Consider the following 288,358-nt stretch of genomic DNA (forward strand, 5'->3'; position numbering starts at 1 on the left):
CTTGTTAACCACACCCGGGCGACTGGAGTGGGACAATGATGATGATGATGATGATGATGACACCAGGCAATGTTGGAGCTGTATCTCAATTAAGGTTACAGTCGCTTCCTTACCAGTCCTGATGTTTATTGTTTAAAACGGCCTAACAGCTAGGTCATCAGACCCTAATGGTATGAGTTGAACAAAATTAAAATTAAAACTTCAAAATGTATCCACTGACTAGAAATTAAAACAAATGATGATTGTGAAACAAAAACAATCAGTGGATCCAATTCACAATGCCTTTAATTACTGGGATGATACATATCACCTAAAGAGACCCTAAAAAAGTGACTGAAAAACAAAAACAAAAACAAAATCAGTGGATCCAATTCACAATGCCTTAATTACTGGAATGATACATATCACCTAAAGGGATCCTAAAAAAAAGACTGCAAAACAAAAACAACCAGTGGATCCGATTCACAATGCCTTAATTACTGGGAAACTCGATGTATGCCCTATCTGTCAGAAGGGAGTATAAGATGAGACATCGGTGGAGTGTGACGGAGCATGCCAGAGATGGCACCACGTGGCTTGCACAGAGTTGCAACAGGGACAATTCAATGCCCTGAAAACAACCAGGAAAAAGAAATCCAAGTTAATGTGGATATGCAGCGGCTGTGAACAGGACCTCCTACTATACAAACCAGGAAAATCCATGCAAAAAGAGATAAGAGTCACTAAAGGCGAATCTGAACAAGAAGCTAGACATGATGGCTGAGACCCTAAGTAAGATGAAAGAAGGCCAAACATCACAAAATGCTAGAGGGTCAGTCATCAAAAACACCCAACAACAGCACAAATCCAACCGTAGTTGGGAGAGACGAGAGAAATCCCAGAAATCAATTATGGAAAAACCCAACGCCAAAGGGAAGGACCAACATCAGGAAGAGGGAACAGTGGAAACTGCAACAGAAACAACAGAAACCAAAACAGACGGCAGACCAGAAGAGGGATCCAACGAAACTAACAAAGAGTTAACCGCAGTAAATATTGAAACCACACGGGATGAGGAATCGAATGAAGGTTATAGAGTTGTGTCCTACAAAAGGCACAAGAGTTCCCGCACGATAATAGGATCGGGAACCGGTGAAGGCGATTTAATTCAGGCAGGTGAGAGGAGGGCCTGGCTGTATATTGGGCGCCGGTCACAAAACGTGACAGCAGAAAAAAAATAAAGAACTTCTTGATCAAGAAAAACATTTTATTATTTATAAATTTCATTTTCCGTATTGACAGACTCAAAGTATAGATAAGAAATGTGTTTTTCCACCATTCAATACACAATTTATTTTAATAGATTAAGCTAGTACCGGTTTCGGCTCTTTAACGGCCATCATCAGCTAGTACATGTTTTGTTTTAGCCATTAGACAATACACAAGTTGTTATTGTATTAGGCATCCGGATGTCTAATGGGGGATGGAATAATAGCATATAATTAAAATATCAGTGGTCAGGTTAAAAAGTTATAAATAGAGCATGAGTATGTAAAACACATTAAAAACACACAGGTCACAATATATAACATTTAAAAAGTTTCAACACATTAAAATTGTACGTATAGGTAGACACTTGTTAAAATTTTTCAATTTATGTTATATGGATTCCATTCTTCTGTCCTCTGTGCACATCCTTCTAAGTAATGTTGATTTTAGTTGTGTAGGGTAATCTTCGAGGACATTTTGAAACTAGTGTACGTCTTATTGATGTGGGCCTTTGTCATGATGAAATTTCGTTATGTTATATATCCCAACTTGTGATATACTATGGCAAGTTTCAATACAGCAAACAGCAGGTCTCGAGCATGTATTTAGAAGTAGTCGGTGGTAACACTTCTCTCGTCTATGTTTGTTCTTGTAGTTATAGTTGTTGTGGAAGTCTTGTGCTGATGTGTTTGAAGGCTTGTTGTGTTCTACTGCGAGTGAGTAATCTATTAAAATAAATTGTGTATTGAATGGTGGAAAAACACATTTCTTATCTATACTTCAAGAAAAACATTACGCCGGAAAGTATATTGTGTGAAGAGTTGAGAACCATGGGAACCAATAAGGCTTATAAAGTAGGCATTCCACTACAGGCATGAGAAAGTGCCGAGAAACCAGAATTCTGGCCTAAAGGCGTCCTCATCAGGCCTTTTCGTTTCTCTCGCAAAGAACAGTCTGGGCCCCACTCGCAGTAGAACACAACAAGCCTTCAAACACATCAGCACAAGACTTCCACAACAACTATAACTACAAGAACAAACATAGACGAGAGAAGTGTTACCACCGACTACTTCTAAATACATGCTCGAGACCTGCTGTTTGCTGTATTGAAACTTGCCATAGTATATCACAAGTTGGGATATATAACATAACGAAATTTCATCATGACAAAGGCCCACATCAATAAGACGTACACTAGTTTCAAAATGTCCTCGAAGATTACCCTACACAACTAAAATCAACATTACTTAGAAGGATGTGCACAGAGGACAGAAGAATAGAATCCATATAACATAAATTGAAAAATTTTAACAAGTGTCTACCTATACGTACAATTTTAATGTGTTGAAACTTTTTAAATGTTATATATTGTGACCTGTGTGTTTTTAATGTGTTTTACATACTCATGCTCTATTTATAACTTTTTAACCTGACCACTGATATTTTAATTATATGCTATTATTCCATCCCCCATTAGACATCCGGATGCCTAATACAATAACAACTTGTGTATTGTCTAATGGCTAAAACAAAACATGTACTAGCTGATGATGGCCGTTAAAGAGCCGAAACCGGTACTAGCTTAATCTATTAAAATAAATTGTGTATTGAATGGTGGAAAAACACATTTCTTATCTATACTTCAAGAAAAACATTACACCGGAAAGTATATTGTGTGAAGAGTTGAGAACCATGGGAACCAATAAGGCTTATAAAGTAGGCATTCCACTACAGGCGTGAGAAAGTGCCGAGAAACCAGAATTCTGGCCTAAAGGCGTCCTCATCAGGCCTTTTCGTTTCTCTCGCAAAGAACAAATAGATCCTATCAAGGAATGGAGCTCAAATCCTAAGAAAACTCAGATAATAGACGTAATGCTCTGGAACACAGAGGGCCTAAAATCCATCCTGAACTTAGCCCCTCCAGATTTATTTAAGACGGATATCATGATCCTAACTGAGATTTTATTGACAAATTACTTGTTAATTACTACAACATCCACAACCTCGCAAGCCAGAGAGAACGCGGACGTCCAAGTGGAGGCATCTTTTGTCTAATTAAACCGTGGCTATCAACGCATCGTGTTATCCAAAGAACGCCGAACCTACTTGCAATGAAGGCCTGAGGATTCAACATTATTGCTGCCTATTTCCAACCTCACAATACAACACAGGATATAATTGAGAGCCTGGCAGACACATTAACGCTCATCAGTTACAAAGATGCCACCATACTAGCAGGCGATTTTAACTGTCGCATGGACAAAGAGGACATGAAAAGCAAAACAGTCCTAGAATTCCTAGAAGTGGAAGGTTTTATCCTAGTAAACAAGCCACATACTCCAACCTATGTATGCCACAATGGCACTAGTACAATAGACTTATTATTTGTCAACATCTACATCAGAAGCACCTACTTCAAGACTTTCGCAAACGCAGACGTGGCCCCCCTAAGGAAATATATACCTGTATACACTCAGGTCGCAATAGATGAGCCTCTACCAAACAGCAGAGATCAGAAGAGAGTAACAATAAAGAGAACACTGAATACCAGCATCCTAGTCGGAATATCACCATCATCGAGTGATCATATTCTTGATCAAATAAAACAGGGAGAGATAGACTCTGCAGCACTGAAACTGGACAGTTATATAAAGGACGCCCAAATGTGCGATTCAGGGAGAAAACGGAAATCACAACGTTGGTTCGACGTGACCTGTTATGACACAAGAAAACAAATATTGGACCTCCTACACACTGCAAGAACCTCCAAAACTGAAATAAAATTACAGACCTACAGCATTCAGAGACGCGCATACAGAAACCTACTCAACAAGAAGAGAGCAACCTGGGTAGAAGAAGAAGGAAAGAGACTATTAGAGAAGGCATCAGAAAATCACTTTGCAGCTTTGAAACCTAGGTCACCAAAGTTCTCCCAAACTATCACAATGGAAACATGGAAATCACACTTTCAACAGATCTACAACAGGCAATCAACCCCAAGGACAACCTACGCAACTCTGACTTCAGACTTCCCACGCATCACAACAGAGGAGGTAACAAATACGGTCATGGAACTGAAAGGCCATAAAGCTGCCAGACCAGACGAAATTTTTAATGAGCATCTGAAGGAAGCCCTGCCACACCTAGGGGAATTATGGACAGCCTTATTCAACAAGTGCCTAGAAATAGGCAAAGTACCGAGCAACTGGAGGACCGCAACGCTAAAACTCTTGTACAAAGGTAAAGGTAGCCCCGACCAACCGGACTACTACAGAGGAGTTCAAGGTATTCACCAGAATCCTATCTGCAAGATTAGAAAAAGAAACAATCGGACAAATACCGGATGAGCAATTTGGGTTTAGGAAAGGCAGATCGACACTTCATGCAATAAGTAACTTAATGGATGACATAAACAAGCACTTGGGCATCACAGAGGGAAACTTCACGTCATATTCATCGACTATAAGAAGGCCTTCGACCTGCTGGACCGTCAGATAATCATCGATAAGCTTAAACATAGTATCGGGGAAGACAATTATCTAACAATCATCATGGACAAGATATCACAACTAAACGAGCTCATCATTAAAGACAACATCCAAACTTCGACCCCGATACCACAGACCAATGGAATTCTGCAGGATGATCCAGCCAGCCCCTTACTGTTCAATCTTGCAACGTCAGACGTTATCCAATGCTTCAGAAATCTAAAGGAACAGGTCACTTTCTACGCGTTCGCAGACAACATGGCACTAGGCTCATCAAACCTCGAGGTACTACAGGAATGTATGTATCGCCTAACATTATGGGCAGGGAAGAATAAGCTAGAGATCAATGAGCAAAAGACAGTCCATATGATATTTAGGAAGGGAGGGAAAATAACGGCCAAAGACCAACTGTTCTTCACTCCAAACCAAGAACCAATCAAAATAGCACAGGAATTTAACTATCTCGGAATGACACTACAGACCACTGGAACGACCTAACTAAGAATATCAGGAATAGAGCAACTGCAGCCATAATGGCCATCAATGACATCCAACTCCTGCGCAGACTCTCTGTACCCACTGCCATAAAGATCTTCAACAGCAAGATAATGCCCATAAGTGACTTACGGACTAGAATTAATATGGACACATCTCACCAAATCAAATCTCAAAGACATCGAGCAGATCAGAGCAACATATCTTAAGAGGCTATTATGTGTATCAAAATTCACTCCCTCTAGACTAACGAGCTTGTTGGAGAACCTTTCTTCATAGAACAATTAAGACAGAAAATGCCCCTACCATCCACGAAGGCATATCAGGAACCCTTTGAAGAACTTCAGAACAAGAAAAAAGGGACATGGCTGGAATTCTACTCGACCGAACCAATGATGTCTACAGACTGGAAAGGTGCGGACTACGATCTGCGCCACACGCTGACGCAATTCGCAGTGCACGGGTTCCACCATCACGTATGCAAGAAAAAGGGTTTCCACACTCAGGACGAAGTATCGTGTGTATGTGTACAGTGCGATAAACAGTGTGATCGGTATCATGCGCTATGGTGTCACCAGAGACGTGTATCCCTAACACAACTTTGTAGCGACTAAATTGCTATATGCAGAACATCTATGCGTGTTGTGCGCTTTTCTCTTATTATTATTATTAATTACTGGGATGTCCGACTGGTTGGCTGAATGGTTAGCGTACTGGCTTTCGGTGCAGAGAGTCCCGGGTTCGATTCCCGGCCGGGTCGGGGATTTTAACCTTCATTGGTTAATTCCAATGGCCCAGGGGCTGGGTGTTTGTGCTGTCCCCAACATCCCGCAACTCACACACCACACAACACACCATCCTCCACCACAACAACACTCAGTTACATGCACATGGCAGATGCCGCCCACGCTCATCGGAGGGTCTGCCTTGCAAGGGCTGCACTCGGCTAGGAATAGCCACACGAAATTATTATATTATTATTAATAATAATGTTATTTGCTTTACGTCCCACTAACTACTTTTACGGTCTTCGGAGACGCCTATATTATTATTACTGGGATGATACATATTATGTAAATGGGTCCAAAATCCAGGTCACAGGTCCCTCATAATGGTACCAAATCGCTGGTAGAGCAAAACCATGGTGTTCCTCCTATACTGGTACTAATCACAGGTAATGAGACTCATGGTGTTTCTCACATGGTGGTACTAATAACAGGTAATGTAGACCCATGGTATGCCACACACAATGGCACCACTCGCAGGTAACACAAACTCATGGTGTTTCGCACACAAGGGTACTACTCACAAGCAACACAGACCCCATGGTGTTCCTCACATAGCCTAGTAGGACTAATCACAGACGCCTGTATTCCTGTGCTGTTCCTCACTTGGTGAAACTAATCACAGGCCGTGTATACTCATAGTGCTACTTGTATAGTGATACTAATCATAGGCACTGTAGACCCACGGGGTAACTCATCACACATTATGGTAATGCCCATAGGCAATACAAACCCATGGTGTTCCTCAGATAATGGTACTGGTACTACTCTCAGGCAATGCAGACCCATGGTTTTTCTCACATAGTGGTACCAATCACAGGTGTCAGTCAAACCCACGGTGTTTCTCACATAGCAGTACTAATCACAGACAACATAGATGCATGGTGTTTCACATAAAGTTGTATGTAATTCAGACCCATTCTGAATAGTGGAACAGACCAGTGGAATACACACGATGACAATTATCACAAGCAACGCCCAGACCCGCAGTGTTCATCACATAATGGTAGGCTACTGCTCCCATATAACGCAGACCCATCGTTTACCTCGCAAGGTGGTACTAGTCGCAAGTAAAGTCGAACCATGGTGTTTCACTTGTAATGGTACTAATGACAAGTAGTCTCATGGTTCTAATATCATCCCTTGGTCGCCCCTTTTAATCACCTCTTGCGACGGGCAGGAGATACCATGGGAGAAATCTTCGTCTGTGTCCCCCACCCAAAGGGTGGGAGTCCTAGGTCCTTTCCCTTTGCTATCTATGCTACCGTCACAAGACCTACTTGTATTGGTGCGACATAATCAAACAAAATAGTAGGTATGTATATACCCGAGTCAATGTATAAATTAAGAGATTATCGCAATGAATAATCACGTCTCTTTGGTTCCGATACCACGTACAACTGAATCTCTGTTGATTTATGAGCACACGAGTTTTGTAGAACCGGAAAGCTTGCATATTTTCAATGATAAACATTTCTATTATTACGCAATCCAACATAATGACAGTTGTCAACCCAGCATCAAATAGGAAGAAATAACTTACTTAAATATGTGGCTCATTGCGGTAACGACGCCGACTATACATCTTTCCTCAGCCAGCATCGTTATACTTCTTCTTTGTGCAATTTTGGACTTCACTACATCGCTATTCAACTCCACTGAATGATATTAATGCACAATACACAATGTTTCACACCTTAAGAAGCTAATGATTAGCTGTATTTGTGATTAGTGCGGGTTTCAAAATGTCAATTCACTCCCGCGGAAATATCGGAGTGACCAACATCAAATACAGTATTTGCCAACATTCAGATGTTAAATATTCCTTGAGAGATTTGATATGATATTAACCACACACAGAACATGATTCATGTCTCTCTGTTAGGTCATCAGCCCAGAGGCTGGTTGAATCCTCAAATAGCACCACCAAAGGCTATGCAGTTATAGGGAAACTGCAAAAACCAATGGCAGAGCCCAAATGAGGCGTACTAGGCAAGATGAGGAGTGAGGTAGTTTGCCATTGCTTTCCTCACTGGTGGAAGCTACACTTTGCTCTGGCCTGTGCCAAAAGATGGATACAAAAATACTGCATCCTTCAAGAAATGGCAACACGCGGACATGATTCATACGAGATATTAAATAATTATCTAGTTTATGAAGAAATGTGAAACGTTGAAATAAACATGTTCGCGTCTAATACGGACTACCTGATAAATAAAGCTATAGACAGTATACCGATCTGGTTATGGTATATCTTTTATGTTATCCTCTTTGGTATAACGTAGTAATAGTATTTTTCTTACATGATCCTTGGTACATGCTGCATCTGCAGCCATATTGTAAGTTGTGTCAATGGAGAACTCTGTTCTGTGTTTGTGTAGCGTTGTTTTGTGATGTAACAAGTTGAAGTCGCCAGTTTATGTATTAAATATTCTTCACGTCTTACGGTACCCCCATGCGGGTGAATCTTCCTGTATGACAGTATCTGTTAATCAAGTGTTCGCCTCATAATCTTCCTTTGTGGTAGTGGTTTACATTTGCTGCAACGCTCGTAAGCGTATTTACACCATCTCGCCCTCTCGTTTACCTATCCCTAACTCAGTAAGTAACTTAAGTCATCTACAAATAGTAATTTCAGAAGTACAATATATGACTTCCTAAAGCCAGATTTTTGTGGTTCTAAAATTGACAGAAGATCCTGTCATTTTAAGATATTTCATACTTCTAGGTGCAATACTTCAAAATATATTAATTATTGATTGTTGCAGTTAAGAAAACTGTATTTTGACAACAACAACAACAACAAAAAAACGCAATTTCAGCTTTTACTAATTTGCTTAGCAGTTGTACTTAGTTTCCGGTAAAACCCGGCGGGCGAAAGTTAGGTTACAGATTCAACTTGGCGTGGCCCGAACGACGTCACATAGCACTCAGCAGGCTTGCCAACGTCTGCGTTGTTATTGATAAGACCATTGGGCTGGATTCGTTAGGTCTGGGGAGTGACATAATTATTGACCCACCGGGCGAGTTGGCTGTGCGGTTAGGAGCGCGCAGCTGAGAGCTTGCATCCGGGAGATAGTGGGTTCGAACCCCACTGTCGGCAGCCCTGAAGATGGTTTTCCGTGGTTTCACACGAGGCAAATGCTGGGGCTGTACCTTAATTAAGGCTACGACCACTTCCAACTCCTAGGCCTTTCCTATCCATTCGTCACCATAGGCCTAAGACCTATCTGTGTTGGTGCGACATAAAGCCAATAGCAAAAAAAAAGGAAAAAAATAAGGACGATATTGGTATAACTTATTTTGCAATAGGCCTATCAGTTCATTGGTAATTGGGAACCGGGCGAGTTGGCTGTGCGGTTAGGAGCGCACAGGGAGCTTGCATCCAGGAGATGGTGGGTTTGAATCCCACTGTCGGCAGCCCTGAAGATGGTTTTCCATTGTTTCCCATTTTCACACCAGGCAAATGCTGGGGCTGTAGGGCCTACCTTAATTAAGGCCATGGCCTTTCCTTCCCCTTCCTAGGCCTTTCCTATCCCATCGTTGCCATAAGACCTACCTGTGTCGGTGCGACGTAAAGAAGAAAAAAAAGATAATTAGGAACCTAAACTTGTGTCCATAATGTATATATAGTCATGTCAGATATCACCAAATACATCAAAGCGGACGTCAAAATACTGATCTATGCTGGCGATATGGCTCTTATGTCACCCGAGATAACAAAACTTCAAGAAGCCTTCGACCAACTGGAAAAGTGGGCCACCAGAAATGAACTGCAACTTAACGAAAAGAAAACCGTGACAATGACGTTCAGGAAAGGAGGCAGACCAGCAGCCAATGACAAGATCACATACAAGAACGAGCCACTATCAGTAGTCTCTTACTTTAAATACCTAGGGATCATCTTGCAGACATATGGTACTGTTTTCACGATACATGTCCAAGAAAGAATAACAGCTGCAACCTTAGCCATGACTGATATAAAAAACCTTCCAAAGATCTCGCTGGCAACCGCAATGGAAATATTCAAATTAAAAATTACCCCCGTAATAACATATGGTGTGGCATTAATTTGGGAGTATCTTACCAAAAGCAATCTAGCAGATATAGAAAAAGTGAAAGCCAAATTCTTAAAAAAAGCTTTATGTGTATCAAAGTACACCCGATCGCGCCTGGTATATGTGCTGGCAAGAGAAACTTTTTTCATAGAAGATCTCCGCCTACAACTGCAACTACCCTCTACATCGGCATACGAAAATTTGCTCATTGACCTTCAGAGAAAAAGGGAAGAAATATGGCTGGATTTCTACTCTACAGACGCTATATTAAACAGTGAATGGAAAAAGCCCGGTTATCAGCTTAGACATGTAATGACGTGATTTGCTGTTCATGGATTTCACCACCAGTTATGCAGTAGAACCAACTACCATGAACCAAACAATTCACAGTGCTTCTGCAAATTGTGTGGCAAGGGCTGTGAAAGGTACCACGCAATGTCATGCAGGAAAAGATTGGTGTCGCTGACTAAATTCTGCCTCGATGAAAATGAGAGCTAAAATTATTTTCTTTGCATATTGTGCGAATCTTTACTATTAAATAAATAATGTAACAATCCTACAGTCTTAGTGTGTCTCCCAATACGGTAGATATTGAAATCATACGCTGTTCCATCCCAGAATAGGGACTGAACTGGCAGGGATATAAAACTGAGGCAATAAGTCACATGAAATTTTCTTAATCGCAATTTTTTAATTGAAACCTCAGAAACCAAAAGTCCTAAATCAATTTATTTTGTGTGAAGGGTATATGGGAGCGAGAGCACCCTTGTGATACAAGATCGGTAATGAAACGGGCTGTAACAGCACTAGACTCCTTATATGAAGAAAGTTAGACCAGACAACAAACACAGAACCCGCTCTTCAGTAATGTTAGTGGAAGACCAGGAAAGTTCTGAGCTAAAGAAAGAATTAGTGATTATGCAAAAGAAAACAACTCTCCTGAAGCAAAATATTCTGCTCTGAGGAATGTTAAATCTAAGAAACCGGTGATATCTTTCAAAACATCTATACTTACAGCATGAGACATGAAGCTGTTAGTAAAAAAAGTGATGGCTAATTTGTCCTTTTTTTTTTTTTTTTTTTAATGCCATGTCAGATTCGATGTTTGCAGAAAAAGAAACAATGTTAAGTACAGTAGAGTCTCGTTAATCCGAACTAATTGGGATCGGAGTCTGTTCGGATTACGAAATTTTCGGATTATCCGGAAAATATTTTCTAATAATAATGTTATTGTTTTTACGTCTCACTAACTACTTTTACGGTTTCCGGAGACGCCTAGCTACTGAGATTTTCTCCCGCAGGAGTTCTTTTATGTGCCAGTAAATCTAATTACACAAGGCTGACGTATTTGAGCACCTTCAAATACCCCCGGATTGCGCCAGGATCGAATGATATTAGCAAGTGGATGGAAGCTGACTGTCATCAATTACAAACAGACCAAGAAATTGTAGCTATGGTGGAGAAAGAATCTGGAGTTGATGAGGAACAGAGTGACGATGAAGAAGACTACAATGAACAACTAGTGTCACATTCAGTTGCAGCGGCCACCTTAGAATTTGCCGTACGCTACGTCGAGCAACACTCCGCTGCTATGCCCACTGATGTGATGTTTATGAGACGTTGGTTTAACAATGCATCTTTGAGTAGGTTCCAATCACTACGGTAAAATAAACTAACAGACTTTGTAAAGGTAAATGACCAGTGATTGATAGTTTATGATGTGTAATTATGTTTACATTAACTTATTAAAAATGCAAGTAAATCTTCATTCTAGAATATGTTCTTTCATTTCAATAAGGAGAATTTTAAAAAAATGAATATTTCAGTTCAGATTAACCGGACTTTCGGATTAACGGGGTTCAGATTAACAGGGCTCTAGTGTATATTCACTTTAAGAACTCTTTCCCCCAAAGCAGTGGATTATTTCAGGAAAATAAAACACACATTTCCCTACCGTTCAACTCTTCAAAATTGGTCAAAAGAGTTTAAATAGCTAGGTTGAGTAGCTCGGACAGTAGTGCGCTGTCCTTCTGACCCCAACTTGTCAAGTTCTATCCAGACTCAATCCGGTGGTATTTGAAGGTACTCAAATACGGCAGCCTTGTGTCTGTGTATTTACTAGCACAGTAAAGAGCTCCGGCAGGATAAAATTCTGGCATCTTGGCATCTCTGAAAACTGTTAGTGGGACGTATTACGATATCGATGTTACAGCGTTATTGTTGCTAACAATTATCGAAGAGCTTGAAGGAGCTGGAGTGCATGTCGTTGCTGTTGCTTGCGATATTGGGGGGGAGGGGGGATGCAAAAGTAAGGAAAGAACTTGGGGTGTTGGCTAGAAAGACATATTTTTGTAACTCTGTGGATAGTAGTCTGAAAGTCTTGGTATTCTGTGATGTCCTTCACTTGTTGAAACTGCTAAGTGATAATTTCCTTGATGATGGAATCACTCTGTCAGATGGGACCATTGTCACAAAGAATCTAATAGGTCTCCAAAAGCATCAGAAAAGTTTCCTTTAAATCATACACCAATGCCCAAGCATTGGAAATATACACAATGACCATTAGGGGAAAATTATTGAACTAACAAATGATGTAACCTATTCGATGTTTGAAGTCAAGTATTCTTAACTACACAAAAGCTTCCCTTGTGGTTATGGCCTCAACCATCGAAGTCAACAAAACATCTTAAGAAGATTTTTCAACATTTGCTTGAGTATGTGGATGGGGGAAAAGGAGCAATCTCTATCCATTCCAGAGAGGATTATTATTATCCATTAAATCACTTATTGTACTCTTTAGAGAGGTGAAAATCACTGGAGCAGGATAGTTTTAGCTTCTAGACTGAATCAAGACTGATTGGAAAATTATTTTTCCAGAGTTCGAGGTCTCAGCATATTTAATAACAATCCCACTCCTTTCGAAGTGAAGAATAGAATGAGTCTCTTAATACTGACTGGGAACGCATACATTCCACCTCTGTCTCATGAAGGCCTTTGTTGCTGAGGACAGAATTCAACCTTCTACCTTTCCTGATTCCGTTACACTGGGGGGAAGAGAAACTGAAGAAGAATTCCAGAATTTCCCTTCCAGCGAACTTGCATAAAAGTGACTGAAATTTCGTCACATGGTTTCAGTTCTAATGGAAGTGAAGAAAACTTGCTATTGGATACTGACCCGCGCCATTTATCGATTCACTATGAAGATGTAACGCACAGTGCTTTAAAATACTTGGCAGGCTGCCTTGCCTTCAAGTGTAAATGAATCAGTAGTTCATTGCGAACACAGATAAACGTCGTCTTGAAGCGAAACTATCCTCTGAACAAGACTGGTTCAAAATTATTTCTCACTTTTCCTTCCCTGAGTAGTTGGCTACACTAATAGAATTTGAAGTTATTTTGTGCATCCTTCCACGGACATTGAATTTCAAAGTGAAACAAATTATTGGAAAACATTAATGTCTACTACATACTTGAAATTTCCTTAAATCGACTGAAAAATCATTGCCTTACATGTAGAACCAGTTGCATAAACCGTTTTTGATCTTAGATCAGAGACGAAATTGATCTCTGTTCACGCTAAACTGGGATTTTTTGGTATTGCATAAACGTTATTTGAGATCAGTTTCCACTGAACTAGGATTTCACTTTGCCTGGAGAAATTTTTCCGATCACACTCTTTGTTCAAGGAGTTTTTTTTCTATTCGAGATACGAGAACAGCTGATTGTGAACATAATATTACCTGTGTTGTTACGATAAATCATAAGAAAATACATGAAAGACTAACCTAATACATTGTTAGCTATAGTTGTTGTCCGTATATAAACAATATTACGCTTATAATGCAGTGAAATATAATTCTGAAACATAACCTCTATAAATTGCTTACCAGCGGGCGAATTGGCCGTGCGGTTAGGAGCGTACGGCTGTGAGCTTGCATCCTGGAGATAGTAGGTTCGAATCCCACTGTCGGCAGCCGTAAAGATGGTTTTCCGTGGTTTCCCATTTCCACACCAGGCAAATGCTGGGGTGTGCCTTAATTAAGGCCATGGCCGCTTCCTACCAACTCGTAGGCTTTTCCTATCCCATGCGACATAAAGCCACTAGCAAAAAAAAGAATTGCTTACGATATTGCATTATCTCGTTCATGTTTTACAGATGTCTGATTAGTGGGATATAGAGGGTTATTGAGGTAATGCTATTAACTTTGTGTTTAAAATGGAACTACACAGTCCAAAAAAATTAGGGGACCATGTTTTTGAATGTATGCCATGCTCCACAAAATAATACCTCACGTATGAAACATGCCACTATAAGCAAATGTGAAATAGACAAGCTGATCAAATTGCTAAAATTTGTAGTAAACAACAACTTCTTTACATTCAATAACAAAATTTACTAACAGAATGGACTAGCGATGGGCAATCCAATATCTGGAATTCTTGCAAACATTTTTATGGATCACTTTGAGACTAAAATAATCAGTAAAATCACATTTTAGCATATGAACCAATTTCGGGGTCCCTTTTCCTTTCTCCCTTCAACAGTTCCACATTTGGGCGATAATTTTACTTCAGCTTTAGTGGCGACTCCTTCCCCTAATTAGTCATACGCTGGCATTCAAGAAAATCTACATCTAGCTATGATATACATCTCGGGGATTAAATTATATCAACAACAACAAAAAAAAACACCATATTTTTACGTGAATCCGACTGATAATCGCCCCTCTTATTTTTCAGTATATCTGCATATCTATCAGGTCATTAAATCAAAATATAACTGATTTTAAGTTCAATTATTCGTCATCAATTATGAAATTACTTTAAATTAATGTTATAATCTATAAATACTAATAATAATAAATTCTTTACAGTAACTTTATTAAAATCATTTTGCATGTTGGGTTAAGTTAAAATTCTTTCTAATCATTCTTTTATACATGTTGGTATTTCATTCAAAAATAAAAAATAAAAAAATGATTGTCTTGAAGTTATTATCTTTCTCATAAGTTTCGATTCAAAATCATCAATCATTTTTACCATTATCCAAGGTCTCATCTTCACAGATAAAAATAATTTCATTCCTGTAGTTTCCTGCAGAATTAAATTATTTATGGAAGTTTTCTTGACCTGACATAGATTACATTCTACATCTCCTCAGTCTCATATAAAAGAAAATTAAAATTGTTTAATTCTTAAAGTTGTCATAAATGATCCAATCATTCCAACTGGCTAATTCTAAACTAAAGAAATGATATACAGTATTAAGAACAAAATAAAATGAAATTCTTTGGGAATAACACCTAAGAGTTGTCAAATTCTCATTAAATATCAAATCCTAATATGTTGCCAAGTTCTATCAAAATATCAAATCTTTACATGATATTGCGTTTTATATGCATAAACATTAAGAATGTGTATTAACATTAAGAAAGCTTCTTATTAATAAAACATCTGATCCTTGTTTCATGCTGTTCGTGACTAGTTTCATCAATAAACGTAAGCGGAATAAGCAATGTTTCACATCTGTAGCTTTCAATTGTTACCTATGATAATACACCAATAAAAATAAAAATAAATATATTATTAATCATAATTGGATATATTCAAAATATTCCCTGAGAAATATGTAAAATTCTCCAAAAAATCTCAACAAGTTTGTTAATAAGTTATATTAAGGTCAAATCGCTTCATATATTCAATCATATGGTTGCTAATAGTCAAGGAATACCATAGATGAAACATCCAAAACTCGTAAATAGCAATAATATAACGCTATGAAGACACTACAATCAATGATCTGCTGTTTCAACTTAAATCAGTTTAAATATTAAGTAACATAAAATTCTCTTAGAAAATGCCGTCATTATTCTTTACTATAGGTTATTTGGAATTATTTTTGATGATCGTACTCTATTATTAAGCTGCAAGTTCACTAACCAAATGCCATCAACTCGTAAGTAAACCCATATTACATGTTGCTATTAGCGTCAAATATAACCTTGATCCATAACTGCGTTACATAAACTAACATCAATTAGCCTTACATAAAATTATTTCCTCATACGTCGTCGTATTTATGATAATTCCTCAACTGGTATATCAACAAATGTATATTATTCATAACATTCACATTTCTTACCTCATATTTCCGACGTATTTGACTTCGCCGCAAACATAAACATCAGATGATATAGATGTTGATTCCCAGAGGGAATCTGAAATATTTGTCCTGAATGAGCAAATTTATAATACCAATATAAATGGTCCGTTATTGGACATTATAAATTTTCCACCTAGCTCATTCTTGGTTGCCAGCGTTTCGCCCTCGTGTGCTAGGGTGGGCTCATCAGTTGGTACCTAGCACACCTACCAATACGCTGGCTAGTGCATACCGTGGAGGCCACTGCGTAGGCTAACTGGAGCCACCGGCAGTGCCAATGCACTAAGAGACTTTGTCTCATCACTAAAAATTGATGCCTGCTTGGCCATCAGATGATATAGATGTTGATTCCCAGAGGGAATCTGAAATATTTGTCCTGAATGAGCAAATTTATAATACCAATATAAATGGTCCGTTATTGGACATTATAAATTTTCCAGCTAGCTCATTCTTGGTTGCCAGCGTTTCGCCCTCGTGTGCTAGGGTGGGCTCATCAGTTGGTACCTAGCACACCTACCAATACGCTGGCTAGTGCATACCGTGGAGGCCACTGCGTAGGCTAACTGGAGCCACCGGCAGTGCCAATGCACTAAGAGACTTTGTCTCATCACTAAAAATTGATGCCTGCTTGGCCATCAGATGATATAGATGTTGATTCCCAGAGGGAATCTGAAATATTTGTCCTGAATGAGCAAATTTATAATACCAATATAAATGGTCCGTTATTGGACATTATAAATTTATAATACTTTGAACAGATTCAAAGTTCAAAGTAACGCTCAATTCATAAGATTTCGTATCTCAACAAACCTAATGTTTTATGGATCAACAACTACCATTCATATCAATATGCAATTCTTATCAAAGTACAAACTTATTAAGCCTATATTTACTTGCATTTGGCAGTAAGTCGACGTTGTATACGATCTCGATAACCTAGAATTCAATATGCTTCATTTTCACATTTCAAATATCTCATATCACCTTATGCATGGTATAATTCTTTGAAAGTAAGCTGAAAATTGCTAGCAAAGCACTTCATTGGCGAGTATAATCTTCCCTACACATGGGCGTGTTTATATGTTTTGGAAGACTACCTAAATCCATCGTTTAAATGTCACTATTAGTACACTCGCACTGAAACTACATATTGAAATCACCTCTCGAAGATATATCGACCTATCTCTTATAATAATAATAATAATAAATAATAATAAATACCGCCAGACGTCAATCCCATCTCCAGTTTGGTTGGCCATCATGTTATTCTCGTAGACATGCATAAGAAACATATTTAAAAGCATCATTAGTTTCATAATCTTGCTATTTACAGATCTTCCGTGAATTATGGCTATGTTGAGCAAGGTAGATTCTAACGTTGCAATCATTAATACTTTGGTTTGAATGATATAAAAGGTATCTTAATTATTGCCTCGTTTTATGATTAAATACTTTAAGTTAGTGATTTTCATCGTCTTCTGTAATAAATCTTTGATAATCTTTAGTTCAATCCCAATCTGGGCTCAGCTATTCTCTTCGTCTCCTTTTGGATATACTGCTTAGGATTTCTTTTACGTTTTCGAGAAATATAGCATTATAACTTTTTATTCCAACTTGTTTTCTCAATTTAGGAAATCTCCCTTTTAAATATGCTATTTTTTTGGGTATGAATCCTCTCGTAAATCTTCGCCTCGTAACTCACTGCAATGTTCGACTGTTCCTACTGTTGGTTTAACAATTTAAAATTACTGCATTTATCTCAATCACGGCCACTTGGATTCCGTTGGTCTGTACTTTCTTACTTTATATTTACAGCCTTTTTGATTCCACATGTCTGTGTTTTACAATTCGTATTTTCTGCGGCATGATTTCTGACACTTTATCGTTATTCACGGCAAAATAATTATTTTAACACCTCATTTTGAAATAATCAGGGCAATGAAATGGTACACATTTATTGTAACTAATTTATGTACTTTTATCCTAATGTGTACATTTATTGCTACATAACAACAGTTTAACATCTGTAACATACCTAGAACCATAGCGCTTGGTCCAATTCAACTTCTCATTACGGCACATATTATAATTGTTCTTATCATTAAATTATGCTGTTCATTAATAGAATATGTATAGTTTTAGGCTATTTCGACTAAAATGTGTATTTATTTGATTATGGCTGATGATGACCCCGAGTATGGTCGAAACTAGTTCCAAGCGACTTAATGTAATGTAAATATATGCATTGCAAAAAGAGTGTATTGAATAGGTGGAAAATTTTTATAAGAATAAATAAACACAATGTCTGTTAAATGTTGCCCTCCATTGTCAATACACTAATTCAGTCGACTTCGAAACCTTTGAGTCACCTTTTCAAGCATATCGACCAGGATATTGCCAATTTCGGCTCGGATGTTGTTGCGTAGGTCTTCCAGAGTGTTGAGATGATCTTTGTAAATTAGAGACTTGAGATAACCACATACGAAGTAATCAGGAAGGGCTAAATCAGGCGAGCGCGCAGGCCAGTTTACGTCCCCTCGCAGGGAGATTAGTCGTTCGGGGAAGGCTGCTCTCAAAACACCATTGGAAACCCTGGAGGTATGGGCTGTGGCCCCATCTTTTTGAAACCACACGTTGTCATAATCCATTTCTTGGAGAGCAGGTAAGAAGAATTATTGTTGGATCATTGTCACTTGACGGTAACAGCATGACCGTTTTCTTGAAAGAAGTATGGACCCATGTTCCCTACTCTTGATATGCACACCATACCATGACACAATGCAAATAAAGTTCTTTGGGATTTGTTGCACTCCAATACTGCATGTTCTGTTTATTCACACAGCCACTGAAGTGAAAATGTGCCTCGTCAGTGAAGAACACAACTGCGTCATTCGGCAAGGTGTCACGCAGCTGCTCACATGATGTTTGCCGGGTTACATAATCTTGCTCCGTAAGTTGTTGGACCCCAATCATTTTGTACGGGTGAAAGTGGAGCTCATAGTGAAGAATTCAACGAAGTGAATAGGACAACATCCCAAGGGCAACTGCCTGTTTACGCGCAGAACGCTTGGGTGACCGCAGAATAGACACACGAACTCTGTCCACATTTTCTGGTGTTCTAAAGGTCCTCGGAGGTCCTTTCTTATCTTTGGAGACACTCCCCATTTCTCTGAAGGCATCCACCCACATTAAAACACATTTCCGATCAGGAACACAACCTCACGGAGGAATATCCAAGTGACGACGAAAGTCATATTGCACTGCAATCACTGACCGACCATTAAAGAAATATGCCCCCAGGGCAAAAGCATCCTGCTTTTTCGACCAAAGCATGTTTGTGATTGAGGCGGGTGGGAACACAAATTATCCCACTCTGCTACTTTCACTAAACCCAGCCCTCTCCCCTCCCCTCTCCAAGACCTTCATTGCAACAGGAAGTTTCCACACCCCACCCTGTACTTTTGTTTCATCAGACATTTTTCGGCCTTTGCCTATGCCGTTGATCTTTCCTCCTGGCTCAATGTTTTTTAAATGTTTACTACAACTGTATTTGAGATAGAAAGTGCGTTTAAAACCGTAACTATGAGTACCTTAATTCATGCACTATTTGCAGTTTTTAAAAAAGTTGCTTAGTGTTATTGTCTTTAGACTTATTCAAGTAGAGCTCTCTTTTGCTTCAAGAATCTGTACCATGGCTCTCAACACGTGCAAAAAATTAACAGGAAGAACTTTACCTATTTTACTTACATATTCTTTCCCAGGTAGCAGGTAGGGACCCTTTTCAGAGGCAGCCCTACCCAGGGAGTGGCGCCCCTGCCTATGAGAGTCCCAGAACACACTGACCCATTGTGTAACGTCTGGTATGGGTCCCAGCTCAGAGTTACGAGTGAAGACCTCAGCAGCATCTACGGCGGAAAAGGTGGACTTCAGTACGGTGGAGATGGTGGAAGGGGCAAACCTGTAGCATCTGTACTCCCAGAGTAGTGGCTACGAAAGGCGTCTGACTCCATGTTAGGGGCGGCCTAATTTTGATCCTGTCAGTAGGTATAAAATTCCTTTGGGTGTGGCGATCCCATCCTAACAACAGCCTATATGCATAAAGTAGATATGGTGCCTCGGAAAATGTTAGGTCGTCCCCTACCGAAGAAAGTGGAGAGGAACCATATTGGCCCCTACCCGGCTACAGCTGGATAAAGGGAAACGAGGATGATGATGATGACCCAGGTATATTACAACTAAACCTTTATTCTTTACTGTTGAAGTATACAAAAGAGCATCGATGGATTCACATTCAGTTTCAAAACACGAATGGAATGTCCAAATAGGGGCGAAAACAAAGTGATAACAATCCTCCAGGGTGGATTTTTATCACAGTTGCAGAGCTTCAGTATGGTGTATGTCCTCCACGAGCATTTATCACAGGTTGGCACCTACGTGGCGTGCTCCGTATAAGTCGACGGTGGTCACGTTGCGGTATCGGGTCGCATTCTTCAATGAGAACCTGTTTGAGGTCTTATAGAGTCTGTGATGGAACAGAACGCCCACAAACACTTGTGTCAAGCCTATCCCACGCATACTCAATGGGATTAAGGTCGGGACTCTATGCTGGCCATTCCATCTCTTGAATGTCCAGTTCTCGCAAGACAGCTCTGGTGATGCGCACTACATGAGCCCTGGCATTGTCGTGCATGACTACGAATACAGGGCCAACACCATATGCAGCAACCAACACATGCTGTAGCAGTATCTGCTTGATGTACCCTGCAGCGATAAGATTACCACGGACGACGGCAAGATCCGTACGGCCATCAGTACTGATGCTACCCCACACCATCACAGAACCTTGTCCGAATCAGTCGCCTTCCTGGACAACATTGGCATATACTTCTCAACATGGCGTCTCCATACACGTTGACGTCTATCACACTGTATAAGGGGAAACCTGGACTTGTCTGTGAGTAACGCAGATCTCCATTGGCGAAGTTGGCAGTTGACGTGAGTACGGGCAAACAGAAGGCAAGCCACGCGACGTTGCTTCGTTAAATGGGGCACTCGAATAGGACGTTTGGGTCATAAGGACACTTCTCTTAACCTGTTCATTACTGTTTGATCAGACACCATGACTGCAGTGACCCTCCTGAAGTCTTGTTGCAGTTCTCTGGCAGTTGCTGAACGACACCACAACACACAGATGGTCAGATATTGGTCATTTTGTGGGGTTGTTATGTGTCTACAACTTTGTCCAACCCTCCTTCTGAACTGGCCTGTCTCGTAGCAATTTCACAAGCGTTGAATAACTGGCGGAGAGATATTAAGATCCACAGCAACCCAACGAAAAGTCCGTCCTTCCTGGATGAAAGTGACAGCCCATGCAATTTGAACCTCGTTAAGGTGTCTCATGGGATGTGCTGGTTGATGAACGTGCTCAAATAACCGCAGTAGTCTGTGTACCTCACGACGACACACGTACGCACCGTTATTAACTTTGTTTTGAGGGGTCACCTGACATTTTAATGCATGGCTATGCCTACAGATGGAGTATAACTTCGACTTGGCATACCCTGAGTAGCTAAGGTCTCAAGGTATGCTGTATGACGATTGGAACTCCATCTACCAAATTTAAGTTTACATACCAGACGTTACAAAATATGTTCCCCTAACTTTTTTGAACTGTGTACACTTGTTTTCTACACCTAGCCTTAACCCTTTCCCACGGACTATCTTTGACGCACTCTGTGGTGAAACCTAGAGTAATAATTTGCTTGTCAGGTATAGTTGTGGAGTACCTTCACTAAATAATTTATTCAAACAGATATTTAATGGATTAGATCAAGATTTAACAGTATTAGACACGTTGAGCAAAGGCCCCCTACTAGATATCACAGAAACCTGTTACATACATCTAGACCAATACTTCAGTCCAAATCTCAACTTGAATGACATTTCCGAAAAGCCCAGAATTTTATTTGATTCTCTTATTTCAGTTCTCAGCAGTGTTAAACTCCCTAAAAATAGCTCCTTTTTTTTTTCAAGATTATATGTCGCACATTATCACGTTATCCTTCCCTACCACGCCCACCGACTCCGCCCTCTCCATCACCCCTCCTCTCCCCCTTCCTGACCCACCCCTTTTCCTCCCTTAACGATGTTCTACGCTTCTAGCAAACTCTAGCACTTGCTCCTTGCCACTCTCCACACATATATCAGGCTGTTTGAGGTGAGTCTCCTACTTAACTTTATAGTGTTTTGCCCTATTTCCAATATCTCATTTTAACTCTTAACTTTCTTTTCATACTTCAGGTTCCAAATTGGATCGAGAACTTTCTGGCAATATATACAATTTCTCTTTGCCTGCAGTATGATCCACTTCTTTGAGTACCTCATAAATGATGGCTTCTTTTTATGAGTTGATGTTACAAGCCACCAACAAACTTACTTACGTTACTTTATTATCAATACTCTGTGGAAGGATTGCATCCTACGTCAGTTTTTGGATGTCCATGTTTTATTTTCACCTAGTTTAGCAGTGCTACGCTTGAGACTTTTTAACCACTCCAAAGTGATCAAGTCTTTAAACATTTGTTAATATCTTCACTTTCATTTTATACTTTGACCATCAAGCACATAACTTCTTTATATTCTTTTAAGCATTGTATTTCTACTTCATCCTATTAATGTCCCTTATTACTAAGGGTCTATTATATGTAGGCTACTACATACTTGTATATCTTTGTTCATACAACCTGTTTCAGCTGATGATGATGTCCATAGACACCAAAACCGGTACTAAATAAAAAGTGTTGTGTTGTGTTAACAAGATATTATGTATTGAAAAAAAGGTGGATCGATCAAATTTCCCTCCATTGTATGTTATCTCCTTTCAATACGAACCAGATATTAAGTTTTTAATGTTGAATGAATTTCAACAGTTCTTTAGTATGCTTCTTGTTTGGTCCTTTTATCAGTTCCTTTGCAAGCCTGAATCTTGGAGTATTTTTCCAGTTTTCCATTTGTTTCTTTTGAACACATTTTCCTATATAGTGCTGGGCTTGTCCATAGGAAGTCCCGTATACAGGTTCTGGGCCTACAAAATATGTTTCTGCCCCTTTCGTGGCCAGTTTATCTGCCTTTTTATTTCCTTCTATACCTGCATGCCCTGGTACCCACCCATATTATTTTGACAGTGTTGTACTTTGAGAGCTTCAGGAGAAGTGAGTGGCAGTACCAGACAATTTAAATATTATCCGTACTGCCTCTAGTGCCTTAATGGCTGCTTGGCTGTCCGTAAAAATGAAAATGTTCTTATTCCTATAGTTCATTTTCAGATTTTCTTCAAGACATGTTGTGATAGCTATCATTTCAGCTTGAAAGACTTTAGTGTGTCTTCCCAAGCTCATCTGGATTGATCTCTCAGGTCTTCCCCCATTGATCCCTCCTCCTGTGCCATCCACAGTCTTTGAGCCATCAGTCCACCACACCACATCTTCTTTTTCAGTATTCCATTTGTTGATATCCCAGTCTTCTCTCTTTATTATCTGGGTCTCAAACGGTTTTTCAAAGTTGTACTTTGGTATCATATGATCAGAAGGCATGTGTAAAACTTCCTCTGTTATACTCTGTTAATTTTAGATTGTCCTAGATTGGGTCCTTGTGCATTCCACTACTCTGATTGTGCCAGTCTATATGAACTCATTCTAGCCTGTCCTTTTATGAAATTTCATAGTGATGGGAGGTCTAGTAAAGTATTCAAGGTTTCTATCAGCGTAGTTCTCATAGCCCCAGTTATGGCTATGCATGCCATTCTCTGTAGGCTATCCAGTCTACTACTGACTTTTCCTTGGTTTACTTTCTGCCACCAGATGATTGCAGCATAGGCCATCATCAGTCTAATGATCATTTTACTGAACCCTTGAACTTACCATTCCATCGTTGGTCGGCCACAGCTGCTGCAGTAGAGCAATATCGAACTCTTAAATTTTGGGGTCGTAGCGGGAATATTTCGGTCACGATCTTAACCAAACGATAGGGTTCAGAAGAGAGCCTAACTACTTGAATTGAGGAGCAAATATGTGCTTACTAACTTTTATTGAATCAATTAACTGCACAAAAAAAAAAAAAAAAAAAATCATTTATATAAAATCCTTGATCAAGAAAAAATTTAATTATTTAATGTTTCAAACGCAGTCACATTGCATGGCGTTAGTTTTATTGATTACAGTATCGAAGAATCTTCTTTGGAGAAAAGTAGAAATATCACGGATTAGTGGACGGCGAAACTGAAAAGTGTAAAGAAAACCTGAAAATCGGGCACCTATTGATCCAAACGATAACTGAGAATTAATCCACACGATCCGTGGAAAATCTGACCTTCAACAAATAGAGTTCCAGATTTACCCTTAATTAAGGTTATCCACCAGTCAAATACCCTGTTGGATATGGAAACACCCGCCGAATGGACCCTTAATCGAACCAAATTGACTATCAGTTGCTTTGGATAGGTTGCGAAATATTACTGGAAAGCATAGTGTTCACTACAAGTTAACAGCAGCATTCACAATTGAAAATAAAATTCTACCATGTATTGTCATCTCGTGACACCCTTAAGTTATAAAATAATCCCGATGCTGAAACGTGCATCACCCAAACAGCTGTTCAGAAGGAACCAACAACAACACGATCCGAGAGGACCTTACGTTAGGTCGTTCTGAAGGAACAAAACTGTGAAATGCAGGAAACACTTATTCATCACGCATTTAGAAGAAATGCCAAACACTGAAGTTAAATAAAAAAGTGGTAAATCACTTGAAAAATATTATTACAAAACCAACTTTCAGGTTATAAATGGTTACGTTATGCTTAATAAAATTACAAGTTCACATGGTAAAATAAAATAAAAATATAGGAATTCTTTCCTTTACAACAACGACTACCATTACAGATCCATCTGCTTATTGTTTGTCCCAACAGACTAACTACAAAGTTATTGATCGACCACAATCAACTATTATATAATAAAAGAATGACGAAAGTTGAAAATAAAATATATTCCCGGCTGACAAATCGAACCCGCATTTGTAACTCAAGTCTCACATAAATAAGTGTCAACACGCACACTATCAAAGCAATCGGGCGTCAGAACGACAAAACAGTTAAGTCCGTAACTAAAATAAAATACTGAAGTTCAGTGAACTCAAACGCATAGCAAACTTCAATAATATTCAATCACCGTTAGCTCAGTACCCAGTATTGGACAACCCTCATGTTCAGGCCTCTAATGGTTCCATAATCTTAAGTAAACACCTTCCAGCTGGTAAGGACTGTGCGCAAAACATGGCCTCAATATTACTTAGCTAACACTCTTCGCATTGCATACACTACTGCAGACACTACCATCACTCAAGTCACTTCGCAAAAACACCTAGTCTAAGACTTGAGTATATACAGCCAACACCCTAAACCTATCGTCGAGCCTACCTAATGTATACACACCCTAACACTAACCTCTATGTACACACACACATCTTCCGAAACCTATCGTTGAGCGTAAACTGGTACGTCTTTATCATCAGTATACTCCTAGGATAACATGATGTCCTAAATCTATTGTCGAGCGGAAACTGGGTTGTCTACGCTTCCTCTAGCATGTCAGGCGAAATCGTAACTTCGAACACACTCTTTGATATTTTAGCTGTAAACCTTGTCGAAACTAATAGCACACAATGAAACAAATCTTGCCACAGAATGAACGCAAGTCTGGAAATGCAACTAAGTCCCTATCTTGTTAATAAAACTTGAAATTGAAAATAAATAACGCGTAGCAAGCAATCCATAATTCAAACACGATCTCGACATACACAATGAAGTTTGGAAAAATAATAATGACTTTCAGCACACGTCTAACAACACGTGAATATTGCCAAAACAGTAATCATCACCATCAAAAAAGTCCACAATAATTCTAGGGTGAGGCCCACAAATCGCCTACCATCTCACTACTCCAAATATCCATATCCATAACTATCCAGTGAAGCGAAATTCAATGAATCTACACAGCCAAACTATTGCTTTAAGAACATCCAATATCTCATCCCACAATGTTTCCGATTTAATTATAAATTATCATCTTGTAATATATGAAATTTACTTTGTGGAAATTTGTTACAACAGTCATATAACACCTACCATGTATTCCAAATGCTCTTCTATCCTTGAGGTCGTATAATATAATATTCATTATACTGACTTTACGTAAAGTCGTCACTGAGACTTAACTGCCAAGAGCTACAATCTTCAACAGAAATTGTTTTTCACTGGGGATCTTAACTTGAAATCATAATGTGCGTCAGAGAGCACTCACTTCGAACTAACCTTTGCCCGGTCAGCTGTTCCGGATTGTTAGCGGAATATACTACAGCCTGCCTCAGAAATATCACATTTAATATATAGCCTGTCTCAAAAATCCATCCTCATCGCCTCTCATGGCGGCATTACACATGAAATACAGGCTTCCTCTGCCTTCAACATCTATACAACTCTTATCTCAACATATCATTCCGGCACAATCCATTTCTTCTGTTTCAAGACTTTTCAAACCTCAATCCTCTCGTGACAAACAACTTTTATAAAAATCCTTTTTCATTTATTTTTACTACAACTTTCGGGCCTCAGGAATACAATAACAAACCCTGATTTCCTATATCACCGACATACATGATGTCACAAAATTTAACTTCCCACGAATAAATAGAACTTTATCAGACTTCACTAGATTTCGAGATGAACGCAAATTTTACTGAACATATCTGTTAAATACACTTTTAACATAGAAATTTTTATCACGCAGTAATAATAATAATAATAATTATTATTATTATTACTATTATTATTTCAACAAAAAAATTCTGAACTCATATGATATTCGAAATTAAGACATTCACCACGACTACATGATCGTTATCACCTTCCTAATTTTACTCAATTTGAACAATATCTCAAAGAATATTAACACATTATTTAAACTTTGCATTTTATACTTTCTCGACGTGAATTTTACAGCCCTGAAGAGTTTCACACGACGACCAGAAATGTAATACATTCGCTTGATCATTATTAAATATAAATTCGACGCACGCACTGAAGATTTTTTGGGACAAACAAATTCTAACTACAGCATTGATAAAAATATAGTTGCAGACCTGTAATCATAGTAGTCATCCTGGATTCTGGCTGCATTTAGCCAGCTGGCCTCGTGCCTAACCTTCCATGGCTACATTTGGCATCATCTTATATATATAACTTAAGTTATACAGATTTTTACACTAGGTGTCGATTAACACCGCAAATACCACACTTTCTTTGCGTTTAACTTGCGATGAGCACGCTTCTCAAATGGCGACTGCCACATTTTTCCCAGGACCCTGCTCTCGTTCACACTACTGCTGGCCAGGTGTTCTAAACAGATAAGACAATCAGACCTCACTGGTAGCCTCCAGACTTCCCTTTTACAAATATCAAACACATATGCACTTGTAATACGGAGAGAAACTCAGCTACGTATTTTAACCAAATATCTAAACCTTCACAGTTATCATCGGCAGCAGTTCAGGAAAATTTCTATCACCTTCCATTTAATATTCTATTTGATCACTGACACGAATATACTGGTATAACAAAGTACTTTGAGAACAAAACCCCGCACTTTCTTGCAGACAAGCGACATGGGTTTCACCGTTCAAACCATCAGACAGAATGTGTAAAATAGGCAGAGGGAGGTTTCTTTTATACCCTCTGGGAGGGACACCACCCTCTCCACGAGGCTCACTTATGCATTCTGCTAATTCCACATCCACTGGACCAATTCTCTTGAGATTTATTCCATAACTTCGGACAGACTTATAATTCATTATGGTGTTAATTTAATATTTTTCCCATACTTGCAACAGGCGAAATGAATTATTTCTGCCCTGGAGTTTCGAGCTTTTCTTCATGAAAATGACCTCGCCACGTGTCGCCAATCTGCGAGCAGGACGCAAACGTTTCTCCAGGCTTAACTGCATTTATATTTACCCTGGGGATTCTATCTTCACATATGGTTTATAAATAATTTACATCCTTTATTCCTGGATTTACCATGTCGCCAATATCTCTCGTTATGGAGGATTTTTTCGAAATTGGTAGATTATTCATTACTCAAGGTCCACTGAAGTGTTCCGGCATTTGACGAGCTCGCGGCTCGCTTGTCATGAAGAGTTCGTTCCCACGAGACAGTGAGGCTCTTGAAATAAAAACATGGCTACTCTCAAAAAGTTGTTTGTAGCTGTAATAAATATTTGGATTTTTTTTTCATCGTAGAATTATGGGTTCAATATATATCCACATTACCATTGATGGTCTTGGACCCCATGTCTTCCTGACAGCTCTTTTATATGTATACAACAAGTTCTTGGCCCTGGTTATGTTCCTTTCTATATGTAGATTCCTGGTTAGATTTTTATCTAACACTACACCTAGGTGCAGTACCTGTTCTATATATATATATATATATCTTGCCCAAGGAGATTCAGTGATCTCTTTCCCTATAATTTTCTCCTTGTAAAATGGATCAGAGTTATCTTGTTCAGGTTGACTAATAGTTGTTCTTCCCGACACCAGTTCTCCACAAAGTTAAGTGATCTTTGCATGAGGTCCTGGATAGCTCTCATCACTTACCTCGTACCACAATCGCTAGGTCATCTGCGTATCCTTGTGTATAAACACCTTGTTCGTTGAGCATTGCTATGATTTTGTTCACCACAAGGTTCCACAGCAGAGGAGAAAGAACTCCTCCCTGAGCACAGCCTCGGGTGACCCTAACCGTCATTGTTTTTTCAAACAGGGTTGCTTTTATCTTCCTTCCATCTAATATGGGTTTAATCCATTTGACGACAGTTTTACTCACCTTGCTCTTTTCCCATGCTTTGATCATAGTCATAGGTTGTATTGCTGAAGGCTCCTCCTATATTTAGAAATGATGCCAGTGCAATTTCTTTATATTCTAGGCTTCCCTCTAGTTTACGAACCAACTGGTAGAGTGCTACTTCAGTGGATCTGCCAGGTCTATATGCATACTGATTTCCTTGTAAGTTTGAGTTCAGTTCCACCGTTCTTCTGATATATTCAGAATTTTCTCCATTGCTTTCAGCATGGAGGAGGTTAAACATAATGGTCTGTATGCTTTGGCTTGGGCATAATTTGCCCTTCCGGGCTTAGGTATGAATACTGCCTTAGCTTCAGACCATGATTTCGGCACGTACCCTAAATATAATGTATACAAGAAAATATTTATTATTTTGCCACCTGTCTGTCTGTTAGGTCATCAGCCCAGAGGCTGGTTGGATCCTCAAATAGCACCACCAAAGGTTATGCAGTTATCAGGAAACCACAAAAACCAATGGCAGCACCAAAATGAGGCGTACTAGACAAGACGAGGAGTGAGGTAGTTTGCCATTGCTTTCCTCACTGGGTCAGAAAGTGCTATTGCAGTATGACTGACCCTGCCTATTTAGTACAATACAGAATGTTTAACATATGAGTTAAAACATTCTTAAAATATGAGACATGTTTTGCCTCTTATGATTCATGGTCTTAATTTGTTGAGTCAACCATGTGAGTTTGCCAAAATGATAATGGGCTGTCACTAGCTGCGTTGATGTGATTTTGATGCGAAGAGGGTGATAATATTCATTGCTTCAAATTAAATGTTTTGTAATTGAGCTGATATCTTGGAAAATAATGTTGAATAGTTGTTGCTGTTGTTTTCTTCTTTCGGATGACAATTTTTTTAACGTTGATTCTGACACTTATATGTTGAAGAATATTGTAGTGGTTTAATGGTTGAATTGGGGCTGTTGAATTGTTTCGATTCTTGTTAGTGGTTGGGTCTTTGGTGGTGTTGACTTATTGTTTGAAAGGTTATTGGGAAACTAGTGGTCGCTGACAAAGCTAGTGTCCCAATAACCTCTCACTATATTTTCATTCTGTATTATATTGAATAGGTGGCAAAATAATAAATATTTTCTTGTATACCTTATATTGCCCCCCTTTTACCCTGGCTAAACCCAGTCGGTGAGCGAGAGATCCCGAGGGGGAACGTTCGTTCACCGGCTGACCTTATTTTTGAGACATTTAAAAAGGATAGTTTTGACAACCAAGCAAAAGAATAAATTAAAACAACATTTGTGACATTTATTATATATAAGCACTCATAAAACAAACAAAATATTCTTGCTGATACATTAATACTTTCACAAAGTTGATTTTTCTTTCAAACAGACTGTACAAAATCAAATTTATCTTCATCTGTGTAGGCAAAAGGTTATGCTCTGAAAAAACTATAAATTAAAATTAGGCCTACACTGGCTTCAAATTTGGAAATTAAATGCTGCGCCTTCCCTAACTCGTTCTAATATTTACATAATAATGGCAAAATTACTTTCTCCTACTTTCTCAGTATAACAGAATAAATTCAAAATTTCCAATTATCCACGTGGTAATTATATGATTGACACCTCTCTTAACGATCCTTTATGCCATTTTATCAAATCGCACGATCATGTTAACATATATTAATCTGTTCTGATCATTTAATTATGAATTAGTTATTAATCATTATCTCCTTGAGTTACTTATTAAATATTCAAACTACATTGATCACTGAGTATTAAACCTAATTAGCCTATTTTAACTGTTCATTATTTCAAATCTTTGCCTTTAAACTAAATGTACTTTTTCATCTGAATTAAATTCAAAAAGAGAAGAAACATAAATCTTGTCATTACGTTACCATAACTTAAATAATAATTCACTAAACACTCCACAGAACCAATAAATCGACAAAAGACAATGCCGAAATAATCTGGATCACTGTGGTGAACACATGACCAGATTAAAACACAATATTCACAATTGACATCAGAAAATATTGCTAACTACCACATTCTCACAATACATTCACACTATGGTTACACGAAAATTTATGTACATTATTTGCAGTCGAATCCTGGGCATATTTTTATCATTGCATGATTTTTATTCTGGGTCAGGTCAGTGAAATCGCATGGATGAACAGAGGTTAATTAAACACACTCGACTTTGCATGTGGTATGTAATTGAGGTAGAGTATCACTTTTACAGAGTGAATTATTCACGTACGACAACGATTACTCGTAAGTTAAGAGTATTATTCAAAGAACTGATAAAAAACAATAATCACTACCAGCAGATGGGTCATCTTAAATCACCAGCACGTGGTCGGTAAAGCCTCAATTAATTATTTTTATTCTTACATATAAGAAATGTGCCCAAAACGTGCTCAAATTTCCACTAACATGCTGTGTTCTCAAGACACAAGCTTAAACACATTATAATCTTGTCCAACAGGATTACCAATATTCCAGGCAAATTCATAAATAGAGCACATTAAGTAATTTATTCTAAAAAAATAGTCCATCACTTTTTATGGCTTACGACCATTAAATGAATGTTTAACCCAATCTTGTAGTTTAAAATTATTATTATTTTTATCGATTACATCTATCAGCAATCTCGAAATTAACTTGATAGCAGATGACACAATTCTAAAGAATTGTCAGACTATGCACAGATGAAACTCAATTAAACTCTAATCACTAGAACCACATTTAATTCCATCTCACAATACCTCAAAATATCACAATCACAATCAACATATGCTGTAGCAGTATCTGCTTGATGTACCCCGCAGCGGTAAGATTACCACGTCATATAGATGTTGATTCCCATAGGGAACCTAAAATATTTGTCCTGAATGAGTAAATTTATAATACCAGTATAAATGGTCCGTTATTGGACATTATAAATTTTCCAGCTAACTCATTTCTGGTTGCCAGCATTTCACCCCCATGTGCTGAGTTGGGCTTATCAGTTGGTACCTAGCACACCCTCCAAGACGCATGGCTAGTGCATACCGTGGAGCCTACTGTGTAGGCTACTTGGAGCCACCGGCAGTGCCAATGATTATGTCAATAACGGACCATTTATTGATATTATAAATTTACTCATTCAGGCCAGTTATTTCAAGTTCCCTATAGGAATCAACATCTAAATCATCTTAAGGCCAAGCAGACATCAGTTTTTGGTAATGAGTGCACTGATGAGCCCAGCTTAACACACGGGGATGAAACGCTAGCAGCCAGAAATGAGTTAGGTGGAAAATTTATGATGTCCAATAACGGACCATTTATATTGGTATTATAAGATTACCATGGACGACAGCAAGGTCCTTAAGGCCATCAGTATTGATGCCACCCCGCACCATCACAGAACCTTGTCCGAATCGGTCGCCTTTCTGGACAACATTTGGGCATGTACTGCTCACCACAGCATCTCCATACATGTTGGCGTCCATCACGCTGTGTCAGAGAAAATCTGGACTCGTCTGTGAACAACACAGGTCTCCATGGGCGAAAATGCCAGCTGACGTGGATACAGCCAGACAGAAGGCGAGCTGCGCAATGTTGCTGCGTTAAACAGGGCACTCGAAGAGGACGTCTGGGTCGTAAGGACACTTCTCTTAACCTGTTTCTTACTGTCTGGTCAGACACCGTGACTCCAGTGATTCTCCTGAGGTCGTGTTGCAGTTCTCTGGCAGTTGCTGAATGACACCGCATCGCACAGATATCGGTCATCCTGTGGGGGTTGACATGCGTCCACGATCTTATTCAACCCTCCTTGTGAACTGGCCTCTCTCACTGTAGCGATTCCGCGAGCGGTGGATAACTGACGGAGAGACATTGAGATTCACAGCAACACGACGAAAAGTCCATCATTCCTGGATCAAAGTGACGGCCCTTGCGACTTTAACCTCATTAAGATGTCTCAAGGGATGTGCTGGTTGACGTACAAGTGCTCAAATTACCTCAGTAGTCTCTGTACCTCACGACGACACACAGATGCACTTCGTTTTGAGGGGCCCCCTTACATTTTAATGCATGGCTATGCCTACGGATGGAGTACAACTTCAGTTTGAATACCCTGAGTAGCTAAGGTCTTGCGGTATGCTGTTCAACCATTGGAACCTCATCTACCAAATTAACATACTCATACCAGACGTTACAAAACATGTTCCCCTAATTTTCTTAGACTGTGTATTATCGTTCCCAGTACGCATAGTTATTCATCATTATTATTACTGGTATTATTATTATTATTATTATTATTATTATTATTATTATTATTATTATTATTATTATTATTATTATTAGAAATGTGTATTACTAAGTTGAGTATACACTGACTTAGGAAATGTCATGGGATAGTCACCTAATAGCGTGTGGGGCCTCCTCTGGCCCTGCGAACTGCAGTGAGAAGCCGTGGAAGTGAGTCAACAAGTCCCTGATAGTCCTTTGGACGCAGCTTACACCAAATCATTTGCAGAGCGGCCACCAATGCTGGTCTGTTTGTGGGTGCAGGATCCATGGCACGGAGCCTGCGTTCCAGGACATCCCAGATATGCTCGATAGGGTTCATATCGGAACTCCTGGGTGGTCATGGCGTCGTGGGAGCGATGTGGCAGCGCGTTATCGTCTTGAAACACCACAGAACCGTCTGGGCACTGGTAGGCCAAAAATGGGCGTACATGGTCTCCGATCAGCTCAACTTACCACGTACCATTCAAAGTCTCTTCCAGAACAACTAGGGGGCCATTCCATATCAGGAAAATGCACCCCAGATCACAACAGAGACACCAGCGCCCTGGACCACACCTTCGAGGCAGGCGGGATCCATCGCTTCATGTGGTCTGTGCCATACACGGTGCCTCCCATCGGCATGCTGCAGTTGAAATTGTGATTCGTCCGACCATATCACGTTACGCCATTGTTCCAGTGTACATCCGTGGTGACTGGCGACAAATGCGCGTCGTCGTGCCCGATGACGTTGGGTTAACAGTGGCACCCATGTGCGGTGCCGGCTCCCATACCCGATAGAACCCATGTTCCTACGGATTGTCCACTGGGAAACGTGTCTAGCACAGCCTGTGTTGAATTAAGCCATGATTTGTTGCACGGTTGCCCGTCTGTCACTATTGACAATCCGTCTCGGATGTCGCCGGTCACGGTCATCGAGGGTGGCTGGACGACCGGTCGTTCGTCTGTTATGGACGGTGACACCCGCATTCAACCATTCACGATACACCCTGGGCACGGTTGATGGTGTGAAGCCGAATTCCCGAACCACTTCCGAAACTCACTTCCCATCCTTCGGGCACCGACCACCATACCTCGTTCGAACGGTATCAGCTCACGACGACGTTCCATGTTACACCTGTCACATGCACAGCCACTGCTCACAAGGTCTCCTATACAACTGCCGCTGGCACAGGGGGCGTATGCTGCGCAGACAACACACCTGCTGCGCATCAGTGCTCCGCTATCCCTTGACATTTGCTCAGTCGTTGTACATGGTATAGAGTCTAACACTAAGTAGGGCAGGTTATTTTATCACAATTGCCAACTTTTATCGATTTAGGCAGGAGGCTCCCGATTTACGACAGTGTTTCCTGCTTCCCGATTGTTCTATTATTTCTCCCGATTTTTTTTTTTTTTTTTTACTTCAAAGATTTGTTTTCTAATTTCGCCATTTCAGCTTTGTACGCCAGTGGCTGGAAATTCTTCGCTCATTGACTGCTTTCAAATGAAATATGAACATTTATTAATACGAGAAATGCGCACGAAGGTGCAATTTTTATTGTTACCTTACATCACGACGCGTATATCGATTGTCAATCTCCCGTTCTCGTATGCTATGTTCATGTTCACATCTGTCTAGTCGATTGTAGAGACTAGTCGCTAGATTTGGAGTTTGTTTTAGTAACTTAGTGACAGAATTTCAAAGATAGTGACTAGTGACTTTTCTAGAGATTTTACGAGCCATTTGGAGATGCAATATATTAATCTATGCATTTGTTAAGTGATGGGATCTAAGTGTGTAATTAATTCACATGTATGGAGCATGAGTACATACTATTTTTGGAAGGCTTAGATAAGAGACGGATCATCTCACTCTCATACTTCCTGTGAAGGAATAGATATGTGTAATTTTTAGCCTTGTAGCGTTGTATAGCAACAGTCTGTTTTTTGGGACAATAAGTGTTATATACCTTTATACTCCTGAATTGCCCAAAACATATAGAATAAGCAGTTTTGAACAATTGTATCTCCTGATTTTTCCTGATTTTCATATTAAAATCTCCTGATTTTTGGTGTTGTGAAGTTGATAGGTATGTTTTATTATTTATTGTTATGCCAAGTGAATTGGTCTCGCGGTTAGGGGCATGCAGCTGTGAGCTTGCATTCGGGAGATAGTGGTGTCGAACCCCACTGTCGGCAGCCCTGAAGATGGTTTTCCGTGGTTTCCTATTTTCACTCCAGGCAAAGGCTGTACCTTAATTAAGGCCATGGCCCCTTCTCACTCCTAGACCTTTCCTGTCCCATTGTCGCCATAAGACCTAACTGTGTTCGTGCGACGTGAAGCAACTTGAAAAAAATGTCTTTCTTTGGCCAAACCTTCATTTTTTGAAAGTGACTGATCCCTTCCATTTTTTACACTCTAATATGAATAGAGGATTTTTGCCCAGTTGTACTTTCTCTTAAAACAATAATGACTGCCACCACCACACTCCACAGCCCCGGTGTTACATGATTACGAATGAACAGTAGAACACTGAAAGTAAAAAATACTCTGTTATGTCTTGTTCATGATAATAACACTAAAATAGTTCAGTTTTTCAGTTGATGTTTCTTTTTTCTTTCTTTCTTTCTTTCTTTCTTTCTTTCTTTCTTTCTTTATTTATTTCTATCTTTCTTTCTTTACCTCACACTACAGGACTTAATGTCCCAATTACAGTGACTACTCCGATATATAAACTACGATTAACATGACAGTACTTATATCTAAACTCTCTTCTAATTTTCTCTCATCTAATCACCTATAATACAGTAATAAAAATATGGAAGTATTTTTTCTAAAAACTAAAGAGCCTTATATTAATATAGTAAAAAAAACCTCAAAGTAAAAAGACACGAAAGTAAGGCAATCCACGTAATGAGTAATATTATAGAACTTCTCCTTACAATACATAGTCTTAGATTTTCCGTATTTCTAAGACTTCATTCAGTTGCGTGATCTGTTACAAACTTGTGCATTGGCAGAGTGAAATCAAGGACATTATTTTTTTGAATGGCACTGTTGAATATTCTACAGAGCCTGTTGACTGGCGAGTTATCATTGGCACACTTCCTGTGTGGTTTTTTTTTTTTTTTTTTAAATGTTGTGGTATTTCTGGAATTGAAGTACCTGTCCGATATTATTGCCGAGTGATATAGATGTTGATTCCCATAGGGAATCTGAAATATTTGTTCCGAATGAGTAAATTTATAATACCAATATAAATGGTCCATTATTGGACATTATAAATTTTCCAGCTAACTCATTCCTGGTTGCCAGCGTTTTGCCCTCGTGTGCTAGGCTGGTATTATTGCCGGGCCCGCGGTGTAGGGATAGCAGGTCTGCATGTGACCCTGAGGCCCTGGGTTTGATTCCCGGCCAAGTCAGATTTTTACCTGCACCTGAGGGCTGTTTCGAGTTCCACTCGGCCTACGTGATTTGAATTGAGGAGCTATCTGATAATGAGATAGCGGCCCCGCTCTAGAAGGCCAAGAATAATGGCTGAGAGGATTCGTCGTGCTGACCACACTACACCTCATCATCTGCAGGCCTTCCGGCTGAGCAGCAGTCACTTGGTAGGTCAAGGCCCTTCAGGGCTGTAGTGCCTTGGGGTTAGGTTAGGTCCGATGTTTTTGTTAATACCGTGAAAGGAATAAATTGAAATTTTATCGTATTCATTTTTTAATTGGTATTCCCCTCCTGGCTACTTATTCCTGCCATCAGGTTGATGAATATTTCTGGGGAGAACACTGATTTAGACTCGTGGTGCAATACTGGAATTAACATACAGAGATAGTAAACATTTGGATACACTCCTAGATTTATCTTCTCTTGAGATAATTTAAAACTGAGCTGGATAGCTGCAGTCGCTTAAGTGCGCCCAGTATCCAGTATTCGGGAGATAGTGGGTTCAAACCCTACTGTCGGCTGCCCTGAAGATGGTTTTCCGTGGTTTCCCATTTTCACACCGGGCAAAGGCTGGGGCTGTACCTTAATTAAGGCCACGGCCATTTCCTTCCCATTCCTAGCCCTTTCCTGTCCCATTGTCGCCATAACACCTATCTGTGTCGGTGCGACGTAAAGCAACTTGCAAAAAGAAAGGTTAATTTAAAGCATAAAAAGGCTGCAAAGAAAATTGACTCATGGATGTGGCAAAAACTTGCCATATGCAACATTTGTTCAGTTATTTCCTCAATGGATGATGGAAATACAGGAGCCTATTCCCCTACCAATTCTTTCAGGAATCAAAGTCGTAAGGGCCTGTATCTTTGATCGTTAATAGCATCCTTGCACCTCATTTGTAGTCATCACTACCATGCATGAAATAAATTGAAAAACACCTTTATCCTCATAAATGTTCTGTCTTTTACTTTCTGTTTAATTTAAAGTATTACAAAATTATAATTTAAACAAGTTTTGCGTTTCTGTTGCTACAATTTCATTATATATGTGGACTATCTGCGTGTTTCAGCCAGCTGTTAATTCAAGATGGCTTTACCGCCTAATTACAAACAGATTGCTGTCGCATCTCCTGCACCGGTATCTGGAAACCGTGAGTATTGTTATACAGTTCCTTTGTCCCTGGAGTAAATCTCATCTTCAACAGTTTGGTAGGTATTTCATCACCTGTCATTACTAGCATCTTCACAGTTTCTTTCTCTGTTTGTAGTTTCCTGTAACGTTCTTGGAATTAACATGCTGTTAATTTTCTAGATATCAACTGGAGAGATTTTACCTCCAAAATGCTGTTGAGAATTTTTAGCTTTTTTAGTACATTCAAAGGAGGCTTGGATGTATTGTAGAACATTATTTATTTGAGTATTTCACAGTTTTCTTATATAGTGCATTTATTACCTATAACTCAAGTTATATTATGCAAAATATATAGGCCTATTAAATTGTGTAGAAAATTTTTATTATCAGATCTACATTTAAGTTTTGAACATATTTCTTTTCTTAGCAATCACTTTTATTTTATTTTTATTTTCACTTTAATGTCTACAGATACATCTTTTTGACTCTGCACAAATGTAGTACAGTATATAAATTGAGGCAATTTAGACAGTTGCATAATTCCTTTTGGTAGTCGCATAAAGCAGAAAACATCCCATACAAATTTAAACATACAACAATGCAAGAACTAATTAGTGGCACCTGTTTTTTGCAAATCACAAAATGTTTGTGAATTTTGGCTCAGAACGCAAAACTACACTGACTAGCAAAATTAATGGATTACTTGAATTTCCAAAGGAAAAAAGCATGTTAAATTGTGAAACATTTCTTTTATTGTTTACATTGATTATTTTCATCAAAATAATTATCCAATTGATGTTAACTGTCTGTTATTGCTACACCTAGTTAAACAAATCTTTCAAAATTTAACATGCTTTTGCCTTTGAGAATTCAAGTGATCCATTAATTTTGACGGTCGGTGTATTTACCTTTAAGCAAAATCACTGAAGAATTGACTAAACTATGTGGAATCACTCTTTGCTTTAAGTCTCTCCTGTAATAAAGGAAATTCTCATTCTACAAGAACATGTTTAACCATACACAGTGTTTAGGGATGTAGTTGGTAGGGTCAGTCAGGGTAAATATGAGACATTTTTTACAACTTTGTTCATAAATTACAAACTACAACAGTGACAATTATGCAAATAATCATAATAAATTGTGAGTGGTGTTACAAAAAACACTGGAAACAACAGATTATTATATATTAATTAACTTTTGAAAAATAAATATAAATGTGCGTCTCATTTTTAATCCGCAAAAGGAGGAATTCTGAGACAACCCAGGGAACAAGTGAGACAATATTGTAGCAGACTGTAAAATCATGTTGGGGAGTTAATAGGGTAATTGTGAGACAGTTTAGGGTCAAAGGAAGACAGAAAAAAATCTGGGTATAATAGTTTGCAACACTTTCTTCAGTTTTATTATAGGAACAAAATGGCCATGTTTCGATAACACAAAATTTAGATACATTTTTATACATTTTCCTGACAAAAATTACATAGTATAGATTGTTGACATTATACCATCTAATTAAATGGTACCTGAGCTTTATGTCTGAATCTCTGTTACATTTTAATGATACTAAATAAATACATAATGCCCTTTGTAATCAGAATGGTGAAAAATCGAGACATTTCACTTGGTTAAAAAATGTGTTAACAGAAACTGTAGGAGTTTTTTTTTTTTTTAATCAACTGTTTCCGGGAATGCAAATGTAATGCCTCTATCTTTCCCTGTTATTACTGGAACAAGCAATTTCGTGAGTAATTTTGACTTTTCCACAACGGATATGTCATTTTCGTTAAGCCTAATGCAGTTTTGTTATTGTCCACACAATTGAGACACATAATTTGCATGTCTCCACCTTCCAGAACTTTTTTAACAGTGGCAACATATTTATATTGAAAAGAATGCCACTTTCCACAACTTTCAACTTTCAAAAAGTACAAGTACAAAGTCACCCGGATTTACTTCATCTGCCAGGGTCCTTTCCACAGTATCTGTGTCGAGTAGACCAACTTCATCAAGACTGTCACCGCTACCTTGCCAATCTTCATCTTTGCTTGAAGCTGAATCAGAAGAATCAACTTTTGCTCTTGTCTTAGATGAATTAGATGGAGGTTTTACAACTGGAACTGTTGCCTTGCAAATACCAGTACCCTTTCTATTCTTCTTATGAACTGGTTTCTGTTTTTCCCTCGCAAGCTGAGAATACTCTTCAGATGTTATCACCTCTGCTGTTGGGTCCACTCTTTTTCACTTGATCATGGTTTTGTCAGTGCGTTTGATTTTTGAAAGTAGGATAAGTATTTAGGTACAGAAACAAGTGTACCAAGTGTCTCATTTTCCCCCTAGAAGTGTCTCACTTTTACCCTCATGATGTCTCATATTTACCCCCTTTTTTCAAAAATGAATTTTCTTCTCAAATCAAAAACATAAAATTGTGTTTTCAAGCTGAAAAAGATTCTCTCTTACACTACCAAATAAAACCACAAACACTTTCCTGGATTTTTGGATTGAGCCAGAATAACAAAATAAAAAGTGCAACACATGAAATTCTTTTGGTTAGAAAAAACACCACTCAGGAAAAACTTGTCTACTGGTAGATATATAGTTCCAAGACTTTTCAATTATTTTATCATAATGGATATAAGACTAATATATAACATCATTCATGCAGTGTTGAGATCATTAATCAGAGCAGAGAAATTTGAGTGTCTCATTTTTTCCCTTTTTTTGGTCTGTCTCATAATTACCCTGACTGACCCTAGTTCATGTGCAGCAGGTCAAGATATTGATGTGATTGCCATTCTTCCCTTAGATCAGAATATGGGCATTTTGTAGAAGCTGCAGTGAAGGCTGTATGAATCTGTCAGTAATGTTGATAGTAATATGTCATTTTCAATGTATTGTAAGATTGTATCTGACAGGAAAACCGCTCTGACTCTCAGTAATATGCAGCTCATTGTATCTCTTTCTTCAGACTGATGTATAAATTGTGTGTAAGCTGGGCCCTACTTGTTAAAGTGGCAGGATAATCTTTTTACAAATATCCATGGTTTCATATATGTAATAAGTGTTCTCACTACTACTACTACTACTACTACTACTACTACTACTACTACTACTCAAACTTTCCCTGAAGGCTGACGCTTGTGTTTCTTGTACATAAAAATAAAATATTATACAGGGTGATTAATTTGAAAATACAGAACGGAGTGCCGAGGTTTAGGCGCGCTGGGAAGCGGAGACAGCGAGCGCAGTGCCCGCCATGACAAGCAGGCATAGTTGGCTCAAGGAAGCAGCATGATTACGCCTATAGGAACTAAACGAAACTGAACTTGCCGGCTACATAGATGCTCTGGACAAATAAGTAAATGAATAAACAAATAAATCAACTAGGAAATTAAACTGAATTCGCCAGTAATAAATAAATATATAAACAAATAAATAAATCAACTAGGAAATTAAACTGAACTCACCAGTATTTACAGACGATGCTGAAAGTGATCTCCTTCAGCTGCAATGCAACTTCACATATTGTAATGAGATTTCGAAACACAGTTTGTAGTTCATGGACAACGATAGAACGCACAATGTTCCTAATTTCAGTTTTTAATTCTTCTGCAGCTCGAGGATTATTCCTGTAAACCTTTCCTTTAAGATTTCCCTATAGAAAAAAATCACATGTGCTTAAATCAGGTCATAAGCCTTTACTGATGATCTGATCATCGAACATTTCCCGTAACTGTCGCATAGAGCTACGCGCCGCATGGGCCGTCGCACTATCCTGCTGGAAATAGCCGTACTTTTTCTCTTCTTCAGTCAGTTCAGCAAAAAATTGTTCCAGAATTATTTAATTTAATTTCCGGGTTGAACCGTGTTGTACTTGTACGCACATCACGTACAGTTTGCCAACATTTGGAATATATTGCAGTATTCTTTGTCAAGGCGACTGAAATACCCCTATTAGATCCGAGGTAATCAGTCTCCCAGGCAGAAATTACACTACTAGAGTGGCCTTGATCTTGGCCTTTTATAACTGAAACCGAAATGTTTTCTCCGCTTTGTGGACGACACTTTTGTAATCTGGCCTCACGGGAGCAATAACCTACAGCTATTTCTCGACCATCTCAACTCCATACACGTAAATATTCAGTTCTCCATGGAAATAGAAGTAGACGGAAAACTACCGTTCCTGGATGTGCTGGTAATACGCAACCCCAATGAGACGCTGAGTCGCGCAGTATACAGGAAACCCACTCACACAGACAGGTACCTACATGCCTCGTCTCATCATCACCCATCACAAAAGCAGGCTGTCCTAACATCACTGGTGAACAGGGCCATAGCGATATCTGACGCAGAGCACCTTGAGGAAGAGAAAGAACACGTCACGGAAACCCTTAGGAAAAATGGCTACTCGCTCAATAACATCCGACGAGTCCTTAAAAAATCAGAAGAGAACAAAGAAAAGGCCGCCGCAGGAGAAAACAACAGGAAAGAAGACCTAACCCGCCAGAAAACAGCGATACTGCCATACATTAAAAACACTACAGACAGGATCGGCAAGATACTGGACAAATACAACATAAGAACTATCTATAAACCTCACCGGAAGCTAGCCCGTTATCTACCACCAGTAAAAGACACAATAGAATTACAGGCCCCTGGAGTGTATCACATTGAATGTAGCTGCGGAGCTTGTTATGTAGGGGAGACAAAACGTCTGATCTCCACCCGCCTAAAAGAACATATCCGTCACACCAAGAACCAAAACACAGATATTTCAGCAGTAGCCAAGCATTCCTACGAAACTAGGCACGGAATATCATTTGACAAGACCAAGATCCTAGCAGCTATCCCTTGGAATCTGAAAAGGAAAATCCGCGAGGCTATCGAAATCAAGAAACATCTGAACAACATAAATTTAGAAGAAGGATATAAAATCAGTAATTCTTGGATGCCTATCATTCATATTTTAAGACATACAGACCACAACATAAACACACGGGCCACAGCCCCATTACATAACAGTGCGGGCAAGTCCCCACTACCTGGCTGTGACACATACTTTCCAGAATTCTCACGAGACAGCCAGGGCTTACGTCAGCCAGAAAGGCTAGATTATAAAAGGCCAAAATCAAGGCCACTCTAGTAGTGTAATTTCTGCCTGGGAGACTGATTACCTCGGATCGAGTAGGGATATTTCAGTCGCCTTGACAAAGAATACTGCAATGTATTCGAAACGTCGGCAAACTATACGTGATGTGCCTACAAGTACAACACGGTTCAACCCGGAAATTAAATTAAATAATTCTTCACACCATGGAAGCTTCACTTCTAAGATATTGTTCCAGAATGTTATGAATATAACGGTCAGAAGTAATTGTGTCGTGAAAAAATATCGGACTGATAATTCGTCGGGCACTGATAGCGCACCACACACCCACCTTCACATCGTGCCGAGGTCTCGGCTGTAAAATGTGCGGGTTGTCTGTATCCCAGATTCTATTGTTCTGTGAATTGACATATCCACTCAAATGAAACCAGGCTTCGTCGCTCATAAAAGGAAAGTTCGGATCCACAACACCATCGTGGACACTATTTATTAGCCAATTGCAAAATCGTATTCTTGCATTGAAATCTGTAGGCAGTATGTTATGGACTGAATGAGTCCGATAAGATCGTAAATGTAACAATTTTGTTGCATTACATGCTGAAGAAGGTGAAATACCACTTTCCTGAGCTAATCTCCGAAGCGACTTATGTGGACTGACCTGGAGTCTTGCCTGTATATCTTCTAACCTCTCTTGTGTGAGAGCTGTTCTTCTTCGCTTCTTTTTCTTATTGCTTACGGAACCAGTACTACGCTACTTGTAAACGAGCTGATGCACGTAACGTTTTGCTGGTACTGTCGCACCGGGAAATTGTCTACGGAATTTTCGAAGGCACCTTTTAACTGGTTTCTTCTTCTTGTGCAAATAACACTCGACCAAAAATATTCTTTGCTCTAAAGTGTATTTAACCATCATGATAATAACCTCACAACACACCTTAAAAGTCCAATATTTTCTAATAACTGAGGAACAGAATGCTAAACAGCTGCGCATTGCAGTGAGCACTTCTTATCTCGCCGTGTTGACAGAAGCCATATGGCGCTCGCTCAGGGCTTCCCACGGCATGCGAGAAGAAGTCGGAACACTTAAAATATTCTCCCTGTATTTTACTGTAAATATGCTATCAGCTATCTTCTGGTTTAGCTTTTATTTCTGAAAAGTGGAAATAAAATTTTGCAAAAAATTATTTACAAAAGAAAATAAAACCAGCAAAAATTATACCAAAATAATTTTTTTTTGAACTATGAAATAAAGCAAAAAATGTCACCACAAACAGGTGCCTCTGGTTATAATGTATAGTGGGTCATTCAAGTATTGGTGTGTTAGCCCAGCTTATTATTATTATCATTGGAAGGAAACACATTCAGTTAGACTCAAGATATAAAAGGTTCTGATATGTATGTTGTCTCGAACATACTATTTCCAAACTGTTATAAACTTCAGACCACAGGGTTGATTTGAAGGTATTGACATTTGGCTAGCATCCTACAAGTAGTTTACAGAATATATGAAAAAATCTACTAAGTTGGCAGTGTGTGTTTGTAATCAGTCCAGGGACTGGTTTGATGCAGCTTTCCATGCCACCCTATCCTGTGCTAAGCTTTTCATTTCTGTGTAACTATAGCATCCTACATCTGCTCTTGTCTGCTTGTCATACTTATACCTTGGTCTACCCCTACCATTCTTACTGCCTACAATTCCCTCAAGAACCAACTGCAAAAGTCCTGAGTGTTTTAAGATATGTCCTATCATTCTCTCTCTTCTTCTCGTCAAATTTAGCCAAATCGATCTCCTCTCTCCAATTCAATTCAATATCTCTTCATTCGTGATTCGGTCTATCCATCTCACCTTCAGCATTCTTCTGTAACACCTCATTTCAAAAGCTTCTATTCTCTTTCTGAGCTAGTTATCGTCCATGTTTCACTTCCTTACAATGCTACGCTTCAGACGAAAGTCTTCAGAAACATCTAATTCCTTCATCAGTATTCAAAGTGAGCAAATTTCTTTTCTTAACCCATGCAATGCCAATTTGTACTTCACCGATCTCATATATGAATTGGATATAGTGTCATGCTTTGAAATTCCATGTAAATGCTCAAAGTAGTTCTGTATGGCAGATATACAACTCCATTTCCTTTGAATTGAAAGCAATCTGGTGTTATTTCAGCTTCGTTGGAGTGGAACATTTTTCCCGCTAACGTGTTCCCATCATGGCATCTTAAAGTAGACATTCAACTCCTGTTGACGGAGAAATTGAATGTTTCCTCATAAATAGTGATTCTGGAGAGCTATATTTTGATAATGAAGATGGAGAATATATAGGGGGCCGTAGTGAACTACAAGAAAGTGCGAGGCAAATTAGTAATAATGAATCTCCTCGGATAAATTCTTTTTTCCCCAAATATTAATGATTTTGATAATACCAGTTCTTGGATCAACAATTTTATATTTCAGTTATAATGTCGAGTGGAGTAGCTACCGTCAGCTGTCCTGAGAATGTTGTTTTTGTGGTTTCCCTTTTGCATTCCCAAGCAAATGCCAGGACAGTTCATATTTATAAACCACAGCTGATTCCTTCCACCTCCTTACCCAGTTTCATTCACCATCATTCATTTCATATTCATTATCTTCCCAACTGTAGTTGGCATCAGGAAGGACATCCGGCGGTAAAAATATGCTGTGAAATATCTCGCTTCATCCCGACACCGTATTGGGCTGTGGGGCTAAGGGGACAATATGCATTCCATTAATAATATCCATTTTTAAAAATCTGTAAGAGTGCTTTTTCCTTAAAAATAAAACCTCGGCCCAGAGGGTTCGCCTGGTCATCAAAACTTGGCAGTGAAAAGGTTAAGAAAGCTCTTCCTTGCCTGTGCTAGTCTGCATTTTTTGTCCTCCTTACTTCTGCCATCGTTAGTTATTTTACTGACTTACTTGACTTGACTTAATTCCTCTTGTTCCCACGGGAACATAGGGCATCCGTGAAACATCTCCATTGCGGTTGTCGACTTGCCAATGCTTTAACTTCCTTCCAAGTCTTCCCTGCTTCAAGAGCCTCCTCCTCTACAGTCCTCTTCCAGGTCTTCCTAGGATGACCTCTCCTCCTGAGTGGTTTTTCCAAGTGAAATGAACATAGGTCATTACAATGACGTCTGTAGTAATGGCGTGATTAAAAGTAATATGAAATACTCGATCAAATGAAAAACCACGCATTTTCTCACTTTTAACAAACAGTACTATGCTGCTGATCTAACAGTCCAAAGTTCCAGAGCTGGAATGACCAGGCCGCAGACAGCCATGAGCCATAAACACTGTTTTATTTGGGGGGGGGGGGAGAATCCCAGGGCAAAAACTATGCTCTTTTACTCATCTTTTTCCTCGGAGTACTCAATGAGTTGTAAAATCTCAATTCACAACACTGGTAGGGGAAAATCTATCTGACTTTGAGGCAAATTTTTCTTCCAAGCCAGAAGAGAAATCCCCTCCTGGCTGCTAATTTGGAATAAAATGAATGGAGAATTTAAAGTGAAGAGGAAGAAGCTTTTCTTAAGAAACGGCTCACTTCAGGGTTAAATTTTGAGTTATTTAGTGAATTGTGGTGCTATAATTTGGAATAGCCCTAATTATAATTCTAGACCAGGTCATACGTCAGTCTCTCCCATTATTCCATTAATTGTGTACACTGATCAGTCCAATGAGCGCGTCAGAGTAGGGATCGAATAGCTGGAATACCATGATGAACGAGTGTATTACATACCAGCAGTATCAGAAAATGTATGAACCAGAGGAATGGCATTCTAGAGAAGAAAGTTATCTAACTCCCCTGTTATTTCCCACCAATATTCAGACAGGGTGTTATACTCAACACGCAGCAGTAATCTCGTCTATCGAAGATGAGTAGCAGCATAAGAGACAGAGAACATCACAACAAACAATGGTCAACATAATGTTATTGTTGATTGATTTTATGAGCTTTCGATATTGTAGGCCTTCACATTTAGTTTTTTTCTAACTCTGAAATACCATTCTTATCATAGTCAGTACGGTATAAATGATTGGGAATTGTTTTCTCTATCAATTCTGTTATGTAGTACGTTTTGATGGGACCAGTAATATTAGTGTTTAAAAATTAAGTTTTAGGCATCTTCCCCTAAACTACCATTTCATCCAGGGTGAATAAAATTGTTTATAGCTTAGACTGTAGTTTCTTATTCCCTGACTCTATATACCAACTTTCATTAAATTCTGTTTACCCATTTTCTCGTGGCTCGGCATTTATATGGACTCGGCAATAAAAATACAAATTCATGAATATCTCTGTTATTATAGCCTGTACCCTAAAAATGTATAACATAAATGAACAGAAATTTAATTCTATATAACTTTAGTTATGCAGTATTTATCAATAGGACCACTCTTAAAATAAATACTGTATTTTAGAATTAAATTTTAGGCCTTCCCTTAAGCCATTTCTCTCAGAGTGAATAAAATTATTTACAGCCTGGATTGTAGTGGCTTATCATACCAATTTTCATTAAATTTTCTCAGCTGTTTTCTCGTGATGCATGTACATACATGCAGACAAATGGACGTACAGACAGAAATTATGGAAAAGTAAAAAGTTCATTTCCTTTTTACTATGGACACATCTGACACAAAAATCCCATTCTTTTTAAATTCTGAGCAATATACAGACAAAACACTTATTTTATATATATATAGATATCTAGATTTTTGCTATTGTTCTTTACTTCATTATTTGATTGTTTCATTTTCCTACCAACAAACAGTGATTACATTCTTGCTGAATGTTAAATATTAAGGTCTTTGAAGTTTTAGTTTTCATTTTATTAAAGTCCTCTAGTCTTGTTTGAGCTCTATGGGCATTTCATGCATGGCATGCTGTCTTCTTGAACTGTCCTTGTGCTACTTCATTCTATTTATTACTGAAGAAACTATCTCCTGCTCTACATGTGGTAATGGTAAGCAAAAATTCTCATTATATTACAGTGTCATATGTTCTTTCAGCATGTGGTTGATTTTTATTTCAGATGTTAGGCCTAACTATAGCTAGTATTTGAATTTTAGTTTGGTTTGTGAGCATTTGGTATACAGTTACTTTATGCCAGTTTTGCAGCTCTCAGCATGATGCTAATGTGTAGTTAGCCCCATTAACAGCCCCATGCTTAGTAGTGCTGATATAAGGCATGAGTAGGAATCCATTTCCAATCCTTGCATTTCTCAGCAAAGTTAACAGTATTCAACAACTTAAGTTTGGAAAATATTCGTGTTGTGTGTTTATCGCTATACATTTTGAAAACTATGAAAGACGGGGTATTTAAATGTGCATTTTAGCAACTTCTCCTGCAACAACAGGCTGCCTTTAACACGTCAGTACACTCCTCCATTATTGCATGCCATTACACGCCTGACGGCAATTTGCTCACCTACTAAAGTTTAGTTTTTGTTTTTTTTCAATTATTTGCATACTTCTCTATTTTATTTTTTTAATTCCCCCATTCATTTTTTCAATACTAGTTAATCACATTTATACCGGGCAAGTTGGCCGTGCGGTTAGGGGTGCACAGCTGTGAGCTTGCATCCAGGAGATAATTGCTTCAAACCACACTGTCGGCAACCCTGAAGATGGCTTTTCGTGGTTTCCCATTTTCACACCAGGCAAATGCTGGGACTGTACCATAATGAAGGCCACGGCCACTTCCCATTCCTAGGCCTTTTCTATCCCATCGTCGCCATAAGACCTATTTGTGTTGGTGCGACGTAAAACAAAATGGAAAAAAGTTTGTATCCATTATTGTAATTAATTACTATTCAGTATTATTATTTTGGACTCTCCAACGCAAAGCTACAATGTTCAAACCAAATGAAATGTACCAAATATGCAAAAGTCTGTTATAAAGATGATAGTGACCACTTCCCAATTCTTCTCACGCTCTTGAATGAAAGGCAGCCGGAAGTACCAAAGTTCTGGTTACTTCTACAGACAAATTGGACAAATTTCAAAGTGCGCAGTGATGTCCAGTGAGGTGCTAGGGTCGGATGACGACCACGTTCCTTCCATTACCACTGGAATTCTGGCTCTTGCAGAGGAGTTTCGGTATTCATTGCCGGAAATAGGTCGTATGATGGACTAACAAATTTTCAGCAGCCATACGTGATCACCAATGGGCTTTTAATCATTGTCATCAGAATCCTGTTATGGACTACCATGTGGTCTATAAGCGCCTCTGTGCTAAAGCTTGTTCCTTGATTTGAGAGAGTAAGAAATCTATTTGGGAAAAGTATGTGTGTTCCATGACAGCTCATATTCCGTCATCGCAAATGTAAACAAAAATCTGCCACATTGTCATGGTCCAGAGTATGCCCTCATTCCCAGCAATCTCCATTCATGGAGAGATGGTTACGATTTCTTAAGTCATTGCAAATCGCATCGCATTACATTTTGCAGACGTATCCAGCTTTGGGAGATACAATCCTGCATTTCTACCTAGTAAGTGTGAGGTTGAGGCACACCATCTCCTCCTCGCCTATAGTGCTTCATACAGTATTCCTACAACATGCCTTTCACACGCCTTTTTCGGCCAGAAAAAATCCACAATAAAATACTGGAACTTTTGAGTGACCAATGTCTTCAGTATATTCTTACCCTATTGAACAGAATATGAAGTGAGGAAGTGTTTCTGTCTCAGTGGTGTGATGGAATTTCAATACAAATTCCCAAGCCAGATAAAGATTCGAAGCTTCTGGATAGTTATAGGTTAATATGCCTTATAAGTAGTCTCTGTGAGCTATTTGAAAGGATAGTAAACTGGCAACTTGTGTGCCCTTTGGAAGAGAGAAGCATCTTCACTAACCACGGTTTTCACTCTCATTGGTCTGCCACTGCTCGTCTGGTCAGACTGGTTTGTGCCGTTCAATAGACCTTTTTCCGGAAGAAACACCTAGCTGTATTACCAAAAATATGGCTTCCGATTCAGGTAGCTAAATAAAGTTCAGGAAACTCAATTGTCAATGTTTCGCCCCAGTGCGGCATGGGCTCATCAGTTGGATATCGCACCTTCCCAAGACACTGGCCGGCTAGCACGCTGGCAGCCATATTTTTGGTCATGCTAGCCCGGGAAGGCATTATAAAGCAAGTGGGCATGCAATTCTCCCCTAGTACGTCAGCACTGCATTGTGCTTATCACATGTATAGCTTGCAGTGGTGCCATTACTGGCGTGCTAGCCAGCCATTGTCTTGGGAAGGTGGGGTATCCAACTGATGAGCCCATGCCGCACTGGGGTGAAACACTGGTAATTCTTGACAATTGAGTTTCCTGGACTTTATTTACCCAGCTGGCAGCTGTTTTTTTTTTTTTTTTTTTTTTTTTTTTAGCCAACGATACTACCTGGTGATATGGGATTATCTCCATTCTTCACCAGTGGGGATTTCAGGGTAATTTACCTACATTTATTGAGAACTTCATGTACCTCCTGCTCTTTCGGGTCCTGTAGGGAATGCTTTTTCTCTGTTACGTTCAGGAAAATGGAGTACCACAGGGATCTGTACTGAGTGTCGCGCTGTTCGCAGTTGCCATCAATGCCGTAGCCGCTGTTGCTAAGCCTGCAGTTGTTCCTTTGCTGTATGTAGACAATTTAGCTCTGCATTACACCTCCAGCGGGATGGCAGTTGCTGAGAGACAGTTACAGTAAGCTTTTAACTGAGTCGGCATATGGGCCCTGCAATATGTTTTTTATTTTCATCAGTAAAAACCTCAGTTGTACATTTCTGTCGACATCGGCTTTTGCATTCTGATCCAGAGCTACGCTTGCAAAAGTGTCTTGCCAGTAGTAGACAGTTGCAGGTTCCTGAGTCTTCATTTTGATAAGACACTAACATGGCAGCCACATATCTGTCAGTTGAAGGTAGCCTGGATGAAGAGACTTAACTTGCTCTAGTTTCACAGCAGTACCTCATGGGGGCTGACGGTGCGTTGCTGCTATGTTTTTACAAAGCTACGGTCCTTTCCCAAATTAACTATGGTAGGAGAACCTGGGGTTATTAAAACATTATCATTTAAATACCATATGTAGGAAAATAAAACACCAAATTGAGTTACACACTATAAATATGTGGGAATGCAGAAATATCATTAGTTACTTTTTGGTATTTATATGATAATGTTCTAATTACCTCATGTTCTAATTACTCCAGGTTCCCCTAGTGTGGTTTATGGTTCTGCATCAAGATCTACGCTGAACCTTTTAGGTAGTGTTCACCATATTGGAGTTACGCTGGCAACGGGACCTTGCCATACTAGCCCCATTCCCAGCCCACTCGCAGAATCAGGAGTTACGCCCCCAGACCCCATTTGATTGTCTCCATATCACTGGTCTTGTCCAGGCCCTACCCTAACCAGTCCAGACCAGTGCCCTTTTCCAGGTCCTTCCCTAGTCCAATATTCTTGTCCAGACTTTGTGGTTCTGACCTGGGGCCTTAGTTCCTAATTGAACAGGTTGACAGCCTTGTGCACCCGAATACGTCCTCGGTGAGAGGGCCGCAAGAAGTAAACAAAGGACAGTCGTTCCATGTGGTAAAAGTTTGGTAGTGAGGGAGCAACTATTGATGCAGCAAGTTCATTTTCATTGTAAATACTGTGTGTATGACTGATTAAAAAGTATTTATTCCTTTTTTCATTGACATATTTATTGCTCTTCTAGGAGATACTAAGCGTGTGTTGCAAAATGTTTGAAATAAATAATGAAGTGATTTATTGTGCAGAAAAAAGCTTCTGGTGACGTTACTGGGACTAGTGATGCTAGTAAGAAACCAAAAATTGTTCAAAAATGTAGGGAGGAGTACTCGAAAGAGTTTAGCATAACTGATTTTTAACATTACTGTAATGTCTCAAACTGAGGACATTCACCATATAGGCTCAAAATAAGGTCTAACTCAATCTCAGTTGAAATCAGTGTCTTCTCTTGTTCCAGCTGAACACGGTGTAGACAGGTTGAGTTTCCATGCTGAGCAGGTTACAAATGTTTTTCTCTTTTTTTAGGACAGTATGCACACTTACCATATCTGCCACAAGCATATTCTCTTGGCACTGCTCGGGCCTTTGGAGGTGAAATATTTTAATCAATCGACTCTGTATTGATATTGGAATGATGGTATTATCTTGAGCTCTGCTTTGTGCATGATCACAGACGAGCAACATGCCAAAGTACGAGGGGCGTTCAATATATAATGCAAGAAACTTTATTTCTTGGCTAATTTCTGTTTTTAAAGAAATTGGCATTTTGTTTGAGACAACTTTGAATATTCCCGCTTCGCATTGTTGAGTTTCATTAACTTCTGATAGGTGGCAGCGCTATAACTAGCCTCAAAATGGCGTGTGTAACAGAGGTGCATATCAAACAGATAGTAGTTATTGAGTTTCTTTTGGCGGAAAACCAGGGCATTGCGGAAATTCATAGGTGCTTGCAGAATGTCTATGGAGACCTGGCATTGGACAAAAGTGCGGTGAGTCGTTGGTGAGGCGTGTTTCATCATCACAACAAGGTGGACCAAACCTGTCTGATCTGGATTGTTCTTCCTCATCCACTCAACAGCACGGATCTTGCGCTTTCTGACTTCATCTGTTTGGCCCACTGAAGGATACACTCCACGGGAAGCACTGCGTGGATGATGGGGAAGTTATCAATGCAGCATGACATTGGTTTAGACATCGATCAATACCATGATGGTACCATGCAGGCATTCAGGCCCACACATTACAGTGGTGTAAGGCCGAAGCATTGAACTGAGATTATGTTGAAAAATAGGGTATTGTAGCAAAAGGGAATAACATGGTGTATTTGAATCCTCAATAAAACCAGCCTGGTTTTAGAAGGAAAAAAATGTATTGCATTATGTATTCAACTCCCGTCATACATCAGGAATTGCCACCTTGGAGGGAAGTTTTGTGTTAGTTTTATAGTTGACAAAGTTGTTTATACGACAGATATATGAAGAAAAAAAAAAACATATTTAGTGGCTGTCTATTGGAGATTCGTGACTCAGAGTATCTTTTTTTTTTAAGCTTGTCAGTTACATCAACACCACATTTATGTTGATTTTAACATGTGACAATAGTTGGTTTCTCTGCAGCACTGGATTCTGGATCAATCTCGTCATGAAGCATTGTTGACAAAATATTAGCAATCTTACTCTTTCGATTTATAACATATCAAAGTACCTGTTATCGTAAACACAAACATTGAACTGTTTTCAGATCATGGACATTCCCCATCTTGAACAACTAGTATAGGAAGTATTGCTCTCTTACTTTTCCTTATGGCCCCAACTAATGTTAAGCAATGAATTTCATTCTGGATCCATATTGATGTGATAGTGTCCTCACTAATGCCAGTCCCATCTGCAGTAGATCATTTGAAAGTGGAATTGACGTAAAGAACACGTCACATTTCGTTCTGTCTTTCCTAGGTGTTGAACCATACATTTTACAATTTCATATTCACTGTTATCTGTGATATAATATCCAGGATTTTGCTTTGTGACAAAGCTTCTAAATTTGAGGTATAGAATATCTTGGAATCAGTGCAGACCCTAAGCTTGATCCCGAATTTACTTGATTTATTTGGCATATAAATCCTAAAACTGCACTTCCCATTATATCCATACCTGAGAGGCAAAAGGGCATATGTCCATTTTTTTGTGATTCCTAGTTAGAGCCATTTTTGTGTTTGGTATAATAGACCGCATCTATGAAATAAAGCCTATTGTCCTGTTGCTATTCCCTGTGGATCTAGAGTGTGACATAAAGGCGGAAGTCCAGAGTGCTTTTAGAACAGAAAAGGCGCATGTGGGTCATCCGCCTTTTGTAGAAAACTTTTTTGTGATGCATGGTCGCATTTGGCATATATGCCTTCTTTCTTCTAAGTAATTTCTCTGCAGGAAGAAAGAGTCAATAGACATTTTCCTTATGCCTACATTCTTGGAGCATGATAATGAAGTGTGTTTATTATTGTGAACATTATTATTGTTTCCTGTGTTACGGGAATATAAAAGACCAGCATTATCACATGCAAATTTGCATGAAAACAACAAGAGTGAAATATTATAAGCCATAAGGAGTTAAAAGTTTCCTGAGACTTGGGTGTTTGAATGTACGCAAAACGAATAGTTTTTGAAGAACGAAGATGATATTGCAACTTGCTCTGAAGCAAGCATGTGAAGCGAGACATAAATATACTGTATTTATGTTTCTTACTGAAGAGTTCCGTATTAGCCTACATTTTGTTACTGACTGTGCTTTTGTGGAGTTGCACTGTAATCACCAACTTTGATGCATAGAATGATGTAATACTAACTTCGAGACTGATTAAAATTAGATCCCATTAACATATGATGTATTATTAGTAATATCATTGTTATTATTACTGTTTCAGAGCTATTTATCAACATTAGACTTAGCTCCTAAACTTCCACTACATATATCGCGTCAGTTAATAGGAACCTTGGTGAAGGAAGTTCCAAGAAATAGACACAGAACTCATAAAGAAGTGGATAGTTCTACAGAGAGAAGAAAAATAACAAAACTCGACACACGGGGAAAATATAACATGAAATAATTCCTGTGTGTAAAATTATGTTTTTGAATACGCTGTGTTTCACTGACAAGTTTGTCAGGGTTTCTGGATGAATGGGGTAGTTACATGTGATCCAAGAGGGAAATCAACGCCAACCAGTAAAATACCAGACACAGTGATACAAAGTGTAAAATCTCGTATTTCAAAATACCCACAATAGGAGAGCCATTATTCCAGACAAAGGAGAAAAGAAGTATCTTGGGCCTCATCTTAATATTACAATGATGTACAGAGCATACATCAGAGAATGCAAGAAAAATAACATCCCTGAAGAAAATGTAGCCAAAGAATGGTTATATAGAAAGATTTCCAACAAAGATTTCAATCTCTCTTTCCAGTTCCCTAAAAAAGACACTTGCGACGGTTGTGACCGGTTCCAAAAACAGTTGAAAGATGCTATAAATGAGGAGAAGCAGAAAATTGTAAAAGAAAAAATCACCATATGGAAACTGATGGCAGGTACAGCTTTAAGAAGAAAGATTAAGAGGAATCAAAAGTAGATGCAAGGAAGAGAACAATCACAATGGAAACTCACCAACTTGGAGATTGCTGTGCCATGTTTTTGGGCTCAGTTGATCAGAACATGCCAGGTAAAAAAAGTCGCTAGTAGTCTATGAAATGCAATATAGCAATTTCAAAACTTTTGCATCTTTAACTGAAAAATATGGATCCTGTTTCAGAAATGGCAAGAAATCTACTACTGGTGAAATGTTTCTAATCTCAAGGTGTATGGCTTAAAGTTTCAACTGATAAACCTGGAATTATTGCCTACAAGACATCCTTCACAGACACCTGTTTTCAAGAAATTATCAGAAGACATCGTAGTAATGCTCTCCTGTTACCAAAGGAAATTCCGACCGTACAAAGCAGACCCAAACCCATTAGTTCAGCAAAATACACGGACCTGCAAACGTTAACGCGGTGGATTCTACGGCAGTACCGTGCATTTAACAGTGATCTCCCTTATCGAGAAGACTAATATCCTAGCGATGATTGATACTTCTACAGTCATAAATTGAAATTCTCTGGAGAACATTTCAGTCGGGAGAAAGTAATTAATTACAATCATTATCTTACAAAGAACTTCAGTAACAATAATAATGTGGAAGTGTGAAAAAAATAGTGAAAATTTTCTTAATGTGATAATTATTATAAAGTTTTATGTGTACTGTATTATGTTTTCTTGTTAACATAGCTACAGAACAGATATAAATTGATATTACAAACAGTTATTTACATGATACTGTATAGGCTTTTGGGCTTATGCCGTTTCGAGAAAATAAGGTGAAATTCGTAACGTTTCACAGAGAACTGTGCTCTGCGTCCTCAGAAGAAATTTCGACTGTCCACGAGAAAGGCTTCTTAAACAATGACGCTTTGAATTTGGACGTTACAATGGAAGTGGAAATGGTATGTTCATTCGCCACCAGATGGTCCCCAAGACGTGGCACAACGCTAGCGTTCGAAGCAGAAGCTGACCAAACCATCACAATCAGACTAAGCGGTTCACATAACGTGTTTGCGTAACATATGACATTGATAGGTGTATAATATAGACACAAGCCTGGAATGAAACATCTGGTGACGAGAAACATACGAATTTGGAAAACACTGAGACGAAATAACAATAGTGAAGGGACAGGGAAGGGAACTACCTACGTAAATTCTTAATGGCTGGCAACCAGGTATTACCTGATAGATAGCCGGTGTCCCTGTTGAAATTGTTAGGATTTCTACATATTTAAGCTATTGCCGATTTGTCTGGTTGGTTGAGATGAATATTATGTTCATGTTCTTTGATACAGGTACCAGTGAACTGGCATGTTTGGCCGATGTATACCTTACCACAATACAGGGCATTTCGTATACCCCAGAATGTGAAAGTGGGGACAATTTGTCCTTGGTTTTACTCAGACTGTGGGCAATTTTAGTGGCGGTGCCAAACACTGACCGCCTTCAGTACACCGAGAGTATTGTACCGGTTTACAGTAATGCCTTTTGGATTGAAGAATGCTCCTGCAACCTTCATGCGACTGAGCATAAGGTATTTTCAGAATATGTTGGAGATTTCTGCCAAGTGTATCTCGACAACATTTTAATTCACAGCAAGAATTTTCAAGAACACCTTGTACATCTGAGGAAAGTGCTGCAGTGACTGAATATTCATGGACTGACTTGCCAACTGGAGAAGTGCCACTTCGCCCAGTCCCACGTAGAATATCTTGACCATGTCCTAACATCTGAAGGCTTAGAATGGCAACTGGAGAAGAATCGAGCTATCGAAGAAGCTGAGCACCCGCAGACCAAGCGACAAGTATGTCAGTTCCTTGGCTTGTGTGGATGGTAGGCTATAGCAGCTTCGTGCCACACTTTGAAGAGAAGGCAATACCCCTCGCCAATCTACTCCGTAACAACCGCCCATTCCGATGGACCAGCAAGGAAGAGGCGATTCCAAGGCATTAAAAGTTGCGATATGTAATGCTCCAGGTCTAGAAGTAACGGGTAACTTCAAAACTCAACCTTACACTCAACTACTGAACATTTTTCTGATCCACACTGGAATTGAATTCATGTAATCAGTGTTGGAGAGCAACTTAATTTTCAAAGGAGATTCTAAGAAAGAAATTAATGAAAAGCTATCAGAGTAAAAGCTGAAAATGTTGATGGATATAGTCAGAACCTTCCAACAGAGGATAACCACTTTTATAATTTTATCAGCACATAAACAGCCAGTATCATGTTGCAAAATCACTTGATATAGTCTTTCTCATTTTCTAGAAATGCTTCCTCAAGATGTTTTCGTTGTTGACAGTAAATCTAGGCAGTGATGATTGCATACCTGTGAAACATTTTACAGTAGATGATGCCTTCATTGCCATACTAGATGCACAATGCTACTTTCCAAGGATAGGAACAAGCCTTTGATATTTTTGTAGTGCTCAGTCGTTGCTTTCTTCATAATGTTGATATTAGGCTACAGTATTTCATAACCAGTAAAAAGCAAGTGAAATGTACAGTACCCATGTTCACAAGTTTGGAACTTTGCTAATGGAGTACAAATTTCATACAATGATTGAATGATCAAGATTCATCATACTAACCAATTCTCAGATTGAAAAAAATCATTGTAAATTAAACTTCTAAGCGATCTTTGTCAAGTTTAAATGGTCTTCTTCAATGTGGAGAATCATTCATATCAGACCTTGGAAATAGTAAACATTTACAAACCACCATCTCAACCTTGGTGTAATGAAGCCATCAAGAATGTAAATCATCCGGCAGTCATTATGGGAGATTTCAACAGTAGGAGTACTTCCTGGGGGTATGGAGATACTAATTCAGATGGTCTATGTGTGTTAGAATGGTCTGAAACAGATGTTTTCCTTCTGTACGATGCAAAAGAGAGAGGCTCCTTTCACTCAGGAAGATGGAAGAAGGACACCAACCCAGACCTCTGTTTTGTTTCAAGGGACGAGCACGGAAGACCTTTACAATGCAGCAGGAAAGTACTGAACAATTTTCCCCGAAGTCAGCATAGACCAATTCTTCTAAAAACTGGCATTGAAGTCCCAATAATAAGATCAACACCTGTACCTCGCTGGAATTTTGAAAGAGCAAACTGGGAAGCGTTTACTAAAGAGTTGGATCACAATATTCAGTGGATTCCACCCAAACTGGACAACTATAAGCGATTTGTTAGTTTAACATGCTCCATAGCAAAGAAACGCATTCCCAGAGGATTTAGAAAAGAATATATCCCCGGATGGAATAGAAGATGTGATGAGCTGTACAAAGAATACCAAATCAGCAACAGAACAGAAGTCGCTGATGAACTATTGCAAAGCCTAGATTCTGCCAGAAAAGATAAATGGAATTCAATGACAGCAAGCATGAATTTCCAACACTCAAGCAGAAAAGCATGGACCCTTCTTAGAAAACTTGGTAGTTGTACTCCCAAATATATTAATAAGAGCTCAGAGGTATCTCCAGTAGATGTAGCTAAAAGAATCATCAAACTGTCCAAAATACCAGAAAATGTCAATAAAGATGAATCAAAAAACTCAAGAAAGAGCTAAAAACTAGGCTATCCTCGACTGAATCAACCCCCCAGTTCTCAGGGGAATTCACAACTGCAGAAATCTCAACAGCTCTAAAAGAAATAAAACCAGGCAAAGCAGCGGGAGTGGATGGGATATATCCAGAATTCCTGAAACATTGTGGACCTAGAACCCTACACTGGCTACTTATGTTCTTTAATGACATCTTAAGAAGTGGTAGGCTTCCATCTTTGCTTAAGAGAACTAAAATAGTTGCCATTCTAAAGCCCGGAAAAAGTGGAGATAGTCCTGAAGATTATAGACCAATAGCACTCTTAAGTATTTGCTACAAGTTAATGGAGAGAATGATGTACAACAGAATCTCAACCACAGCCTTCCAACGCATACCAACTGAACAAGCAGGATTCCGACCTAACCGAAGCTGCTGTGACCAGGTCTTGGCACTCATCAGCCACATTGAGAACGGATTCCAAGACAAGAAGAAGACAATCGCTGTTTTTGTGGACTTGACATCAGCTTATGACACCATATGGCGACAAGGCATGATTTTGAAATTCTTGAAGATCATTCCCTGTAAGAACCTCGCAACACTGCTGAACAACATGCTATGCAATAGAGCGTTCAAAATACATTTAAACGGCAATAAGAGTAAGCCCTATATACTAAACGATGGTTTACCCCAGGGATCAGTTCTTGCTCCTCTACTATTCAGCATCTATACTGCAGATCTTCCAGAAACTACTTCCAGGAAATTCATATATGCAGATGACATAGCTCTGGCTGCCCAATCGAGTGACTTCAAAACAGCAGAAGTTACACTCACAAAGGATCTCCATAACCTGAACAAATATTTCAGTACTTGGCGACTCAAACCTAACTTAAACAAAACTGAAGTAAGCTGTTTCCACCTAGACAACCAAAAAGCCAACTATGTACCTCAAGTCGAATTCAAAGGCCAAAAACTTAAGTATAACCCATATTCAAAGTATCTGGGCGTCACAATGGATCGGACACTTTCATATAAGCAACATCTCTCTAACACTGCAGCCAAGATAAAAACAAGGAACAACATATTACACAAGCTCAGTGGAACAGGATGGGGAGCAAACGCGACAGTACAACGAACATCAGCTCTTGCCTTGATTTATCCAGTTGCAGAATACTGCTGCCCTGTGTGGCTTAACAGTGTATATACTTCAAAAGTTGATACACAACTGAATGATACCATGAGGATATCAGGCACCATCAAATCGACACCCCTAAAATGGTTACCCGTTTTATCCAACATCCATCCCCCTCACATACGAAGAGAACTGGCTCTAGTAAGAGAATGGCAGAAATGTCACAGTAACCCTCAACTGCCCTCTACATCAGGACTGCAACCCTCAGAAACCGAAGAGATTAAAGTCCAGAAACCCATCATGGAAGTTAGGCGAGAAGCTCCTGGAAACACATTTTGATGCTGACGAGATCTGGCGCGAAGAATGGACCTCTTCAAATCCTGACCACCTGGGTTTAATCCACCATCCTTGTAGAGCTCCTCCTGGTTTCAACTTACCGAGAAGGGAATGGATATCTCTAAACAGAATCAGAACAAACCATGCAAGGTGTAAATTCTGGCTTCACAAGTGGGGAAAATCTGAAGACCCATTCTGCGACTGTGATAATGTGCCTCAGACCATCCAGCACGTTGTTATGGACTGCCCAAAAAGAAGATTCAGTGGATCCATTAAAGAATTACATAGTGCCTCTACAGAAGCAGTGGACTGGCTGAAAAGTCTGGACATTAAGTTTTGAATGCTGACTTGTAAATCACATACTTATTTAAGAAATATGTATTTACATGTACTTATAATGTATCCTTGTTTTTGCCATACGAAATAATAATAATAATTCATGTCAGACTGACCCTTCGTAATGAGAAAGCCATCTTCTTGCCATACTTTCCTTTAAAATGTTTCCCAATGACCAGCGAAAATGTTTACATTGACTTTAGATGCCTCTGCTCCTCTTTTAAACTCAAAAGGATGTCTGAAATAAATTATTTTTATCCACTTGATATTCCATTTTCTTTGTCCATAAAAGTTTAAAAATTCAGGGGATATTTTCACAATATTACAGTGCCAGTAATGACCTTCACCTCAAACAAGTGTCTTTCAAACATTTTAGCCATGGAAAACAATAATGGATTGAACTTGTGCATCAACTCTTAATTTGGACGTTTAATTTATACAAATAATTTTATGTATATTGTGTTGTCTGTAATTTGGATTAACTCAACATTTTTCAGCCTGACGTTATAGTCAGGCAGAGGTAATTATATACCAGTGATTTTTAAAATTTAATTGTGATATGGTGTGGAGGTTGTGATGATGATCTCATCCAGTAACTTAGTAGGTAAGGTACCATATTTTGTGATATGTTAACTTTGCTGAGAATGTATTTCTGATGGACATAAAGCATTTATTAGCTCTAATAAGTTAAAACTTTCTTTAGCATTAAAATTACACTATTTATGACAGAATATTTTAAGACTATTGGTGTATTGGTTTTAAACACACTTTTTAATTATGAAGATTATAGAATGTTGCTTTGTGTCCTATTTAGTTTGATAACCTCCCTGCTCCAAAATTCATATTCATGTTCCTATAACTTATTTTTATTTTAGCAAATGAATGATAACCCTTCCTGTAGACCAGTTTGTCATGAATTGCTTTTTTGTATTTCTTAGATTTGCTGTCAGCTGGTGCTCCTATGACATTCAACATATTGAAAGGTGAGCATCTGTTATCAGTAGCTCTATTTTTTGACGATTACACTGATGCACATTAAGAGTAAATATTATCTAAAATCAACCTAGTGTCTCCAGTTCTTTCTGTGCTTGGTATTCTGTTAGCAATAGATCAAAGATTTGGGATGAACCCTTAAGTTTTATGACGTTTGGTATATCGTATATTAACAACTCCAAAATTGCTTTTTGTAATGGCAAAACAACTGAGCAATGGAATCAAACTTAGATAAATTAATTGTGAGAAGTCTGAAGGATGACAAAGTGTCTTGAACACTAGAAAGTAGTTAGACTAGAAAACAGTGGACAGTGATTCACAAACCATTTGTAGTATTGCAGATGAATAAGATTTCAAATATTACTCTTCTGGTTGTATTCCAGTAAATGTGAAATTCAAGAACCCTCCATCCTTAGTGGAAGAATGAGAAATTATCCTAGAGAGAAAAAATGAATAGAATAACCATGTTTCCTTTTTACAACGATAGAGCAAATGTCATGGGATAGCGGAGCACTGATGCGCAGGTGTGTTGTCTGCGCACCACATGCCCCCTGTGCCAGCGGCAGTTGTATAGGAGACCTTGTGAGCAGTGGCTGTGCATGTGACAGGTGTAACATGGAACGTCATCGTGAGCTGACACCGTTCGAACGGGGTATGGTGATCAGTGCCTGACGGATGGGAAGTGCGATTTCGGAAGTGGTGCGGGAATTCGGCTTCACACCATCAACCGTGTCCAGGGTGTATCATGAATGGTTGAATGTGGGTGTCACCGTCCACAACAAACGAACGACCGGCCGTCCAGCCACCCTTGATGACCATGACCGGCGACATCTGAGACAGATTGCCAATAGTGACAGACGGGCAACCGTGCAACAAATCACGGCTCAGTTCAACACAGGCTGCGCTAGACACATCTCCCAGTGGACAATCCGTAGGAACATGGTTCTATGGGGTATGAGAGCCGGTGCCACACACGGGTGCCACTGTTAAGCCAGCGTCATCGGGCACAACGACGTGCATTTGTTGCCAGTCACCAGGGATGGACACTGGAACAATGGTGTAACATGGTATGGTCGGACGAATCATGATTTCAACTGCACCGTGCTGATGGGGGCACCGCGTATTGCACAGACCACATGAAGCGATGGATCCCGCCTGCCTTGAAGGTGTGGTTCAGGACGCTGGTGTCTTTGTTATGGTCTGGGGTGCATTTTCCTGGTATGGAATGGGCCCCCTAGTTGTTCTGGAAGAGACTTTGAATGGTACGCGGTATGTTGAGCTGCTCGGAGACCATCTCTACCCATGTTTGGCCTTCCACCGCCCAGACGGTTCTGCGGTGTTTTAAGATGTTTCAACGTGCCGCCACATTGCTCCCATGTCACCCGGGAAAGGTTCCAGGAACATGCAGCGGAGGTCGAACGACTGCCATGGCCACCCAGGAGCCCCGATATGAACCCTATTGAGCATATCGGCGATGTCCTGGAACGCAGGCTCCGTGCCATGGACCCTGCACCCATGAACAGACCAGTATTGGCGGCCGCTCTGCAAATGATTTGGTGTCAGCTGCGTTCAGAGGACTACCAGGGACTTGTCGATTCACTTCCATGGTGTCTCACTGCAGTTTGCAGGGCCAGAGAAGGCCCCACACGCTATTAGGTGACTATCCCATGACATTTGCTAAGTCAGTGTATAAACCAAGTATCAAAAAAAGTTTGTGCCGTATTTTTCAGTGAGAAATAATGACTTTGTAATTTCTTGCAAATGCATTTTATTCAGCAAAACAATCTCCTTCAGCTTCAGTTACATGTTCCCAATCGGACACAAGCTTGTAAATTGCGTGTATTTAAAAGTTCTTGTCTCTAGAAGCAAAAGATTGTCCTATGGCTGGCATGACATCTCAGTTTTGGAACCGTTGCTCAGAAAGTAAACCTTTATACACGGCCAAAAATCAGGTGATAGTCTGATGGAGCGATGTCTCGGCTGTAAGGAGGATGAGGTAGAAGTTCCCAGTCAAGTGTGTCAATTACCTCCGTGGTTGCTTTTGCCTTTGCTGTTGACTAGTGTTGGCTGCTTCTGATGCACTGCAGCTGCAACCCTTTGCAACTGGGACAAGTACACCTCGGTTATGATGGTTTTGCCACGCTCTGGGGGAATTCAAACTGCATAATACCAGTGCTGGTCCACTAAGTACAGAGCAGTACCTTCTGTTGATAAATGTTACTGTAAAACACCCATTTCTCGTCACATGTCAATAACTGGGCCAGGAATGGGGCTTTCTTGTAGCGTGACAGTGATAAAGAGCAAGTAGTGAACTGCTGGAGTTTGGTTTCCTCGTTCAAAACTTGAGGAACCCTACTTACTGTGCTTGCAAGTCTTCCCAAGGTTTTGCAGATGCACTCGAATGACATTCTGAACTCTCATGCAAGTCCAAGTTCCCTGTACATTTTATGTGAATCACGCTCGATGTTCTTGAGCAGGGCTTCATTGATATTGGATGGACATCCAGTTCAAGGCTCTCATCTCCCAATGCAAACCGACTGAACCACTTTTGCACTGTGTGCTCACTCACTGATGCCTCTCCAGACATGCAGCATATCTTTTGAGCAGCTTCTGCATCATTGGTACCCAATTTGAAAACACAAATCAAAACGGCTGTAAAACATACTTTGACACTTAAATGTTCACTTCAGGATTGTAGTGCCTAGAGAACTGCTTTTGACACGACCGACACACTGACAACTCTGCACTGGCTGACAGTTGACGTATCAACATCTGACGTCATACATACAGGATTGCTGACACCTGCCGTTTGAATTTCACTTGTCATCCCAACGGCACAAACTTTTTTTAGATACTTGGTGTATTTACATACTTTTCATTGTAGACCATTGTACTTTTCATGTACAATCTTCAAGTCTTTTTAAATAAGCCACGTCCACATACCTCATATTCACAGTAAGATTTGTGGCTACTTCTATGCCTTTTACTTTGGAACCATTAAAAAAAAAAAAAACAGTGTCTAATCATCAGTTCTTAGGTCTTCTGCTGCTTCTTTCATCTTTCACTGTCAAGTCTATTATCCTCCTACATACACTTTCCTCCCCCATTTGTTCGCATAACTCCACCCCCATTGGTTCATACATGCAAAAAGTGTTCCTTCCTAATAAAGGCTTTGTTTTCATAGCTAATGCACACATTCAACATGTTACCCCTAGCTGGTTCATGGTGTGAGTTGCTGTTGTCACATCCTAGTTTTTGAACCATGGGGAATGGTTTAGTGGCCTAGTAAGTGCTCGGGAAGGTCAGGATATCAGTTGCTATGGAATGGGCAGGAGATTTCCTGAGCCATAGGCCCTCCTTGTGGTCAGGTGACTAGAACTACCAAATCTACCAAGGCATCTGAACCATGAGTGTGAAATATTCCAGGAATAACATTAATGACAGCACTCTGCTTCAGTGAATTTTAGATTCATGCACACATTGTCCTTAGCAAGCCTGAGACTGATGAATATGGAGTAATTTCCATTTGATAGACCAAAGACTCCTTTGTATCAAATCACTAAATGAAATGGAATTTGGTCATCATCAGTGGGCTAATGGAAGGAACTGGCAGTCAGCAAAGAAGATGCATCTGGACAAGTAGGAGTTGAGGATATTTGGGAAAGGTGATATAACAATAGAGGGAAGATATATCTTTTAAAAGGTGTTAACAAGCTGGGGGAAAAATATGAAGTAGGACTATTCATTACAAAAACTGTAGCACACAACATAGTTTCTCTTGGTCATGAAAATGAAATGAATGGATAGGTTAGGTGATTGCAGGAATTAAGACTGGAATGGACTCCATGTATTCACCCTGTAAAGGACGAGATGCATTGAAGGAGTTTAATGAAGCACAGAGTGATGTATTAATCAGGGTCGGCAGCAAGGATCTTTATTCTTCTGGGAAACTAAAATTTCAAATTTTAGCAATAATAGTTGGATGTTTAATGTGATAGGCAAGATCATAGAAAATCAAAACCTAAAATACCTATTTCTGTTCTCAGTTCAGGAAACAGATTTTTTTATCTGGTACAGTCTATTCTTAATCGTATAGAAGACCTGACTGAGGGAAAGCCTTATGGATTCATCTCTCTTACCAGAACATGTAGTGGGCATGAAAAATTACTAACAATGGTATGATACTCATTTTAATACGCTCTGTCCCAAAGACTGTAGCTGTCAGTTAGATATTGGCCCCACTGAAAACTGGTTTTTTTTTTTTAATATCTTTGGATAAATTCATATTTGGAATTCCAATTCTGACAAATTAACATAATATTAAAATTGGTAACACTAGTTAACCATAGTACAACATTAGTTTTCCCTTCTTACTATCTATTCACCTAGTAAAGAAATATCTCCTGTTAAGGGGCTTGAGATTATACTGTCATCAGCTCTGGATATTTACTGCGAAAGAATAAATGCTGTATACACCACTACAGGGTTAATTACTTGGTTGGTTAAAAGGAAGTTGTAGGTTCTGAAAAACATTTAGACGTCCCTGATCAAAAACAATTAGTGATGAACACTAAACAAAAAATTATAAAAAGACATATTCATGCATCAAATTTGAAACAGAAGTACAATATCAGCACTAAATGGAATGGTTCATAATTTTCTTGATTATCATACATTGTGATTAAAGTAAATTAGTCTATTAGTCAAAGGAGAGCTTCAGTTTATACCTTAATTTTTCAGATTTTCAGTTGTACATCTGATATATTTCCGTGTTTAATCTTCATTGTTTATTTTTATGACTATTCTAGTTCACAATCAGAGAACCTAAATCCATTTAGTTCTTGGTTTCCTGCTGCCGAACTTGTCCAAATTTTTAATAATGCCTGCATAATTTTAAATACTCTGTGATATCAAAGGCAACATAATTAATAATAATATTGTTTTTTTACACTCAACTAACTACTTTTTTTACTGTTTTCGGAGACGCCGAGGTGCCGGAGTTTTGTACCGCAAGAGTTCTTTTACATGCCAATAAATTTACTGACACACTGTTGACGTATTTGAGCGCCTTCAAATACCACCAAACTGAGCCAGGAACAAACCTGCCAAGTTGGGGTCAGAAGGCCAGCGCCTCAACCATCTGAGCCACTCTGCCCAGCCTCGACATAATTAGTTTGAAATTGAACTGTAAACAAAGTTTGAAATTGAACTGTAAACAAAGTTTTTACATTTTCCATAACTATTAGACCTAAATTCTAGAAACAGACAACAGTTATTCAGTACATCATTTTTGCATAGCATTCAATCCGAAAAGAATCCATTTGAAGTCTGTTCCCCTAGAGCTGCGACCTCGTAGCTTCAATATGGATATGATTTATAGAAAGTTGAATACCAAAGACTTAGTATCTCTTAGCTCTACATCAGTGTAAAAATTGCAGTTTATCATGACATATTTGAAGGACAGATTTTAGTTAAAATTCATGCAAATTTTTGTTGTGAAAATCCTGTTCCTGACGTTTGCACGTAGAGTTCTTAATTATCTAGTATATTTGAGAATAAGAGGTTCTTTGAAGACTGTATCCAAATTGTGAGCTGGTTGCACAGTTATTTCTAACAAGGTGATTTTGAAAGATCGTATACTGGTATTATCTCAGATTTGATTTTTAATATCAGGGTGTTGATTTTTCCACACACTATGAAAACTGGACTAGTTCCCTGTTGAAAGATATTTGTGAGCTTCCCATTTCATAGGTAATAAATTTCATATTCCGTATTGAAGAGCAATATAGTGTAAAACAAAAGCTAAAAGTTTCCACCTATTCAATACTGTTTATTGTAACCTTTAAAATGTTACATATACTTGATGAAACTAGTTTCAGTCTTGCTAGAGACCATCATCAGTCAGATTCAATAAAGTTAAGGCAAGACATGAATTATAGATAAACTTCAGTGCAAGACATGTAAAGATTTGGATGTTAAACACTCGTCACGATCACACGTTTTTTGTAATTTCTCAGTTTTCTTCCAGTTTGAAGAATGCAACTAAATTCATGAAGATTTTTCAAGTGCTAGTATTTTAAGTGTTTCACCTGGTCTTCTGTGAAGTGCAATCTTCAGATTGGAAGAGAACTGAGAACTTACATAAGACGTGTGATCATGATGAGTGTTTAACAACCAAATCTTTACTTTTCTTGCACTGAATATCAACAACACACGCTTGCTTCATAAATTTTATCTATAATTCATGTCTTGCCTTAACTTTATATTGATTTTGACTGATGATGGTCTCTAGCAAGACTGAAACTAGTTTCATCAAATACATGTAACTTTTTTAAAGCATACAATAAATAGTACTAAATAGGTGGAAACCTTCAGCTTTTGTTTTACTTAGCTTCCAATTTGCAAGAAGTGCTCCTTATTATTTATTCATGTACCTCAAATTTTAGTTCATAGGATGATAAACCAGTTGTTTTATCAAGGATAAGAGCAGGCAATCGTGTAGAATACCCCAGGTTCTCCACTTTGAAAGGTGCTTCTGTCACTGCCTGTCCTTGCATAGGTAGGTTGTCTCAGCCTGTTGTCGCTTGACTGCTTGCATGTGCATGCATTATCAATCTGAAGTTGAAAAATGAGATTTAACCCATGTGCAGTTTTCTCTATTGAAGCTGTTATTGCTATAGAATGTTTGTTTGATGTGCTTCTTTATTAATACCTTATTGCATAAATTACATGGTAGCTGGTTTGTAATTGAAGGTTGTATTGTTTGCTCATCTGCTAAAGAATACTGTGACTCTTCACCCTGATTTTTAAGGAATATTTTTCTTTGATTGTATTATTTTGTTTTAAAGTATTAAATGAATAATCTTGATATTTCTGGATGTCAGATTGTTTCCAATTATATATAATTATTAGGTTGATTGTTTCCTTAAATCTTTTAAATACATTTGAGATATTGGATATGTGATGTACACTTAGTTTCCCAGTAGTTGCCATAGAGGCCCGTTTATAATTTGAGATAATGGGTAGATTTATTCATTCATAGTAGTTAACAAAACATTACAGTGAGTTTTCAATGCTTCTAGTTTCTTCCAGAAAATTCATCATTTTTATTTGCACTATATACTACTAATATGCTAATGAGTATTTTTTTTTTTCTGTTTTACAGAACGTTTACGTGCTTCTAGTGCATCAAGTTCATCATCTAATTCAGGGGTGAGTGGGGTGAGATTCTTGTAATGAATTCTATTTAAATGCAGAGAGATACACAAAATTCTTATTTCTTCTAATTTTTAATGTTTGACCTGATATAATTTTTCAAAATTTCACTCAGTAAATGGGATGTTATCTCTCAGCATTTCAGACATTTTCTCAGGTTGGTAGAAACTTGTTTGAAAATGTTCTGGATTAACCATTACAAATGTAAATGGGTTCTTGCCTTTGAACATTATAACAGGCAAAAAATATGATTTTACCAATTAAAATTTTTTGCATTCTTTACTTTGATAATGATATTTTATAGTGTGTTCGTGGATTATCTATATAATAGTTGTTATACTTTTTTTTAAATAGCCTTGCATTATTATATGTAAGCCCCCAGTGATTTGAAAAATGAAACTCCACTTTTGGATGTGTCCATGCTTAAGTTGTGAGATATGGTGAAGTGTTAGTGGCATGATCATTTATGGTTGTACATTGTTTTAATTTTGCAGAAAGATTCTTCAGCTAATCAGAGCCCATTTGTTGCCACTTCACATGGACATCCTGGTTTTACTCCTCAAAAGGTTGGAAAAGGAACTGGTGTAAGTACATTTATTCTCAAATAATTCCCTGCTATTTGAATTTGTTTGTTTGTTTGTTTGTTTGTTTGTTTGTTTGTTTGAAAGAGAAACTTTCCTGCTGCTTGTAACATAAAAAGTAACTGCAAATACAGTTGAACCTGACTTATACGTATATCAAGGGGAAGAGAAGAAACTACTTGTAACTCAGGATTACTTAGAAATCAGACTTACGCAGTACATCACATATTTACTGAAAAATCAATGGAATAGACCTACATGTGTAAATCCTTGCAAATAATAAATACATTAAGACAGAAAATATTTTGAACTTGGTCCAGCCATAAGGAAATCGGATAGTTTGGCTTGTTTCACTTTTCTTGCATTAAGAGTATAAACCTTTTGCAAACTTAGTAATGAATTCAAAGCATTTTCACTACAACTTTTTGCACTGATATTGCCCCCATTTTTCCCGAGCTAAGCCCAGCCATCGAGCGAGAGATCCCAAGGTGGACCGTTCGATCGTTGGCTATCACTTTCTAGAGGCATTTAAGGGTTGATAGGGATTGATGACCAAGCAGGATAAAAAGAAATGTTAAAACAACACTCTGACATTTATTCACATAAGCAAACAAACAAATGAAATACTCTTGCTGATGTTTTTACAAAAATAGAACTTTCATAATATTGCATTTCTTCCTCGATTTAGAGTGACACGTGTTCTTAATCTCCAGCCTTACTGTGCTGTAATGAAACCAAAGAAAAATTAGGCCTCTTGCCTTTTCAAATCAAAATATTTGACTGAAAGAATTAAATAAATTAACATAGAACTTCATAAAATCACAAACAGCTGTCTTGCTTACGAGGGTTTTACAATAAATGTGTTCAAAGCTTTACCAATTCAAAGTAGTCTCAACACGTGGTTTTAAGATGTATCTAACTGAATTTGTCATTTACAGTATTTAATAATAGTCAATGACACCAACATGAACTTCAGTAGAAAATGGAAATTGATTTCAAAATTCTCAAAATTAATTAATTATTATTCTGATTACTATTATTATTATTATTTTCTCATCATTTAATTAGCCTATGTTTCATTGTCACACGATCGTGTTCTTATTAATTTTCCACCGCATTATTTACCTAATGATCGTCATTAGCATTTCAGAATAATTATTTTGAATTAATTATTAATGACTTATTTTCACCATGACTCCAATTAATCATGCGGCTAACAAATTTCTACCTCTGATCTCTGTATTTCATTCCTATTCAAATTAATCTTAAAGTATTTCAAATTTTAGAAATTTACATTACCAACGTGTGAGCTAGTTAAATAAATTTTATTTACAAATCGAGTGCCTTCATAAAGTAACGAGATGATCTTTCCTTTTAAATCTCGCTAATTAAGAAATTAAATTCTTCCTAGTCTTCCTCGACTAAACTTAATCAAACTTTCCCTTAAGGGCACGAAAATTATTTCTTAAGGCAACACACAACGATGAGTGTAATCTGCGCCACAGCGAGTGCGTGACCAGATCAAAATTAAATTAATCCAACATGACACAAGAGAAATATACCTATTTACATACACACACACATTCACACTAGGGAAACACGTTTTTATGTACATTATTTACATCGAATCCTGTTTTGGCAAGTTTATGCATGATTTTTATTGGTGGTCGGGACGCGTAATGTCTAGCAGAAATAATCCGTGTACTGAAATTATCCTTCATTTATAGTGGCTAGTGATCGAAGTCATGGGTATCACTTGGTAGAAACACATTTCACATATCAACGTAAGTTCATCTAACTCATGAAATTATAATGGAAGATTCTAGTAAAATCCATAAGCACTACCATCATTTGGGCTACAGGTTGAAATTACCGCAAGCGTGAGCCTTACTTGTATTACTTTTATTTCCTACCTGTGAAATACACTCGCAACACGTGCTCCAATAATTATACTCTATCTTGCGCTCCCAATACACAAGAATAAGTCAAATATCATCATTAATTCATCAACTGCACAATTATACAACAAGTATCCCTCAGGATTGGTCATATTCCAGACCCTTCATGAACAGAGCACATTCAATCTCACACATAAGGACTCTACAGTAGTTTTATGGCTCACGAGCGTTTACTTCTGTTTTACCCGATCTTTAGTTAATATTATTATTATTTAAGTGATTATTACATCTACTGATCCTCATGGAATATCGTAAAATTAGATGACTTCATCATAAATGCAACAAGTGATCTTGAAAGACACTAGGTTCGACCCTATTCACTCAAAATGTACACGTAAATTTCCATCTAGTAATTTTCAACATTACAAGGAAAGTAGATTTATCGTGTAGTCAGTGATTATTAAATATAAAGCTCCTTAAGCATGGAAAATCATTCAAAGACAACCTACATGTCTACTCTAATAGATTCCAAAATTTCATTCACACGTACCTAGTCTACCACGACACCTTAAGAAGTGGAAAAATGAAATATTTCTAACTACAACAAACTAATAGATCTACGACTTAAGAAGAAAGACCTCTAGTTGTACAAAAGATAAGACAGATAAATTAAATTAAAAAGGTACTCAAGTTTTTGGTGGGGTTCGATTCTCGTCGACAGTCAGTTATTCCAGCATACTCCTCCGGTCAGTCTCCTTCCAATTACCAGATACGCCTCACATTTTACAGCTCCATGGAGGCTCTGCAACAGGTGTCCCTCGATGAAATGATGTTGTTGGTGGTTGCGGAATTATCCATCTTGAGATGTTCAATTCTACGACGACTTCCGTAGAGTGCCGGTCACAAGCTGTAACTGAGATGACAAAATTAAGTACTTTGCACAAGCACACGCCGAATATAAATATCTCGTCTACACTGTCACACTTAACTTGGCTCCTAGGCGTCTTTATTCCATAGAATTCACTAATGGTTTCTCTAAATTCTAGCAGAACGGCGTCGACTTGAACAGAAATTGCTTCTCCACGTGGTCTGAGAATGTGGTGCAGCACAACACGACGAAGGATATTCAGAGTAAGAGCTTCAAGAACATTAAGAGCATTAAGAGAGCGATTTACTCGAAACACGGCCTTTTATCCTAATTAGCCTGAGGGGTGTGATCTTCAGCGAGGACGGTAATTGGCTGATGGTCTCCTTTAATTGGTTCAGACTATTCCAGAAACAAGCTGGGTTGCGCGCGTGCGAAGGTAGTCACGTGGTCTGCTCTGACCTTGGCACAGTCTTGCTGGTGTGTCTCCCCTCTGAACGACGAAAAAAACTCGTTCTCAGCTCGCCACAACTCCCCAAATGATATACTGCAGTCACAAGCAGACAATAAAATTTTCACCTTCCACTTGTTAAAATATTCGTAATATCGCCAATTTTAACGGGGACAATATAACGTCTACACACATTGATTGCACTTAGCACTTCACTCAGTTCAGGTGTTTCAAGATTCAAGTCGTTATCTCCATCTCCAATGTCACTATCACTTGTAGCTGGTCCATCACCACTGCGTTGTTGGCATACATCAGCAATAATCTCTTCATCCGGTAGTTTCCACATACAGCCAGATTATCATCGAAATGCACAGAAGTATCGAATTCTACACCCTCTGGTAGCGTTAAAGTCAATGGCTTGTAGCAAATTAATGGAGAGAGGTTCATTTCCTGCATCACTCAGTGTTATTAAATGTTGAACCAGCATTTTTCTATAATGCACTTTGAAAATTGCAATGGTGCCCAAATCAAGCAGTTGTAGAACACTGGTACAGTCAGAAGGGAAAAATTCCACTCGGACATTCTCCAGAACGATTTGAGGTGGATGTGCTGCACATCGATCCATAAGGTGAAGGATCTTCTTCTGTTTTGTCCAGGTTTTTTTTTTTTTTTTTTTTTTCCAACCACTGTTCCATTAGAAGCATAGTCATCCAAGAATTTCTGTTGGATTCATATTCCGTGGGTTTTGTTTTTGCACCCTTAAAGCACCTCGGATTTTCCTATTATCATCGCCATAAGACCTATCTGTGTGGGTGCGACGTAAAGCAGAATAGCAAAACAAATTTCCTATCACAAGTGAAGGAAGTTTGACAGATCCATCTGCATTGGTGGCAAGAAGTACTGTTACACGAATTTTACTTTTCTTCCCTCCGTGGCATGAGTCACCTTTTTCAGCTAATGTTGTATTAAAAAGGAGATTGTAGAATTATCTGGTCTTACCACAATTGTAGATGTTTGGAGGCTGATAATCACTTACGATACCGGGCAGTACCTCCTCTTTCCAATATTGCACCGTGACATCGTCCACAGCTTTTGAGTCACCGCAAATTGTTCTCCCTGTGATTCCATGACGATCTTTAAACCCTTGCAACCATCCTGATGAAGCCTTGAAATCAGCAGTGACACTCATCATTTTAGCTAAATCTATCGCCTTTGCCTTCAGCATGTGGCCACTAATTGGTAGAGCTGCAGCCCGCTTTTGCTGGAACCATGCAAAAAGTGCTTTCTCCAAATATACGTACCTCCCTTCTTGCTGATGGCTGCGCTTTGCTGATTTTGAACCAAGTTTTAAGAACTCATCCAAAATGGCGTTTCTTTACTGATGACTGTACATAGCGTGGTATAGGCAATCCCTCAATCTGAAGCTGCTCTTTTTTTTTTTTTTTTAAGCGTCCACTTCTCATATAACTTTTCCTTTTTCTGTTTTCCATAGCTGAACAAAAGCAACTGAATGACAAAACTACTGTTCAAAAGTAAACACCAGATACCGTCACCATGGACATTTTACTTCTCCGTTGTTCCCACAAAAGAAGTTCTCATATTCAAACAAATTTACTGTATTTTCTTTTGTTTCCGCACCGAAACAAATCTATGCATGCATGTATCTATACATACATACATACATTGCTTGTAATGTATCTTAATTTTTGGCGGCATTGTGAAAGTCAGAAATGACAAAGGTAGCGGAGGAGCGAAGGGGACTCGCTCGTTTGGCCTTTTTTAAGCCGCCCGTAAGTAAGGGTCAACAATGTCGCTCGGCGAAACTCTCTGTGTTCTGTTTCAGCACCGAAACCCAACCGCTCTACTTCCGCCTACTCCAACAAAGAGGAAACTTCATAAAAACAGTAGTTTCTTTTAAATAAGCACATGCTCATTACAATTATGCAAAACTCAGTTATATTTTACTGACACGTAATATGTATAACAGTGAATTACGTATACGCAGATTACGTATAAATAAGGTTTAATTAACACGCTTTAAAATTGCATTTTGCTGGGATCTAAAGGAAATTATGTACAAATACGAATTACGTAGAACACAGTTACGTATAAAGCAGGTTCAACTGTATACCATACTGTAAAGAACTGCACAACTTATCAAAACTGTATTTGAATACTAGAATCTTCATCATCATCATCATCATCATTTTCCAACTCCAGTTTCCCGGGTGTAATGTACAAGTACTCACCATGTTTACCTGTCTGCATACTTCGTCTGTTCCAGTACATCTTCCCATTTGAGACCCCTCTCCTCTGATTCCACTGTGTCTGTCCAGAGTTTCTTTGGCCTTCCCATTGGTCTTTTTCTGTGGACAGCAAGATCGAAGTATTTTCTGGCAGGTCTCTCACTGTTCATTCTCGTGATTCGCCCATTAGGGTGGGCCGAAAAATTTGAATTCCTTTTTTCTTTTTTCCAAGTCGTAATACTGCGAAAAAGTTGTGAATTGTCTAGAATAAAAATGTGTAAGAAAACTAATAAAATCGGTTTCTTTTTTTGCAGTCGCGCATGTGCTCTAAAGTTTGCTGAAATTTGGAAAAAAAAAACCACTTTTTTACGATAATTGTTAAGATTTATAAATTAGCCTCTTCCTGAATGTAATAACTCAAAATTCTTATTTATTAGAACCACAGAAAATAATGTTTAAATATTATTTAAATCCATCAACATCTTCCGATTGAGCATTTCCTTCAAAGTTGATGAAAATTTGAAAAAAGCTATATACAAATAAAGTAGATCACAGTTCAAGAAGAAAGAAATTTTAACAACTTCCCCGTTTATTTTTGTTTTCTTTATGGAATACAAAGTTAAATGTTCAAAAACAAATTATTTCAGACCATCAGTAACATTTATAAGCAATTTTTTAAATTTAAAAAGCAGGCTATTGTGTGAAGAATCGTAAGTCCAAGAAACTCATGTAGAACAATTGAACATAAAAGTTTGCACTCATTCATAGCTGAAGGTAATTTGAAATCTGATTTATGGGCAAAGTTAGTCATGATTGACCTTGACAGCAGAATCATTCTGATAAAACCATCCCCAGACTGAGCTCCACGAATTTTTCTTGCGGCTTCTGTCACGAGTTTCACACATCGTTCAACTGTCTGTGTATGAAATGGGAATATCTTGAATATTATATCCCAATTAGGGACCGAATCACTTTTAATATATGATTTAATCTCATCGTCACTGATTTTCTTTTAATTCTGGGATAGAAGATGAAACACAGTCCATCCAGTTAATTATTTCAGAGTAGTCTTGAGCCTTGAAATTGAGTTTTGGCTGCAAGAATGTTCTGATAGTAGTTCTCTTTCGATCTAACTGTCTTGCCTTTAGAATTCGTCGAACTTTAAGCTCTCTTACAATTTTTTGTATTATCTTGTGTCATGGCTAACATTAAATGTTCTGGATGAGCGAAAAAGTCATTTCATTCTATCACAGGGTCGACAATATTACGTACATTTTCAGGCAGGTACCTTGAAGATTGTATTGATTGGTACACAAGTTTTGGTGGTTTTGTACACTGAAGAAAATGGGAATTGCAACACCCAGAAGGAGTGGTGCTACATTGCTGCAATTGAACATGCAGGACGAGTGTTTGGTTGTGATTCGATGATTACACTTTCAGGTCCCTCTGACCGCAAGTTTGGACAACAATCAATACAGGATGTGCCCACCACGAGCTGCAATACATTGATGAATTCTTCGAGGCATGGAGTCAATAAGGCCCTGGATCGCTTCCTGAGGAATTGTGGCCCATGCTTGCTGCACTGCATGGGTCAGTTGTTTCAGAGTTGTGGGTGGCTGAGGACGGTTGGCCAGTTGTCGACCCATCATGTCCCACACATGTTCAATGAGACTGAGGTCTGGGGATCTGGCTGGCCATTCTAAGGTTGTGATGTGGAGAGCTTCTCTGGAGATGCGTGCAGTGTGAACCCGGGCATTGTCCTGCTGAAACATCCCATTAGCAATGTTCGCCATCATAGGGACAACCACTGGATTGAGTACCCTATCAACGTACTGTCGAGCAGTCATAGTGCACTCAACAAGTACTAATTGTGATTTCACATTAAAGCCAATAGCTCCCCAGACCATAATGCTTGGTGTTGGCCCTGCGTGCCTCTCGACAATAAGATCTGGGCGGCCGCTCTCCCTGGTACATCGGCGCACACGATTCCGGCGAACACTGCAGGCAAGACAGAAGCGCGATTCATCACCAAAGACGACCCTATGCCATTCGTCGGCCCACGTCGATCTTTCTCGACACCAGGCCAGCCTTACACGTCGCTGTTATGAGGTCAATGGAACACCTTCTGCAGGGACACGGGCTTGTAAGCCAGCTGCACACAGGCGATTACCAACTGTTTGTTGTGTAACGTGGGGTGCCACACCTGCTCAAATTTGCGCTGCTGTTGCATGGGGTTCCATCCGGGCCATCCGAATGATGCGGCGATCCTCTCTCACAGTTGTCTGTCGCGCTGGGCCTGTGCCAGGTCTACAAGTGTGGGTACCTTCATTTGATCACTGCTGCCATACACGTTGTACCGTAGATTCCTGTCAGTCAACACGTGCAGCGACAGTCCTTAGCGATCCAACCTCACACAGCCCAATTATACGAGCCCTCTCAAACGGCGACAGTTGTTGATAGCGTGCTCTTCTCTGTCGTCGAGGCATGTTTGACGGGGAACACTTCACTGCACAGACTGCAAGTTAACTACGCTACACCAGAGTCCGTATACTGGAGTTGATTCCTCCGCGACCAATCTCGTGGGGAGACCTGTAGCAACAATCCAATGGATCTGAAACTGTGATCGTTTACATACCTACACGGCATCGTTCCATATCTTGAAAATCAACACAAACGACCAATGCCTTCATGGTGTTGCAATTTCCATTTTCTTAAGTATATTTACTTGTTTTGGTACTAAACCACATTGGCATGTATGACTTCAAAATAAACACAACTATTTTTTGAAGTTCATATGTTGGACTTTCTTCTCTTAAGTACAATCTGAGAGTTTGATTTGCATTGTCAACCACCTCGAGTGTGACAAGGGACCAGGGTCTCGTACAGTCAAATTCTCTTTACAATTTCCCGACTTTATTGCCTTGAAAATATTGGGCAGATATTGCTGGTCCTTACTTTGTATACTTCTGTTTATTGTGGGGATCTGACAGTCAATACTCTTGAAGCCAATCGCTGGACTTTTTTTGCAGCCACTTAGCTTTTCACCGATTGGTCCTCTCAACGATTTCAGACTCGTTGATTTACCATATAGGTATTGAAACAGGTGCCGGAATGGCATTTCATTGAAGTGGAGAAGGCAAACTGCCCATTTTGACGGTTTTCCCAAATGTATTTTTATTCGGCGAATCAGACCATTTTTCAAACCTGTATTGACAGCAGTGCCATCATATCCTACAACTAACTTTTCAAGGGAAATACCACGGCCAGGCAGATAAGAAATAAAAGAAGTGAGAATATCTTCAGAACTTCCAGAAGTTGTAGTAACATGGCTGATGTAGACTGAACCAGGTTCTTGAATTAGCAAGTAGTTCTCTTCCACTTTTACTCTACAGAACCTTTTCAAATGAGTTAGATCTACCGCTTACCCCCATCAAAATAGAGATCTTGTAGTGTAAATTCTTTGGATTTACTGCTCAATTCAGTTCTAACATTTTGTTTTCCTCTTCTTATTTTGTTTTCGTCTATAACATGGGAGATGTCAGAATCTGTAATTTATCCAACGTCATGTAAAACACTTGAGATTGCAGCGGTAGCACGATCAGGAACTCCATAACAATCACTCTGTAATGCAGTAGATTTTAGCTGAATTCTCATCTGCCAATTATCGGAGGAAACCTTTCTTGGAACTTTAAAATCTTGGGTGCTATCACTACCTTTACTAGAAGGATATTGGTATTCATCATCAGTTTCAACAATGTTTACAATTGAATGCGAGCACAACGGTTTCAGATGAGATTCAGATTCATTATCGTATTTGATGTGTGTTGCATTCGCTCTTGGAGTTACTATTGTGGCATTTGCATCTCCTTTCCAATGATTGAATACGCTTCTTTGTTTCAGACACATCCAACCCTTTCCTATTCCATGTGTTCGTAATAAGTAGACCCTAAACAAATCATAGCTCAATAGCAGGTATTTTATTTGATTTTGCACAAACACAGTTGACAGTTATATTGCATTTACATAAATCAGGGGTTCTGTTACAAATGCACTTAACAACAATGGGGCATTTACAAGCTGCTACGTCAAAAAGCAGTGAGCATTTTTGCTTAAACTCATCAATTTTATGCTTAAAGGAATCTATTTTTATCCCTTGTATATGATTTTTCAAATGCTGTAATATTTATCATGCAACGCATTTATAATTTGCACAATTCTCTTATCTGTAACCGTTGGGATGGATGCTTCCTAATACAAACCAATTATTTTGTTAGCTCCTGTACAGGCAACCTGTGAAAAAATGGCACTCTTATTATTAGCTTTAAGCGCCAAGTGGTATCTCTTCTGTGAACAACACTGAATCACGTCCTCACCAGTAGGAATCCTGTTCGATGAACAAATAAAGGGCAATCAAATACCTGTCTTGTGATTATTTTGTTAGGTACAGCCATAGTATACCACTGTTAAGTCACAAAGTTACACAAAACTCTCATAATACAAAACTAACATTGTAATACAGTAAATGCAAATGCCACAATAGTAACTGGAAGAATGAATGCAACACATATCAGACACAAGGAATAAGTGCAGACTGGCATGATAATCAAGTGTCATAAATTTCATTTTTGATTGATCCGTATTGAATTGAGATTACATATTTCAGTAGGTCCTAATTGTTCTGCAATGGACTGAGACTCCCATCTATTCAAACCAGCACGCGCAGTGTGTGTGTATTTACAATCTTAGAAGATATTCAATTGACATGTTCATATTGGTCCTCATAATTGCATTGCTTAATCCTCGCAAGCCATATCAACATTATTGGGACTTTTTCTTTTTAATGCTATTTTTTCGGGGCATCGACCTATGAAGATCTTTTGTCCGTACTTGCACCATATGTGAGGAACGTGCATGTATTATGTAAATGGTGGAAGTGTAAAGTGTTGAACGTGAGGAAAGGAACGTTTAGGATGACACAAACACCCAGTCCCCAGGCCGAGGATATTAATCATTTTACAATTAAAAACCCCCCTGACCTGGCTGGGAATTGAACTCGGTGCCGCCGGGTGACATGCGGACACGTTGCCCCCTACACCGCAGGGCTGGGCTATCGGGACTTTAATGGAAGACATATCTGTACTTTCTGTACTAAGAGTTAAATTCTACCCAATGACTCATGTCCACTAGTTGAAGCAGTGTATAATTGAGCCACAACATAGATTGGAATTTACTAGAGAAAATTACTTGTATACTATTTGTACTTCGACATTTTAGCATAATTTATTGTAATTACGTTAGGAACTTTTATCCTGATGTGTCCATTTATTGTACATAATAACATTTTAACATCTGTAACATACCCAGAACCATAGCGCTTGGTCGAATTCGACTACTCATCATGGCACATATTATTATTGTTCATACAATTCATATCATTAGTTTTATACTGTTCATTAATAGAATACGTATTGTTCTAGGATATGTCGATTAAAAAATATGTGTTTATTTGATTATAGCTGATGATGACCCCATGTAGGGTCGAAACTAGTTTCAAGAGACTTAATGTAATGTAAATATATGCATTACAAAAAGATTGTATTGAATAGGTGGAAATATTTTGTAAGAATAAATGTGACCCGATAATGGCGCGGCGTGTTGGCGAGAGTGGTAGGTGGGCAGAGCTTCAGGGTCTTTGACCCAAGCAAGTTACGATGAGTGCAGGAATTTGTTAGATTTGAAGGCTGTTGCGCGAGTAAAAGAGCTTAACCAATTTGAACCCTTCTTTTTTCTAAATCATTATCAGTTTGAGTAAGAGTCGACTAGAGCTATTACATTTAAATATTGACACGTAAGATAGAAAATTATTGTAAAAATATACATTTTTCCAAATTTCGGCAAACTTTAGAGCACGTGCGCAGCCAAAAGAAATGAACCGATTTTTTTTTTTTTTTACACCGTTTTATTCTCTCCAATTCGCAACTTTTCCGCGCTGTTAAGACTTTTTTTAAAAAAATGCCCATACCACTGAAGTCTACACTTCTTTATTATGCTGGTAATAGGGACCTCGATGCCAGCTGCTTTTCCCTTTACTTCATCCATGATTTTATCCTTTGGAGTAGTTTGATTCATACGAGTAGTTCTAATGAATCTCATTTCTGTTGCCTGAATTCTGCTGTATTCATTGTTTAGTAGAGTATATGCCTCCAAACCATATGTGAGAATCTATATGGAGTAAGTATGGTACAGGGTTGGTTTTTGCTTTTTGTGGTATTTTTTAGTCCTAGAGTAGAATTTTGATTTGATTGTAAAAGTTTGATGCCTTCTGTGCCCTGCTGAGTATTTCCTACTTGGCAGTGTTGTCTTTGGAGATTGTGCTTCCAAGATACTTGAAGTGGGTAACTTATTCTAATTTTGCTCTGTGCAAAAAGAGGTTTGAGTTTGTTCCTTTTGTGCTGATGGTCATGAAGTGAAATGTAAGAACTGTCAGAAGAGGACAGCCCAGTATCTGTATTATTCCTCCAAAGCACCTGAAAGAGTTTGAAAAGTTGACAGAGACATATCCTTAATTTAATCAGTTTACACTTTTTTTTTTTTTTTCAGAGCTCTTATAGTCTTTCAGGCATCAGCTCATTATTGGTAATCTTCAGTATATTTCATCTCAGAAATTAAAACAGAGTGAGCATTCCTATTTTGTTTTAAATGTGCTTCTCATTTAAATCACTCATCTCTTCAATGCTTCCTTGTGTAATGAGGTTACGTACCAGTCCTTGACTCTGATAATGTGAAAGCGTCGCAGGCTTATAATCATGATTCATAGCCTGACTACATGAAATTTCTGAGTGGAACTCTCAGGTAATGCTGTTGACTTTTTTAAAAGGATCACGTGTTTGATTCAGCCTATGATGGTCTAATTTCATCACAAATACTGGTGAGATACCGTGTCTTGTCACTTCTGCAATTGCGCTGTATTTCACGGCAAAGTTCATTGTATGCTTCTTCGTCTTGCTTGGTTTGAATGCCACGTTTCTTCAGTATGCTCCTCTCTTCTACCAGCAGTAGAGTGGTGTTCGATATCCAGGGGTACTTAGCTTGGGGAGACTTAATAAATGGTTCAGGGAGAGAAGAGTTAATGATTGTCGTGAGGTTATCCCATGTTTGGGAGGCCGATCCTCCTGTACTTGCTGGAGTTTTGGTCGTATTCTTTCCCCAAAATCTTGGAGAACATTTTTATCAGTAATGCAAACCTGTGTCACTCTTTTTCTTGGTCAATTTCAGTTCGATCCACATTTTCATGGATAGCATAATGTGCGTAGGATGCTAAAGGGTTTGATGTGTCACCTATTCAATACAATATATAAATTTTTAAACATTAGGAATTTATTATTAATTCAGTTTGAGACAAGAAAAATTTTTGCCTTGAGGAGGTAATTTGACTGATGATGCCTCAATGAAGGGCGTAACATGTCTCAAACGGAATTAATAATAAATTCCTAATGTTTAAAAATTTATATTGTATTGAATAGGTGACACATTAAACCCTTTAGCATCCCACGTTCAGTATCTTCAATAAGGACAACAATGATTTTTATCACTTACAGCATAATGTGGTCACTACCACAGTCTGCTCCAGGATAGGTTTTGCAATCCGGTACAGAAGTCCGCCATCGTTGCCTCACCAAAATTAAATCAATCTGATTTCGAACCCTGACGCCAGGAGAAATCCATGTGTATCGACGCCGTGGGTGATGTTGGAAGATAGTATTGCAACTAGACAGGTTATTGCCAACACAGAACTCCAGTAGACTCTCACCATGCATATTTCTCACACCTAGACCGTGTCTTCTAACCACATGTCTCAAATGATTGTCTTCAATAGTCTCACCTATCTTCACATTAAAATCAACTCGTAGAATTAATCGATTTCTTCATCCATTGCAACTGCAGTAGGAGCATAAACCTGAATGAAGTTGTTCTTACACGGAGAAGCATTCATCTTAATGGAGATGATTCCGTCAGTGACGGGCTCATATCCCATGACAGCACTGGCTAGTATTTTAGGAATCACTACAGCAACACCATTCCGACTCAGATCCTCACTTCCAGAAAAATATACAGTAAAACCTCGTTAATTCAAAGTCGTTGGGGCACAAAAATCGGACTTCGAACTACGTGTTTTCGAATTAACCGCCAACGCGTAATTCAGACATGCCAACCCTTGCAGCGTCACAATATATTCTAAGACCTGTTACTTCATGTAATTAACCTTGATTCACAATTTAAACCTCTCAAATACCGTGGAAAAATCTATTTCCAAAATGTATCCAGCAAGGTGCAATTACAGAATTCAAATAATGCACTTGAATAACTCACTCGCAAACATAACTTCAGGCAGTGATATCAAAAGAAAGAAAACATGATTCAAAGACGGGGAGAAATCTATACTGGCTCCCCTCCTCCCCTGTAGAAGTGCTTTATTCATTGGATTACTGTACCGTATGCATTTTAGATGCCTTGAACTTGCACGGAAAATACCCGATGCCCGTAAAAGATCGCAGCGTATCGAACTTTCCTATGATGAGGGGAGAATCTCTTGCTTCCGTCCGCGTTACAACAACAGTACAGTGACTATACTTGTACGATTTCATGCCATGGACTTCTAAGACCCATTAATGCATGCATTACCTTGATTATCAGTTTAAACATTTCAATTGCCATGGAAGACACTAAAACAATCAGTGGCAAACATAACCTCATGCAACGAAAGGAAGAAAAACATGATTCAATGACGAGGACAAATTATGCTGGCTCCCCTGTGCAAAAATGTTTTATCTTTTGGATTACTGTACTGTTTGCATTTTTAGATGCCTTGTACTTGCACAGAAAGTGCCTGACGCCCTTAAAACATCATGGCTTTTCGAACTTTCCTATGACGGGGGAAGGAAGTCTCTCGCTTCCATGTGCACTGCATAGCAACAGAGTACATTTCCCGGCTGTCAATTCTCTCCTTTAAAACCATAAGACCGTTTGGCCTCAGCATTAAAAAGATAATGATATAGATGTTGATTCCCATAGGGAATCTGAAATATTTGTCCTGAATGAGCAAATTTATAATACCAATATAAATGGTCCATTATTGGACATTATAAATTTTCCAGCTAGCTCATTCTTGGCTGCCAGCGTTTCGCCCTCGTGTGCTAGGGTGGGCTCATCAGTTGGTACCTAGCACACCTACCAATACGCTGGCTAGTGCATACCGTGGAGGCCACTGCGTAGGCTAACTGGAGCCACCGGCAGTGCCAATGCACTAAGAGACTTTGTCTCATCACTAAAAATTGATGCCTGCTTGGCCATCAGATGATATAGATGTTGATTCCCATAGGGAATCTGAAATATTTGTCCTGAATGAGCAAATTTATAATACCAATATAAATGGTCCATTATTGGACATTATAAATTTTCCAGCTAGCTCATTTATATTGGTATTAAAAAGATAAAACAAACGATGCAGTTTTATTGGCATTGACAATATTGTTTGGTGCTTATTGGCATTGACAATATTGTTTGGTGCGTACGAATTGATTATATAAACCACCCTTTTTCGCCAACTGTCGGCATCGCTAGTGTTCGCGGAGTCTGCCTCTGCGCACACTGCCATCTGCTACGTGATATTGTGGCATTCCTTAAAACGCCGATTACAAAATAATTACGATTCCACTCGAACTTAGCAGATATGAAGCACGCTGCAGAAACGTCCAAATTGGGTGAAAGTGCGGAAAGTTACCCCTGCACGTTCTGGAAGACGCGTTCTTTCATGATGCGGAGATATTTTGAATTCAAATTACTCTGTAAATTACTTTTTTTTTTTTTTTTCAAAATATAAAGGCAGTTTCGAATTAAAAGTCTGAATTTCGGTAACGGGACCGACATTGTTCTTCGAATTGCGAATTATCCGTATTTTAAATTAAACAATTTAAATAACATGCAAAACCGTACCTCATGCTTCCAGAAACGAGAGCTGCAAGATTTTGAATTAACTGATTTTGAATTATCGAGGTTCTACTGTATGGTGTTATGCGAGTGAGTGACAAAGTGGCCACAACCTTTCCAATGTGTTTCACTGAGTCCAAGTATGTCCAGATCATGTAGGCTCATTCCTTTTTCAACGATAGCCAGTTTTCCTGTCAGTAAGAGACCTCGTACATTCAGGTTGCTATCTTTCTAACTATGCACAAGGTTGGTTTGGATTGATTTGCATGTTCAGAGGCTGCTCTCCACCATGTCTGCCCCGGAGATCTGACTGGGAGACTTACTCCGGACACTGATTTATGATTGAGTAAAGCCATGAGGTTGCTTTGGGAAAATTAACAGTGGCAGTTTCCCGTCGCCTTCCACTGACCCCCAATTCCAGTCTGCTCACCGACCCAGCTTCACGCTGGGGTTAGTACCCAACCTTCCACTGGGTTGCTCAGCTTAACAGGAGCACCACGTGTAGGTAGAAAATGGAGAATTGAGGTGAGAGAGGCTAAGAGAACTCTCTTGTTGAGTTCTTATATTTGCATCACACCTCCATTTAACCAGAGTCTCAAGGTGGTCGTAGGACAAGGTATCAGCTGATGTACTGTCATTTACACATTTTTATGTTGCCAACAATTTGGGTGTTAATGTGCTTTGTATGAATATGCATATGCCACCACAGAGAACTTCAAAAAATTCTCCTATTGAGGGACAAAGATCATCTGAAGTGAAACAGGTGTAGTATAACAGTTAGGTGATGGGCTATGCCACTGTTATTCAAACTTTTATTGAGAAAACCTTTCAAGAAACGCAAGAACACTATTGTAGTAGTGTGCAGATTGCTGCAAAAAATGTTATCATTTTAACGTTCATAGACGATGTGGTACTACTCATCAGCCATCAATGAGGAGCTGAAATGTGTGAGTAGAACACTGACAAGCAGGAAAGTAGTTTGATTTGGTTTTAAATGAAGACTAGACAGTCTATCCCCTCCTAACTTGTAAGCAGTTGGTAGAGCTGGAGTAACGTGAGATGTACACATTGTGAGAAGTTTTCACTGTTACAGAAAAGAGATCACTTAAAGATGAGATGAGATCAGATTAGTTCACATCTGCAAGCTGGAAATCGTTGCTGCTACAGCCCCCGTTCTCTATTAAAATCATACAGACTCTCAATAAACTTCAAAATTCAAATCTGTAAGATCCTGATTCTTCCTGGTTTTTAATACTTTTGTCAGATGCAGTGTGTTAGTAAACAAGATCTCCTTATATTTCTTTTTCTTTGGGAGGAGAGTACTTAAAAGTATCTGTGGTTCTGTAAAAGACTCGGACCACAGAAAATGGAGAACAAGACACAACACTGAACTTCAGGATATATACAAAGATGCTAACAGTATCGGGAGTAAGTGGACCGTGTTCCTAGAATGGACAAGAGCCAATTCTAGACTACAAATCGAATATAAGGAGAAAGTCTGACCATGCAAGAACAAGATGATTAAATAGAATAAAAGATGGGATTTGGAGGATCGGTGTTACTGAAGACTGGAAGGAAATTACTAAAACGCAGTCGCTGTGGGGTATTGTGCAGTCCTGTGGATCTTCTCATATTATTTACTTTGTTTCAAAAAGCTGTTATTTCAGTCCTTTCAGTCTATTTCTGTGCAGTTTTCATTGTGTTCTGAGGAGAATGTGAGCTGTATTCCCCTGATACAGAAATTGTGCATCAGCTGTCTTCTACTCTTTAAGATGCATAGAAGAAGATTCAAAAAGAATGTTACACATACCACCCAAATGTGGCAGCATTGCACAACAAACTTAGCACAAACACAGTGCAGAATTCATGATCTCATCTTCCTACAGAGACTCTCTCACTGGCAGTAGGCAACGCATCATATTGCGAGTCGATATTGGTACTTCAACTGGAAACAAACTCCTAAGTTGGGAGTGGAACAGTGCAGTATTTGGTAGGGAGCCAAACATCATAGTTGTATTGAGACTCATCATGAAATTGCCACAGTGCAAGATCCAGCTGTAGTGAAATATTAGCAGCTCAATCAAGACTGCTGAGACGATTCTCATCATCTACAAAGGCCATCAGCGTCTTATCACAGTAGACATGCTACAGGTTCGTGATAGCATTTGGAGTAATCACAAGGTGACTATTTATCTGCTTGCATTCGGGAGATAGCGGGTTCGAACCTTACTGTCGGCAGCCCTGAAGATGGTTTCCCCATTTTCACACCAGGCAAATGCTGGGGCTGTAACTTAATTAATGGGGTCCTTGCTGAGTTTTGTTAGTTTTGTCATTTTCATCCAATATTCACCATATTTTGAGAGTTCATCTATGTTGCCAAAGTTAAGATTATTATAAAATTTGGAAATATTTTTTGACTCATAGTTTCAGATTTATAACACATTTTATAAAAATAATTTGAATAAATTCAAAACATCCATTGCAAACTTTGTTTTTACTTTTGTTTTTAGTTTGAAACTTTTTTGTAGTAGTTCTTTACAGGTATGTGAATAATTATTGGTATTATTTGAAAAATAATATTATTGATGCTATTTGAGTACTTCGTCTCTTAACCTTTTGCATTCATTTTAGAGATTGTCAAATGTTCACATTTATCTCAAGGTATCTCTGTCAGGTATCATTATTTTTCAAAATGATTACCAATTTTTATGCATCTTGCATGATAGTATAGGCATGCCAGGTTTGAAGATGAGCAGGCAAAAACTATTGCATTAACAACATTTTGAGAAAAAGCTAAAAATTACAATATCTGCATCAGAACATCCCATCACCATATCTTTATTCTTCCTTGGCCCTTTTCCTCTCCTCAGCAACAGTTCTTAACATTCTACTCTTCTTATTAAACCCTTATAGATAAACATGTGTACCCCTAGCAGTAATGATCAGTCTTTGAATGTTGAAATATTAGAATAGTTTTCACTAAAAATCATTGAATATTCCATTGTACTAAACCACATTGCATATGAGTGTAAAGTTATTAGTTCCAGTTAAGAATTATTGGTAAATTGAACACGCTGAACCCACACTGAATTTTGAATCTTGGAATATTCCTCAGCATTTTCTCCTCAACATGATTTGTCATCCATTATGGAAGAACTGGTTAATTTGATTATTTCTAATGTTCCTGGGGGCCGATGACCTTCGATGTTAGGCCCCTTAAAACAACAAGCATCATCAGCATCTAATGTTTCTGTGTGTACATAACTATGGAAACTCTCCATATATGACAACACAGACCAGTAATCCAAGAATCGTCGGAAATTAAAAAGCAGAAATTCCAAATATATTGGAGGAAGGGGGCATGGTTTTATGAAGGGGTTTTTAAATACCTCAGCAGAAGATTTAAAATTGGCCACACAAAAAAAAAATTATTTAGCTGTGTGCCTCAAGGAATGGAGTAATATTTAGGGCAAAAACCTCAATTTTGATTTTTGAACAATTTTGGCTTGGAAACTCGGTAGGGTCTCTCCTTAAAACGGCCAAGGCCGCTATCTTTCTACTCCTGGCCTTTCCTGTCCCATCGTTGCCATAAGACTTACCTGTGTCAATGTAACATAAAGCAAATTGTAAAAAAAAATAAAAGAAATAAAAGATCTTCTACATTGATTTATTCTCATTCCTCCACAAGCTCGTTCTCTGTTTCCTACCACCATCAGGAGAGCAGGCTTTAATGCTCTTTGACGGGCATAGTTGACAGATCTTCAGTTTTGATATGGGAAGTATAAGATAAGAAGAAAGCAGGTTAAATAAAGAAAAAGGGAAAGTTTATATTGACCTATTGGGTTCCTTTACTCCTTTTGTGTTGGCGTTGTATTTTTATTCTTTTACCATGTGTATTATTCTTTATCCTTTTCTGTTTTCCTTTTTCATTCATTTATCCAGCTTTCTCCTTTTCCTACACTTTCTACGTCAAGACTGAAGGCCTGTCAATGTTACCCCTGAATGAATGTTAAAGCATGCCTTACTGATGAAGCTGGGAAGCAGAAACGAACTCATCAGGGGTTGAGAAGGAAAAGATGAGGAGAGAGACAATCTATCTCTAGATGGCAGTATATCAGTATTGTCCTTGTCCTTTTTGAGTTATCTTCCTATTTCTTCCTCTTTGTACACTGACCTGTCAGAGTTTTTCTTGTTGTGTATTCCTTTCCTTATACCTGTTTTTCTGTGTATGACCTGAATTGCACTCGTTTGTTCTTTTCCATTACCTACTGTTAATCTGAAGGATTCTTAAGGCAGGACCTAAGGGTTTGTTTGGCTCTGAAAAGAGCTGTTGCAAGGTGTCATTTGTTAGCGTACCTTTGGTCAGGAGATCTCTTAAGATGGTCTGACCACAAAGTCAGACGTTTTTAAAATTTACATTTGTATGTCTAACGCTGTGTACTAGCCATGATTAAAATAAATACAGTACATAAGTTACCTACTTATTTTGTCAACATTGAATAGTTGCAGACACCAGTTTTCTAATCACTTCATGTCCAAGAGGCAATTCCTATCATAAGGGAATCAGGTAAGTAGAACGTCCAGGCACATAGTGAGTTGGCTGTGCGTTTAGGGTCTTGCAGCTGTTAGCTTACATTTGCGAGGTAGTGGGTTCGAACCCTACTATTGGCAGCCCTGAAGATAGTTTTCCATGGTTTCCCATTTTCACACCAGGCAAATGCTAGGACTGTACCTTAATTGAGGCAATCACCATTTCTTTTCCCCTCCTAGCCTTTTCCTATTCCATCATCGGCATAAGACCTATCTGTGTCGGTGCAACATAAAACAAATTGTATTTTATGGCTTGAACATTCAGACATGTGTACAGTTTGTAATTGTATTAATTAGTGTATAGTATATCTATGTCATATTGTATTGTAATATATTATTCGATAAAATGTTCTTGACTTGCTGTTATTAAGTGTAACTGACTTTTTGAATCTTTCATATAATTTTGTTTCTTTTCACAGGGAGACACTCGGATACCGAAACCACCAAAAGCCCCTGAGAAGCCCTTGATGCCCTACATGAGATATAGCCGTAAAGTATGGGATCAAGTGAAAGCTCAGAATCCTGAGTTGAAGCTGTGGGAAATTGGTAAAATCATCGGGCAAATGTGGCGGGACTTGCCAGAGGAGGATAAAACCGAGTATGTTGAGGAGTATGAGGCTGAGAAGGTAGATATTATACACCTAAGAATCCCGTAATTGAAAGACAGGTTTGATGTATTGTACTCAGTTTTTAATGAGTCATTTACCGGGCGAGTTGGCCGTGCAGTTAGGGGCGCGCAGCTGTGAGCTTGCCTCCGGGAGATAGTGGGTTCGTAATCCACTGTCAGCAGCCCTGAAGATGGTTTTCCATGGTTCCCCCTTTTCACACCAGGCAAATGCTGGGGCTGTACCTTAATTAAGGGCATGGCCTCTTCCTTCCCATTCCTAGGCCTTTCCTATCCCATCGTCACCATAAGACCTATCTGTGTCAGTGCAATGTAAAGCAAATAGCAAAAAAAAAAGTCATTTATTGTTATAGAGTTTTCATACTGCATTCTATGTGCCATTTATTTGTAAAGTTGCCTTTTTGCTATTTTTTATCTCTTTTATTATATATTCAAATAAGAAAGATAGAATGAAACAATCCAAACAGAAAGAAAGAAGTGTACTACTGATAGACAGTAGCTGCATTCTGGCTTAGGAACTAGTGAAAACTTGGAAACTTAACTATCACATATCATTCTAACATTTCAGTTGTACGTAATGAAGGGTGTTGTAACTACAAAGATGCACACACAGGGTGCTGTCAATCGTATACACTGTTTTATTTACAAATTATATACACATTATATACACACGCTAATAAACTTCCGTCTTGAACAGAGCATTGCTATGAAGAAGAAGAAGACGACGAAGACGACTGTAACATTAGCATGTTAACCAACTACCAACACAACAAAATCACAACATAAGTTCACATACTTGACTAACGACTTTCACTAGCAACTCTCGCTAACAACTCAACTCCAGCTCCCAAGACTGCCTCTTTATATATATTGCCTGGCCAGGCTTCTAGAAAGGTATGATGCAGCATGTTTTCTCATGATTTCTGGAGTCTCCAATAACCTATTTACAAATGGAATTTTTTATACAACTTCAGTGATTAAGACACATTCTTCTGGACTATTACCATGTGTTGCACAACATTACACTGGATTTATACATCATATACATCATAATAATAAATTATATACTATTAATTACGTGTTGTTACATTAAATAAACTCATGTTAATGTACATACAGCAGACATGTCGTGACATAACCTCACGTTTTGTTTTTTTATTTTTACAAGTTGCTTTACGTCGCACCGACACAGATAGGTCTTATGACGACGATGGGATAGGAAGGGGCTAGGAGTGGGAGGGAAGTGGCCGCGGCCTTAATTAAGGTACAGCCTGGTGTGAAAATGGGAAACCACGGAAAACCATCTTCAGGGCTGTCGACAGTGGGGTTCGAACCCACTATCTCCCGAATACTGGATACTGGCCGCACTTAAGCGACTGCAGCTACCAAGCTCGGTACATTTTGTTATGACCGTGATTTATACCAAATAAAGTCCGTTCATAATTGCGTAAATAATAATAATAATAATAATAATAATAATGATTATAACATTAATCGGGCTTGATATTTTCATTATTTACCTATGGGTTACAGAATTGTTTCCAAGTTAGACTAGTCCATTACACTTGCATCAATATCTCCCCTATAACCTGAAACAATCTCAACAGTCTGTCACACTCATCGACCTTGCCTTGGTCGTAGATTATATCTTTTCTCTTCCTCGACGTTGCGGGATGTGTTCTCCACCTCTTGATCGGATCGTGCCGTGTCGGGGGACGGTGTTGCCTCGCTGTCAGCCTCAGTAGTTGCTGAGGCGTTCTCCTCATGACCAGATTGTGCTGTGTCATTAGTAGCCTCTCCTCCAGGTGGACCCATGGCAGTATCAGGCTCACTTTGTATGCGCAACAGTTGGGTGACTCGCTGCAACTCCGATGCATGGACCTTGACAGTAGGTCGTTAAGCAGCAGGGCTATGGTGTCTACTTACTAAAGACCAACCCACTTAGGTGCAAGATCTGCGTGAATCGTATTACTGACTGGGTGGTTACGTTGCAGTACATGTTGGCCTGGTAGGAAGATCTGGGTCTCTTCGACATCTTGAGCCTTGGTCTGGGTAAGGGATCTCTTCTCGGCCAAAGCTTGTTTTTCCTTGACGTCCTGCTGCTGCTTATGCTGCCACTCTGCTAGGGAAACAACTGCATCATGTTAACCAGAAGTGGGTTGTGGACGAATTTCCCAATCCCCGGTGCTGTATAGCTCCGCTGGGGAATAGCCAGTAACACGGTTGTTGCGTTGTCACAGGGCAAAGAGTGACTGCGGTATCTGACGGTCCCACAGTTGATATTCCTTCTCTGTTAGGTGGACTCGTAGCATCATCCTTTTGAGCTCATGGTTCTATTTGATTGGCCTTGGGTGTAGATAGGGGTAGTCCAGTGCTCCACACCCCATTCAGTCATACTGTAATTTGCAGCCACTTCCTTGATGTGAACTGCGTCTAGGTGGGTGTGCTATTTACCAACTGATGAGCCCAACTTAGCACACTCGGGCAGAACGCTGGCAACCAGGAATGAGTTAGCTGGAAAATTTATAATGTCCAATAACGGACCATTTATATTGGTGTTATAAATTTACTCATTCAGGACAAATATTGCAGGTTCCCTATGGGAATCAGCGTCTATATCAACTGACTCCCGTTGTCTGACACAGTGCACAGTGGATGACCGCAGCGGCTGAATACCTCATCCTGTAGAAGACTGGTGATACGTCCCGTCATGGCTTCTTGTGAAGAGGTCGGTGATTACTAGGAGTACTGTTTTACCCCTTGGTATTCTAGGGTAAGGACCCATCAAGTCCAGGGCTTTGACTTCCCAAGGGCGTTGCGGCCATCTTCCTCACTGACTGGAATCTGCCCTCCTGTTGCTTGCCTTGGTGCAGGCTCAGATGTAGCACCCCTTCACATAGTCCAGGATGTCTTTCCGCATGTTGACCCAGAAGAATCTTCGTCGGATAGACTGATATGTCTCTTCACTTCCTGGATTTCCGGCTTCAGTGCTATCGTGGAACTTCTCAAGGATGTCTGTCGTGTGCTGTCTAGGGATCGCCACTACTGCAGGAGTGTCAGAGACGTGAGATCTTTACATTAAGGGTCCTCCATCAATCCAGAAGTTCTTGTAGCACATCTTCATTTCCCTCGGGACGAGTCGACTATTGGTGTTCTGTCTCCTAATCCACTGCATCAAGGTCCTACAAGGCTTGTCTTGTTCTTGCCATGGCTTGATTACTCCCAGATCAAATTCCTTTGCGATGGTCAAAAGAACAGGTACACTGAGTTCACTCTGGTGTTTTGGTGGAAACTCCCTCTCGACAATGGTGCTCCTAGCTTCAAGTTCCATCTCCGGATGCCTAGAAGATGCCTTAACTGGATATCTCCCAGGTGTACGTCAACTTCCTCATCCTTGTGAGTCTGGGGGTTTCCATCATGCCAGGCAACCCTCAGGATATCTCCCAGGTGTACGTCAACTTCCTCATCCTTGTGAGTCTGGGGGTTTCCATCTTGCCAGGCAATCCTCAGCTGCCTATCTTTTCCAAGCAAGACTTCATGAGCTGTATAGTCTAGGATCACCTTGCATTTTACCGAAAAGTCATGACCTAATATAATGTCGGGTATTACTTTCTAAATCACTGCAATGTTAATTACTATAGGGAGGTCCATGCATTTAGCGGTTAGGTTAGTCTGTCCTTGGATGGAATAGGTTACCCCGTCCGCTGCTCCCACTACCCTTACGAAATGTTGAGACTTCATAGGCGGTAGTAATATGGCAACTGTCCTATTCACGAATGAATGGCTTGCTTGGCTGTTGAGTATGGCTGAAAAATTATTGTTCCCTATCGTCAAGATGATAGCTGGGCGAGGTTGATCTGTTCTGCTCACAATCCCTCTCCTACTTGTCCAGGGCTGCTTGTCTATCGGGTCTTGAGGCACTTTCCTGTTCCCGGTCCCATCCCCACTTAATCCAGAATGGGCCGGACCCAGTTTTCCTGATGCCAGAGTGCGGCATTTGTTCTTCAGGTGTCCCGTTCTTCCACACTGGTAGCATTTCCTAACCGAAATGGTCTCTTCCGTGGCTTTCTGCTTGTGTTCTTCTTCTAACTGGGTGATGATTCTGTGCAGATCATCAAAGGATCTTGGTTACGATACCTTCACTAGGGGTCTAATGTTACCGTGGAGTAGCTCTACGGGGTCTAGTAAGATCTTGTTCTCGCTTCCATCAGGATGCAGCCGCTTAAAGAGCTGGTACTTCTGGAGGACGGACACGCTAACTCTCATGCCAGTGGGTTGTACATCAGTCAGTAGCTTCCTTTTCACAGAGCTCTTCACCCCTTCGGAATTAAACCTAGCAAGGAATTCCCTCTTGAAGTCAGTCCAGTTTAAGTTTAACCCCTTCAAATCATTCCACCAAGTAGCAGCTTGCCCCCTTAACTGTGTTGTGACGAGTTGAACTAAGATGTCCTTGGTAGATTATTCCTTCCTAATAGACTGATTGATCCCTTGATGTAGCTAGTCTGGTGTTTTCTTCCAGTCACCCATGGAATTCCGGAAGGCTCTCTATAATCACTTTCGGGTCTAGGTGTCCTGTATTGCCGGTTAGGTTTGAGGGGTTTGAAGGTGTGGTGATAGGTCCTGTTCGAGTTTATCTTCTACCGCGTGCAGGACGCTCTCTCTCAAATTCTGCACATCTCCCTTGAGGGTCGAAATGCGGTTTTCTAACCTTCCTTCAGTGTCAGAAATACGGCTCCTAAAATTTCCCTCAACGGTAGGAATTTTCCCCTCAACCTGTTGTTTGATGCCGGAAACCTGGATTTCCACCTTCTTCTTGAGGTTCAAGATGTCCTCTCCCAGCTGGCTTACCCTACTATCGATCTGCTTAACCTGTTCCAGTTTTGACCTGATGTCCGATATCTGCTGTGTTAATTGATTGGTAACGTCTCTAATTTGGTATGAAATTTTATCATCTACGGTTGAAATTTTCGATTCTGGGCACTGTTCTACATTGTAAACCTGTGTGTACACTTAAGATATTTGTCTAGTTAAAACGGTATTAGATTCAGAAATCTTATCATCTACCTTCAAAATATGTTCTGTTAAGGTGGAATTAACTTGTGAGTTAACGTCTCAGATTTTGTCATTGATTGTATCATGCTCACTAAGTCGGAACACATTTTGATTATATTTACCTCCTCTTCCTATGACAGGTCCGGTGATTCGTCCACATCAATAAAAAACTTTTCGGGATCTTCGCCGTTTTCAATGAGTTCTTCAATGTCTTCAATGATTTTTTATTGCCGTTCATCGGAAGATTTCTTTTTGCGAGTTCGTTTTGCAGTTTGTTTACAGACTTTTTTCCAATCTCGCTTTCATTTTGTTCTGATCCACTTAGTCTTATTCACTACCAAAATTATCTTCAATCATGTCACACGATCGCCATTGTTGTACTACAAAGACGCACACACGGGATGCTATCAATTGTATACACTGTTTTATTTACAAATTATGTACACATTCCACACTAATATAATGTGTTTATAATTTGTAAATAAAACAGTGTATACAATCGACCGCATTGCGCGTGTCGTCTTTGTAGTTACAACAAGGGGCTAAAGTAAAGACATTGAAATTAAGTATCTATATTATAGCTGTTACAGTACACCAGAAAGGTGAAGTAAGGGTAGGAAATTACTTCCTTCCTCGAAACTGTGAATATTGTTCAACCTGTCCAGTTTATGTACTCAGTGCTATAAATTGAAGTGTACTATTGTGAATATTCTGTAAAAATAGAATTGATTAATAAGTTTCATTTTTTCATTATGTTCCTTTATTGTTCATCAGTATTCCTTTAAATTAACACCGTTTTATGTATTCCAGTCTCCCCTGCTCAAGGTTGTTGGATCACATCTGAGCTCATTCCATTGACAAATGATGCTTAATTACAAATTATCTGTTTTACTGGATTTGTTGCCATGTTATAGAATCTCTGTCTGTGGCAAATTACGGCATTCCAGCACACGTGGTTATTGCTATCATTCTGTTCTGGGAAGATCTAATTCTGCATTTCTGTGAAACCATGCCCATGAAACAGCTAATTTCCTGTACACGTCTGAAGTTACACATTTTGTGTATTCCCTTTACCTTCCTATTCCCTCCATCCCACCATACTCAACACACACAGCCTCTCTCTCTCAAGTGACTTAGAAATAAAGGGATTGAGCAGGAGGTACAGGTTGGAAAGAAATAAGAGTTAGGAATGTTGTGATGTAAGGAGAAATAAAAGGAACTTTCTAAGAAATTGAATTTAAGTAAGAAATCAGCTAAAGATAATGTAATGGCAAGCATAAGTTTTTGTCATATGAATTTTAGTGAAAAATGAAATGGTATAGGTACTTTGAAGTTTTATTTATGGCAGTTGGTTACTTTAAGTTTAATACATGGTATATAATAATCACCGTTGATGGAAAACTGGATGTTTCAAAAGCAATAGTAATGATACGTCGCCGATCCCTCTAAGAAAGATAAGCACATCAACATCTTATAGAAGCAAAAATTTGAAACGAGCAGAGTGACAGGAAGCTACACTGGGAGCGAAAGGAATAGGCCCATGGTAGGTACACAATAAAGAAAAGCGATCACCATTTGATAACGAGTATTAACAACTGTATTAGATCAGTATAAGTGACTTTGTGCAGTGTACACACATATAAAGGATCTAATATATCACAGATAAACATAGACGAAGTCCATTTCTTTTCCTACTTTCTCCTTTTTCTTTAAGAGTATAAGAGTTACAATATTCACCTTGAAAGTGGAAGTACAGCTAAAAGGACAGTGAAAGAACAACTAGCCAAGATTACAATTTTCAAATTTGTGCATACATTGTCATGTCTATCATATTCTTTTTAGGAAACTCACAGAAAGTTTTCAAGAACAACATTACAATAACAGTATTATAATTGGCCACGTATAAAATACATCACCTCCAGGGTGTTTTATAAAAGCCTAACAGTTGAGCTAAAAACATCAAAGTGAAAGGGGGGAGGGGTAAAGGATAATACTGATAGGAGAGTAAAAGTTTGAATCCGATTGCGTAACTTAAAGAAAGTTCATCCACCCGTTACTGTCATTATTAAATGCATTGTACAATTATATCCACGATGGTCACTCTCAGTCCACATTAAAACTTTTCAAAACACAAGTCGTGAAAATACAAGTAAGCTGCAGAAGGTAAATAAGAAACTCCAATAATGGAAAAACTGTTAATGCACAGAACAAGGCCTCAGAAACTTGAAATTGTGAACAGCATGCCTGAAGGGCAAATTTAGACCCATGTAGACGATATTAGAGTTCCAGTTGGACCCAAAAGATCTCGTATTGCACGGGCAGGCCGCACAAGGTCAATAGCCCCTCCACTCACACAAACTGTACAAAAGTCGATGCCAGGCTAACCAGACGAGCAAGGTTGCCCATTTTATATCCAAGAGGAAGCGGAGACTAGTAGGTTTGAGAAGTTTTGATGATGTAACAGATGACAGGTAGTGCAAGGTAGATCGCAGAGAAACAGTCAGTATGCAATAAGTTACAGGAGCGGACGGAGAGACGGGAGATAGGCGAGCACATAATGTTCAGCCAATAACATCAAGTAATTAATACGTAGAGGCGTAGGTGGCAAAAGCAGGTTAGCATATTAACGTAGAAAGTAGATGATAGTGTAGAAACGTAGATACAACAATTATGGCAGGAGCTTTTGATAGTATAGTTCATGAGAGACGTAACTGATGAAAGTACCAACTTGTGTGGAACAAAGTGCAATACTTGTGAGTGGTACCATCTTGTGTGGAACACCGTGAGTCTTCGCTACTTTTGATTAGTACCCCAACATGACAAATACCATGGTTCTACTTTACTCGCGACATGTACCATTCTGTGGGGCCTTAGACGTGGATTTTGCACCCCTTTAGACATCAAGCATCATTGTGCTTTATAAGTGGTCCCTTGGTCAGTAATAATATTACTTACGATCTTTTTTTGAGTCTGATTCACTGTTTTTTGTTGGGTTCATGTCCACCCATTCATTCTTCATGACATTTTTTATTTTATTTTGGTCAGTGGATGAATTTGAACTTTTTGTTATTTCATTTCGTACCATTAGGGGCCGATGACCTCAATGTTAGGCCCCTTTAGACAACAAGCATCATCATCTTCGATGAATGTAAGGGCTGTAGGATTAGACAAGAGAGTAACTGAATGGGTGACTAAATTTCTAGAAACCGGGCGAGTTGGCCGTGCGCGTAGAGGCACGCGGCTGTGAGCTTGCATCCGGGAAATAGTAGGTTCGAATCCCACTGTCGGCAGCCCTGAAGATGGTTTTCCGTGGTTTCCCATTTTCACACCAGGCAAATGCTGGGGCTGTACCTTAATTAAGGCCACGGCCGCTTCCTTCCAACTCCTAGGCCTTTCCTGTCCCATCGTCACCATAAGACCTATCTGTGTCGTGCGACGTAAAGCCCCTAGCAAAAAAAAAAAAATTTCTAGAAAATAAAACTCAGAAGCATTATTTGATCCTGTAAAGATTAAGAGGGGAGGTCTGCAAGGCAGACCTTTGTTTTCTTGTATATTTAATTGATATAAGAACTGGAACCATAATATATAATTTTGTGTGGCTATTTCTAGCCGAGTGCAGCCCTTGTAAGGCAGACCCTCCATTGGGGGTGGGCGGCATCTGCCATATGTAGGTAACTGCATGTTATTGTGGTGGAGGATAGTGTTATATGTGGTGTGTGAGTTGCAGGGATGTTGGGAACAGCACAAACACCCAGCCCCCGGGCCATTGAAATTAACCAATAAAGGTTCAAATCCCCGACCCGGCCGGGAATCAAACCCGGGACCCTCTGAACCGAAGGTCAGTTCGCTGACCATTCAGCCAATGAGTCGGACACTGGAATCATAGATAAAGGTTTTTGGAGATGATGTTATAATCTATAGAGTAATAAATTAATTACTGTAATTATGGCCTGTAAAATGACCTTAACAGTGTTGTGACGGTAAACAAGATGAAAAGTCAAGTTGTAAGTTTCACGAAGAGGAAAAGTCCTCTTGGTGTTACGGGGTTACCTGTGGAACGCAGAGGTGAAAGAAGGTGCGGGCCTGAATGGGTCTAACTACAATGTCACTTGTTCGCTAAATCACAATATCTAGCCTCCAAGAGGCACACCTTACAGTTACAAAACTTGCAGAAGAGCTAACAGGCTCTCCGTTTCTTTCAGCCTCCACAAGGCAACCTCAAAAATATTACACTCTCTGGCCTTCCATGGCCCAACTTACAATTTGAAACAGGGGTATCTCGTACCCAACCTATAAGGCCTTTGTGGAAAAGAACAGGTTAAGTAAAAGGCCCGAAACACAAACTGAATGGAGGCGAACTGCACTCCCAGATAATGCACACACACACAAAAACTAAAGGGCTCTAGGCCGATGAAACAGGGGCTGTTCCCAAACTACTGAGGTGACTCGTATAAGGTTAAATTAATGCATTATGGAAAGGAACAAAAACAGTTACAAAATGTAGTCACCTCAAACCAAAATGAAGGGGAACTCGAGAGGGTACATCACTCTCTATCCCCGATTTACAGTCAAAGATTTTGCGGAACTTTTTACATTGGTCGGAAGAAGTTACATTTTAGAAGGTAGTTAAAGATTCGGACCTTTCCCTCGGGTTAAACTGCTGAGGTAGCAAGAAGAAAAAAAAAGTTAGATGGCCATTACCTTGTAGATGTTCTAGCTGCCGACGAAGAGGCCGCCCGCTTCCTGCTTAACACACACACTCAGATGTCGATCAATTGGCCAAGAAATGTGAAAAGCCGCCGTTTATAAACCCTCGGGGAAGATTCGAGATCGTTCAAAACTAAACTAGCCACACCTTCTCAATTTATTGGTTGATTTCAAAAGTTACACTCGGAATCGAACAAGAAGCCCGTGTGATAGATGGAAAATTAATTACAGAAATTAGGGATTGGCTAGATTCAAAACTGGTGGAAAGAAAAAGAAATATTGCCAACCCAAAAATAAATGAACATCATTCAGTTACAAAAACCTAGAAATACAAAACTTCTTTAAAATATAACTTCTTACACCTCGCACCAGGGTGCATCATCACAGTTTTTAGTAGTCATCTGTGAAAGAATGTCCAAACTTCTTGATGAATGGCAAACAAAACAAGGATAAATTCACTCAGTTTAGGCAATTGCCCAATAACAAAATTACATCATATTTCTGTGGTGACATCTTCTGAGTAAATTTCTAAGTTGGTGTAGTTTCAGTTTCACTGTTTTACCAATAGATGAGTTCATTTAGGCACAGAATTAGAATGCGCGGCGTTGGGGTGTACCTCCCGGTACAGTTTTAAAGATGGAAATTTACCCTCATGAGGATCATTCTTAAGTACCTAGGTATTATAGTGAGGAAAGATCGTCATTGGGATAATCACATGAATTGTATTGTAAATGAAAGTTGCAGAGCTCTTCATATGGTTATGAGGGTATTTAGGAGTTGTAGTCACTGTTGGGCTTAATGTAGTGGAACCTCGATTCTCCATTTTTGGAGGGACCACAGAAAAAAACAACGTACAACACAGGAAAACGGAAAATCCGGGAACGAGTGAAGCATCAACAATTTGGCTAAACATCACAAAAAAGAAATATGTACTCGTAATCTTACAAACACCCCTAAACCAAACCAAACCAAACTACAGCCCCATTGGGCCTTCCGCCTATCAGGCTACCGCTGCTCTGTCCGAACGCCTGCAGATTACGAGGTGACTCATGGTCAGTGTGCTGAATCCTCTCGGCCGTTATTCCTTGCTCTTTAGATCGGGTCGCCACCTCACCATTACATAGTGCCTCAATTAAATTTAATCGTAGAATGAGTGAACCTGGAATCAGCCCTCATATCCAGGTAAAAATGCCTGACCTGGCTGGGAATCGAACCAGGGCTCTCCGGGTGAAAGGCAAGCAAGTTCGACCGTGGGGCCAGCTTCAAACATTAATTACTGGTACGCGACCTTAAAATCTCGAAACTTTACATTCAGTTTTACTGGGAAAACTTCATCTGTTTCCTCTGAAAACTTCTTTCAGTTCAGCAACGTTGATCAATCAAACTGATCGAAAAACCTAATAAAACTAAGCCAAACAACAATCTACCACAAGTACCATAGTTTTTAATTCTCTAATCTAATAAAATAAAGTACATTGTATATTAAAATATCCAACATGATGGTGAAGTCCCTTTTTCTTTAAATCTTCTGTTGTAATTTGGTCACCGGTATACTGTTCGTAGTCGGTTTATGGAAATCTTGTACCACGTAAATTAGGCCAACATCGACTTTTAAAGGTTATGTTGAACTCGAGAATATGGTTTTTTATGTAAGTATCGATTCTCTAAGTTCTCGAATGCGTTATATTCATTTCTGCCCGTTACTAATCACAATAAAATTGGAAAGAGAAATAATATCATCAAAACTTTCAAATTTATGGTTATTCGCGACCTTGAGCTCAGCTGGAAAGCACGCTCGCTGTACAAGCCTGTACGAGTGCGAAATGATACGAAATTTTTAAATGAAACATGCGTAAATAAAACGACTGTGGTTTTTATAACATTTGAACACACAAACGTGAAATTCTCAGTCTTACATTAGGACCAAAACAGTTATAGGCAATCCCAAAACCTCCTATGGGTTTATGCATGTAAGGTGCAACATCTGTTCCGGTCTCGGTAACATAATTGTATACAATAATATTAAAATACTAAATTTGTGTTACTTAAGAAGGAGCAGTTTTGATTCCTGGCTGAAAGGTCAGTGACTATACAGTGCCCTGAGGGAAGTGCCGTAGACCTGTTCGGCGACACACTCCAAGAAAGTAAAGGAAATGAACATCTAACTCTGGACATAATGTAGATGATTTGCAAGTACGAACATTTGACGTCTTCAAGTAGAGCTGTAGAAAGATAATTTAAAAGTCACCACCTTATCAATACACAGATTTATTTACCGTATTTCACGGCATAATCGTCGCATCCTTTATTTTCAATACAAAAATCGGACTTTAAACCTTTAATTACATAATCGTCGCACGTCCAAATTTTGTTCACTAATCTGGTTAAAAGGTAAATGGAACTGCAACGTAAGTTGCACATGAATGCGCAATTTAAATACGTGTATGGTTTATGGGTAATTTGGCAACACAGTCACGTTTGCGACATGTTGCACAACGCATAAATAAATAATACCGGTATATGTACGACGCATGGCTTACCGGTAGACTATCGGCAGTTTGACAACGTGGTCGCGAGACAGTGTACTATTTATTCACCACCTACATATTATGCTTACCGGTAGGCTATCGGCAGTTTGACAACGTGGTCGCGAGACAGTGTACTATTTATTCACCACCTACATATTATGAGTTCCCATTTGAAATACGTAAGGCTGTAAGTTATCGCTTATCGGCAACGTCGCCAGGAAATACCGGCTAGGTAGGTTGAATGGACCTAGAACCAGCCCTCAGATACAGGTAAAATTCCCTGACCCGGCCGTGAATTGAACCCGAGGCCTCCGTGTAAGAGTCAAGCACGCTACCCCTACAACATGGGGCCGGCTCCTGTGTTATTGCGCACGAAGTGAAATCCAAGACGATAACGCAGATTTCCGCGGAATTATTCAGCCGAATTATTTACGATGTCTCAGTTGTCATCGCTAGACTCTTATCTTACTACTACGTCATAAGTGTCCGGGCATGGGATGAAAACTTTTATCCAAGCAGTCAAGATAATTATTATCCAATGCTATTAAAGTTTTATTTTATAAACTCGTCAGTAATGTAATGTAAAATCATCAATAACTGGGAAGAAATATTAACCTAATTACCGTATGTTTAAAAGAAATTGAAAAAAATGAATGTTTGTTACTGACGTCTCAGAATACAGTCAACAACTATACAGTAGATCTACACCGCGCTAGCTAGAGCTCCGGTTTGCGAGCTTTGCGCAAGCGCAGTAGTGTGTCGCAACCAACGAGCTAAACTGATAAATTGCTGCATGCTTCCTTGCTGCCTAACAGTATTGGGTGCTCTGGAATGGACAGATCACAGATGCATTTATTTGCTTCAGATTTACGTGATTACTGTAGACATGTGTGCGTGAGAATTTAAGTTTTTAATTTGTGTTTTGGGTGTTTGCAGAAATAATTTGTTTTAATAGTGAACAATTACGGAAAGTCATTTATATCGCAAAACATTAACGTGTGAAGCATTTATAAGCGATTATGGGTAAATATAGAAACTATTCTGCGGGCTTCAAGCTAAGCGTAATTGCCTTCGCTAAACAGCACGGGAACAGAGCTGCAGAAAGAAAATTTTCTGTGAGTGAAAAGTTAGTGCGTGACTGGCGGAAAGTAAAAAACAAGCTAAAAAGCACAAACCCTTCTAGACGCGTGTTTAGAGGTCCTAAAACAGGGAAGTTTCCTATAATTGACGAAGAAGTGTTTAGGTACGTCAGTGAAATACGTAACAATGGCTGCAGTGTATCATATGAAATGTTACAAATTAAGGGACAGGAGGTAGCGCGCAAACACAACATACCGGTAACTCAGTTTAAGGCGACTCGTGGGTGGATTAAGGGGTTCATGCGACGACACAATCTGTCAGTGCGAAGGAGAACAACACTAAGCCAAAAGTTGCCTGCTGATTACACGGACAGGATTGTAAATTTTCACCGATTTGTCTTACGTTTGCGCAAGGAAACTTCGTACTTGCTTTCTCAGATCGGTAATGCCGATCAGACTCCAATCTTTTTTGATATGCCTCGCAACAGCACTATTGCGCTAAAAGGATCATGGAGTGTATTAATGAAAACCAGCGGTAGTGAGAAATTGCGATGCACGGCAATGCTAGCCATTACAGCTGACGGGAGAAAGTTGCCGCTTTACATCATTTTCAAGAGGAAAACGATGCCTAAGAATATACAGTTTCCCCGTGGAATTCATGTACGAGTGCAACCAAAGGGTTGGATGGACGTAGAACTCATGCTGGACTGGGTTAAAACTGTGTGGAATAGAAGACCTGGTGCACTACTAAAACAACCAGCTCTGCTTGTTTTAGATAGTTTCCGAGGTCACCTCGTGAACGAAGTGAAGCAAATTCTCACTACAAATAAGACACGACAGATAGTCATTCTTGGTGGCCTAACATCTGCTTTGCAGCCACTAGACGTATGTGTTAATGAGCGGCGATCAGCAATTGACGCCCGCCGGAAATATCAGGCATCCACCCTTGGACTTGTTATGCTCGTGGGTGAAGAAGAGTTGGGATCTTATACCACCTGAACTAGTCTCCAAGAGCTTCAAAAGGACTGGGATTTCGAATGCACTAGACGGTTCCGAAGTTGACGCAGTGTGGCAGGGAGACGAAGAATCTGATATTGGTATTAACAGAGGCGAGGACGGCGCATCAGATAGCGAAACCTGCGATAGCGACACTGAAGATTTGGAATAAATTGCGTACCGGTGAGTCCGCATTTCACAACAAAGCGATAATTTTGCAAGTGTAATATTTTAACTTTAATACTCAAATTAATGACAAATTAACTTAATACGTTCATTTTTATTTTCAGGTTGGAAAAACATTCGGCGAATTGTTGCGAAAAATTATGAATTTTGTTTTAGACTATTTTAATTATTTTGATGCATAAACGCGAGTATTACGTGCATCTTAAATTTGTATCAAATACAATTTAGTTATAAATACATTTTTTGAGTAATACAAATACTGGTATTAAATATTCATCGTATAATGGCCGCACCCTACAATTTTTTTCGAAAATTTTGGTATAAAAAGTGCGACGATTATGCCGTGAAATACGGTACTTCAAAATTGGTAAATTAGGTCAAGACCGGTTTCGATCCCTAAGGGATCATCTTCAGTTGACATACATATAAAAATATATTTACAAAAACATCACATGTAAAATATTAATCTTTTAGTTAATTCAATTGAGTCAATTTTTTTTTTTTTTTTTTTTTTTTTTTTATTTAGAATGTTGGTGGGTACATCTTAGTTTGAAAACACGTGTGTGAGATTTATAGGCTCACTATGTCTAAATTATTACGTATACAGTAAATATTGACATATTATTAGCGAAACTACAAAGATTTAATCTGAGTCCCTCTGCTATTCAGCTCTTTGCTTCGTACCTCTCCAATCGGCGACATCGTGTTGTCATAAACGGCACTACCACAGACTGGAAGACGAAGCAAACAGGTGTCCCACAGGGATCCGTGCTTGGACCTCTTCTGTTTACTCTATATATCAATGATATATCTTCTCAGTTCAGTAACTGTAAGTATCATTTATATGCAGATGATCTACAAATATATTATCACTGTAAAGCTATTGATATTGAGTTTGGAATTCATCAGATGAATTCCATTTTAAATCTGATTAGCTCCTATTCTAATAAGAATTGTTTATTAATTAATCCTAAAAAGACACAAGCTATTATAATAGGGCAACAAAGGCAGTTAAATATCCTTAATAAGAAATTATTGCCTTCACTTTCGCTTTGTGGTGTAGCTATACCATTTCAGAAGTCGGTAAAAAATCTTGGAATTATCATAAGTAACACACTAGATTGGAGTGAGCACATAACAAGCATCTGTAGGAAAATTCACTCGTCACTTCACCCTCTCAAAACTCGCCAATCACTTCTTCCACTAAGCTTGAAAATTAAACTTATCCAGACCCTCATATTTCCCATACTTGATTATTGTGATATTGTAATGATAGATGCCACCATGGAACAGACACTAAAATTACAGAGGGCAATGAACTCATGTATTAGGTTTATATTTTCAATTAAATTTTCAACTCATATCTCCCCCTATTATGAACTTCTCTCCTGGTTAAAAATCGATAAACTACGACATCTTCACGTTGCTACTCTCGTATTTCGTCTGCTGAATGAATCTAAACCCCAGTATTTATCCTCAAAGTTTAATTTACTCTCCTCCTCTCATGAACACAACACACGATCGACTACGACACTCTCAATTCCTGTGCATCGCTCATCTTCATTTAACCGCTCCTTTCAAGTATCTGGTGCAAGGCTATGGAATTCCCTTCCAGTTAGTGTTAGGAATTGCACTTCCTTAGCTTCTTTCAAGCGGTCTTGCCGAGATTACCTATTAAATGTATAACCAGCTTGTATGAATGGCAGTATGAATGGAAGAATGAATGAGGTTAGGATTTATATTTTGTTAAATTATTTCATTATTCTGTTTTATAAAGTTTATTAGATATGTGGTTATTTCATTATTCTGTTTTATAAAGTTTATTAGATATGTGGTTAAGTGTAAGAGAGGGCCGTGAGCCTTAACTTCGCCACAAATGAAGGCATGAAATAAATAAATAAATAAATAAATATACTTCTTTACATACAGTGTCAAAATTATTACATTCAATATAATTTATCTATTTGATGAAAACACTGGCAAATTGCTTACTGAAATGGTAAAGTGTGTACATTTTTTAGTTTAAAAGTATATGTTGTTTTTTACATGTTGTCATTTTACAATTTATATTACAAAGTATAGAATAAAATTATTCTTGCTATTGTGCACATTGATAATAGTGAGACTATTGTAGGGTCTTCAAAAAATATACCGCTGTTTGAGGTATGTCACTGTATATGTGCTTTTTTGAAATGTCAATAGCCTAATTACATTCTTATATATAAGTTATGAAATTTCACTTTTTATAGTTCGGTCAAATGGAAGAAACATAGAATAACCTTGTTAATTTAGATTTTTCATGACTAAAATACTGGTATATAGTACATTATTAAAATAGATCCTTAATACTAAAATACAAGTATGTGGTACCTAAACCGGGGTTTAATATATAATATATTGACTCAATTGAATTAACTAAAAGATTAATATTTTACATGTGATGTTTTTGTAAATATCTTTTTTATATGTATGTCAACTGAAGATGATCCCTTAGGGATCGAAACCGGTCTTGACCTAATTTACCAATTTTGAAGTAAATAAATCTGTGTAATGATAAGGTGGTGACTTTTAAATTATCTTTATACTGTGATACCAATCAATACGGAAATGAAGCTAATAGATTATATTCAAGTAGAGCTGTCGAAATGTGCGCTTTCTCCTTCCATTTGTTGTGGACTTTCTCTGCTTTATGCTTTTGATTCTCTAAACAATACCACCCGAATGCGATGCTAAGATGGTCCCTTATGCAAATTCACCGCCGATCGCTTTTCCAGTATAAGCCTATACTTCCTCAAATTACCGCAATGTCAGTACATTAACACCAAGATCCGTAAGTATGCCATAGCCATCCTTTCATGAGGTAGAGGTTCTTGAAAAACGCGTGATTTAGTGTTGATGGGACTGAAATTTCTGGACGGTTGATAAGGCAAATCGTTTCTTCAAGGAACGGATAATGCGGGATTCTTACAATGTGATTAAATTAGGATGCTTGTGGGGCCACGTAATTTGAACGGATAACATGGGAAAACGTAGTTTCCGGGAACGTATAATCGAGGTTCTGCTGTACTCACTTGTTTATTAAATAATATATAATATTCATACACATATGCACAATATGCATGACTTAATAATTGTTCTTTACACCATAATTGATACTGTAACTGCTCATGAACTGTATTCCGTTGCCATATTTTATGCCAACTCTTTTTGCCAACACACCAACACATGCTGCCAGCTTTGACCGTAATAGTCCGTTGAATCGCCAATTAAGGCTGTAAATATGTTGGAAGATAGTCCGCCTAGTCAATACAATTCATTTATTTACCTTTCACCTTAACATCTAGTACATGTTTCGAGAATATTATGCATTCTCTTCCTCAGCTAGTGGATTAAAATTTTAAGGAAGAAAATCAGAAAATAAATTATTTCTTCAAAGCTGGAGAAAAAATGTTTGCGATGTAATAAAGGCAGAGTGTTTGTTTACTTCTCTTCCTCAGCTAGTGGATTAAAATTTTAATCCACTAGCTGAGGAAGAGAATGCATAATATTCTCGAAACATGTACTAGATGTTAAGGTGAAAGGTAAATAAATGAATTGTATTGACTAGGCGGACTATCTTCCAACATATTTACTGTTACTAAGTCAATACGGATCCATTCCCGACCATCATGGTCAAGATTATTAATAAGTAAGGCTGTGTCCCAAAGTTCAGTATCCCATGCAAATGTAACCTAAACCTACTCCCCTCCCTTGAATCTACCCAAATACACATTGGTACAAAACAATGAATCATGGAAAAATGAATTAACATGCACATTGACAATTCATACCTGCCAACTTTTACAGTTAGTCCGTAAAATTTACGAATAGACAGTATGTTTTACGGATGAAATATAATATTTTAAGATTTTACATATCAAAATCCTCTTTTTTAAATTCCCGCCAGAACAATCTTCCGCAGGCTGTCGATACACACTGTGTGACCAGCGAATGTTAGGTAGTTCGCTCTGATTTATATTCATCGGATCGTTACTGTCTTCGAATGGGAATACGGGGTGCGTTCTTAATCCCAGTCGATTGATATCGATAAGTTTATGTTGAAAGAGACTGCCTCTTGGATAACCATATGGATTCATTCGATAATAACATTTACCGTCCTGTATAAAAAATAGTTTGTCCTTCACCACGAATTACAAAGCATAGGTTATGTTGTAGTTTCGAAGGGAAAAAAACATGTGAATTATGTTCGTCACTTAATTTGCTTCATATTTATTGCCACATATTGCAAAGCTGAGGTTGTGTAGTTGTGGAGAAACATGAATTGTCCTTGTTGCTTATTTTGTCTTTTGATCATCGTTTATCAGTAATCATGAGTAAATCTGCAAAAAAAACATCAGGTGTTTAGGGAAACCTTTTCTTTGAGTTTTCCATGTATACCGAAATCGAGAAAAGGTGACATATTTGCCTTTTGTACCATGTGCTCTTGTGATATTAACATAGCACATGGCAGCAAAAACGACCTGACTAATGATGTTAAGTGTGTTAAACATCTTGGTCATTTTAAATCTAAGGAAGAAAATCAGAAAATAAATTATTTCTTCAAAGCTGGAGAAAAAATGTTTGCGATGTAATAAAGGCAGAGTGTTTGTTTACTTCTTTTATAGTGGAACACAACATTCCATTGAGTGCAGCTGATCATGCAGGAGCTTTGTTCAGAAAGATGTTTTCTACGTCGGAAATCGCAAAAACATATGGTTTTGGTTGCACAAAAGCAACGTGTGTCCTAAAGAAAATGCTGTGTAGAACAACCCAGGACATTGTTACTTGTTTACAGAATAGTCCATTTTCTTTTTCGACAGATGGAAAGCAATGATACCAATTCCAGGTTGTATCCCATAGTGGTTATTTTTTATGATGCTGCTCGAGAAAGTACTCTAAGTACAGTAGAACCTTGATAATTTGAAATTGATTAATTCAAATTCCCGCCTAATTCGAAGAAACTCTCGTTCCCGGAAACATGAGGTACAGTTTTGCATGTTATTTAAATTGTTTAATTCGAAATGCGGATCATTCGTAATTCAACGAACAATGTCAGTCCCATTAACAAAATTCAGACTGTTAATTCAAAACTGCCTTTACATTTTTTAAATAGTATTTTACAGAGTGATTTAAATTCAAAATTTATCCACGTCATGATAGAACACGTCTTCTGGAACATGCAGGGGTAGCTTTGTGCACTTTCACTCACTTCGTTGTCTACATTTTGCTTCATATTTGCTCATTTCGAGTGAAATCGTCATTCTTTTGTAAATAACATAGCAGGCAGTGTGTGCAGAAGCAGAGTCCGCGAACACTGGTGACGCAGACAATTCGTGAACAATTTGTATGCACCGAACAATATTGTCAATGCCGATGACACTGCCTTTTTTGTTAATGACAAACCCAAATGGACGTATAGTTTTAAAGCAGAGGGGGGTCATTGTACTGTGTTGGAATGCACACAGAAGCAAGACTTACTCCACTCGTCATAGGCAAGTTCGATAAGCCACGATGTTCAAAGGGCATTGGGTACTTTCCGTGCAAGTACAAGGCATCTAAAATGTATAAACTACAGTAATCCAATGAATAAAGCACTTGCACAGGAAAGCCAGCATAGATTTCTTTTCATCTTTGAATCATGCTTTTTTTTTTTCCTCTCTCTTTCGTTGCATGAGGTTATGTTTGCCAGTGATTTATCCAAGTACGTTATTTGAATAATGTAAATGCACCTTGTTAGATATACAATAGAACCTCAATAATTCGAAATCGGTTAATTCAAAATGCCGCGTAATTCGAAGAATCTCTCGTTCCCCGAAACACGAGGTACAGCTTTTCGTGTTATTTAAATGGTTTAATTCGAAATATGGATAACTAAATTTTACACAATTGAGATTCTTCCACCGTTTTGATACTTTATTTTGCCTTTTGGCAAATTTTTTATTTATATGTCAACAGTACATGTTTCGTTCCTTATTTAGGAACATCCTCAGCTGTTATAGTGGCTTAAGTGAATGGTTAAGATTTTAAACACATAGATTTACAATACATTGATTCACTTAAAAACTAAATACGAATTAAGATAGATGATATTAAAGACAATGTGGGGTTAGTGTGTTACTGGTATGAGAGCAGATGATTACATGGTTGATTGACTTAAAACTATGTCTATTCATTAGAATAGTTGTTCAAAAAGTTTTTCACTATGTTACATAAAAAGTCTATATGCAATTAAAAAATTTTTTTAAATGTTTAACTTCATAACATTGTTCGAATTGTTGAAAGTTTTTCTTCCTTTACTACCAGGTAAGTTGTTGTATATTGTGTGCTTGTTATAGTGCTTTTGATTGAGTCTAATGTGGAAACTTTGGAGCTGATTGCTGATCTATTAATGTGAAGGGAGCCTCATTTCAAATTTCTTGCTATAGCTGAATTCCGATTCTACTGTGACCCTGGAGGGGTGACCAGACGCAAAGCAGCATCAAACGTCCCTCCAGGGTCACAGTAGAATCGGAATTCAGCTATAGCAAGAAATTTGAAACGAGGCTCCCTTCACATTAATAGGTCAGCAATCGGCTCCAAAGTTTCCACATTAGACTCAATCAAAAGCACTATAACAAGCACACAATATACAACAACTTACCTGGTAGGAAAGGAAGAAAAACTTTCAACAATTCGAACAATGTTATGAAGTTAAACATTTTTTAAAAAAATTTTAATTGCATATAGACTTTTTAAGTAACATAGTGAAAAACTTTTTGAACAACTATTCTAATGAATAGACATAGTTTTAAGTCAATCAACCATGTAATCATCTGCTCTCATACCAGTAACACACTAACCCCACATTGTCTTTAATATCATCTATCTTAATTCGTATTTAGTTTTTAAGTGAATGAATGTATTGTAAATCTATGTGTTTTTAAAATCTTAACCATTCACCTAAGCCACTATAACAGCTGAGGATGTTCCTAAATAAGGAACGAAACATTTACTGTTGACATATAAATAAAAAATTTGCCAAAAGGCAAAATAAAGTATCAAAACGGTGGAAGAATCTCAATAGTGTAAAATTTAGTGATTAAATTTTGATACGGAAAATGAAGCTGATTACTTGCAAATATGGATAATTCGTAATTCGAAGAACAACATCGGTTCCAGTATTGAAATTCAGACTTATAATTCGAAATTGTCCTTCAATTTGTTAAAAATAATACTTTACGGCGTAATTTGAATTTAAAATTCTCCGCGTCACGATGGAACGTGTCTTCCGGAACGTGTATCTTTCCGCACTTTCACTTTGAGTTTAGTGTGTCTACAGCGTGCTTCAGAGTTGCCAAGTTCTAGTGAAATCAAGTTCTTTTGTATTCTTCTAGTTACTCATTTTATTTAAAGTTTTAGTGTGCAGTTATAAACTTCGAAGTTGTTATATTTTATTAATACTGTGTTTTAGTTTATTGTTACGATATTTTAGTTTAGGGCACGTGTGTTCCTTTTTTTGTGTTGCGATGGCTAAGCGTCAGTATTCTTCAAAGACACTCGGCGAGAAAGTGAAAATTATAAGGGAGGTCGACAAAGGACAAAAGACGAAAACTGAAATAGCTAAAGAATTTGGAATTACTGTGTCCACGCTTCGAACGTTTTTAAAAAATCGTGAGAGCATAGAAGCTCAGGAAATGCAGGGTGTAAATACAGCAAACTGAATGCGCGTTCGAGGAGCTAAACACTCCGATTTGGAAGTACAGTTGATCGAGTTTTTTCGGCATGTTCGGGCAAACAATATCCCAGTAGATGGCGAGATTATTAAGGGGAAGGCGAATGAACTGGCGCTGAAGATGGGTCTTGAATTTCAGTGTTCGAACGGGTGGATTCAGCGTTTTAAGGAGCGGCACAATATCACATGGCAGGCAGTGTGTGGAGAAGCCGAATCAGTGAACACTAGTGATGCAGACAGTTGGCGAGAAAACGTGGCTCACATAATCAATTCGTATGCACCGAACAATATCTTCAATGCCGATGAGACTGCATTGTTTTTTAATGCCGAGCCCAAACGGACTTATGGTTTTAAGGGAGAGAAGTGCCATGGCGGGAAATCTTACAAGGATAGGGTCACAGTCCTTCTGTGTTACAATGCAGACGGAAGCGAGAGACTTCCTCCCCTCGTCATAGGCAAGTTCGAGAAACCGCAATGTTTTAAAGGCATCAGGCACTTTTCATGCAAATATAAGTCGTCTAAGAATTCCTGGATGACAGGCAAAATTTTTGAGGAGTGGCTGGTATGCCTTGAGCGCAAAATGGCATGCCAGGACAGGAAAATACTTCTGTTGTTGGATCAGTGCACTGCACACAAACATAATCTAATTTTAAAACATGTGCGTCTTCTTTTTCTGCTGGCCACCACTACGAGCTACTTGCAGCCCCTAGACCAAGGCATAATTTCATCTGTGAAACGTGCCTACAGAAAGCGACTGGTGCGTTACTTTCTCCGGGAAGTTGCTAGAAATATTCCGGCAGGAGAAATATGCAAGTGGAACGTAATTGATGCAATGCGGAGTGTGACAGTTGCCTAGGACTCTGTTCCTTCATCGACCATCAAAAACTGCTTCGTCAAGTGTGGTTTTGGTTCGTTAAATGAAGTAGAAAAGGGAGCAGAAGAAGAAGAAGACGACAATGAAGATGAATTGGAGGAGTTACGGCAAAAGTCCGATGTCGGTATGACTTTCTCCGAATATATCGCCATAGACCATGCGGAGACTACTTCAGAAGAGCGGGATCCCGCCATTATGATCAGCTGTGACGCCAGAGGGAGATGCAGCTACAGGTGATGTTGAACACGACGAAGATAAGGCGCAGGCGGCAACTGTTCCGTCAAAGAATGATGTACTTGCCGCTCTCGCCGTGTTGGATTCAGTGATAAGTGCTAGTGATGCTGACAACGCTACAATTAAGGCTATGGCCCATATGGAGCAGTTCGTAGCTAGTGTATATAAAAAAAAAGATGAAGCAACCTCTCATACAGTCTTTCTTTAAAAGGCAATAAGCCTAATGTGTGACAAAAAATCCCTACTGGATCATTAAACATTTGTGAACTATTCAGGTACTGTACATAGTTATCTATTATTCTTTATATTTGTGTAAAATGTATGTCTGGGTTTTTAATGTTTGTGTTGTTGGTGCCATGTGTTTCCCATATATGTCTGGGTTTTTAAAGTTTGTTTTGTTGGTGTAATGTGTTTCCAATTTGGACAGCCTTGTTGGCTCCCCTGTGCAAGTGCTTTATACTGCACTTAAATCAAGTAGGTTATAACATATTTGCTTAAATTGCGTCGTGCATATATACAGTAGATTACCGTACTGCTTGTCTTTGAATCGTGTTTTATTTTTCCCGGGTGTGAGGTTACGTTTGACAGTATACGGCGTTATCCAAGAGCATTATTTCAATAAATGCACCTTGTTAGATACATTTAGGAATTTTTTTCCCTACGGCATTTGAAAGGTTTAACTGTGAATCAAGGTTAACTCGTGCAGTAACGGGCATTAGAATATCTTGTAACGCAGCAAGGGTTGGTACTGCTGAATTGCGAATCGGCGGTTAATTCGAAATCGCGTAATTCAAAGTCCGATTTTTGAGTCCCAACGACTTCGAATTAACGAGGTTTTACTGTATATTGGAAATCGGTTTTTCCATGGCATTTGAAAGGTTTAAACTGTGAATCAAGGTCCTTGCGCTCCGATGCACGGTGAGCAGCTGTGACTGTGTCACTTCCCACACAACGGGAATCACTTTCGGCAAAAGGTCATTATTACTGTCTAAATCATCTGAAAATTCAAGGGTATCTGCCTCATTCAGCCTTGAATCTGGCCTAGCCATTATTATAAAAAGATGGCACAAGCACGTGCAACAATGGAGTAATGAGAAGGTGTAAAATTATAGTTTGCGAAGTACAGCGAACACACGATATACCAAAGAAATGAAATAAACTCTAAACTAAACTGATAGCAATATCAAATTGTTTTATTCGTAAGCCAAGCCAAACAGATCCTCGCAATAACAATTTTGAATAACCACAGCATAAACATTCACGGTCAACAGATTATATTTGTCGGAAATAAAAATATTTTGTAGGGCTGGTGGATATATGTAGAGTAAAACACAAATTCTACGCTTTAAGTTACTGTCACGATCTACTGTTACCATTCTCCCCATAACCTCTCGCGCCGACAGATCGGCGCACTGAGTGCGAAAGGGCTTGGTACTTTTTTTTTTCCTTTGAAACTTCTTTTTGACATTCTTCTCTTATGTTCAATCTCAGGCCTATCTCAGTGTTATCATCCAACAGTAGTCAGCGATCATCTTCTTGTCCAATCTTCGTTGATATTTGCGCTCCATAGCTCTGATGTCTTGGTGGAACGTTTCACCCTGTTCTTCGCTGACTGCACCCAAATTTTCGGGGAAAAGTCCACATGTGAGTGATGGAAATGTATTTTGCCACTCCTGGAGTAACCCAATGCTTAAAATTTGTCCACATATTCATTACAATTGCTTTATAGTCAGGATCCTTTTAATTACCCAAAAATTTACTGATGGAATCTTTGAAAGCAACCCAGCTTTTTTTTCCTTTGTTGTCATGCTAGTCTAAATGTCTTTATCCTTCATAAGCTTGCGGATATCGGGACCAACAAGGATTCCCTCTTTCAACTTGGCTTTGGATAAACCTGTAAACTTGTTGCACAGATACAGTAGAAGTCCGCTATAATGAGTACGGCATATAACGAGAATCCCTTTATAATGACAGTTGTTTTTTGCCCCTTCATAATTCTTGTGTATTATCCTTTGCTTACAGCAAGATCCCTATCACTGACGCATCCATTATTACGAGCAATTAAGCGTGCGTGATTTCTTTCGTTACCGATATTAATACACCCAGCGATTATATTACGTGCGATCAATCATCTTCAGTATCGTTTCCTCGCTATGTCCACTAAAACGAGCTTTCTCGTCGACATTTGAAGGCAGTGTCGGAGTCGATTAGTAATACCCTTACCGGGCGAATTGGCCATGCGGTTAGGAGCGCGTGGCTGTGAGCTTGCATCTGGGAGATAGTGGGTTTGAATCCCACTGTCGGCAGCTCTGAAGATGGTTTTCCATGGTTTCCCATTTTCACACCAGGCAAATGCTGGGGCTGTACCTTCATTAAGGCCATGGCCACTTCCAACTCCTAGGCCTTTCCTATCGTTGCCATAAGACCTATCTGTGTCGGCGTGACATAAAGCCACTAGCACTAGTAATACCCTTCAACTGCTGTTCCGTAAAGAAAATTAGAAATAGATGAGAACATGTTTTCATAATAAATACGGTATGTAAATAACATTGTCGATAGCAGTTGTTAACTCGTTAGAAATAAAAATTAAGTAAACGATAGAACGGTCGCTTAATTTTAATAATCTACACTGACATTAAATAAGAATGTGATACATCTCAAGATATGGCAGAGGGCATCACTGATTTCTGAGGTTAGATTTTATTTTCTCGCATCTGGTTAAATTTCGGTAAGGCTATTTCCATCTAAATTTATAGCTAGGTTATCACTTTTCTACTGGTGCTTGATGAATGTTTTCATGGTACATACGCGTTTAAGTTAGGTGACCCTATTTGAATAATAAAACTGAAGCGTTTGCCACAAAATGCGACCCTTGATATCATTTTCTCGCTATGTGCACTCACGAGCTCTCTCATTGATATTCTAAGGAGATGTCGGAGTCGATTAGTAACACTCGTCAACTGCTGTTCCATAAAAGAAATGGAAATGAAAGAGAACAAGTTTTCGTAACAAATACATAAATAACCTGGTGGATAACAATTGTAAACTCATTAGAAATAAAATCTAAGTAAAGATTGCTTAATTTTAATACTCTCTACTGAAATTAAATAAGAATGCGGAACACCTCAAGATATGGCAGAGCGCATCACTGATTTCAGAGGGTTTCTTTATATTTTCTCGCATCTGGTTAAATTTCGGAGAGGCTATTTTCATGTAAATTTATAGCGATAATGTTATAATTTCTCTACTGGCCCTGGGAATATATTTTCGTGATACATATAGTACGGTTGAGTTAGGTTAGGTGACATATAGTACGGTTGAGTTAGGTTAGGTGATACTGTTTGAATAAGAAAACTGAAACAATATTGCCACAAAATGTGATCGATCATCTTCGGTACCGTATTGTTTTCTCGCTATGTACCCTTGCGAGCAGTCTCGTCGACATTCAGAAGCGATGTAGGAATTGATTAGTGATACCCGTCAACTGGCGTTCTCTAAAGGATAGTTCGAAATGAAATAGGTTAACATGTTTTTCTAATAAATGCGTAAATAACATGGCCAATAGCAGTTGTTAACTCATTAGAATTGAAGGCTGAAGGAAACGAATGTATAATTTTAATGTTATAGACTGAAATTTAGTAAGAATGTGATACACCTCAAGATATGGCAGAGTACACCTTTGATTTCAGAGGATAGTTTATATTTTCTCGAATCTAGTTAAATTTCAAAAAGGCTGTTCCCATGTAAATTTGTAGCGAGGAGGTTATTTCTCTACGTGTACTTGAAATAAGTTTTCATGATACATGTATGGTGAGGTTAATGCTGTTTGAAGAAGAAAACTGGAACGTTTGCCTCGGAGGCCTCTGGAGTGATACTATAATATTTTCAGAATTACATTAAACGTACACTTTCAAGTATGATCAGATTTCGAAAAATAACAAACAAGTAAGCAGTAGTGTGGATATCATCCGTGAAAATGCAACTCTTGAAGAAAATGTGATTGCAGTTTCATACCAATTTTAATGTGCATGATGTTTTTCCCAACTTTTACAAAAATCGGATGTAACGACAATCCACTATAGCGAGTATTTTTTACTGTTATAAATTCTCGCTATAGCAGACTTCTACTGTATTTGAATTAATCGCCATCTTTTGAAATAGCCTTAACATACTGTTTCCTTACACTTAATTTAATATGCAAAGGGGGTAACAAGAGGTTTTTTTTTTTTTGGCTCAGCTAAGCTTTTTTGAATTACATTCTTGGTGCATGGTTCAAGATTTTGTATTTTTGGCCATTCTTTTTTAACCCAATGTTGAGTCTTATCGCAGCTGTCCCACTCACAAATGAAACATGGATACTTTGTAGATCCGCCTTGTTAACTAAGGAGCATGGAGATTACTTTCAAATCACCGCAAATGGTCCAACCATGGCTGGCATATTTTATTTTGTTGAGGATGAGAGCCAGGTTTTCATAGCGTTCTTCTATATGCACCGAGTGTTCCTCTTGTACAGATGCATACTGGCTTCCATTATGAAGGACAGACAGCTTTCAGGCTCCTTTTCGAAGAATCTATAAACAGCCTCCATTAGTCTTTATTGTAGGTGATTAAATTTGCTCATCAGTCCGACTCGTTGGCTGAATGGTGAGCGTGCTGGACTTCGGTTCAGAGGGTCCTGGATTCGATTCCCAGCCGGGTTGGGGATTTCGCTTGTGATTAATTCTTCTGGCTCAGGGACTTGGTGTATGTGTCCGTCCCAACACACTCCTCATCACATTCAGACAACATACCACACTATCAACCACCACAGAAACACGGAATAGTGATTACATCCCTCCATATAGGGTTGGCGTCAGGAAAGGCATCCGGCCGGAAAACAGGGTCAAATCCAAACGTGTGACACAGTTTGCAACCGCGACCCCACAGGTGTGGGAAAAAGTGATAGAAAAAGAAAAGGAAGAAGAAGATTAAATTTGCTCATCAATCCAGGAACACTCGAACAATAGACCAGTTTCTCGTCTTCCTCAAAATACTTAACAAATTCCTTTTCTCTATTCTTGTACCAAAAAAAAAGGACGTTCATTTGGTCAATATTTTTTTTCTTTCAATCTGGAGCCCAACAATTCAGCTGCCTCTTTTGGAAGGCACAGATCTCTAGTCAGATCATTAAGTTCAAGCTGGCAGAAGTGTTAGGGTGAATCGCCTTCAGAGGACTTATCTTCGGTATTGGAGCATTGAACTTCAGGATGTCCGGAGTCTGAAGACTCTGAAGAGATGACTAGCAATTCAGTTGGAGGCAAAGGCACTGGCACATCAAGTCCATTCGTAACGGGGTGCATGGCTGATGAAATGTTATCAGTTTAGCAGGATTTCTGCTGTTATACCCACAGACATGGCAGGAACAAAAGTAACAATCATCAGGGTGGTTTTTTTTGGCTCCACCCGTGTCATAGGAATTCCGAATCATAAAGGAGTCTTCTTTTTTTTTTTGAGCTACAAGCATAAATTATTGAGACGCTGCACACAAACTTTATGAGGAGCCCACGATTTGTCCTGGTTCTTGAGTTTCATGACAAAATATGCAAGATAAAGTTGTCTAACATAGTCTGTAATGCTTTTCATGCGATTCTTAATAGCACTATATTCACCGCATATATAACAAAAATCATCTGGCACATTTTCACAACGTCTACTGGAAGCCGTGTTTCACAAAATGCACAAAGAAAAGCAACCGTTAAAATTGTTTCTGTGAAGAAGTTTCCACTTGTCACTGTATCAGCGTACGCACGACACTACTTGGTGAGCGTTCCTGCAAGGTCGGCGAACGAAGATGATCTGAGATAAGGATTTGCACATGTGATGGGGTGGTGTCACAGAGGGATAATCTGAATGTTTCACCTTGGTAGAAGGGTCAGGCGGGGAGTGAATAAATTCAACGCTTAAAACAAATTATGGCAAATGTTCATAAAAATCCAAGTACAATTGAATTTTTCAATAAAGCCTGGCGTGATAGACCATTTTAGGCCTGTGTTATTGGACAGAAAAATGGAGTTCTAGCAGTTTTGAAAGAAACTCAACAGAATATTTTTTGTATTGGTTGCAGCTGCCATCTAATTAACTTAGCTGCTGAAAAAGCTGCTGCAACTTGACCAGTTAGAATTGATGAAATTCTTGTTGATATATTCTATTACTTGGAGAAGAGTGCCAAAAGAAAAGAACTTCTTAAGAAATGTCAAAGTATGCATGAAAAAGAAACAAAGAAGTTGTTGAAGCATGTGTGCACAAGATTGTTATCCCTGGGCATTTAGACAGCTTATTAGATCAGTGGGATCCACTTCTTTCATGTTTTTAAGGATGAGATGGTAGTTTGTGCTCCAATACTATTCCCAAAGGACACAGTAGATCTGCTGGCAAACAAATGAAGAGAGTGTGTGATTCTCCCTCCTCCTCCAAGGGGAATTTTCAGCAGCAAACAATAAGTGACAATTAGTGACTCAGAGCCAGAGAGCCAAACAGTGTTATTGCATGTTTATGGATTGAACATGTGAACACAATTCTTGCTTTCTGTTTGTAAATTTGCGAGGAAAGGGAGATGTCTCCCAGCTTTAACTATTTGAATCTTTTCCCAAACGAACAGGTTGTAAATGGCTTTTCAAACAGATTTTCAATTCTATCTGTTTGAGAATCATCCCTAATTAATTGGGACCACATATGCACAGAACAGAACAAAACAGAATCAACACACAATGAATCAACTCGCTAATCAACAAAATAAACATGAATGAAATCACTAGTCAGTCACTACTCAAGCACTGCAGGTAAATCACCCCAGTGGCATTGGCCACTTTCGTCACGTTGGGTTCTCGCTAGGGGGTAATCCGTGGTTCCTGATCGCTGTAACCTTGGACATGCCGACTTTCTCGAAGTTGCTAACAGGTTGTTTCCCTGTCTTTGCGAAAGAACAGATGCTGGTGGTTCATTTTTTGTCAAGATATTGTGCACTTTGGTTTAAATTGATAAGGCTTCACTTTTCTGGACATGTTTATTCATTCCAAGCGATGTGTTGACACTGAAAAACACTCGTAGACAGACGGAAGTGGCGCATAATTTCCTGCAGTAAGACAACAATGACGTCACTTTGTGCCCTACCTAAAACCTAATATTTTCATATTTTGCAAGCTAATGGAGATTTTTAAGGTCTGATTTCGACATTTCACTCTACTACACAAAATCTTAACTGAATTAATTAAAAACAAAAAGTGTTATTTTCATGAGTTTACGAGGCCTTTAAAATGGTATTTCATGGATTTCACTATTGCTTCCCACAGACCACCAAAGTGAAGTGAACTTGAAGGCATGAAATGCCAGATTAGCTGCTCTGCTGCTGCATGCTCATGAAATCATAGGTTAAATGATTCTGACAGGAACATTTCTCTCAGATCTTGTAGTTTCCAGTTTGCTCCGACAAAATTGGTTCCATTGTCACTATATATGCGTGCTCACTTCCCTCGTCTTGCTGCAAACTATAATGCAGCTATAATGGCCTCTGAAGATAATTACTAACCACTCGTAGATCGATTGCCTTTGGTGACAAGCAGACGAATATTGCAATATAAAATTTCAGTGTTGTTTTGCTCCTCATATTCCCACACTTGATCAAGGTGGGATACATTTAGTAATAGATGCCATGAAGGATTTCCAACAGTGTTAAGCTTTTGTGGGTTTAGGCGACGCATGACAGTTATGACAAGCACGTCATTCCAAACAATTCGTTTTGTAAGAGTCCAAGGGACAATATTTGTGTCAGTTTACACTTTTCATCCTACTGTATATGGTCATGCCATTAAGAGATTTCCAAGAATATAAAACAAACTGATATTCTGTTGAAATGAGAAGTCCTTGTTCTCTTCTGTTTATCTTTACACATGTAACTTTTGAATACAATTTCAAGCTCGTTATTTTCTATGAATTTCGTTGCAGTTTCCTACTTCTTGCAAAATGGGTAAATTTTGTTTTAAATTGTCCTTATTGCTTTAATTTGCAAAAGTAAAATCACTACAGTATTTTCTTAACAAAAATCATATTATTAGTTAAGATATGTCAAAATCGCATCAGAATATTGTTTTCTTGTGATCATCATTGATGTAAAAATAATGCCTCTACTCATCTAGGAAGAGCACAGAAGAGGACAGTTATTTAGTTTAATGGATCGAATCATGTTCTATGTAAGTATGTTTTTTGTGAACGTTCAATTTTTAGTTGAATGAGACTCTCCAATTACGAATCTTATACTCAAGCTTTTTAGGCTTTTTCAATTGTGAAATAACCAGCATTCTACCAGAGAGCTGTTTGGCTGTGTAAGTTATGGCTTTAATTTTTTCAGATTCATGGATCGTTATCAATATAGCTAAGTCCCGTTTGTTAATGTTACATGAATCATTTGTCAGTCCACCCTCTTGGCTAGTTGCACCTATGGCTTGGTTACCTGCTTCTCTGTGATGTACAAGCCACACAATCACAACTAGGTCACATAGTTTACAGGAAGGAACCCAACTTTAGTATTTATGTACTAGTTCCATCTGGTTCATCGAGATCAGAAACATTTAGAAACATTCAACGTACTGCTTTTAGTCTTAGCAATAATCACTCGCCCTTGCGGACACTGTTCTTTGAGATGTAGTTATGTTGGAGGATTATTGCAAGTCTTATGGCACCTATTACAAATGAGCCCACACAATTACAGAGATTATCAGATTGTATACTTTCGGCTGATGGCCAAAGGTACCTGTAGCCGTACAAAGGAATAAAATATATAAACTGGTTAGATTTTGTTTCTTGTTTTATTAGTGCATTGGTCTACAATAAAATTGTAGTCCACAGATGTGATAGTCCCATATTGTTATTATAGCAGATTGCATTTGAGAAATGAAACCTCATTTTTGCTGTGTGATGAACTTGTCTTTCCAAGAATTCCTTTTTATAGTTAAAGGTTTCCTTTAATGATGTATCAGCTTTTAACTTTTTTAGATCGTGGAGAGCAATATATGTGATTTAGTGCCATTATGAGGTTTCACCTTGACATGTTTTGTGCTGTATTTCAGGTATTATATAATGAAGCTCTGAAATCGTATCACAGTTCTCCGGCGTACGTGGCATGGATGACAGCAAAAACGAAAGGTAGGCAGGCGGAGGCATTGATTTTGTCCCGTCCTGTCACTATGGGTGTGCTATTTTTATTGTTTCTGACTTTCACTTCCAAATGGGAAACAGGAACTGCTAGAACTATTAACATGTGCAAAACTACTTGAAATATTTGAGTAACCCTTTAGTTATGTACATATATTTATAAGTCTTTTTGTAACAGTTACCATTTGGTAATTATCTTCACTAAACTTTTAATATTCAAAATTCACAGATTTTCAATGAGAAAGTACTCTGTTGTAGATAATGCTGTGGCAACTCAGTGCTGATAAGTGCATGGTGTGGTCATGACAATCTGGTATTAATATTCTGGCAAAATTCATATTTTTTTTGTTCTCTGCGAGTATTTTTTATGCTAGGGTTGTGCTTAGTGCGTGATTCATTTGAAAGACTTGAAGAAAGGTATTAAATTTTCTGCATTCCTTGTATTTTTCTTGTCCACGTGTGGTGTTTCCAAATGCATGTAAAATTGAAAATGATTCACTACCAGAATAATTCTGAAATACACTGATGAGCAATTGATATAACTCTAGGAAACAAATGGAGAGCAGCAACTTAATGTGTAAGAATGCATAGAGTTCACATAAAAGAAAGGCATTGGTTCAAAATTTTTGACTGCAGCCTTCGTCAGTGGAGCATTGTGATGAGCAATTGAATTAGAGAGCTGTCGTTTTGGCAAATTGGCATTGTGGTCGGCCCAGCAGGGTGCATGACTTCAGTGTCACCAGACCCCATACTGGCAGTGTAACACGTTGAGCACAGGATGGGTAAGACAAAAGATCTTGGCGTATTTGATCGCAGCCAGATTGTTGGTTCCATGCGTATCAGTAGAGGTGTTAGTATTTGTTAATTAGCGATAAAACAAAAAATCATATTTGGAAGTTAGGATAATTTATTTTCATGTATTTACATGTTTTGTGTTCAGGAGTGAATTTAAATCGCAAAGTAATGCAAATGTTGTGAATTAACACCACAATCTTCAAAATAACATTTTTATAAATGTTTTCCCAATACCACTCCAAACATTCTTGTCCATAAGCCAGTATTTTAATTTGTTCGGTGTAAATTCAAGAATGATCGATTGTATTGTTGGGACAGTCTGTACTGTGATACATTGTCGATAGTCTCGTTCCACGGTGACTTAGAGTACTGGAGTAGATCTTGGATAGTAGCACTGTGGTCGATGATGAACAGCTGTAATCCTGTGACATGAATCGTTTGGCTGGCTACCTCCAAAAGTTTACGTGATTGTTGTTGAAATTGGGAACTACATTTGCCTCCTGTTACATCGGTAGCGAGTGTAATGCACAGTAGAAAATGCTATATAATTTAATATATAGTGTGTAAACTGTGCATTATCATCAAAGCTAGGGTGTTATTTGCGTGAATCAGTTGGCGACCACATGTTTGTCGCGGTAGTTCCAAACTTAGCAGTAAGCAAAAGAATGGGAAGCAATGTAATTGAAATATTATGAAAGGAGTTCAGAAATAAATTTTGCATGTGGTTACGACTTTATATTAGGGTGTGACTACAATCAACCATGTGATAACAGTGTTTGTTGTTGGACATCACAAAGTTGGCTTTAAAAATGCCAAAGGTAGCAGTTTCTGCCACAGACAGACCTAAATATTATAAGAATGAAGGATTTGTAATTTCTTTTGGCATTCTTATATGCAAATATTTTAATTGTACTGTAGGTTAGATTATCGCAGGAAAGATGCTTTAGACAAACATTGTAAATCTGAGAAGCATTCAAAATGCCGAGAAATTTTGTGTTTTGAAGTTAGTGATCCTAGAGTGGCCAACATTGAAAGAAACTTTAACAAATGCTAGTAGCATGGAGGATTTGAAAGAACAGTTTATTTTGACATTACTGTTGCGTTTGGGAAAGCTAACATACGAAACTAGACAATCCTGCTATCCATACTTGGCTTAATAAATACGTTCATGGAAGTGGAGATTTACCATCATCAAATCAGATCCATCAGAAATACATCCCCATGACTGGTGAAAGGAGGGAAGAAACTAAAGGAGAGCTAGAAAAACAAAGATGTATTTCGACTATGTGACAAAACTACTGACAAGAATTATAGGCGTGTTTTCGACATCTTACTTCGTCCCATCAGTACTATCGACTGAAATGAACACCCATCTGGCTGTCTCTGTTGTCCTGCCAATAGCGCAAATTGCACCAGGGCTATATTAGACACTTTACAAAATTGAACTGGAGCATGCATTGGCAGTAGTTACGGACTCTACATGCTATCATGACAAAATGTGCACGTACTCTTCAAGGACTGGTAGAAGAAATAGTCATGTCCTGTGTTGGGCTTATAAAGTCAACCTTCTTGGCTGCATATTTGTAAACGAGATTGATGAATTGATCATGTCTATAGTAAAGACAATATGCAAAAAAACAAAAGGCAACTGCACTGCATTTCTAAGAGAAAAATAAGAAAAAAACAGACAAGATGAAATTCTAGCATTCTCAATGCCTGTGTGTACAAGATGGAATTCCTGGTTTAAAGTTGCAATGGCCACACAGGTGAAAGATGTGGTAGCATTTTTCAAAACACTGGAAGATTAAAATTCTGGGGTCAACTTTTTCAAACAAGCATAGACTTTTACAATACAAATTATAGAATTATAAACAGTGTATGTTTCTGTTGTTGGTGCCTCTCTTATTTTCTTAGAGGGATCTATGTGCCCTACGATTTGTATTCTCGTTGGGAAGCTGGATGACCTCGAGGTAAAGCTAGTGATGGTGGAGTATTCAATAAGACGATCCTCCAGAACTTGCAGTATATGCACATATTCACTGGGACCAATGAAAATATCCGAGTATTATTGCAGATCACATTTTTTCTAAAACAAATGTTAGTAGGAGCCTTTTATTTCGGAGCAGTGGGTTATAAAACATTTTCTTGTCACACTCTTAGACAATGAATTGGCGGTTATACTCGACCATGTGCGACTGCAGTAGAATTACTTTGGCCGCCATTTTGAAAACTTCGACCAAGTCGAATCGATCAAATCGAAACTCGAAGGTGCAGGTTCAACATTCACGACTTCTGCGTGCTTAACGATGTGGATGCCAGTCCACTTTCTGAAAGATTTTAATGTTTTCTTCATTAGAAAGGAATTTCACGTTTTCCTTATCCCTACCTAGGCTACCACAAGACAGATATGCACCATGCTAGTCATTTTCACACGATTATGTTCGTAATCCAGATATAGGCTACCGTATCACGTGACAAAACTTCACTGTACCACTCAACACAAAATAAATATCTAACTTCTGAATGGAATGGGAAATACAAGCACAATAATAGGCTCACTTTTTCTGTAATTACACAACTACGGTGACGGCTCTTGCTCGAGTTTTAAATCACATTTTTTTCACAAAGGATGACAACTAACATTTTCAGGGCTAGGAAAAATGTGATCGTACTCATAGTAAATGGTAATAGCGAAAATTCGTGATGTCCTAATCCAGACATAGGCAATCGTATTACGTGACAAATATTCGCTACAATTTACTGTACCACTCAACATGAAATCAATTTCTAACTTCTGAACTTTGTGAAATACAAGCACAATAAACTCACTGTGTTATTCACCAATCTCACTGCTAACCGGCAAGCAAAATTGAACATTCCTGAAGCTAACAGCTTGCTCCCCAAACGTGCAACTTATCCTCTGAAGTTCAAGAATTTAGGGCCTTGTTCCATAATCACGCAACTGTTGCGACAGATCTTACCCGAGTTGAAAATCACGTTTGCTTCACAAGTGATGACAAATAACATTTTCAGGGCTAGGAAAAATGTGGTAGTACTAAGCGGTAATAGTGAAAATTCGTGACGCAATAAGTGAGGCATTTTTATATATTTTTAATACAATGAGAATTGGGACTTCAGATTTATGACTTGCTAAGCGGGAAAACATGTTAATGAGGAACGTACTAACGAGGTTTCACTGTATTCATTTAGAATGTGTTTCAATGTGCTGCATGGTGGTGAAAGTAAAATAAAATTGTGGCTTCCTTATAAGAATTTTCTCATTCTTCAATAGGCACATATTATGGTTTACCTGCTATTTTTTTTTTACTTTGTTTTATTCATTTTATACATTTTTAAATGCACGTATTGTACAAACCTGATCGCTTTCCAAATTTTAACATTTTTTTTTCTGAGAAAATAACAAAAACACAAAACGCTACCTTCTGAATTTAAAATCAACAAATCTTAAAAAATAAAAAATGCTTTCTAACACCTCTACGTATGGGCTATTCCATCTCCGAAGATGCACCGGCAATGGGTTCTTTCCATGGGCCACCAGATTCAGTGTGTACCATGAGTACATAGATTTGGGCAATTCCACCATCGCCAGGGTCAACTGCCGTGGAGTACATGTTGATGACAGGTCACCATCACCCAACTAAGATGGTCACATTGCAACAGATCACTCACGAATTCAATGTGGGATAATAATGAAGTGTGAGCAGCCATACCATCCAGGGCAACATCCTCACAATGAGTAACAGAAACCGAAGTCCCACCCACTTGGGTACCACTGTTCACTGCTCTTCTTAAGGCACAAAGAATGACAATGGCGCAGGAACCCTACTGTTGAACTCTCAGAAAACCTGCACTTACCACAAGACAATGTACTATCCATTTGCTCTGATTGGTTCGATTAGCATTCCTTGGGCATGAGGTCACTTGCCCGATCCCTAAGTTCACTCAACCCCAATCCTATCTAGCACATCTAAGTAGTGCTGTCAAGTGAGATGTGCACACCATTGACCCTGCTCTGAATGATGCGTGTGCATTAGGGAGACTGTGCAGTAGTCATGAAACCTTATGACTTTTCACGCTTCCAGTAGTATCTTGTGGAGTCCTTATCACACCACATTGACTTAGTCATCAGGGTGAAAAGGGGTGCTTCATGCAATTAGCCAGGTATCTCTAATTCAGTTGCTCATCATTGTATTGATTTCAAACATGTCAGGGCATTTGTTAATCATTATTACATTTTACAATTAAAGAATATTTCTCCTATTCTTTCTGTTTCTATAATATGTTAAATTAGATGTCAGGTTTTCCCAATTGCATCCTGGATACAAATCTCAGTGACTGCATGTGGAACTTTTGATGGACAAAGCAGAGAAGAGATGGTTTTTCACCAGGATCTCCAGTTTCTTTTGCCTCTGTCATTTTACTAATTCTCTAGTCTTTCACTTGTCACACTTCAGGTGTGCAATAGGTATCAACAACCAGCAGGATTCTTATCTGACACAAGTTAAGGCTTCATTCCTCCTATGTGGCAATTAGCTTGAATCATATTAATTTTGAGAAATTATCGAGGCTAATAAAAAGACTTTCTCAGTGAATGTGTAACTTCATTTCGGTTATCAAAATAGTAATATGGAAAATAAGTATTTCTGATTTTGTGGATGCTAACAGCACCTAAGCATGGTAGTTTCACAGTGCAGCATGTCCTTGGGAAAATATGCTCTCCATGCCTTGCAATAGAAAAGCATAGTAGAGATGCACATGTTCAGTCAGTTCCTGTTTGTTCAGTAGACCTTTCCTTTGCCTTGCTTGGTGAGAGGAAAGTTCAGTTATGCCACAGTAATTTTAAAAGTCTGACAACTGCAGATGATTGGTAGTGGTAATTTTGAACTTGCTCTGTATCCTCTCCACACTTGCTTCCTTGTATCGCTTCTGTCAGCTTATGTGACTGAGAATTTGGTGCTGCAGGGAGAGTCACATTACATCAATTTGTATTTAATTGTGATTAGTATTAGTAATTAGTTCAGTGTTATCAGTTGAAAATCATTGAAAGGTAGTATTAAGACAGTATAGATTGACCTGTGCAATGCCAAATTCCATCTTTGCTGAGGGCATGTCATGTGTATCATATCTAAGTGGGTCAATTATTGTGGTGTTTTAACAAAAAGATGTGTGTCCAGTCTTTCTTTTAAGAGGAGTATTCATTTTGTAGTTAAATAATAATATGGTGGTAGCTATCTTTCACCATTCCTAACATTTTCTTCTATCCCAGTATAGTTTATGTTTATTGGTAATCTGTTCTATTTTGTGTCAACAGTTATTTCATCCACATACATTTTTAATTAGGTTTTATGTTTTTCTGAAATTTGCAAAATGAAGCATATATTAGTACACAGGTTGCTCCCATTAATATGATAGCATTGACATGTGACTCTCATGTTAGCTAGGCCAAGGGTTTCATGTTATGTCCAGATTGCTTCTTCCTTGACAGCATTTGGTTCCTGGCAGCTCCACGGCTTATTTACATTCCATCACTGTTAGCCAGCCTAAATTATAACTTGATCGCTTCTTTTCCTCCCTTTTTTTTCTCTCGTGTTTCAGTTAGAGTATGAGAAAAATTTGAAAGTGTATCACAATTCCCCGGCTTATGTGGCGTACATAGCAGCCAAGACCCGTGGTAAGTCCGGTAGGTCCAAATCCATTTCATCACTCTTGATGGTCGTCACGTCCCGTGTGCTCCATTCGTTCGTAACATTGTTTTTGTCACACCCAGCAAGCAACCCATTGAGCAGTAGTTAAAGTAAAAAATTGTAGATTATGATCCATGTGTGTTTTGGAAGTAGATATTCTTAGACCATGGTAGTAATGTGCATGATAAGATTAGTAGCGTTTCTTAATTAATGGAGTGAAATGGAGTTGAGTGGTTCACTCAGCATGATTGCCTGGGAGAATATGAGTGGCTTTTAAGTATGTTAAATAATGCATTTTAATTTCACATTATCATTATTACCTATGTGCATAGAATCTGAAGTTTTGCTCATTTCCTAATTAGCTAAAAAACAGGAAACTTTACACTTGCATTCTCAATATATTTGAAAATGTCAGCAGGAAAGAAATAAGATATTTTTCATTCTATAAGTTGATGGTGATAGGCTCTGTCATTATACATTTTTCACTCTCATTTCTCATAGGACAAATAGAAAATTTCCTATTTATTTCGTTAAATTTTAAAAAATTGAAATCAAATTCAAAATAAAAGTCTAAAGTTGATGAGTAAAGATACCTTTGGAATATAATTTCCCTGATATTGACAGATCCTCTGTTTGTTATTGTAATTTCTATCTAGTGTGAGTTCTACCTTTGGAATATAATTTCCCTGATATTGACAGATCCTCTGTTTGTTATTGTAATTTCTATCTAGTGTGAGTTCAAGACCTTTTGTGTTTCTGAAAGACTGAAATGTTCAGATGTTCAATTAACTATGAATTAGAACCTGTGTAAAATTTGTGAAAATGTTTAAAGGAAAATAGGAAAATCATTCTTCATATATACTTATTTTATTTAGAGTTTATTCTTGAAATTCCTGATTTTGTTCAGTCCTCTTATTGTGTACAGTGTCATTCATTGAGGATGCTGATGAGATTAGAGCAATTAGAGATATGTTTCCTACAGAGGTGGAACCAACTTCGTGTGGTTATTTTAATTTCATATACAATGCAATTTCAGAAACCCCCTCAAATTAATAAACAGTTGTATTTCTTTCCGTACTTTCCTGTGGAAAACCGTCTAAAACTGTTCTATCTAGAAAATTTTACCTGTGGAATTGATATGTTCACAATGATTATGAAGTTTCTTCCTAACATTGAGTTTTTCTTGTTTTTGCTTCTTCATTTACAGAGTTCTTTCATATTATCCATTTATCTGCATCCAATTTTCATATATTTCATTAAAGTATTGTGTTATTCTAGAAATACAGTATCAGCCGACTACCTAATGACAATTTATTTCTCCCAACTCTTTTGGAGTCAGAGAAATGAGAGTGTACAGGAAAAAAAAAAGACAAGGACAAAATAGACATCTTGCACACATTACTGTCATCATAGATGAGCACTCACCTCATCAACTCCAGTTCTACTTTGTCTATTCCTTCTTGCCCTCTGAAGCTGGTTTCTACGTCCCAGCTTCAGTTTGGGGAAAGGGAGGGACTCCTTCAGAGGTATTGAATTAGGAAGTACAGGGTAAGAAAAATGATGCATATTTAAAAGAAAAGTGGGAAGTTTATGCAGGTTACAAATGATGAGAAACACAGAGGAGGAGGAAGAAGTCAGTGGGGTTAATGTACACTTGTTTCTTCTCTATCCATTGCATGTGCTGGGCGAATCACATAAAATAACCATTGTGAATATTTCTGAAACAAGATGTGCAATTGATGCATCGTTTTCACATGTTGGAAGTACAGTTAGCGGCCCACAAAATCTAGCTCATACAGAGTTTCCAAGAATGATTAGAAAGTAGTTTTTTTTTAAATCTTTTTTTTTAATGGAATATTGTCTTTTGATGCTAAAAATATACTGTAGTTAAGATTAGAATCACAATGGCGTTTATTACTTGCATGCAAATTTTTATGATATATGATTTGGATCTTTTGGTGCTGTCTGCTCCATAGAGATGGACTCTCTCATCCTCTATCCTAATTCATCTGAGTCACAACAAGCTTCGTCAGAGGGGCGGGCAGCCATCAGCACTTTTATGAGGAGCCAGCCATCTTGACTAATTAAGTCTTGACTATGAAATTATAGGACAAAGGCCAGATAAACACAAAAAAGGGAAGGGAGTAAGTGATGCTGATGAACATTTGTGACTAGAGACTAGAAACACAGATGGGGAAAGACAGTCCAGCAGGTCAGTATACAGTACGTAATAAAAAGGAGCAATCGAGTAAAGTCATGTATAGGAAAAAACAAACTTTGATTGGAACACGCATTAGGATAAACATAATGCAGGTCATTGTAGGAAAAGGGAGCGGTAAAAGGACAAATGTGAAAGCATAAAAGGAGGCGGACAGTCTCCACATCACTGTGTACTGCCCTCTTCATGTAGATAGGCTTTCTCATCAATCCCAATTCTTTTACATTCATCTGTTTCAAAGATATATCTTCCCACCTGGAGGGCTGATTTTTGAATCCCAGCCAATCCCGAGTTGAGATTTTCATCTCAAAAATCATGTGGTGTCAGGAAGGGCATCCGGCCTTAAACCCCTAACCAAAACCAAAATGAGCCTGGATGGCTCCAGCGATAGGTTCAAGAAAGTATTTTTGATTATGTAGCAAATAATATACACTTGTCTGACCACTTTGATGCAGATAATATGCAAATTTATCTCAAAGAACGAAGTATTTTTAATAGAAAGAGATTCTAAAAGTCACTTTTGAGATGCTCATTTCCATCTATTGTACCATTAAGTGTGATGGAATATTTTTGGGAGTTATTCTCTTTTATATTATCATATCCCTCTTTCCTTGGGGCCTTTTTGTGGTTCAGTGTCATTTTTCCAAATGAAGAAAGCGATAGTAGTAGTTAACAACTATTATTATAATAATAATAATAATAATAATAATAATAATAATAATAATAATAATCGTCATCATAATCATAAAATGGCCTCAGCTTATCAGGTTTAGGTCGTTTGAAGTGATGCCATCGGGCAACCTTGTTCATGTTCATGCTGTGCTTGCTTTCATTTTTCTTATTTCCTGGATGATACTTATAATATTAATGAGCAGTAACATTCATGTATAGATCTTCATTGTTGAAATCCAAAGAGTTTCCTTCTAGTAAACTGTTGTGCGCTATTAAATGCTAGTATCTGTTTTGTGCATGAGGTTGCTGGGTGTTAATGTGCTTGTTAAAATGTTTGTGATGATTTGTCATTCATATGCCTTGTTTTGAGACTGATTACCTAGATGTTAAGCCTCAGAAACTTAATTGTGAAAATTATTACTTAAAATGTCTTTGTCTTGTTGAAAATTTTACCTTTAATAAGCAGTATTTATAAAACGTTGTTGACCTTTTAAAGTAAGTATTAAATCTCATGTGGTTCTTAAAAAGTAGGATTTTTGGATTATGCAGTGTGTGTGTATTGCTGGAAATTGTTCTCATTTCCTATTCATTTCTTGGATTATGGCCCTCTTACTTGCTAACCATGTAAATAAAATATACTCTGTTTGATACCTCCATAATAAGCCCACTGGACAAAAAATTAGTCGCCCTAGTGCACACTCACAGATAGATCGTTAAGCCTATACAGATGACACAGAAAATGAGTCCCATGCTGAACCGCACGTGCACTGCCTCTATGCGAGCATAAGGCAATAGCAATCAGTGAGACATTGATTGATGTGTCAGACGGACAGTATACGTCAACATGGGTAGATGTAAAGCTGTGACAGAGTGGCGAAAAGGGGCAATCGTGTTTACCCATGCCTATGTTCGTACAGTGCGTGAAGTTGCTGGATTTGTTAGTGTTTTTCAGCAGACTGTTAAGCAGTGGTGTACTACACATGACCACGAAACATGACTTCAGAATTGTGGTTGTAAAAAAAAAAAAAATCTGACTGCTCCGGTCCACGGCTTGTGAATCAAAATCGCATCCAAATCCAACAGGACTTGCTACAGTCAGTGAATGAAGGTTCATCCCAACCTGTTAGCGAGAGATGGGATGGGAACTGCATGCAAGGAACATTTGGAGTCGGTCACGTTGCAAGAGGCCACTCCTCACACGGGTACATAAAACTGCACACCTTCAAAGGGCTAGAGATCATCGTACATGGAGAGTAGCTGACTGGCAGAACATAATGTGGTCTGATAAATCATGTTTTTACCTGTTTTCCAATGACGCACATTGTTGAGAGCACCAAAGCCCAAATGAAGCATTTCATCCTGCATGTGTGCTAGATCAGGTTCAAGCTGGAGTTGGGTCTGTGATGTTTTGCAGGTGTTTTTTGTATCGTGGATTGGATCTGCTCACTGATGTGACCACTGACATGAACCAGCATTCTGGATGATCAGGTGTTGCCTTTCAGTCAACACCTGCATGATGAGAATGCTATTGATAACCCCGTACCCCTTCAGCTGTAAGCATATTTTCCACCAGTGTGACATCAGATGATCCACGTTAGGAGAGTAAGGTGGATGTGGTAATTTCTGAAACTGCATCTCAGCAATACAGTCATTTCTCGATTCATATGGGTTTGCATATTGTTATATTTTAGGAGAACACCCTTTTGCCCTTGTCTCTGGCCACTTTTTTTTAAATTACACAGTGTAATTTGCATAGGGTTGCCACATATGCGATACTGTTGATAATAGTTCCCAGTTCCAGCCAGTCAAAGATGATGCTGATTCCCTCCGTGTCCATGAACTTGCCGATAAAAGGCATTATGTAAAATTTCTAGCAAGAGGGCTTCTTACACTGTATTGATGTTTGGTCTCCAGTTCATAATAATGAAGCCTGTTCTGATCTGCAGTCACAATCAGTATTGAAATCCACTGGATCATGGTTGTGGTGTTGCAGGAGATCTTTGCTCACATCCACTTGCACTTGTATTTGCGCTTTTGTCAGGCACCTAGGAACTCATTTGGACAACACATTCCCCAACTCATGGTGCTCGTGTACAGAGCGCCCAGAGATCTTAAAACGAATCTTGTGGGTATCTCAAAAGTCTCTAAATGTGTTACACTACTTGTCATGGATGACAGACTCCACTCGGGTGATGATGGTGACATTATCATTACTGTTCTTCAGTCACTGGGCCTCTTATCTGTTGATGTGCAGCTACTTTTCTAGCCTTCGAACCAGTTGTACATGTTTTTCTTCTTGTGTGTGATGTTACATGCTACCAATCACCTGTAAATCTCTGTGGTGGCGACACAGTTTTTCCACAGAAACAATGTTATCCAGTGTTGTCCTTCACCCTGTCTCTGTTGTCCGATAGCACATAAGGAATGGCAGAAAAATTCACTGTAATGGACACAAAGTATTGCATCCCTCTGTTCACTGCTGCCATCATGTTTCAGAGTTGTCTGCTCCCAGCTCCAACCAAGACTGATCCTGTGCTCTGTGGAGGCCGCTCTTATGTACATGAGCGGTCCGTATATAAAATAACATGAGTGTCAGCCGCGGCAGAGCCAGGAGCAGACGAGTGTCACCCCCAAAGGCGATTGCTCCCAGTGCTTTATTTTCTTTAAACAAAATGTTTGTATATACAGTACAGGCAAGGGATACTTGTGATGTGATATTGCTCACAAAATTGTGGACCACATGTGACTATGATACACGGGTGATTCTATAAATAATGCACAGTTTGACAGTACTGTAAATTGTAATACTGTACTCAATACTAATGAAGGTCACACCAGTCACAATTCAAGGTATGAGGAAGATGCACCTGTGTTCCTTTTGTCTGTAACATTACTTGGGTCTAGATAACAAAAGATAGTAATCCTCACATACACCTACCGTGCATTGAGTAAAGTTTGTAGTTTGCTCACAGTGGACCATATACAGTTTCTCATTGGGCTATTCGTTTATGTGTTGGCTGTACCAGCTCAGACAGTGACCCAGGACCTGGAAGGCCAAATACATCAACACCAGGACAAAGTGTAAAACTTGTGATGGATGCCCTTCAAGGAAATTACCATATGGCATGTGAGGATTTTTTGTAAGCCTTGGAGATTTCACCAGTTTCATTATTCCATATTTCAACAAATGATTAAAAGAAGAGAAAATTTTGTTTGTGATGGATCCCATGCTTGATTGCTGAACAGAAGCAAAAATGCATAGACATGGCAGAGTTGCTGAAACAAAAATTTCATGTTGAAATTTTTGTCTTACATTTTTTCTGTTGATGAAATGTGGATTTGAGACTTTGAGACAAAGTTGAAAGCACAGTCTTAAGAAGTGGAGAGCTGCTTTTTTCCCATGACCAAAAAAATGTTGACGAGTGCAGCTGAGGGTTAAGCAAATTATGATTTGTACTTATGATCACCAAGGAATCGTCATAAGAGTTCCATGTTGACCAAGTGTCACAGCAGTGTATTGCTGTGACTTAAGGCTTAACATTCTTCCACACATGGGGAATGTGATCACTGAGCTGCATGAATACAGATGGAAAATGTTGCCTCACCCACCCTACAGCCCAGACGCAAGTCCACCAGACCTCATCGTATCCCCTAAGTTGAAAAATTCACGTGTGGATGTCATTTTTCTTCTCTGAAAAAGCTTCCTGCTGCTGTTACCCAAGCCATTCTACACATGAATTTTAGTGATGCTGTAGATGGAGTAGTAAGTCTTCCCAAACATTGCAATTTGGTCATCGAGATGCAGAGAGATTTGGAGGGTTGCAAACAGTTACTGCTGAAATAATCATTTTCAAACTGAAATAAAATATTGTGCATTATTTATGGAATCGCTTCATAGTTTGTGCAGTCCATGTTCCAATTCTGAATTGGAAATTTATTTAGACTGGTCTGCAAATGTTTTACTGTTGTAAAAGAATTAAATGTTACTAGTCCACATGTGACATCTTCATTACTGTCCAGACTTTATGAATTGTTACTCATATAATTGCAGACCATTTAATTGAAGCCCATCATAAAACCAATTTCCATCTATACGGTCATGTAAATTGAATACTATTGCCATCTGTCTTCACCTTTCTAACTTTTCAAGTAGAGTTTTGTTAAAATATACTAGTTTATAGTTTCCTTGTTCTGTGCTAAGGGTATATTTTTTAGTTCTTAGACAGTTAAGCCTTTCAAGGTGAGTCTCTTAGGTCACCTAACCAATATCGGTCAAAAAGCAACCTCCACCCGCAACCCCCCCTCCTCTCTCTCTCTCTCAGCTTGAGCATGTTCATTATTATAACCTCCTGTCATTGTTCTCACTTGGTCATAATAGCAATAAATTCTGATACTTTATTATTATAGAATATCCTGATTTCACTCAGAAAATTTAAGTCACTGATTTTGAGTAATAGTATGTAACCTATTTGTCAGAAATCATTAACCTAATATATTTGCACAGCCCAACAAGCTGCTGAAGAACGAGAGATACATGAACGCTCAAGTGGAGGATCTGGCAAACCTGCAGATCGTCGTATTGATATCCAGCCAGCAGAAGATGAGGAAGGTACTTAGTATATTTTTTACTTCAGCACATTATTTATTCTAAGATTGTTGGTGTCTTTTATTACTGGAGTGTCACTGTTATTGTTCTCTACTGAACCAGAAGACATTAACAAGTTCCTTGTGGTTCTAGTCACCATGTGTCCCAAAGCCTGTTACTCTTATCCATTGGTGCAAAATTCCACAAATTGTGGAGTAAATAACTACATCCTAGTTAAAAATGTCAACATTTTGTTCATAATTAAGTAAAGGATCGAGGCATGTCTGCTGGTTTTGATCGGCCCACCATTTACCCAAAGGAACTTGTTTACATCTTCAATTCATATCGCTTTGGGTCACCCTGTGTTTAAATTGTTGTCTAACCTATCTTTTTCACGGGAATCACTTAGCGTGATTACAGCGAATAAAGCCTACATGCTGCCTTCAGATGGCAGGTTGTTGTTTAATAGGACAAGTATCACCTTTTTTTTATATCTTGTGTAACCTTTTCCTTTTTACACTGCTCTAACTTAAGCAAATATAAGTTTTCAGATTTGTGTTTATTAGAGAAACTATCGATATGTTTATTATCTTTCCTAAATAATATTTACAAGCAAGTTCATGTCCTTTTTTGGCATGGAGCCTTCACATTCTGGCACACCAGTGGCACGAAAACAAAGAGGTTTAGGAACGTACTGGATCCCATTGGAATTGTTCATTATTTGGAACAAAGTAATGACAGGCGGTGATTTCTCTGCAATGTCTAATGATGACCCTACGTACAGCCCCCAAGATAGTGACTCATCTCCTGACACAGACAATGACTCTGAAGTATGCGGGTCGGCCATTTACGGAGACGAAACCCCAAGTGAAACTTCTCCAAGTCAGATTGTTGGTGATGACTGTGTGCCTAGGTGAGGCCCAGTATGGGGGCATAGCATGGCATATGTGTTTTTAATGACTCACAGATAAACATTGTGACTACTTTCAATAGCCCTTCTGAAATTTATAACAGCAAATTATGCAGGCTATGGTAACCGAAACTGACAGACTTGCTGCACAAAAGTTAGGAAAGTGTCCACCAAGAATGGGGGGCAGTTATCCAAATGGATTGTTACGATGGAGGAAGAAATGGCCTGTTATTGGGAATATTACTTGTCACGGGATTAAATTATGTCGCTGAACTGCCACTTTATTGGTCGAGAAACCCTTTATGTGAGAATAAGGTAATAAAGGCTACTATGTACCGCCTGAAAAGCAATGTTCCCCTCCACGGCACCATAGACTCGTCTATTACAATATTTCTCCCAGGGGTTGCAGTGTTCTGAAAATTTTTGTTCTGCCTACGCAGAATGGTATAATGCATTACCATAACTCTCCTTGGGTCGAGTTTCAGCAACAGAGATGTAAGCGGGATAAACATACTCTACATATTTCTTTGTAAGCCGGGCTGAGTGTCTCAAACAGTTGAGATGCTGGCCTTCAATCAATCAATCAATCAATCAATCAGTCACTACTGATCTGCATTTAGGGCAGTTGCCCAAGTGGCAGATTACCTATCTTTTGTTTTCTGAGCCTTTTCTTAAATGATTGCTAAGAAATTGGAAATTTATTGAACATGTCCCTTGGTAAGTTATCCCAATCCCTAACTCCCCTCTCTAAAATGAATATTTGTCCCAATTTGTCCTCTTGAATTCCAACTATATCTTCATATTGTGATGTTTCCTACTTTTAAAGACACCACTCAAACTTATTCATCTACTACTGTCATTCCATGCCATCTCTCCACTGACAGGTCGGAACATACCACTTATGATATAGATGTTGATTCCCATAGGGAACCTGAAATATTTGTCTCGAATAAGTAAATTTATAATAGCAGAATAAATTTTAAATTTATAATGTCCAATAACGGACCATTTATATGGGTATTACATACCACTTAGTCGAGCAGCTCATCTCCTTTCTCTCAATCTTCCCAGCCCAAACTTTGCAACGTTTTTGTAACGCTATTCGTTTCTTGGAAATCACCCAGAACAAATCGAGCTGCATTCCTTTGGATTTTTTCCTGTTCTTGAATCAAGTAATCCTAGTGAGGGTCCCATACATTGGAACCATACTCTTGCTGGGGTCTTACTAGAGACTTACATGCCCTGTCCTTTACATCCTTAGTACAACCCCTAGATACTCTCATAACCATGTGTAGAGGGACCCTTTATTTACAATCCCATTTATGTGATATCTCCCAGTAAGATATTTCCTTATAATAACACTTCAGTACTTACAATGATTCCCAAATGGAACTTTCACCCCATCAATGTAGTAATTAAAACTGTGAGGATTTTCCTATCGTGAAACTCACAACCTGACTTTTAACCCTGTTTATCATCATACCATTGCATACTGTCTATCTTACAACATTATTAATGTCATTTTACAATTTCTTACAATCTTCTGTGTAACAACTCGAAATGCATCGTTTAATTTACCTATACATTCACATAAGTAACTAGTTTCCAATCTACTGTTGATATAGCCACATCTCCTTGATCTTTAAAATATATCCCTGGGGTTTTCTCATATGGTAATACCTGAAAATCTAGCGCTTTGCCCATGATAATTCCATATGTCATTAGGTGACTGACTGTTATGACCCAGACTTCTTTTCATGCTTAAGTCTCCATCTCACACCTCCAAGGAAATGACCTGCAATTGAAAGAATTTCCTGCTATACTCTGGGGGTTCGCGTTCCCATATCATTTTATCGAATATTTCATGTGACAGCATTGCTTTTAATCGCAACATTCGTACTGACATCATTGTAATAATCTATATTGACTTCAGTTGGGAAAACTATAAGGACAGTCTTTGTGAGAATTCCGTAGCGAAGCACGGGTACATCAGCTAGTTATTTGATACAAATAGCTTTGCGCTTCGCATAATTGCGCGGGCGCTTGATGCAATACATTAATCTATGCATTTGCTAAATAGTGGCATCTATGTGCATGACCAATTTATACATGTGGAGCATGAGTTCACACTATTTTAGGAAGGCTTATCAGAGACCGATCATCTCACTCACATGCAGTACTTCCTGTGAGGGAATAGGAATGTGTAATTTTTAGCCTTATAGCCTCGTATAGCAACAGTTGGGCTTTGAGACAATAAGTGTTATAAATATATCATAGTACTTTGTTGCACAAGACATGTAGAATAAGCAGTTTTGACCAATTGTATCTCCTGATTTTCATATCAAAATCTCCTGATTTTTGGTTTTGTAAAGTTGGCAGGTATGGTCATGGTATTTTCTAATTCCAATACTATGTGGACGTGCATGTTCGTAATTCTTAAAAATTGTAATAGCATCATCCAGAGGCTTCTGAGGCAAACGTTTTTATATTCTCACTTGAAACAGCATAAACTAGAGCCTTTACTGAGCATATATTATGAAAACAAATTCCAAGCCCTTGGTAGGGTACCAGTAATGATAACCTTATCGCTATGAATCTACATGGGAACACCCAGTCCGAAATTTAACCAGGCACGAGAGTATATAACCTAAACTCTGAAATCGGTGATGCATACTGTGTTTGTGGTTTATCTTGAGAAATATCTACATAGTACTAAAATTAACTTCTTCCTTTATTTCTGTGGAGTTAACAACTGCTGTCAGCCTTGTTATTTGTGCATATATTGCAAAAACGTCCTCCTTCCAAAACACCAAAGTTTGTTTAATTTACATCCATTGTAGTAGTGAGTCGAAAGGTGTTATGAAGAGACATCAACAGCGCCCTCAAATATTGGTGAGCATGTCCTAATTTGCTCATAATAATAGATGAATTAGTGAAGGGTTGGTTCTCTTAACTGAAGGAATTATTGAGGAGCACGAAGAAAGTTGTTGTTACAGTGGAGTTCTTGCTATATGCCATACTCACTATAACAGACTACTACTGTATCTTTATGCCAGTATAGTGCAGTTCGTACCACCTTGTCTCTGACGTTGCAAAAATAAGCTCAGAAATATTACCATTTGTTCATATATGCTACACATTCCAACATTGTGTATGGATCTTTTCTTTGTCAGTCTGTGCTTTGATAACCCCAATAGTAATCACAATTTTTGGGGTAGTCATCATTGGCATTTTCTAATTCATCTTTGCAGTCATCCTTTTCGTCACCAACTTATCCCTTTGTAGGAGAATGGACATTCACGATACTAAAATGAAAGGATTTTACCCTTAATTTCCAAGGCTGATCAGCTTATTGCTTAGCAACATTGTAGTTTTAGGTCTGTGACTATTCCTATGAGTAGTTTTAGGTCTGTAATTATTACTATGACTGAGCAAGTTGACTATGCAGTACAGTTCATGTAGCTGTAAGCTTGCTTTCAGGAGATGATGGGGCTGAATCCCACCAATAGCAGTCCTGATTATAGGTTTTTATAGTTTTCCGGTATCATGCCAACAAACGCCAAGGATGTACCTTAATGAAGGCCATAGCTGCTCCTTCCCAATCCTGTTTCCTGTTCCAGCATCTCTGAAAACCTGGTTAGTGCAACTTTTCACCAGCAAATGATATGTGTGTCTTTCCTGTTCTAGATCAAGACGATGGATACTCGGTTAAGCATGTGGCTTATGCTCGTTACCTCCGGAATCACCGCCTCATTAATGAGATATTCTCTGATGCTGTAGTGCCAGATGTACGTTCTGTAGTAACTACTGCACGTATGCAAGTTCTTAAGAGACAAGTCCAGTCACTCACTATGCATCAGGTAATAATAGAGTATTTTAACAACCACTATGAGCAGATGAGCTTTACTAAAGTAATATGATGGATTTTACAGTTGAATGGGCATGACAGATTCATCTTCTGTGTTCTATTTTTTGTCTTCTACTATCTTTCTTAACCGTTATTGTTTTTGTCTCTCCCTTTTCTGTTTCTCTTTCTGCTTATTCTATATATGCCACATCAAGGAAGAAATTTTCTCGAGATTGGCCCACCTGAGGAGTGTGTTTGCCTGCAACCTCCTTGAAACTGAGAAGCAGAAATGAGCTTGTAGGGGTCTGAGAAGGTACATATCTCGAAGAGAATGAAGAAAGGAGAGTCCAAGAATGAAGAAAGGAGAGTCCATCTACAACAATGCCTGTGTTTGTAAATCTGGAGTTTGTCCTTGTCTCTCACTTTTTTTTCTTTCTTTAGGTCTTACGGCAACGATGGGATATGAAAGGGCTAGGAGTGGGAAGGAATTAGCCGTGGCCTTAATGTACAGCCTCAGTATTTGCCTGGTGCAAAAATGGGAAACCACAGAGTACCATCTTCAGGGCTGCCGACAGTGAGGTTTGAACCTACTACGTACCTGCCAAGTACTCTGGTTTTTCTGTAAAATTTACGGATTTTGAGTGTGTTTTGCGATTGTACGGATGAACAACGTTACTGAACGGATTTTGAATATCCGTGCTTGTTTTCGCCTTCTGTGGTCAAATCGGCTTTGTTCGGCTTTCTATAGTTGCTGGTAATACGAGATGCAGTGTTTGAAATTCGACCAGTAAATGTATCCATAATCACATTATCGATTATCGCCGTGCTTTTGTCACCTGTTCGACCTCAACTGCTACTTCATTCACTGAGATGTTCCCAAACAAGTAGCAGCCTGTGATTTTGAAGAAAAGAAATCGGTGAAAAGTAGCAGGCTGTGAATTTATATATAACAACTTTAGTAACTGCGGCATGCTTTATAGCAGCTGATAGGCTTTGTGTCTGGATGCGAGTAACATTGGCGGTAGTTGTGAAATTAATCGAATTGTGTGTTGAATTTTTAAGCAATTTAGTATTTTTAGTAGTTTTCGTAATGAGCTCAACTAAGAAACAATATTATCAATCTTTTAGGTAGACATATTATGCTGAATTTCCTTGTTTTATACGATCACGGAAAGGCGAAACATTCACATTCTGTTCCCTGTGCTTGTGTGATATAAACGTTCCTCACGGAGGAAGAACAGAATTAATAAATCACATTAAATCTGTTAAGCATGTCTCCAATACAAAATTTAAGGATGGAAGTCAGAAAATTCAATTTGCTTTTTACCTCTTCTGGAGCCGACCTTGATATAGTAAGAGGGAATGCTTGTTCAGTTCCTTTTTTAATTCAACATAATATCCCATTAGCTGCTGCCGGCCATGCTGGTACTCTGTTGAGGAGAATGATTCTAGGTTCAGAAATTGCAAAAACGTATGGCTGTGGTCATACAAAAACCACACACATTTTGAAAGAAATTGCTACAGATTCAAGAAGTGAACTTGTTGGTTACATGCAACATGAACCATTTTCTTTAGCTATGGATGGGAGCAATAATAGTAACATTAAGCTTTACCCTATTGTCGTCAACTTTTTGGTGGCAAATGAGGAAAAGATAGTTAGCTCAGTGTTGTCTCTCCCAGCCTTGGTGGGCGATTCAACAAGATGTAATTTCGGTAATTTCACAGTTAGTGTTACAAAATACCAATTCAAAATTGTGTAGCCTTCTGTTCCAACAATGCTCCAGTCATGATTGAAAATAAGAATGGAGTTGCTGCCGTTTTAGGGGAAGCACAGTCATCTGTCTTTGTACTGGGTTGCTCATGCCATTTGATTAACTTGGCTGCTGAGAAAGGTGCAAGCAGTTTGCCTGTTAAAGTTGATGTACTAATAGTCAACATCATCTATTATTTAGAAAAGAGTTGTAAGCGGAAGGAATGCCTTAAGAGTTTCACGACAACGAAACAAAGAAGATACTGAAACATGTTTGCACAAGATGGCTATCGTTAGGAAGGTGTCTGCAGAGGCTGCTAGATCCACTACATTGTTTCTTTAAAGATGAGGTGTTTGTTAATGCTCAGTGTACATCAACTACTAGCTTACATCATTTACGATCCTAAAAGCCGAGCCTGGTAGTTCCAAAGACCATGAAAAGAAGAACGCTTCGTCATCGTCTTCTCTTCATGGGGCCTCTAAATATTACTTCCTAATTAGCGTTGACCTCTATGATCTTTTGCTACCATGTTTTTCCTTCATTCCCACCTAGATATACCTGCTCCCTTCACAAAGTTGCAGATTGTTCTTATTGGGTCGTCTTGGATTTTTTCTCTCCCCTCACCTGGTAGTCCTAGAGTGGAGAGTCTAATTCTACCCAGCGCCTCACATTCGAAAAGTACGTGTTCAGCTGATTCCTCTGCTTCATTGCATTTCCTACATATATTGTCTCTTATTACTCCAATTCTGTGTAGGTATTTTTTCAGGGGGCAGTGTCCTGTCAACAGTCCTACTACCCCTCTCATATTTTCTCTGCTGAGTTTCAAGATTTCTTTAGTATGCTTCTTGTTTGGTCCTTTTATCACTTCCTTTGCCAGTCTGCATCCTGGAGTATTTTTCCAGTTCTCCATTTGTTTCTTTTGTACCCGTTTTCCTATGTAGTGTCGGGCTTGTCCATAGGAAATCCCGCATACAGGTTCTGGGCCTAGAAAATGTGTTTCTGCCCTTTTTCTGGCCAGTTTATCTACCTTTTCATTTCCTTCTATACCTGCATGTCCTGGTTCCCATATTATTTTGACAGTGTTGTACTTCTCTCGTAGAAACTTCAGAAATGTAAACACTTGCCGCGTCACAAAGTATTCTAAGACCTATTCATGCACGCAATCAACTTGATTCACAGTTTAAACCTTTCAAAAGCCATAGAAAAAACTATTTCTGAAATGTATCCAACAAGGTGCATTTACAATGTTCAAATAATGCACTTGGATAAATCGCTGACAAACATAAACTCACGCAACGAAAAAAAAAATCACACGATTCAAAGGCGAGGGTAAATTATGCTGGTTTCCTTGTGCAAATGCATTATTTTTTGGATTACTGTACCATTTTTGGATGCCTTGTACATGCACGGTAAGGACTTGAAACCCTTAAAACATTGTGTCTTATCGAACTTTCCTATGACGAGAGGAGGAATTCTCTCACTTCCGTGTACATTGCAACACAGTACAATGACCCTCGCCCTTGTACGATTTCCCGGCTGGCACTTTCTTCTTTAAAACCATAAGACCGTTTGGGCTCAGCATTAAAAGAAAGCAATGCAGTTTCATCGGCAATGACAATATTTTTCGGTGCCTATGAATTTATTATATGAGCCATGATTTCTTGTCAACTGTCGGCATCGTCATTGTTCACGGGTTCGTTTTCTCCGCACACTGCCTGCTGCGTGAAGGCGTTCCTTAAAACATTGAATACAAAAGAATTCCAATTTTGAATTTAAATTACTCTGTAACATACTATTGTTTTAAAATGTAAAAGCAGTTTTGAATAGAAGTTCGAATTTCGGTAATGGGGCCGACATTGTACTTCAAATTACAAATTATCCGTATTTCGAATTAAACAATTTAAATAACATGCAAAAACGTATCTCATGTTTCCGGGAGAATTAGGCGGGATTTTGAATTAACCGATTTCGAATTATCGAGGTTCTACTGTATTCTAGGCTTTCCTCTAGTTTACAAACCAACTGCGGGAGTTCTACTTCAGTGGATCTGCCAGGTCTATATGCAAACTGATTTTCATGTAACGTTGAGTTCAGTTGCACCGTTCTTCTGATATATTTGTCCAGAAATTTTTCCATTGCTTTCAGCATCAAAGAGGTTAAACATAATGGTCTGTATGCTTTGGCTTGGGTATAATTTGCCCTTCCAGGCTTAGGTATGAATACCACTTTAGCTTCAGACCATGATTTCGGCACGTACCCTAAACTAGACTAGCTCTGAAAAGGTCTGTCAGGGCATTGACGAGTATCTCCCATCTTTCCTATAGGAGTATCGGAAGTATCTCATCTGGCCCCCGGAGCCTTTATAGGATGAAACGTGTCGATTGCCCATTTTACATGGTTATGTTTTATTATTCTGTTGGCACAATTCCAGTCTGCTTTTCGAGCTCCGGTCTCTGTTCCAACTGTTTCTTATTCTGTCATCCCCTTAGCCTCAGGAAAGTGACACGTCATTAGTATCTCCAACGTGTCCCTCCCCGCATGAGTAAATGACCCATCTGGTTTCTCCAGTGTCCCCACTTGATTTATATGGGTTGCTTTCAGAACCTTCTGGAGCTTTGCTGTTTCAGTGTGTGATTTCACTTTCTCACAGAATAGTCTCCAAGATTTTCCTTTTGCTTTCCATATCTCTAGGTTATACTCAGTGAGTTTCCTATGATATACGTCCCACATGCCATTTCTAGATGATATTCTATACAACATCCTAAACTCTTTTTTTCATTTTGGCTAGTTTGTTGTTCTACCACCTTACTTTTTTTGGTGTTTTTCTTTTCTGTGAGAGGACAGTTTTCATGGAATGAATCTATAATGGCCTCTTCTAATAGTTCCATGGCCTCATTCAATTCTTTCTATCCTGTCATGTTAGTTTGGAATTTTTTGTACAGCCTTCCCTAGAACTTCTCTGTATCTGTCCCAGTTAGTTCTTTTTGGGTCTCTGTACATCTCATTCCCACATAGTCTTGCATCTATTGCAAATTGAATGTGCTGGTTGTCTGCCTGTGATGGTTCCTCCAGCATCTTCCAGTCTTTAATAAAGTTTGCAATATGCGTAGTGCTTAGTGTAATGTCTATTACCTCACTACGATTTTTATTTATATTTGTAGGCTTGTTTCCTAGGTTTAGTATCAGTAACTCAGTTCCAATAATAAACTCTAGTAAAGACTCACCTCTTGCATTGCAGTTCGTGTTGCCTCATGCCGTGTGGTGTGAATTTGCATCTGCTCCAAGGATTGGGTGTTCGCCTTTCCTCTTTGCGTTTTAGATTAGGTTCTCAACTACTTCTGATGGGGGCAGATTAGTTGAGTCATATGGGAGGTATGCACAGCCTATGGTTATTTTTCTGGGTCCCTCCCAATTTCGAAGTTTAATCATGGCCACGGTTACCGTATTTACTCGTGTATTAGACCCCCTTGGCTTTTCGAGATGAAGAAAATGAAAAAATAAATCTCGCCTATAAGACCCCCCCCAACGTAATTCATCAGAAAACGATGACGATTCCGCTTTGAAGCGGGTACAAGCCTTATCGCAGCTCTGATATCGCACAAATTTGTGAATAGCTTCGTCCATACGACCTACGCAATGAAAATGCATCAAATCCATGCAGTACATCTGTGTTTTGCAGTTAAGAAATGTCCGCGTCTGTAGCATAGGTCTACTGCAGCTCTGATGACGTCGCACAAATAGATGAATAAGCCTAGCTTCGTCTCCAACCCGCACATTGCAAGTATGCATCAGTCATGCTATATGTCTGTGTTTTGTAGTTAATAATGTCCACCAGCATAATGGTTAGCACAATTAGTTGCTGTTTTCGGGGGTCTGACTTCGATTCTCGGTACCGTACTGCCAGAGATTTAAGAATGGCAGGAAGGTTGATATGCGGTAAAAGCGGTACATGTAATTCCCCTCCACTGGGTGTGTGTCTAAAAAGAGCTGTACCACCTCAAGATGAGGAAACGAGTTTACTTTAGTTGAGAAATATTCGCGCTTGTTGCTATTTATTCAGCAGGCGAGATCATTAACAAAGTGGTCGTTTAATATCTCGTAACTCAGGCCAATATAGGTATATATTTGGAGAGAAGTAAGTTTAAAACGTGATAAAAGCTATCCAATTAAAACGATTGTTTTACTCGCCAACGTAGCTAACAAATAATAATAATAATTTTATGTCCCTACGTACTTCAAACGATTTTCAGAGACGCCAAACAAAACATACTAGGGTATGCGTGAATTAAAAAAAAGAGACAACGAATGTACGAAATTAAACATTATGATAATAAAACGCATTACTGCCACACCTGTAGATATCCATAAATGCGGTATATTTTCCTGTTATTTGTTTTTATTTTTCACGTCGAAATTTTGGCACTGTCGTCTGTGGCACTATCAGGGCGATAATATACCTAACCTAAACAATGTTGTCTGTCTTATCTCATGGATAGCTGTTTACACAAATTCTGATGTGATAAATGTAGAGAACAAGCATGAAATGTACTTAAAAAAATAAGGGTCTGTGTTTCTACAGCCGCAGTTATCAAAAGAATGTTTCCAGGTACTACGTATTACATTCGGAAGTAACATATGCTAGTTATTAGCTGATAGTTTGGCATGCCTTCTACAGCACTTCTTTATTCGGAAGGAGTGGTTTCTGCTACATATATGCCAACTGGGAATATCAGAGACCATCTGGGAATAGATTTACACTGTTTAGACTCTGTAGTCGGGAACAAAATTATTTTTAACAGGTTCAGAAAGACGGGACCTCATATGCTCTTGATTGCAGTGCATGGCTCAAAGAGAATGAAGCATGGCTGACGCGACTGGAGAGAGAGAGCAGTGAAGATGATGTCACTTAGAATGCCGACTCGCCGTAGCAACATTCTCTTTGGGTAGCAAAGCAGGGAAGTTGGCGGCGCAAGGCAATAATTCAAATGAAAACAGTGATCAGGTTTACTGTGTGCTAGGCCTACTGCTGAACTGACAGAGACAAATGACTGGCCATTAAATTCTTTTGTATCAATATTCAATTATATGATAACACGATAACCTTATCCCTTTCTTCTACGGGATCGAGTATGAAGCGAGACGAATCTTCGTAGCGAGTTTTTATGGCTGTATGCCCTTTCTGACGTCAGCCTCACCAGTGGAATTAATGAGATGTAACAAATGACGTGATATGAGTATCTAAAACGGACTTTTATATGTACCGTAGGCCTAAAAGTCGTGTTCACCTAAAACAGACTTTTATATGTACCGCTGGCCTAAAAGTCGTGTTCACCGGGCGAGTTGGCCGTGCGCATAGAGGCGCGCAGCTGTGAGCTTGCATCCGGGAGATAGTAGATTCAAATCCCACTATCGGCAACCCTGAAGATGGTTTTCCGTGGTTTCCCATTTTCACACCAGGCAAATGCTGGGGCTGTACCTTAATTAAGGCCACGGCCGCTTCCTTCCAACTCCTAGGCCTTTCCCATCCCATCGTCGCCATAAGACCTATCTGTGTCGGTGCGACGTAAAGCCCCTAGCAAAAAAAAAAAAAACCGTCGTGTTCACCATTTATCGTCTTTTTACGTTTAGAAATACTGCCTTCCGACGAAAATAACTTAAATACATTCTAAGTTTGTTAAATAATAGTATGTGTAGAATGTTTACATGTACAATTTTAGCTCTTTATAACCTAGAAGTCATGTGTTCGCTGCACAAAATTTTGAGGTTATCGCATATTGGACCCCCCTTTACTATTTTTGGCTGTGAAAGGTGGGGGGAAAGGGGGTCTAATACGCGAGTAAATACGGTAAGTCCCGTGAACAGTGTTCTTGCAACATAAGACATTTTAATTTCCTGTTCACAAATAGACATGTTCTGGGTATTTCTGATGTATCGTACATCAGCTTACCTCCAGATTCCGCCAGTCCTTCTGCTGTGCCCTTGACTTCCCATGGCTCTTGAATAAGGGCCACGTCAATAGCCTCGGACTTGAACTTCCTAGCAAAATTGGCCACAGCTGCTTTAGATTGGCCTGAAGGACCTTGAGGTCCATCTTTATCAACCCTGGGTTTCGTTTCTCCCCTGATGACTTGAAACTTGATCTGCCCAAGTCCGAGCTTAGCCTGAAGGCTTCTCTTTTTGAGCTCTTCAAAGTCTCTTTCACCAAGGGCTAAAACGACTGTCCTTCCTGTCTTATCGATTGAAGTGGCATTCGGCACTCTCCACTCTTGTGTTAGAAGTTTGATATCATGCTGATTGATTCTGACAGCAGTCTGCTCTACTGGAGCTTCTATCGCCATTTCTTGTTTTGAGTTGGCAACAGTCTGTCCAATTGGAACTTCTGTCTCCATTTTTTCATCTTGGGCTTGCTCCCGGATCTGCTCTACTGGGAGCTTCCTTGGCTTCCCTTGATGTCAAAATTTTTGAAATTGGTTCTTTTTAAGCATCCATATTTCAATCAGTCATAGGATTTTTGCCCCTTCTAGGCTCTTGAGCGTCATTCTCACCATCCATGGTGAGGCATACAGACAGAGATTGTCCTCCCGCAACTCAGGCTCTCCATAGCAGGGACCACGCCCCTCAGTCGCCCATCCAGCGGTTCGCCCCTGGCCCGAACCTAGCCAGGTTTGTTCTTCCTTCAGTAGGCCTACTCACGTGATCTCCACTTGGCATTATCATGACTGAGTTCACAGCCATGACTTTCCCCCTAGGTTGGGATCACCCCTTTCCCAAACCGTGGCTCGTCCAGGTTCCAGTACCCCGCAGTGAGCCTTCACCTCAATCACCAGCCCCACTTCACCTGAACCACCGTATCACCCATGTGGAGGAACCATGGATGCCTCTCTAGCATCCATGGGTGAGGCCTCCACTTCCAAGCCTTGACTTGGGCTAGTAACAAAAACAGGAAAGCTACTGAGTCATCGGAATTGGTAGCTCCCAAAAGATTTGCATATGTCTCAAAATCTGACACTCACATTATTCAAAATCGTTATTTTTTTTTTGGTTCTGTAATTAGGCTTAATAAGTCATACTGTGCCTTCCTGTATGCTGTTATTCCTTTATTTGAGAATCTCAATTCTACACTTCAGAGTGTTTCCTCTTACATTCTTAAACTACTAGAACTAATGATGAACTTGTTAAAGTTCCAGATTTGTTAAACCAAAAGTGATCAAAAGTTCCCTTTTATTGAAAGTTCAAGTTCCAGATTTGTTAAACCAAAATTGATCAAAAGTTCCATACCATTCTGTTGAGAATCAGAGAGACAATGTCTCTGGCGTTGTCATTGGCGTTGTGACAATGAACTTGGTGAAGAAACTTAATGATAGAGATAAATCAACATTCTTTTCATCTGCCAGGGGTTACTTCTGCACGGCATGTGATTATATTATTGAGTTCCCTCTCAATGATGAAGTACTGAAATATGCAAAGGTTGCAGATGTTTCAAAAATTGAAGATGCCCAGTTTTCTTCTGTACAATTCTTTATTAGAAGGATTTCCATCATTTTTCCCAAGGAAGGACAGTGAGTCGGTTGATGATGCAATGAATGTGCGTAAGAACCAATTTATAGCTCTTCAGATTGATGACTGTGCTACTGTTGAGAGTGAGAATCTGACAGATGGCACTAAATGGTCTCACTTGATGAACGTTCGTAGAACTGATGGTGTTCCTAAGTATGATAGGATATCCAGGCTAATACTTTCTGTTCTGACTCTACCGCACAGCAATGCTGAGTGTGAACGTGTGTTCAGCTTAGTGAAAAAGAGCCAAAATCAGTTTAGGGTCCTCAATGTCAAATGAAATTCTAGATTCTATTTCTGTTTTGAAAACCAGAAGTACTGGTCAATGTTACTCGAGTAGTTTTCCTCCAGAATTTCTGTAGAAAGCAAAGAAAGCGACTCATCTCCATCTGTCCTCTCCAACCTGTGATGGATAATAGCCTGCATACTGTGAAATTGACAGAATTTTGTAAATAAGTGTACATGTTTAGTTTAATTTTGGCGGTGACATTCATATTGTGACCTGCAAGTTTAGAGTGCAGAAAAACACTGTTTCTGCACTGTTTGAAATGTTCCCAGTGTAAAGTGAAAGCAGATGAGCACTCATCAAGATGTAACTTTGTGTAAGTATTTAATTTCAGGGGTGATCATAACACGTAAAGTAGAAGTCCGCTATAGCGCGTACGGCATATAACGAGAACTCCGTTATAGCGACGATTGTCTGTCCGTTCAAAATTCCTCTATTAAACTGTGTATCATCCTTCGATTACAGCGAGAGCCTTATCATTGACGCATCCATTATTACGAGCGATTAAGCACGTGCGATGTTTTTCCATTACCAATATTTATGCATCCTAGTGATGATATTGCATGTGATCGATTACTTTCGGCATCGTTTCCTCGCTATGTCCACTAGTGAGTTCTCTCGTCGACATTCGAAGGCGATGTTCGAGTCGATTTGTAATACCCGTCGACTGCTGTTCCGTAAAGAAACTTAAGTGAAAGAGAACATATTTTCGTAAAAAGTGCGTAAATGTGTCCTATAACGGTTGTTAACTCGTTAAAAATTAAGGCTGACTAAACGACTGCTTAATTTTGAGGCTAAATACTGCAATTAAGTAAGAATGGGATACACCTCGAGATATGGCAGAGTACTTCATTGATTATAGAGGTTAGTTTATATTTTCTCACGTCTGGTTAAATTACGGAAAGGCTATTATGAAAATTTATAGCGAGAAGGTTATAATTTTTCAACTGGCGCTTGAAGTGTGTTTTCATCATACGTATAGTATGGTTAACTTAGGATAGGTGACGCTGTTTAAATAAGAAAACTGAAACGTTGCAACAAAATGCGGTCAATCATCTTCGGTTCGATATAATTCACTTTGTGCATTTGCAACCTCTCTCCTCGACATTCAAAGGCGATGTTTGAGTTGATTAGTAATATCCATCAACTGCTGTTCTGTAAAGAAAATTTGAAATGAAAGAGTATAACACGTTTTTGTAATAAACGCGTAAATAACATGGCTGATAGCAGTTCTTAACTCGTTAAAAAAGACTGAAGTAAACTATATCTTAATTTTAATGTTATATATGGAAATTAAGTAAGAATGCGATACACCTCAATATTTATCAGAATTCATCACTGATTTCAGAGGATATTTCATATCTTCTCACATCTAGTTAAATTTCAGAAAGGCTATTTACATGTAAATATTTAGCAAGGATGTTATCATTTCTGTACATCCGTTTCAAATATGTTTTCATGGTACATATTATAACCGTAAAAGTTTGTTTTGATGGCTAGCTGAACACAAGACTCAACACAGGGGTGACCATTCCTTATCTGACTTGTTACAGAGGAGAGGTATGTAAGATAAGTATAATGGAAAGCTAATTTTAAGTTTATTCATGAAATAGTCAGAATTTTGACATCACCTCAGCACAGCAGTTACAATGAGTACTTCTCCTGGGGTTGAACTGGTCCTGATACATTGCCCGGTCGCAATGTTTGCTCACTGGCCACCATCTTCCAAGCCAGTCTCGAATGTCTCGGAGGTCTGGATGGTCTAGGAGCGCTCGTGGTCTTGGTTGTAACGTTGCACTGGGGTATGAAATGGATTCAAAGTAATTGATCTGCACAAATGAGTTATGGTTAGTAGCGATTTTTAAGGAGTCATGAGTTGCACTCAGTTGTCTTCACAGTGAGATTTCGCTAATTAATTAGAACACAGTCATTACTGATGGATTAAATTGAACTCATAATTAAACTTGTGATGCATTAATCACGTAAACTAAAAGCCACCTTGTTAAAGTTAAGTGTGAGAACTTTGTCCGAATAACGATGTAGAAAACAAGGTATCCCGTTTTAACACTTCACACAACATCAAACGAAAAAGAAAAAGTTCCGTGAATTTAGTCCCGTTCACTATTGAAAATGGCAAAAGAAAACACTGTCCTTCCTGGAACCATCCTGGGTTCGACACAAGTCTTATCAGGATAATTATGGAATGTTAAATGCACCAGATCTTTTAAATACAATACTGAGTTTATGCTCACTTAAGAATCTGGACACTTGTAAAATAGAATCAAAGTTCGACGACACTGTTAAATGTGATTAATTATATCGGTCGTTCGTAACATAGACGTACAGTTTAAAAAATGTTCCAACACCTTTGGTAGAACAACTGTGCACTGTGATGCTTCACTACCGTAAATTCAATAACCTGAACAGTCTGAAAATATTGCATTATGTTTCACTACTAGCACAGTTTATCATTTGTCAAAATTAAATATAAAATTGTGGACAATTCTGATGATCACGTTTCAACACTTTCAGTATTCAATGTAAAGTTAATCACTTTCGTTCAAATACGAACATCAAATTATATTAGCGTAACATCGTATTAGGAGAAAATGTAAGTTTCAGTCACACTGTTCTCGTAAATGGTAGAACTTCTCAGCTGTTAACATTTCAAGTAAGGCGCAATTTCTATCACCACACACACGACACTGAAAATATTCTAAGTCTTGTAGTGCGTCGTAATACGTGGACTTAAACTTTCGCAGAGGGTCGAACTGACGACTTACATTATGACCACAGAATACCCAACAGCCGGCCGTCCGATCTCGGCTGTGGTACAAGGTGAACTGGCTTGACAAGCGAAATGCCTGCCTTTTTATTCAGTATCCCCAAGAAATTGTAATTGCTAATATCTTCTGTAATTTTCGATAGATCTCCTTGAAACTTAGGAATCATGATTATAAAAAAATAGGCTACACGGTGATGTACTTCATTTGTTCATATCTTAATTCATTCAGAAGAAATTAATGATGGAAGGGAATCGAACATTCCATCGTCTGGCGTAATATAACCTTGACCATCGTGACGTATCACTTCCCCGCTGCTCTCAGCTTACATGCTCGGCAGGTAGCATAACTCCACACACCAGGGACTTTAACTTAGAACTGTGTAACGGGTATAATATACAGTTAGGTTAGATGACGCTGTTTGAAGAAGAAAACTGAAGTCTTTGCCACAGAAACCTATAGAGTGATACCATATTTCTCAGAATCAAAGAATTTTATTTTCCTCAGAATCTCATGCGAAAACTCAAGGGTTGTTTTGCATTCGCGGCCTAACAGTAAGTTAATGGATACCACTGGCAACTACCGCGGTAACCATGCTGCTTCTTTTCGCGCGCGCGCACACACACACACACACACACACACACAAAAGTCATTGACAATAAACGACCGCCTCTTTATTATACAACAAATATGTATAAAATCTTACAGGTTCTACCTTTTTCGATACAAAAACAATGTTGTCAGATGTTTTACAACATATTTTTCACATAAAATATACAGCAACATACAACAATATATTTTATGTGTATTGCCAAGTCTCTTTTTACTGTCACGCAGCTGATGATGGCGCCGTAACTAGTACTGCAATTAAAGATATGTTGTAAAACATCTGACAACATTGTTTTTGTATTGAAAAAATTGGAACCTGTAAGATTTTTGAAGTATTTGTAATCTCAGTTCAATATGGGTAAATCAAGATGAAGTTTCTTTATTATACATCGTTAGCCATGACAACCGGTTGTACAGTGCCTGTGTGTAACGTCACTGGATCTCAGGAAATAGTGAAGAGAGAATGGCATTCTCAAATCTGCCGAACGGCATCAAAACATGCGATCCTTTGAATTCTTAGAAAGGCCATGGCTACTCAGTGGCTGAGTTATAACGTGTCTATTGTACTTGACGCTTAGTAAAGGTAAGTTTTATAGACAGTAGGAATATTTTCGCAATGGATAGTTGTATTGTAAAGATACGTGGAAAGGGTATTGCCGACAAATTTTCAACGGGTTCTCATTGCTATTATGATGCCAATTTTAAGTTAATGGTTATTAAACACTCGGAAATGTAGAATAATTGTGCAGCCGCAAGAAAATACGGCATAGGCCTAACTAAAGCCAATATTTGGCGTTGGAATGAAGACAAAGAGCTTAAAAAAATGCGTGCTGTACAAAAAATGCATTCAGTGGTCGCAACAAGGACGCTTTAAAGAAGTCAAAGATAAAATTGTGAGGTATGTGCACAAAAAACGCAAGGGCGGAATGGCCATACCATGGCTCAGTAAACTCATTCGTTGACTTTCAACGTCCACGATTAGGCCTATACATCGCTAGCCGCTGAATTTGGACGAACCCGGCAAACAAAACATGCGTGTAGCAGTAGCTGATTATATCTGACGCTGATTAAAATTAACAGTTTTATAGAGAGCAAGAATAATTTCCTGATGAATCGTCGTATTGTAGAGACGCATGGAGTAGGTATTGCCGGCAAATTTTCAGCGGATTCTCTTCGGTATTATGCTGCCAATTTTAAGTTAATGGTCCCTAAACCCGTGGAAATAAAGAATAATTGTGCAGCCGCAAAAAAGTACGACATGACGAAAGTCAATGTTCGGCTTCTTAAAATAGTCTAAAATGCGTAGGCCTACTGTACAACAAAGGCATTCAGACGATTTTACAAAGTATTTTTTGAGCCTGATTTAAATTTTTTGAAGGAAAAAGTGGGGTTTGTATTGGATGCAGAGAAATACGGTACTATATTTTTTTCAGAATGAAATTAAACATACACATTCACGTAGTATCGGATTTCAAAAAATAACAAACAAGTAAGCCGTAGTGTGGATATCATGTGGAAACATAACTTTTTAAACAAACTGATTGCCGTTTCATACCGATTTTAATGTGGAGGGAGGGTGTTCCGACTTTTATACAAAAATAGGATATAACGACAATCCAATATAGCGAGTAAATTTTTCGCTGTTACGAATTCTCGAAAGGACTTCTACTGTAATTGACTTGTATTAGTATTGTTTGTAATCCCCCCCTTACCGTCCTTTTTCACTGTGTTTCAAGACTTTACGACGCATGCGTCTGTTGTTAAAATTTTTCCACTTTAGGATCTTCTGGATTTCTCTTCTTGAAAGTATGCGGTATTGAGTTTTATGAAACCTAATTTCCTGTACCAAAAGCATTGTCAAGGAAATAATATAGCTGTCTCTTTTCTGATCAACAAAGACTTCAGTTTGTAAATAACACATAGTAGTTTGATAAATGGATGGTGGAAGAGAGAAAATTACACAAGAATGAAGCACTGTGAGAAAATGTTAATTTACTTAGCCAGTCATCCGTGCAACGATACGAAATAATTACATGAATTAATGTAGCCTGTCATCATTCTATGAAGAAGTGTGATAGGATAGACAGGGGAGGACAGACTAAGAAATGAAGACATCTGGAAGAAGTTTGGAGTGGAAAGTCTTTACAGCAGAATGGAGAGGGATAACCTTGGATGGTTTGGACTAGTTACAAGGATGGAAGGGGGCAGTTGCCAGGGTGGATGATGGAGACCCAGATAGGAGGAGGGAGGACAAGAGGGAGACACAGGTAAAAATGGTTGAAATCTATCAAGGGTAGTATAATTAGAAGAAATCTGGATTCGAACACAGTTAAGGAAGAACAGTGATACTTGGATAGAGGAAGATGGAAAGGTTTCATAAACATCCCAACTTGGAGCTGGATGAGGGAGATAAATGTTGATGAATACTGTGTTCTCTTTCAATAGAACTTCAGCAAGGCCATCATAGCTTTATACAATTATGAAAATTGTGAAGGGAAAAACATAACATCTTGAACATTTTTCTCCTAGCCCAATTTAAAACCTGTTCATAGCTTTATACAATTATGAAAATTGTGAAGGGAAAAACAAAACATGAACATTTTTCTCCTAGCCCAATTTAAAACCTGTTCATGAAGAAATTTATAAATCTTTTTTTTTTTTTTCCTGTCAAAGGTATGTAATGAAGATCATAAGAATATGTCAGTTTCCTGTTTTCTTGTAATCTTGATGTTTAAGGTAGGAACATTGTTCTTGAGAGTTGTAGGAGCCAGTTGGATTACATATCTGCACAAGTTGTGTATCATTCATTGATCCTTTTTTGATTCTTAATTACTGATAGGAAGAATAACCTTCTAGAGGTTTAAATATTTTGTCATATTTTTGTATTCCAGAAAAAATTGGAAGCAGAACTCCAACAAATAGAAGAGAAATTTGAAGCCAAGAAAAGAAAATTCATCGAAAGCAGTGAAGCCTTTCAGGAAGAACTGAAAAAGGTCAGGATATTTTCTATTATCTATTTTCTTACGAATATATTCTTTGTTTATGTTAGGAAATATACCGTATTTACCCAATTAATCCCCAATTATTATTTTTTTTAAATTTGAGGTCCAAATTCAGGGTGCAGGTTTTATTTGCGTCAAGGTTGGCAACATGCTCCTGGTTCATGTAGTTTTCGATGTTGGGTGTACAGTTATGCTTTGTATAACCGCAGGTGGAAGAAAACTGTCCCTGCACGTCATATTTAAATGGAAAACAATTCAAACTTTTAATTCAAAACTGCCTTTACATTTTTAAAAAGTAGTATTTCACAGAGAAATATTCGAATTTTCTCGGCGTCTCAATAGAACGCGTCTTCCGGAATGTGCGAATAATCCCTGCCTATTGCAAATTCAGATTAATGAAATATCTAAGGCCTACTTGCTAATTTTCATGGCAAATATATTTTATAGCAGTGATAATGCATTTTTATCATCTCAGATGTGTTCAAGCAAAGTAGCTATATCTGCCATGTTCATATTTGCGTAAATACCACTTGGAACTCAAGGAGTGATATGAAATGTTTGTTTATGCGTACGTTACCCTTTCGATGGAAGGAATTTTAGTTCATTTCATTTTTTTCAAAATGGTCCTTCCTAAACGTAGGGGGCGGGGAATATTCGCGTAAATACAGTATATTATAATTAATCCATAAAATAAATGTTTCCTAGCCCAGAAGACCCTTTAAAAGTGTAAATGATTTTTTCTTCCAAGTATTAACCTTTTCCAGTCCAACGTCGAGGGGCATCGTGGTTTATTTTAACTGGTCCAATGTCGAGGTCACCTCAACATTGTTTCGTTATACTTGAGAATATACACTGAAGAAAATGGATATTGCAACACCCAGAGGGAGTGGTGCTACATTGCTGCAATTGAACATGCAGGACGAGTGTTCGGTTGTGATTCGATGATTACACTTTCAGGTCCCCCTGACCGCAAGTTTGGACAACAATCAATACAGGATGTGCCCACCACGAGCTGCAATACATTGATGAATTCGTCGAGGCATGGAGTCAATAAGCCCCTGGATCGCTTCCTGAGGAATTGTGGCCCATGGTTGCTGCACTGCACGGGTCAGTTGTTTCAGAGTTATGGGTGGTTGAGGACGGTTGGCCAGTTGTCGACCCATCATGTCCCACACATGCTCAATAGGACTGAGGTCCGACGATTTGGCGGGCCATTCTAAGGCTGTGATGTCGTGGAGAGCTTTTCTGGAGATGCGTGCAGTGTGAACCCAGGCATTGTCCTGCTGAAACATCCCATTAGCAATGTTCGCCATCATAGGAACAACCACTGGATTGAGTACCCTATCAACGTACTGTCCAGCAGTCATAGTGCCCTCAACAAACACTAATTGTGATTTCACCGGGCGAGTTGGCCGTGCGCGTAGAGGCGCGCGGCTGTGAGCTTGCATCCGGGAGATCGTGGGTTTGAATCCCACTGCCGGCAGCCCTGAAGATGGTTTTCCATGGTTTCCCATTTTCACACCAGGCAAATGCTGGGGCTGTACCTTAATTAAGGCCACGGCCGCTTCCTTCCAACTCCTAGGCCTTTCCTATCCCACCGTCGCCATAAGACCTATCTGTGTCGGTGTACATAAAGCCCGTAGCAAAAAAAAAAAAATGTGATTTCACATTAAAGCCAATAGCTCCCCAGACCATAATGCTTGGTGTTGGCCATGTGTGCCTCTCGACAATAAGATCTGGGCGGCCCCTCTCCCCGGTACGTCGGCGCACACGATTCCGGCGATCACTGCAGGCAAGACAGAAGCGTGATTCATCACTAAGGACGACCCAATGCCATTCGTCGACCCACGTCGATCTTTCTCGACACTAGGCCAGCCTTACACGTTGCTGTTGTGGGGGTTAATGGAACACCTTCTGCAGGGACACGGGCTCGTAAGCCAGCTGCGTGCAGGCGATTACGAACTGTTTGTTGTGTAACGTGGGGTGCCACAGCTACTCGAATTTGGGCTGCTGTTGCATGGGGTTCCATCTGGGCCATCCCAATGATGCGGCGATCCTCTCTCACAGTTGTCCGTCGCATTGGGCCTGTGCCAGGTCTACGAGTGTGGGTACCTTCAGTTGTACCATAGATCATCATCAATACTGATCTGCATTTAGGGCAGTCGCCCAGGTGGCAGATTCCCTATCTGTTGCTTTCCTAGCCTTTTCCGAAATGATTTCAAAGAAATTGGAAATTTATTGAACATCTCCCTTGGTAAGTTATTCCAATCCCTAACTCCCCTTCCTATAAATGAATATTTGCCCCAGTTTGTCCTCTTGAATTCCAACTTTATCTTCATATTGTGATCTTTCCTACTTTTATAGACGCCATTCAAACCTATTCGTCTACTAATGTCATTCCACGCCATCTCTCCGCTGACAGCTCGGAACATACCACTTAGTCGAGCAGCTCTTCTTCTTTCTCTCAATTCTTCCCAACCCTAACATTGCAACATTTTTGTAACGCTACTCTTTTGTCGGAAATCACCCAGAACAAATCAAGCTGCTTTTCTTTGGATTTTTTCCCGTTCTTGAATCAGGTAATCCTGGTGAGGGTCCCATACACTGGAACCATACTCTTGTTGGGGTCTTACCAGAGACTTATATGCACTCTCCTTTACATCCTTACTACAACCCCTAAACACCCTCATAACCATGTGCAGAGATCGGTACCCTTTATTTACAATCCCATTTATGTGATTACCCCAGTGAAGATCTTTCCTTATATTAACACCTAGATATTTACAATGATCCCCAAAAGGAACTTTCACCCCATCAACGCAGTAATTAAAACTGAGAGGACTTTTCCTATTTGTGAAACTCACAACCTGACTTTTAACCCCGTTTATCAACATACCATTGCCTGCTGTCCATCTCACAATATTTTCGAGGTCACGTTGCAGTTGCTCACAATCTTGTAACTTATTTATCACTCTATAGAGAATAACATCATCCGCAAAAAGCCTTACCTCCGATTCCACTCCTTTACTCATATCATTTATATATATAAGAAAACATAAAGGTCCGATAACACTGCCCTGAGGAACTCCCCTCTCAACTATTACAGGGTCAGACAAAGCTTCACCTACTCTAACTCTCTGAGATCTATTTTCTAGAAATATAGCAACCCATTCAGTCACTCTTTTGTCTAGTCCAATTGCACTCATTTTTGCCAGTAGTCTCCCATGATCCACCCTATCAAATGCTTTAGACAGGTCAATCGCGATACAGTCCATTTGACCTCCAGAATCCAAGATATCTGCTATATCTTGCTGGAATCCTACAAGTTGAGCTTCAGTGGAATAACCTTTCCTAAAACCGAATTGCCTTCTATCGAACCAGTTATTAATTTCACAAACATGTCTAATATAATCAGAAAGATGCCTGTCGGTCAACACGTGCAGCGACAGTCCTTAGCGATAATCCAGCCTCACACAGTCAAACGGCGACAGTTGTTGATAGCGTGCTCCTCTCTGTCGTCGAGGCATGTTTAACGGGGAACACTTCACTGCACAGACTCCAAGTCAACTATGCTACACCAGAGTCCATACTGGAGTTGATTCCTCCGTGGCCAATCACGTGGGGAGACCTGTAGCAACAATCCAATGGGTCTGAAACTTTGATCGTTTACATACCTACATGGCATCATTCCATACCTTGAAAATCAACACAAACGACCAATGCCTTCATGGTGTTGCAATTTCCATTTTCTTAAGTGTATTTATTGAAGTTCTTTGACCTGATTGAGGTCGATCGATATCCCTTGAGTTTCTAGAGCAAATTTTTGTGCACAAAGGAAGCTGTTTTGTTATCTCCATGGATATAATACAAGATAGATATATATATATTATAGCCTTGTATCGTCATGGTTACCCGTGGCCCGTCAGCTGTGTTTACATTTAGTAGTGCTCCACACGTGTTGTACTAGGCGAGTTTGTCTGTGAATGCTAATTATCTTAGTTGAATTTGCGATATACTGTAAAAGCGGCAAATATGAATGAAGAAGAAATACGTATGCATGTTTATTTAGACAGCAGTGTGGATGATTGTGTATTTCAAACAGATGAAGTGTTTGGTGAACTGTCAAGTGAAGATGAAGGTCTAGTGAACTACAGGATTGCAAGTTGTCAATTTTCTGTAGAAAGACACAGAGAGTCCGCCAAAACATACACACAGAGCCCCCTTTTAGTTGGTTTCATGGAGGTGTAGGTTATAAAGGATATTCTTCCTTTGAAAGCAATGACAGATTCGTCAACTGACAAGTTTGGCCCAGGTACGAAAAATTCCCTACTTTTCTGTCAACACACTTCTGAAAATTGACTTGCTGAGTTCCGGTGATAAGCCTGGTACCTTGATTTTGAGTTTTTTCTTAAATGGATCATAAGTATCCTAGTGAAAATTTCACTGAAAAAAGTGACACGACAAACAAATTCTTCAGACCAGTAATCTTTCAAATCTGGCAAATGAGACATTAGAGTTTTGTATAAAGCTGTTTCGGAAATTGATTAGTTCCACTTATACTCGGAGCTCCTGATATAGTCTTCCCCTTAATAAACAATATAAGTTTTTGTTTATTACCTCCCTCATTAATCTTGTAGCACTTAGAGCAATTAATGACACAATCACCCCAAGTGACAGCACAAATGCTCTGACCCTGTAGGCAAGGCACAGATCAGAGTCATGGAAACGTGCTAGACCAACACTAATGAAAGAAAAAGAGAACAGAAACTCACCATTTAATTAACCGGTGACACCAAAGGGGTGGATTAAATGTAGACCTGGTCATTTCGAAATTACCCTTGTTTTTAAAAAAACCACCACTTACTTGGAAACAAAGAGAGATTTAATGACCAACTTTAAGAAAATTACAAATTTAAAAAGTATGTCCTCGCTGGAAAATTAAATTTTAAAAACTTACTGCTCAAAGATCAGAAAAACCCACGGTCGACCACTCAAAAAAAAAAGAAAAATTAATTAATTAATTAAGGAATAAGAAAGTTAATCAGACTACATACAATTCCGAAACGCCTCTTCAACTCGAAGGTATCTTTAAAATACCAATAAATTACCTTGACAAGTACTTGGTTTTATCACACATCTTTTTTAACCTAGAAGTCAATTTGACTTAAACAGTATTTTGTTGATACTGAAACTTTCTTTAAGGAATTTCCAAAGGAGCTCCTACAGGATGGGGGAATTACGAACAAGTTTCCAAGAGAGTAATCCCAAAAAAATAGTAATAATAATAATAATAATAATAATAATAAGATCCGCGACACCGGGTAGAAAATTATGCAGGAAGGGAGAGAAAAATGCCAAAAGCAATTAAAAGGAAACAGGACAAACCGACCACAACGTTAAATTCATAACAGGGACATCTTTTCATATCCATCAACATTCATCAACAATATCAACATCATTACATTTCCATAGCAACAACACACGATATGTCAGTCAAGGGAAAGGGCCAATCACAGGCCGACATCAACAATAGGCGAAATACATGTTAAGAAACAAGAGAAAAACGGGATGCAGAAAAAACCACCCAAATACCAAGGAAATAGGAAATAAAATTAAATAAGGAAGACCGACATGAAGTTAGAACGGAAACAAAAAACGCGTAAATCCCACACCCTTGCAGCAACTCACTTGGTAGGTAACCTAGGTAAAACATAGCGTTTACCCTCCTACTTTTAAGGCCTAGAAAGCCATAATCAAATTTTAAGTTTCAAATTTACAATCTCGAAGAATTTTAACAAAAGTTCTTTACAGTACACGCAAGTTCCTAATTAGGAAAGGTTATTTACATACACAGCAAGTTCCTTTTAAAACCTGAAAAATTTTCAAATACCACAAGGCTTTAGACGACGCAAGACTACATCGTATCTCGGCACACACTTCACATTTTGGAATTTTCAGTTCGCCACATTAAATCGGTAAAAGATGAGTTGGAAAAACACTTACAGTTTCATGTTGCCGTAGTTGAGAAGACGCTCCAGAGTGTACACCTTACTTACATATGGTAGAGAAAATCCTTATAAAACACTACAAATTCCAGGCGAGGTTATTTAAATTAAAAGAAAACCTTCGAGGTTCACTAGGGCTTAAGCCCTACCAATTAACTTCAGCCTGGGTCCATCATGATTACACAATTCATCTCGCTAGGGAGAGATGCACGCCACACAACCATGTCGTTTCACTTACAGAACAGTAATGGCGATTTTTCCCAAGATTCATCAGTCCACGCCCACTACGATAACATGCGCACTCGCGCCCAGTGGGAGAACAAACGAGTGGTGAGGTAGTACATACCTACTCCACTAGAATGCAGGAGAATACAGTAAGGCACTGACTGGACTTACACAACAGAAGGGCATCGTAATAAGCTTTCCATCGGAGAAGTTTCCAGTTTATAAGTTTTGAAAACAAGGGTATACTTGACCAATAATTACTTAATGAATAACGAAGCAGTGGACCACTTTTAAGAACACAGATTTCAATAGCCATGCAGCTAGTCCAAAAATATTTACGGAGAGGGAATAAATTATTACGCTGGTAATAATCTTATCACTTAGAAGTAGTTTAGTGGAAAGCGATGCAGGTACTGGTTCTTCCGCTTCTCCTACAAATGGGGCCTCACGCCCTCCACCCGCAGGGTCTGATTCTGCGCCAACGGGTTTTCCTCCTGGAAAACTTGCGCGCTCCCCTCGTAGGAAGAAACCCCGCCCTTGAACTACGTCGAAGAGCATTTTTCTCCATCTTCGGATGGGGATGCTTCTAACCTAAACCTCAGAAGTCCACACCCACACTATGGCACTGTTACAGTAGAATTGTATTGGTTATGACAGGCATCTTGCTGAGATATGTCAGCTCATTAGTGAGTACGCAGCAAGTATAGTCTGTATTCAGGAGACAAACTTCAGACCAGGTCATCATACGGTCTTGAGAAATTTCAGACTATACTCGACAGAATGATATTATGCCCACCAGGCGTCTGGTGGCGTGGGTATTTTTGTCCGTTCTGATACTTATAGCAAAGAGGTTCCTGTAAGGACCCCACTGGAAGCAATTGCGGTGCGGGTACCGCTGCCTGTCATAGCAACAGTGTGTAACGTTTATTTTCCACCAGGCCAGCCTCTTAACATAAATGGTCACTGATCTTGTAGATCAGCTTCCACCTCCCTTCCTCTTATTGGGAAATTTTAACGCCCATCACCCCATATGGGGCTCTGAGATGCCTTGCCCCTGGGGACAAGAGCTGGTAACATTAGTAACAGAGCTGGATGTATGTATTTTGAACACAGGGGAACCAACTCACTTCAGTGTACGTTACGGCACATATTCTCCCATGGACGTAAGTCTACACAGCCGAACATTGGTTCCGCTGTTTCGGTGGAATACACACGATGATCTCTGTGACATTGACCATTTTCCCATCCTACTTACTTTGTTGAAACAAAAATCTGTCAAGGCTGCTCCTTGATGAATTCTTAAACATGCTGATTGGCCAAAGTACACATCACTAGCTGTCTTTTACGACAAAATCAGGCGGACCGTCGGCAAGGAATTAACTTACATTGCCCAAGTTATTCACGCTGCTACTGAGGAGTCCATTCCGCTCTTCTCAGTGACTCCTCGCCGAAAACTCGTTCCTTGGTGGAACGAAGAAATATCGGCAGCTATCAAAGAACGCCGTCGTGCTCACAAATATTATCATAGACAGCCTACTGTGGCTAACTAGGTAATATTTAAGAAACTTCGCACTAAAGCGCGAGTTGTTGTTCGCCAAACTAAGAAAGCTTTGTGGGAGAGATATCTATCGTCTATTACGTTGCATACTCCATCATCTCATGTGTTGACTAAACTTCAACGTATTTCGGGTATTCAAGGGTCATCTTCTGTACCAGGAATTTCCATTGCAGGCAGTGTCGTCACTGAATCACTCTCGATTGCTAACCATATAGCTAGTCATTTCGCGGATGTATCTGGCTCCGGGAATTACCATCGTGATTTCCTCGCTCTGAAGCGGGGGGCAGAATGTCGTCAACTTAGTTTTGCCACTCAAGCTTCAGAGGACTACAACGTGCCCTTTACGGAGTGGGAACTCCGCAGCGCCTTAGCGCTTTGCACGGACTCGTCTCCTGGACCAGACAATATCCATAACCAGATGTTGAAACACCTTAGTGAGGATAGTCTACTATATCTCCTTCGTGTGTTAAACCGAATCTGGATAGAGGGTGAGTTTTCGTCTCAGTGGCGAGAGGGCATAGTCATTCCTGTCCTCAAGCCTGACAAAGATCCTAAGTATGCAGGAAGTTACAGACCTATTTGTCTTACAAACTGCCTGTGTAAGCTATTTGAGAGAATGGTAAATCGCCGACTTGTGTGGTATCTGGAGAAACGAGGACTCTTGTCCGAGTACCATTGTGGTTTTCGAGCCGCTCGCTTGACCACTGACTACTTGGTATGCCTGGAGAGCTTTATTCAGGATCCATTTCTCTGCAAACAGCATTTGGTAGCTGTTTTCTTTGACTTAGAAAAGGCCTGTGACACAACATGGCGATATGGTATCCTTTCAGCCCTGCATCAATGGATGTTTCGAGGTCACTTGCCGGTATTTATTGCGAATTTTTTGTCCCTCAGTCTATTCCGTGTCCGAGTAGGGAGGACATATTCACAATACCACGTTCAGGAAAATGGGGTTCCACAGGGATCGGTCCTTAGTGTTACTCTGTTTGTGATTGCCATAAACGGTATTGTTGCTGTTGCTGGTTCAGCAGTAATACCGTCGCTATATGTGGACGATTTTGCTCTGCACTTTAGCTCGCGTAATATGGCAGTCGCAGAGCGACAGTTATAGCAAGCTATTAGGAGAGTGGAACAGTGGGCCTTAGAACATGGCTTTCGGTTTCCCACCGCAAAGTCCTCTGTTGTCCACTTCTGTCGGCTCCGTATTGTTCACCCACAACCTGAGCTATACTTAGGAAATGTCGTTCTCTACGTTGTTGACACTTACCGCTTTCTTGGGCTCCTTTTCGATAGCAAATTATCGTGGGAGCCACACCTGCTGCAGTTAAAAGTGCAATGCACTATCATAAAGTTTCTTAGAAGCACTAATTGGGGTGCTAACCGCACGGTGTTCCTACGATTCTATAGGGCACATATTTTATCCCGGCTAGACTACGGCAGTGCAGCATATGGCTCAGCAAGACCAAGCGTGCTTACGAAGCTGAACAGCATCCACCATGGCGGGGTTAGGTTGGCAACGGGAGCTTTTCGTACAAGCCCTATAGCTAGCCTGCTCGCTGAGTTTGGTGTGCCGCCTTTACACCTGAGGCGTCAGCAAATGCTTCTTTCGTATGCTGCTAATTTGTGACAGATGCCACTTCATCCAAGCTATCCTTGCATATTCAACAATGGCAACCGTTTGCTGTACGGTGCTTGTCCTCGAGCAACGCGGCTGGTTGGAATACGTTTGGGCAGCAGTCGCAGATTGTTTCATATACCTTCGGGTCTTTGCCTTGTCAGACAACCTATTGGGATACCTCCGTGGTTAGTACGACATCCTGAAATAATCCTGGATCTGCACACTGGCCCAAAGAAAAACACAGACCCTTCGATTTATCGGAGGCTCTTTCTATCCGTTGTTGGCCGGTATCCAGGCTCAGTCATCGTTTACACGGATGGCTCGAGACCAGACACTAAAGGGGGCTGTGCGTTCATTGTCGACACTGATAGGTTTCTTTTTGCTTTCCCGAAAACTTGTAGTGTGTACAAAGCGGAGCTCTATGATATCTGTGAAGCTCTGCGGTACGCACTGTCCGATGCGCGCCGACACTTTTTTGTGTGTACTCACTCCTTGAGTGATACCTGTTTCCCTCGGCACCATCTGGTGCAGCGGATCCAGGACCTGCTGGCCGGGTGTTTGGATGCCGGCATAGGAATCGCGTTTCTGTGGCTCCCAAGCCACATGGCTGTAGAGGGAAACGAGTTAGCAAATCAGGCTGCCAAGGAGGCAGTTACACTGCCCCCATTGCTGTACAAGGTTCCAGCAAGTGATATTCGCTCTCAGCTGAGACATCTGGTTATGTCCCATTGAGAGATGGAGTGGCAGGCAGGGTGCCCACCCGTATGGAAAACCTGGGAAACAGGGAAATGTCAGGGAATTCGATAATTAACGGAAAAACCTGGAAATGTCAGGGAATTCAGGAAAAAATCTGGAAATTCATTCTTCTGCCAGATAAAATTGACATACCGTGTAATACAAACACATTTTTCAGTTTTTATAACATTAATCTAGGGCATGTCTTTTATGCCAGGAATAAATTTTAATGAAAAGTTAAAGTGTGATCTCGAATGTGAAGTAATCAATAATATCAATAGCTATATGATTGATCGATCGATCAAATTTTCAATGTTTTGATCTGCTTACTATTGAATATTCTGTGTTGTTGGGGAATGGTGAGCTTGATGAATTAGACCTATATTGCGTTCTCAGTTTTTTCCAGTAATGTTTCCAGACTCTGAAACAGCTTCGAAAGTTCAACTGCACAGAACAAAAGTTGCATATACAATCACTCATGGTTTGGCTCTCTATTTCCATAAACAAGTTCTTGAGATGGGTAGTAAGTGCACACATTTCACCGTTGGGTTTGACGAGTCACTGAATAAAGTTTCTCAGATAGGCCAAATGGATCTTGTAGTTCATAGTTTCAATCCTGATACTAATGAAGTATGCACTTCTTATTTTGATTCCATGTTTCTTGGTCACTCTACCTCCTCAGATTTGTTAAATGGTTTTTTGCAAGCACAGCAAGGACTCTATCTAAAAAAATTACAAATTTCAGTGGATGGTCCAAATGTTAATAAAAAGTTCCTTCAGGATTTTGGTAATTTTTATTAGATGATCTAGATGCTCCTATTTTGTTGAACATTGGATCTTGTGGCTTGCATACTGTGCACAATTCATATAAAATGGCAGTAAAAGAAACCCAGTGGAATATTGCAGAGTTTCTTCGTGCTCTTCACTTCTTGTTCTGCTACACTCCTGCAAGTCGTGCTGATTATATACATTATTCAGGTTCAAACGTATTTCCTTCGAAATATTGTGCTATAAGATGGCTTGAAAATTTTCAAGTCATTGAACATGCTATAAATATCCAAACTAATGTCGAAAAATATGTGGAAGGAACAAACAGAGACAAGAAAATCCCAAGCTGTAACAGCTTCAAAATAGTATCAACTTCACTTAAAGATAAGGTTCTTAAGGCCAAGTTGTCATTTTTATTATCACTTGTTGGAGATTTGGAACCATTCCTAAAAGTTTGACAGATCTCCCATTTGCTTCACTCCTTTATGAATCTTTCATTGATGATAAATATCATGACAAGGTTTATTAAGTCTGAGTCACTGCAGTCTTCAGGAAATCTCCTAAAACGTATTTAGACAGTAAAGAAAATCTTCTGCCTGCATCTAAAATTGACATAGGTTATGCTGCTAAAGCAGCACTTCGTGGCAATCCTGGATTAAATGATAGAGATATATTAGTGTTTTGCACACATTATCTAAGAGGAATGGTAGCTTTGTGCAAATAGTTACTGGAAAGGTCACCGCTGGCATATCGTCATCATCATCTGCAGTTTCCAGCTGTTGGCCACATCTGCTCACCGCTAGCATATAAACTGACTAAATTAATTTCTTGTTTCGATCCACGTGTAGCCAAGTAGCCTCTAAACATCAGACTGCTAAGGATAGCTTTAAATGCCTTTGTTGAAAACAAATGGATCTCGGGTAATGGAGCCATTCATGTACAAAGGGAGTTCACTTCTGTTTGCGAGAATGATACTTTGAAATAAGTGAATTCTTTGTATTCTAAAGACGAGAGGTTAGATCACTTTTGGCTTTGCACTGTTCTTCCAATAGTAAATTTGAAAACAGAAAAGTTGGCTTCATTTCTCAAAATGATACTAATATTGTTTCATGGAAATGCTTCACTTGAATGTGGTTTTCCTGTTAATAAAGAAATTATAGTAGAGAACATGCTACAAGTATCCCTTTTAGCACAAAGAATAATATATGATTCTATCCCAAAACCTGGTGGAATTGAAAAGGTCTCCATTAATAAGAACATGCTCCATGCTGCAAGGAGTGCTCATGCTTTGTACGTTCAAAATCTAAAGGAGAAACGTGAAATATTGGAAGTAGAAGATTATTTGCAAAAAATAAGAGAAAGGCCGCTTTGTTGCTGATAGAATTAGAAGAAAAGAATTGGAGGGTGATGGCAGAAGCTCGAGTCGTTGGTGGCTACAAAGAAGTTTCTTCGCCGAAGCAGTAATGGTAATACATTTTAAAAAAACTTAAAGTGAATTTAATTAGACTAAATTAAACTTCCAAGTTTTAATATGCACATTAATTGCTCATTTATTTTTTTGGAAGTTTTAAAAATGTATTTTAATATTACTGACACTTCCTTTATAATTATGTTTTTTGTCATCATGTGTCAGGGAAAAAACTGGTTTTTGTGTCTGGAAAACAGGGAAATGTCAGGGAATTTTAAAATCTGGATTTGGTGGACACCCTGGGCAGGCCACTGCTCTTTCAAATAAGCTGAGAGCGATAAAAGGCACTACGAAGGTATGGAGGACTTCCCTTCAGGCTTTTCGGAGGGAAGCAATGGTATTATGTCGTCTTTGGATCGGCCACGGTATCCTGACGCACTCCCATGTATTGAAAGGAGAACCCCCTCCGGTGTGTACTTGCGGTGATCATCTTACCCTGGTACACATCCTTACGGAGTGCGTGGACCTGTTTGATCTGCACCGTAGTCCAAAACTCTCGCGTACCATCTCCCTCGTTCTGCGAGATGACGAGCGGTCAGCAGACCTCGTCATCCTCTTTATGAGGGATAGTGGTCTTTTTTATCGTGTGTAATGATGTCGTTTGTCCTAGTGTATTTGTGTTAATTGCACTTTTATCCCATTGACCTCATTTTAGTTTGTGTTGCGTATTTTAATGTATTTCTTTTAAAGTCTAACATAAATTTTATATATATATATCTGCACTTCCAGGTAATGCCTTATTGCTTTGTTTCCTGTATTTTCTCATATTTTATTAGAAAATAAGCAATTGCGAATTAGATCGACTGATTGTTTTAATATACTCATTCTTCTTCATCACCAATTTTTTTAACTCTAGTCAGTGGATACATTTTAAAATTTTAACTATCATATATCATGTCGTCCATCTTGTTCCATTAGGGGCCAATGACCTTTGATGTTAGGCCGTTTAAAACAACAAGCATCATCATCACATTTCAAGCAAGCCTCGCACCTATGGGAGTAACGGAGACGGATGAGGTGATGAATGAGCTTGAGGCAGTTCACAGTTCTGCAGGTAGATGACACTTCGGCTGCAAATCAAGATGCTGCAAATGATTCCAGTTGGGCACAAATATCAATAATTTGTGGAGCCGATGAACTTCTTAAGTATAACCGAATTTCTAGAGTAATGCTCTCTATTCTCACATTACTCCATAGCAATGCAGAATGTGAACGTGTTTTCAGCCTTGTGAAGAAAAATATAACAGAGTTCAGATCATGCATGTCCAATGGACCTCTGGAGTCTGTTTCTATTTTGAAGACCAGGAGTTCTGGTTCTTGTTATGACAAAACATTTTCTCAATACATTTTGCAGGAATCTAAAAAGGTCACAACTATGACTTCAAAGTCGAACTAGCATGTGATTTGCAGTGTGTATTATATTATTTCTGGCCTGTGTTATGTTAAACAAGTTTTTTTATTATTATTATTTTTGCATATCTACTTAATTTATCAAGGAAGTCCTGTCATGTATGCTCCAAACTAATATTTACCATGTCTGCTGCTGTTTAACATGGATTTCTTCTTGATTGTTATGTTCATCTACAAATCATTGGCCTATGATATGAGTAGATATGGTTTAATTGAAGTATCCTGTTTAAAGCATGAATTATTATATTTTGTAGCCCAGAAGTATTATTATTTTCTTCAAGCCGAGGTATGTCGAAAATTGTTACATTTGTCGCGCGTGATTATTACTGATAGCCCTTTTCAACAGTTGATGGGTATGTAAATGTGGGGAGGATATGGAAGCTAATGGGAATGGGAAGCGTTTGCTGGACTTCTGTGCTAGTATGTGTTTAGCAGTTACGAATACATTCTTCAAGTATAAGGCTATTCACCGCTACACACGGGAGGCTAGGGGTACCAGAACCATAATAGACTATATCTTAACCAACTTCGAATTCAGGAAGTCTGTTAGGAATGTACGGGGTTTTTTTGGTGGGGGGGGGGGGGGGGGTGATGATACAGACCACTATCTGATCTTCAGTGAACTAAGTATTTCTGGGCCTTGGATAGAGAAAGTGAAATCTTTCTGCAAACGAATAAGGGTAGAAAATCTCCAGGACGAGGAAATTAGACTGAAGTACATGGATATGATTAGTGAGAAGTTTCGAACAGTGGATAGTAAACAGATTGAGGATACAGAAAGAGAATGGGTGGCATATAGGGATGCTGTAGTAGAAACAGCAACGGAATGCCTAGGAACAACTGTGTGTAAAGATGGGAAAAGGCGAACATCTTGGTGGAATGATGAAGTGAGAGCAACTTGTAAACGTAAAAAGAAGGCTTATCAGAAATGGCTTCAAACAAGTGCCGAGGCAGACAGGGATTTGTACGTAGATGAAAGAAACAGAGCAAAACAAATAGTTGTTGAATCCAAAAAGAAGTCGTGGAAAGATTTTGGTAATAACCTGGAAAGGCTAGGTCAAGCAGCAGGGAAACCTTTCTGGACAGTAATCTTAGAAAGGGAGTGAAAAAAGAAATCAACAGTGTGTTGGGTAATTCAGGTGAACTCATAATATCAGGGTTGGGGCAAAAGTCATGATAACGTGTTTTTTTTTTTTTTTTTTTTTTTTTTTTTTGTTTTTTTTTTCCCCCTTGAAGATACCAGTCTGGTTGGAAAATGTGACATATGCAGATGAAAGGACAAGGTGTTAACTACATGTGTGGACAATGAATAGCACTGAAATATCGTAACACACTAATTTATTACGGTAGTATACAGGGCAATATCGCCTTCCCGGTGCAAAATAATGACAACACAGTACACACAAAGTCTTCATGACAAACCTGGGCCTAAAGACCCTCAAAGTAGTCCCCTGCTACTGACACCACACACTGCCAATGTTGTGGGAGGTGCTGAATACCATCTGCCTCAGCATTTGCAGCACCATGTGTGAATCGGGTCACCTGTTGGCGCACAGCATTAGCAATGTCCTCTCGTGTTGTAAACCGCCTACCACGTAGTGGTTCCTTAATCTTTCGAATGAGATCAAAGTCACGGAGCCAAATGTCGGGAGAGTACGGTGGGTGCTCCAATTCTTCCCATCCCCACCGTCGCAGTAGCTGCCATACACACTCTGCTTTATGTGGTTTTGCATTGTCGTGCAGGATTATTGCACTGTCCACAAGATCCGGACATTTCTCCTGAACACCACATCGTACCTGTCGCACCAGGAAGTCCCTGTACTACTGTGTGGTCACTGTTCTGCCATGTGGAACAAAGTGGCAAACAATGACACCCCTGATGTCATACGCGACGATCACCATCAATTCGACTGGGGAAGGATTCTGACGGACCTGCCTCCTTGGTGATCCAGCATGTCGCCACTCCGCAGACTGACATTTTAGTTCTGGTTCGTGTGCCCTGGCCCAAATTTCATCTATGGCGATTATTCGTGACAAGAATTGATCGCCGTCCTGTTGCCAGCGTGCAAGGTGGTTGGAGCATATTGCATAGTGCACCCGCCTTTGAACTTCCGTCAGTGCATGCGGTACCCACCCCGATGCGATTTTGCGCAGTTTCAGCTCATTACGCAATATCCTGTGGCCGATGCGTTTCTCAATGCCATTTGCCCTCTCTAACTCCAGTAGCGTCCATCGTCTGTCTTCATGCAGGAGCTGCTCGATGACGGCACGTGCCAAGTCGGTCCGCACACTGACAGGTCGTCCCGAACATTGCTCATCACTGGTTGACACACATCCTTGCTGAAACTTTTCCACCCATTGTGTTACTGTACAGTATAGTAGGGCATTATTCCCAAGGGCTTCCACTAATTCACTGTGACATTCCATCGCATTTCTTCCTCGGAGAACGGCTATTGAAGTAAGCGCGCTGCTCAACACGGGTTACTTCCATCTCGCACGACACTCGCTAACTGACTGATTTCACAGCCCTCGCTGCGCTACTACCAGCTATCACAGAGCCATCTGTTGTTCTGCGTACACACTATGCCTGCAGAACTTCCATACGACACATATACTTTTGTGATCCGTTCACATATCTACAAGAAAAAAATAGTTGTCATGACTTTTGCCCCAATTATCGTACATCCTAGGGAATCACTGGACAGGTCGAGGGTATATTTCGAAAATCTTCTCAACATAAAAGGAAATCTGCCTGGTGATGTCGCAAACAACCAAGCTCATGGGGAGAAAGAAAATGATGTTGGTGAAATTACGCTTGAGGAATTGGAAAGGATGGTAAATAAACTTCATTGTCATAAAGCAGCAGGAATAGATGAAATTAGACCTGAAATGGTGAAGTATATTGGGAAGGCAGTAAGATTGGCATGGAGTGTTGGTAAGGTACCTTCAGATTGGACAAAAGCAGAAGTCGGCTCCCGGACGAAACTATCTTTATATCGGTCTGTTTTCAGACCAACTTCGCTTTATGGGAGCGAAAGCTGGGCAGACTGAGGATATCTTATTCATAAGTTAGAAGTAACAGTCATGAAAGTGGCGAGAATGATCGCTGGTACAAACAGGTAGGAACAATGGCAGGAGGGTACTCGGAACAAGGAGATAAGGGCTAAGTTAAGAATGAACTCAATAGATGAAGCTGTACGCATAAACCAGCTTCGGTGGTGAGGTCGTGAGGCGAATGAAAGAGGTTGGGTTACCTAGAGAATAATAGACTCGGGTATGGAGGGTAAGAGAAGTAGATGACCGAGCTCGATAGCTGCAGTCACTTAAGTGCGGCCAGTATCCAGTATTCGGGAGATAGTAGGTTCGAACCCCACTGTCGGCAGCCCTGAAGATGGTTTTCCGTGGTTTCCCATTTTCACACCAGGCAAATGTACCATAATTAAGGCCACGGCCGCTTCCTTCCCACTCCTAGCCCTTCCCTGTCCCATCATCGCCATAAAAGACCTATCTGTGTCGGTGCGACGTAAAGCAACTAGAAAAAAAAAATAGAGGAAAACCAAGATGGTGATGGTTAGACTCAGTTTCTAACAATTTAAAGATAAGAGGTATAGAATTAAATGAGGCCACAGCACTAGTTGCAAACAGAGGGTTGTGGCGATGTTTAGTAAATTCACAGAGGCTTGCAGACTAAACGCTGAAGGGCTTAATGGTCTATAATGATAATGTATGTATGTGATAATGTATGTATGTAAATCTACAATTATACAATTGAATGACACACACAAATCATTATTTGCAACTACAGTTGGAATTGTTTCTTTAGAATTGCCTTTAGAAGCAAGGAGGAGGAAAGGAACAGAGAGGTGCGGTAAGCGCCGTGTGGTACCATACGATACCAACAGAATTATTAGTGTCATAACAGCTAACACAGAAATGCTGACCAATTGCTTGTTATTTCAAGTCATGGACTGATATTTCAAGATAATAAACCACACGATACAAAATTGTATTGTCAACCTTTATGAAAGAAATAAAACAACGTACCTTAGGTGGGCAGTCATTTTTATTCCTCTCTACATGATCTCAAATTCCAAGCAGTGGTTGCCACAAACACTCAAATAAAACCCTGTGTTGATTTCAGGCATTGTTGATAGTATCACCTTGACAATGTAAAGCTAAGTTGCCAGATTTATGTTGCGAATAATGATCAACATGGATAAATCTGAAGTAATGCACACTGGTACTGTACGGTACAGCACGGCGTTGCTGGGTTAAAAACCCATATACAAATATACTCCTCACCTTGCATCACTTCTGTTATTGAATACAAAACCTTTTTCCGTTCAACACTACCATCTTCGAATCCTCTTTTCCTTCTGTTATCTTAATATACTACATGGGGATTTTTCTGTTTACCATCAAATTTTACAAAGCTTTGTCATAAAGTCTGGTTGGACAAGTCATTACTGTAGTTATATTCTGTTTCCTTCTCATTTCAGTACATCCAGTCTCACACTCTCTAGTACTTTTACTATCGTTGCCTCTTGCTGTTCCACACTTGTACCTATCATTTCCATCTTCTCTGCTAGTTCTTTCATATTATTTCCAGTACTCTTAATATATCAACTCTGGTCAGTTAATTTATCTTCATTTATTTGATTCTTTTTTATTACATCAGCCTTCAATTCCTTAATCTCGGTTCCCATTATATTTACTTGTTTTATACTCCCATCCACTCTCATATCAGTCTTATTCAATCCCTTTTCTATTTTTCTGACTTACTACTTGTGCACCATTCTTTTTCTACCCTTTCATCTAAATTCATTATATTGTGTGAAACAGTAAGATTATCCTGTCTGTTTTCTTGACATTCCTTTTCTAAAGGTTAACTTCTGTTCCTTCCATCACTACTTTCATTTCCCTAATCGGTTCCTCCAGCATTTTACTGCTTTGTTCAACCTTCTCTGACTTCTTACTTATCTCTCAGTTCATTCTCCCTCTCCCACTGTCAGCAGCTCTGAGGATGGTTTTCTGTGATTTCCCACTTTCACACCAGGCGAATGCTGGGGCTGTACCTTAATTAAGGCCATGGCTGCTACCTTCCCAATCCCAACCCCTTTCCCATCCCTGTGTCACAGAAAACCTTTGATGTGTTAGTGTGACATTATACCTCCAGCAAACAAAAAAATCATTATCCCTCTTTGTTTCCTCTCTATTTTCTTCCAACTTCTTATTCATTTCTATCAGTATCTTCATAAAATCCATGTTCCTTTCTTGTCCTGACATTGAATTAGTATTTGAGCCTTGAATTCTTGTGGTCCTCCTGTACGTTTTTGACTCCTTTTAAAACTTTACTCCTCCTGTATGCCCTGTCTTATTTCTATAACATCTTGTTCATCTCTACTTTCTTCCATTAGCCATTGCAGGACGAGTGAAGTATTAAGTGGTAGAACTCATGTGGTTCATTGTTCCTGCCGCAAGGCAGAGCTAGTTAACTTGGCCTTAAACGCGACTGCAGTACTGCATACCATATCATGAAATAGCTGGAGCTTCTGTAAATAATTCAAATACACGTTAATACAATTATTATATATAACAAACTGAAGTACCGTTTACAGAAATAAATATTTTTTAAAAAAATTGAATGCAGGACACACACAATTAAAAACACTTTCCTCTAATGGGAAGAAACTTTCAATACCTTTCTTGCTGCTTTAGAAGATGACATGGACTTCACCTCTGGGCCGATGACCTAGATGTTAGGCCCCTTCAAACAACAAGCAGCATTTCCTTTGCACAAAAAATAAATCTGCACGTAATGTAATATAATACAATGTAATACAATTTTGAGCAAATGTAATAACAGATTATCCTCCGAGTAGCACAAATTTCGAAACACTGGCATATATCGCCCCACAATGCGCCTTCTCTTTTCAGCTTTTCTTCCATTGTAGTATGTACATGTTTCATCATGTAATAGAAGGCTGATGAAGGATATTTGAGGTATTTAGAGTCACTACCACCAAAATCCCGTGATTTGGAAAGAACGCTCACATCACTAAGAACACATTGAGTTTCAGAATCACATTCTAATGATTTCATACACTCACTGCAAGGTACAAGTTGCTTTGCTGCTGCGTGATTCAAGTAGCCACATAAATAATATACAAGATTATTGCCTGCTGTATTCGAACTGTTATTATTAACTGACAGACCTATGGGACTGAGGCCCGGTTCAATATCTGTGACTCAAAGCGATTCTAGAGTCACAATTGATGCAAAAGTGTTACTACTAAAGACCGGATTATAGTAGAACCTCGATTATACATTCCCAGAAACTACGTTTTCCCATGTTATTCATTCAAATTACGTGGTACCGCGAGCATCCTAATTAAATCACGTTGTAAAAATCCCGCATTATCCGTTCCTCGAAAAAACGATTTCCTGGTTTAACCGTCCAGAAATTTCAGTCCCATCAATGCTAAATCCTTGATCATGCGTTTTTCAAGAAACTGTATCTTACGAAAAGACGGCTACGGCGTACTTACGGATCTTGGTGTTGACATCCCGTCACTGCGGTAATTTGAGGAAGTACTGTACTGGAAAAGCGATCGGCAGTGAGCTTGCATAAGGGACCATCTTAGCATCGCATTCAGGTGGTATTGTTTAGAGAATCCTCGGAAATCATAAAGCAGAGAGTGCCCACAATCGGAAGGAGACAGAGCCCATTTTGACAGCTTTATTTGAAGACTGAACGAGTTTCGTCAAATGTTCGTACTTGCAAAACGTCTACATTATGCCCAGGGTTAGAGGTTTATTTTTTTACTTTTTTCGAGTGTATCGCCAAACTGGTTTTCGACATTTTCCTCAGGTCACTGTACAGTCACTGGGCTTTTAAGCAGGAATCGAAACTGCTCTTCTTAAGTAACACAAATTGAATATTGTCGTATACGATTATGATATCGAGACCAGAACATATTGTGACCGTTCGTGGGACGCCTAGTTCGAAGATGATAATAAATTTCATAATACGCTCGACTAGAATTCAGTGGTTTACATGATCCTCCACTCAGGGCATGGCCCTTCGGAAAGAAAGCGGTCACATCCTATCAATAATTAACCTGGTAATGATCCAACATCAGTCTCGAAATAATGAGTTCACTTAAATTAGGCATAAATGAAAGTTGCAATGAGAAATTGGAAATATAATAATTTTAATAAAATGAAATTAACTGACTACAATTGAACAACTGAATATGCAACGTAAAATAAATTATCCTTGTGCATCTCTTATCGCACCGCATTAAAAGAATCAAGTCTATCTTGAAAAATAATTGTCAGTCATTAAATTAAAATCTCATCATTACACAACACTGATTCACTTAAATAAATGTAAATTAATATAATGGAAAACCAGCAATTTCAGTTTCTATTCATTCATCTTGTTTGTTCATTCGCTGACACATAGACGAACCTGTCCTCCCTGCTCTACTTTTCCTATTACTTCATTATAACCTTCTAACTAACTGATAACTTGAATTTTCTAACGGCGCATGATAAACACAAAAAAAATCCTTCAAATACATAATAATAGTATCATTGCTCCATAAATAAATAACTGCATGTCTCCATCCAACCAACGGCATCATATGGCTGCACCTGAAATAAAGTACTAACTACTGTTATAAATAAGTGAACGATCAAATGCCAGACGATCTGCGTTGTATCGGCTCCACTCCATCCTGCTGGAAAATGCTTCTACAGCGCCAACTTACTACATCTAGCAACGCTACAAGTTGATCTACAGTACAGGTGACAATACTCCCACAATCTAATTATCGTTCGAGTAGCTTGTCGAAGATCTTACTCGTGTGTTCGTAAAATACATTCCGCTATCCATGTGATACCAAATTAAACTCAAGTCAGCTCATATGCCTAACCAATCTCTTCGAAAAGCATTTAATCAACGCTACGAAACTCGCTCATCTAATAAACTCAAACATACGCGGCGGAAATACTTCTCAATAACACTATCATAACCATTGGCCATCTCAAAGAATTAAATTACTACCGCAATTCACCACTCAATAAATCATTCTCTAATTATACCGTCAACTATACCTTTAGATGACCCTACATATTTTACGCCACACAATGTCCACCACATAACGAAAATACTCGTCATTTCCTACATAAATGAGCTAAAATATCTTTGAAGAGCTTCACTATTAATCATACAACCATCACTGAATCGATCCACAAAACATATCATAACACTCCGCGGAATTATTCATATTATAAGATCACCACATCAAATATCTCGCACATCGGTACTTCAAACTTACCTGTAGCATTCAAGATCACACTCGCTTCACAGCTGTTCCACTAACACGGAAAACAACGCAGGAAAGATCGCCTAACCCTAATACTCACCGACGGAAAACATTATTCTAATATACGCAGTAGCATTATATGACGTTAAACCAACACCGTTAGCACGTTAGAACATTCAAGTTATTTCACTTTATATCGCCTGTGTGACATTTAAAAAGATCTACTATAAGCATCTACAAGTAAACAAGAAGGGCAAGGTTCGACTACTCATCTGACTTCCTCGTTTCTCCACAGGTATTGGTCGTCAGGTTATTTTTTTCAGCCATCTCATTCATCTCGGCAGGGTGCGGATCCACCAAGATCCTACTGGTTCACTCGAACATCTCTATATGGACTTTCTTATTCACAAATATAGGCAACATCTTGGGTTCAATCTGAAACTCGAACAAAATAATTAGAGCGAATTCATACAGATTTACAAGTCCACTGTTATCGATTAATACTGGCCTGTATAAATTAGTGTCGCTCAGTGCTATATTTAGCTTATCAAACATTATTTGGGTCCCAACTTCTTAAATTTTAAAGACTTTAACTCGCATACAAGACCCGTGCCCACTATTTGCTTCCCGATATTTTTCTGCTACTCAAGAATTAATATTGAAACAAACTATAACTTCATTATTTACAATAATAATAATAATAATAATAATAATAATAATAATGAAGCTGCTTTCCATGAACCACATAACTATGATCCTGACTTCTTTATATATGATTTTGACATTTGAGGAAACGTTATCACGGAGATTCACAAAGGAACACACTCTACTATTGTTTATTCTTCTCCACTTGAAGTACGTCACACCACATGCCTGTTAGATGATTAACTGTATGTAATTCCGGCTCAATCCATGGCCTCCTTGACGTCTGTAATACTAGATGTAATGTCTGGCCTTCCTTCCTTCTCAGCTGTTACTGCAAATATTTATTGATACTCGCTTGCGACTACACTGTTTTCATGCGGTCTGATGTATACCACGGGGTTCTGAGCTTGATCTACCGATTCTCTTCCATAAGATCTACCATCAATTCGCGAGTTGTGTCGGCTCATATTTTACGAATATATATAAATTCGCCGTGCATCAACAATTTATCTTACATCTATGCCGTCCATATGCATTTATCATAATTATGACCTTCAGTGACTCCCTGACATGTAATTACACGTCATTGGAAGGTCATAATATGTTGCACCTTACATACATAAAGCCATGGGAGATTTTGGGATTGCCTATTACTGTTTTCGTCCTAATATTATAAGACTGGGAATTTCACATTTTTGTGTTAAAATGTTATAAAAACTACAGTCGTTTTATTTGCGCACGTTACATTTAAAAACTTTGTATCATTTCGAACTTGTACTGTACCGACTTTTACAGCAGCTTTCCAGCTGAGTTCAAGGTCGCGAATAATCGTAGGTAATTTCGGGACTGTTATTTTTTCTCTTTCCAGTTTGATTGTGATTAGTGACGGGCAGAACTAAATATAATGCATTCTAGAACTTGAGGATTGATACTTTAAAAACCATATTCTCGAGTTCAACATAACCTTTAAAAGTCGATGTAGGCCTAATTTACAGGTACAAGATTTCCATAAACTGACTAGGAACAGTATACCAGTGACCAAATTACAATGGAAGATTTTAAAAAGGGGGATTTTGCCATCATGTTGGACGCTTTTTTATCTAATGTGCTTTATTTTATTAGATTAGAGAATGAAAAACTACTTGTGATCGATTGTTGTTTGGCTTGGCGTTACGGGTATTAAATTTTTCGAATAGTTTGGCTGATCAAAGTTGCCGAACTGAAAGAAGTTTTCAAAGGAATTTGACGAAGTTTTCAGAGGAAACTGGCGAAGTTTCCCTGGTAAAACGGAATGTAAAGTTTCGAGATTTTTAAGTCGCGTACCGGTAATTAACGTTTGAAGCCAGCCCCGCTGTCTAACTTGCCTGCCTCTCACCCGGAGGGCTCGGTTTCGATTATTGGCTGGGTCAGGCATTTTTACCTGGATATGAAGGCTGGTTCCAGGTTCAGTCATTCTACGATTACCTTTAATTGAGGAGCTATTTCATGGTAATATGGCGACCCCGGTCTAGAGAGCCAGGAATAACAGCCAAGAGGATTCGTTACACTGACCATGCGTCACCTTGTAATTTGCAGGGCTTCGGACCCAGGTCGGTCGCTTGGTAGGCGGAAGGCCCATTGGGCCTGTAGTTTGGTTTGGTTTAGGGGCGTTTGTAAGATTGTAAATATACATATTCCATTTTTCTGATGTTTAGTAAATTGTTGATGATTCATTCGTTCCCGGATTTCCGTTTTCCCGTGTTGTACTTTTTTTTTCCATGGTCCCTCCAAAAACGGAGAATCGAAGTTCCACTGTATATGCATTTGCATATTTAGCCCCTTTTCACCGGTTATTACATATTTTAACTGAAAACTGGCAATGATGCATATTTTAGGGATATACACTCAAGCCTCAGATTTTGCTAGTTTGCGGGACCCGGCAGTTCGCAGATATTGCTCGCTCATGCGCATATGTGCTCTTGGATCTGATTGGATATTTCTGTAGGTTAGTACTATATAGTTTAGTGTAATATAAAATGCTTAACAAAATATAACAATAAACTGAAAGAATGTTAAGGAAATCATTCAATTACTACAAGATACTTCAATGACTATGATACTGCAAAACTATTAATTGAAATTATTAGTATTTTAGTCATTGATTTGTATTAAGCAATCATTTTATTCTATCAACTTTTAAATTTACCATGTCAAACTGGCATACCAGAAAAAATATGCGCTTATGCAATATCTAAAACAAGCATTGAGCAAAACCTAAGAAATGTGCAAAATCTAAAGCTGCAAAATCTGAGGCCGGAGTTTATTTACAGTATTTTAGAAATCTAAAAGGGCAGGCTCAAACTCTCGTTTTAATGTTTTATGGTGACTGTGGCATATAACTGCGCAGAGTCAATGCGCCTGCCGCCCGCGCACCCGCTTGATCCCCTCGCCTGCCATAGTGATAATTCATCGCCGATGCAAATAAATTACGTACGTTGTTTGTCACACGTGTATTGTTTCCGTTTAGTTCTCTATTTATTTGTACAAACTTCAAAGCGTAGTGTGTAACGTGCAGTGCACCATGCCACCCGAAAAATGAAATGCCATTTCGTGGATAGCTGACCATCCTGGAACATTTACTTATGACAGAAATAAGTTATACTGTTGAACTTGTGAGAAAAATGTTTTGTGCACAAAACGTTTTAAGTAGATAAGCATGTCAAAACAAAACTTCATCTCGCAGGAATGCAAAAGAAAGGCCCACGGCAACAACTTTTAACAGTGGCAAGTAACATTAGCAATGATTTAACCTCCAGAGGAAATGACAAAAATCACTTTAACATGGATCTATGTGAAGCATTCATTGCAAATAATATTCCTCTTCATTAAACTTACAAACCCTATCCTCAAAGGTTTTCTGTGCAAATATTGCTTAAATCAAAATATATACCAGATGAATCAACATTGCTTAAAAATTACATACCGACAATTTATCTACATGTTCTGGAAGAAATACACAATGAGTTGGATTTCAGCTGATAAAGCTACCGACAATTGTGGCTGTTACATTGCTAATTTAATTGTTGGTGCATTAAAAAAAGAACCTACTTCTTCCTATTTGGTGGCCTGCAAAGAATTACAAAATGTAAATCATTCTATGACTGCCAGATTTGGGAATAAGGGCATTAAAGAGATATTTTCAGAATCTTCTGCAGATGAAAGAATGTTTGTTATCCTCTCAGACGCTGCTCCCAACATGATCAAAGCAGGAAAAGCCCTCCTAGTATTTTACACGAATATGATTCATTTGACATGCCTTGCTCACGGAGTACATCGCCTCACTGAAAAAGTACGATCCACGTTTGGGAATGTAAACAAACTGATTTCATCAACAAAGAAGGTTCCTTAAGGCACCTGCTCACATCAAGGCCTACAAAGAAAAACTACAAAACATGCCTTTACCTCCCAAACCAGTGGTAACTCGTTGGGAGTACCTGGGTCGAAGCTGTGTTGTTTTACAATGAACATTTTGAGACAATCAAAGGTGTAGTAAAAGACTTCGATAGTGTAAAGGCTGTGGCAGTTTGTCAGTGCAAGGAAGCATTTAATGATTCCAGTTTCACTACAATAGACCAAGATATCGAAATTCTCAGCACCCGAAACAAAGGCCCTCTCCTTGATATCACTGAAAACTGTTTTATACACATTGATCAGTTTTTCAATCGTGCATATGTTGCCCTACTGCCAAAAACCTGTTATATTTTATTGCATTAACGTGTTCAGAGTATCTAATTTTGAAGTTGCGACCAGTTTGTCCTATGTAAGAAGAGTTGCAGTTATTGCATTTAAACTGGTGTACGCCTGAGTTTGAAAAGACATTATTTTTGTTTATTATGTATGTCACTTTCCACTCTTCAATGTGCCGATAAAACAAATGCCTGTAAGACCTTGCTTAGCTACGACTGTACACAAACTGCATCTCTCAAGATCAATCAATTTTATGTTGGATCAGTGTTTCTCGTTACTAACCATCAATTCAGTGTCTTTTTATGTGATTACAGCACAGCAGGAATATACAAGACTGTCACATTACAAATGAACTTCAACTGAATTTACTTCTTCAAAAAAAGCGTTGATATTTCTGCGTACATCTTTTTGACCAGTTCTCTTAATCGGCTGATGATGACACTTTAAATGTGTCGAAACCAGTCCCAAAGTTAACATTGGTACAACTTAATAACAGTGTATTGAAAAGGTGGAACCTTTATACTTTCTTTTTAGTATTGTGATCCTCAGTTCAATACGGAACAATTATGAAGTTTTTAGCTTTAAATGATAGGTCTTACGGTGACAATGTGTGATAGTACATATATCACGCCCCCGAATTATATGTAGAAGTTAGAGATATTATTGTCAGTATTCGAATTATTATTATTATCATTATTATTATTATCAGTATTTCATTTGTATATTTTGCCATTTATATTTGTAAGCTGGAAGATATCCACATATGTAGGTATGAGTAATTTGTTTTGCACAAGTGGGAAAACATTGCTTTAATAACTCTGGTAATTTGGATGAGTCATGTGGCTACCCCAGTGTTTGTTGTGATGTACTTGTGTCGGGAAATTCCATGAGTCATGTATATATCCCAGCCTGATGAGATGAGCTTGTTGTTGTATTAGGGAAGTTCGTTGACTCATGTAACAAACCCCAGAGTTTGTTTATCCCTTGGGAGCAAGGAGAAGTTCAGGGCATGGTCTTGACAAGAGGTTCACTCATGATTGGCTGGCAAGCACCAATCCAAACGTATCATCTGAGAGGAGGGGGATGTTGATGTCTATAAAGGTTGATCATACGGCGGCAACCAGGGAGATTGTAAAGGAACGAGAAGGAAGACAACTACAACCAGTGACACTGTATAAGAGAATCACTACGGAAGAGAACCACAACTAACACACTGTACGGGAAGGAAGTGGTGCTGATACATGGTACTGGAGTGACACGGCTGCAATGGACTGGACTTCAAACGTTCATGGAGCGTAGTTTTGTTATGTTCGTGGAAAGTGGCTGATTGTGGAGAGTGCTTGCACATTAAGTAATGTAGCACTTGTGGCGACCTGGCATTATATGTTGGTGAAAGCTATCTCAGACTTTCCATAATTTATGTTGAGGATCGACAGGCGTGTGTTACTGAAATGTATATATCTTTACAACAAGTGTTAAAGTCTGTGAACACAGTATTACGAGGTACAGTATCTGTGTGATGTTAGAAATGCTGATTATGAGAATCGGTAAGTCGAATTGATATAGAGACAGTGAAGGGTATTTATCTTCATACATGTACATTGTTCATCGGACTATCTACAAATGGTAGCTTAGTTCTCGCTTTCGTTTTCCCACGGTTTTCATTATTGTTGTTGTAAATATGGAGTCTTCCAGCAATATTTTATGTGTGTATTATATGTATAATGTTGTATGTTGATGAGGTGCTCATGCACGGATTTTGTTAAGAATATAGTTAGCTATTTTAGAATCAGTGGAGTTATTGATGAACCTAGGTGCAGTTCCTACCTATTTAGTCATTTTCAGGAGGTTAGGTAAGGCCTGCAGCAGATGTACCATTACACAGCGTTATGTACACGCCCTGGGATATAAAGTTTATCATGCTCTATCGAAATTTGAGGGATCCATTCTGGTGAACTCTGGCGCCCATACTACGGACAGTTCGGTTAACTATTTGTATTAAAGTAATACATTTAAAGTATTCTATGAAGTTTTTGAGTAATGTTATTTACATATTTTTATTTATATTATTCATGATATATTTTATTATTTATTTATCAATAGTCATCAAAAAGTTACAAATAGGATAGGAAAGGCCTAGTAGAGGAAAGGAAGCGGCCGTGGCCTTAATCAAGGTACAGCCCCAGCATTTGCCTGGTGTGATAATGGGAAACCACGGAAAACCATCTTCAGGGCTGCTGAACCCACTATCTCCCAGGTGCAAGCTCACAGCTTCACGCCCCTAACCGCACGACCAACTCGCCCAGTCAGTTGAACATTATAAATACAGTATATATAAATCAGATTATTTGGCCAACTATCACAGGCGAGTACTACAGCTACAACTTACTTTTAATATTAGAAGCATTAATAATATAAAAAAAACAATAATAATTGAAGAAATGGAGAATGAATTCTTCTTATTATTATTCTTCCATATGCTGCTGTTCGAAGTGTTCGCCTATGGAGATATTTTGAACCTTTTAAAACTTCCTTGGTTTGCCATCCCTCTGACATAGCAGAAGAATATTTTATGTATTGAGAGAGATAGCCAACGGCCATAGCCGTGTTGAATCACTGGATCCCGTGAGATCTCTGAAATTAAGCAACATTGGGCATGGTAAAGATTTGGATGGGTTGCCATGCGCTGTTGATGGGGGGGTATGGGAATCGAGGAGTGGAAAGGAATTGGCCACCCTACCGCACGTAAACTACGGCTCAGGCACACCTTTGCGGAGGTTCGGACCTGCCTTCGGGCAGAATACACCCTTACCTTACCTGAGAGAGATATGGGCGTTTAACCATGAAATTTGTTTCATGCAATGACAGAAGGATATCCTGTACATGGCTGGCCACATCAATGAAGAAGTTGTTATAAATTGAGGATGTGTGTTAAGGAATAGCGAGCAGTATCATATTCAGTACTCTGGTTTTTAAAATAATGATGTAAAGCTGTGAAATCATTCATATAGGTTGGTTGGATATTGTAAGGCGAGGGTTCGGTGCAATGTTGTCAAGAAATGTAGCGTATGTTTGTCTTCATGGTGTAGTCATCCAAGTTCAAATAGGTTGAACCTTATAAATAACTCATCTCTGTGATAAGGCTGGTTATCATGCTAAAATTATTTCAAGTTACATATGAATCTCATGCAGGCATTCTGTGCCCATTGTAGTTAATATCAGAGTTTTGTTTTTTCATCTTTGTAAACCACATCACAGTAGTTGAATATTGGGAAAATGAGGATTTCTAATAGTTTCTTCTTTAGGCTGAAGAGAAAAGTAAATTTGAAATTATTTAATGTATGTAACGTGGCAAAAACTAGTCTACTTACAGATATTGTCTGGTCCAACCAGAGAGGTTAATTACATCAGATGGTTTATGCTCTGGCAAAAAAAGGCAAAACATTGTTTTGAAATCGTACCTTGAGGAAGGACATGCATTTGTTGTTGGAAATGAGTCTTGGGTGGGTTACTGCTGTGGTCTGTTTTTCTGGGTTTAGTAGAATTCCATGCTTGGAAGTCACAATAGTGTTATAATTTCATGAAAAAAAAACACAACTGCTGATCACTGCTGTGTCCTAAGTTTTCCATTGTTGGCCATGTTGTAAACATTAGTCCCCTTCCAGTAATATCATGAGTTGTGTGTCGTTTGTTTACTCATGTATTTTTTCATACTCTACTGGCTGCTGCTATTGAGATGTACATGGGATGTCTCGTTGGATTGATTAATTATATAAAAGAAATGGTGAATCATTTTACAGCCAACCCTGTATGTTGGTTGAGGACACTGATATTTGGGCGTTTTTAAATGTGACAACTCCATGTCATTGAATCCTAGCAAACTATTTCTGCAAGACAAAATTCTGGCACTTCGACATTTTTTAAATTCATTTGTAGACTGAACTGACTTAAAACACCTAACAGTATATAATATGATTCTAAAAATGTTTATCTCTTTTTCTTTTTGGACTTACATGTCACTAAAAATCCTGTATTGTAACTGTTAATAATATTTGTCCTTTTGGTTAATTACATCACATAATATGGGTCCACAGCACTGTGTCCGGGCTGTAGACGAAGATACTTTCCAGCGCATGGTGGAACGTCAGCTTGAGTTGTTACGCAAAGAGTTTCAGAAAGGCACTGAAGAGTCTCCCTCTGCAACAGCTGAAGCTGCCGAAGAAGCTCAGCAGCAGCAACAACAGCAGCAGCAGCCTAAGGTACACCACAAACGCTTCATTGCTTTAAAACAGGTAAGGCTGAATCAAGCAGATGTGTTCCAGCCAGCCAGTTCAGTATGAAATTATTTTCACACTGGGGTAATGAGAAAACTTCATTAAATAATTCACAGCTACGATATTTAAAGAGAGAGAGAGAAAAATTACTGCAAGTTCACCGCAGTAATGATAACCGTTGAGGGTTCACTTCCTTTTCTTTAATGTGACGCTATTACTTGCTTCTAAGAGTCTCATTTCATTTCTGACCTATACATGATAAAACATGTCCCTGTCATTGGGATTCCACATACAATTGGAAGTGGTATGGTCATGATATCATAGGACACATAAACCTACTTACTTTTTTTTTTTTTTTTTTTTTTTTTTTTTTTTTTTTTTTTTTTTTTTTTTTTTTTTTTCTGTCTTTCTTGCAAATATTTGCTCATTATTGGGAATATTATATTGAAACCAAAGTATATACTGGATGTCCACGATTAAAGTTATGGTATTCAGCGCAGTACAGCACGGGCTGTAATGATTGTAGGAGTCTGAAATTTCGTAGATATCCTAATTATGCAATGCACTCACAAATTAGGCCACAAATTTATTAGTTCCAGGTTTTGTCACCAGGCAGAAATATGGCACTGTAAACGGTCAGAACGTGCAATATTCCGTAACATTAAAATCTGGGATGAACTAAGTGTAAAATCTGAAAAATAAATTAGGCTCTAAATTCTTGTATCTGGAGTATGCTCATCATGAAATACCGACAAGAAATTTTCTACGTGAGAACTACGTACATTAAAAAAATGTCTGAGCTATTAAAATACAAAAATTAATAGTTGATGTTTTTTATTTTTAAGAAAGAACATTTTCTCACTTTCTGCTTCAGTATCTGTTTTTTAAAACATTTGCAATACAACAGAATATGCGTAATTAAGAAACCTATGGCGCTACAGCCCTGGTGGGCCATGACCTACTACACCTTTCCAACCATCTACTCTCCTGTCATCGGCACCTATCTACTCATATAGCTCTAGTTGGGCGATCAAAGTATCATACCTCGGCTGCAAATGACCCAAAACTAAGATAACGATCATGTACGCAGGGGTCTCTCGCATGAATAAGTACGATGGTCGGAGATATACATTCGGTTCTCAGGGTAAAACATCTCATTCAACTCTCAATTTATAAAAAAAATCAGTCGTAGGTTCCGTTGAAGAGTAGTCATGATTCTAATCAATCATTCAGTTCCCCCGCAAGTAGGTAATAACCTGATAGGATGTTCATTATTCAGCATATCTAACCTTAAATAGCTCTAATACTATCCTATTACTACGCACTATAAGTTACTTTAAGAAAAGAAACACATAAATAAGCCTAGATCTAATTTATTAGCATGCTAATGTTTTATAATTAAAATAGGAATTAAATTATCAGCAATAGTGAAAAGAAATTGGATTCATAATATAATATCAGTCTTGAACTCGTAATCTTCATGGTAAACATAATTGAATTCATCATATTATATTCATTAAACTGAATATCATCCAGTCATATAACCATATTCATTATTTTAATATGTTTCATGGGGTAAGAAAGGGATAATTCTTTATTCATCATGGAGGGAGTGGTATATCTTCCTGTTAGTATTATTTGGGCTAGCTTTGGAACATCCACTGGATTCTCATTTGAAATTTTGGTTTGGATTTTCATTATAACTTCTTCACTACATGATAAGTAATATGTTTCTTAATTATGGTTTCAAAAAAAATATCAATGCAACTATAAATGTACCTATCGAAACTGATATCAAGCTTATTATACTTTCATATGTGCAAGATTAATTCAAGTATTCTTACTATTGAGTGCCGCCATTAAGATAATCAATCAGTCGTAAATGCAAAAGTCGTGCCAAATGTTTTCATAAATATGTGCCATTGCATATAAAACCAACTCTCAAGTTATTCACCGCTGTGCCAAAATCAGGTTAAAAAACCTACTCTACCGATCTACATTCACATATCAAGACGTATCTTTAGTTAAGCGATGTTCCTTCATCTGTACGTATATTCAGATTATATTGCATGTAATACTCAAATAACCTAGCGATATGTCTGGCATCAATGCTATTTGTCGACCATACAACGCTTGGACTGTAACATACATTCACATAAACATGACCTAATTCCATCTCTTGCATTGTTAACCTCTATATTAAAAACCGTAACCGACACAGAAACTCGCAATAACCTCATCTAGGCTTTGCTTACACAGAGAACAATACACATTTCCTCAGACTAACAACATTATACAATTCTCATAGTTCAATTCTTCCCGATACCTTCATATATATAAAAATACACATTCAACTTAATTTCAATAACCTCTGTGTTACGGTCAAAACAGTCCAATAGTCTGAATCTCCATTCATAAACTGAAACTCCCTAATATTTAATCATTTCCTTTCAATACCATAATCGTACTTGCCATGTCTGCCGATAAAATGCTCATAAAAACTAGGTTACGTTATGTACATCGCATACATTCCTCTTAACCACAATTAGTTCGATATTAATTGGTCTTCTCAAGTAGATTGGCATTTAAAACATATATATGCACATGTCAGCAGTTAATTATTTAAATCCAGACCATAGTATTCACTTATTGGCACTTTATATATATCTGTAGGCACTTCTGCACTGAAATAAATATATCCTAGCAATTAGTTAAAATTTTATAATGCAAAGTTCAAAACCATATTACTTATCTCGTGTCGACTTTCCCGTTGCTGGCTCCTTCCTCGACTAGGACATCTCGGAGTAGTCAATCATGCCCCAGGATCACGTCACGGCTGGATTCGGCTGGGCATCTTGGCTTGAGCTGAGTTCATCTTGCGCAATCTTTCTCCATCCGTTTAGGCGAGCTTCATAACGTCACCAGGGATCATGCAACGAAAAGACAGCAAATATTTTGTAGAATACATATTTCTCTGATGAATTGCAGGTTTTCCAATACGTGTACTTGAGTTTGTATATTTTATAACTGATAGAAATATTTCTCTTAAATTATATATACTTCTTCAATTTTAGTCTGCTTTTCGTTAAATATGTCGCCTAAACAGGTACTGCTTATAACTTGAGATAGTTATTTCTGCGTTTCTTCTTTACTTCAATATCTTGACGTTTTTCTTTGATTCCTTAAGTATCTGCAGATATTGGAGGTTTATTCCTTAGATTTTTTTTCTTTGCGTTTAGGCCATCTGTGGACCACGGTGCTTGTGTTCTAGCTGTGTTTTTGTCTTCGTCTGCCCCTTTTAGCATAGTGGATTGTGTTCTTAGTGGCCTCTTGAGCCTTCCTGTTGGCCCAGTATTCCTTCATTTTCTCGCTGAATTCTTTCCTGCGCTCCTCTGATCAATTCCCGGCTCCTTTGTGGCTAGCTGATGTAAGGGATGTTAGGAAAGGTTTAGTTTTGACCATTAAACGGTATTATATATAAATTACTTTAGTATTTATAATTCGTTGATTTTCTTTCGCTATCTCGTAGTAAGACGTACAGTTCTTCCTTCATGCAGTTTTTCTTCTCAAGGTATTTAAGAATCGAATCAATTCAATTATTTCATGGTCCATAGTTGTTCAATCTTGGAAACTCTTTTCTCTTTTGCCGGTCAATATCGACCTCCGCCTACTGATCAAGATCGACTTGCTGTAAGATTATATTCCGTTCGCATTTACACCGCCTGAAGCTGCTCCGTGCCATATTTGTCCGCTGTATTTCCATAATAGTTACCACCTCAAATGTAACGTAATGGTACACTACCAAGTGACCGCTGTTCAGTGCGAGGCCTGCAGTGTACAAGGTGACGCATGGTCAATGCGACGAATCCTCTTGGTTGTTATTCTAAGGTTTTTGGACCGGGGTGGCCATCTCACAGTCAGATAGCTCCTCAGTTGTAATCATTTAGGCTGAGTGGACCTCAAACCAACTCTCAGGTCCAGGTAAAAATCACTGACCTGGCCAGGAATTGAACCCGTGGCCACCGGGTGAGAGGCAAGCATGCTACATCTGGCCCACGAGGACCAGCATATGCATAAGGATAGAGAATTTATTTATGAACAGAATTCTGTAAAATAATGACTCTAAACAAGAAAAAGAAAAACAATACAAATACAAATTCAGATGTATGTCACTAGTAAAATAAGGAAAATGACAAGACATTTTAACTCACCGAAAATTGTTGAACTGAAGATTTTTCACCAGATATTATGTTGTTATCCGAAGTTTTAGACCACTGTTGAAGCACTTAAAGGTATGGTTGTATATTTACATTAACAGATAATTAACACTTATCACTAACACTAATGGGAATTATACAGACAATAAAAATATTTTACTCTTACAGTGCCAAGATGCCGATGCATCGGCACTTACATTCTGTACGAAAAATGCCATAAGTGGTGTAGTTATGTAGTAAGGCGCTAGATTGCGTCACAAATCAACTAGAAAGAAGGTAGAATGTTTGTAATTCCTTCTTATGTCATTAGATGGCACTGACATAGCTTCATTTTTGCTAGTTTACTCGTCGATTGCGATTGTATGATCTGTGAGCGCTTGACATCTATGATCCAATATGGCAGCCTCCTTGTTTGTTTATGTCCGCTTGTGACTTGTTTTCAATAATTTTACGTTCTAATTGACGCATTTGAGTTATTTATCATAATATATTAAGTTTATTATTATTTCTACTGCAGTTATAATTACCTAGCAATTTATTTAGGTCGTAGGAAAGTTGTAAATAGTACAATTATCACAACAAGGCATATCGTCACGTAGGCCTAATTTGGGAGAAGAAATTGAGGAACTTTTGGGTTGCTTTGAAGATGTAAGCGACTCTAATTTTATCGAAAGTGATGATTATGATATTTTTGGGGTCTTCAGGTAGCGCACCAGAGAATGATGGAGCCGTGCCATTGGCTAATGGGCTTACATCATTTCGTGTAATGTGAAAGAGTTATAGTGACAGTGCTAATGAAAATCACAGTGAATTAGATGATTCTTGGACTGAATGCATATTCCCTGAAAGTAATGTTGTCTATCCCCACCATTTTTATTAAATCCCAGGGCCTAAACACGTAGGCCTACCTCAATCTGATGCTCTGCCCATAGAATATTTCAATCTGTTCTTTACACTTTCATTTCTGACACTATTAGTGGATTTTGTATGTTGTTCTGATCTTCTGAACTGTTCTGTAGTAACAAATACTGCTACTAGACACAGTTCTCTCAAATGATAACTATTACTCTCTCAAAATTCATAAAATATTCAATCGTTGACAGGTTACACTGTTCGTGTCTTTCTCTTCACGTATTCAGTGTTTTTGAAAATTAGTTTATAAATTGTAAAGTAGACCTACATTAACAACATAACCTATATGATCCCAGATATGAGTTAAGATTAAATATCTTCACTTAGTCACTTTGGGTTTAGTGTAAAATGTGCTAATTAATTTCAAATTATGTTTTTCCTTTTTTTAAATAAAAAGTAATATTTCTGTTCACATTATTCCACGAAATTTTGTTTTTTGAAATGCAAGTCACATGTTTATATTCCTTGGAGTATAGCAAGCTCACATACCAAATTTTACCTCCATATCTTTTAAAATGAGACGTAAATAAAATATTTTATACAGTGATGCAAAATCCATTGAAACATGCTTGGCATTCTATGCATATGATGACCTATTATGGGTCGGCATCCAAAGGGTTAAGCCTAACACATCTTTTAATTGTAGTGTGTCTCCAACATCGAGATCAGGAATTGGGTGACAGTTCATTACATGAAAGGAGTTGGTCAGCGTAGTGATTTGTCTCCGACTATAAGGTTTAGCAGAAAGAAAAATAAATTGAAGTGCGATATGGGTGGAGAATCAGATGAAGGGGCATGTTTAGGTGCAGGAAGTTCCGTGAAGGAGACAGGAGGTTGAGGATTGTTGTCAGGTTCATTGGAAGAAATTTCCATAAAATGTTCTCCAGAGACATTATCATCTTCATAATCACTAGTTTCATCTACCACCACATTCACAGTAGCTTTGGTGCCGTTTGAAACAAATAAGCGTCTCTTCTTTAGCTACAGTGATCCAGGGGCGTGTCTGGTATAATTCCATCACTACTCTCTGAACTAAATTGACTATCGCTATCCGATAATAAATCATCCGCATTAACTTTGCACAATTCCAATACTCCATTAATTTATCGTCATCAATACCAACTGAAAAATATCACTGAATCACTTGCCATTTTGCTTTCACAAATCCACTTTGTGCAAGGAACAATCTCTTACTGACCAGTTAGCATTGTTTCTAAACACTGGAAGCAACTCTTGTGAAAGCTTTGAACACCCTCTTAAAACTGCCAAAGCAAGGTCAGGCACACAATAACAGGTAGCCCTTTCCCTATAGGTTGTCACAAAAGTATGCACTTCACTATAGGTTGCCACAATATTAGGTATATCATAGAATTTTCTGCCGGCCGATCAGATCGGCTTTGGCAATTTAAGGGGCTGGGCCTCGCACCACTGCGTGGCTCCAAGAGGGTTAATGATTGCTTTCTAGAGGCCACTACCATAGCTTTTTTTTTCATTCATATGGTAGTTACGCAGGCGAAATACATGACAGTGACATGTGGTAGTCTGACAAACAAAAGACATTGTTTAGTTCACATGGAAATACAGTAGAACCTCAATTATACGTTCCCGGAAACTATGTTTTCCTGTAGTATTCGTTCAAATTACGTGGTCCTGTGAGCATCTTAAATAAATCACGTTGTAAAAATCCCACATTATCCATTCCTCAAACGATTTCCTGGATCAACCGTCCAGAAATTTCAGTCCCATCAACGCTAAATCCTCGATCGTGTTTTTCAAGAAACTGTATCTCGCGAAAGGATGGCTACGGCATACTTACGGATCTTGGTGTTAACGTCCCATCATTGTGGTAATTTGAGGAAGTACTGTACCTACTGGAAAAATGATTGGTGGTGAACTTGCATAAGGGACCATCTTAGCATCGCATTCGGGTGGTATTGTTTAGAGAATCATCGGAAATGATAAAGCAGAGAGTGTCAACAACAATTCGAAGGAGACAGGGTGCATTTCAACAGCTCTACTTTAAGACGGAACGAGTTTCGTTAAACGTTCGTACTTACCTGCAAAATGTCTACATTATGTTGAGGGTTAGATGCTCAATTTTTTTTACTTTTTTTGAGTGGATCGCCAAACAGGTTTTTGGCATTTCCCTCAGGGCACTGTATACTCACTGGGCTTTCAGGCAGGAATCAAAACTGCTCGTTCTTAAGTAACACAAATTTAGTATTTTAATATTATCGTCCCTACAATTATGTTATCGAGAACAGAACAGATGTTACACTTTACATACCGTACATAAAGCCATGGGAGGTTTTGGGATTGCCTCTTACTGTTTTGGTCCTAATATAACCTGGGAATTTAACGTTTTTGTATTAAAATGTTATAAAAACCTCAGTCGTTTTATTTGCGCACGTTACATTTAAAAACTTTGTATCATTTCGCACTCGTACCGACTTATACAGCGAGCACGCTTTCCAGCTGAGCTCAAGGTCGCAAATAACCATAATTTTGAAAGTGTTAATGATATATTTTCTCTTTCCAGTTTGCTTGTGATTAGTGACGGGCAGAATTGAATATACTGTAATACATTTGAAAACTTGAGAATCGAAATTTACATTCAAAACCATACTGTGCTCGAGTTCAACATAACCTTTAAAAGTCGATGTAGGCCTAATTTAAATTTATGCCGTACAAGATTTCCATAAACTGACTACGAACAGTATACCGATGACCAAATTACAAGGAAAGATTTAAAAAAAGGGATTTTGCCATCATGTTGGGCGCTTTTGTATCTAATGTGCTTTATTTTATTAGATTAGAGAATTAAAAACTACTGTGGTTGATTGTTGTTTGACTTTTAAAGTTAAAAATTTCATTGTTCCATATTGAAGAATATTACAGTTAAAATTGAAATAATTGATAAAGAGATTCAACCTATTCAATACAAAAGAATAAGAAATGTAGTGAATTACATTCCCATTTAACAATAAGTAGAAATGGTACCAGTTTCGACCCTAGTCCAGGTCATCATCAGCCGATTAAAACATGAAAAACAATGCATAGGAAAAGGAAAATGAAAGATCAAGTACAGTCCAGATCAGTAGAAGAGGCGATATAAAAATGAACGGGGGTAGACACTGTAAAACTCAGAAGAAGTAAAATGTAAGTTCACTCAAAAGAAAACAGTGCACAATTCTCTGAGCGGCAGCACGGCACACGCAGCGCTAGGCAAAGTCCCACAATGTTTACGAATAGTGGAGAATGGTTTATAAAACTGGCTCATTTAACCATTCTCAGTTAAGTGGTATTTAAAGGTGCCCAAATTTGTCAGTCTCGTGTTGGTAGAATTACTAACACGTAAATGAACTCCTGTGTAACTAAATTCCGGCACCTTGACGTCTCCGAAAACCGTAAAAGAAGTTAGTGGGATTTATTATTATTATTATTATTATTATTATTATTATTATTATTATTATTATTATTATTATTATTATTATTCAAATCACTCACACTTTCTATTTGCTACATACACTGTCTGAAAGGTAACTTTACACATTCCAATTCTCAGTAACGTATAGTTGTTGCCCATTTGTGACTGACCGGTTAAACACCACTTCATTAGCGTCCTTGTTTCAAATCCAAAATATGGAATTCGTGCTGAAAATATCAAAGGGGGGTGGGACAGGGGTAGGTTTTCTCCGTGAACTCCATTTTTCCCAGTCACATTTATTCTGACATAGCTTCATAATTGTTCATTTCTCATTCGTTTCGCCCCAGAGTTGCGAGAGATTCCTTGCCAGTCAGCATATTTCCATATATCTCAGAGTTAGCCTGATCCAGTATTAGGTTGCAAAACTGGTGGTGGTAGTACATGTATCTTAAATTGGGAAGAACCTATTGATGTTATCTACAGTGCACGATGATGATGCCATTGATTCTGATTAGGTTAAGGCTAGTAAGCCAAAGGGATTGTGGATTGTATGAAGTCAGTATTCCGATTCAAGAATAAATCATTGCTGGCCTCTTTCTATCTCCTTCAGTCTTATGAACATTAGCATAGGTTGTTTACAAGGCAAATACGAATACCTGTTACCATGAAGGATATAGCTTGTACAACTCCTTAAATTGATGCTCATTTAACAACCTCTGATCAGAGGCATATCAATTCCAAACCCTTCTCTTCGTCTGAGGGAAAAAAATAATGTTGGCGGAGTTGATAAGCTACCCACAAATGAATCTGCAGAAGAAACACAATGTGTTTACTCCCCCCACCCCCACCAAAAAATAATAATAGTTCCGCTCAGAATCATTGTAACAGTTGCTCCAGGCCTATGTAAAGAGCACACAGAAGAAATAGTAATGTTATTAATTTAACATCCCAGTAACTACCCTAAAATTTTTTAGACATGCTGAGGTGCCAGAATTTTGTCCCACTGGAGTTGTTTTACGTGCTGGTAAATCTACCAATACAAAGCTGGTGTATTTGAGCGCCGTCTAATACCACTGGACTGAGCGTGGATCAGACTCACCAACGTGAGCTCAAGACACTAGCACTCTACCACCTGAGCTACTCAGTCCAGCAACACAAAAATTGCCACTACCACACAGAAGAAACTGTTTGTATTTGTTGTGAGTGTAACCTTCATGATGTGCACATGCACTATATTGCTAAAAATCAGGCCTGCTTAAGACTATTGTTTTCCATATAGGCCTATGTTTTTAATCTATTTATGTTGTATTCTGTCCCATTGTCTCTAAACATTAACTTTACTTACATTTTCAAAGTATACAAACATCCAAATTATGAGCACCATGGGAAAGTCCACAGATAATTTTTATGTAAATACAAATTATTGTTTACAATTTACTTTCAGAAATATTTCAATCATAACATAAAAATATTTTAAAAATTGATTCTCCTGTAGTAAACAATTACAAATGCGAACAAATTATGTGAGAGAAAACCTAACACGCGAGTGATTCTGGGTTAATATAAAATAATGAAATATATTTATACATACAAAAATGACATGGCCACTGCCACACTGGGATGAACCACTAGTTATTTAATGATTGAAGAGGCCTAAAGAGCTTGAATACTTCAATATTTTCTTCTGGAAACATAATTTTTTGAATAAATTTTTTTTTTTTTTTTTTTTTTTTTTTTTTTTTTTTTTTTTTTTTTTTTTTTTTTTGCCATCGTTAGTGGAAGTTAGTTTAATAAAAACCGACGTGGTTTCAGACCACAGAGGGGTTGTCAGGATTAATTTTTCAATATGCTCCAAGTAATTTAAAAATGCTACAAGACAGTTACATTTATGTTTCAGGAAGGCATATGGCAGAGTACCAAAGGGTAGATTGTTAAATACAATCACAGGCATTTTTGAGCTGCAGTGAGATTTGATGGTGGAGCGAGTTCTTGGTTTGAGATACTTAGAGGAGTTATATTAATCTTTCACTTTCGTTCATAGTTTACATGGATCATCTACTGAAAGGTATAAAGTAGCTGGGAGGGATTCAGTTAGGGAGAAATGTAGAAAGCAGTTTTGCCTTTGCCATAAGACTTGTTCTTAATGGCAGAGTGTGCTTAAAGTTTGCAGTCATGTAACTTAAAAATAGCTGCAGTGGGAATGCTATGAAAATTAGTATTTTTAAGACTAAAGTGATATAAGCAGGAAAGAAATCTTAGAGAATTGAATGTCAGGTGTGGAATACAAAACTGGAACAGGTGGACCATTTTAAGTTTTTAGGATATGTATTCTCCCAGGTTGGTAATATAGCACGTAAGTGAGATTGAATCAAGGTGCAGCAAAGCTAATGAAGTGAGATCACAGTTGTGATCAATAGTATTATGTAAGAAAGAAGTTGCTCCTGGATGAAACTATCTTTACACTGGTCTGCTTTGAGACCAGCATTGGTGTACGGGAGTGAATGCTGGGTTGTCTCAGATTATCTTTTTCATACGTTAGAAATAACAGACTTGGCAGGAGGGTACTCAGAATGAGGAGATAAGGCAAAGTTATGATTGAGCTCACTTCATGAAGCGGTATGCATAAACCAGCTTTGATGTTGGTGTCACATGAGATGAACGGCGGAGGCCAAGTTACTTAGGAGAATAATGGACTTGGTCATGGAGGGAAGGAGAAATAGAGGGAGGTCGAGACAACTATGGTTAGACTCGGTTTCTAGCAATTTAAAGATAAGAGGTGTGGAACTAAACTAGGCCACAGAGCTAAAGGCATTGAGTAAATTCACAGAAGCTTGCAGACTGAATGCTGAAAGGTATAACAGTCTATAATGATTTGTTTGTGTGTAAAAATATAAAATTAAGTCTGAACTTCCAGTATAGGCTTCGGGCACTAAAAGGTTTCAATGACACACAGAGAAAGTTGCCAAATACCTTAGGAATCAATCTTGATATCTCGAAGTGCAAGATATTGGTGTGTTGATTCAGATATACATTGATTGGTCCTATGCCTTCAACTGGTAGGTGATGGTCCTGTGATATATTGCAGCTTTTCATTACAAAATTTGCCCAAAATCACCACCAAAAAAAAAAAAGTGTAATAGATAAGAAATACACAAAGAAATTGTGAAAAAAAATTGGTAGTGTCAAAAATTTGTGATATATCTTGACTGTAAAACATTTACTAATACCGGTAGATCAGTAGACTTTAAAAAAAAAACCTTTTATCACATTTACCTCCTCAGATTTGTGAAAATAAGGTGTCACTCGAGATCAGTTGGAGAGGAGTATACTGTATATGGGTCTCATAATGTTCGAGAGAACAAGCATGCATAAAATAAAAAAAGTGAAATAAATGTTCTTTCATATCGTGCATCATCTTCTTCTTTTCAACATATTTGATGTGCTCATTTATTTCTTATCTTTGAATATTTTCTGAACAAAAATAACTCATGTAGTCTCTGTTCCATGCAGGCCATGGAGGTACAACCAAACAATGAATCTGAGCAACAGCCAATGGATACAAGTCCTGCACCTCCAGCCAAGACTACAGAACCAGCAGTGGCACATAAACCTGTGGCACCTCCTGCTGTCACTCCACCACAACCTCATGTTACAGCTGCTCCACCTCCTCAGCAGCAACCATCAGCTCCATATCAACAGTATCCTCCAAGTGCAGCCAACACTCCTCCCCAGACAGTACCTCTGCCTCCCAGACCTCCACACCCACAGTATCCATATCCTCAACAGCAAGCATACCATCAGCCCTACTCCCAGTACCCTCCTCATCCCCATCCATATTACCAACCATACCAGTATCATGTGCCTCGGCATTACCATCCTCAGCAGCATACCACTGAAGCAGGCCACCAGGTATGATCCTTGGTTATCTTATTTATTTAAAAGAAGGCTTATGCAATTGCAAAATTAGGCCTAGTTCTTAGAAAAAAATAAGTATGTATTTGAATTAAGAGATGTCTGATAAATTATGGCTAAACAGCTACTTCGTACCTTCTTGTAGAGATGCCATATGCTTTCATTTTTACAAATACAACCTCATACACGTTCGAGTGTATCGCTGAACAGGTTTTCGGCATTTCCCTCAGGACATTGTTTAGTCACTGGGCTTTCAGGCAGGAGTCGAAACTGCTCCTTCTTAACACAAATTCATTATTTTAATATTATCGTATACGATTGTGTTATAGAGACCAGAACAGATGTTGCACCCTACATACATAAAGCCATGGGAGGTTTTGAGATTGCCTCTTACTGTTTTCGTCCTAATATAAGACTGGGAATTTCATTTCTTTGTGTTAAAATGTTATAAAAACCGCAGTCGTTTTATTTGCGCACATTACACACTCGTACCCACCTGTACGAACCATGTGACCTTGCCGCGGTGGTGAGGCTTGCGTGTCCCAATGATGCAGATAGCCGAGCCGCAGGTGCAACCATATCGGATGGGTATCTGTTGAGAGACCAAACTAACGAATGGTTCATCGAAAGGGGGGTAGCAGCCTTTCGGTAGTTGCAAGGGCGGCAGTCTACATGATTGACTGATACGGCCTTGTAATAATACTCAACGTGACTTAGCTGTGTTGATACTGCTACACGGCTGAAAGCAACGGGAAACTACAGCCGTAACTAACTCCCGAGGACATGCAGCTCTCTCTGTATGAATGATATACTGATGATGGCTTCCTCCCGGGTAAAATATTCCGGAGGTAAACTAGTCCCCCATTCGGATCTCCGGGTGGGGACTACACGAGAGGGGGCGATCATCAGGAAGATGGATACTGACATTCTGCGAGTCGGAGCGTGGAATGTTGAAGTTTGAATCGTTGTGGTAGGTTAGAGAATCTGAAAAGGGAGATGGGTAGGCTAAAGATAGATGTAGTTGATATAAGTGAAGTACGTTGGCAGGAAGAACAAGATTTTTGGTCAGGCGATTACCGAATTATCAACACAAAATCAAACAGGGGAAATGCAGGAGTTGGTTTAATAATGAATAAGAAAATAGGGCAGCGGGTAAGCTACTACGACCAGCATAGTGAAAGAATTATTGTCGTCAAGATAGACACCAAACCAATGCCCACCACAATAGTGCAGGTCTATATGCCTACTAGTTCAGCGGATGATGAAGAAATCGAAAGAATATATGAGGAGATAGATGATTTAATACAATATGTAAAAGGTGATGAGAATCTAATTGTGATGGGAGACTGGAATGCAGTGGTAGGCCAAGGAAGAGAAGGTAGTACAGTAGGAGAATTTGGATTGGGACAAAGGAACGAAGAGGAAGTCGGCTGGTTGAATTCTGCACTGATCATAATTTAGTCCTTGCCAATACTTGGTTCAAACACCACAAACGACGGCTGTATACGTGGACGAGACCTGGAGACACTGGAAGGTATCAAATAGACTTCATTATGATTAGGCAGAGATTCAGAAACCAGGTATTGGATTGCAACACTTTCCTAGGAGCGGATGTGGACTCTGACCACAACTTGTTGGTCATGAAATGCCATCTGAAGTTGAAGAAATTGAAGAAAGGAAAGAATGCAAAAAGATGGGATTTAGACAAGTTGAAAGAAAAGAGTGTGAGGGATTGTTTCAAGGAACATGTTGCACAAGGACTAAATAAAAGGGCTGAAGGAAACAGTATAGAGGAAGAGTGGAGAGTAATGAAAAATGAAGTCAGTAGGGCTGCTGAAGAAATGTTAGGAAGTAAGAAAAGATCAGCTAAGAATCAGTGGATAACTCAGGAGATACTAGACCTGATTGATGAACGACGAAAATACAAGAATGCTAGAAATGAAGAGGGCAGAAAAGAATACAGGCGATTAAAGAACCAAGTGGATATAAAGTGCAAGGTAGCTAAGGAAGAATGGCTGAAGGAGAAGTACAAAGATGTCGAAGGCTGTATGGTCCTGGGAAAGGTAGATGCTGCATACAGGAAAATCAAGGAAACCTTTGGAGAAAGGAAATCTAGGTGTATGAATATTAAGAGCTCAGATGGAAAGCCACTTCTAGGGAAAGAAGACGAAGCAGAAAGATGGCAGGAGCATATCCAACAGTTGTATCAAGGTAAAGATGTAGATAATTTGGTTCTGGAACATGAAGAGGCTGTTGACGCTGATGAAGTGGGAGACCCAATTTTGAGGTCAGAGTTTGACAGGGCTGTGAGTGACCTAAATAGGAACAAGGCACCTGGAATTGATGACATTCCCTCTGAATTACTGACTGCCTTAGGAAAAACCAGCATGGCAAGGTTATTTCATTTAGTGTGCAAGATATATGAGACAGGAGAAGTCCCATCCGATTTTCGGCAGAATGTTGTTATACCTATTCCCAAGAAAGCCGGTGCTGACAGGTGTGAAAACTATCGCACCATTAGTTTATTATCTCATGCCTGGAAAATTTTAACATGTATTATTTACAGAAGAATGGATAAACAAGTTGAAGCCGAGTTGGGAGAAGATCAATTTGGCTTCAGAAGAAATGTAGGAACACGTGAAGCAATGCTGACTTTACGTCTGATCTTAGAGGATCAAAGCAAGAAGGACAAGCCCACGTACATGGCATTCGTAGATCTAGAAAAGGCATTCGATAATGTTGATTGGACCAGGCTATTTATGATTCTGAAGATGATAGGGATCAGATACCGAGAACGAAGAATTATCTACAATCTGTATAAAAATCGGTCTGCAGTGATAAGAATTGGGGGCTTTGAAAACGAAGCAGCAATCCAGAAAGGAGTGAGGCAAGGCTGCAGTTTGTCCCCTCTCCTTTTCAATGTTTACATAGAACAGGCAGTAAAGGAAATCAACGAGGAATTTGGAAAGGGAATCACAGTCCAAGGAGAGGAAATCAAAACCTTCAGATTTGCCGATGATATTGTTATTTTATCTGAGACTGCAGAAGATCTTGAGAAGTTGCTGAATGGTATGGATGAAATCTTGGGTAAGGAGTACAAGATGAAAATAAATTAAGTCCAAAACAAAAGTAATGGAGTGCAGTCGAGCGAAGGCAGGTGATGTAGGAAATATTAGATTAGGAAATGAAGTCTTAAAGGAAGTAGATGAATATTATTACTTGGGTAGTAAAATAACTAACGATGACAGAAGTAAGGAGGACATAAAATGCAGACTAGCACAAGCAAGGAAGAGCTTTCTTAAGAAAAGAAATTTGCTCACTTCAAACATTGATATCGGAATTAGAAAGATGATTTTGTAGACTTTTGTGTGGAGCGTGGCATTGTATGGAGGTGAAACATGGACGATAACTAGCTCAGAAAGAAAGCGAATAGAAGCTTTTGAAATGTGGTGTTGCAGAAGAATGCTGAAGGTGAGATGGATAGATCGAATCACGAATGAAGAGATACTGAATCGAATTGGTGGGAGGAGATCGATTTGGCTAAATTTGACGAGAAGAGATAGAATGATAGGACACATCTTGACACACCCAGGACTTGTTCAGTTGGTTTTTGAAGGAAGTGTAGTTGGTAAGAACGGTAGGGGTAGACCAAGGTATGAATATGACCAGCAGATTAGAGCATATGTAGGATGTAATAGTTACGTAGAAATGAAAAGGTTAGCACAGGATAGGGTGGCATGGAGGGTTGCATCAAACCAGTCCATGGACTGATGACTCAAACAACAACCACCTACCTGTACAGCGAGCGCGCTTTCCATCTGAGCTCAAGGTCGCGAATAATCATAATTTCGTAAGTGTTAATGATATCTTTTCCTCTTTCCAATTTGATTGTGATTAGTGACAGACAGAACTAAATATAATGCATTCGAGAACGCAAGGATTGATACTTTTGAAACCATAGTCTCGAGTTCAGCATAACCTTTAAAAGTCGATGTAGGCCTAATATCTCCGTACAAGATTTCCATAAACTGACTACGGCATACAATGTAAGATTTTTTTTTTTTTAATGGATTTTGCCATCATGTTACATGCTTTTGTATCTAATGTGCTTTATTTTATTAGACTTTCACTTTCTGAGGTTATGACATATGATTGAAGTATATTACGGTTAGGCTAGTAGATGCAAGATTTTACTTGGCAAGGAAAACTGTGTAACTTAACATATCATTCAAAGGTAGTCATGATAAATAATCATGTTGGAAAAGCAATTTAATGGTCCAGAATGATTTCAAATTTAGGAAATTGGTAGATACATTATAAATAAGATTGTTTTAAGAGAAGTCAGCATGTCGGTGGATATTATTTGAAAGAAATAAGTTCAGCCACCGGAATAAAATGTTATATGTTAGGTTAGCTCATGTCAAGCAAGTGATGATCATACTTGGAAAACAAAGTCGTACCCTAGTTGTAAATAGAACCATTCCCATGTGATTTATTTGATTTTCAAGTGTTATGAAATTAACAGTTATTTTAATTTTCTCTTTCCAAGACATTTTATTTTACTTTAATAAACCATATACCGTATTTACTTGTGTATGAGCCCCCCCCCCCCTCTGGCTTTTCGAGACGAAGAAAATGAAAAAAATAAATCTTGCGTATAAGACCTCCCCAACATAATTCGTCAGAGAACAACGACTATTCCGCTTCGAAGCGGGTACAAGTCTTATTGCAGCTCTGATGACATCGCACAAATTTGTGAATAGTTTCGTCTGTACGACCTACGCAATGAAAATGTGTCGAATCCATGCGGTACATCTGTGTTTCGCATGCATCAGTCATGCTATATGTCTGTGTTTTGTAGTTAATAATGTCCGCCAGCGTAATGGCTAGCAAAATTAGTTGCTGTTTTCGGGGGTCTGACTTCGATTCCTGATACCGTACTTCCAGAGATTTACGAATGGTAGGAAGGTTGACATGCGGTGAAAGCCGTACATGTAACTCCCCTCCACTGCGGGTGTGTCTAGAAAGAGCTGTACCCCCTCGGGATGAGAAAACGAGTTTACTTTAGTTGAGAAATATTCACGGTTGTTGCTATTTATACAGCAGGCGAGATCATTAACAAAGTGGTCGTTTAATATCTCATAACTCGGGCCAATATAAGTATATATTTGGAGAGAAGTAAGTTTAAAACTTGATAAAAGCTATCCAATTAAAACGATTGTTGTACTTGCCAACGTACCTAACAAATAATAATAATAATAATAATAATTTTATGTCTCCACGTACTTTAAATGATTTTTGGAGACGCCGAAAAAAATATACTAGGGTATGCGTTAATAAAAAAGAGACAACGAACATGCGAAATTAAACATTATGATGATAAAACTCATTACCGCCACACCTGTAGATATCCACAAATGTGGTATATTTTCCTGTTATTTATTTTTATTTTTTCCGTCAAACTTTTGGCACTATCAGGGCGATAATATACCTAACCTAAACAATGTGGTCTGTCTTATCTCATGGACAGCTCTTTACGCAAATCCTGATGTGATAAGTGTAGTTAACAAGCATGAAATGTACTTAAAAATAAGGGTCTGTGTTTCAAGAGCCACATTTATCAAAAGAATGTTTCCAGTTACTATGTATTACATTCGGAAGTACAACTCGTAACATACGCTAGTTATCATCTAATGGTTTGGCATGCCTTCTACACCACTGCTTTATTCGGAAGAAATGGCTTCTGCTACATATACACCAACTGGGAATATCAGAGACCAGATATCAGATTTACACTGTTTGGAATGTATAGTCGGGAACAAAATTATTTTTAAAAGGTTCAAAAAGACGGGACCTCGTATGCTCTTGATTGCAGTGCATGGCTCAAACTCAAAGAGAATGAAGCATGGCTAATGCGACTGACGAGAGATAGCAGTGAAGATGACGTCACTTACAATGCCCAGTTGCCGACGGTATTGAATAGGTGGAACATCTTTCTCTCTTTAGCATTGTAATTATTAGTTCAGTGCGGATCAGTGATGAAGTTTTTAACTTTAAAAGGGAAGTTGGCGGCGCAAGGCAATAATAATTCAAATGAAAGCAGTGATCAGGTTTACTGTGTGGTAGGCCTACTGCTGAACTGACAGAGGCAAATGACTGGCCATTAACTTCTTTCGTATCAATATTTAAGTATATGATAACACGATACCCTTATCCCTTTCTTCTACGGGATCGAGTATGAAGTGAGACAAATCTTCGTAGCGAGTTTTTACGGCCGTATGCTCTTCCTGACGTCAACCTCACCAGAGGAATTAATGAGATGTAACGAATGACGAGATACGAGTAACTAAAACGGGCTTTTATATGTACTGTAGGCCTAAAAGTCGTGTTCACCATTTGTCTTTTTACGTTTAGAAATACTGCCTTCTGACGAAAATAGCTGGTATAACTTAATACATTCTAAGTTGGTTAAATAATAGTATAAAATGTTTACACGTACAATTTATATCTCTTTATAACCTAGAAGTCGTGTGTTTGCTGCACACAATTTTGAGGCTATTGCATATTGGACCCACCTTTACTATTTTTGGCTGCAAAAGTGGGGGGGGAAAAAGGGGTCCACTATGCAAATAAATACGGTAGTTAATATTAACCATGTATGGTGAAGTTATTTATAGGTAGGAGCTATAGAATAAGTATACAGATGTAAGGTGCAATTCTTGTTTCTTCACGTCGTTTAATCTGGTACGTAGGGAGGAGACATCCATCTGAGGTATTGATAGGCTATAATTTTAGGAGCACCGTACCACTCCTCAGATCCCACGTTAAGCGAAGATATTTATCATAACTATAACCTGAGATCATCTGAGTTGCCAGAGAATTTTAACACCTCTCTACTAGACGCAGTAAGGTGCAATATGTTACTTCTTTTACACTTTTGTTCCTTTCCATTACTCCTGGAAAGTGTGTGAAATTGAAATTTATATTACCCAGAACCACTAGGCATATTCAGCCTCTAGATGTCAGCTTTTCCAATACTACAAAATTTGTCATCATATTGTCTGCAACTGGGAATAAAGAATAGCCAGTGTCACAACTAACTACATGACAAACTAGTATGCATTTGGTTGCATGCCATCACATTCGATGAGTTCTCGTGACTACTGTATCCTCATTTAATTATTCAGGGCGGTTACCTAGCTGATTATCCTGAATGCTTTACAACACCCAAAAAAAAGTTTCTTTGACCTTTCTGAACTGTTGTGATCACGGTGGCAAGTCGTTTTTCATTTGCTCCCCTGGGTGCAAACTAAAGGTTTGCTTTGAACATTTTGGGAACTTCTATGATGTTCATTTTGTGAAGTGTACAATATACGTTCTTCAGAAAGTTGCTCTCTGCATCTCCCATTCAGCTATTTTTTTTTTTCATTATTTTACATCCTGTGTCTCTAGTTGCGGCCTTATACTAGAGTAGGTTACTTATCAGTTTATGTATGTTAATTATAAATTTTGGAATTGTCATTTAGATCAGGAGTCAGCATACTATGACCTGCCACTTCTCTTTCTGCAGCATGCAAGCTAAGCAAGGGTGTAACATTTCCAAATACTTAAATATGTGAACCAAAACCAAACCCCGTAGCACAATAGCCCCAGAAGACCATGGCCTACCAAGCCACTGCTGCTCAGCACAGTGGATCCTCTCGGCCGTTATTCTTGGCTTTCTAAACCGGGGCCGCTATCTCACACTCAGATAGCTCCTCAATTTTAATCACATAGGCTGAGTGGAACCCGAGCCAGCCCTCAGATGCAGGTAAATATCCCTAATCTGGCCGGGAATCAAACACAGGGCCGTCGGGTAAGAGGAAGGCACGCTACTCCTACACCGCGGGGCCGGCTAAAAGTGTAAAAGTGGGATAATATTTCATCAAGTGCGACAAATTAATATGTCAACATCTCTTGGAACATTTCTATGTTTTTTTTAAATACGTATTGTCTATGGCTGGTTCCATGGTATTAACGGCCAGCTTCAAGTTGAGGAGTAGAAAGAGAGACTGTGTGTGGTGCTCCTATGTCTTCGCATTCGCACATTGCTTCGTGGCCTCTGCTGTGATAATTTGGCGTTGTACGACATTTTGTTCTCATGTTAATACCTGTGTATATCCACCTTGTTGCACAAAAGAAGAGAAAAATGTACTTAAAGTGTCTTCCTTTTAAGGCAGAATGCAGTGAGAATTATTCTGTTACTGAGTTAGATGGTACAGAATTATATTAATTTTGCAGTGACACTATCGCTATACTAAAAGAGTACTACATATTGTCAGCATGAAGAGACTAAGCATTCGTCAAAATATTCCCAACTCATAGGGAAGGAATGATCACCAAGCGGAGTGGCCGTGCACGTTTCGTGCTGCAGCTATGGAGCCAAGCTCTGCATTTGGGAGATGTGTGGGTTCGAACTCCACAGTCAGCTATCCTGAGAATGGTTTCATGTGGTTTCCTATTTTCACTTACAGGCAAATGCCAGGTCAATTCCTATTCATAGGCCACAGCCGATTCTTTCCACCTTCCTTCCTTCATTCACAGTCATTCATTTCATCTTCATTTGCTCCTCAACTAAGGTTGGCATCAGGAAGGGCATCTGACCGATCGTGCTACATAATTTTGTTTCACCTCATCCCCGACCCTAGAGCAAGAAATGGGACTAAGGGATAGACAAACAATTACAGGGAAGGAATGTTCAGAAACATTAAAACACAGTATTTCATTACAGCACAGTTTCTTCACTAAAGTGAAAGTGAAAATGAGGCTGCAATTAAAGTAAGTTTATGAATAGCTCATTTGTTACTCAAGGAAGAAAAAATATATACTGATGGTGGGTTAATTAAATCATGTTTAATTGGAACGGACAAAGAAATGTATCCAGAGAAATTAAATTTATGTAATACTATCAGACTTTCTGCAGGAACAGTTACTCAGAAGAGTTGAGGGCATTGGGAGCAGCATCAGTAACCCCTTAATTAATGAGTCATATGATTTGGACTAAAGTTAGATGTAGTTGGTATAAGTACGTTGGCAGGAAGAACAGGATTATTGGTCAGGCGACTACAGAATTATCAACACAAAATCAAACAGCGGAAATGCAGGAGTTGGTTTAATAATGAATAAGAAGGTAGGGCAGCGGGTAAGCTGCTATGACCAGCATAGTGAAAGAATTATTGTCGTCAAGATAGATACCAAACCAATGCCCACCACAATAGTGCAGGTCTATATGCCTACTAGTTCAGCGGATGATGAGGAAATCAAAAGAATATATGAAGAGATAGAAGATTTAATACAATGTATAAAAGGTGACGAGAATTTAATTGTGATGGGAGACTGGAATGCAGTGGTAGGCCAAGGAAGCCAAGGAAGAGAAGGTAATACAGTAGGAGAATTCGGATTGGGACAAAGGAACAAAAGAGGAAGTCGGCTGGTTGAATTCTGCACTGATCATAATTTAGTCCTTGCTAATACGTGGTTCAAACACGACAAACAACGGCTATATACGTGGACGAGACCTGGAGACACTGGAAGGTATCAAATAGACTTTATTATGATTAGGCAGAGATTCAGAAACCAGGTGTTGGATTGCAAAACTTTCCCAGGAGCTGACGTGTACTCTGACCACAACTTGTTGGTCATGAAATGCCATCTGAAGTTGAAGAAATTGAAGAAAGGAAGGAATGTAAGGAGATGGGATCTAGACAAGTTGAAAGTAAACTCGTTAACCCCATTTTTATCCCAAACAATGTATATATAGCACCACATATCAATAATATTAATGCAATGTATTTTTAACCAGGCATATATATACCACTGTTTTAGTTATGTGTCCAATTTAACAAGATTATCTAATGCCTATACTAAGCAAAACAAATAGTTTTAAAAAAAAGTTTAACCCTATTCCAAGACATAAAATAAGAATAATAGGCTTTATAAACTGACACTTTAGCATTTAAGATATATGCCAACAAGGTATTGCATACTAATATTTTAATCACAAGTGTCCAAACCAATAATTCTACATTTTCTTATGACTGATCAACAACCAATTAATGTAATTTAAGAACCAACTTTTAATGTATATTACTGAACTTACTACTATTAATTTACACAAATGTATGTATACCACATTGTACAACCCAAATTGGATATTGATAACATGAAAAATAGCATGTAATTTCATGGATGATGTATATTAGCTAACTAATTACCCTGACACTGTATACTGGAAAACTTAGAATTGACACATGCAATAGCCCAAATGTACCAAGACATACATACCAACATTTATGATCAGTTCAATTTAAGTTTTAATCATTACATGTGATGTTTTTGTAAAATATATCTTTTATGCATGTCAACTGAAGATGACCCCCTAGGGGTCGAAACTAGTCTTGACCATATTTACTAGCTGAATGTGAATAAATTTTGTATTGATAAGGTGGTGACTTATATTTATATTGTTTTTGTTGTAAACTATGTCGCAATAATCAAAATGAGGTAATGCGAGTGATTCAACAAGAATTTTCTTTAGTTTAAAAGGGAAAGTGAATTTGAATTTGCTGAGACAGCGTAGCGTTCCGTATATTTTCCTACACACAGATATAGTTTGGGCAGACCAGGACAGATGTTCGTCAAATATTATGCCAAGATTTCTTACATTTTGGCTATACTGTATGGGAGTACCACTTATGGACAACTGTGGTAACGCTGTTCGATTGAGCTTGCAAAGTAATTTAGGGTAACCAATAATTATTGCCTGGGATTTTGATGGGTTTAATTTTAATCCGTGAGTTCTGGCCCATATATCTATGGTCATAAAGTCTTCATTCAGGTGACGTTTTTCTGAGTGTAGGTTTTCGGGTTTGCTGTGTATATATATCTGTAGGTCATCAGCGTATAAGTTGTATTTACAGTGTTTTAATCCGGAAGATATGCCATTTATATACAAAGAGAAAAATAGGGGGCCCAGTACAGATCCTTGTTGTATTCCTACGTCGACCATACGCCAATTTGAATATTCATTGTTGTTGTTGTTTTTGTTAAGTACACACTGCTGGCGACCGGTGAGATAGGATCTGATCCACTGGAGTGCACTCGCGGAGAAATTTAAACTATTTAATTTGGATATAAGTATGTCCCTGTCAACAGTGTCGAAAGATTTACTAAAGTCCAATAACGCTAGAACTGTCAGTTGTTTGTTGTCCATAGCTTGCCTTATGTCATCAGTCACATGTGTTAATGCACTGCAGGTGCTGTGTTTCGATCTAAAGCCGGACTGGTGGATATCAAGGAGATTGTGTTGAATAAGATAGTCGGTAATTTGCTTGTGAACTATGAATTCTGAAGCTTTTGACAATATGCATAAGATGATAATCGGCCGATAGTCACCGACGTCCTTCGCCAGTCTTATTTTTGGAAGCGGGCGAACTGTGGCCATTTTCCATATTTCCGGATAAGTCCCCTGTTGCAGTGAGTAATTAAAAATATTCACCAATGGATAAATGATGTGGTGGAGAATTTTCATGAGCATTTCATGGCCTATATTATCTACGCCCCTAGCCCTGGTCTTGATGCGTTTTATTGAGTCAATCACTTCTTGCGGTGTGACGTGACTGAAGTAAAATTGATCTCTTTGTGGAGATGGCGTATTATCATATGTATTAATAGTTTTTTCCTTTACGACCGGATTAATTCCCATTGGCGAGATGAAATGGTCGTTTAATTCATCTACGTTAACATTTAGTTCATCGTTAGATTTCTGGTTATTGATACCAAAATATTTCATAGATTTCCACATCGTCGCAGGGCGTACGTCAGGTCTAATCAAGTTATGGGCGTAACGTAGTCTAGCGCTTCGAATTTTAGAGGTCGGTTTGTTACGCAGTGTTTTATAAGTCTGGTGGTTCACTTCCGTTGGGTAGTGCTTGTATCGTCTATGAGCAGCGTCTTGTTTAGCCATTAAGTGGCGAATTTCATCATCTATCCACGGCTTAGGAGCTCTGGAACCTTTTCTCCTACGCACTGGGGCGTGCCGATCGTAGAGTTACGTTACTAGGTTATTAAATGTTGAGACCATTTCCTGTAGATTATTGGCGCGATTTATCTCCATCCACGGCACGGAAAGAGCATCTTCTTCTAATTTATCTGCGTCAATTCTTCTGAGGTCCCTGAATGATAATATTTTCGACCTTGGTTTCGGAGTTTGTAATTGGTAGGACAGGTAGATTATGTCATGTCCAGATAGCCCCGGGGCTGATGTCTGTCCATGTTGCAGGACTTTCGCTGAATTGTTTGTTATTATTAGATCGAGAAGGGTGTGACTGCTATTAGTGTGGTGGGTTGGTCCGAGAGGTAAAATTGTCATGTTACATGTTTCAAAAATGTTACGAAACTGTCGAGTTGAAGCTGCGGTACTGTCTAACAAATTTGTGTTGAAGTCTCCCATTACAATAACGTGTTCATAGTCTGGCAGAAGGTTTAGTATTTCAGTCTCAAGGTCGGTCAAATACCCTACTTTCGGAGGCTTGTAAACTACTCCTAGCAAGCATTTCGTTCTAGACAGTGTTATCTCTATAAACAAAAACTCTGGTTTACGTTCATACTGTGAAGGTGAATGGCTAATTACTTGAGGATTGAGGTCTCTGGCAACATAAGCAGCCACCCCCCCACCGCCTTTCCCCTCGCGGTCATTTCGTAGAAGGACGTACCCGTCTATGTCAACAGCTGAATTGGGGCATTTGCTGCTCAGCCACGTTTCAGACATAAGAATTGCATGGAACTGGTGCGTAGAAAACAGGTTATGCATTTCATCCATGCGCGTTTGGGAGAGCAAAGACTGCACATTACAGTGACAAACATTAAGAGCTCTTGGAAATTGGTCCACGGTTTCGTTCAAGATAGTAGCGGCTGAAATAGGACCTGGGTTTGCTGTAGCACCTATGTGAGTGAAGGGAGCGGTTAACGGAAGAGGGGAGCAAGGGGATGGAATTAAAGGAATGCGCTTAGACCTACTGTCGTCAGAAGCATGCCCTTGTTGTGTTAAAAGGTATGCCAACTTCGGAACAGAAAATTAAAACTAAAACAGTACTAACGAGAGGACTACGGTTAAATACAGTTCAAGCAATACCGATCACTGGAGAAATAAAAGACAGTGCAAAGCTAATAACAATGACAGAACACACTGCAAACAGATTATACAAGGTAAATCACACAAATGAATCTAATTTTAAATTAGAGGGTTCTAACTAGCGATGTTATATTTGGAAAACAGATACCTGATATAGTAAAAGTGTGTTATGGGAGATTGATGAATGGGAGGGAGGAGGAGGAGAGAGAGAGAGAGAGTGAGAGAGAGGAGAAAGAGAAAGAGAAAGTGAAACTTAACTGTAGTGAATTCCTACTATGAAAGCAAGGGAAGACAATATTTCGGTACTCACATTAAAAGCGAATGTAGTTCTGTACTGATGTGGTGATGTTTGCAGATTACAATCGAGGAATATCACACATGCGGTTGATACGACGCCTTGTACCATCTGCCAACTTAATTATGATATCCCCGTGATCAGTCCAAGTGTTCCTTAGTCCATGAACAGTGATGGCTGCCTTCAGAATTGCTAGACGAGTTGCAGTCAAGTCTTCTCGTATCGTGGTAGGTGTTCCTTTCAGTTGGCGCTTCCGTTTGAAAACCTCTTGCCTGGAGCGGAAGGACGTGAACTTCACAATGATGGGTCGAGGTTTTCCTGGCACCTTCGGTCCTACTCTGTGGCTCCTGTCAATGTCAGTTTTGGTTACCTTGGCGTCCAGTTTATTGCAGAGGCTCACAACAATGTCGTCTGTGTTCTCACCCTCACTTTCATCAATACCAAACAGACGTAAACTTGACCTCCTTTGGTACTGTTCCAGGGAGTCGCACTTCGCCTCAACTTCTTTGAGATGTTTTATTTCCCTTTCGCGGCACTCGAGTTTTTTGTTTAGGTCATTCATCAATTCAGCATTGAACTGGAGACTACGCTCAAGTTCTTTCACCACAATTTCCGTCACCTGTCTTGCCACTGCACTTACAATACTTTCCACGAAGCATTCGGAGAGCACAGCCTCGTCCAGTACCTTTCTCACCGCCTGTTCGATTTCGTTGGCACCACTGCTGGCACTACCGCTGCTAGCTTTATTAGGATGACGGCCCATTTTTAATATTATGCTGATATACACAACGATATCGATTAAAAACTGGTCTCAACTTGAACCCTGGCACAAGTTCCACAGATCTGCACTTTTACACACCACACACTGCTTCCGTTCACCTACAAAATTCGCTTAAACGGAGAGCCGATTTACTTGCGTGCTTCCGTGAGCAGAGTGGCGCAGTAGAGATCAACGTAGTAGAGGAACACGTGAAGCAATCCTGACTTTACGTCTGATCTTAGAGGATCGAATTAAGAAGGACAAGTCCGCGTACATGGCGTTCGTAGACCTAAAAAAGGCATTCGATAATGTTGATTGGACCAAGCTATTTAAGATTCTGAAGGTGATTGAGATCACATACCTAGAACGACGAATTATCTACAGTCTGTATAAAAATCAATCTGCAGTGATAAGAATCGAGGGCTTTGAAAAAGAAGCAGCAATCGAGAAAGGAGTGAGGCAAGGCTGCACTCTGTCCCCCATCCCTTTCAGTGTTTACATTGAACAGACAATAAAGGAAATCAAAGAGGAATTTGGAAAGGGAATCACAATCCAGGGAGAGGAAATCAGAACTTTGAGATTTGCCAATGGTATTGTTATTTTATCTGAGACTGCAGATGATCTCGAAGTTGCTGAATGTCATGGACAAAGTCTTGGGTAAGGAGTACAAGATGAAAATAAATAAGTCCAAAACAAAAGTAATGGAGTGCAGTCGAACGAAGTCAGGTGATGCAGGTAATATTAGATTAGGAAATCAAGTCTTAAAGGAAGTAGATTAATATTGTTACTTGGGTAGTAAAATAACTAACGATGGCAGAAGTAAGGAGGACATAAAATGCAGACTAGCACAAGCAAGGAAGACCTAACTTAAGAAAAGAAATTTCCTCACTTCGAACATTGATATAGGAATTAGAAAGATGTTTCTGAAAACTTACATCTGGTGTGTGGCGTTGTTTGGAAGTGAGACATGGATGATAACTAGGGAGAAAGAAAGAGAATAGAAGCTTTTGAAATGTAGTGTTATAGAAGAATGCTGAAGGTGAGATGGATAGATTGAATCACAAAAGAAGAGATACTGAATCGAATTGGTGAGAAGAGATCGATTTGGCTAACTTTGATGAGAAGAAGTGATAGGACACATCTTAAGACATCCAGGACTTGTTCAGTTGTTTGTTGAAGGAAGTGTAGGCAGTAAGAACAGTAGGGTTAGACCAAGGTATGAATATGACAGTCAGATTAGAACAGATGTAGGATGCAATAGTTGCATAGAAATGAAAAGGTTAGCACAGGTTAGGCTGGCATGCAGAGCTGCATCAAACCAGTCTATGGCTGATCACTCAAACAACACATGATTTTGAGTGGTACTCTTTGACTCTGGAATAGTTGAGACATTACAGTTGCTGCTGTTTATTTGATGAGTCATTGCTGACTTTGAAATGACTAAAGAATGATCTCCTATGAATACTCTGCATAGAACAACTGCAGTGAAAATATTTTCAAGAAATTTGAGAAAATGGTTTACAAAGTGCAATCTGAAGTGGAATCAGCTAAAAGTATATCACAACTGGTGGTAAAAATATGTATGCAACAGGCATAGACTTAGTTGGAGACATTTTCAAAGCTTGTGACAACGCAAGATGTTCAGAGCCTATGGTTATTCATCATATTATTTGTCAGTATAATCTCTGTTGGAAATACCTGAATCTGTTGTGTTTTTGAACCGGTTGTGTCAATGGTGAACCTTGTTCATTTTCATGGACTCTACCATCATCAGTTCTATGATTTTCTGTCAAAAGTGGAAGCTGAATATCCTGACTTTCCCTACCATACAGCAGTAATAGAGTTTTATTGAGATTTTTGAACTCAGAGCAGAGATTCAAATTTTTCTCATCGAGAAATCTGCCCCCAATCACTATTATAAAACACTGGACGGCTGTGGAAATTAACTTTTGCTCCTGATATTGGATTTCTTAATGGATTCGGCTTGAAACTACTAGGCAAAACAGTGCTAACATATGGCACTTTTACTGCGACAACTGGCCTGACTCGCAACTCATGTCAAGCTGCTTTGTAGCATTTCCCATACTGTCAAAAGGTAAAAGAAGTGAAATCGTCCTTCCCACAGAGATTTGTAGGTGATATACGAGGGTGGTTTTTTTTTTTTTTTTTTTTTTTTTTTTTTTTTTTTTTTTTTTTTTTTTTCAAATTCCAATAGGCTATTAAAAAAGAGAGACAGTGACATACACAAAATGATTTTTTCACTAAAAGTTTAGTAGTTTCATACTTATTTATCTACATATACACCAAAACGAATTAGGCATTTGTTGTATTGTATATTGAATCAATCTATCACTACTGATCTGCATTTAGGGCTGTCGCCCAGGTGGCAGATTCCCTATCTGTTGTTTTCTTAGCCTTTTCTTAAATGATTGCAAAGAAATTTGAAATTTATTGAACATCTCCGTAGGAAAATTATTCCAATCCCTAACTCTCCTTCCTATAAATGAATATTTGCCCCAATTTGTCCTCTGGAATTTCAACTTTATATTGTGATCTTTCCTACTTTACACATATCATTGATATATATAACATAAAGGTCCAATAATACTGCCTTAAGGAATTCCCCTCTTAATTATTACAGCGACTGATAAAGCTTCGCCTACTCTTAATTCTCTGAGTTCTATTTTCTAGAAACATAGCCACCCATTCAGTCAGTCTTTTGTCAAGTCCAATTGCACTCATTTTTGCCAGTAGTCTCCCATGATCTACCCTATCAAATGCCATTTGAACTCCTGAATCCAGGATATCTACTATATCTTCCTGGAATCCTGCAAGTTGAGCTTCAGTGGAATAACCTTTCCTAAACCCAAACTGTCTTCTATCAAACCAGTTATTAATTTTTCAAACATGTCTAATATAATCAGAAAGAATGCTTTCCCAAAGCTTACATGCAATGCATGTCAAACTGACTGGCTTGTAATGTTCAGCTTTATGGCTATCACCCTTTCCTTTATACACAGGGGCTACTGTAGCAACTCTCCATTCATTTGGTATACCTCCTTCATGCAAGCAATAATCAAATAAGTACTTCAGATTTGGTACACTATCCCAACCCATTGTCTTTAGAAATGAGATGAATGGAATACACGGTATATTGTTTTCTTTAGATAACATTTCACCAGATTGCGAGTCAAAGTTAGCACTCCCTATCATCAAAATTGAATGCAAATGCTCATTTTAATGCTGACCTGTATTAAGATTTTACATATTTCTTCTTTGAAAATGACTTTTCACGCAGGTAGGTGCTACCAAATACAGAGATAAACCCCCGAGCACCATATTCATAACTTCGAAGTTGTTTATAAAATTCTCTTAGATTCTTCTTTTTGAATTTACCTTTTAGCATGTTAACACACTTCAGATTAATTTGTATATTACTTTTTGTTATTTTAGAATTTGCTTTACGTCACACTGACAGAGATAGGTCTTATGGCAATGATGGGACAGGAAATGGCTAGGAGTGGAAAGAAAGAGTCCGTGGCCTTGATTAAGGTACAGCCCCAGTATTTACCTGGTGTGAAAATGGGAAAACATGGAAAACCATCTTCAGGGCTCCGACAGCCACTTCCAGTTTAAGGTTAGGTGTAGGTGCTTCAATTGTACAGTCATATTGAGTTTGAAATATGGAAAAATGTCCCCTGCACTTGTATCATGAAATATGGAAAAATGTCCCCTGCATTTGTATCAAGATCCCAAAAATGTTGCTGAAACTGTTGTGTGAACCCAGAAAATACGAGGGCTGTTTTGTTTCTCAACGTCCGATGGGCTATAAAAAAATAACAAAGGAAAGACACATTGACATAACAAAATGATTTTATCACTAAAAGCTTAGTAGTTTCATACTTATTTTTCCACATAATAGCCAAAACAATTTAGGCATCTGTCATATCATGACACCAGTTTTCCGATGCCCTCTGCAAAGAAATCTGCTGCCAGTGAGGTATTGTGCGTCTGGACAGCCTCCAGCTCCATAAACTTCACCAACAGGACACCTTTATGGTCTCGAAAAATGGCAGCCATTGTTTTCCTGTTGCTCAGTGACAGTTTAAACTTTTTGGCTTGTTTGAAGAAGACGACGAAGAAGAAGAAGAAGAAGAAGAAGGATGCATCCACTGCTTAGACTGTTCTTTGGTTTCTGGAGTGTCATACAGGACCCAAGTTTCATCGCCAATAACAATAGACTTTTAAAATTCTTCTTCCTTACTATGGTAACGTTTAATCCATTTGCTGAGTTTCGTGATCGTCAGTCAACATTGTTGGGACCCAACGTGAACAAAGTTTCCGGTATCCTAAACGGAGTCACAATTGTGTACAGAGAAGACCTTGAAATGTCAAACAATAATTGTAGTGTATGTAGTATTTGTATTGCATTCCTTTTTAATCAGTAAATCTTGAAAATATATTTGCCTCTTGGTTTGCAGAATGTAAAATACTTGATATTTGACCGTTTATAAAATTTGTTTGCCGACCCCTTATTTAGATGAAGAAACTGCACTTCCTTGAGGCAGCTTTTGGGTGTTTCTTTGTAAACCAAGGGCACACTAACATCATCAGCTTATTCCACACTAACATCATCAGCTTATTCCTAGTACGTTTCCTCTCATGGTTGCATGTGATAACCAAACGTCAATTAGACAATCATCATCATCATCCTGGCCTCAGCTACCGTGTGCAGACATTTTAATTTGACATCATCAGGCTGCCTGCTTGTCAATTTTGACGTTTCGTTTTACTCTATGCCTATTAGATTGCAAAGTAAACCAAATCTCTCTTAAACATCTGTGGTTGAGTTTTATTTAATTTTATCGGGTAAACACCAAGTGCCACCAGAGTTCTTTTATGTGCCGACATCGTACAACATGGAGTGTCAAATGGACTTTCTTCCGTCCAAAGATCAGACTACCTCTCCCGGGTTTGAACCCACTATTTTGAGATCCAGAGGCCAACATTCAACCACTGATCCACATAGGTAGCTATTAGATGCTTATAGAAACCTATAACTCTTCTTTACAAAAGGCTTTGTCAGTGAACTGACTGCAAGCCTTTGAAATATGGATGTGCCTGGCTGAGTGGCTCAGATGATTGAAGCGCTGGCCTTCTGACCCAAACTTGATGGGTTCAATCATGGCTCAGTCTGGTAGTATTTCAAGGTGTTCAAATTCATCAACCTCATGTCGGTAGATTTAATTTCACGAAAAAGAACTCCTGCGGGACAAAATTCAGGCACCTTTGCATTTCTGAAAACTACCAAAAGTAGTTAGTGGGATGTTGAGAAAATATGGATGTATAGCAGAATGTTAAAGATCCCATGGATAACTCTAGGAAAGCACCCTATTTCAGTCACATGTTCCAAAATGACAAATACAGCCTAATGCAATTGAACCATAGAAGCGAAACATGAATGTGGATGGAGATTTTATCTCTGACCTCCTTTGGAGAGATCACACCCAGGGAAATCATACCCGAAGAAGTAAAAACTCATCTTTGATCAGAGAAATATCAGGGCAGTTTTTCTGATTAACATGCAGTATTCTTTGGTACAAGATAACATCAAACACTTCATCATGGATGTGCAAATTGTCAACACTGTGACCAGCTTCCATTTTAGGGCAGTTTTCTATATGGTATTCTGGTATTTTGTCCACCTACTTTTCCAATACTGCCAAGCATATTATTGTACCATCTGCAATTACGCCATTATGAATAGCCATTTTCACAACAAACTTCCGTTGCTAGACATTTTCCAACTAATTTTGATAGCCTGAGAAACTTCAGAGTTATATATTAACCATATCAAAACTGAAAGAAAATAGCTTCCACCATATCAAATTTTTTCCACCTAGGTACAGCTGTACTTTGCATATATTCTGTTTCAACTTTGGGTTTGCCAGGCTGAGTGGCTCAGATGGTTGAGGCGCTGGCCTTCTGACCCCAACTTGGTAGGTTCGATCCTGGGTCAGTCCCGGTGGTATTTGAAGGTGCTCAAATACGTCGGCCTCATGTCGGTAGATTTACTGGCACGTAAAAGAACTCCTGCGGGACAAAATTCCGGCACCTCGGTGTCTCCGAGAACAGTAAAAGTAGTTAGTTGGACGTAAAGCAAATAACATTATTCAACTTTGAGTTTACGGTTTTTTTGTAGCTTCTGCCAAATAGCATACTTTTAGCCTTTTAGGTTTATTGTTGCTGTTATAAACACGATGATAGATCATTTACTTCTCTGTCTCCTTTGTACTGATATCACTTTGAAATACTTTGAATGTTCCTGCAGCGTAATAATGGACAAACAACACACATTTCCACTCTAGAAACTTGAAACTTTATTCATGATACCAGAATAAGCTACATAAATACCTTCTAAGAAAATATTTTTAGCTTCAAATATCAACTACATGAATCAACAAAAAGATCTGTAAGTACAGGGTGACCCAAACATCCGTTAACATTTGAAGAGATCATACTTCACGGAATATTGGAGGTAGAGAGGTAATAGTTGACGCTCATGATACTCATGACATGGGATGACCGCCAAATGGCACTTCATACGATACACAAGCAATAATTAGCTTATCAATCAAGGTTTAGCAAAGACAATGTTCTTTATAAGACATGCTCAACATGTCTGCAGCCTTTCATCAACAATACCTGTAGTCAAGGGACAATATTGTGACCAGCTCTGTACAGCATATCCATAGGTAGGGTGAGAAATTGCAATCACATGTTGCCTTTCAGCATCCCTAATGAGGTTGGATGATCGTAATAGACTTGTGACTTCAGGTAACCCCACAACCAATAATCACACGGATTGAGGTTGGGGGACCGGGAAGGCGAAACATGCCATACCGCGATTGCAGGCGCATCTGACTCTCTCTCTCTCACGACAGCTCCTTTTATATCATACACATGTCTCATGCGGCATCACTGATGTGTTGCTGTCCAGAACAATCTTTGGTCATTTTGTGTACTTTATTTTGGTGTCAATAAAACCCCATGTCATACCAATCATGTGTTAATTGTTACCTCTCTACCACCAATATTCCATGAAGTATTGCCTCGTTAAATGTTAACAAACTTTTGGGTCAACCTGTACAACACACTCGTGTGACAGCAACTTGTTTGGTTAATGTGACAACAAATGTGCCCCTAAATTTGTAAGCAATATTATTAGAAAATTCAGAGTTTGCATTCCATAAATAGGACATTGGTTGGTAATGAGTTAAAAATAACAAGAAAAAGGTCTATTCAACTGTTTGTCAGTTAAAATTGCTGCTAACTATCTCCCACTCTGTCGCCCACATGAAATGAGTTGAAACTCTATTGTTGAAGAAATGAATAAGATCTGAAATATATTGTTTTGTTTTTTTCATTACTATTTCTGATAAAAGGAAGTGAACTACTTTATGCTATGATGTACTGTGTTTTAGGGAATTGACAGCAATGTGCCACCTACTTATGGACCTGCTCCTGAGGTTGACCGACCTCCTTTGGACGACTCTGGAATTGATCGTAACATGGTGGGAGTGGAATCTCCTAGCGATGGTAATCTTAATTTCTTTTGTTTATTTCAGAATGTTTACATATCAAGTAGATCTCTCTTCTGTTTTTTTTTTCTTGTGTGTAGAATTTATTTTCCAGTACAGGGCTTACTAAACCAAGTAAAACCTTGATAATTCGAAAGGATCGGGACCCAAAAAAAATTGGACTTAGAATTACGTAGCTTCGAATTAAACAAATTTTTGTGTAACAAAAAATATTGAAAATATGTTAGTATTGCATTCGCGACTCGAACCCAGATAACTCCGATCCTCAGGACATATAGAGCAAAAAAGTGTAAGAAAGATCATATATATATATATATTTTTTTTTTTTTCTTTTTCCTTTAGAATACAACAAGAATAAAAGGAAACTGCAAAAATTGGGCATTCGGTACAGAGAAGTACGTAATAATAAAGAAGTCCAGGATTCATCAGTCTTAAAATTGACATCCTTAAATAGACTGGCATCATAAATCCCATATATCCTATAATTTTCTAGCCGGGCTGATGGCTCAGATGGTTGAGGCATTGGCCTTTTGACCCCAACTTTGCAGGTTTAATCCTGACTCAGTCCGGTGGTATTTGAAGTACTCAAATACGTCCGCCTCGTGTCAGTAGATTTACTGGCATGTAAAAGAACTGTGGGCTAAATTCCGGCTCCTCAACATCTCTGAAAAGTATTTAGTGTGACGTAAAGATTATTATTATTATTTTCTAATTCCATGACCTAATTTTTCCGAGTTTGTACCAATATATCTTATATTTGTGTTTGTATTTGCATGGGAGTGTATAAAAACAGACAATTTTGAGCCAGCAGGCACCCTTGTCCTTGAAAATAAAATAAATGTTATCGTTCCTGAATGTGTAATTTTGAAGCCTGGTGTGTGAATTGTAACAGAATGGGACCTGACAACAAATTCAGAATGGTCAAGTTCCATATAAAAGCGGACAAGTGCGTACATGATCAGTTTTGAGCCCGTAAACCTCCATGTCCGCTGTGGTCTAGCAAGAAATCCAGAAATAGACACCAGTGTAATTTTGTAAATAAGTTGTCATATTCTGGCGAGCTACAAGTAAGTACAGTGGGCTTTCAAATGTTATATGTAGCATGTTTTGTAAGTTCGGTATATGCCCAATTTACAGTAAGAACACATATATTTTGGATTATCCGTGTTTTTTCTGTTATCTGTGCGGTCCCAAGTCCGTATTAACCCGGATAATCACAGTTTGCTGTACTTTCTTTTTTTGTGTTACAAGGGGCTAACTGTAAAGAACAGTCACAACCACATTGATTTAGAAGTTAACTTTCTGTTCATCTCATTTTACTTGTAATTCTTCCATTTCAGATGTTGGAAGCATGAAGAATGTGGCTGATGACCCTATTAGTGATAAGACTACATCAAAAGATGGGGAATGAACATTTTTTAGACTAACTTGATGACGTTCCTGTAATGATTTTAGAGCAGAAAGCAGTTATTGTAATTTAAAAGAATTTATCTAGAAGGAGTCTGCTTGTTTGGATTGTGGTTAAAGAGTGTGCTAATTGCTGAATTATCTGGTTCATTGTAGTGATGAGTTAAGTCGTCTTTCATTCCTTTATCGTGTCTTAATTCTTACAAAATTGCCTGTGGGTGGTGTTTATTTACATGGAATGAATGTGGTGAGATATTTTATAAAAACACTTCAAATGTAATGATTTGCGATTTATAGTTTCATCCTGTGTGCTAGTATTGAAAGGCAACCAATCTGATATCAGTAAATGCAGTGTCTTTTTATTTATCCTTATAAATGTAATGTATGCCTAAACATAAAGTAGAGTGGAATTTTTCAGCATTCGTCTTCAGTGTAGTTAATAATATCCTGACTGCTGTTTCCTCATGTGACAGCAATTAAATGTTCTTTTTTTTAGTTAGGCTATTTACAGTGATGTAAAAGAGCCTTTTTTGCAATGGTACATGATAACAGTATACTTCAGATAGCTGCTGAAATCTTTTCTTGGAGCACAAGTTTTTAATAAATGTGGAAACTGTATCAATTAAGAAAGGAAGAACTGTTTATCTCTTCAGAACACTATAGAAGTGCACAAAATATTAATTAGTGGTCAAATACAGAATGAAAGATTAGAGTCTAAGGGAGAGGAGGAAATTAGTTTTATACTAACAAAGACATACTATTACAGTAATTAATTTTTGCCTACCTTCTGATGGATGTATTGATGGCTGGCTAGCTGTATGCATGTATGTATATTGTTTTCTTACTGGGATAAGCAGTGCTTAATGTCTCTTTCCTTACCCTACATTGAAATACTGTAGTTTTAAAAGCTAAACATAGCCTTTATATTTTTTCTTTTCCTAAACCTCATTTGTTTATTTATTAATCCTTAATGGACATCATTACGTGTTTGGGACACAACTAGCATTGTGGGTCCCTCAGACTGCACAGGTATAACTTTTCCGGTTTCTAAGAAATAACATTTACGACGTACAGCCACTAGCAGGGAAAAAAAAAAAAGAAAAAGAAAGAAAGAAATAACATTAGATCATCGTTGCTTTGTTTGTTATACACTAGTGTTCATAAAAAGCAGAACACCTTGAAAGACTAGAGATAGGAAGCTCATATTCACAGGACATGTTCATTAGTATGTTCTGCAGAAACAGTTAGCATTTCGATCACCTAGGTTGAGCATGTGTCCTGTTGCCTAGTAGGCACTGGGTCCTCCATGGGCATTGATAACTAGTTCTGTGCGTAATGGCATCGACGCGTATAAGGTGCGAATGGCATCCTGGGGTATAGCCATCCATGCTACATTCACCTGGTTCCACAGTTCATCTTTAGTAGTTGCCATTGGGTCACAGCGCCGCATTAGTCATTTCACCATATCCCACACATTTTCGATTGGCGACAAGTCCAATGATCAAGCGGACTAGGGTAACAGTCTGACATCCTGTAACAACAAGAAGGCATGTGTTCGTGCAGCAACATGTGTTCGCGCATTGTCCTGCTGAAATATGGCGTCTGGGGTGTCGTGCAGAAAGGGTATGGCTTCAGGTCGCAGGATGTCGTTCATGTAGGTCAAACTGATCACAGTGTCCTGGACACGCAAAAACTGTGATTTGTGGTTGTACTCAATAGCACCCTACACCATAAGGCCTTGACTTGGCGCTGTGTCTTGTGCGAATGCAGTCAGTGTGATGCTTCTCCCCCTGTCTGCGGCGAACCAAAATGCGGCCATCATTTTCAAGCAGACAGAACCTGGATTCGTCCGAAAACACTATCTCCTGCCATTCCTGTCCCTAGTGACATTGTTCCATACACCATTGCAGTCTAGCATGTTTATGCACATTAGTCAAAGGTAGGCGGAGAAGTGGACGACACGTTGGTAACCCAGACCATAATAAACCGCGACAGACTGTCACTCCTGATAGTGTACAATGTGTTACACGGTTGCACTGTTGCGCCAGAGCCAAGGAGGATGCAGATTTGTCATTCGGGTGAGGAGTCGATCTTCTCGAAGGGTGGTCTGGGTGGTGCAATCAGAGCCATCTTGCCGTGTTCTACGGTCTTCTGTGAACCATTCTGTACACACCCATTGCACTGCCGACACACTTTGTCCCACAAGAGCAACAATTTCCCAGGTGGATGCATCACGCTCTCCCATGCCAATAATACGCCGCGCTCACTCATTTGACGGTACAGTTTTTGCATACATCTACAAGGCATCCTGCACGTCTGCTCAAGTCACACTGATCCATTACCTGCTGTTTAAAGCAACGAGAGCCATAGGCACATTCATACCTGCCAACTTTTACGGTTTATCCGTAAAATTTACGGAAATTGTAGCATTTTACGGTTTTACTGATGGACTGTGTCATTTTACGACTTCACGGACAAACATTTGAAACAACATTCGATAATCGCTCCATTTCCGTACAATCGATTGTTTGCGTGGGTCGAAGCATGCTCGGTCTTGGTCGAGGGCAAGTCCACGATAGTCCATAACTCATTCTTTGATATGATTGGTATTTTTAACCATGTGATGTTCTGTTGTTATTGGAATTGAATTTAAAACCGGGATAACAGTTCTTCCGTGTGAATCTTAGGTGTCAACAGGCTCTGCTCCGCAAATTTTTTGTTCCGCTCCATTCGCATGTTGCGATTTAACCTATATTCTTTGACCGCGCGAGTGGTGTTCTTTGTTTACGATCAGTACTTCCAGATATTTAAAGAATCATATTCTGTTCATACTAAAATCAAAGTATCCAAGGTTTTGTGTTATAACTTTGTGCGCAGTTTCCTGTATTAGTTGGACTAATCACATTCGTTCCAGTGACTGGGTATACCACTGTTAGCCAAGCCCATTAAGTTATAAAGAAGAAGAATTACATTCTTTCCACGTGTGTGTGTGTGTACGTTTTACCATGTGCATATTCCTTGTTCGAGGTTGGCATCGTGTTCATTTAATTGTTTGGACTTTGTGTGCTTGGACATGTTTTAATGAAGTGTGTTACTGCCTTGAGTGTTTTATGTTATAATTTTATGTGACGTTCAGTGGTCCAGGTTCCTTTCGATGTTTCAGTTTCTTCTCGGACATTTTCATATGCTATATTCCTATTGTAGATTATCGTGAATAAATCCAGCAAGAAACAGTACTTCCAGACATTTAAAGAATCATATTCTGTTGAATGTACGTGCATACTAAAATGAAGAAAAGGAGAAAAATTTGCCTTTTTGCATGGTATGTGGGTTTGATATTAATATTGCACATGCTGGTCGCAACGATGTAGGTGATGGTGAGTTAGTTATTTACATTCAGACTTCCACCATTGTAAATGATCTCCAGGATACAGATAAATCCCTTTTATTTTCATCAGTGAGAAACTACTTTTGTACTGCCTGTGACTACATCAACAACAAGTTTCCACTCAAGGTTGATGTGTTAAAGCATGCTCAAGTTGCTAGGTTAGACAGAATTTAAGAGACACAGTTTTCTTCCATTCGTGAATGAGTTCAGGTTGATGACACTTTGGTTGCAAATCACGATGCTGCAAGTGATTCCAGTTGGGCACAAATATCAAGAATTCGTGGAGCCGATGGACTTCTTTAGCATAAAAACCAGAAACCAGTATAATCGAATGCAGAATGTGAACCTGATTTCAGCCTTGCGAAGAAAAGTAGAACAGAGTTCAGATCGTCCATGTCCAATGAATCTCTGGAGTCTATTTGTATTTTGAAGACCAGGATTTCTGGTCCTTGTTATGACAAAACATTTTCTCAAGACTTTCTGCAGGAACCTAAAAAGGCCACAACTATGACTTAATCGAACTAGCGTTTGATTTGCAGTGTGTATTATATTATTTCTTGCCTGTGTTACGGTAAACGAGTTGTATTGTGTAAAGCCTTTTTTCAATTATTGCATATATGCATAATTTATCAAGGAAGACCTGTTATGTATGCTCCAAACTAATATTCACCACGCCTGCTGCTGTTTAACATGGATTTCTTCTTGATTGTTATATTCATCTACAAATCGTTGGCTTATGATGTAAGTAGATATGATTTCCTTGAAGTATCCTGTTTAAAGCATGAATTCTTGTATTTTTTAGCCCAGAAGTATTATTATTTTTGTCAAGCCGCGATACGTCGAAAATCGTTAGATTTTTTGTCGCGCGTGAGTTTTACTGATAGCCCTTTTCAAAAGTTGGCAGGTATGCACATTTTACCTGTCGGTGGTAGTGCTCCGAGATATCGATGTTGACCTTGAACTAAGAGCCAACATGGTTCAAGTGCTAATCTTTTCTGCAGCACATGTGCTGGGAATTTGAACTTCCTATCTCTAGTTTTTCAAGGTGTTCTGGTTGTTATGGACATGAGTGTATTTTCTTCATTATAATTTGTACAGGAAAAAACTTCATCACTTATTTATATGTTATAAAGTATTTACTCTAATGTGTACATCAAGTAAATATCCTGTAAATATGCAAATTAAATGGTGAAATGTGTTTTAAAAATCTCTTAGCTCAAAATCTTATGACTGAAGGGTATTCAAATGAAATTAAGAATAACTTCATCAAAAAATGTAATTAAGTGGAAACCTGCAAGGCATAAAAGTTGTCTACTTTGCGAAGACCACAGTCGTCAGAGTTGTCAGTCTGAGGCAAACTAGCAAGGAAAACTAAAAGAAAACAAACGCCATAACGCTACAGCCCTGATAGAGCTTGAACTACCGAGCGACTGGTGATCAATCCAGAAGCCTTCAGATTACGAGGTGCACATGGCCTGTGCAGCAAATCATCACAGACATTATTCTTGGCTTTCTAGACCAGGGCCGCACTCATACCATCAGATTGCTCCTCAGTTGTCAGTTGTTCTCAAGTGGGTTGAGTGAACCTCGAACCAGCCCTCATCTTGCCATCCATCTTGCCTGGCCAGAAATCGCATCTGAAGCCTTTCGGTATGAGGTAGGCTTGCTATTCCTTGAACGCTGGGAAAATAGCATATATTTTATGGCATTTTGAGACATTTTATTGTGGAAAATGTCTCCATCAGGAGTAAAGAGTGATCATATACATCCCCTTGAACACTGCAGTGCAAATCAGTTAACCCAAAAAAAAAAAAAAAGCCTTGTATTAGTGTCCCTCAAATCAGTTCAAGTTGGGTTGAAATAATTTACAGGAGCCTTGTGCAGTTCATTATTTATCCAAATTACAGTATTAGAAATGAATAAAAAGAAAAGCCACCTGTTATTAGAAAAGTATGTTAACTGGCATTGAGAGGTCTTCGCTGTTCTGGAGACCATATAAGGAAGTTACTACAAGAGCTGTTGATGGCACACTTGATGGTTAGAAGGTACTGGGCAGGCCAAGTTAACTAGGCATAAGGGCTAGGAGAGAGCAAACAAATAAAAACTTGTGGAGTACCAGGAACTGCACAACGCTTATTAAGGGTGAATAATCCATGGCACCGGTAGTTCAAAATAGAGCTATACCGTATAATCTGTTGGTTTACCTCCTAAAACAACAGTCAGTAAGGAATGGTTGTTTAGTTCTGATCTATCACACAAGCCTCCTTGTTTTCAATTGATGGAATTGCTGATCCTGTTGTACACAGTTCTGACTAATGCAGAAATGGTAATAATATGCAACTATTGGTGATGAAGCTTATTTCCTGTCTATCTTTTCATAGCTTCTGTTTAAAAGTGGGTAGTTTGGCAGCACTAGTTAGCCCCTGATTGGATGTCTACATTTTACATTTTCTGGGAAAATCATCTTTTACATCAAGAATTCTTGTATGTCAGGATTTTATTTGTATTTTGTAATGCTGAATGAGAATTAATACTGATCTGGGATTATTCTTATTAGTATTGTGCTCCATGTTAAGTACAACTGCATGACTAGTTTGTATAATTTGTAATTATCTGTTGTCAACCATGGGTTTCTGTGAAGCTGTTTCATCATATTGATGAAAGACCAAGCTTGTATGTCTTTAATTATTTTATGATATTCATTACTGTACCTCACAGGACTCATTCTCTTTACTTCTGAAATACTGCAGAACACAAATAAATGTTGTATTTTGTATATGCTTCCTTATGTATACATTTTTTCCTTTCCTGTTGTTCTGATTGATTAATATCCATACTTGATTCTTCTTCTTCTTTTTCTGATTGATTAATATCCATACTTGATTCTTCTTCTTCTTTTCCTACCGCTTTTCCCACACCTGTGGGGTAGCGGGTGCGAATTGCGTCGCACATGTGGATTTGGCCCTGTTTTACGGCCGGATGCCCTTCCTGACGCCAACCCTATATGGAGGGATGTGATCACTATTGCGTGTTTCTGTGGTGGTTGGTAGTGTAGTGTGTTGTCTGAATATGAAGAGAAGAGTGTTGGGATGGACACAAACACCCAGTCCCCGAGCCAGAAGAATTAATCAGAAGAGATTAAAATCCCCGACCCGGCCGGGAATCGAACCCGGGACCCTCTGAACCGAAGGCCAGTACGCTGACCATTCAGCTAACGAGTCGGACAATATCCATACTTGATTAAAATCCATAAATACATAGCACTGCAGTGAATTGCTTTTTATCTTGGGATTAGTTTGTACCAGTCTGTAGTTACCTCTCTCAATAGTGTGCTGGGAACAGTGCATGAAATTTATTATCTACTCTTACTCTTTCTTAATAATTATTAAGCTGCCTTCTTCCCCTTCTTATGATAGTTTCACATGCGCTCAGAACCATCTGCCCATAAAGCACCATTGCTGGCATCCTACAATGGCCAGTCATGTTGCCCTTAACACGTTAACTGTGTATTAGTACACATACCCACCAACCTCAGCAAAATATTTGTGTTCAACTCTTTAAAAGTTGTAATAATTGGATTTTTGAACGTTTATAGGACGAGTTATATCGAACTCTTGGACTTACCCCACTCACGCCTAGTTCGTGACCCGCACATTGGTTAAAATCGAGATGTGCATCCTGCGCCAGGTGCGCGGATAGATTACCGTGCATTATTTATCGCGGGTGCTAAACAAATGCATAAAGTGATATTATAAACAGGGGCTGCCTGGCCGAGGCGGTAAAGGCGAGCTCGGTTCGCCCGGAAGGACGTGGGTTCGAATCCCCGTCAGGAAGTTGTAAGATTTAAGAAAAGAGATTTCCACTTCCGGAGGTGCATATGGCCCTGAGGTTCACTCAGCCTACACCAAAAATGAGTACCAGGTTAATTTCTGGGGGCAGAGGCAGCCGGGCGTAGAGCTAACCACTCTACCCCATCTCGTGCTGAGTTTAACAATGGTGGAAGCCTTTACCTTCCACTCCTCCAAGGGCCTTCACGGCCTGTTCTGAGGTGGCTTTGCTTTGCTTTGCTTTGTTATTACAAACGTAAATGTGTTGATATTTACACTTCTCTATTATAGGATTTTACGTCACAATGTCTTAATCTTTGTAAAACTGTTGATGCGGTATTGCTTCTTTCAAAGCACGCCTTTTATTAGGTGGGCCTCATGATGCTGAAGGAACTGCATTGTCGGTCATCTGAACAAAATATAAAATAACATAAGCATCGTGACAAAAAAGTATTTCGGTACCACGGTAATGGTTGCCGATATCCAAGCAGCCACGAATATGTTAATTCAATCCAATACAGTTAATTTTAATTTCAATCAGTCACTACTGATCTGCATTTAGGGCAGTCGCCCAGTCGGCAGATTCCCTATCTGTTGTTTTCCTAGCCTTTTCTTAAATGATTGCGAAGAAATTGGAAATTTATTGAACATCTCCCTTGGTAAATAATTCCAATCCCTAACTCCCATTCCTATAAACGAATATTTGCCCCAATTTTTCCTCTTGAATTCCAACTTTATCTTCATATTGTGATCTTTCCTACTTTTAAAGGCACCGCTCAAACTTATTCATCTACTGATGTCCTCCCACGCCATCTCTCCACTGACAGCTCGGAACATACCACTTACAGATCAGATGTATGGCCTTTCAGGCGCTTACTCTATTAACCAGCGTTTTGTCTTAGGTCTGACACCAGACTCATCAGAGTGGGATGTGTCAGACCCCACCCACTGACGCTGGGGCGCATGCAGGTGAACTTATCAGAAGCCCTATATAAGAGTCACAGTCTGATAACTGTACACGGGAGACAAAACTCCACAATGGAACTACTGCCCGCCTAGCAATTCCGATTGGAAATTCTAAGTTCCCAAGGAGGGAATTAGATATTTTTCCACCAATAGAGCATGTCAGAAACAGATCAGATGTATGGCCTTTCAGGCGCTTGCTCTATTAACCAGCGTTTCATCTTAGGTCTGACACCAGACTCATCAGAGTGGGATGTATCAGACCCAGGTCTGACACCAGACTCATCAGAGTGGGATGTATCAGACCCCACCCACTGACATACCACTTAGTCGAGCAGCTCGTCTCCTTTCCCCCAAGTCCCCCCAGCCCAAACTTTGCAACATTTTTGTAACGCTACTCTTTTGTCAGAAATCACCCTGAACAAATCGAGCTGCTTTTCTTTGGATTTTTTCCAGTTCCTGAATCAAGTAATCCTGGTAAGGGTCCCATACACTGGAACCATACTCTAGTTGGGGTCTCACCAGAGACAAATATGCTCTCTCCTTTACATCCTTACTATAACCCATAAACACCCTCATGACCATGTGCAGAGATCTGTACCCTTTATTTACAATCCCATTTATGTGATTACCCGCAATGAAGATCTTTCCTTATATTAACACCCACGTACTTACAGTGATCGCCATAAGGAACTTTCACTTACATATAACACATGTCAAACTGACTAGCTTTTAATTTTTAGCCTTATGTTTATCATCCTTTCCTTTATACACAGGGACAACTATATCAACTCTCAATTCATTTTGGTATAGTTTCTTCCTGTTTAACAGTAATCAAATAGCTACTTCAGATATGGTACTCTATCCCAACCCATTGTCTTTAGTATATCCCGGGAAATGTTATCAATTCCAGCTGCTTTTCTAGTTTTTAAATTTTTTACTGTAAATGGTCTTTGTTTTCGTAGGTAAATTGTAATACTTCGTTAGTATTAGTCACCTCTTCTATCTGGACATTTTCCTTGTAACCAACAATCTTTGCATACTGCTGACTGAATAATCCTGCCTTCTGTAAATCCTCGCATAAACACTACCAGTACCCTTATTGTACTGAAGTTTCTCCTTTCATTCACTTCATTGATGGAAGTGTTTCAGGTGATGCTATGACAAACAGAAAAAAATCAGATCTGTAGTTATGCATTTCTTGGGCAAAATTTATTTGTGATTTGAACTGTCAGAAAACATTACCTTAGATCAAATCTTGTGGGGTTGCCATATTTGCAACATGATCACAGTAAGCAGTAGATTTGGTATGAAGATATCGTTAGTTTGGAGTTAAGTCAATAAATGCACTTTTGACTGAAGTTGATTTACTTGTGGTTTCAGAGCAAAATATTATTTTTCGGTTGCATGAGGTGGTCTTCAATTGCATAAGAAGTCCCCATTCCATTGTTTACTTTGAAGGAAATCGCTAATTGCATTTCAGGTTCATTTGTGACCGGGTGAAAATTCAGTTTATCTCAGGACCATGAAAAATGTCACTTAGTGAGTTTTACCTCTAAAACAATGATATACAAAATTTGTGATGCAAATTCAGGCTACTGTAACACCATTAGCGTATATACAGGGCATGGAAGATAGGAAGATAGGCATGACGTGATATACCCTGCATTGCCTACGAGCACTAATGTTGTTCAACAAGAGTCATACCCTATACCTTGACAGCTGGTACATGTCCTCAGACCATTGTAAAAGGGGTACTGAAAATGGAATTAATATTGTAGGAACGGTTAGGCCTAACAGATAAAAATTCATGCCACCTGATATTTTATCTAAAGGAATGGAAAAAGGTGAATATCAAATGTGGTCATGCAACATTATTTTTTGCTCCAAATGGAAGGATATCAAAAAGTTAGTTTCCTTTCTGTGAAACATGAAACAGCAAATATTATAGCAATAGGAAAACTCAATATATAGCTCAGGCAAGTGCCAAGGAAAGAAGTCACAAAACCAAAACTGTCTCTTGAATACCAAGATGGGATGAAGGGAGTCGTTTTACAAGACCAGGTCACTGCCCTTTTTCCCCATCATGAGCCAAACAGTCAAAGGGTATAGGATAATATGTTTCTTTCTTTCTTGCAGTGAGAGCACGGGAAATGATCCCTGTTGCGACAGAGTTATTTGCGACCACGCGGTTGCCTGATCACAAGGTCAGGGGACAACCTCCACATAGTGCAACACCTCTTAATCTACAAGCTAGAAACTGGGCTCATTTTCCCATGCACATCCCTAGTTCTGAAAAAATAACAATCGCTCTAAGTTATGTTTTGTGTGCTCAAAATAGAAGAAGAAAACGTGGCAGTGTAAGAAATGCAAAACTCCACTATATTTCCCTCTTTTTTCGAGATGTCTCCCACAAATAACATCATTTTAAGTGAGTACAATACGTTAAGTCAGCTACTGCCAAAATTTCATATGATTCTCTTTTCACAATGTATTTTATCTTGTAATAGCACGAACAGTTTCTTTGGTATTTAAATCTGCACCAGTGTAACATGCAAGTCCCTTGGGTTAATGGAGATATAGTTACTATTCCCTTCATCATTGCTAATCACATCATGTCGCGTTTTGTGGATATGTCCAGATCTGACGTATGACCCAGGCTTCTTGCCGATAAAGCGCGAAGTAGACGCTCAACACCTTTCGTTCACTTCTGGTGCTTCGTATTCCTATTGTTACTTGCCTGCCCTGTCGTAGCCCCTTTCGGTACTTCTTGTAAGGGGCTAGTGAGTCAGCCAATCTGGAGGGCATGGCTGGCATTTCCATGTGTTCTCATTGGTTGGCTTACCTGCGAGTTTCTTGGAGATGCAACGAGAATATTCCATCTCTGGCCACATCGCGAATGTTCGAGCTATAAAATGGGAGGCTGTCCGCGGACAGTCAGATGGTGCTGGACTCGGAGTCAGTGTGTTGGGGTTCGGTAGCTGGGCTGAGGGCGTTAGAGGTTTTGGCTTTCGCTAGTGTCCCACTGATGTCAACGAGGAGCTGCTGTTGTCCCAGAGTGTCCAGTGAATAGCTGGGCTGGAGACTGCTTTGGGAACGGAAGATTGTGTACTACCTGAAAATACTCTGTGTTGGTGTACTTTTGTCAATTGAGGACCGTCGTGAGTCTGCAATTCTATAGGCTATAGTGAGTGTAATAGGACCTGCGCTAATAGTCGCTGTTACGACTATCGTTCTGCTGCTGAATACTGTTGGGCTTTTGCTGTTTAGTTGATCACTATATATGACTGAATTACTGGACTGTCTGTGGAGTCGAACCAAGGAATAGCCATCGTGTGTTGTGTAGCCAGTAGCAATGTGTTCAAATCCAGCGGTTTACATGCAGCTGCTGTATGCCAGTTGAGACCAGAGGCCACGCGAAAATGGAGGCTCAGTTAAATGTGCTCTTCGATATGATGATGAATGAAGATTGAAGAAAATCAAAGAAGATGTAAGACGGAAGAAGGCCAGAAAATGATGACGGACAAGTTGGTTGAAGCCTATAGGAAGATGGAAGAAAGCCAGAAGATGATAGTAGAAAGCCGGGAGAGGTGTATAAAGAGATGAAGGGTGGTCAGAAGAAGACGGAAGACTGCCATAAGAAAACAGGAGACTGCCAGGAAAAGACGGAGGGTGACTAGAAGGAGACTGAAGGCGGCCAGGAGGAGTCGAAAATTTGCCATAAGATGACGGAAAACGGCCGAAAGAAGACTGAAGACGGCCAGAATAAGAGAAGACCGAGGATGGAAGTCAGCCAAATGAAGACTGAAGACGACCAGAATAAGACGGAGGGTGGCCAGAAGAAGATGGGTGACGGTCAGAGAAAGGTTGACGAGGGTTTCCACGACATAAAGCACGTTCCGCAGGTCGACGCTCTAGCCCGAATACCTTATACGGAAGACTGCGAGTTTTGTTCCGGGAGGGAGGCCGAACACGAAGTACCCTGCCCAATGACGACCGTGGCGTTCGAAAGGAAACTGGAGCCGTGACGCCTGGATGGAAAGCCAGAGGGGAAGGGCATCGACACCTTCCCCTGGTCCCCCTGGCTTACCAGTCCGCATTGCATGAGGCAACGGCATCTACTCCAGGAGGGCGCCGTGCGAAAGAGAGTTGCGCCTTGCGGTGGATTTTGGGTTCGGCCTACCTGAGGACTATCCTGCCCAGATCGATAGGTACTGCTTGGATCTGACAAGGAGACCAAGAGGATATACACACCGCTGTCCGGAAATGTACGAGCACAGAGAGTGACAGAATTAAGGAGTAGTACGCCCAACGTGTGGACACCATTGGAAATCATGAGAACGCCTAGGATGGCTACATAACCCCGTAAGGAAGATAAGCTTGTCTGTCTAGTTCCATAGGACGTGAAAAGAGTTCCCAGCAGGCCTGGAGGCCATGGTTGGTATTCCGTGTGTTGTTCTCGTTGGATGGCTTACCTGTTAGTTGCGTTGCGGCCTCGTTCAACAACTGCCAGAAAACTGCAACAAGACCACCGGAGTCACGGTGTCTGACCAGACAGTAAGGAACAGGTTAAGATAAGTGTCTTTACGACCCAGACGTCCTGTTCGAGTGCCCCGTTTAACGCAGCAACATGGCGCAGCTCGCCTTCTGTTTGCCCGTACCCACGTCAACTGGCAACTTCGCCAATGGAGACCTGTATTGTTCACAGATGAGTCCATATTTTCCCTGACATAGCATGATGGACGTCAACGTCAAGGTTCTGTGATTGTGTGGGGGGGCATCAGTATTGATAGCCGTACGGATCTTGTCCGTGGTAATCTTACCGCTGCGGGGTACATCGAGCAGATACTGCTACAGCACGTGTTGGTTGCAGCATATTGGCGTTGACCCTGAATTCGTACTCATGCACGACAATGCCAGGGCTCATGTAGCGCGCATCACCAGAGCTGTCTTCCGAGAACTGGACATTCGAGAAATAGAATGGCCAGCAGTGAGTCGAGTCCCGACCTTAATTCCATCGAGCATGTGTGGGATAGGCTTGACAGAAGTGTTCGTGGGCGTCCTGTTCCACCACAGACTCTCCAAGACCTCGAACAGGCTGTCATTGAAGAATGGGACATAATACAGCAACATGACCTCCGTCAACTTATACGGAACATGCCACGTAAGTGCCAAGCTGTGATAAATGCTCGTGGAGGACATACACCAAACTGTGATAAAAATCCACCCTGGAGGACTGTTGTCACTTTGTTTTCACCCCTATTTGGGCATTTCCGTGTGTGTTCTGAAAATGAACGCAAATCCATCGATGTTCTTTTGTATACTTCAACTGTATAGAATAGAGGTTTAGTTGGTAATATGCCTGGGTGTGCTGTATTGTTTTGTGGAGTATGGCATACGTTCAAAAACATGTTCCCCTATTTTTTTTATTGTGTACTTTGTATTACCTACAAAACACAACAAGCGAAGGGAATATAGGCGCAAATTTGATAAGCGCGGATTAAATGCAGGTACAGTATTCTTAAACATGGGTCGTGTGTTACACTGTGCTATGGTCCTGTGCGAGTACCTACTTGAGTTGTAAGCGGAAGGGGGTCGGTGGTGCACTCTACTACTACGACCGGATTACTCATCGGTATTACTCGCTTCGCTCCCAGCTCTAGGTGCTGGACTCGGAGTCAAGTGTTGGACCCCGGGGACAGTATTAAGACTCCGTGGTGGAAGCTATGTATTGGGGTTCGGTGGCTGGGCTGAGGGCGACCGAAGTGTTCGCTGCCACGAGTGTCGCGCAGAAATCTGAACGATTAGTTGTTGTTGTTGTTAATGTGTATGTACATTTATTGGGTCATTCCGAAATAAATTAGAGTACGGTAATAAATTAGACGCTGTTTTATTCGTAACACTGTAACAAGCCTTTCACCAAGTGGGAGTTGCAGAGCCCTCTCGCGCTGTGAAGGGGCCAGTAGCATCCATTCTGACGGAAAAAGTATTTTTCAAGGCTATTGAAATATCAAAAGAGAACACGGCTTCTAGACCAGGCAAAATACTCGGTCAAATGCTTAAGCAAGGGCGAGTCAATTATCAGGTGATAGAACTTCCGTAAGGCTCCGTTGTCAAGAGAATGTAGTTCCATTTTTCAACACCGCACGCATCGTTTGGCCTGTAACTTACGACTAGCTGTTGAGCGCACTGCTGTGTAGGCGCGACGCACTGTTTTAGAGGGTGAAACATTGTTTACGTTTGAATTGAGTAGTGTTAATAAGTGTAATCATCATCGTGAACAAGCCAGGTTGCAAGTCTGGGTATAGTAAAGGGGATGGTAGGCACTAGTTTAGACCTAAGCAAAATTGTTTGAGTGAATGGAACAGAAATAATCCAAGGAATGATAGACTGTTAATTTTGAGTGATCGTGTGTGTGACGCACATTTTACTGACGGCATTCTGATCAAAGTAGATACCTTCAATACAGATGGAAAAACAGTGGAATTGGTTCGTAAGAGGTGGAAGTTAACAGAACGCTGTACCACCAGTGGCGGTGGGCTCACAGGAGCACGTGAACACCCAGTTTTATTACATATTTACGCATTTATTCTTTTCTTTCGACCTGATTTCGACAATCGATCGAAAGCATTCGACAATCGACTTATATCGAAGCTCCGTTACACCGACAGTTGTTCGTTTTGACTGGCAGTGCAGCGAGCACACTGGATAATGCGCTATTGTGCTGAAGAATATGCGCAAAGCAGATGATGTCATGGTTTTCTGCACTGATATTCCCATTAGCGAAGAGCACGGTAAGGTACGTGCCTTGTCGTCTAGAGCCACCCTCAACCCAGTGGCAGTATTACAGTTGACCACAAGGGTCCGCCACCTCCCCTATTATGGTTACCCACAGCCTCCCAGGAGCTACTATTGCATTACATTACCGGCAGAATTCGCTAGTACCCTAATTCTGAATAGGCATTTTGGTGTCTGTTCAGACTCTTTTTCCAGAAAGAGAACTGAATACAGTGGCGCATATGTATCCCTGCCTAAATAAGACACAGCTGAAGACTGAACTAGAAGTATTGTATATGAGAAATGGCTTTCAGAAAGATGATGGAGCCATTTCCATGTTGCAGTTTCTGCTTGACAATGAACTAGATAGGGACACATTTCCACAAGTATGCGAATTACTCCGAATTGTTGTCACAACCCCAATTACGACAGCGGAGCCTGAGAGGTGTTTTTCTACTTTGAATACGAATTAAAACGTTTCTGAGGAACACCATGACTGGAGAACGACTGTCAGCGCTGGCTATGATTGCTATTGAGAAGAGATTTGTCAACATCATCAGTGACTTCAATCGTAAAGTGATTGAGAAATTTGCGCGATTGAAGGACAGAAGGACTGCTTTCCTGTACAAATAATCAGCATTTACGTGAGTTGCTAATCTAAATCCTATCATTTAAATAAGCATGATCTAGTATTGTTGGTTGTACTGCATGCTAAATTGTTTAGAGTAGTGGCTATAATTTGCAAAATGAGAATAATTACCATGTGAAACAGTAGAACCTGACTAACCGAGATAATGTGGAGACTATTGGGTCAATTCGGAAATAATTTTTAAAAAATTTACCGGTAAATGCGGTACACATTCCCACTGGCGTAGCCAAGGGGGGGGGCCCACTGGGGCCGGGCCCCCCCCAAAATGTTTCCCGAAACTAGAGCGAGGATCAGTCGTTGTTTTACGAACGATACGAACAACTTAAAACTTACGCCGAAATGACGAATTAACGTAGCGACAAAGAATCTACTAGCAGGGCTCAATACGGCCATTCATAATTCTCCATATTTGTACTGCTTGAATGAAAGGAAGACACTTAGGTTTGTGATGCGCGGGGTATTTCACTGTAGAGGCCTCAGTATTGGGAATGTGTTGACAAATGCCAAAAGATGAGGAAAGGGGCAATTAGCCAGGGATTACTCAGTAGGGGGCCGGAACGTGACCACCGAGATAACGGGGTCCACAGCCAGAAACAGTTAAACAACATCGTGTCAACTTTTGCAGATCACTTCCAGTAAACTGGGGTTGTACCGTGGTTGAAAGATGTGCTGTGTTTAAGTTGCAGCGTTCGGAAGACTGTGACAGGATTGTGAGCTGCACGTTAGTTTCTCATTTTGTGCCATATAATAACTTTATTTGTCACTAAGGGCAAAATAATGTGCATCCTCGGTAAGTTATGATTTTTTAAAAATTCTAATAGCAAGACAGATCGCAGATGCGTGCCTTAGTTCTATAGGTAGGTCTATATATTTTGTCAAATGCCCGGGGACTGATTAGAACTTCAAATGGCACCATCAAAAGTGCATGTAACTATCTTGTAATTAGCGGACGTGATAACTCAGTTCCAATGGTTCTATCTTCTCATCAAGACGGCCGAGGCTTGAGTCGCAGTCGATGCATGAAACATTTTTAAAATGGGAAGTCACGTTCTATTGATGCAGATTCTACTTAAAACACTAGGTCGCGTGCCTTACCTTTCTTTAGTACTTTTGAGTAATAACCGCATCATTTATGATGGTGTATTTTGAGTATCAAGCATTCTTCGCGCTTACCTTGTACCTTAAATGGTGAGTGGATGCAGTGGCGTACCCACGAAATAATTTCAGTGGCCAAGTCTAGGCCAGTAGCGTAGATACAACTTTTCCATGGAAGGGGTTGTGAAAAGATGTTTTATTTTGTATTTAGAATTTGCTTTACGTCGCACCGTAGGTCTTATGGCAACGATGGGAAAGTAAAGGGTTAGGAGTGGGAAGGAAGCGGCCCTAGCCTTAATTGTATGTTGTATGTTCAGTCTTCAGCCCTAAGGCTGGTTGGATCCTCAACAGCTCCGCCATCAGCTGTCATTAAGGTGTGAAATGGGAAACCACGGAAAACCACCTTTAGGGCTGCCGACAGTGGGGTTCGAAGCGGATGCAAGCACACAGCTGTGCGCCTTTAACCGCACGGCCAACTAGCTCGGTGGATATGAAAAGAAAGCCGGTCCTACCGAGTGTGATGACGGATCTTCTGTAGATATTGATGGTTTTGATTGTTGCCATGTAATTATATCCAACAATCGAAATCATAGCTTCTGTACTCTAAACCGGCTGCATTATTGAAACTGTTCGTAAAATTGATAATATCGTTCTTCGTTTGTGAGGAAGTAGAATCTTCATTAATTTTTTTTTTTTTCTAAAAGAAAGAACCACTTTGGTACGACGCCCCGTGAAGGTGACTACCTGCCAGGTCGTAGATATTTCGATCACGGGAGACTCATGGCCAACTCTATTGCACCCAGAAGCAAGGCTGTATCTTCCCGATCCCATGCCTTTCTTAACTCTGTCAGTGGCGGGCATTGAATGCAGGATGCCTTAAATCTAATTCTAAAATAAGGTGACCTGAAAGTAACAAGCCGACCCCGCGGTGTAGGGGTAGCTTGCCTGCCTCTTACCGGAGGCCCCGGGTTCCATTCCCGGCCAGGTCAGGGTTTTTACCTGGATCTGAGGACTGGTTCGAGGTACACTCAGCCCACGAGCTTATAATTGAGGAGCTATCTGACGTTGAGATAACGGCCCCGGTCTAGAAAGCCTAGAATAACGGCGGAGAGGATTCGTCGTGCTGACCACAGGACACCTCATAATTTGCAGGACTTCGGGCTGAACAGCGGTCGCTTGGTAGGCGATGGCCCTTCGGGGCTGTTACGCCATGGAGTTTGGTTTGGAAAAGTGTACAGAGAAGTAAGCGACACCCCTGTAAGGCTCTTTAGCTTCCAGCCAGTTCTTCCGTCCGGTCTCGTGCATTTAGGACAGTTGGAAAACGTACGCCTTAATAAATGCTCTTCATAAAACCTGTGTAAACATACTAACTGAATCTATTTATAACAATAATCACAAACGCCTCCTTTTCATGTGGTTCAGTTGGTTGAGTCGCTGTCCTTCTGAGTCCGAGTTCGCAGGTTCAAATCCCGACTTTGGTCGGTGGCCCTCAAAACAGTGTTGAAATGGCAACAGCTCAATGTCGTTGGTTTCTGGCACGTTAATAAAAATTATACATACGAATATTAGCATCACAAAACTGTAACTTAATGCTACTATATTCTGCACCCCAGGCTTGCGAGGGAAACGAATTAACAATTTGCTTTACGTCGCAACGACACTGATAGGCCTTATGGTGACGGTGGGATAGGAAAGGCGTAGGAGTGGGATGGAAGCGGCCGTTCCCTTAATTAAGGTACAGCCCCAGCATTTGCCTGGTGTGAAAATGGGAAACCACGGGAAACCATTTTCAGGGCTGCCGACAGAAGGGTTCGAATCCACTGGCTCCCGGATGCAAGCTCACAACTGCGCTGCCCTAACCGCAAGGGAAACAAATAGGACAAGGTAAACACTCCCTAGCGTATGGTGTGACATATATTTTTCTTAACCAACTAACAAAATGTCTATACCCATACCCCTTACATTCTATATTTATTTATTTATTAGTGCCTTTTTTACAGTAGCGAAGTTAGGGCTCGAGGCCCTCTCGTATACTTAACCACATACTAATCAAAATCTTAAATAGAATACTGAGATACGTAAAACAGTTAAAACTACATAAATTAATAGTTTTAAAAATAAATGTAAATACATTACTAACTAAATTAATATTAAAACTAATTAATATTGAAAAGTGTGCGACTGCATGGCTAAATGGTTAGCGCGTTGGCCTTTGGTCACAGGGCTCTTGGATTCGATTCCCAGCAGGGTCGGGAATTTTAACCATCATTTGTTAATTTCGCTAGCACGGGGCCTGGGTGTATGTGTCGTCTTCATCATCATTACATTCTCATCCCGACGCGAGCCTAACATGTCCTCGGACACTTCTGGCACTAAAACCCATACGCCATTTCATTTCAATATTAAAAACTCTTAAAAATGACATCCTCAGGCACGCACACATTCACACTTCAACCATTCAGTCAGCTGTCCTCAGCAGGTAGTCTCGGCAGGTTTAATTTAATTTCGTGTGGCTATTTCTAGCCGAGTGCAGCCCTTGTAAGACAGACCCTCCGATGAGGGTGGGCGGCATCTGCCATGTGTAGGTAACTGCGTGTTATTGTGGTGGAGGATAGTGTTATGTGTGGTGTGTGAGTTGCAGGGATGTTGGGGACAGCACAAACACCCAGCCTCCGGGCCATTGGAATTAACCAAAGAAGGTTAAAATCCCCGACCCGGCCGGGAATCGAACTCGGAACCCTCTGAACCGAAGGCCAGTACGCTGACCATTCAGCCAACGAGTCGGACGTCTCGGCAGGTGACCTTAAATCTTAATAAAGAGCTAGTTTCTCTGACCTGAGCTGACAGGGAATTCCATAATGTGACGCCGATCACCACAAATAATCTATTAATTGTATTTGTGCGGTGCAGTGGAATAGAAAGATAGGATCTAGAACGTGTATTTAAGTTGTGAAATGATGATAAAAAGGTGAATTTAGAAGAAATATACAGTGGCTGACTTTCAGCTAACACTCCTAAACACCATCGTTAAAGTGTGTAGCTGCCGACGTTTATCAGGCTTCAGCCATGGGACAGCCTCATAGTATGGGGTGGTATGAACATCGTACCCGATGTTGTAAATAAATCTCAGGCAGAAATTCAGTGCTCGTTGAAGTTTAAGTGTTTCTTCTCTCGTCATATCAACTAATACAACGTAACAGTAATCAAGAATAGGGGGAATGAGTGTCTGTATTCGTTTTGCCTTTAGCTCAAATGGAAATATATCCCTCTGCCGTTTAAGAGGGTGAAGCACTCCAAAGGTCTTTTTTTTTTACGTATTTCTTTCGTGTACCAGAACAATCAAGTGTTTCATTCATAATTAAGCCAAGATTTTTAACCGGTTTACTGTGGGGAATAATGTTCCCATTCAGTAGGATAGGCGGGATTGCGACATTGTTTGAGCAGCTCAGTAATTTTCGTGGTACCGAGCTCGATAGCTGCAGTAGCTTAAGTGCGGCCAGTATCCAGTATTCGGGAGATAGTAGGTTCGAACCCCACTGTCGGCAGCCCTGAAAATGGTTTTCCGTGGTTTCCCATTTTCACACCAGGCAAATGCTGGGGCTGTACCTTAATTAGGGCCACGGCCGCTTCCTTCCCACTCCTAGCCCTTCCCTGTCCCATCGTCGCCATAAGACCTATCTGTGTCGGTGCGACGTAAAGCAACTAGCAAAAAAAAAATTTTTTTCGTGGTCCAATTATGATTGCCTGAGATTTTGTGGAGTTTAGTATAAGAGAATTTCGTTGTGCATATATACTGAGTCATCAGAAGTCATTGTTAATATCTTGTCTTGCAGTGTCGATATGTTATTTCCTGTCACGGATGGTATGTCATTGATATAAATACAGAAAAGCATCTGGCCGTAAAACAGGGCCAAATTCACATGTATGACACAGTTCGCACCCGTGACCCCCACAGATGTAGGAAAAACGGAAGAAGAAGAAGAAGAAGCAGATGATGATGATGATGATGATGATGATGATGATGATGATGATGATGATGATTACTATTAGCTTCCGGAATCCGCTCGAATCTGCCACTCTTACTTGGATCCAAGGACACTAATTTCCTTTTTAGGTATTCTATACCACCTAAACTCTGGAAGTTTGGTCACCTAAAAATGGGCCCCCCCCAAACTGAAATCCTGGCTACGCTACTGCACATTCCTTCTATGCTTCTCGTCATATCCAGGTGAACTTCGTGTTGTTTAAAAACCAGGAATAGTGCTCGCATCCTTCAGTGTTCGCAGTGCAGTAAAGCTATTATGAATTTTGCTACTGTTCTACACCAAGACAGCCTGCCCGCGGTGTAGGGGTAGCGTGCCTTCCTCTTACCCGGAGGCCCCGGGTTCGATTCCCGGTCAGGCCAGGGATTTTAACCTGGATCTGAGGGCTGGTTCGAGGTCCACTCAGTCTACGTGATTACAATTTGGGAGCTATCTGACGGTGAGATGGCGGTCAAAAAAGCCAAGAATAACGGCCGAGAGGATTCGTCGTGCTAACCACACGACACCTCGTAATCTGCAGACCACCGGGCTGAGCAGCAGTCGCTTGGTAGGCCATGAGGTTTGGTTTGGTTCTACACTAACACCCAGGTGAAATTCGTGCTGTTTGAAAACCAAGAATAGTACTCGCATCCTTCAATAATCTCAGTGTAGTAAAGTTATTGTGAATTTTACTTTTGTTCTACACTAACAAATTAGTCTCGTATAAAATTTATCCTCGGTTACAGGGGTTCTACCAAAGTATTTGTGAAGAAGGAACCGTACAAGGAACTGTTAGTGAAATGATTTATGTACCTATGTTACTTTTTTGCTGATTTGAGACATGAACAAAAATGTTGTGAACCCCCTAAAAATTTTGTCACGAGCCGCCACTGTGTACCACATAATTTTCTTGCAGTACCAAGCTACTTCAGTCGATATACGTTCCAGTGAAAGGAATTATTTACTCTACAGCGAACTGTGAGGATGATGTTGATCACAAGGTGTCATCCTTTGCGCATCTGATAAGATCAATGTTACGAGATGAAAGACGTAGAAGTTGGGAGGTAAAGGAAAATATTCATTAACAGATAAGGGACACTATTTCCCTGACAGATACTGAACCGGGCTTCAGTCCCGGTTAATAACGGTTCAGCTACAACAGGCGATAATCTCGTATAGGGCCTATTACCGTTACTTATGTGGCTACTTGATTCATACAGCGGCAAAGAAACTTGTACCTTGCAGTGAGTGTGTGAAACCATTAGAATGTGATTCTGGAACTCAATGTGTCCTTAGTGATGGGAGCGTTCTTTCAAAATTGCGGGACGTTGGTGGCAGTGACTCTAAACGCCTCAAATATCCATCGTTAGCCTTTTATGACGTGATAAAACGTGTATACGCTACCATGGAAGACAAGCTGAAAGGGGAAGGCGCATTGTGGAGTGATATATTTTCAGACTGTGTGGAGATGATATACGACCTTCCAGTGTTTCGAAATTCGTGCTGCTCAGAGGATCATCTGCTATTATATTTGCCCAAAATTGTATTCCATTACATTAAGTGCAGGTGTATTTTTCGAGCAAAGGAAATATCAAGAAAGGCGAAGTCCAGGTCATCTTCTTAAGCAGCAATAGAAGTATTGAAAGTTTCTTCCAATTAGAGGTAGGCATTTTTAATTGTGTGTCTCCCGAATTGTTTTGCCATTTATTTCTGTAAACATTACTTTAGTGCGTTATATATAGCGTGGGGCACTATTTCACTATTTGTATTTAAATTATGTACAGAAGTTCCAACTATTTCATGTTATGATATTGCAGTCGCGTTTAAGGCCAACTGACACTAGCTCCACCTTGCAGTGGGAACGTTGAACTACATGAGTCCCACCACTTAATACTTCACTAGCCCTGCTTAAGCATTTCAGTGACCGAAGTCGCAGGGATATCATCGCCCTATTCGATACAATACGAAGTGATGGAGAATTTCCATTTCGGTGGCATGAGGGAGTTGTAATACCAAATCCCAAGCCAGATAAGATCCAAAGCTATTGGATAGCTACAGTATTGGCCAGTATGCCTAACAGTGTCCTTATTACACGCAATATAATTAAAGCCTGCATTGTCAACCTATTACAAGTACAGTATTAACCCTGTTTTACACTTTACCAGGGACCTAAGAAATATTTCTGTGAATGGAGTGGGGGTGGGAGGTGATTAAATCTGGGAAATAACGTATGTATGTATAAACGCTCTGGAAAAGGGCGTGAACGTTACACAAATTCATACTCTTCATTTATATTTTAATCTTAATCCTATTACAAGACTTGCTCCAAATAAAGGTCCAGTGTAAATTAACTGTTGACTCTACACTGGCTTTATAATTCTGCTCATCCATTGACAACGAGAAGGGTACCAGGAGGTAGTTTATTGAGTAATACAGTATATTACTATTTTAATCTGGTTATCTTTCTTAGAATGGCTATAGAATTATCTAATAATAAATATTCTTTCTCTGGATGGAACATTTTAATTACTACTATTGTACCTATTTCAACATTAATACACACTTTTCCAGAAGGAAAACTACACAATCACAGCTTCCTACCGAAAGAGTCCAGAAACGATCTCCGTTTACACTTATTTCTAATGTCCTCTATTTGTTTTTCAAGTACATAAAGGTTATGAACATTATTTTCACCCCGTCTACAGATGACAAATAAGTACATAAAGTGTCCACTGCTGCACTTGCTTCGGCATTGGTAGGCATTATTTCACTGTGCTCATCATCATCTTCATTGTCACTGGTGGAAGACTTTGTTGCTATTTGTTCCACAGTCAACTTCTCCAGTCTTCTTTCCTCTACAGTTATCACAGAACCATCCACCCGAAGAAAGTCCTCAGTAGTGCAGTTTGACAGCAACATCCTTAATACATCAGGAAGCAGGCCTTCTTCTTCCACAGTTCCACCACTAACTGCGTTTTTGATTCCCCATGAACAGTTTTATAGGTAATGTTATGCCTTTTCCTCCATCGGTTTGGATGCGTAGAAACGTTCAATGCCAAGGACATTCGTCACTTAACGCGCCTTTTCCAAAAACATGCCTTCCATCCACATAACGTACACTGGTTGCCTAGTAATGTCAGGCTTTTGTCCACGCTAATTTCAGATAAACCCCCAACCCAAAAACACATCCTTATTACCGATAATAATATATTTTTAGCATGTTAAGTCTCTTCATGCAGGCAACTATCAGCTGACGGATGTGAGGCTGCCACGCTAGTCGCTTGTCAAACTGGAGACGAAGGAACCTGCAGGTGTTTACTATTGGTAGGACTCTGTTTGGCAAGCAGAGCTCTGGTTCAGGACGCACAAGCCAATGTTGACAGAAGCGTACAACAGAGTTTTTTCGTCGCTGAGAATCGAAAACAATGTTGCAGGACCCATCTGTCGACTCGGTTAATGGTTTGTTTTAGCTGCCTCTCAGCAGCCGCTGTCCGCCCAGAGCTGAGATGTAGAGCTAAATCGGCTACGTATAGCGATAGAACGAATGCGGCCCAGCATAGGCAACTATACCGATGATGGCGATTGCAAACATGTGACACTCGGTACAGATCCCTGCGGTACTCAAGTTTCTTGGACGTAATACTGAGAAAATGCATTCCCTACTCGGACTCGGAAGAGCTGGAGGGACACGACATTTTCAATAAATATCGGCAGATTTCACTAAAAAAAAAAAAAGACTGGTGTAGGGTGTAGAGAATGACATAACGCCAGGTAGTGTCATACGCCATTTCCAGGTCAAAAACATTGCGACTAAGAGCTCATTCCGGAGAAAGGCCTCGTGAATGGCGCTCTCCGATCTAAGCAGGTGATCGGTGGCAGACCGATGAGAGTGGAAACCACGCTGATAGCCAGGAGACCTCTCTCCTCCATGTCAAACAATGATGGTAAGACGTGGTATCATGGGGCTGGAAGAGCTTAACACAACAGTTGAAATTGTAACATTATGTTTGTAGTACAGTACCCTACTGGACCATCTTCGAATGTTTGTAGGCTACGGCGATAATTATGAACGGAAAAAATGACTAGGATATATCAGCCCTCCTTATTCATTCTGAAAAATAGAGAGTTTTGACCCTTCGAAGATTAAAGGTATCGGTTAAAGAAATGGAACTGCCATGTGAGGTGCGAACATGTTAAAGTTCCAGAAGACCACAGAAGGCTGGATAGAAAAGATGAAAAGAGCCTGCTACAGGTGGAAGTAATGCTAGACTCAAGGGTCTCAAGCCACAAGTTATAGGCCCCTGGATGGAAATTAAGAGAATGTATGAATATAATTGACAATTGCGAATAAGGATCGTTACGCTATTCAGTTAAGTATGTCCTCTGATGACATTTGCCGATCTAAGTACTATTTAATACGTTTGAGAAGTTTGATGTAGCAGAATACAATTTTGTGCTCAGCTCCATGCCTCTATTGAACTCTAAGTGATGAGTAGTTCTTGCATAACAGCAAGTCAGATCGGAAAACAAGGGAAGTATCAGAACATCAACTCATACTATGTTGATGATATCACTTAACATACGTGCTTCGTATGGACATGATACATAATTGAGGTCAATGACGCTGGAGGAGGAGGGGATTAATGGGCGGATAATATCGACTCAGAGCCTGATCAATATGCTACCAGTCTCTGACAATGTGGGATACTATGTCTACTCATGAGAAGTCATGGCGACCTGGAACTTGCAGACAGTCGCGAATCCCCTGCTACTCATATCTGCGATCTTCGGATTAGCACCTTACAGATCTACTGGTGCCACTGTCTACACCTTGACAGTACTTGTGGCCACAGTCGCGTGGTTCATCTACAGTGTCACGTGGAACACCATATATATCTACTCCTCTAGAAGACTGATATTGACTCTCCCTGCAGTGCTGGACTTGTGCTCACGTTTCTTCACAGCTTTCTCTGCTCTCGTGTCATGTTTTGTCACACGGTATCACCATATGCCGCTAATACTATCTCGAATGAACAGCGTGGACGAAACACTATCTTGCAACACTTCCGCTGTGTATAGGAAGACACAGTTAATTCTAACGTCAACCATTGTGCTCGTGACTGTACTCTTCATAGGACTCTGTGGTTATGATAGGTGGGTCTGGGCAGGAGGTCTCTCCCGTCCTCAGTTCCTCATTGGCCACATTATCTATTACACTAGCACTGTTGTAGATTTTCAGTATGTAACACTAGTCTTGTTACTAAAACAGCGAATTAAAATCATGAATGAGCAACTGAGGTCTATTTCTGACGAGTTTGTTCGTGATGATCGATCATGTGAAGTGATTACTTCTGTTGATTTAGATGAAAATACCGACCACAGTCAATGGCAAGATGAACTGCATTCTTTGCGAGAGGTTCATATGACACTGTGTGATATTACAAGCCTTGTGAATAGTGTTTATGGACTCCCCATTTTACTAGAAATGACTAGTATATTTGCTAGTATAGTGTCATATTCCTACCTTACACTGGCCACTCTCATTGGGATAGATCCCGGTCAGTTTGAGAACAATTCATTACCGCAAGTGATAGGGTTACTTCTTTGTTGGATCGCACTGACTGTGTTCAAACTACTTGTGATATCAGGGTCTTGTCAAGCAACATGTTCCGAAGCAAAGCATACCGTAAGAATAGTCACCAATCTTCTCCTAATAACACAAGACTCTCAAGAACTATCGCTCTTTTCTGATCAACTTCTGCATTCTTCGATCGAGTTTACAGGCTGGGGATTTTTTAATATCAACAACGCTTATGTGTATACTGTAGCCGGTGCTATCACGACATATTTAGTGATACTATTGCAGTTTCAATCATTAGGAACGTAAGTTTTCTACCGTACGAACTTTAGATGGCAGGATAAGCATGAATTATTATTTGTTGTTGAAGGAAAGACCAACTGTGTTTATCTGGAGGCAAATACAGTATACTGAAATTTTAAAAGATGGACTCAATGTAAAGCTATACACAAAACTTACAAAAGTGAATTTGATCGTTATGATGAACAAGAGCGCACTGAAACTTAGACGCACCTGTGTAAAGAGTGCTTCAAGACTACATATTTTACCCTACCACTTTCATACCTATCATTTTTATGGTCACATCATGTACAAAAATGAAATGAAATGGCGTATGGCTTTTAGTGCCGGGAGTGTCCGAGGACATGTTCAGCTCGCCAGGTGCAGGTCTTTCGATTTGACACCCGTAGGTGACCTGCGCGTCGTGATGAGGATGAAATGATGATGAAGACGACACATACACCCAGTGCCAGTGAAATTAACCAATGATGGTTAAAATTCCCGACCCTGCCGGGAATCGAACCCGGGACCCCTGTGACCAAAGGCCAGCACGCTAACCATTTAGCCATGGAGCCGGTACATCATGTACAGATCTGCCGAGAATGGCGTATGAACCTAACATCCCGAATGCAAGCTTGCAGCTACACGACACATACCACGCAGCCAACTCGCCTGGACGTCGCATTTTGAACAGATGCGTCGTCTAGTGAATTCAAAACAATTCAGTCCTCAGCCATTGGATATCTCAGACAAACTCAATCAAAGAGCTGAGTGTGATCATCCTGTGTGTCGGTCTTAGTGGAAACGATTAACCCACACGTCCGGAGGGCGGAAGCCTCGGTGCTGGTGGTGATTTTTGTTTGAATAGGAAGTACAACTAGGCAATCATCCTCTCTGAACAAATTAAATGGAAAACAACAAAAATAAAACAAAACCATTCGACAGAACAATTTGGAAAAATTAATTGTATTAAGCCGAAAATATCACAAACGATTCAAAGTAACAGAACACTTGAAATTTACATACCCTTTATTAAACCACTGTCACACACAAAGCGAATGACGCGATCAGCAGTAGTCACGTAATCGGCTAGTATGAGTTCGATCGTCTCCTACAGATCAAGTTTCCGTCTTAGGAGAGAGAGATCGACGCACTCGGTGAGGATGTGGGTGATGGTGAAGTCGGCACTACAAAAACACACTGGGGGGTGTCTTCCCTATTCAAGAGGTAAGAGTGTGTAGATCTTCCATGACCAACCCTCAGCCTGCATAAAACTACGGTCTCTCTCCGTGAAGGCCGGAAAGAGGACCACCACACGATAGTTATCTTAATTGTATTCATCTTTTTGGAAGTTCGGATAGCTAGCCACTCCGATTCCCAGGACGCCAAGATGGTTCGACGTACCAGAGAACAAAAATGTCCCTAACAGGTACATTCATAGTTCTAGGAGGAAAAAGTACCGCTTCATTTGCTGCTTTATCCGCAAGTTCATTTCCCGCATTTATAACGTGCCTTGGGAGCCACGCGAAAGTGATTCTGGTGCCAGCATCACGCACAACCTGGCTAGAATGTCATGAATCTGCTGCACCTGAGGGTATTGCAAGAAACAAGTGTCAATACAATGCAGAGAACTTAACGAAACGGTGCACACGAGAAAGTGGTCTCTCTCGTCATCGAGTGCAAACTGCAGAGCTTCTAACATGTCGAAAGCTCCGCAGTATACACGCTACAGACACTGGGAAACGAGGTCTTCATGCTAACATTATTGGTGACGAAAGAGTAACCCACAATTTCTCCGATTTTAGAACCATCCGTAAAGAAATGTCACGCTGCCAGATACTGGTGAACGAAGTCCTGGAAATACCTCCGATAAGCAGAGGCATCCGTATTCACATTGGATCCTCGAAGTATATGGAGCGGTGAAATGAAAACTGAACACCCAGCCTAACACATATTCCGCAAGAAAGGTGGCAACACTGTTGTTACGTATCGATAATGTCATCGCTGTGGTAGGAGAATTACATAGTGAGAACTCGCAGGTGCTCGCAGTTGTTGGGTTATGTCTTTGTTGGTGCACGGACTGGTCTAGTGTGTTCGTCCAGCTGTAGAAATAGAGACAAGCAAAGAAGAGAGAGAAGTGTGGCTTGTTTTCGGGTCGCGCAGCGCTATCAAGACACTTTGCAGAAAATACGGCCTGCCATAAAGTCCAAACGCTCTGAAATGCTGTCACACGGAGTCATCATGTTGCATGATAATGTTCGCCCCCATACTTCCAAACTGGCAAGGCTACGCTTCAGCGATTTTGGTTGGGAAACACGTCTTCATCCTCAGTAGAGCCAGGATCTATCACCTTGTAATTTTCACATTTTTGGCGACCTTCGTGGACGTCTGTTTCATTCGGACGAGGAAGTGCAAGAGTGGGTGCAGTTGAGGATCCGTCAGTGACCTATCTCTTTCTATAAAACTGGAATTGATCGTCTCGTCTCCCAGTAGGATAAATGTATTAACGCTTTTGGTGATTACTTTTGGATAAAACCATTCCATCGTCACGTTTTAGCGGGTGTTCCGTTTTAATTTGTCTGCCAATTATAGATCTAGCCATATATCCGGTCACAAAATTAATCACGGAGGTGCCGTGCAAGCACTTCGCTCAAGACAACCACATATAGCAACATCTAATATACGATACAAGCTATTACCCTACACCTCGAGTCCCAACCGGCAGTGTGGGATTCAGCCGGTTTTGGTACCTCGGTGGTATTGGGTAATAAAGATGCATAAATAACATAGATGTAGCGGCATTTTTGCGCTTCAGCGAGTAGGCTGGGAATGGGGCTAGTACGGAAAGCTCCTGATGCCATCCTGATTCCACTACGGTAGACACTATCTAAAATGTTCATCGTAGATAATGATGCAAAAAACATAAGTCGCACTACCATCGTCAATAAGGGAGGACCGTAGCCGTGTGAAAACGTAGTAGCACCGCACGGTCAACCGCCCCTTCACAACCTCCTCCCCCCCCCCCCCCACGAAGTGCCACTGAGAAACGTAAGCATGTTAAGTCACTTCATGCAGACTACCTTCAGCTGACGGATGTGAGGCTGCCATGTTAGTGTCTTATCAAAATGGAAACCCAGGTACCTGCAGGTGTCTACCACTGGTAAGGCACTGTTTCACAAGCGGAGCTATGTTTCAGGATGCACAAGCCAACGCCGACGGAAGTTTACAACCGAGGTTCTCGTTCAGTAGCTTGCTGCAGCTGTCTCTGGGCAAACACCAAAATTCCGGACGGACATGAAGTTCTCAATAAAGGCTGGCAAATTTCCGCAAAATCCCCACTGGTGTAGCGGAAAGATAATCCCATATCGTGTCGTAAGCTTTTTCAAGGTCAGAAAATTACGGCGGCTAGGTGTTCCTTCCGGAGAAAGGCCTCCAGAATAGCGCTCTCCAGTCTGACCAGATGATCGTTGGGAGACCGATGAGAGCGAAAACCACATAGGAAGTTAGTAAAGAGACCTTCCTTTTCCATAGCCCACACATGTCGCCGGTTCACTATCCTTCAAATAGCTTCCAAAGGACATGTATAAGACATATTGGCCTGTAACTATCCAGAAGCTTTGTATCTTTACCTGGCTTGGGAATTGGTTGTACAATTCCCTCACGCCATTGAGATGGAAACACTCCCTCACTCCATATTCTGCTGGATAGGCTGAGGATATCTTGAGACACCAGTCACTCAAATGTTTAAGCATTTGATTGCGGATATTGTCCCGTCTAGGGGCAGTGTCCCTGCACAATGCGAGTGCGCTCCGCAATTCCCGTTCCGTGAAAGGCACGTTAAAGGAATGCGAAGTACTAAAGGCAAAAGGGAGATGGTGAGCTTCTGCTTCGCACTTAATTGTCAGAAATGCAGGATCGTATCTCCCGAGTTGGACGTATCTGCAAAATGTGACACGATGTGGTCTGCAATGACTGAATGATTTATGACTGTTAGCCTCTTCAGTCTGCCAAAACTAACTTTGAGTAAATGTATAAACTACTTGAAAGAGAAAACATATGGCAACAGTACTACACTTACAAAAGAAACAACTACCGAGCAAGTTGGCCATGTGGTTGGGGGAGCGCAGCTGTGAGTTTGCATTTGGGAGATAGTGGGTTCGAACCCCACTGTCGGCATCCAAGAAGATGGTTTTCCGTGTTTTCTCATTTTCACACCAGGCAAATGCCGGGACTGTACCTTAATTAAGGCCACGGCCGCTTCCTTCCCATTCCTAGCCCTTTCGTATCCCATCGTCGCCGTAAGACCTCTCTGTGTCGGTGCGACGTAAAACAAATTGTAAAAAAAAAAGAAAGAACTTAATTAAAATAGAGTAACATGTATCGTTCTCGGAAGAATATCATCAGATTATATAAAATCACACTCAAATATTTATGTTATTTCTGTTTAAATACTTAGGAACTTGAAATCTGGAACTTATTTTAATGATGTCCACCTTTGCTTTTACTCCAGCATTTACTGCAAGGTTTCTGAAGAACCGTTGTTCTGTCATTGGCGTAGGACCAAATGGCTGCAGTCCGTTGACCTGCTTTCTACACGTCACGCCCCTCTCCTTGGCTAGGTCAATGACACCCTGTGTTTTACTTTTAGCGCTTCCTTCAGTATTACCGTTGTTGTTATTATTATTATTTTCCTCGTATTACAATTCTTTTTATAAACTATGCAAGGGTTTTTAATGAGCATCTAATGGGCTGTCTATTTCACCTATAATTTTCGTAATTTTATTTTCACTTACTTCAACGCTTTTGGAACATTACGATCGCGTTAATTTAGATTAATCTACCATTATCATTGTTATCGTAATTTGAATTGATTTTGAAAACAATTTGGGGAAAGTTTAACGAGTGTTTTAAAACAGGTAGGTTAGTTTTCATTTAGTTTTCCGTTATGTAATTTACGTTTACGTGAATGGCTTTCGTGGAAAGAATGATATACTTAGTTTTTGCGTTTCACAATTAGGAAAAGTCCTCTCAGCTTTAATTAATGCGTTGATGGAGTGAAAGTTCCTTGTGGCGATCACTGTAAGTACGTGGGTGTTAATATAAGGAAAGATCTTCATTGCGGTAATCACATAAATGGGATTGTAAATAAAGGGTACAGATCTCTGCACATGGTCATGAGGGTGTTTATGGGTTATAGTAAGGATGTAAAGGAGAGGGCATATAAGTCTCTGGTAAAACCCCAACTAGAGTATGGTTCTAGTGTATGGGACCCTTACCAGGATTACTTGATTCAAGGCCTGGAAAAAATCCAAAGAAAAGCAGCTCGAGTTGTTCTGGATGATTTCCGATAAAAGAGTAGCGTTACAAAAATGTTAGCAAAGTTTGGGGTGGGAAAACTTGGGAGAAAGGAGACGAGCTGCTCGACTAAGTGGTATGTTCCGAGTTGTCAGCGGAGAGATGGCGTGAAATGACATTAGCAGAGGAATAATTTAGAGTGGTGTCTTTAACAGTAGAAAGGATCGCAATATGAAGACAAAGTTGGTATTCAAGAGGACAAATTGGTGTAAATATTCGTTTATAGAAAGAGGACTTAAGGATTGGAATAACTTACCAAGGGAGATGTTCAATAAATTTCCAATTTCTCCGAAATCATTAAAAAAGGGCTAGGAAAGCAACAAATGGGAAATCTGCCACCTGGGCGACTGCCCTAAACAGGGTGCGAAATCAGAAGAAAACGGTGGGGTGGAGAAGGATAATAGGGCTTAACTACTAGTGTTTATTTCAGGCAGTCCCCGCCGGGGAAGAGGGTATTTAATTCCCTGGAAGCAAATTACCCCCTATCACAGGATAATGTACATTTTAGATTTTATACTTGAATTCTTTTGTTATAACAAAAATGACAATTATTGGAAAGTTGTTCCTTGTAGGCAATTACATGTTTTCCGTTAGTCATTACACAGTTCAATAAAAATACTAGTAACAAGTAGGCACTTCGAACTAGGTGCATTTTTCACTGAATCCTCACGCGTATTCGATGGAATAAGTCAATGTGAATTTCGGAAGTCTAGTCACTCATCTCTCTCTCACTCACTCACTCACTCACTGCCTCCCTTGAGTACGGTTGGCTTGTGGTAGACCTTATGAGTTGCAATGTTGAGCTATAGTTTATCTGCAACAGATGCTGGATCTTTGTACACATTGTGACCATGGAATCCTATAGCAACAAAGGTAGCAGAACTGTAAACAAAATTTAACTTAATAAACTAAATAAAAGATACAATTTATAAACATAGAGTGTACTAAATATTGTATAATCCATCATTTTTGTCCTATCTTTGTACCACATCCCCAAGGTACGAAATATGCCCCCAGAATATCTTTTCTGAAATAAATCCTGCTAACTACCAGTGCACTAATTTGGAAAATCGTAAGTGAAAAAAAAAAAGCGAATGAATGAATAAAGCGCGTAACTGACGCTGAGGAAATAAGATGTGCCAGCTGGTGAGGCATATTGCACTCCTCTGAACAATGATTAATGAATAAAAAATGAAGAAATTGTGGAGGAAAGTGTTGCCGGGATGAGAGATGACAGAGGAAACCTGAATAAAGTTGTTCCTGCTCCGCTTTGTCCAGCACTAATCTCGCTTGGAGTCATCAGTGTTTCAACCACCGGATGGGAGGCCGACGTTCTACCAACTGCGTCACAGAGGTATCTTGGAGAATTTTAAGTAATTTAAAATCTTTAAAATAAAAATGCAGGTCCATTTCAAAGAAAAGGAAATTATTACAGGATAATAAAGATAATAAAACGAAACTCACCTCAAAGAAAAATTCTGAGGTATTTCTCCTCGCTGCTCTTCTTCAATGAGTAGCGTTGGTCTGCCAAGTGATGTCCAGAGGTGACCCATTTATCAGCGACGGCAACTGCATCCCACAATCTCAAAGGGGGCCCATGGAGTTTAATAGTCATCAGAGCCTGCAAAGTGTTTACCAACAAGCGATTTCTTTCGGTTGTTTTGATGCTATGAGCAATGCTGAAACCTCGTTCACAAGCGGCGGTTGACATAGGCACTGAACGAATTTTGCGGATTAGTCTTTTCAAATGAACCAAATCATTTAGGGTTTTAGAGTCTATCTTATACTCCCTCCATTGCGATACCACAGTATCACCATCCAAACCAAACAACTCAGCTGCTTTATATACATCAGAATTGCCATACAAACCATTCATATCACTACTTGTTTCTTTTTCAAACACTGCAAAGCACTTCAGTATTTCAGTTGAAGGAAATTTTCTTTCTACTTCATATACTAAACCCTGAATTATTTGTCATCTTACTCTGTCAAACTCTCTCTTTTCATCCTCCTCAGAATCACATTTGCAATATGTTAAATACTTTTCCTTGGAAAGAGTCAAATAAACATCGTCGTTCACGCGCATTTCGTTTAAGGGTCTGTATTGTAGAATTAAGCTTGTTTTCGATTTCACCATAAGAAACCGATTCCTTTTGCACTGTTCTACGTAGGAGGGACAGTACACACGATACATCTAATAGAAAACCCAACAATAGAATTCTTTTTCCCTGTGACAACTTTCTGTACAGCCCTGCAAATTTACAGCGTTTACTCAACACTTCACGGTTTTCAGATTCACGGATTAGGTACTCCATGATGCAAGGGAAGTCTTTGGAAACTGCCAATAAACAGTCCTTCTCACTTGAACTCCAACGAACTTGGAAGAGTTCTTTTACTTTCAAGAACCCTGAAACACCTGTGACTCCTCACGCTGATCAAGTGCGAAGATATGTTCCTCCTTATTCTAGCAACAACACCTTCATTTCGGCCAATAAACACTGCAGCTCCGTCCTAACCAAACCCCACAAGTTTATCTTTGAGCATTTCTACATCTGTATCATCTTCTGAAAAGGCTTGGACAATTTTCTCTTCCAGCGACTTAACATCAGCATTTTAAACAGGTACTAGCTTATAGAAACAGTAGCAAGCGTCGTTCTGTTTGTCAACGTACGTAATGTACAAAATCAAATGTTTTTCAGAAAACCTATCCGTAGACTCGTCCACAGAAATTGAAAAACAGTCAGTCACTTCGATAAAATTCACCAGTTTTAAACGTAATTGTTCCGCAATAAAATTGGTCATTGCCGCCACAGTCTAGTCTGTATTAAGATGTGTCCCCATGTCTAAGCCATTTGCGATCTGTAGATTTATAAGCTCCGGATAATCACGGAAACTCCACTCTCTTTTCGCTGCTACATAAACTGGCCTTAACACTATGTATGTTGGGTATTCAGCCCGAAGGCTGGTTTGATCCTCCACAGTTCCACTGAAAGCTATCAACAGATAGCCTAGGCGTCACTGAAGAGGCGTACTAGGGAAATGAGGAGTGAGGTAGTTTCCCGTTGCTTTCCTCACCGAGCCAGCAGTTGCTACTGCACATCAGCCTGCCAAGCCCACTAAAATGCATGCACTAACCGATCCTATGAGCGATATTTTCACACCATTCATAACAGGAACTGGCTACATAAGGAATGTTATTACTAGCATCCCTCATACCTCGGTCACTTTCATATTGTCAGAGCCAAGGATGACACTGAGACAGGTCAATGAAAGTAACAAATTATTCTAGCCTATACCAGAAGACATAGTGCAGTGTAAACACTACATCTCTCCAGCAGGGGCTTCCTTAACACTATAACAGTTGTATCTAAGTTTCCTTTCGACTTTTCATAAACAAATCACGAGCACTCACTGCACACGCTTTTAGAACCTGTTTCTTACATGGGCCGATGACCTTCGATGTTAGGCCCCTTAAAACAACACGCATCATCATCATCATCATCATCATCATATTTCTTACACATTTCATTGTGCTGCATACAGTGAGAATGACTTACGCTATTTTCGTGTTTATAAACAGTGTCCAGATTCTTCTTTTTATTTTTCCTCATTACACCGTCTTTTGCCCGAAGTAAATCATTACATGAAGTTCCTACCATTTTACACACGTCTTGCGAATATTTAACACACACACTACACAGCATTACTTGACAGTCTTTCTCACTGGTAGTAAACAACAACCAGGCTCGATATTTCTGTCAAGACGTCAAAAACTTCTCGGTTTCCACCAGTGTTGATGATCTGGATTATCTTTATTGCTGCATTCGACATTGTGCTCGCTGTGTGAAGGACATTCCACAGTCACCTTATGTAACACTTCATCACATTTAGGTTTTTATTGGATTTTTCCTGCACATCATCTTCATATGTCACTGATTGAACTTGCATTGTGACTGGTAGTGGCTGTATATTATCATTACCAATTTTAAAAAGAAGTTAGTAATTAAACTATTTTTACATTTTACCGCACGTTTCATTCCTAGATTCTCGACCTCGACTGTTCATTACCATGTACAAGCTTACAGATTACAGACTGGTGCCAATGGCGGATTTGGCAGTGGTAACATCAGACAAGTTCATCTAAAATCCAGACGGGAGGGCTGTACTAGGGAGTAAGGGAGAAGTCGGTGCAGCGAAGGAGAAAGAAAGAAAATCGGCTGAGAGGTTTATGAGAGGCTGAACCTTTCCTAAGAAAGGCCAGGCGAGGCGCGGTTTGTCCTGATTTATTGCTTTATTAGCGGAACCTTCCTCTACCAGGGCTAAATTCTGACTGAACAAACTTGTTAGTTTGTACACTCCTTAAGTGTACATTGTCCTATTGGCTACCTATCGCAAACACACCCTCTCTAAGAAGTACAGGAGTGGTGTACGCTCGAGCTGCTTATTTTTCCCCGGGGTTCAGATGGTCCTGCCACATTGAAACAGGAACAATAGGCTGCAGGTGCGGAGTTGCCACCGCTACGTTACTTCATTGCTCAAAGTCTGGCAGTCATTCTATTATTTCTATATTATGTGTATTATTGGCAAGTTTTTTTATGAAAATGTGTACAGCAAGAATATTCATTTCAGTACCTAATTTATGTGTTATACATTTTTGTCATTATAATGAAAGATTCCCCCCGGGCAATTTTAGTTGGATAAAATTGTCGGTGGGGGGAAGACCCTCCATCCCCCCCCCCCCCCACGATTTCGCACCCTGGCCCTAAATGCAGATCAGTACTGATTGATTATCATCAATATTGGTATTTCTAGTTTTCGGGGTGTTCTTTTTCCTAAGAAATCGTTTTACTATTTATCATGGCGCTGACGACCTCAATATTACGGCAATGTCCCTTTGTATAATATCTTTGCCGGATGAGTGGTTCGGAAGGTTAAGACGCTGGCTTTGGCGTTTCAAGTTGCTCGAATACGTCAGCCACGTGTCGGTAGATTTACAACATTTTTCTGTTGGTCTTCTCAGATTCTCTAAGCTGGCAATGTATTAACATCCTAAAATTTACGGTACGTTTCCGACATTTTATGTTCCCGCTAATTACGCCAAGTCGGGCTGTTCTGAGAGGGGAAAAATTCGATGTAAATTGTTGTCGCAACTAACATAATATAACGCTTCGAGTAACCACGGCATTATGACCAAACCGGGCAGCACACATTTTACGACAACGCATGGGCTAAACTAGGCATTGCGAATATCAGGGGAAGACAGACGAACTGCATGAGAACTCTGACGAGCGGATTGCTATTCGGCAAATTTACGCAAAACGCATCACAGTTTCGACGAGCGGGTTGCCTACCGCCTTTCTTTTAGAGTTTCTCGGCGGCACTTCATGGGGGACTGATTGTGCGTAGCTGTTACGTTTTACATAGCCACGGTTCTGAACTGGATGGACTATGATAGTGCGGCATACGGTTCAGCGTCGAAAACTGTGCTGAACCTTATAGATAGTGTAAACCATAGTAGAGTTAGGCTGGCAACCGGAGTTTTCCGTACTAGCCCCATTCCCAGCCTACTTGGTGAACTAGGAGTTCCATCTTTACGAAGAAGATGGCAGCCGATACTCCTCACGAACGCTGCCAAAATTCGTGAAATTTCGCAGCATCCATGCTAGTCTGCGTCTAACGAAAAGTCGCGGCAGCTTGTAGGTACGGCACGAATAACAGATACTACACTAAGCTACAAAAATTCGTCATGTTAAACAGTGCGAGCTCTCTGAAACAGATGAATGTTCATTATTAAACTCTTCATTATGCAGTAACTACAGGAAATGTGAAACTAAAGCACAATTGTCCTACCACTTTGAAACATCACAACAGCACCACAATTAGAAGGAGTCACAGCAGACGGAACAGATGTTTATTGTCAGGCCTTGTGACTTGAAATTAGCGCACGCGCTACAACTGTACTTAGCCTTCGCACCCCTTACCCTGCATCCTCGCAACTTCTCGTCAGAAGACCATAATATCAAAGCCTCTTTAAAACCCAATGCCAACAAAGGTACGAAAGCTGGCTAAATACCACACGACCGGTTGCGACTGGAATTGATATCTTGTGTCGTGAATTGGATGTGGCTGTGTAGTGGTTTTTGTGAGCGGACACCTAGCGAGATACCTCCGTGGCTAGTTTCGCGGCCGGATATACGGCTTGATCTACTCCGTGGATTCACGGTGAATACGTATTGATGTACGTTGACGTTATATTCGTGGCACATCTCCAAAATTAGTCGTAATGACAGGATGTGATCAACTGTTGACCTGTTCCTATTATAACCTATGCTTCCGCAATACGGTACAACCAAATTAGACAAAAAATGTAAATGGAAATTCTGATAAAACTATAAAGACTGATATGAATTCTTATGACGAAGTCCTATCTGTCTGTCTGTCTGTCTGTCTGTCTGTCTCTAAACAAACACTAACATGTATTGCCAATATTCTTCAATAATGTCATTGGCTTTTCGTCACACTAACAACTGAGCTCTTCAAGTATGGTGGGGAGGAAGTTTGTAGGAAGCTGCATAACCTCATTTGTGCAGTGTGGGGAAGCCAAGACATACCACAGGATTGGAACACAGCGGTCATCTGCCTCATCCATATGAAGAACGACAATACGGTATGTAGTAACTACCGTAGGATCTCACTTCTCAATGTGGCATATAAGATATTCTCAAAAGTGTTAGCAAGGAGATTGGAAACATATGCAGAGAACAAACTGGGTGAATACCAGTGGTGATTTCGACGGAACAGGTCAACAGTTGATCACATCTTGTCATTACGACTAATTTTGGAGATGTGCCACGAATATAACGTCAACGTACATCAACTCTACGTTGATTATAAAGAGGGCTGTGGCAGTGTCCATAGATCCAAGCTATGAATGGTGTTAGAGGAAATGCAGGTGCCAAGAAAGATAATCAATATTGTGGAAATGACATTGAGAAACACAAGAGCTAAAGTGAAAATCCAGGGGAAGCTGACCAGGGAGTTCCCAGTACGAGGAGGTCTTAGGCAGGGAGATGCTATGTCGACGACCCTCTTCAATCTTTGCCTGGAGCATGTCAATAGGTAATCTCGAGGTACCATCTACACCAGGTAGCTTCAGTATATAGCATTTGCAGACGCCGTTGTCCTTCTTGGTATGAACACAAGGGAGTGCGGTGCATGTGCGAAAGTTCGAGACACCTGGGGCTGAGAATTAATAAAAAGACAAAGTATATTGTGAGCACGAGGGAGAAGGGAAGGTTCCAAGGGGTGAGAGACCTGGAATGGGAAGAAGGAGAGCATGAGAGAGTTGGAGAATTCAAATACCTGAGTGTCATAGTAACAGAAAACAATGTAGTCAGTGCAGAAATCCAAGCAGGCATCGCAGCAGGTAATAGATGCTTCTATGCCTTTCACAAACTTTTGAAGTCCTCCAGTCTATCTAGAATGCTTAAGCTCACTGTGTACCGCACCATAATACGGCCAGTAACTCGTTATGGATGTGAAGCCTGGACGCTTACGGAAAATGATAAGAACAGTCTCCGGGTGTGGGAAAGAAAGGTGCTGCGGAAGATCTTTGGGGATGTGTATGAAGAAGGCGAATGGCGCATCCGAACAAATCAAGAGGAGTACCACCTATATGCTGCAACAGACCTGGTTGCAGAAGCGAAGAAGAGACGCCTAAACTACTTGGGGCACGTGGTGAGAATGGAGGAGGAGAAGATTCCCAAAAAGGCCCTCGAGCAACACCCTGAAGGCAGAAGGAGGCAAGGAATACCTAGGAAGAGATGGCGGGATGACGTCAGAGAGGATGTGCAGGCGTTCGGAATCCGGAACTGGAGAAGGTGTGCAGCAGACAGAGATGGTTGGGCGACAGCTGTAGGAGAGGGCAGGATCCTTCATGGACTTAAGCGCCAGGAGAGTGAGGAGTGAGTGAGTGAGTGAGGTCGGATAGGATAGATGAAAGTGATGAGCCTGGGAAAAGTAAGTGGAAGTAATGCCAGGACTCAGCTAAGGGCCCCTTGGTCGCCAACCCACGCTCCCAAGTTGAGAGCCCCTTGGGCCCCTTTTAGTCGCCTCTTACGACAGGCAGGGGATAACGTGGGTGTTATTCTACCGCCCACACCCAACAACTGAGGAGCTATCTGACGGTGAGATAGCGGCCCTCGGTCTAGAAAGCCAAGAATAACGGCCGAAAGGACTCGTCGTGCCGACCACACAATACCATGTACTCTTCAGGCCTTCGGGCTGAGCAGCGGTCGCTGGATAGGCCAAGGCCCTTCGCGGCTGTTGCGCCACGGTGTTTGGTATGGTTTATTTTTACTCATGATTTTCATCGTAGGTCTAATTAAAGAACTATGGAAGGTATTCGTACTTGCATAGTAAAGTATTTTATTTACATAAACAACATACTTTGGACTGATTCTTTGACACAATTTAACTTCTTAAATTGTGTAACCCGTGATTAGTATTCAGTCCGAAGGCTGGATGGGTCCCCAATAGCTCCACCATCGGCTGCCACATACAGGATGTATCTAAATCATGCCGACAAAACAATCAGGGATTTTCTTCGTGTTATATAAAGAAGGATGGTGCAATCGAATTGGCGGGTGCAAATTTTTCGTTTCTATAAAATAAGATTACTTTGTTACTTCCGGGTGCGCGATTCAAATTGACGAACTCGCCGTATTTGCTGTGCCAGAGCGCATACTGCTGTGTTTCAGGGAAGGGAGGGGAAGTGTGGTGATAATGGTCCGCGCGAACGCACAAGTTTCTTCATTAGACTCGCGCAGAATTGTCCTCGTCTCTCACAGGCAATATCCACAATTTGTTTATTACGCAGCCGAAATTACACAAACCGCGTGAGAACACACAGTAATTAAGACACGCGATGCACCCGATAATTTATCATCTCGTCTGTTGGCCAGAGTAACGTTCTTCCAATAATCCAGACAGTGATTTTTATCAAGAAACGGTAGCATTCTTCACCGTTCAGGCAAAGAGGAAGGATATGCGGCCCTAGGAAATAGTTATCAACAATGCCGGCCAAAATATTTACACTAAACCGATGCTGAAATATGCGTATTATTGTCACATGAAGGTTTTCTTCCGCCCTCCTTAACGCAGTCGCCTGCCAAAGGATACGAAGGTTGAATGATGAGGTTGGACGCCATAAATCAGTGCGGCTTCTCTCCCTTTGCCATTTGCTGCACCATAGGCTAGGTGCTTATCTGCCCTTTCTTCGTTTGTGAACCGAAACGGAGCCATTCTCTCCAATTCATAACACAAACTTAGTACGGTAGCCAATATGGACAGAATAGCTTACTGGGGCTGGAAATGAAATGAAATGGCGTATGGCTTTTAGTGCTGGGAGTGTCCGAAAACATGTTCGGCTCGCCAGATGCAGGTCTTTTGATTTCTTTCCCGTAGGAGACCTGCGCGTCTTGATGAGGATGACATGATGATGAAGACGGCACATACACCCAGCCCCCGAGCCAGCGAAATTAACCAATGAGGTTAAAATTCCCGACCCTGCCGGGAATCGAATCCGGGACCCCTGTGACCAAAGGCCAGCATGCTAACCATTTAGCCATGGAGCCGGACACTGGGGCTAGAAATGGACTGCGCTAAATGAACAAGAAATGTTATGCATTCGCGTGGAGCATTATCACATTTCACCTCCCTTCCTTGAAGCATAGCAGTGGGCAGCGGTATGCGCTCTGGCACAGCAAATACGGTGAGTTCGTCAATTTGAATCGCGCGCCCGGAAGTAACAGTGTTGCCTCATTTGTTCGAAATGAAGAAAAATGTCTTCGCCAACTTGATTGCGTTGTCGTTCTTTATTGTACCAGGAAGGCCTAGGTCCTGGTCCATATTAATTGAAAGAAATGTTATTTCCAGCATTAAAGATCCGACCGACGTACGAACATCCATGTAAAGAATGTTCCAGTATGTGCCAGACCCTACGAGTACGCTAGGCGGAGTCAAGTGACGTCACCTGTCGCTCGAAGCTCACCTCCCCTAGAGATATTTCTCGAAAGAATTTTTCTTTTAACAGCTTTTTAATACCTTAACCAATTTCAACGGGACAAACGCTGAATTATAGCAAACATCATAAAAGTTAATCCCTGTAAATTTCAAATTAATTCATCAAACGGTTGTTGAGTTATAACAATTTAAAGTCTCAACGAAATTACGTAATTACGGTCACATGGCCGAGGGAGAGCTGCCACCCCTCCCTGCGCTGGCATCTATATATGTCAAGGCCAGATAGCCCGCAAACCGGTGTACAGTGCAGTACAGTACAGTACAGTATGTTCGCGCAGTCACGGTAGAAGTACTTTCGTCGTATCTCCAGAACGCGAAATTCTATCGCCGATAAAGGACGTCGCACTGCAGTTAGTATGTCGCGTCGCGATTACAATATAATCCTAAAAGGACATTTAAGACTGTAACACGAGTGAACTTATTGGAGTACAAATATTAACTATTTCATTACGTGTGGACTTAGGCAACGTCAAGTAACATTAAACTTCTACAGAGCCTAATACTTAAGAATCACCAGAACTTATTTTTTTTCTCTCGAGTATTGCATTATATTTCTTTATTCACGTCACATCATTATTTTGAATGAAAAAGTAAGAACTTTTCTGAGTTAATATAACAGGATTAGCAGAAAATCTAACTTAATGACTGTGTTCACAGACTGTGCTTATCGACTTGCTTTCTTTTTTTTTTTTCTTCAAGTGTGAACTGTGTGATTAAGAACGTTTCAATAACGACTGTAAATAGTATTTAGTACAGAAAGGACTGTGATTCTTCATACGCCATAAATAGTGTTCAACAGTGTACGTGATAACCAGTCGCACTAAATGAATTTTCGTGTGCGAAACTCAACAGTTCCTGCTGTCATCACCTCATCGGGAACGTCAACATCGCCGATCCTGATTCTACATGGAACATTCCAGATGTCCATCTTTCGACATTTGGTAACAACAGTTCTTGTCATAAGTGAGTAACAAACTGACTAAACTTTTTCATTTATTTTGAACAGTGAAACGTCAGTGTCGCGTGTGAACAATTTCCATAATTTCTCAAAAGTGATAAATTTAATTTCAATTTCATTTCTCGTAGAAAGACTGTAGGATTTCAAGTGTGTTGTATAACGAGATTGACGAACTGAGAACTGAAAACTTTTAATAATTTCTCATATCCATTTACCATTATAAAAGTGTGCTTAGGTTTAAAAAGACTTTAGGTGGAAATTCACACATATGAAAGACTTTGAAACCAATGCCATTTTGTTTTCAAGAAGATTATTTTCAACATTTAATTTCAATATAAATTTTGAGTCAACAATCATACCGCAAGGTGAGAAATTAATAAATTGTTTTAAAAAAATATTTACCATCTATTATTCGCTCTGCGAGACTATCCTTCTCTGTATCGGCTCCAAAACCCAGTTCCACTCCCTGAGGTCCTACTCATGCCCTTTGCCCACAACTTTTCCTGGTACATTATATAACACGAAAAACATTCCTGATATTTTGTCAGTAATTTAGATAGATTCTGTATAGCCTATTAGAGCAAAATAATGAAAAGTGACATGATAAATGAAAAAACATTCTGAAGGAATATCTTGAGAATGTTTGTTGTGGTTGTGATTATTGTTTTAAGAAAAAGTCCAACTAGGCAACCACCCTCTTTTATAATTAATTAGAGCGAAAAACGGAAGAGTCCTGAAACTTCGAATAACGAAAATATCAGAAAAAGAAAGGGAAGGATCACGGAGGGCGTGAACATGAAACACTTTCTATGCCTGGCAGACATAATACTCCCAAGGTCGGAAGAGGACCAGAGTTAACCAAAAGAGGTCAGATAGGAAAGACAAAAGTTAGGAGCCGAGCACAAGTATGTGGAAGAAATTCTAGACCAAGCTTGAGTCTCCTTGGTCGTCAATCAAAACTCCAAAATGGAGAGCTTTTGGGATCCTCTTTTAGTCACTTCGTACGACAGACAGGGGATACCGTTGATGTTTTCTGCCACCCGCACTCACAGAAATAGTATCAAGAGGATTGTAGACTATAGAGTTAACGTCTTTACATTTTTCAGCAAAATATTACAACATCTGGATATTCAATGAATTCCTCATGTTGTTCCAAATAATCATCGTGCTAATTTAGTAACATTTTTACTGGTACCGGTAATTAAAAACTTTTAAACAATCTGAACAGTATTTCGTAGATCTAATAAATGTGCGTTAGGCAAGCACAATTTTGTTAGTAGCATTTTCAGTTGTTGAGCTTAAGTTAACTGAAACAAGAACAAAGGTGTGAGTGAACAAGTATATGCATGTGTAAATAGATAACTAAACCTCACAAGGAAAAGGAAAGCTCACAGGGACTAGTTCACTCTGTGCGTTCCCGAAAGCTTGCCCTACCCTGATGGTAGGAGACGGGCTGGTCTACTGTAAGAGCCAGAGGGGCAGGGCCCGCACCTTACACCTTTGTAATCCTTTGTAATTTATTATTTGTAGCTGTTATTGCAAACACTATGAAGCGAGTATGATATTCAACGCTAATAGCCAGTCGATGGCCTTGGTTCCGTGTGACCGGGCCAGCAGAGGCTGACCCCAACCACCTCGCCTTCCCAACATGTTCTCAGCGACGGGTCAGTCGACTGGTTTACATCCTCTCCTCGGCTGCCTGGCAGAGTGGCAGTGTTCATGGGTGTTGCTGGTGAGTTATCGCGTCGTTTGTGGCCAGAGGAAGCGGGCCTTATGCGCTGGCTTTATTTCGGTCAGTCGACTGGTTTACATCCTCTCCTCGGCTGTTTACATCCTCTCCTCGGCTGCCTGGCAGAGTGGCAGTGTTCATGGGTGTTGCTGGTGAGTTATCGCGTCGTTTGTGGCCAGAGGAAGCGGGCCTTATGCGCTGGCTTTATTTCGGTCAGTCGACTGGTTTACGTCTTCCCCTCGGCTGCCTGGCAGAGTGGCAGTGTTCATGGGTGTTGCTGGCGAGTTATCGCGTCGTTTGTGGCCAGAGGAAGCGGGCCCTTTGCGCTGGCTTTATTTCACGTTTCATTTGGCTGTGCGCTTGAAGTGTGATTATTGCAGTACGGCAATTCTCACTTGTTTAGTGGAGAAGCGAGTGTCTAATTTCAGATGAACCGTGTATGCATGCCAGAGGGGCAGTACTTTCGAAATTATTGATCCGAAAAGATTCTCTTCAGTTCACTAAGTGTAGAAGAAAATATTCAAATTAAAAGTTTAGGTGCTTACCAGGCAAATTATTTCACGTTGTCTCAAATTGATGGCAAGAAAAAGAGAACATTCTGTATACATGGTTCAGTAAAAGTCATGGTTAACAGTGAGTAAAGAGAAACAACGTCTGTTTTTTTTTACTGTGTGTTGTTTCGTGGTGAATGATTGTGGTCAACAACCGGGTGCAAGGATCTAAAACATTTACGTTAACGAATTAAAACACACGAGGAAAGCGCACTACACTTAGAAAATGCCTGCAAATACAAAATATTTGGGACTGTTAACATTGGTCCACAAATTGACTCTGCATATAAAATCTCAATCCAGAAACATAATGAAATAGTCCCAAAAAATAGACACATACTAAATAGACTAGCAGAGTGCTTAACATTTTGTGAAGCTCACGAGTCAGCCCTCAGAGGTCATAATGAAAATACAGGACTTAGCAAACCGTGGTAAAATTTTAGATTTTTATATCTTCTTGGTAATCTCGGCAGTGTGTTAGATGACCATCTGAACCAGTGTTCGCACATTAGTTTCTAAACATACGTCACACATTACACAAAACGAACTATTAGATTGTATGTATCAAGTGAACATGGAAGACTTGGTCAAACATATTGACGCTGCAACTTTTGTTTCTGTGCAGGCAGATAAGGCAACAAACCTGTTGAAAGATTCCTTTCCTTTGATAATATTACGGATAGGACAGCCTATGAGGTCCTGAAAAAACGACTTAAACCTTTCAATGTTGAGGAAAAGCTTATAGCTGAGGTCTTTGATGGAGCCGCGGTGATGCAAGGGAGTAAGGGAGGTAGTTCAGGCTCTGATGCAGAATTCTTTTCCGTATGCCAAGTACGTTCACTGTTACGCTCATCAACTAAATTTGGTAATACGGAAAGCTTGTAGCAACATACAATCTGTTAGGTTGTTCTTCGCAAACATAACATACGTATTTGTCTTCATCGCCTAAGAGAAGTGATATAATGCGAGCAGTTTGCAATAAGCGGATTCCAACAGTTTCTTCAACGAGATGGAACTTTCAGTCTCCAGTTGTGAGTGGTGTTCATGAAAACAAGTGACATTTTTTGGAATGTTTTGAGGATATTGAGAACGAAGATAGTTGGGATGCTGTAACAATAACGGAGTGTTTTGGTTTTAATTTATTTATTTATCTATCGTATGGCATATATACATATATATATATATAGAAACAAGAAAGCAAGTACATTATATTTTAATGTCCAAAGATGTTATCCATTCTAGAGCCTCTGTATTGGCCTCTAGAAAATCAAACCAATCTCCAGGGTAGGCTCTTCTGCTACACTCATTTACAATGTGTTCGATGGGTTGAAAAGGAGCACCACAGTCACAGTCGGGGGATTGTATCTTTCCCCATTTATACAGAGACGCAGCACAGACACCATGACCACATCGAATCCTATTAAGGATGGTCCAAGTTCTTCTTGGGAGATCAGACCTCGAATTAGGTGGGAAGAAAGGCCAGAGATGTTCACCTGTTTTTGAGATCCAATCTTCCTTCCATTGGTTTTAAAACAATACTTAACAATTCAGCTGTTTTGATTTTTCTTAAATTCTTCTATGGGATGATGAAACATGTTGATATTTTGTATAACACGATTCAGATGCGGAATGGCAGTGCAGTTACCATATTCAATGCATTGCCACGTTTAGAATCGGCTGTTTCTGAAATAAGAGAGATGACTGAAAAGTATCAAATGAAGATGAATGTTCTACTCAAACAACAAAAAGATCTAAATACAGCTCTGGTGTATATCTGACTCTAGATACCAAAGAAGTGTGTGACATAGTAATCAGTCAAATGAAAGACCGATTCCAACAGCATAGTGATCAGTCAAATGAAAGACCGATTCCAACAGTCTCATATATTTAGTACTTTCGAAATTATTGATCCGAAAAATTTTGATACGTTCAGAGAAATTTTCCCAATGAATTTAGTCAATACATTTTCATCGAGTTACAGTCAATTTCCCAAGAGAAATTGAGAAATGAACTTTCAGTGATTTATCTCAATGATTCCTTTAAAGAGATTCATTCAGTCTGTGATTTGTTCACATTCTTCGTGAAACATTTCTTCGAAGAATCGTTCTCTGAGGTACACAAAACTCTATAAATTGCACTAACTACTCCAGAGTCAATAGCGGAAGCAGAGCGAAATTTCAGCACATTAAAAATAGTCAAGAATTACCTTAGGAATAGTATGGGTCAAAACAGACTGAATTCATTCGCTGTTTGTTCAGTTCATAAGGAGAAAATTGGTGAAATTTCCAACTTCAACAACAGAGTCACTGAAATGTTTGCCAATCAGAATAATAGGCGTGCTCAACTGCTGTATAAGTAATGTGCCATTTGGTGTGTTCAATTCTATTTCTTTATTATTAACTATTTAATGTATATACAGGGTGATTTTTTCCACTGTGTGATCGAGGAGAGGATATGGAACAGAAAAGTTCTAATGAACGTATGTCCGGGAATGCATGGTTTGTTTATTTGTTTGTTTGTTTGTTTGTTTGTTTGTTTGTGATCATTTATTCGATCATCCTTTGATACAGAGACGGCAGTCTAATACGCGCTGTACCATGCAGCCAAAGTTACAGTATGTGTTGAAAATTGTTTCCGTGTGCCTGCACGCATGCGTGTACGCGCTGTAGCATCTTCTGTCTCACATATTCTCATCTACCAGGCTGCATCCGAACAGTGTCAAAGGCAGCATGAACACGCTGCTCCAGTGTCTCTTCATCTGGAATGGGCTCTGCATAACGATACTTTTGAGATGGCCGCATAACCAGAAATCGCCCGGGTCGAGATCTGGTGAACGAGCAGGCCATGCAACTGGACCTCCTCGTCCGATCCATCGACCAAGGAAGACGCGATTGAGATGCGTCCGGACGTTCACGGCGAAGTGGGCTGGAACACCATCATGTATCAGACGCTTAACCCTGCGAATCATCAATGGTACGTCTTCCAGCAGGGGAGGCAAAGTCACCCTCAAGAAATGCCGAGAGTTCCGGCCTATTAGGCGACGTGGAAGGAAGACTGGTTCCAAAACACGGTCGCTAATTATCCTGGCCCACACATTCCAGCTGAACCGCTGCTGATGTTTCGCTGGCACCAAACCATGGGGGTTCTGCATGCAATCCCACAGATAACTGTTATGAAAGTTGAAGATACCACTCAGCATAACGCTGGCCTCATCTGTGAATAGGATGGATGCCGCAAATCCCGGAAACCTGGTTGCCTGGTGAATAAACCAGTGACAAAACCGCTCCGGATCTGGAAAGTCTGTCACTAGTAAGCCCTGCACGCGCTATAGGGTAGTAACAATTGTATTGGAGAATGTTCCACACGGTCGTCTGGCCTACCCTGTACTGCTGGGCCAACTGCCTAGTACTGACACGGCGGTCGCCTTCCACAGTGTTAATCACATTTTCCTCCACATCTGGTGTCCGTACAGGTCGGGTATGTCCATGATTTCCTGCTCCCTTAAATAACCCTCTCTCAGACAAACGGCAAAACACTGTTGCAAACATTGAATGCTGTGGTTGTTGTCGGCGGAGATAGGTCTCCCGATACAACCGTGCTGCCACCGCCTGTTGCCATTTGCCTTGCCGTAAGTAAACACCATGTCGGCAAGTTTTCGAGTCGAATACGGAACCATTATGTACAACGCTGTAACACATCCATTACCCGCTGAGTCAGCACGAGAAGTGACTCGGTCACAACGGCAGGAGAGGGCGCTAAGGCATGACGTATGAGGAACAGTACCATCCTCTAGGAGGAAACAAGGCATACTGTAACTGTGGAGGCATGGTACAGTGCGTATTGGCCTGCAGTCTCTGTAACAAAGTATGATTGAATACATGGTTGTTTTGCACGGACACCATGCATTTCGGGACATACGTTCATTAGAACATTGTTGTTCCGTATCCTCTCCGCAATCAATCCCTAGAAATTGTACACGGTGGAAAAATTCACCCTGTATTTAGGCCGATATATTTTGTTATATGTACTGTCTTTTGGAATATTTTGTGGTACAGTACATTTTAGAAACGCGTGTTTCAAAAATGTCTGCCTCAGTCCCATATTCATAGTCAAAAAATCTTTGTATCAGCCCCCACTGGCGGAATTAATCACGATCCGCCGCTGGAAAGAGGCATATGCCCTTAAGGGACTCTAAGGGCTTGCCTACTACCTGTATTAGTTGGTTACTCTGACGTTTGTTTATACTGTATGAATGATTTCTAACAATACAAAGGGAACTTGTAATTGCTGTGAATATTGCTTTAATAGTTTCTTTTAAAGAGAGAAAAACTTACAAACTTACAGAATTTAAAGAATTGAAAATATACCAAATAAACAACTCCCAAACCTTTGAAGAATTACGTTATCCTTGAGCACTGTACCCAATGAGTAGACAGGAAAGTGTATACAGTACATTAGATCATAGGGTTTTCTAAATCCGCTGTGTAAAGAGTGAAATCAAATCAAAATCACTTTATTTGCAAATGAGGTGTCTACCTCTATGGCAAATGATACACAAAAATACATTATCAAACACTAAATATTAAATTAAAAAGAAAAGAAGACATTTTCCTAAAATACGATATTATACTATTTACACTAACAATTTTTCTATTGAACACACAGCTCATTCTTAATAAAATTATATTATTTACAAGCTTCTACTTATATCTTCTGTATTTATACACGTAATCAACTCATATACAGTATGTGGAATCACTTCATATAATACTATACAACTTCTATACGATTTAAATTTTCATTGCAATTTTTTTACCCATTTTGATACTTATCATGTATAACGACCTGCTGCGTCTTTACCAGAACCCATTTTGTCACCGCTTCTCAGAGTTTCTGAAGGGCCTTCACAGCTACTTAACGGTTATAGGGCCCTCGAAGTCCCCACTGTACTTCACCCCTACAGGCAGTCCCCTACTTCGTCTGTCCAATCTCCATAGACCAGGGGATGGGGATGCTTCCTCTCCTGTATAGGCTCTACATAATCCTGTAAGTCCAGATTTCCCCCTTTTCTTACTTAAAGTTTCCCAACCAAGTTTCTCAAAAATATCTGATACACTGCTATTTCTCCTGAAATCCCCTGTTACAAACTGCTTTCCTCTGCACGCCATATATTTCTTTTATTAGGCATTCCTGATGAGGATTCCAAACACTGTTTGCCTATTCCAATAATGGACGAACCATGCTTAAGTAACTTTTCTCGTTTAATTCTTTGTTGCATCCCTTAAGTAGCCTCATTATGACATGTAACGATCTGTATGATTTCCCAACAATGTCATCAACATGACCCTTCCAATACGAATTACTTTCAAATCTCACACCTAAGTATTTTCATTTGCCATATTTTGGGACAATTGCCTCATCCGAAGTATATTTAAATTCAGTTTTTGAGCTCCTGTTTGTAAATGTTGTGACAGTTGATTTGACACCTTCATATTATTCTCTTCAACCCATTGTTGGATACTGTCAGCGTCCCCTTGTAATTATGAACAATCCTCAATATCATTTATTTACCTGTAAACAATTATGTCATCAGCATACAGTCTTACTTTTGATGTTAAATTGTTCCCTAAATTGTTTGCTTATATTAAGGAAAGCAATGGACCGATTATACTACCCTGTAGAATACCACCCCTTCCTGTGGTACGTGATATCCTACTTTGACTTTCTGAACCTTTGAATTTATAAATGTTCTTATCTAACGTATAACCCTCATGTCCAATCCTATTCCCCCCAGTTTCTTTAATAATATCCCATGTTCCACTCTGCCAAATGATTTGGAAAGGTCTATGACTATGCAATCCAACTGGTCTCCTGAATTCAACTGATCTTATTTATGTCCCGCTGAAATCCCACCAGTTGTGCCTAACAAGAAAATTTCTTTCTAAATCCATACTGGCTCCTCATGAACCAATTTTTATCTTCACATACCCTTCTATTAAACTCTCCAGTATTTTACAAACTACACTGGTTTGTAGTTCGCAGGTTTCCTTCTAACAACCTTTCCTTTATTAAACTGGTATAATCATAGATTGCTTCCATTCTTTTGGTATTACACTGTTATGACAAGAGAAATTTTAAATAAGGCACTATGTACCACCCCATTGTCTTAAATACCTCCCCAGTAATTTGATCACTCCCTGCTGCTTTTCCTTGCTGAAGCAGAAGGATTTCTCCGAAAATATCCTCATTTGTGAATGTGAAACTTCTTGTTTCCTGACAATCTTCTACTGAATCTGTGAATTCCTTACTAAATAGATATGCTTTCTCATTATCTGTTTCACCGGGCGAGTTGGCCGTGCGGTTAGGGGCGCACAGCTGTGAGCTTGCATCCGGGATATAGTGGGTTCAAACCCCACTGTCTTCAGCCCTGAAGATGGTTTTCCGTGGTTTCCCATTTTCACATCAGACAAATGCTGGGGCTGAACCTTAATTAAGGCCACGGCCGCTTCCTTCCCATTCCTAGGCCTTTCATATCCCATCGTCGCCATAAGACCTATCTGTGTCGGTGTGACGTAAATCAAAGAGCAAAAAAGAAAGCAAAATATCTGTTCCTGGGCTGAGTGGCTCAGACGGTTGAGGCGCTGGCCTTCGGAGACCAACTTGGCAAGTTCGATCCTAGCTCAGTCCGGTGGTATTTGAAGGTGCTCAAATTGGTCAGCCTCGTGTCAGTAGATTTACTGGCACGTAAAAGAACTCCTGCGGGACTAAATTCCGGCACCTCGGCGTCTCCGGAATCCGTAAAGTAGTTAGTGGGACGTAAAGCCAATAACATTATTATTATCATTATATGTTAAAAAGTGTTCACCCCCTTGTCCCGTCATTCTGCGAATATGGATTCCTTTTTCCTTTTGATTTCTAATACTGTATATGAATACTGCTTTTTTCCATTTCCCTTTGCGGTCATTACCCTCATGAAGTATGCCATTCATGTAATGGACCCATCTCAAGAATCGATAGATATGCTTGCTCTCCCTAACAGTATAGTCCACTTGACGTTATCAAAGTGGTGCTTATTGTGTTGGTGCACACGTACACATTCTTTGATAAGCAAGGAATAATGCATGCATAGTCTAGTTTCGGCACATCAGAGATACATTTGTGTGGTTAAACACGCTAATGACTAGAATAAATATACAATACGTCACAAAGGGGCTCAGGCTGCTATAAAATGTCCACTGAGGATGTTAAAATATTATCTGTCGCATTGACTTCGTGATTGTTAAAGATACTACTGAAATTATTGGCTTTACTCTTGGTGTGCATGTTCTCTCAGTTATGTCATCGGACTTCCTCTTTATATCGAATGACATGAAGTATACTCGTAGTTCCTACAGTTTATTTATTTTTTATTATACCAGGTATAGGTTCTTTAGCTCCTTGCTTATATCACCGACGTTTTCTTACCTTCAACTGAACAGTTGATTGTGAAACACAAGTGTTAGTCACGCTGTATTTTATTTGAGAGGTCCAAAAATGATACGTATGGAATGAAACGTCGTTTACTTTCTTAAGTTAAGACACTAGACCAATTAAGTGTTTAATGTCCGATATGTTATATATGTGTGTGATTAAAATATATCCCAACGAACATGGTTTTTCCAGTTAATGAGGAAAATTTGTAATAATATTGAAGAGAAAAAACAAGAACTACGCCCAAAATACTTAAGTTAGTGGGAGTAGTTTTCGTAGACACTGAATTATGAACATATGCTATTTCACCATACATGAAGCGATCTAAAACATCATCCATTATCAATATTGGTATGTTTGCAGCGACCATTGCCATGCACAAATTTCTATTAAATTCACTCTTAAAAGAAGGAGAAGAAGAAGAGGAAGAAGTTTCCAGAGCCCCTTGTATAAGAAGAACATGTTTCTTCGACGGAACAGGTTTTTTTACACTGACTGACAGAGCAAATGCAACACCAAGAAGGAGTGGTTCGAAAGGGATGAAAGTTGGGGAAAAAACAGAGACGGCACGGACGAATAATTGATGTTTATTTCAAACCGATATGCAGGTTACACAATGCGCACGGCATCGACTCAGTAGGATGTAGGACCACCGCGAGCGGCGATGCACGCAGAAACACGTCGAGGTACAGAGTCAATAAGAGTGCGGATGGTGTCCTGAGGGATGGTTCTCCATTCTCTGTCAACCATTTGCCACAGTTGGTCGTCCGTACGAGGCTGGGGCAGAGATTGCAAACGGCGTCCAATGAGATCCCACACGTGTTCGATTGGTAAGAGATCCGGAGAGTACGCTGGCCACGGAAGCATCTGTACACCTCGTAGAGCCTGTTGGGAGATGCGAGCAGTGTGTGGGCGGGCATTATCCTGCTGAAACAGAGCATTGGGCAGCCCCTGAAGGTATGGGAGTGCCACCGGCCGCAGCACATGCTGCACGTAGCGGTGGGCATTTAACGTGCCTTGAATACGCACTAGAGGTGACGTGGAATCATACGCAATAGCGCCCCAAACCATGATGCCGCGTTGTCTAGCGGTAGGGCGCTCCACAGTTACTGCCGGATTTGACCTTTCTCCACGCCGACGCCACACTCGTCTGCGGTGACTATCACTGACAGAACAGAAGCGTGACTCATCGGAGAACACGACGTTCCGCCATTCCCTCATCCAAGTCGCTCTAGCCCGGCACCATGCCAGGCGTGCACGTGTATGCTGTGGAGTCAATGGTGGTCTTCTGAGCGGACGCCGGGAGTGCAGGCCTCCTTCAACCAATCGACGGGAAATTGTTCTGGTCGATATTGGAACAGCCAGGGTGTCTTGCACATGCTGAAGAATGGCGGTTGACGTGGCGTGCGGGGCTGCCACCGCTTGGCGGCGGATGCGCCGATCCTCGCGTGCTGACGTCACTCGGGCTGCGCCTGGACCCCTCGCACGTGCCACATGTCCCTGCGCCAACCATCTTCGCCACAGGCGCTGCACCGTGGACACATCCCTATGGGTATCGGCTGCGATTTGACGAAGCGACCAACCTGCCCTTCTCAGCCCGATCACCATACCCCTCGTAAAGTCGTCTGTCTGCTGGAAATGCCTCCGTTGACGGCGGCCTGGTCTTCTTAGCTATACACGTCTCCTGTGGCACACGACAACACGTTCTACAATGACTGTCGGCTGAGAAATCACGGTACGAAGTGGGCCATTCGCCAACGCCGTGTCCCATTTATCGTTCGCTACGTGCGCAGCACAGCGGCGCATTTCACATCATGAGCATACCTCAGTGACGTCAGTCTACCCTGCAATTGGCATAAAGTTCTGACCACTCCTTCTTGGTGTTGCATTTGCTCTGTCAGTCAGTGTATTTCCCACATGAAGATCAGATTATAAATGCTGTTCTAATTGTGATTTCATGGAGCACCCACGTTTGTTACACTCTCTATAGCACGATTTTACCGTCACTTGTAAAGGTTTTATCAATCAAAATCCAATCTTACAACTTTGACGTTAGTTTGGATGCGACTGGTGCCGTAGCGCCTGGCCAGGGAGGGGAGGGGAATGAAAACTTTTCATGATGGTGATGGTGCCATAAGGGTTCAATAACTGTGACTCAGAGTATGGTTCGAGCAAGTGTTTTCCTTTCAGGGGTTCTTTTTGCCAAGCGGCCATCCCAGCCGCAGGATAACTTCGTGTCTTTCTCCGTAGTAGCAGCGACATGTCATTGACCCATCCTTCACACTAACACGATACTTCTTAAGGGATGTACAAACCATCAAGGGATGCGATTCTTCGACAGAATACTTCACTTTAAAGAATTACATTATTTTTAGATGTTAGAGACGTAGGCCTGAAGGCTTTTTTAAACTATTTTCAAGTTCTTTGTAATCACTGAAATAATATCATCACATAGGGTACCCTCTTAACGTGTGAAGTTCCATTTTGTTTCATCCTCCCCTTCTAGGTGCTTCAATTTTTTTTATTTTTTTTATTTATTTATTTATTTATTTATTTTTTTGTCAGGCGGTGTAGTAACCGACTATTAGGCAGATCAAATAGAACATCAATAAAATTTCACATCTCATGTAGCACAGACAATGGATGCATCCATTGAATAAACGATGCCGACCTCAAGTTACGCAATTAATAAGAATGACATAACGGACCAGAGATAAGATTAAGCAGAAGTCGACCAATAACATAACAAAATAGGGGAGGTGAGACTTAATGTTACGTAAAAATGACAATTTTGCTCACAAACTATTTCAATATTCCTCCTACAGTCCATTTTTCATTTAATAAAACATTATTTTGAATAATTTACATATAACAAAATTTGCAATTAATAATAATAATAATAATAATAATAATACCTTAACATCCTCGAAACTTTAATCAAAGTGAGCGAAAACTCCATAAAGTAAAGGAAATATGTTATTAAGGAATTAAACAATTAACGAATGCAATTACCTTGAGGGAAATACTACAGCTACATGCTCACATATAGCAAAATGGAAACATTAATTACGAAACAGTAATAATACTGTGTTACCAGCTTAGATCCAAATATTAAATTCCACACGAATAATGTATTTGCATTTTCATCAGTATTTAAGTGCCGACAGCTTGTTTAATAATGCACATCACACGTGTTCTTTTATAAATAGACCTATATTTGAACTGACAAAGGAAGATACGAGAATACATCGCGAGATGTAGATTCACGCAGTTGCAAATGGATTACAATCCCCCCTCATTTCTTCTTATTGACGTAGAATTTTAAAATTCAGTTGGTCAATTACTTACGAAAAGTCCAGACGAGTTTCCAACAAAGAACACTGAAAAGTAGTTCTAATAATTACATGGTATACAGAGAAGAACAGGTAATCCCTCGCCGTAATAGTGCACCGATTCACAAAAATAAGAACTGATAACACTAACGACGTTTCTATTTTCCTTTCATGACTACCTAACTTTTTTTTTTTTTTTTTTGCTAGTTGCTTTATGTCGCACCGACACAGATAGGTCTTATGACGACGATGGGACAGGGAGGGGCTAGGAGTGGGAAGGAAGCGGCCGTGGCCTTAATTAAGGTACAGCCTCAGCATTTGCCTGGTGTGAAAATGGGAAACCACGGAAAACCATCTTCAGGGCTGCCGACAGTGGGGTTCGAACCCACTATCTCCCGAATACTGGATACTGGCCGCACTTAAGCGACTGCAGCTATCGAGCTCGGTTACGGTACCTAACTTTGAAAAATTCACTTTTAATCTGTACCATTACGGACCACATTGTAATAGAAAGCGACTTTCAACCTATTAGGTCGTGTTACGTACATTTAGTACGTGTTGAAGAGATGTTAAGTACAGAACAAAAATGGCCAACCAGACACCAGTGGGATCCGAACCCACAACCTCCCGATTTCGCGTCGGTTGCTCTACCAATTGAGCTATGGTGGCCTAGGCCATCTTTGTTCTGTTGGAAATGATCTAAGCTACAGGTCTGGTACTACTACCATCACACTGTTGAGTGCGCTTAAGTTGCCCGTTGAGGGACAAGTCAATGAATATTGAATTTTCACGACCACATTGTAATAGAAAGCGACTTTCAACCTATTAGGTCGTGTTACGTACGTTTAGTACGTGTTGAAGAGATGTTAAGTACAGAACAAAAATGGCCAACCAGAGGCGTAACACGACCAAATAGGTTGAAAGTCGCTTTCTATCTTAATGATTACCTGTAGAATGTACAGTCAGTTATTGACTTAATTACATTTACGACTTGTCTCATCTTGCCAGGCTGACTTACGATGTGTGAAAGACTACGTATTAAAACCTTCGTTGAAATGTCAATTTAAACCCCTGAAATAATTATTAGCCACTGCGCAATCTAATAGCAAGATGGCAACCCGGAACAATATTTCAATACAAATTGTCAAGCCAGGTCTAGAGGCATTTCCTTCCTTTCATATCTTCCAAAACAAGGTCGTCCAAGAGAGGAGAGGGTATGATTTACAGCTGCGATTGGGGAGGTAGTGACAACGATTCCAAGAATTGGTACGCCCCGGCGGGATAGACGAGTCGTAATGCAAAGCGCAGATCATATAGAAGCGTATGAACGACTCTGAACTACAGCTTTCTACGATAGGTGGCTAAATGTGCTCCCACGTTTTTGTCTTAATGTGCTGTCGTACATAGATCCATGTAAAACTGGTAACTGAATGGGTGTCAATCTTGATAACAACGCTCAATATGAACGATGGGGTCGCTCCTCGCTGCATTTCTATTTTTCATTCTGGTGGTTCTGCAGCTCTGCAGATCGTATTATGAAACCGTACTGGGTAAGTACTGATCTTTAATATTGCTGAGTCTTTCTTTTCATTTGGTGAAACTATATCGTTCACCAACGAAAATACCTTTTCTACATTTCATTTGCATTTTTTCAGTCAAAAGTTAATTGTAATTCCTGAAAAGACAGCCTCTGAATTTGTGAAATTGATTGCTGCCGTATACTCTGGTGGAAAATATATCCAAACACCAACAAGTGATTGTGCTAGTTAACGAGCGTTGGTAGGCGTGTTAACACATCTGAAAGATGACGATTTTAGTTCCCGTAAATCTACCGAGCTCGATAGCTGCAGTCGCTTAAGTGCGGCCAGTATCCAGTAATCGGGAGATAGTAGGTTCGAGCCCCACTGTCGGCAGCCCTGAAGATGGTTTTCCGTGGTTTCCCATTTTCACACCAGGCAAATGCCGGGGCTGTACCTTAATTAAGGCCACGGCCGCTTCCTTCCACTACCTAGACCTTTCCTGTCCCATCGTCGCCATAAGACATATCTGTGTCGGTGCGACGTTAAGCAAAATAGCAACCAAAAAAAAAAGTTCCCGTAAATCACATTACCGTGGTGCTAGTGAGGGCCCCATGACTTTGTACATCAGGTTTGCTTTAAATACGGGCTGTACTGTGCGAGAGCATTAGTTACCTGTGAGATTGGACGGAGTGACTGTGCGTGGGTCAAGAAAGCCTTTACGATGACGAAGAGGCCAGTATCAACAGCTCGCGGCGGTTGAACGAGACCGTATAATAGGGCTACGTGAAGGTCGATTTTCCTTCCGCGCTATTGCAGAACGACTTGGCAAGAATGTCTCCACTGTGCATGCGTGCTGGCAGCAGTGGTCACGAGAACATGCGCTCGAAAGACCGGGCTCCGGACGTCCCCGTGGCACCACCGAGAGGCAGGACCGCCGTATTCGGCGTATGGCTGTGGCGCTGCGGACTGCGTCTGCAGCAGCAATTCTAGCGGCAACTGACACCACAGTGACGGAATGAACTGTTCGAAATCGGTTACTTGAAGGACAACTCAGAACGAATGCCCTGCGGCGTGCATTCCACTTACCCCAAACCACCGCCGTCTGTGACTTCACTAGTGTCAAGCGAGAGCTCATTGGAGGGTGGAGTGGAGGTCCGTTTGTTTTCCGATGAAAGGCGGTTCTGCCTTGGTGCCAGTGATGGCCGTGTGTTGGTTAGAAGGAGGTCAGGTGAGCGCCTGCATTCCACCTGTCTGCGGTGTCTCGACACTGGACTTGGTCTGGGGAGCAATTTCCTATGACAGCAGGAGCATTCTCGTGGTTATCCCACGCACCCTGACTGCAGATGTGTAAGTCCACGGTAAAAAGAAGAGATGGTAGGTGTGACGGGATGGATGCGCAGTAGACTGCCGTGGTCGTGACGTCACTGGACCGTCCCTCCCATTACACTACGCATTGTTTGGTGCGTTAATATCAGTCTATATTCTCTTTGGTGTCAGTGTTTTCATTCTAAGCAGTGAAGTTCGGTGCAGTGCTGTTCGTCTGCGGTCTGCACATTGCTTCTTTAATTATTTAATTACCTTCGAGGCTTGCGAATGTTTTGAAAATCGTGAACTTGTACGTATCGTTCGTGAGTGAAGTAAATTACAGTGTATATGTCGTGTTTGTGCTGTTAAAATGCCGTGCTGTGCGGTTGCAGGTTTTACAAACCATCCCAACTACGCTAAAGAATCATAAGTTGTCCTTTTATAGATTCCCAAAATATCCAACTCTGCACAAACAATGGGTACATTTTTGGCAAAGAAAAGATGCTTGTAACTCTAAAATCGCACGTACCTGCTCCGAACACTTTCTGTCCTGTGATTTTGAAAGAGGTTTACTATCTGAACTGTCAGGCCTTCCTCCTAAGCGGTTGCTGAAAAAAGGAACAGTTCCTTCCCAAAACATTCCCACGTCTTTTCACCAATAGACCGCCGAAAGGCAGGATTGTAAAAATGTTCTAGGATCGCTAATAATCACATCTGTAGATAAATCAAGTGAGCTTGATAACCTTTCACGGGAAGAACAAATTAACGAATAGGTACGCCAAAAGAAAGACAACTAGCCCTTCAGTGTGAACTAGCTAGTGTGATGGTCAAAAATGGAGAATTAAAAGAAAGAGTCAAATTACTTACTAAAGATCTAAAAAGAGCCGAAACCAAACTAACGAAATTGAAGGAAATAAAAAATGAGGATTTTTTCTAAATGTCAAAAGCAATGTTTACTAAAGGGAAAGTGTACAAACTGGTCAAGTGAATATGTAGCCAAAGCAATTACAATTCGGTGTATCTCCAAAAAGGCCTTGTCATATGTTAAGGAAACTCTAGGATATCCCCTTTCTAGTGAAACAACAACAACACGACGGTTGTCACAATAGTCAACTCCACCTGGGTTTTTGGATATCAGTTTAAGCAAATAATATGAATGATAATTGTAAAAGAGATGTAGTGATGAGCTTTGACGAGATGAAAGTGAACTCTAATATATGTTCCAATAGTGTCGATGATGTATGTAGAGGGCCCTATGTAAATGTGCAGGTTATAATAATAATAAGTCTAAGTGGCCTGTTTACTATCAGTTCGACCAGACCGGCACTACTGATTTATTTTATGAAACGGTAACACTTGTTGAAGAAACGAGATTTTGTCTAAGGGCTTTTGTGAGTGATATAGGTGGTTCCAACCGAAAGTTAAGCATCGAAATGGGAATAAGTCCAGAGAAGTGGTGGTGGTGGTGATTTTTGTTTTAAGAGGAAGTACAACGAGGTAATCATCCTCTCTGAACAAATAGGTGGAAGAGAACTTTAAAATATAAAAAAGAAATAATTTATTCAACAAGTAATTTGGAAACGCAGTACAAAATCAAAACAAAAAGCAATTATAGGATTAGACCGATAGAATTACTAACGTATCAAAAGGGAACGTACGTTCCCTGAGTAACAGTACACTTGTAATTTACACTGACTGAAAGAGCAAATGCAACACCAAGAAGGAGTGGTCAGAACTTTATGCCAATTGCAGGGTAGACTGACGTCACTGAGGTATGCTCATGATGTGAAATGCGCCGCTGTGCTGCGCACGTAGCGAACGATAAATGGGACACGGCGTTGGCGAATGGCCCATTTCGTACCGTGATTTCTCAGCCGACAGTCATTGTAGAACGTGTTGTCGTGTGCCACAGGACACGTGTATATCTAAGAATGCCAGGCCGCCGTCAACGGAGGCATTTCCAGCAGACAGACGACTTTACGAGGGGTATGGTGATCGGGCTGAGAAGGGCAGGTTGGTCGCTTCGTCAAATCGCAGCCGATACCCATAGGGATGTGTCCACGGTGCAGCGCCTGTGGCGAAGATGGTTGGCGCAGGGACATGTGGCACGTGCGAGGGGTCCAGGCGCAGCCCGAGTGACGTCAGCACGCGACGATCGGCGCATCCGCCGCCAAGCGGTGGCAGCCCCGCACGCCACGTCAACCGCCATTCTTCAGCATGTGCAAGACACCCTGGCTGTTCCAATATCGACCAGAACAATTTCCCGTCGATTGGTTTAAGGAGGCCTGCACTCCCGGCGTCCGCTCAGAAGACTACCATTGACTCCACAGCATAGACGTCCACGCCTGGCATGGTGCCGGGCTAGAGCGACTTGGATGAGGGAATGGCGGAACGTCGTGTTCTCCGATGAGTCACGCTTCTGTTCTGTCAGTGATAGTCACCGCAGACGAGTGTGGCGTCGGCGTGGAGAAAGGTCAAATCCGGCAGTAACTGTGGAGCGCCCTACCGCTAGACAACGCGGCATCATGGTTTGGGGTGCTATTGCGTATGATTCCACGTCACCTCTAGTGCGTATTCAAGGCACGTTAAATGCCCACCGCTACGTGCAGATGTGCTGCGGCCGGTGGCACTCCCGTACCTTCAGGGGCTGTCCAATGCTCTGTTTCAGCAGGATAATGCCCGCCCACACACTGCTCGCATCTCCCAACAGGCTCTACGAGGTGTACAGATGCTTCCGTGGCCAGCGTACTCTCCGGATCTCTCACCAATCGAACACGTGTGGGATCTCATTGGACGCCGTTTGCAAACTCTGCCCCAGCCTCGTACGGACCACCAACTGTGGCAAATGGTTGACAGAGAATGGAGAACCATCCCTCAGGACACCATCCGCACTCTTATTGACTCTGTACCTCGACGTGTTTCTGCGTGCATCGCCGCTCGCGGTGGTCCTACATCCTACTGAGTCGATGCCGTGCGCATTGTGTAACCTGCATATCGGTTTGAAATAAACATCAATTATTCGTCCGTGCCGTCTCTGTTTTTTCCCCAACTTTCATCCCTTTCGAACCACTCCTTCTTGGTGTTGCATTTGCTCTGTCAGTCAGTGTATATACCCTTGATAAGTCCACTGTCGCACATAAAGCGGATGACGAGATCAGCAGTAGTCGCGTCATCGGCTAGTATGCGTTCGAGTGTTTCCTGCAGGCCGAGGCTCCGTCTTAGGCCAGAGAGATCGGCGCACTCTGTGAGGATGTGGGCCACGGTGAAGTCGGCACCACAAGTACACACTGGGGGTCTTCCCTCTTTAGGAGATAACAGTGCGTGGATCGTAAATGACCTATCCTCAGCCTGCATAGTACTATGGCCTCTCTCCGTGAAGGTCGGAATGAGGACCGCCACACGGTAGTTGTTTTCTTAATTGCTCTCAGCTTGTTGGGAGTTCGGATATCTAGCCACTCCGATTCCTACGACGCCAAGATGGTTCGACGTAGCTGAGAACAAATATCCTTAGCAGGTACATTGACTGGTCTAGGAGGTAAAAGTACAGCTTCCTTTGCAGCTTCATCCGCAAGTTCGTTTCCCGCAATCCCAACGTGGCTTGGAAGCCATGCGAAAGTGATTCTGATGCCAGCATCCCATAACCTGGCTAGAAGGTCATGAATCTGCCGCACCAGTGGGTGTTGCGAGAAACAGGTTTCAATAGACTGCAGATAGCTTAACGAATCGGTACACAACAGAAAGTGGCTTCTTTCGACACGCAGTGCAAACTGCTGAGCCTCTAAGATGGCGTAAAGCTCTGCAGTATACACGCTACATACCTTAGGGAGCGAGATCATCGTACTCATATCATCAATGACGAAAGAGCAACCAACATTATCTCCGATTTTTGAACCATCCGTGAAGATAAGTCTCGCAGTCGGATATTGGTGAACGAAGTCCTGGAAATACCTCCGATAAACGGAGGAATCCGTGTTCACCTTGGGTCCACGCAGCAGATCTAGACGTATATCCGGTCTCGGAACCAACCACGGAGGTACCTCGCTAAGAGATCTTTCAAGACAACCACCGATATCAACATTCAAATCATGACACAAGCTATCAATCCGAAACCCAACCGGCCGTGTGGATTCGGCCGGTGTTGGTACCGCTGGTGGTATTGAGTACGATAGATGCATTGATAGCTTGGATGTAGCGGCATTTCACGAATTTTGGCAGCGTACGTGAGGAGTAACTGCTGCCTCCTTATCCGTAAAGGTGGAACTCCCGCTTCAGCGAGTAGGCTGGGAATGGGGCTAGTACGGAAAGCACCCGTTGCCAGCCTTACTCCACTATGGTGAATACTGTCTAAAAGGCTCAGCGTAGATTTTGATGCTGAGCCATAAGCCGCACTTCCATAGTCAATTCGGGAGAGGACCGTAGCCGTGTAAAATCGCAGCAGTACCGCACGGTCAGCCCCCCACGAAGTGCCGCTGAGAAACTTAAGCATGTTAAGTCTCTTCATGCAGGCAACCTTCAACTGACGGATGTGGGGCTGCCACGTAAGTCTCTCATCAAAATGGAGACCAATGAATCTGCAGGTGTCAACCACTGGTAAGACACTGTTTCGCAAGCGGAGCTCTGGTTCGGGATGCACAGGCCGACGTCGACAGAAGTGTACAACTGAGGTTTTCGCTGCTGAAAATCGAAAACCGTGTTGCAGGGCCCATCTGTCGACTCGGTTAATAGCTTGCTGTAGCTGTCTCTCATCAAACTCCACCCTTCCGGAGCTGTAATGTAGAGCTAAGTCGTCTACATACAGCGAAGGAACGACTGCGGGCCCAGCAGCGGCAACTATGCCGTTGATGGCGATTGCGAACAGCGTGACACTCAGTACCGATCCCTGAGGTATTCCATTTTCCTGAACGTAATATTGAGAAAAAGCATTCCCTACACGTACTCGAAAGAGACGGAGGGACATGAATTTCTCAATAAACGTTGGCAAATTTCCTCGAAATCCCCACTGGTGTAGTGTGGAGAGAATTCCATATCGCCAGGTAGTGTCGTAAGCTTTCTCCAGGTCAAAAAACACGGCGACTAGGTGTTCCTTCCGGAGAAAGGCCTCCTGAATGGCGCTCTCCAGTCTGACTAGGTGTTGAGTGACAGACCGATGAGAGCGAAAACCACACTGGTAGTTAGACAAGAGACCCTCCTTTTCCATGGCCCACACAAGACGCCGGTTAACCATCCTTTCAAATAGCTTACAGAGGCCATTTGTAAGGCATATTGGCCTATAACTATCCAGAAGTTTTGGATCTTTACCTGGCTTGGGAATTGGTATTACAATTCCCTCATGCCATTGAGATGGAAACACTCCCTCACTCCATATTCTGTTGAATAGGGTGAGGATATCCTTGAGACATCTGTCACTCAAATGCTTAAGCATTTGATTATGGATTTTGTCCGGTCCAGTTGCCGTATCTCTGCATAGCGCAAGTGCACTTCGCAACTCCCACTCCGTGAAGGGCACGTTGTAGGGATGCGAAGCACTAGAGGCAAAAGAGAGATGGTGTGCCTCTGCTTCGCGCTTGATAGGAAGAAATGCAGGGTCGTATTTCCTACAGCTGGACGTATCTGCAAAATGTGACGCGATGT

At 39.7% G+C, this 288,358-nt stretch overlaps 1 protein-coding gene across 8 annotated transcripts; it reads left to right on the forward strand.

The window, feature by feature from the left end:
* Positions 1 to 8,361: 8,361 nt before the first annotated feature.
* LOC136866132 (SWI/SNF-related matrix-associated actin-dependent regulator of chromatin subfamily E member 1) lies at positions 8,362 to 230,010 on the forward strand. 8 transcript variants are annotated; one of them, XM_067142826.2, is made up of 14 exons: positions 8,362 to 8,617; positions 37,950 to 38,030; positions 61,555 to 61,599; positions 68,775 to 68,821; positions 69,319 to 69,408; positions 89,862 to 90,068; positions 129,071 to 129,155; positions 136,554 to 136,658; positions 141,232 to 141,404; positions 157,269 to 157,370; positions 187,965 to 188,162; positions 200,211 to 200,609; positions 222,323 to 222,437; positions 223,780 to 230,010. In XM_067142826.2, exons 2-14 carry the CDS (start codon positions 37,967 to 37,969, stop codon positions 223,848 to 223,850), a joined length of 1,701 nt encoding a protein of 566 aa, XP_066998927.2. In that variant the 5' UTR covers positions 8,362 to 8,617; positions 37,950 to 37,966; the 3' UTR covers positions 223,851 to 230,010. The 8 variants fall into 8 exon arrangements, with proteins under 8 accessions (XP_066998927.2, XP_066998928.2, XP_066998929.2 ...); XM_067142827.2 differs by having other exon boundaries at positions 37,954 to 38,030; XM_067142828.2 differs by lacking the exon at positions 61,555 to 61,599.
* The last annotated feature ends 58,348 nt before the right edge of the window (positions 230,011 to 288,358 follow it).

The sequence above is a fragment of the Anabrus simplex genome, chromosome 3, assembly GCF_040414725.1.
Source record: "Anabrus simplex isolate iqAnaSimp1 chromosome 3, ASM4041472v1, whole genome shotgun sequence".
Lineage (NCBI taxonomy): Eukaryota > Metazoa > Arthropoda > Insecta > Orthoptera > Tettigoniidae > Anabrus > Anabrus simplex.

What these genes read in the sequence shown, in the direction of transcription:
- LOC136866132 (XM_067142822.2), top strand. Translation starts at nt 47,993, where the DNA reads ATGGGCATTTCATGCATGGCATGCTGTCTTCTTGAACTGTCCTTGTGC. An exon ending in GTTCATCATCTAATTCAGGG is followed by an intron (nt 68,822 to 69,318) that starts GTGAGTGGGGTG and finishes TTAATTTTGCAG; the next exon opens with AAAGATTCTTCAGCTAATCA. An exon ending in AGTCACTCACTATGCATCAG is followed by an intron (nt 141,405 to 157,268) that starts GTAATAATAGAG and finishes TTTGTATTCCAG; the next exon opens with AAAAAATTGGAAGCAGAACT.